The sequence below is a fragment of the Echeneis naucrates genome, chromosome 2 (assembly GCF_900963305.1).
Source record: "Echeneis naucrates chromosome 2, fEcheNa1.1, whole genome shotgun sequence".
In the NCBI taxonomy this organism is placed as follows: Eukaryota; Metazoa; Chordata; class Actinopteri; order Carangiformes; family Echeneidae; genus Echeneis; species Echeneis naucrates.
In genome coordinates, this window is record NC_042512.1 from 12438185 (window position 1) to 12671714 (window position 233530).

The 233530-nt window shown below is 43.1% G+C and overlaps 7 protein-coding genes across 10 annotated transcripts; 4 read left to right on the plus strand and 3 right to left on the minus strand.

Moving 5' to 3' along the window:
- Positions 1-4895: 4895 nt before the first annotated feature.
- On the minus strand, positions 4896-7786 carry LOC115050491 (cysteine/serine-rich nuclear protein 3-like). Its single transcript, XM_029513331.1, has 4 exons — positions 7639-7786; positions 6967-7223; positions 6529-6825; positions 4896-5951 (listed from the first exon to the last, which is right to left on the minus strand). The coding sequence occupies exons 1-4, from the start codon at positions 7784-7786 to the stop codon at positions 4896-4898; spliced, it is 1758 nt and encodes a 585-aa protein (XP_029369191.1).
- A 13962-nt stretch (positions 7787-21748) lies between these two features.
- On the plus strand, positions 21749-69010 carry xirp2a (xin actin binding repeat containing 2a). 2 transcript variants are annotated; one of them, XM_029516492.1, is made up of 10 exons: positions 21749-22156; positions 38089-38176; positions 48332-48474; positions 52835-52972; positions 54926-55012; positions 55187-55256; positions 55609-55712; positions 56225-65473; positions 66831-66964; positions 67053-69010. In XM_029516492.1, exons 1-10 carry the CDS (start codon positions 21944-21946, stop codon positions 68659-68661), a joined length of 11835 nt encoding a protein of 3944 aa, XP_029372352.1. In that variant the 5' UTR covers positions 21749-21943; the 3' UTR covers positions 68662-69010. The 2 variants fall into 2 exon arrangements, with proteins under 2 accessions (XP_029372352.1, XP_029372361.1); XM_029516501.1 differs by having other exon boundaries at positions 56225-65483; positions 67053-67190.
- Positions 69011-72060: 3050 nt separating this feature from the next.
- Positions 72061-155031, plus strand: LOC115055204 (beta-1,3-galactosyltransferase 1-like). 2 transcript variants are annotated; one of them, XM_029520788.1, is made up of 2 exons: positions 72061-72178; positions 152953-155031. In XM_029520788.1, the coding sequence occupies exon 2, from the start codon at positions 153219-153221 to the stop codon at positions 154203-154205; it is 987 nt and encodes a 328-aa protein (XP_029376648.1). In that variant the 5' UTR covers positions 72061-72178; positions 152953-153218; the 3' UTR covers positions 154206-155031. The 2 variants fall into 2 exon arrangements, with proteins under 2 accessions (XP_029376648.1, XP_029376657.1); XM_029520797.1 differs by lacking the exon at positions 72061-72178 and adding an exon at positions 152793-152839.
- Positions 155032-172198: 17167 nt separating this feature from the next.
- On the minus strand, positions 172199-186446 carry LOC115051470 (bile salt export pump-like). Its single transcript, XM_029514873.1, is given in 26 exon segments — positions 172199-172399; positions 172854-173000; positions 174074-174280; positions 175639-175836; positions 176232-176388; positions 177319-177560; positions 178262-178465; positions 178835-178996; positions 179304-179408; positions 179534-179704; positions 179806-179926; positions 180222-180291; positions 180386-180587; positions 181437-181607; positions 181703-181906; positions 182333-182458; positions 182555-182665; positions 182760-182873; positions 183234-183408; positions 183480-183604; positions 183687-183858; positions 183939-184072; positions 184770-184857; positions 185005-185300; positions 185393-185449; positions 186351-186446. Coding segments are annotated over 26 exon segments (4056 nt in total).
- Positions 186447-190232: 3786 nt separating this feature from the next.
- On the plus strand, positions 190233-193713 carry LOC115054272 (retinol dehydrogenase 16-like). Its single transcript, XM_029519418.1, has 5 exons — positions 190233-190313; positions 191660-191974; positions 192282-192540; positions 192633-192796; positions 192880-193713. The coding sequence occupies exons 2-5, from the start codon at positions 191662-191664 to the stop codon at positions 193101-193103; spliced, it is 960 nt and encodes a 319-aa protein (XP_029375278.1). The 5' UTR covers positions 190233-190313; positions 191660-191661; the 3' UTR covers positions 193104-193713.
- A 4261-nt stretch (positions 193714-197974) lies between these two features.
- On the minus strand, positions 197975-201642 carry atp5f1b (ATP synthase F1 subunit beta). Of its 2 annotated transcripts, none has more exons than XM_029517957.1 (10): positions 201487-201642; positions 200474-200647; positions 200192-200366; positions 199939-200060; positions 199650-199834; positions 199392-199550; positions 199139-199261; positions 198823-199035; positions 198512-198713; positions 197975-198415 (listed from the first exon to the last, which is right to left on the minus strand). In XM_029517957.1, exons 1-10 carry the CDS (start codon positions 201587-201589, stop codon positions 198312-198314), a joined length of 1560 nt encoding a protein of 519 aa, XP_029373817.1. In that variant the 5' UTR covers positions 201590-201642; the 3' UTR covers positions 197975-198311. The 2 variants fall into 2 exon arrangements, with proteins under 2 accessions (XP_029373817.1, XP_029373826.1); XM_029517966.1 differs by having other exon boundaries at positions 200474-200643; positions 201480-201604.
- Positions 201643-207223: 5581 nt separating this feature from the next.
- On the plus strand, positions 207224-232602 carry LOC115055032 (collagen alpha-1(XXVIII) chain-like). Its single transcript, XM_029520417.1, has 36 exons — positions 207224-207496; positions 207639-207795; positions 209312-209886; positions 211852-211872; positions 211957-212019; positions 214305-214358; positions 214457-214501; positions 214697-214723; positions 215163-215207; positions 215463-215507; positions 216041-216094; positions 217195-217263; positions 217374-217442; positions 218212-218280; positions 220519-220587; positions 221402-221470; positions 221839-221907; positions 222063-222131; positions 222276-222347; positions 222438-222506; positions 222594-222665; positions 222814-222882; positions 223580-223648; positions 224032-224100; positions 224472-224540; positions 225242-225310; positions 226614-226682; positions 226794-226862; positions 226943-227023; positions 227131-227166; positions 227260-227296; positions 227474-228031; positions 228674-228924; positions 229008-229260; positions 231255-231449; positions 231651-232602. The coding sequence occupies exons 2-36, from the start codon at positions 207645-207647 to the stop codon at positions 231656-231658; spliced, it is 3678 nt and encodes a 1225-aa protein (XP_029376277.1). The 5' UTR covers positions 207224-207496; positions 207639-207644; the 3' UTR covers positions 231659-232602.
- The last annotated feature ends 928 nt before the right edge of the window (positions 232603-233530 follow it).

A 233530-nucleotide genomic window follows, 5' to 3' on the forward strand; every position in this document is an offset into this window, starting at 1 on the left:
GAAGCTGAAACAGCAAAAGGTACGGCTGAAGTGCAACAGACAACACAACACATTGTATTCGCTGGTGCACCACTGTTACTGTGCTTCAACGTGGACTGCCAACTCCCAATTTCAATAGGAAACAGGTTTCTAAGTACAGAGAAGCTGAATGTATGCAAGCTGAAAGAATGGAACTGATTGATATTTTGGGAAATAGTTTATAGTCTTTTCTTTTCTTTTTCATTTTTTTTCATTTTTCATAATTTACACAACTCCAGAGTCAGCCAACCAATAAACATAACAGCATCAACCTTCACAGCAAAGTTTGTTAGCATATTTCCCAAAATGTCAAAATGATTTCCTTAAGGTGGCACCTTCTCGTTCATCTACTGTCACATCACAGCGTCTCCTCTCGAGCATTAGTTGTCTTTTCCTTCACTGGCCACCCCCCACCCCACCCATCACACCTGCCAGAGCTCTTGTAAAAAAAAAAAAATATCTTAAATAATGAAATAAACTAAAAATAAAATGTCATTCTTTCTAACTGCTCTTAATCTAGAACATGACCATATATCACATTTACAAGTTACTAATATCACAGATGTGAGTGATTTTGACGTAGTGGCTTGGTTTGTAAATAATATCGCTATTTGGGCCCACAGTATGCATCACACTTACATTTGACGTAAGAGCACTTTTTATTTCCACTGCTATGTAATACCACGTGCGGCGGTCATACACGGACGTTTGCGTGAGAGAAAAAGTGTGCGTCTGTATTTGTCTGTCGACGTGTACGTGTGTTAGAAAGGGAGACTGTGAGGTGGAAGCATCTTTTGTTTCTATGTGCAACTGGGCTCTGCAGGTTGCTTCTGTTCAACTAATAGAAATAACATTTTTACTGTAGATATGAGTCAGTTTTTCCAGTCCTTGGATATGATTTACATTTTTTTCTAGAGCATTTCTGCACCTCACACATAATGAAACACATGTATGGTCCCCATATCTGTAGAAACAAACCATGAAGCAATCGGTAGCCATCTCTCATTGCGCTTGTGGTGTTTTAGTGAACTGCATGCAGGAAGTGACCACTGTCCGCTCATATGGTAATATAATTTCAAAGCCAAAAGAATAAAGGACATATTTTTTGTAAATGCTCGTTGATTTTCTCCACTTTTTTTTACAGCCTTTTCTTTGTTCAGTGGTTGGAGCTTCGGTTGGACAGGATCATCCACCTGGTTCAAGTATGTCACACTTACCAATGTATCAATTTGCAAAATGTGACCCGTGACCTTTTTTTTATGTTATAACCAAAGATGTGGCTAAATTTCCCAAATAAAGCCTATTTTGGGAAGCGTATTCAGCATGCAGGATGAATTCATTCAGAGGTGAGCGGGTTTAGGGTCAGGCTGCTGGAGTCGTGATTGAGGCTCAGCAAAACTCAGGTAGGACTTTATTCTAGGCCGAACAAATAGTCTTTGGAGAGAAAAAAAAAGATAAGAGGTCACTTTGTCTTCATGCTTTGAGCTCCATTTTCTAGTCTCCCTCTGTGACTTTAAATCACATAAATGCATTCGCACAACAGGAGATAAAATTCATCCCTTGAGCCGCGTTGCTTCTTCAGGCCAAGCCGGACGTCACACTGACTCGGTATCGGAAAGTGCCAGGACAAGCAGAAGGAAAGAAATGATAGAACTGCATCTCAGCTCTTGGTGGATCCTGTGGACCGGTAAGTAAACAGTTGTCAATGCTAACGTTAGCTTTGTAGGGATGTGAAAACTTACCAGTAGCTTTCAGCTGATCAGTGTTTGCTCAGTTCTCATGATAGTAAATAAGTATTTAAAAAAAAACAGTGACTTCATTCGTCAATATTCTAAACAAAAATACACTGAAATGAAAGATGAGATGTGTTGAAGCTTTTAGATGAATTTGTTGATCATTATCTGTTTATACAGATGCTTCATTGGAGTTTTCAACTAATTCATGAATAAATAATGCAAATTATAAAATTTTTAAATAAAGGGCTAAAATAATGGGCTTTTTTTCTACTGCGAACTTTGATATAGATGATGGAACATTTTTAAAATGTTTGTGAATGAAAACTTTTCCATGACAACTGAAGTGGACCGCCTTGCAGTGACTCCAGGATTTCCCAGTTCTCCCAGTGTTTGCCTCCTTGTGTGTCCTTTCCTTTGTCTCAATGTGTGTGTGTTTCTCAGGCCTTGCCTCTTTCCACGTCAGCCATTTCCCCTCATCCCCCTCGAACCACCTAGATCTTTTTCTCCTCCTCATTTCCCCCTGAATTCAGTCCTTCTCCACATCTCCACTGTTTGAGCTCAGGTTGTCTTGCGTCTAAATCTGCATTGTGATCCATATTAAGCTGAGGCTTCGATGGTTAGTGAGTTTATTGTTGAACAAAAAAAAACAAAACAATAAACCCTCAAGCAAAAATGGCAGCTTTCCATTTTTGGAGGCAGCTCATGTTTGGACTTGAACCTCAGAGGGTTTGAGGGAACAGGACGGAGTGAGTGAGGAAAAGCTGAATGTCCTTTGGAGATGATTTTAGCGTCTTGTCGTTTTTTAGAAAACACATTCAGTGTTGAATGTCTGTCAAACAGCCGGTGTCATACGGGGAGAGAGAGAGAGGTGAAAAAGCTGTGCCTGCTTCTCCCTTCCTGTTGCCTGGCAACCTAACATCACAGCTCCCCCCTCTATGATTGATCAGCAGCGTCGCTGAGCTTACCCACAATACCTTGCTGGAGAACTCAAAAAAAAAAAAAAAAAAAAAAGAGCCACTCACCTTAACAGTTTGATTATATAAGAAAAGGCAGAGGTCAATTCGTGACCTTGTGTACTCAACGTGCAGCTGATAATGTTCACTTGAACATGATTGTTGGAGGATCATAAAGGACGAGTGCATGTGCATTTAGTCTCTATTGTGCACAGCACCTGCTGCACAGCCCGTTTGTTGTGTGGTTGTGTAATGAGCCATGAAAATATGTCTATACATGAATCAGCTGGCCGGCGGCACGAGTACACGGGGCTTCGTCTTGGCCTCGGCCAAATAACGTTGTCTCCTCAGCACTGCTCTCTGGAGGCTACAAAGTGAAACCAAGTCGAAGTGGAAGGTGGTGCAAATGAGCCGGGGCATCAGCATCAGGGTGACGTGGCAGATAAACAGATCATCCCCTAGGTGGAACAATGCAGGCATCAAAATATCCCTCCAGATCGACTTGTGTGAACCGTTTTTTTTTTTTTTTTTCAGTTTATCTGATGCTCTGAGCAAAACCAATGCCACAGATTGTCCTGAGGCAGAAAACACGCAACCAACAAATTGACTGACGTCAGAATCGAAAAAAAGGATTTAAACCCCCCTGATGGAGGATGTCACTGGAAAGCCAGTTGTATGTTAAGCTGCAGTCACCATCTGCTGGTAGAAAAATAAATTACCTCCCTGCCTTGATCACATAAGAGTCTTTAAAAAGTGAATTTTCTGAAATGATTTGCTTCAACCCCCCCCCCTCCAAGCGCAACCAATTAACCACTTCAAAACCGGGATTGATGCTAAAAAGTAAATTTTTATTCACACTCCCATGGAAATGTACAGAACAAGAACATTTGGCCCCGAGTCCTCGGCAGTTTAATTGCTCTGACAGGAGCCTGAACTCATCCGAAACCTGGAAAAGTGCAGAATATCACATTGTTCACATGACCGTAAAATGATAAATAACATGCTACACACACGTTTCTTTTCATATTCACAAATGCTTCGGTGGTTAACACCAAAGGGGGGGATGGCAATCGTGGTGGCATTTAGGGGAGAAAATAAAAATAAAAGAACTGCAGCCTGAAGGTGAAAAAGAAAAACAAAAAAAAAAACAACAAACAAATGGCACCTGAATATGAAACATGTTTCTACGTATTTTAACAGAATGCTTTGCTGGCTGAGTGTTGGCAGAATTGAACATAAAATTATAATGTACACTTTTGAGGGACTCTTTAGCTGCTAAGTGCTCAATTTTCTAAAGTATCTGTTAGCAGCCATTAGGTTTCTTTAAGGTTGTGTGCAAACAAAGGTGTTAAACAGAAATACGCTAACAAGCACTGTAAAAATGATGGGAATTAAAAAGCTGGCTAACCCTGAAAGGGGGTGGGGGTCACCACCCTTTATTCATAGACATCATCATGTGATGCAATGTGGATATAAAAATATCTATTTGTAGCTGTTATTAAAATTCCTTCTGTGGGGAGAGTAAATTTGAGGTAATAAAATAAAAAGCTGTTCAGCATGGCTGAAAACTGAAAGTAAAAAAAAAAAGAAAAAAAAAAAAAAAGGACCATTAGCCTGAATTGTGTTGGGAATAGTCACGTGAATGTCAGAGTTTATCCGGTGACCTCATTTATCATTTTACAGTTTGTGTAAGACTTGAAACGGTCGCAGGTAAAATGAACAACATGCTCTACGGACAGTCATCTAAGAACGATTAGCAGCAAGAGGGCGACACCAGCACAACGGAAAATAGAGAAACGATACAAGCTCCTCGGACTCTCAGGGAGCCGTCATGGATGCCAGTCACAACCAGAAAACATGCTGCTGTGGCCAAAGACGTTATAACAGGGCAAAATGATACTCCATGTAGATACAGCTAACTCACAGAAACACTGCTTTATTGAGCTTCATTATTTCATAGCCTTTTACCGAAAACCAACTATTCTGAAAAGGCTTGGAGACAAAGTGGGTTAAAATTAGATCACCTCTCTGAGCCATCTGTCTGACTCTTTTCTCTTTGGAAGTGCACTTATCAAGAATAAATCAAACTCTGATAGTTGAAGGTCACAATTCTTGAATAAAGATTTCCAAATAACAGCTGACCCCCCCCCCCCCCCCCTCCCTCCACCCCCCCTCCAACCCTCAAGCGTCAGACGCTCTCTGAGGAAGATGTGCCCGTCTTTTTATCGTTCTTTGCTCCTTGCATTTGCAGTTGCTCCTGTAATGGCTCTTGTCCTTCCTCCTCCCCTGCTCTCTGGGCCGCAGACCCAGCCCGGGCCTCAGTCTTGTCGGCTGCTCCGGCGGGTGCAGCCTCACTGGGGTCCACTTGTGAGCAAGTTTGGAGCGTCAGGGACGCTGTGGGGTCGGGGAGCGTTCGACAGTGAAGTTCTGTGTTTATTTCGGACTCTAACGCGGCCTCCACCGTGGGCAGCGTGGACGTGACGGTGGCGTTCTCACTGAGAAAAGCGGGAGTGTCGCCCACAGAGCTGTCTATCTGATAGTGCTGCATGGAGGGAGCGTTGTGGAAGGGGTTAGTCAGGCTCATGAGTGTGTTATTAGAGTAACTCAGGACTGACGGAAGTGGGACAGAGTAAGGTGGAGGATCCCAATCATCCTCCTCCTCCTCCTCCTCCTCCTCCTCATCGTCTTCTTCGTCGTCGTCGTCCTCTTCTCCCTCTTCTGGGTCAATTGTTTCTAAGCTGTGTGTACTGCAGTCCGACAGCCCACTGCAAACACTGCTGCCATCCTCGTCTTCCTCATACGCTTCATCGTCCTCGTCCTCGTCATCGTCATCATCATCATCATCATCTTCTTCTTCTTCTTCTTCTTCCTCCTCCTCCTCTTCCTCCTCTTCATCTTCTTCATCCAGATGTGAATCTGCGTCGCCTGTGTTCTGGAGGTGCATGATGCCGCTCATGAGTGGGAACTGCAGGTTCGGCTGCTGCTGCTGCTGCTGCTGCTGGACCAAGGAGGAGTCGCCATGGTAACCGTTGCCATTGGTTACGAGCTGCTGCTGCTGCTGCTGCTGCTCCGGCTGCTGCTGCTGCTGATGCTGATGCTGCTCCTCGCGGCTCTTCTCCAGCTCGAGCTTCATGATGGTGTGCAGGAAGTGCGTCCGAACCCGGACCGGGTTAAACTCCAGGCGTCCGGTTGTGTTGCTGCAGCCTTCTTTGGTGCAGCCGCACGGAAAGGACATGCGGTCCACCTGCAGACACACATTAGAAATCAGTAGACGAGTGATGGACTGCAGTAGCAGCAAATCCAAACAGAGCCACCAACCAGTCCTTGAGGGGAAAAATATAATGACTTTCCCAAGACTGTCGAGAGAGAGAAAAAAAAAAAAAAAAAAAAAGAAATAAAATTTTCAGCAGAGGAATTCTGTAAGATCAGCAGTCGTGTGCACAGAAAGTGTCATGTTTCAGAGGGAGGGCACTAAAAATGTGGGCCCCTTCAGGAAAAGGTAGCTGGTGTTTGAACCGAAATTTGATCCAAACAAAGAAATGTATATAAATGAGTAAGTATTAGATGATAGTACGATTACAGATTGTTTTATTTGTTTGATTGGTATTTGTGGGAAACATACCAGACGCTCTCACCTTTGTGGTGTGAAACTGTTAGCCCTGTTAGCCTCATTTAGATTTAGAGGACGAGCATACATGAAAGGAATGCTAAGAGCGGTGAACAGCCCATGTTTCCATCCAAAAGATCTTTAATTTGGTCACTACACAGACAGACATGAACGGTTGAGTATTATAGATGGGCCTCACCACAGTTCCATTTACCTGGCACTTAATGCCGGCCAGGCTGCAAGCACAGGTTTCCGGGTCACATATCCCTCGGCAGCGGCAGCCACACTCCTCCCTGGACATGCGGAGTGTGCGCAGCTCGTGCTTCTCCTCCACGTCGATGCGCCGGACCCCGGAGGCCCGGAGGAGGGCTCGGCGCCTCCTGGTCGTCAGAGGCTGGAGGAAGAAGTAGTCGTCCACCTCTGTGTTGTCCACATCCAGGTCGTCTTCGGAGATGTCATCTAGGGTCAGGGTGTCTGCCTCCACAGATGACACCGTGCCGTTCTTAGTCAGCTGCACAACAGAAAAAGGCAATTAGGCGAAGTCTGGGACGTGACAAAACGCTGTCCGACTAAGTTCAAAATAGCAAATAGTCTTTCAAATGTTCATATGTGCACATCTTGAGGACCAAAAGGCCTAAATTGTCCGACAGACTTTGAGTTTGATGGCATTGAGCTTCTCCTCTTTGAGATGATCCCTCAGCATGTTGCGGTGGCTCCTTTTCTGCTCCATGGCGAATTCCCTGAGGGTGAAGTGCTTCACCCCGCTGTGATGGGGCGACATCCCCAGGGTGCTGCCACCCTGCGTGGGCACGCTGGTGAAGCCCTGCCGCCGGTTGAAGTAGTAGACCGTCACGCTCTCGAAGTGCACGTTGCGGCCTCTGAGTCGCTTTGATTGCTGCTGCAAAGACGCTGAAATTGAGACGGGCTGGTCACTTTAATGAGAGTTCTGAGACACACCCATCAGCATTCACAGATCACCGTGAATGCTAAAACACACTGTATCCATAACACAATATCTGCTATACAGAAAATACCTCAGGTTTCTTTACATGAGTTACCATAAGTGAGAATGGGACCAGGCAGGAAACAGAGGTCACATATGCTTAAAATGTGGCCCAGTCACATCAAGCACTGCATTAAAAAAAAAAAAAAAAAAGTGGGCCAGCAATCCCTCTGTGGTGGATACCACAAAGATTATTATTATTAACCAACCTCATCCTTGTGCATTTCATTTAGTTTTATACAATTTTTTACCATACTAAATATCTTTGTTCCAGGCTTAGCAGGCGCTGCTAACATGACCTGCATGCTACTGTGATCTTACAGTCCAGCAGTCCGGAGGGGACGGGGTGGTTCAGACTGTCGCTGCTGTTGCCGCTGTCGCTGCAGGAAACCTCATCATCGGACCCCCGCAGGGAGAGGAACGGGGACGGGCCCTCCTCCAGCTTCCTCTTCAAGATCCCACTCATCATGCGGCTCCTCCCACCGGTCACACCTGCACAATGGATAAAGGTCAGTTTTTGGATGACCACGAAAAACCAACCAAATCAGAAAGGAAGCAAGTCAACTGGATGAACGCCGACGGCATGCTGCGTTTTTGTGCGGGATCAACAATTTTATGTTCTTTAAAAGCTCACAGCTCAGTCTTGGAACATGTGAATCATCCGGTTATATCTCCACATAATTATTCCTCTTTTTGTGAATGGATTTCACAAGAGCTTTGAATCAGCTAGAGAGCACACTAAAGTTTTTCAAAAAGGACGGGAATTTAAAAAATAGAACCCTCCCCTCAGGGGTCAATATTTATTTTGAGTCGGTTAAATCCATTACACAAACTGGACCACCACTCAGATATGCAGGATTTAATGCCAAATTTTGTAATGGAACTGAATGAAGCGTTGACACAAAGGAAGGATGAAGGATGGAGAAACGATCTGATCTCATGCAAGTGAGCAAGTTGCATGAAAAACACCTGACAAAAGTCATGCTATGTAAAACTTAGCGGGTCACCTTTCTGTGTGAGGTGACCTTGGCGAATGTTGGAAAAGTAGAGGATGAATCGTGTCAACATAAAAAGTGAGGCTCATTAAGAGTCTGATGCACCGATCTTTTCTTTTCCGTCGGTGGCTTTGATGGGAAATGAACGCCACTTCTGAAGAGTTCCCCCTCGCACTTCAAACACAGCGTTGTTAATGGGACGTCTGGCTTTATTCAGCCACGCTGCGCTTCGCTCACACTCGCATTTCAGATTTGTAAAAACTGTTGAGCTGACTGCTTGGACTGGTAGAGGATTACATCATATGCAGCAGGGCTTAATGCTGGGCCAAGCTTGTACTCCTTTTGTCTCCCATCTCCCTCTCTTACAACCTACTGCCACACACCCCCCCCCCCACATTTGCCTTATCTTTATTTCCATTACTTCCATTTTCCATTTTTTATTTCTTTCCTTTTCGCCTCTGTATGATGATTTCTCTTCCTCTTGACTCTCATCTACCTGCAGCCTCCCAGGTATGCATCTCTTTGCTCAGGCTCATTGCTTTTCAGGAAAATAAAGATGGTCAGATCCAAAGAAGCAGATTCACCGAACACATCAGATCTTTTCTGTAAATTTCACGCCACGGACGGCTGTTGCAGTTTTACTGGATTCAGGATTCAGAAAGGTGCCCGAGCTTCCTTCTCCTGCTGCTTCAACCTGAATGTTCCCAGTCAAGCTCTCATGACCGGTGCCATTTAGAGCACCTAACCTGCACACACACACACACACTACACAAACATACAAGACTGCTCACGTGTCTGCATGCATATGCAACCTCCCGTTCCCCGTGCACATCCAACATCCCAAACACTAAGAGGGGAATTCTTATTGACAAATGTAAATCAGCATCAACCAGTGATGTGACTAAAATCTCTCTCAACCTTTGCTGCTGCTACAGTGCTCTTGTGTGTGTGTGTGTGTGTGTGTGTGTGTGTTTGACCGTCACTGACCTGTTTCCTTGGCTTTGCCTTTGGTTTCCAGGAAGTCCTCGACCCTCTCCTCTACATCACACAGTGTTCACCAGCAGCAGCCAAACATCCCCATGTGTCGTGATGATGCAGTGAGGGCTGCCATGATGCCTGCTCTCTCTCTCCCTCTCTCTCTCCCTCTCTCTCTCTCACTCTCTGTCTCTCTCTCACTCTCACTCTCTCCCTCTCTCTCTCCCTCTCTCTCTCTCACTCTCTCTCTCTCTCTCTCTCTCTCTCTCTCTCTCTCTCTCTCTTTCCAGCAGCCTCTGGCACTATTGTGCAGTACTGAGTACTTCTGCCTCTGCCGAGCTATCTTGTGCCTTCTCCCTTTGCACCCTCATTGCTGTCAGCTCTCTCACTGCCTGATTCCTCTCTGCTCTGCTCCCCCCCTCTCCTCCCTCCCTCCCCCCCCCCCCCAAGCCCCCCTCCACTCACACACAGACCTCCCCACCTTCCTTTCTCTCTCTCTCCTCACAAAGACTTGTTAGCTCGATGCTGCTGCCGGCTGGAGCGCTGGAGCTTGACTGAGGTGAAGCAAGCCCTTCGAGAGCAGAGAGAGAGAGAGAGAGAGGTGGAGGGAGTGGATGTGATGGGGTGGGGGTGATGGAAAGTGCAGATCCTGCAATGTGAAATACCTCTTTTAGTGGCACCAATGCAAAGTGAGTTTCTCCACCTTTTTCACACTCTGGCCTCACATGTGATATCTGTTTTTTTTCACTGAATTTCATTTCACGCATTGATACATTTGCAGGGTGTTTGTGATGCAAATGTGATGTGGATTCCGCTATGTAATACTCCTTTTTATTTTTATTAAGCCCATTTGAAATTTAAATTGATCACAGCATGAACCAGATCAGAGGAACCAGAAACAATGACCAGTTGAATGAAATTAGTCATTTACTCTCTTCCTTTTGTGCAGAGAGATATTGTGAAAGTAGTGAAAATGTGGCTATTTGAGATGAAAAAGAAAACTGATCGGTTTTAAAGTTTTCAGTGTCAACACTGAAAATTTTGCTATTTTCTGTGCATAGTAACTGTGAAATGCTGATACTGTATGGAGTCAAATAGTCCAGATGGCCAGTGTTTTATGTGCAGCCCAACGCTGCACAACCTCCCTCAATCACAACATGTATTCACGTTTAAGCAGTCAGTTATATTTCATCTCCCTCATGGCCATTTCATGTAGTTTTGGTGGAGAAATGCTGCTGCCGATGCTGTTTACAGTCTCCCCAGTGGAGCAGAAGTGCCTGCAGACACCGACGTCACACATTTGGTGCACGTCACCAGCGATCCGCCAACTTTTCCAGCACGTAAAAGCCAAAAACAATGAACATAAAGTATTCATGGACGGGATCTCACCGATCGTCAATGCACCTTGTCGTTACTATACTTGTTTTACTTCGGAGGGTTAACACAAATACACCCAATTATTTCTTTCACGTGTGTGATTGACCACCCAACGCCTACTCACGAGCCCCTAAACATTGTTGCTATAGCGATGAATGCTCAGTCTTCCCATTATAGTAGTGCACAGTAGAAAAATATCAGAAATAAAACTACACAGAGCCTTAGCCTTGAGTTTGTGTGTATGGTCCACAAAGATAGACTCTGTCTGTATGACATTTCCTTTTTTCATTTCCTGAAGCAACACACAATGTGGATTTCCTTTGGCACCTCACGTCTCATAATTATGTCATAATGGAAGTTGAAATTGCGCCGTAAATGGTGCATTTACAGTATCTATGCATTGATGGAATAGAAATGGATAAATAAAGTCAATTGCAGACTTGTAACAGAACAGAATTAAAACGGTGGAGATGAAGCTTTTGCTCTGTTGTGATGCTGGAGCTCCTGAATGTTTTTGGCTGTAAAAATTTGGGCTGACTCAAACGCCTGCTATGAATCAGTTTGCTCACATCCTTCCTGAGAATTGCAAATGTAAATGAGTGAAATTAAAAATTTGGGGGGGATATATATATATATAAAAAAACACACCACAGGATGATTTATATGTAGTTTGCTGACAGTCAACGCTCTGCTGGCTCTATCAGGACGTTTTGTGCTCTGCTTCAAATCGTCTTGTTTTCTCCCAGCAAGGATGGAGTGGCAATGTGCAGGAGAGACAGAGTGATCCTTCCAATCAGCTTCCATGGCAACGGGCCACGAGAGGGAGGGAAGGTGGTGGTGGTGGTGGTGGTGGTGGTGGTGGGGGTGGTGGGGGGGGGGGGGGGGGGGGGGGAGGAGGAGGCAGCTAGAGGGGTTGTGGGGAGGTGGGGGCTGGGCTGTGGAAGCTCCTGATGCAGCCACAGAAAGAACAGTGTGTGTGTGGAAAACTGAACAACGGTTTTGCTTTGCGAAAATGAGACATTATTATAATTATCAGCACAGACATATTTATGGTTTGAGCACGTTGGACTTGCTTTTATTACACCATACATCAGTGTCTTTGTTCTATATGAAGCCACAGACATTGACACGCTGCTGGCGGTTCTCTTCTGTCTCAAATATATTTTGATATATTTTACACATCTGTACGTGTGACACAACATACTGACATCTGTTGTTGTTACTGTTATTAGATGTTTCATCGGAGCCTGAAAAAATAAGAATACCAATCAAATAAATTACTGTAATTATTTTTGTGTTACACCCGTATGGGGACCTGCACTGACTCACCAGAAAGGATTTGCTGCCTGATGAATATTTGAAATATTACAACATTAGTAAGTTGAGCCGTGGCATTATTTAGAGTTATTGTGTTCCACCTAATGGTTTCACTCAACAATCAGTCTGATGTCCTTTAAAAGCATGGCAATCAAAATAACTCACGCTATTGTCCTTATGTCGTCGCTGATCAGCAGTTTTACAAATAAAAGCATAAAGCAGCACACGTTGAAATTTCCACTTCAATGTGCAATAAACCCAATGACTGAAAAACTGATGGAATAGCTGCGTGTGGAGAATCAGCATCTGTTTTCCAACACCTCGCCTCAGTGCAGCCATCACAACAAGTGATGTCAGATTTGAAATCTTAACCGCATGGTCCCAATCTGATCATTTACAGCAATATCTCTGTCTTCAATTTTAAAATGTTGAATATGTTTATTTCAAATTTAGTTGCCTTTGAATAAATGAAGTGCTCGATGTGAGGTGAAATGAGTGTACTGTACTCTGGGAGCTGATACATCTCCAGCAGAGGGAGCTCTCGGCCATCCTCTCTCTGGAAGGCCTTGCCTTGATTTGATTCATGAGGCCGTCATTAATTCCCAGCTCCTGTCCGACTCTGCTGCCTGCTCGGGTGTAATTGTTACCCTGGGGACTCAGACAAATGGCTAAGCTGTCTAGATACACCATGACCCACAGACCTCTCTCTCTCTCTGAGAAAAGACATGGAATGAAATGTGTTACTTCTGTGTGAGCTGTCCATTGTATTTTTATTTTGACCAAAGAGGGACGTTTTGAGATACAAAAAATTGTAACACAACAGAAGTCTTTGTGATGCCCGACATCCACTTCAGGTGTCTTATGAGAATAACAGAGATGAAAACAGTCTTTTCTTCGTGGCAGTCATAGATGTCACTTTCTGCAAACTCAGAATCTTTTTCCTTTCCACACACACAAACCAGATTCAGTGGTTGGGAAGTTTCTCTCCCACCCATGAATCCCTCTTCATTACCCTGCAACAATGTCATCTCAAAATATGATTTTTACTTCCTACCTTTACGTTTTACTTTTCAGACAGTTTACTGACTGCACAGCTCATCAGTCGATCACTTCTGAGTCCAATTTTAATGATCTCCTCATCAGCTGGCTGAGGAGATTAAACTGAACAACACACACCTCAGTTTGTGTGCGACCTTTCGAACCACAATGATTTCTGTTGTGTCCCATCTGAGATGCCTCTATTTTGGCTTTATTTATTTATTATTATTATTATTTTTTTTGCCCAGCGTGACTTTTTTTGTGCAATTGGGTTAAAATTAAATACAATCATTGTACCTTCCCACTAGAGGGTGACAGAATCCCTTGTAGATCAGACAGGGGGAGGGGAGGGGGGGTCAGGATGGTTTCAGAGTGAATTAATAGAATCAGAGACAGGTGTGTTGCCTTTTTGGAAGACCTCAGAGATGCCAGTGGTAAGAAAGCTTTGCTTTAATCACGTTGACAAAGAGAAGCAACTTGTTTTTTTTCATGATTAAAAGGTTAAAATGGTGATGTTTATGTTTTGAAATGAAAGATAGCGCTGCTGGTGGTCTGACATGTTTGGAGAATGTGTTTGTTCAAACTTTGAGATAGACGACGTAAATAGAGAAAGTGTACATAAGTTGTGAAATCCATTATTTTTGATTATTTAAGAAAATTAAAATGTGTTAAGATTGAAATTGTGACCTAGATTAAATGCGAGGTGGAGTAATTATTTAAAACGGTTTAAACTAGTGACATTGTAAGAGTAAATTGTAATGAGTCAAGCTTTATTTTGTAAAATTATTAAAATAGGGACAATCAATTTGATTGTGGATGTTTGTGAGATGATTTTCTGACAATGGTATTGTGTTTATTTTCCTCAAGGTGATCAGCCTGCTGCAGCTTTGGTTGCGTTCGTAATCAATAAACAGAAGGAACACGAAACAAGCTGGGTTGTGTCGAACGATCTCTGTTGGCAGAGAAAAGGAAAAGTAAACTCGACAATGATCCTCAACACTTCTTTAACACCTTTTAATCCTCTAATGGTGTGTTTCTTAAAAATGACCAGCAGATGGCAGACTTGGCCTTGAAAACGTAACCTGTGCCAAAAGGGATCCTGGGGGCCCAACAAACCCACAGACCCAAAGATTATAGCCCCAGAAGTCACATGTGAGAGTTTTATGTTAAATATTATTTCCTGGTGAATTTTACGGCCCAAAATATTTGTGTGAATTAAAATAAAGAGAGGATATCCTGCTGTAAAATTCATATTACAGTGAAAATATTTGGTAGGGCCACCAGCTGCACGTAACGAGCCTCCTGTGTTTACAGCGCCCTTCTGTTTAATTGAATGGAGTATTTACCCCACATAATGAAACCACAGGAGACTTTTAAAAATGTGTCGCCCATCTACCTTTCCAGCAGGCAGCAGATAAAAATTTTTACTCTGTTTTATTGCTCCTTTTAGTCCAGAGGACGATGCTGCAACCAGATGTGCTGAATGTGAAAAGGTGGCGTGCCTTTGGCCCCGTCGGAGGAGGAGGTAACTGAGAGCCAATCAGGAGAACAGATGGCATCTGTCTGGTCTGTTGAGAGAAAAAAAAAAAAAAAAAAGAAAGCACCACAGGCAAAGCCCCAAATCAAACAAGCTAACTACACGACCCGGAATGATCTCAGAGCTTCCACTCTCACCTTCCAACCCAAAGACATAATCCCTCCTCTGAATTGAACTACTTCATCACAAAATGTACTCCAATCGAAATACTTAGAAACTATGTTTTTTGAAAAAAAACAAACAAAAACAATACCATTGCAGCTCAAAGTAAAGATTCAATGGCCTTTATGAAATGTTGCTCCTGATCAACACAGATCAAACCTGCCCCTAAACATTCCTCAAGAGTTTGTTCCCAAAATGTGCGAAAACATGTTGGGTATGTTGTATGAAATCCGCTGTACTCTGAAACGCAAATATCCTCAGTGTCGTTTTGTTCCTCGGAAGACTTATTTCGCTGTTGTGATTGAACAGTTGATGCTCTTCCAGTGCAGATATAACACGCTGGAGCGCGAAGCCTTCAGATAATATGCTGCGGTTGGATATATTAACTTCACAGCTGGTTCCCCGCTGCCTACGTAAATACAGCGGCACCAACTGTGCTGTTGCACCTTCACAGGCTGTAATTTGAAGCAAAGCAAAGACGCTTTTGTAATAACGTTAGACTTTAAAGGGTTTGCCGGCTTCCACGTGTGCTAATTCTGCTAATATTGAGTATAACAGGGTTTCCTCTTCTGCCCATGGTGTTCAGAGACAGGCCCTTTCTCCCACCACCTCCGAAAGCTAATTTCATTTAACCTATCTTAATGTCATTACCACTGCAGGTTTGTAGTCGCTGCCTCTTCCTCCCCCTGCCATGTAAAAACACAGCCACAGCTCGACTCACTCATTTTCCTCAATTAATCAGGAGTGCTCTGTCAATGAAACGGCTCAACCCGCAGAAAACGAGCTGCTGAGAATCAAGCTGGCGGACTTGATAAGCCTTTTTCACTGAGCGCGCTATTTGATGTGTAATTAATAAAGCCAACTGGCTGACCGTCTCAGACCGACTCGTCTTGCTGGGACAATGCAGCCATTGTGAAAGCCATTTGTTACACCTGCTTTGCAAAGAAGTTAAAACTATTTGGCTGATTACAAAGTTTGCAAGAAGGCAGGTCATTAAAAAGGCCGTAAATCTGACTTTAAAGGTCAGCAGATATAAAAGTCAAAGGTGTTCACTGCTAAAATAACTAAAATAACTAAAATAACGTGGGTGAATTATCTAATTATCTCTCATACGTGAGCAGCAGGGGAAGCAGGAAACCGTTTGCAAGAAACTCCAACTTCGACAGCTTCACCAAAATCATCCGCAGTCAGGTTTCTATAGAATTCACACTTTCCAACTGTGTCCCTAAACAGAAACATCTTCCAGAAACTGATTTTGGGGGCAGTAGCTTGTGCTGACTGGGCTTGTCCCAACATTAATTGTGTGCTCCAAGTCAAATAATATGACAGGAAAAATGATGGATTGGACTTCTAAACGTGAGTGTTAAATGTCAGCAAGCAGTCCAACTTTTAAAACCAAACACTTTAAAATGTTACGGTTTTCATCGAGCATGTCCTCTGAAGGACACAGTTATAGTTTTCACTCAGATGATCCCATTTTATATACAACTTCAGTTACTTCCCAACTGAAAATGTTTTGAACTTTTGAACAAACTTTTGGGAAGTTTGATCATTTTTATTCAGATTTTTTTTTTTTTTTAAAGCGATTTCTAATCATGATAATAACAAAAAAAGGACGAGCTACTCTTCTCCAAACTGCAGCCATTCGAAGTTGTTTTTAAAAGTCTATAATATTTATGGAGTTCATATAACCCAGTCAGTCAGTCTGTCCCCCGTGGAGCCGGCTAATGATGCTGCTGTACAGACGCAAACTAAATAACAAATGAGAAACACCAAAAATAACGGGCAGCAAAAAAAGTACAATAATAACCCCAACTGGGAAAACTACATGAATTCATGATCGTATAAATACAAACATTTAAATAAAAGGATTTATGAGTCTTGCCCTTCAGCCACAAAACTCTTGACTGCGCTCATCAGGCCCGATTATTTTTAACATCCTCACCCTAAATGACTCCTGTGGATTTCCACTGACGAGACCAGACTACCACCGCTCTGCATCTCTGTCCTCTGGCCGATCGGCTGATCCGATACGTGGATACTTTATTTATCCTGAAGGATCAGATGACCTGCTTCTGATCTGCTCTGGCTGGGGTAGGAAGTAAAGCCTTGTAATTGGAGTGGTAGCTGTAATTTGATCTGCATTGATGTCTGCCTCTCTCTGTGCCTCGAAAGTGAAGAGGAAGTGCAGTGTACGCTCTGGAGTAAAGCGTTACTATCAGAGGAAAATCATTGATTGAACACTGATTTCTCTCAAGATCCTGACATTTACACATTGTGTTTCTCCCCATAAGAGAAGAACAACAGGAAAAGCACATATAAGAGTTAAACCCATTTTAAATAGCATATTTTTAATTATTGACATTAGCCAGTGTTTAGTCAGATCAGATCTTACTTCCACATCTGGGCCTGTTTCTGGCAAACACACAGAAAATCCTCCAGCGATGAGTCAACAGCTTCACCGCTGGGATTTCCCCAGATGTGGCTGCGTGTCGGCCAGACTTCACCTTTGTTAATAAATATTAGTGTCCTAACAAAAGAGACTTGGCCACTCAAAGTGTCAGACTGTGAAGGAGGATGATGATATTCACAGCAGACTGGGCCTCTGAAAAGCTTTGTTGAAGATATTTGCCGAATGAGGAATTTCCTCTGCGACATAAACAAACCAACAACGATGAATTATGTTTTGTGAGCTGGGAAAGTCTTTTTCTGGCTCTGAGTTTTTGACAGTTTTTCCAACTCAATCCATCATCTGTCTGAGTGTGCGTGATCCCGATATGTTGTCTGTATTTTCAGACTTTTTCTTGGGAACCAGACTGGATTGTTTTTGGCTTGAAGTAGCGACCAATTGAACTATGTTAAGTGGGCCTATTTAGCAATGCTTTTTTTTTTCTTCTTCTTCTTTTTCCTTTTTTAATGGGTTACTGAAAAGTTTGATGTGTTCACATTTTGTCTGGCAGTGCAGACAAAATAAATTGAAAGTGGTTATTTCCATCTTCTTATCTTATCGGGAGTATCATTTTTCAGTCTGTCCTCGAAACAGAAGTCATCTGGAGTCCTTGGTCCAGGAATTCAACATGGGGGCAAACACAGAACCTGCAGCATCTTTTATTCAACACAGGCAGACCCTGTTTATGCCCCGGTGGATCTTCACCATAAACTCTCTCTGAAGCCCCACGATGCCTGAAATATTGTGTTGTTGTATTAAAGCAAAGCTGCTGTGGTGCTCTGCGTTAGGGGGGCGTTATGTATACTCCCACACTGAAATCCATTCAGCTCAGCGGCTACCGCAATCTGTGTGTTTGCAACTCAAGATGGTGTATCACAGAAAAACTTGAATACTTCCTTACTCCTTAGCGTGTCCACCACTGGTCCATTTCAGTTTCTGAAATGAAATAACTAACAGAATCTCACAGTGACATAATTAAATAGAAAACTACATGACGTGAAATATTTTCCCCTCGTGTGTCCGCGTGTAACCGCTGTAAACTCAGCGTAAGTCTCAGGGGACACAGGATCCAGCAGAAAGGGAGACGCACACCTCTGGGCCTCTCTGAATAATGCAGTGATACTTTGTCCTCCAAAGTACTATCAGATGCATATATCATGGCGGTTCATTCATTAGGGTTGGATTATCTAGATTGCCTCCGAGCTCTTTCCTCTCTCCCCGTCTCTATTGATGCCTGTGCCGTGGCTGCGACTATTCCAGGCTTGTAACTCTGCTCTCCGTCTTTCGATCGTTCTTCCTCTCCTCCCTCATCTTAACCCCCGATCCTCTTTCAGGCAAACCACTTCCTCCAGACTGGAAATGTGGGAGAATTGCACCTTCGACACGACGGGGTGAGAGAGGAAGAGCTCAGATGAAATGTTGCACGGAGGAAACTCGTGTGTTAATTTTTCTTTTTCTTCAGGAAAACACTCCCTAGGAAGCGCTGGTGTGGCTGGTGAAACATGAACAATGAATATGCCATCATGGCTGGCTGTTGTGGGCCTTCCTCGATTCGACTGGGAATACGGAGCGCTCCCAGACCTGTTGTCGAAGGGAGGGAGGATGGGTGAGGCAAAAAGCCGCTCATCTGTTTCCTGACCAGCTGATTGAAAAGTAAAGCAGGGCTGAACTTCCCCAGTTTTTAGTCTCCACACAATCCTTCCTGCCACGCAACAGCAATAACTGCAAAACTCAGTCGTTTCTCCTTCAGGTGTATCCTTTTCCTTCTGACCTCAGTTGCCACAAACTGAATTCCCACATTTCAACAAGTTGACAGAAAAAGGTTTCTCTCACACCAAGTTAAGTTTGCGCAAGAATACGCAATACAGCAAAGTTCCCAAATTCCTCAAAATCCATTCATGTCATTATTGCTGACATTACGTTCACGGCTCGGCCCCAAGAAGTCAAATAATCCTCAATGTACATTTATTTTTTTTAAGAAGTAGTACTGTGTCGAAGATAAGTATATCACTGAAACAAATGAGTTTAATTTCTACAGTAAAAAAATTGACTGTTTAACAAGTGGAACTGTATATTGCAATGCATTATGGGCGAAAAATTAATTGCAATAATTATTCACAGGGAAATGAACTCATCAGAATAATTACTCAAAGCGTATGTTCACATTATCTTGCAGGATGGTTGTTTTCACTTAGTTCTGACTGTAAATGATACACATTACAGTTAAGTACTGTTAATAGAAGAATACGGACGTCCGTTTTGACTCGGCGTGTAATGTAGACATGTCTGTGTTACCAACAGGAATAATGTCTTTATTTGTGTGAGTGACTGTATTTCACATTTTATTTCTCTCAGCCGTGTTTTAGCTGCGTGCACCACAATCCGAAATGCCTCTGATACTGTCCACGCCGCCGGCATCTGCAGATGTAATTTTTGTGAGTTACATTCAGATTGCTGACCTTGTTATCCTCTTCTGAGAGGTTTGTGTGAGCCTGTGTGCTAATTCTCGCTGTGCTAAGTGGATGGTGAAACACTTGTGTTGTGGTTAAGCTCTGCTCATTGTATTTGTGTTTTATTTTTTTGGTTCTGTTTTCTCTTTTTTTTGTTCTTCCCAGCCCAGAGACGTACCAGTGCAGTGTGCCCATGAGAGGAACGCTATAGTAAGATTTCCTTGGCATATGAAATGAACTGCCCTTTAACTGTGGTGTCCCTGAATGTTCTTGTTCATTCAGAAAATGTACAGCCTTCAAGTCTCATCTACACAGAGATCCACTCGTCAGGCTACATTTACAAATCTGAAGGATTTCCTTCGACATTTAAAAACCCGTATACAAGCGGGCAGGAAAATAACATGTCCTTTTCAGGGTTGCGACATTGTTTGTTGAGGCGATGTTCTCATGGCAACGAATTGGATGCCGAGCACTCGGAGCCAAGTGGTTGTGGGTACACACCAGAACATTGTGGCTGGAATGGCAGCGTTTTCTCTCATGCTACTGCGTCTTCAATCTGGTGTACCAAGAAGAGGCGTCAAGCACACTGGAATTCATTCAAAGGTATGCGCTTGGAGGGGATGCTCGTGGATTCTTATTTTGTTACGTTTTCCATTCTGAATAACGTGAACACATGATGTTATTTTTATTCGACTCCCTGCATTTCCATCGTGTTGCGTTGCAAAGCCGCTTTCTGCTTCAGCTTGCGGCACATCTGCAGTGAAAGTACATTTTTGTTTTGCATATTTGGAACGCGCACAAGCTTGTCTCCACAACTTGATGGGTTCTGCTGTCTCTCGTAAACAATGTGTCTCATTAAGTGTCTTTTTCTCTGATTTCTCTGACTTCAGATGCTTCATCGGGATCAACCCAACCTCCGGCCGAAAGACGACAAAGTGGATCAGCCCAAGAAGTGGGAAGACGAAACAACAGCGTAAACCTTCAGGCCTCTGGACTTCTCAGAAGATTAATGGACTGAATGGCTTCGAGCCTGTCGCAAAAGAAAGGACAATGGCACACTGTATTTCATTAAAACAGAAGTAAGTGATATATTTTTGTGACTCAAAGTGTAAAATAGTTATTCATTCCAAAAACCATCAGTCATTCAGAGTGTTCGGTCATTAATGTGGGTCTCCCAGTCCCTCTGCTCTGCAGCAAATGGGGAAGAAATGTGCGGGGTTCTCCCTCCTGATTGGCTGAAAGAGGGAGCAGGATACAGGAAATGACTTTTCTGTTTACTGCAGAGTGGAGGATCCATGTTCACCTTCATTACTCTAAATCACATGCAAATGATGTATAGACTTTAGTTCATAAAAAAGAAAGTTTCAGTACATTTCATACCCATACTTTGTTTAGTCTTAAATGTTTTTTTGGTTTTTTTTTTGTTGCAGCACTGACTTTCATGTTGTGTTGACACATTTTGGATTATCAGTATCAGAATGTGCTAAATGTGGCGAACAAAGATTAACTGTAAAAGCATTCTACAATAAGATACTGAATTATGAATGCAAAATAATGTAGTAAACTGACATACAATTAATGGCTGTTTCTAAAATACAATTTATATACAGCAAAGAACGGAAAAAGTATCCAATAATATTCCATTATTAACACTTTTACAGCACTTTATGGGCAACTTTTTTTGCCTGGTGTTTACGTAAATTCTACAGGAAGTTCATTACATTGTAGTTTGTTAGCCCCAGTTTGTACCTGTTGGTGGCATATGTAATCATGTACTCTTTATATGAGGAAACAGCTCTGAACTTGTGTGTATTTTTCTGTGGACTAAAAACAACTCTCGCGTCTCGTGTCAAGCTGACAACACGACAAAGTGTGCTTTTGAGTCTCCAGGAAGCAGGGTGAAAGAATTAGCATGTCTCTCTCTCTCTCTCCCCTTCTTCTCTCCTTTGTCTCTGCTCCTTTGGCCTGTTCTTACTGCTCCTATCTCAATTTGCTTTTCTGAGCCCACATGTGAGTTTACACAGGCTTCTGTGTATGTATGAGTAATTACTGGGCAGAGGGAGAGGGAGGGGAAAAATTTCCCTGTGAACTTTTTCTTTTCTCCTCCTCTTTCCTGCAGCCGCTCTTGCAAAAACCCAGAGAGCCGGACAGACAAAGAGAAAACCTCTACATCTCTCTTCCTCACCTTCTCACAACTCTCTGTTTTCCTCCACCCGCTTCCTCAGCCCTTCTGGTTCACCTCACACAATAGACTACCCCCACTGAGCAACAGCCTGAAGGGAAAACAAAGGGAGGGGGGGGGGGGTGGTTCAGTTTCTGTACAACAATGGAAATTCAATCAGGAAATGGAGAGGAGGTGGCGAGCACAGTGCCGGCGACCTCGGGGTCTGTTTCCCGTAGTCACTGCGGGCCGCAGGTAGAGGCATCAGACAGTCCAGTGCTGAGAGAGGACCTGCAGGCTGCAAAGAGGATTGAAAGGTTTTCCATCCCACTTGATAGTCTTAAGAGGATGTTTGAGAAGCCTGCTGCGGCAAATATGGTAAGTACTACCACTGTGAATTTTCATGGTGTGAACTGTAGATTTTACTGCCCAGCAACTTTTCCCCTTCTCTCCAGGTAACCGCCGCTCTGCACTTTTGTGCTGAATGTGTCAGATAGATGAATGGGTGTGATGCAGTCTGCATTTCAATAAATAAGAAAAACAACAAAAAACTTTGAAGGAACTTGAAAGTGTAAAGTTAGTAGTGGTGACATGACTGAGGCCAACACATATTTTGTGAAACTTTTCTGAAAGCTGTACTTTTTCTTCCTAACGTAATGACTTTAGGTATTGATTAACTTGTGGCATATTTCTGGATAATGAGAGACTGAGAACATTTTTTTTATTTTTTCAGTTCTACATTAGTTTCTGGATAATTCACTCACTGGCAATTAGCTCTTTTCTGTCATTTACTTTGGTGGAAAACACTGACAGTATGTGTCTGCTGACGGCAAGGCGGGTGGTTTTCACTCTCCTGCTTTGTTTTTCCATCCCAGCTGGCTTCTGTGAGAGGAAAATTTAAGTCTGTTGGAAGTGAAGTGGGTTATTATGACAAAACCTCCCTTTTACCAAATGGTTGATGAGGCAGGGAGGTCCAGATGACCTACTTTCTGCTCCTGATGTTGACTTGACCCATCAAAATGTTCTAATGACACTGAACTCAGTGATGGTGTGTGGAAACTGCTTTGTTTAAACTATCCGAACTCTTAAAGCTATATCTCAACGTGGTTTGTTGCCAGTTTGATCAGAGAAGTGTAGTTCCCACTTTGTGCCAGTGCAAACTGGTGGCACAGACACACACCAGCTGCATGTGTGCAGTGCCACCGGCTGATATCTGACACCCTGTTATTTAAGACCTATTTCGGGGAGCTTTATGCTTAAGCAGGATTTTAAAAATAACCCTGTAATTGGTATGTCGCCTGCTGCTGGAAGCTGCGTGAAACTTCTCCGTCAGGCCAGAGCAGAGAGAGAGAGAGAGAGAGAGAGAGAGAGAGAGACGGAACTATTAGAATCAAATCACATCTGGCTCCAGAGATGAAAACATTTTTCAGATTACTGTGGTTAATGAGCCGCATCGCTGAAGCCAAGCTTGCATCTTCTGAGGTTTTTCTTTTTGCTTTGCAGTCCAGCTCATATATATTTATTTTTTTGTCACCAGACATATGTTTGGACTGCTGCGGTTTTCGTGTCAGAACATGGGAGGGTTTATTCTGACTGTTTTACATTCCACTGTGTCTCATTGATCATTAGCTATCCTGTTTACCCCCAGCTTTTTCATACACAGGGGCATTAAAACAGCTGTGCTGCATATTTTTATTTTAGTAATGGTTCAACTGATTGTGTGTAACGAGAAATGGGTCACTCCTAGTGACAAACCCAGAGAGAATTAACCAACAGACTCAACAATTTTTCAGGTCTGCAGCTTTTGTGTTTTGGCTGTGTAACCTGTCTGGAGTCTGGCTGTTCTTTCCTCCTTTTGCTGCTTTTGTGAAAACTTCTCACCGCCTGCATCACATAAAATTAGCAAATAAATTGAACACTGTGGTGCATTTCGTCGGTGGAGACAAAAAACAGAGCTAATACTGTATTAAATTCTCAGTTGGCCAGATACACAACTCCAAATGTTCCCAGTATCTGCTGCATGTGTAAATATATATACTATATCAACTCAAGAGGTGTTAATGGCCTAGTATTGTTATTCATTGCTGGTCTCCAAGTTTCCCTTCCTGTCAAAATGCCTGCAAAATGACAAGTTTCCTTCTATTCTCCTTCTGAATCCTCACTCTTTTGACCCGTGGGAGAGAAAGTCATTTATCTGGGTTCTTAGATAACAAGCTGTACAGCTGGTCAACATGTCTGCCACAGGCTGGCATTGCAACACAGGCTGTATCTTGGAATTGTATCATGAGTGATTACAGTCTGTTCCTATCTTTCCTTGAAAAAAAAAAAAAAAAAAAAAAGGCTGTAGTTAGTGTTAATGGAGCATATGGGCAGTGTTCCCAGAGTCCCATACAGAGGAAGGGACTAGAGCTCTGCAGCAGCCACCTATAAAACATGACCTTGTCTCCAAGTTGGTAGGCTGAGCTTAATATTTGATGACACACCGTATTTTCCTTACCATGCCCAGTTAATTTATTATTATTTTATTTTTTTAAATGCTGGAGTGTCTTTGGACGCTGTCACCAAATACTGATGTATTCCCAGGTGGTCTCTCAGCTATGGCCAAAATCCTCAGCATCACAGGGAGAGGTGGAGAGGCGGGTGGTGGTGGTGGTGGTGGTGGTGGGGGGGGGGCAGTCCATGTTTCCAGCAACCGCAGATGTGAAGTGATGCAATGGTTTATCTTGAGTGCAAAGAGCGTGTTTTTCCGCTTGTGTGGCTGGATGAAGCTCCAGGGAACCCGGCTTGTGTTTACAGCATCTGTCTGACCCTGCGGTCATGACCGTGTGTGTGTGTGTGTGCATGAGGGAGAAGGCACACACTGATGCATGAGACAGATGAGGTGATCTTGGGCTTCTGTGTCACATCTTATGCAAGAAGGTGGTGGTGGTGGTGGGGGGGTCATTCTTCGAAGCCCACACACACTTTCCATTAATTTCCATGCATTACAAATACGCACAAAAATAGGCTACTAATCAGGGATGTTGAACATTTGCACTTTTCATTATTTTGTTCAGGCTCATTAAGATGTTCAAGCATAAATTAGGGCTTACATAATTTGAGTATTTGTAATGTGGGTGCTCACTCAGGTTGTGGGGGCTCCTGTTGGCCAGCGGGTGGCAGTATAGCATCTGGGAGGTTGAGAAAGCAAAGTTAGTGTGTACTCCAATGCGGAAGAGAGGAAGGATAGATTCCACAGACTTAATCAGGAATGTATTACAGTGAGACAATTGCTAATCACCTGGTGTTAATTGGAGTTGATGTCTAATGCCTGGAGGTTTTTTTTTTAAATGGCTGCTCTCTTGTGTCAGGAGCCAGTCAGATTATCAGGATTTGCATAACTGGCAAAATATCTAACTGTAGTGTTTTGGTAAATTTAACGCAGCATAAAGGAAGTTAAAAGGATTTTGTACGGTGGGATTAAAGCTGGTCATGCAGGATGAGGCAGCAAAATGAGGGTAACTTTTTTTTAATTTCTTTTTTTTTAGGGCGATGACTCGCGTGTCCACTGAATGAGTGGTCTACATAAATGCAGACATTGACACTGGCGGTCTGGAATGTCCCCTTGGTTCTTCTCTCCTTAACTCACCCTCTTCTTTTTGTGTGTGTCTGGCTGGAGTGAAAAGAGACATTTCCAAACGTGTATCCATATTTTCTGTACGAAGCTTCCAAATGGGCTGTTTTCAAAAGGCACCATTCAATCTTCAAGACACTGAATGGAGAAATGCGTTTGGCTTTTCATATGATTCATTTCAATCGCTCTCTCAAAGTCACCTTTCTGCAGCTTTTGTGTGGAGATGTGGTGAATTTTGCCCCCCCCAGCTTTTGGCCCAATTATGAGCTATGAAAACAAATCAATCAACAGGCAACAGTCTTCCTAAACATACTTAATTAAATGTTAAATAAATTAAGTGTCTCGCTGAGACATTGATCCGGACCTGATGAGGACGGCTGCGTCCTCATCAGGTCCGATGAGCCCGTAAAAATTCCATTAACTTTTACCAGGCATCTCTTTCGTCTCAGTTTCACAGATTCAAATCTTTTAATGGAGCTGGCAGCAGGGCCGTGTGTGTGTGTGTGTGACACATCGCTAGTCTGCTGTGTGATGATGACTTGTTGCTCACAGCTTTGGCTCTGAGAATAGTCACACTGCTACGTGTTCTGTCAAACATAGCACAGGAAACTCCCTGCTTCATTTGGCTCATTCAGTTGTTGTTTGCCTACCTGCCGTTTATTTTGGTTATGGATTTGATGAATTGAAACACACACAAAAGTCTGCTCTGTGCTGCTGCCAGTGCCTGTTAGGACTGAACCTTTTTTTTTTTTTTTTTTTTCCGGGGCTATTGTGGTAACATGTGCACTGCAAAGAATAAAAATCCATTCCCATAGCTGGGTAACGAATGCATATCTCTGGGCCTTTTTCCATCGAGATTGATGCGTGACTCAGACTGTCTTTTCTGCAGCACAGTTTGACACCCACAGCCCCACCAGAGCATATGTGTTCAACAATTAGCCAAAAACCTCAAGGCTTACTGTTTCAATCATTCATTGGAGCTCCGGCATGATGCTGTTGCGAGGGCAGCACCACGCCATCTCGCTTCTCTGCCATTCATCATTGCCAGGGCAAGAAAAGAAAGGTCTCTTCAGAGAAATATCCCAATGCAAATCCTTGTGGTTGTACTCATAAACCAACGCTGAATCATTAAACCCGCTGACTTGATCTGTGAGAGACGTTGAAATGAAAGAATGAAGGATCATATCTAAAATTGCATAAATTATCGAAATACTTAAAAATAAGGTCAATCAGTGTATTCCTGGCCTGTATTTTAAGCTAACAGGCAGACGATGATAAATTCTGCACATTTGATGCAAATGTGCTCCATTCTTTTTGCTACCATCTCCAGGTACGGGCCTAAGTACGCTAAGTACTAAGAATTTTGATTATCATCTTGGCGCGGCATAATTTTTTCAATTACCTCCAAATTCATACAATGGAGCTTGATGGCAGGGTCGTTAGTTGTGCTGCAGATATTCGGTAATAAAGCAGATTGCGCAAATTCTAATTTGAGCTCCCTAAAGGCAGGAAGCAAAAAGCTGAGAAAATTATTAGAAGTCATCATTTGGGGACAATGAATGTCTCTGCTAACCGTGGCAGCTCTTTATTTTGCAGTAATTTCCGAGGAGGCTTCCTTATATGACCAAAACTGAGAAACACTGTGACAAAGTGCGGGTGTCCTGAGTCTATTAGTAGTGGCTGATTTCCAGAGGAAATTTCCTCAGAAAGCTCTCCCAAGTATTTGAAATTAATCAAGTGCAATAATTGTATGTGACCCTATAATTAAAATCAAGTCTCAAAGTTATTATAGTTCAAGGAAAAGGATGAACCCGTATATATTTAATCCTCGATGTTTTATCTCAAATGCAAATGTTAAGCCCGGGGTTCCAAATAAGCCCCAGGGAATGTGTTGAAGGAGTCTCACACTTGTTATACTTGAATTCACATAAAAGTCACTGTGCTAAGGTGACATGAGGTTGGTCCACCTTGATGAGTTTGTGTTACATACAGATAATTATAGACTAAAACGCCCCTGAATATAAAAGAGGTATGTAGAGTGTCAGCCGATGTCAGATCCTTGGTTCAGAGTATATTTGGAGAGGCTGAAAACAGAGCCAAGCGACTTTGGAGTCGTCATGTATAAATAGTGGTGCCTGGTGATGTTGGTATTGCTCACTGAGCATTCAGAGAGCGGGGCGCCTGATGAAAGAGACTGAAATATGATTTACATTCAGCGAACATGGGGCCACATTGTGAAAGAGAGCGCTGAGAGCGGATGGGAGGGGAAGTCAAAGGGTAAGGAAGATGAAGATGGATTGGATAGATGATAGAGACTCGGAGTGAGTCAGCAGGGGAGCATGGAAGGAGGGGGGATTAAGAGAGAGAATCCAAACGAAGATAGAGTTCATATTTTAGCTGGTAAAGCAGCTCGCTATCTGATTAGCAAATTATATTCATGTTTTCATAATGACAAGCTTCATTGCGCCCCCCCCAACTCCCGAGCTGCTCAATTACTGATGCTCTGTTTTTCTCTTTCACATTTTCCTCGGTTTCCTTTTTTCCCAACAGCTTTCTCTCCTTGCAGATGAGCAGATGTCTGTCAGGGTTAAGTCCGAGTGAGGATCACTGATAATCAGCCGGGAAAGGCCCAGAATACAGGATGAGCTCTGCCATGGGCCACAAGATACAGACACGAAGTGTACAGCATACAATACTGGCACCACTGGCTCAGATCATGCAGTGCCTTGTTGTTGTTGCTCTGTCTGAGAATGAACATTGTTTGTGAAACCAGCACTAATGTTCATATTAAATAAAGGCAGAGCAGGTCCACCCTGTTTTAAGGACAGATGTTTTTGCAGCCAAGCTGTGACACTCCAAATCATTGGCTGCGTGTCTGCTGCTCTCTAGATCTGGGTCAAATTTGTTTTTTGCAAATGGACCCAGTTGGGCAAACAAATTCACTCCCTCTTAAAAACAGCTCCCACCCCAGAGTGTGTCTGAACGAGGCAGTTGGCTCCGTAGAAGTCTGGTAGAAATGCAGGGTGAAAAAAAGGAAGATACCATAAGGCCTGAGAGAGGTGAAATTAATCACGACATTTTTGCAAAATGCTGCGGTTATCCATCCTCCATTGTTTGGAGCTCTCCAGTTTTCTGTCTACCAGGTAGATTTGCGTCCGCCATGCAAATTTGTGGGTCAAGTTTCGCCCAAGCCAAATGAAAAATGTGTGTGGATTCACTTCAGCCCTGTGGGCGTGTTCGCTCATCATGGGGATTCTGCTGCAATAAGTCAGTTTTGCTCAGAAATTTCACTGGGCCTTAAGAATTACTGGAGCATAGAGTTTGCTCAGGCAGAACACTTAAGTCGCCCTGATATTAGCTGAGTAGCATCAGCTGTTTCGTTTATGCTTCACCACTGGCAGCTTCACCAGCTGTGTTTCCATCAGCTGACTAGTAATGCTCCATCACATTCATGCAGGTACGGCGTACGGCGCACAGCCCTTATCATGTGCCGCTTGGTTTGCCGCTAACACATTCATGCTGTTGATTTAACTGTCGTGCTGTTCATGCATATGCATGTTGAAAGGATTAGTTGGCTGATTGTCACTCAAACGGCCAAATTGATCATTCATAGCCGTTTAAAACTCAGCCATTCGTTAATATCCCGTGTGTGGGGAAAGCTGGCCCCCACGAGGTGCGTTAGTAATTCTAAAAATAGCATCAACCCCTCCAGTGAGGAGGCTCAGTGGCCAGTAGCTGACAGCTATGGAGTTGGGCAGATCCCAGGTGTAAATGTGCGAGGATCAAACTGTCAAGTACGTGAAGGTGAGCTCTGGCATGGGCACACTGTCAGTTTCGATGTGTGAGGTTTGATTTTTTTTTTTTTTTTTCAGATGCCCTTTTGAAAAACGCAGAACCCAGATGAAGTAAGTTGACTGTCAAAAATCAGTCAAGATCTGAACGCGCCTGGATGAAATATTTCACTGTAAGTCCCGATTCTGCATGTTTTGAGGTTGAGCAAATAGGACGGTTTGGGTGTTGACCGATGGCACACAATGACCAACGTGCAAGAAAGCACCGTTTGCTGTTCGCTAACTCTACTCTACAGTTTGAACTGCTTTGTGAGACAGGAGCCCAAAGGCAAACAAAGTTAAGATAACAAATTTGATGGTGACCTTTAATAAGTCTGTTACATTGGAGAACTTCAACTTGAGATTTATGTTTGAGGGAGAAGGGAAAGAAAAAAAAAGTTAGTGGATGTGATAATTACCACAGCAACGAAGTAAATGAAGGAAAGGAAGAAATGTTCTTCAGCATGAGTCACTTTATACTTATCCTTGTTTCTTTTATCAAGGAGCACTGCTGCGACAAAGGTCTCTCTGTATCCTGCATGTTTAGTATTGTAACCATGACAACCAAGGCCCAGTTCATATCGGCAGCGTTGGTGGCATCAGAGGGATGGAATTAACGACCTGTAAGACTGTTCAAATTGGAGGCTGTTTTTTTTTTTTTTTTTATTATTATTATTATTTTTATTTATTTTTTTTTTTTAAATTGTGCACATACAGCAGCCAGCCCCTTTCTGGGATGATGGCACAGTTCAGATAATCCAGAGTTCATCTAAATATATCAGTCTCACGTGTTTTGTTATTTGTCACGAAGTTGCAGGTTTGAGAGTGAAAAATGAATCTGAAACCACTGCACAGTTCATCAAACGGATGCGGGAGAAGGGAATTTTGACAGGAAACCACCACAAATGCCGCGGAGGGAAAACTCTGACAAAGTATTGCATCATGCACACCAATAATGAAAAAACAAAACGACCACACAGTCTTTCCCAGCAGCACTGGGCAGGAGGAAAACATATCATGCAGTTATGTGTCCAAAAACAGCAGCGTCTCTGCCCTCAGCTCACGTTTCAGGACAGTTTTTGGTACCGGAGAGCTGCAGTATTGAAACGGCACGACGCTTGATTTTCTTGTCCCCATAAATGTGAGTCGTATCTCCCCGTTGTTTTGTTCTGGCTCAGTATCAGTCTGGTAGTTTTGTCTTTTTTGTTTGTTTGGGTTTTTTTTTTTTTTTTGTTTGTTTGTTTGTTTGTTCATTTCCTCTGCTCGTCTCTCTTTTCGCTGTGACTATTGTCTGTCGTGTTTGGCCTTTAGTTAATCCTTTCTGCCTCAGTCGGGCTTGGTAGAAAACTTCAAATTACTGTCACGAATCAGCCACCCCTCTCCCTCCGACATCATGCAGTCTAACTCTTTTTACGTTGTTCGTCTGGTTTATTTTCTCAATCTGACTGTTTTTCCACCCTATTCAATACCTTTCCCGTTCACTTTTTCACCCAGACTCCTGAATGCCCATGGCCCTTCTCTCTCTCTCCTCTGTCTCTGGACCGTGTCTCTTTTGTGCTATGTCTGCCCATGAGTGCTTGAAATATTGATGTGGGTGGTTCTGTTCCTCTGTTTAGTCATAATAAGGACAGTCAATAGAGGATTGAAAACAAAAAGGAAGAAAAACATTGTTTTTGCACTTCTGCTGGATTTCAAAAGGGAACACTTGCAGCAGAAGACACAAACAAAAGACAATGTAAGAGAGAAAGCAGCTGCCACAGAGGAGACAGTTGAAGTGGAAGCAAAGATGGGATTAAAACTGAGATGACCTTCAAATCAACATGGTTGTGTGATGTCAAAGGAGGAGGGGGATAATAGAAATAGAAATAGAAGATGGTTGGCTATTGGCCTTAGACTGAAATTAAGAGATATATATGAATTAGGAGAACAAATCAAAAAGCAGTGAATACAGCTTATAGTGTCAAAAAGACAAGAGGCGCCATATAAATGTAGTCAATAGACAATTTATCTGTTTTTTGAAGTTATGTGTCATATTTTTATAATGTCCAGATTTATTTTGGTGGCACTCATGTGCCCCTTTGTTTCTATGGCCCTGACTTCCTGCCCTTGTTTCCCACCATGCTCTAGTTGTTCCCTGCTGTTGTCTCGTTTCTGACTTTTTGCTCGAGTCCCGGAGAATATTTAGCTTTAGTTCACTGGATTTGTTTGTGAGTCTTTCTAACCTTTTTGTGTGCTGAACTGTTAGAACATGAAGCACTGTTATTGGTTATTTAGCTATGATCACCTGCAATATCCTATACTTGGTCTGCATGATCTGTGTTGATGAACTGCTTCAGTAGATCAGTCTTCATGTTCTGTCTAATGACAAGAGATTTCCCTGCAGCAATATTTCTTGAATCAAGGACAGAGAACTTTAAAGGAAGGAAAATAGGAATCATACTGATATATCTCCTTTTGTTGGTAACTAGGTTGACTCATAGGGGGTCAAAAACATCAGGAAAATATATTTGCCGAGCAGTAATGAAATTGTCTGCAAACACTGATTGTTTCATTGTGATGATAGCATTGATGCTGAGAGTATCAAAGCTGTCTTGCTGGCATTAAAAGGAAAGAATGAAAGTAAAGATGGGGTGGATCGATTTCTTCCATCTTTCTTCTTTGTTATCAGGAATATAAACGGTTTTTACTGAGATGCTTGCCTGGGTGACTCTTGTTTACCAGGGTTATTGTTTAAGTTCCTGCAGAACATTATGCACAATTTTCATCTCCTTGTCGGTCTCTTGATGTCCAGAAGAAGAAAAAAAAATCAAAAAGGAAATAAGTAATTTAAAAGGTCGTTTTAAGCCAAATATATATGTAAATTTTTTTTGAGCTCAATAAAATATTTTAATAGTGAAGACTTTTTTTTTTTCCCCCCCCACAGCTGAACCCTGAAAGATAATTTTCTTTTTTTTTATTTTTGTTCTCTTTTCTCTCAGCAGCTGTCCCGTTCAAGATGATGACCAGCTACCTCATATAATTAACAAAGACTCGGGCACTCATGCGTTCATCCACTCATCTATTTATTCACACAGCCTGCAGGCCGAGGCATTGCAGCGCGCAGCCAGCTGCAGCCGCCACAGCTGAATGTCCGAAGCAAAAATCAAACTGTTATCGAACTCGCAGGACTTAAATTATTCAAGGTGTGTATTATTTGGGTGCCAGAGGAAAAAGTTCAAAAACACCATTTCAATTCATCCTTGAGCTGAGTTCACTCACCAAAAGGATTAAAGGACGGCTCCATCTCTCAACCTAACACTATTTGTTAGCCAATCAGAAACGGAGTAGGGCGGGTCCTCCCGATGCAAATATAGCATTTAAATTTACCGTCATTTTTGTATTTACTTGTTTTTGGGGGTAAAAGTTAAATATCCACACTGATCAAAAAGGTAAACGTCCCCCTTTTTGTCTGCCTGAAATGGTTTGGTCCACTTAGGCAGCACCGTTAGCCTGCTAGCTAGCCATGCTAACTTGGCTACAGTAATGTACAGTCATGCTGTCTAAAGTTAAAAGAACATCTGTTCTTGGAAAAAGAAAGGAGAGAGAGGAGAGGCAAAGGAAATGGTTTCATGATGTGATCCAGTTTTTCTTCAAAGGAAGGTGAGCAACCTTCAGTGTGAGTGGTAGAAATTCCCCTGTTAGCTGCATCTCCATCGTGAAATGAGCTACAGATTAGCCCACATTTAATCAGCAGGTGGATGTTTATCAAGATATTCATATATTCAATATGCATTTATTAAATATTTAGCATTTTTAAATTAACTATAGTTCTAATTAACGCATAAATGCTACCTTTAGTGTGTGTTTTCACACACAATTGATTATGTGATCGTGTTGTGCGAGTCATGAACGAATCGTTCAATACTCGAATCACTTTACTGACTCATGAAGCACGATTCTTGGTCCCCACTGACTCATCCACTGACTCATCCCTGCTGCCACGAGTTCGTTGCACAGCTAACTGAAGACACCAGTCAGTATGTCATTAGTGTGAAACTGCTATTCCAACAGCATTTGAGTCATTGTGATTGCGGCGAAAGCAACAGTTCATGTTTTTTAACTGAGCTCCCCGTTTCCCCTGGCAAACCGTCACTATTTCCTTCCCTGCTGTGAACAAAGGAAAAACACAAAACACAAGACTCACTAAGCTCACAGTACGCAGCGTCAACACGCACGAGTCGTTAACCCACCCCTCCCTCCGGGTGAGCTACAAATGGCTGCAGCTCACGAAATACTCGAGCCATAAAGATGAACGTGCCACTCACTGGCACACCCCCTCCCTCCTTGCGAGCTGAATGACGCCAGCTCGTGGTGTGCAGCCTGCTGGCGCTGACCTGTATGAGCGACTCAACCCGAGCTTGGGAGAGGGGCTGCCGCTCCGCACGACTGGGTAGCTGAGTCGGTGACTCAAATGACTCAAAAACTCGATTCACTTTGGTGAGTGACTCATTTAAACTTGATTCAGTGAAAAGAATCGAGCTTACCATCAGCAATATGTGATAATATTTTCAGTGACATGTTTGGCAACGCCCCGCTTGATTTTTCTCAGCTCACTGGAGTTTCTGTCCAGCCCGTGTGGGGCCACAAGAGATTTTTCACATCAAACGGAGTTTGAATCATGACAGGTAACATTTATGCTGCTGTAACTGCTGTACCAGGCTCTCTTGTGGTGTTCAGACTGTAAACACAAGGCAGGAGCATTCCGGTTTCTGGGATCTTATCTTCACAGGTGTCAATGTTTAATCGTGTGCTGCATTGGGAATGTCACTCACTTTCATGCTTTCATTCTGCTTCAGGTATTTTTGACTTCTTGGCAAACTGCTTTTGAGTGGTTGCTTGCTGGAGACGAGTCCGAACCAACTGGTTGCCTGGGTCAGACTCAGTGATTTGTTTATCGTTGTCAAGTTTCATGAGTCATGTTTGAGAGCACTTGTACGTCATGCCAGCCAACACATAAGGCAGCTTTCACAGCCAGAAGTACTCATTCCAAGAGCTGTCGGAAGGAGAGTGCATGTGTGCGCTGTTTGCTAACAAAAGATTTAAATTGTGTGATCATGTCCTGTTTTCCTTCCAATTCTGGTCCTCGGCTGGGCAGTAAATTATCAGCATTTAAAGCACAAATTCTTCTGCAAAAGCCTCCAAGCTTAAATGGAAGCTGGGACAGATCTTGGGAGCTCTGAAAACATAACCCAACAAACCATTCACCTGCAGGACAAACAGGAAAACAAATCAATTGCAACCCAGAGGCCCGTCTTCACCAAGACTGAAGGATGAAGCCAAAAAACAGCATTGGCAAGCTGGTGATAGGGGAGCAGTCAATTATCAGCCTCAAAACAGGTTTTTAGATGGACATGTCTTTCTTTATCTACAGTCTATAGCCTCAACACGAAAAAACAAAAAGGACGAAGAGAAGGAGAAGAGTATAGGAAAAGAGATGGCGGGGAGGAAGAACAGGGAGCAATCCCAAAATGAGATCTGTTTAAGGAGTACATCTGATTGAGGTGGCCGACCTCACTTCTTCAAACTGTCACATCTAACATTGAACCTGCCGGCATCATCGATTTGAGCTGTGGCTGAAACTTCATCAAGTCTACTCAAAACACTTTGAGGAATTTCCAAGTTATTTTCAGATAGAGGAAAGATGCACAATAGCTCTATGATCAGTCTCATTCAGACTCAACATAACTGGTAATCTTCCCAGAATGCATTGGGCATAATCATTCCGGCCTAATTTTGGGTAATTTACAACACTAAATTAGATTATGCCTTTCAAAATATAAACAGTGCATATGTGCGAAAAAAAAAAACTGAAAATGTTCAGGTGAAAGCAGCATCACACTGTCAAAATGAACAGTTAGATCTTTACAGCTGAGTTCCTCTCACCCAACTGGCATACTTGCCTCTGTGGGTGGAAAAAATTCAACCTTAGGGCTCAGTTTTTGACTAATTGACTTATTAAGAGTGACATTTTTAAACAGAGGATGACACGGAAGGAGGACAGATGGAGGAGGTTTGAGGAGGGAGAGGCAGACAGACGTCCACAGAGACCCCAGAATGCACGAAGGCGTGCAATTAAAGTCCCACTGGTGGAGGCACCAGCTTGTTAGAGGACGAAACATCCACAGCTGACATTAGACGATCAGTGTAAAATGTTAAGTTCCCTGCATGTGTGACAGCGAGCTCATAGTTTCCTGGATTGCGCTAAGCTCCGGTGATGTCTCGCTCTAATAGGCAGCAATGTGAAGGTGGAGGGTATCACCTCCCCAGGCTACCAGTGCATGCGTTGCTGTTCCCATGGTTTCACCATCACGGGTCTGACTGTCCTCCTCCATAGGCGTCTGTCATGTATGGAAGGCTCCCAGATGGCCCGCACTGATTTCATTAGCCCAGCTTCTTTTAAGAAGATCCAGTGATTTTTTTCCTTTTTTTTTAATTTCACATGGATAATCTCTGGCGACAGGCATGTACATTTAGACAGACTTCACTGAGCGCTGTCCCTTATTAACTCCGCCAGTCTGTTGGCGATATGTAGAGACTCCCCCACCACCCCCACTCCTCCTTCCCTTCTTCCTCCCACCTTCCTCTCTGGCAGTCTGAGGCAAGTCGAACATATGGCGGGGACTCGAAGCTAGATAGCGTTTGGTGATGGTTGCATAAGACACTGTGATGTGCCACTACTCCTGGTCATCCACATACTGTAGCTGTTATTGTAAATAACAGCAGCACTCAGTTCTGATTGGGAGAACGATGTCACAAAATATCTCGACAAACTGCAAATCAGCTGTCACTTTCATGACTCTGGAATTGACTAATATGTATAATTAACTGGTTTCAGTATAACGTATATAAAAAAAAAAAAGCTCAAATAAGACAAAGTGTCCATGAAGTGCTATTCTATAATTGTATTTTACCTGTTGCCTGTCAATCATACCTACTTAAATCAAGTTTGATGTGTTGCAACTGATGATATTCTCTTCAAAATTCACTCCCTCGGTCTTGGATTGTAAAAACAAAAATTACAGCACATTTCGAGTCTTTCCTCGCAGACTGGCTGCTTTCGTTGCCTTTTGAAAAATATGGTCTCTTTTAGGGAAAAATAACTGTGCCTTTAAGCAGTAACGTTAATAAGGTTTGGGTAGTTTCCAATTCTGCTAGCTCAAACTCCAAGTTTTCTTCTCTGTCTGTGCCAAACACAGGTTCTTATTTTAAGAAGTAAATTAAATTTGAACATGCATGAATACTGGGAAAAGAAAACAAAACAAAACAAAAACCAAACAACATAATTTTGTGTTTTTTGAGCCAAATACTGCATTTTATACAGTCAGTGAGATTATCTCACGTCAGGCTCTGGATTTGAGGGCTGAGGCTACTCAGGGAGTTTTGGTTGTGCGTTTTTGCAGCATGTGTCGTTCTTTGCCTGGTTTCAACATACTTTAGTTATTGTACTGTATGTGTACACAAACGGCCTTTCAATTAGATTCTATGTTGGTACATCTACAACTACACAATATTGATGTGCACAGAGAAAAAGACTCACAGTATTTTCACACCCACACAAGAAATGTGGTCATAATTAACCACACAACTGAAGAATAAACAAGCTAACTGGAAAACAAAAAGGGATGAATGTTTCAGGCTTTTTAATGGCTTTCAGTCAGGCAAACCCAAACCAACACAATTGCACACATTTTTAGCACACTGGCCTCAAAGACATCCTCACCGCTCGGGCACTTAATCATCCCCAGAGTAAATAACCTGTTGTCGAAAAATCCTCCGTTTAATATCAGCAGTCAAACACAGGGAGCCGAGGAGCTGCAGGGTGGACCGTGTGCGTTTGCTCACTTATTTGAGCTTCATTCAATGTGAATGCCACTTCAGCGAGAGAGCGAAAATAACAGTTGACAGAAAGGGAGAGATTATGTTTTCGCTCCCGCCTTACAGCTGTGCGTGTATGTGTGTAATGCTGTCGTAAAGTATGCAAATGACCGTGATGCATTTCGCTTAATGGGATTTTTGAAGACAGTGTTGTGTCCTCTTCTGGTGCATTCTTGAAATAATGGGTGACACCTTCAGAGAGAGAAGAAAAACTGATTCATGTGCATTTGTGTGTGTGTGTCATGTGATTTTCGTGTTGCATGCTTGTTGTCACTCTGCGTTGATGCCAGGGAAGAAGCTGTCAAAAAAAAAAAAAAAAATGTTACAGGGAGAATTTGATTTGCATGTTATGGGGAATATTTGATTTGCAAATGGGGGGAAAAAAAAAAAAAAAAGCCAAAACAAAACCCACATGCCTATATAAACAGACAGACACAGGTGTGTTTGCTTCCTGTGGGGGTGATTTGCAACTGAATAGGAGTGTTGCACAGGCTGACTGTTAAGTTTTGACAAAATGCTTTCAGGGGAAAAACAAGCCTGTATGTGCCAAGGACACATCATTTACCAATGTTCTAGCTTTTATCAATTGAAGCCTGTGAAAACCCCTTTAGTTACAGATAGAGTGGTGCGATTAAAATTCAACTAAATGCTGTTTGCACTAGCTGCTCACAATGTGTTCAAGGTCATTTCTCTTTCCACTTGTGCGCACGTGTACGTGTGGGTGTGTGCAGACAAGAAAATAGTAACAAACTTCCAACGGAATCCGCAGCTTGAACATCACCAGAGCCTTGACGCCATCACTTCTCATTCTGAATCGTGCATGTGTTGGTGTGTGCGCAGGCAATGCAGCTACAGGTAGCTGTTTGTGACGCACGACTGCAGCATCACCTTTGCACCTCTTGCTGAAAAAACACAGGTGTTTCCTCTGATAGCTCTCTCTGATCTCTCACCAGGAAGCGACACCTGTCCACACTTCCCCATCCAGAAGAGCGATGTCCAGTCCAGATCGCGGGATGGCTTCACCTCAGGACGCCGCTCCTTGTGAGTATTTTCTTGCTTTTTCATTCGGGAATTGTATTTGTAGTCCCCCCCAGAGCAGGGACTTTTCAAAACACTTCAATGCAAAAACATCAGATATGTTTCAACATTTAAGAGCCAGCCTGGCTCTGTGATTGCACCATGGTTACACGAGTCTGTCGGGCAAACAACCCGGGCTGCAGCATGCTTAATGCAATGTTTTGTCCCATTTGTCCAGTGAGATAAACTTTTGGCAGAAAGGAGCTTTTGAAAACGAGATTGTTCTTTGCCAGATAAGGCTGCCTCCCCAGCTCCTTTTTTTTTTTTTTTTTTTTAATGGGAAGCTTGTGGCTCTCTAGATACTGTGCTTCCATTACTCTGATAGAAAACTGCACTGGCTACCTCCAGTTTGTTTTCCTCTGATGCTGATAGCGCTGTTCACAGATGGAGCTTGCAGTGCAAGGTTCAGTTCTTTCTTTGCTGCGAGGAGGACAAACAAATTGAAGCAAGCAAGTTGGAAGGTATTGGTGCCACAATTTCAGTGAAACTTCGAGTTGAGTTGGAAGGTTGCGGTCACTAAACCGACGAGAGCAACCACCGGGCCCCAGCTTCGGAAAGAGTTTAGAAAATGAAGCAAATTCCCAGAGCTGTTACCAAAATAATCTGAAAGCAAAAGTTTAGTCCAACACAGAAGGATGCACCACCAAGTCAACATTTTATTTTCTTCCCTTCCATTTATTGGATGCTGTCAATTGAGGGGTGACCGGAAACGACAAATAGATTGAGAATGAAAAAGAAAAGCCCCCTAGAGCCAGAGATTTGTGTGTCATGGTCAGTGCCTTGATGGGAGGCCACCAGAGCATCCAGTGATCACCACATATTTTAATGGGAATGAACATCATCTGTGTCCAGCAAAGAGCACGAGATAACCATTTATTGGTTGTGAAGGAGCTTTCTTTGGTGTCTCCCCTGGTTTTAATCCTCTGGTCTGGTTGTTACTGAGAGCAGGAAACCTCTGTGGAGAATTTGGCTCCCAGTAAAAACCTTGAGTGAGTATATTGCACGAATCAAAGGTGTGTAGTCCATGATGTTCAATAAAGCCAACCCGCTTCTTTTGTGGATGTATTCATTTATTTTTTGTCTGAGAAACATCAAAATTGTTCTGTTAGCTTGGATTCTGGTCTCATTGAATTTCACATAAGTGGTCCTGTGATTTGTCAGAAATATTATTCATTGCTGCTTTAATTTTCACCGTCTCTGAATCTCTTTGTTTTAATCTGGTTGTGTTATAGTTTTCTTTCTTTCTTATTTATTTTTTGCAACTCAAAAGCCTTTAAACTTGAATGCCAATCATGGAAATTTAAAAGAAGCCAGAGCGTGATTGTAGAAGGTGAGAATCTAAAGCGATGGAGGTGCTGAAAATAAGTGTTAACCACATGCTCGTGAACACAACCATGAATGTTCACACACGCCATATTCAGACTGAGAGCGTCTCCATCTATACCTGTCATCAGTCTGGGCTTTTGTGTCGGCCTGCGCCTGTACACCACCCCGCCGTCTCTGAAATTGGAGCTTGCTGACGATCTATGTTGACCCGACTGAGCGACAAGCTTTTGTCTTCGCTGACAAGTTGTCAGTGACGGCACGGCGCAGTCTTCACCGGGTCAAATGAATGACAGCGGTGGCAGGTAGGATTCAGGAGCCGTTCCCTCCAAAGCCACAATCTTTAAATACAGCAGGATGTAACTGCACTTTAAACAGATGCAAAGCTCACCTCTAAATCTCCACGCCGCTGCTGGTTCTAAATAGACATCCTTGTTTACTTGTTTCCTCTCCTATTACAAGAGATTACATGTGTGTGACTGGCCTCTTTGCAATGCAAACACAATACTACAAGCTTATTTAAAGCTTTGTAGATGTAGTTTTTATATATATATATGATACTCACAGAACAATACCTATGTTTGTGACTTCATATGTAAACATATATTAATGGTATATTTTTCAATTCCAACAGACATATGCCAGTTGGTGGAGGATTTTCCAAAATGGCCTTTTTGTTTTAATTAATCTCCGCCCACATTTGGCTGCCAAATGATGATGTCTTTATAATCTTATCCAGAGGATAAACGGCTTTTCTTTTTGACTCCCTCAGTCGATGTGTCGCTATGACACATAAATGATATCTTTATATTGGGAATTTGAAGATGGAGGTTTGATGTGAAGCTGGTTCCTCCAAGGTAAACTGGCACTTTGTCTGCGGCTTGTGTAATAAATGTTCAGCGAAATATGTAAAGTGCTTCTCTGAAATCCTTGACTTTTGAAGAGTATGTTTTTTTTTTTTTTTTAACCTCACCAGGTAAAGAATTTCCTTTTAAGTTGACCGTTTTATCTCGATTACACTATAATATCTTTGCATTCATCTTGACTGATGTTTTGTTTCTGGCTATATCTTTTAAAAGAAGAGAAAATACATTCTTCCTCTTACAAATGTAAAGTTGACTTCATAAGCAGACCCCCATAAAGACTCCCGCGCTCAGCTTTATAGGCTCACACGGGGGATTTGCTGCCTCAGCCTGAGCTAGTATGCTATGACCAGGAGCTTAGTTCGCTCACCGATCCATCTCTGAGGGAATGTCCTTCCCTGAGAACCTGAGAAAAGTAGTTTCCTGGAGCTTTAAAAGTTTAAAAGTTCAGCGTTATTTAGAGCTTTGTTTTTGTGCCAGTGCGAGAATTACAGCAGCTCGCAGGTAAACTGAGCTTATTTATGTTTTACTCCTCCTCCTTCCTTTATTTTCTGTTTCTCAACCAGCTGACGTGGAAGCGACGTGACTCATATCTGTCCTGTAGCCAGACGTCAGGTAGTTTGTGGCCTTTCCTTTACATCTGGAGCTTTGTGTTGTTATTTAGGGAGGATGTGTTGACGCAGTAACAATCTCGCCCACATCACCAAGTATTTTGTCACGGTGGGAATTAAAATGTTTGGACCTGATAAGTTCTGCACTGAGTTGGTGTTAAACAAAACAGAGACTTTGCTTGATGTGAGTAATTCCAGTCACAAAATTCACAAATTCTCTTTTCTAATGTAACCAGTGCCTCAGTCACCACTGTGTTTCCTTATTTGGCGATCGTGTGTCACTTTTATGGCGTATGTAACTATTGGAGCTGTGTAGAGCGAACGTTATGATTCCCACGTCTGCGTGTTAGCATCTACTAAAGAGTCTGACTGCTGAGGGTTTATGTGAAGCGTCTTGTTATGGCACAGCATTAGGAAGTAGAGAGCCATCATCCATCTTTGCATACAGTTTGCGCTGTTGTGTGTGTGTGTGTATGCAATTTCAGTGCCAATTTTGGTGCAAATGTCGGCATGAAACCATTTGGGCTTCGTCTTACTGGGCAATTTTCTGGATCTAACACATACACATACACACATACAGTCAAGTCTGGCCTTTTCTCTCGCTGCTGATTGTTTAGTGCAGCAAAATTCATTTTTAAGGAGGTTGAACAATATTAGGAAGAGTGTCAGCCATATGAGAGTGACCTGCTTCTTCTTTGTGATTAGTGAGCAGCTCAAAGCGAATTGCAGAATGTCAGGTCTCTTCTATAGTTGATTAAACACCTGCATTCATCACACCACATCAGAGAATGTCTCATCCACAGTGTGTGATTTTTTTACACACGGCAACATTAAATGTCTGTGGACAAACTGACAACGATTGTTAGGAGAAGAACGTTAGATAAATTAAACATTCATTAAAAAAAAGCCCCATTTGTGTTTTGCATTGTGCAGAATGATCCATTTGACGTGAACAAGCAAAACATGTTTTAGCTTTAGCTTTCTCATTAACCATTTAGATCTTCTCGAATCAAATTTAATCATAAGACTGTCAAACCGTATTTGTTTAAGGACAAGGGCTGTTTCACTTTGAGTTTATTTCCTTTGTATCCCCAAGGACATATAATTATTTCTGATTATTGCAAAGGAGGAGACGGAATACAGTGCTAAAGACTTTACCTGGAGTTTGCATGCTTATAACCAGTTACAATAGAAGCTGGTTCAAATGCTAATTGCACCATTTAACGGCATGTTTGCTTGTTGCGATTCACTGTCCATCTTTCTGCTTTAAAACGGGCTGATGTCTGGTCCATACCGAATCTCACCCAGCCTCCACCAGCTGATTCTTTCTTCCCCTTTATTCCCTCAAGCAATTTCTCTGACTTGCACCCAGTTATGTCTGGTTGCACCAGCTTTGGCTGTAGCTGCCAAATTTGCATGAAAATAGTTGGTCATGCCCATTTCTGTTTCTATGCTCCTTGAGCAAAACAGAGTCCTGACTGATATTGTAATACGTACAATACATTAAATGGAGCCTTAATTGCACTTAGCACCTCTTACTTTAGTTTTCACTTGAGTTTGCACTCCCCAGGTTTAGGGGCACGCTTTCATTGAGTATTCTACAAAAGTATGTTTATTTTCCATTTAAATAGGAAATCCATCTGCAATTTCTGTGGGATTATCAGCAGAGTGCAGCTTCTCTCCAAACCTGATAACCACGCTTTTCTACAGTCGACGTGCTGCCAGAGGCACCTCATGGGGTGGGCTACCTGAGAAAACCTTGTGTTTCACATATAGTACAGTCAGCAGTGATGATCACTGCTAATGTTATGGGGGAGAATGGATGCAGCCCAATCCCTGCAGGGTTATGTTAGTCTCTCTTTTGTTGTCAAGAAGGATGCAGGTTGAAAAGCGATTGAATGAAAGGCCTCGGGCTAATCCGATACAAACAGGAGGTCACTGATATTACAGGACCTTAGTTGTTGCTTTACTGCATCATATGAAGAAAGAGGAAAGATGTTTTTTTTTTTTTTTTTTTTAAAAAAAGAGCAAATGGAGAAAGGCCCGAGCAGAAAAAGGGAAAGGTAAAAGTCTTAAGGGATATGAGTGAGATTTCCGATCTCCCACTCATTGATTTCCTGCTTCAATGTTTCTTGATTGGTACAGGATTCTTACTCAGTCCTCCTGGGCGTCTGCAGATCAGGTGCTGCATTGGATTTCCTCATTCTGCAGTCAGTTGTTGGACGTCCCAGTGTGCATGTGAGGGGCTGAGGGGGTTCGATAGCATTCTGATCACAGACTTACAATGATGGGGTTTTAGATGGAATAAATGTCTCCTTGTGTCTTTGGGAAAACATTTTTTTTTTTTTTAGTTAACAATCAGAAAATAATAATAATAATGCATATAGTGAGGCAGGGCAGCGTTTGATACCCGTACAGGAAGTGAGATAAGACAGCAGCTCCTGTGTGGATGCTAAATATGGTCTGAGGCCAAGCAGTTGGTAAGCTTAGCTTTGCTTAGTGTAAAACTTAAAAAAAAAAAAAAAAAAAATGACCACCTGCATGTGGAAGGATTAAAGACTGTGTCAACAAGGGACAGAGGGATCAGGTGACCCTTGTGTTTGAGCCACAGGCACAAAGAGACACACAAAACAATTACAAAGAAACTGAAGATGACTGAAAAGACACATTAAAAGACCCACAAGACAACAACAAAGCAGCTTAAAAACAACCACAAAAATAGCCCGCCATATAAACACGGAGACAGAAACAACCTAAATATGGTCTAAACAGATCTAAAATTCAGTACACATTTAGAATAGGAGTCTTTGTCCCTTGCTGGAGGAAGTCTGTGTACCAGGGACTTATTTTCTCATATGTCCATGTTAATGCTTGTTAAGCTCAGAAAAGTGATGGTTTTAAATTTCATTGATTTTAAGACATCGCTTTGGCATTTGGCTGCAATATATATGTGTTTATTCAGCCTTACAGCTTCCCCACACTGTTTTTCTGAGCTTATCCAGGTTTTATGCTAAGATACGCTAATTACTCACTAGCTCTAGCTTTGTATTCAGGGCAGAGATGTGAATTGTATAGGCGCTGTCACTTTCCCATTGCTGTTATGTGTGCGTTTATGTTGTAAAATGTCACAATGGTCCCCATGCTAACAAACAGGCGTTCTGTGCCAAGTATTGTGATGATAAATGAAGTCTGTCACCAGCTCACGTCTTTCTCTATAAGGCTGCTGTGACATAAGGTTTGGAGCATGTCGGGTACCTTGGTACGTGACACTAAAAAAAGCGAACCCACATCCATTTACCCTCTCCCCTAAGTCCATCCTATTTTTTACGAAGGGGGGCTTCTAAAATAAAATCAGCTGTCACTGGATCCTGGGGCCTCACTGAGCTGTAGAGCACACCGCTGGAGCTGGTCTCCAAGCCTCACTCTGTCTGGCTGTGCTGGGTTACGCTTGAGCCTGTTTCTGTTTCCTGGAGGTTCCTTTTCTGTTCTGTTGGATTCTATCATTTGAAATAAAGAGCACCCAAAACAGTTCAAGAAGTGACGCAGGTAAGCGGTGTGTGTGTGTGTGTGTGTGTGTGGACTTTGATATGAACAGAGGTGCCTGCTGTCAGCACAGCTCATTTCAAGTGATTTGGCACCTAAGCAAAAGCGGAAGCAGAGAGATTGGCAATGGTAGATGACATCTGATAATGAATTGGTTTGATGTGCCCGGGCGGCAGACGTGAGTCATCTTTGGTGTAAAATTGGAAATAAGATGAAGTGGAAGAGGATGCATTGTGAGCCTTGTATAGAATGAGATGTGATATTTCAGTTTGTTTCTGTGATTCCATCAGGATTCACGCATTGTCATAAAACATGCATGGGCTTGCTTTCCTTTTGCTTTCGACCAAACGTAGCCAGGAGGAGCCTGTCCTGGAATATTTTCATAGTGTAGCAAATTAAAGACAAAGTGCTTAGCCCAGCATAAGGAAATACTCTGGGGCCACCAATTCACAATGTAAAGAAGTTATTTTGATAGATTTGACAGCTCAATTATTGTGCCTGTTTTGCTTTCATCTGTAAAGGAGGAAATCGCCCTCCATGGCTGACATTTCAATTAGCGTAGCTCGTTCTGACTCTCGTGTCAAAGCTCGAAAGCCAAAAGGTTTGGTCAGTAAGTACTGAACAGAAAATTGGGTTTTGTAAGAGGAGAGGGCAGGAAAGGAGGTGACACCTCTGTGATTAGGAAACAGTCTCAGCTTGACTCAGATCTATGGGCCTCGATTTTAGCTGTGAGCTACAGCCCCATTCTGAAGCCTCTCACACCCATAAACTCTGAAATTACTCTCTTGTTCGTGTCCCCCCCCCCCCCCCCCACACACACACACACACACACACACACACACACACCACCACTTCCCTGTTGCCGGACACATTCTCCTCAGTTTTCTCAATTCCTAACACGCTGTGCCGCCTCTCGCCTCCTCGCTTCCAGCTGGAGCGAGAAGACGGTGACAGGGAGGTCAGCGGTCCAAGCTGGGCTCGATATAGCCACTGAGTCGTGCATGACCCCCTCGCAACCCTCCCCTCCCATTAACTTGTCCAGGCCTCTCCGTCTTCCATCCCCCTCCCCTGTCCAGTGCCAACATTTGTGGCTTTGCTGGGGAAATGAAGAGATAAGAAGCTAAGACCTTCGCCCTCAAAACAGAAATGACACCAGATCTTGGTGTAAGTCTGCCTGTGGAAAGGTTTGATCTGATATCAGTACAGCACCGCAAACAGAGATTTGGCCCTCTGTAATTTTGAGCATCTTAAGCAGTGAATATGTGTTTGAAAGGTATTATTCATGCTAATTAAACATCCGTCGGTGCCACTGATAATTAGTGGCAGCAGAGGGAGATTGTGGAATCCTTAAATAGTTGAGTTTTTACTTTTTTTTTTTTTTTTTGTCTCTCTCACTCATGCATCCATTCTCCCATGTCCACTCCATAAATCTCCTTGTTACGGGGGAACATGACGCTGCAGACAGAGGCCGTTTTATAAAAAGGCTGGGTTTATTTTCTTCCTGTCAGCCTCTCGCTCCTCTCCTCCCCCCTCATCCCCTTCCTGAGCCTGGTTACCTCACCCCCATGCTATGGCAGCTTTGTGTTCAGCAAGCCCCTTCTCAGAAGCTGGTGATATCCAAAGCGCCGTTTTTGCTGCACTCGGGAATCAAAAGCCTTCGTGTCTGTGTCTCCTTGACAGCTCCAGACTATGACGTGTACATTTATCTCTGGTGATAAATGAAGGCATTATCCTTGTGCTTCTGCCATCAGGCTGGTATTGGGTTATGCTGCCACCTCAGGTGTAGGATTTCTGACCCATATTTATAGGACGCGGTGGGTGAAAAACCCGGTTTATTTTCAGACGCTGCTGTCTCGGGCAGCCCATTTCTCTCCCTGACGGTTGACGGTTACTGGTTACACTAACATGCCACACGTAGCAGAAATCTAAAAATGGTGGGATGAGGAGAACATGCTTTTGTCACATGGCATCTGTATTAAGGCTCAGTCACAGCAGAGTGAAATTCATCCACACATTTTTGGGATGGAGTATCTGTTTGTGATGCATATTTATCTTGAGGCTTGGAGACATAGTTGTTGGGCTAGAAGTGAACAATTGATATTATAACTGTGCATATTTTACATAAATATGTATCCATTCCAAGGGCCAGTTAATAGCTGTTGATATTGGAGGAATTTAATTCATATTAACAGAAAAATGCAAGCATCTAAATTGTTTTGAAAGTATCCTCAAATATCCAGAGGATTTAAATCAGTTACAAATGTGTTAGCCTGGTTGTTTACAGGCGAATAAATGCATGTAGTTACATTTTACAGCACACGTAAAAGAGTAAATAAGGCATTTTCTCACAACTGTCTGACAACAATATCTCAAAAAACAAAAAAACAGTTGTTATAACAGCGCTAATGAGCTGAACGTTAACTTCCTCCATTTTGTACTTTGTAGCTCTGTTACCGCAAAGGTCAGGAGACTTTGCAGTAAATGGGGAGAGAGGGAGGCTTTTTCCCATAAACAATGTGTGTTGAAGGTTGTGTTGTATGTTGTGTTGTGACTCATTTGGACATAAGGTTAATAAATTAAAGGCGCAAAATAACTGTGACTTCTAAAAATACTATATAAAACCACTTAATTTAGCCTACTTGAACCTTAAGTGCGGGAATCAAAAAGTTGAAATTGAGTCGAGGAAGGAACACAATTCAGCACTTGGTCTATTACCAGCTGAATGACGTGCTGTGACTTCAGTCCACCTCAAAAAGCAGGTTTTTAAACTGCTTCTTTAATGCATGACTGTTTGTTCCACCAAGGCAACATCAGTCAAGTCCGTCAGGATTCTAGAAGCAGCCGATTGAACACATCTGAAAACATCAATCTGATGTGAAGTAAAACTCACTCTGAACTTATTTACGTCAAAATTATCGACGTTGGAAGCCCCCCTATGCCGAAAACGCAATGAGAGGGGAGAATTTCAAAACATCAGAAGGTGAAAATGTGAACAAATAATGAGGCAGAATCATTTCTATGTGTGATCTTCTCTCATTCCAAGGCGTTGTTGCCTGGAGAACGCGAACATACTGGCAGCTTAAAGGTCCAGTGTGGGTGTATGTTGAGCTTTTAATGGAGCCTTCTGTGTTGCCTAATGAAGCTTTGTAGCACAGAAAAGTCAAATGTAAAATCAATATTCTGCTCTAATTGGCTATCTGTCGGGATATGCTGAGCAATAGGAAGAATCATAAGGTACTGCTTTGTGATTGATGAGCATTATGCTTCAGTTTTGTGTCGACATTTGTGACGGATCGTCTGCCTGTGGCCACCTTTTTGGTTAAAATAGCTGCAGCATCCGGAACTATGCAGATGTCTCTATCAAGCTCAGGATGGCATTTTCTGCAGATCTGAAAAAGCCACGAAAACAAAAGCAATTTTAGTTTAAACGTCCAAAACCTGCACCTACAGCCTTTTCTTTACGTTGTTAAAGAAATTCGTGTGTTATATTTTTGGAAGGATGTTGCTCTGTCTGCAGCAGCTAAATAAAAGTCTCTTCTAGCGATTCAAAGAAAAACAGTTGGCTCCAATATAATGACAGAAAACTCATATACGCAAAACTGTCCCTTCAGGCCAATTACGAAAGGGTATGCTCTGTGTGAGTCTTCCCCAGTGAGCCAAGAGAGTAATAAGGTTGCAAATATTAGCTGTGGATAAAGCTGAGTTTGGTTTGCATGCATCAGTGAAAGGTGCTCATATCTTAAATATTCATTTCTTTGCTTCTGTTTGTGTGGCTGCAGGTAGATCCAGCTCAGGACTTTCAGAGGACAGGGCCCCGAGCGCTGAGGACCAGGAGGCCGAGCTGGTGTCAGTGAAAGAGCGGCTGGCGATGTACCAGGCTGCCGTGTCCAAGAAGGAAACCAGCGCTTCCTCCTCGGCTGCGGTAAGACAATACCTCCACAGAATGTAACAAGAGATGGCAGAGAGGATATTATGGCGGCAACCAGAGAAAAGGCAGATGCATCATACACAGAACTAGCAGCGCTTTGATTAAATAGTTAAACTGACAAACTGTGATAGACGTTACTGATATTTACGGCCACATCTCTGTCACAGTCAGGCATAAATCAGCTGTTTTGTTGAATAGGGGGTAGGGGGGGTGGGGGCGGAACGACTCTGCTGGGAAGGTGGGGTCATTTGTCAGTGCCATGGAGGTCAAAACACAAACCCTCAAGAGTGTGAATGGGAGTCGGCAGGAGTCATCAGCAGTCACGTCACATCGGGCTGCTGTCTCAGCAGGATATATCAATAATTTCTCAACATGCCGTGCATTTTGAAAATCACAAGGCTGATTTCACATCAATTGGAGCCAGTTCTGGAGCCTTTACCTACATTTAATTCAGCACCAAATGTAGATTTTGAGATTCCCCCCCCAAATTAAATGCTGCACCACTATACTTCATCTGACAACCTGTTACTTTAAGATGAAGATTTTATATTAAAATATAGCAAACCTGTAACATCTGATTCCTAGTTAGAGGGCCTATCCATCACCATGAAGCAAAAGAAAAGGGTTGTAAGTAAAGGAATAAATCAGGTAGAGCATTCGTTACAGGCTGGCAGCTGCTATTGCTAACGTTGGCATGCTAAAGATTAGACCTGTTAATGGGAGAAAACAGAGATAGTAAAGACATTCAGGTCTCAGGTGGTTTCTTTTTATAAGTGGGTTATAATATACTTGGTAATACAAAACAAATTTAGCTATTATTGAAGGTTAATATGTTTTAGAATGTCTTCATATTCAATGTAATGATTTATTTGTATTTATTTGGAAAACTAGCTATAGTATACACCAAAAAGAAAAAAGCCTAATAAAGGGCTTTCCTCACAGGCTTTCACCAAATAACTACTAATTTCAGTGTGTTGTAAATCAACAACCAGAACAGTCTGAACGCCTCATCCATGTAAACAAAATAACTTAAAAAAAAACAAAACAAAAACAAATACATTTTCTAGCAGAGAGAACAAATCCACTTAAATTTTTGGAAGCTGACAAACCATCCCGTTTCAACATTGAGTGGAAAAATATCAGATCTCAGCGCAGCACACATTGATCTTAGGCATAATTCTCAGCACCATGTTCATATTCTGTCATCTGCAGATTTGGTATAGTCCATATATCACCAGCCAGCTGCTCTGAGCAAACAAACTCTCTGAAGAGACCAATATTCATCTCCACTGTGCAGCACTGTGTACACGGAAATAAAAAATTTGATGTTCAGAGAAAACATTTCCCAAAAATAAATGGAAAGATAAGTCCAAGTAGTCGAGGTGTTACAAGGTATTACTTTGCTGTTTTCATCTTTCTACTCCTATTAATTATCTTGAATCCCTTGTGAGGGGGCCGAACCGCCGAGGTGGGAATGTCGTGCACTGAATCCACGAGATGGGGGACTCAGAAGTTTTCAGGAATCAAGGTCCTTCACTGGTGAAGTTCAGTTCACAAGCAGTCAATTCGATTTAAAGCAAAGAAATCCAAAGGAGCAGGTTGAGGGTGAGACGAGGTCAGGGTCTGAAATAGGGTTGAATGCTAAGAAACAGCTGCATGAGGGAAATAGGGGTGGGGGCAGTACAGGAATTACTGCAGCTCCAGCCAAAAGGTCCTTTTTGCTCAGGAAAGTTCCTGAGTTACTGACCTTGAAGTACCTAAATGATAGCCATGATGAAAATAATAAGGAAGGGAGTGTACTAATGAAGGGAGATTATATATTATTCAGCTTTTATAACAGCTGGCCAAGTTCTTGACACCTCTGCGTTCCTTGTGGCTTGAGATAAAGCTGAAAGCTTAACGTTTGAATGATTCCCTGGTTTTGGCTCACACTCCAATCCTCATCACATCAATGCACGAGCCCTTGAGGTGGAAACGCTACAGGTGGTGACCTGCCACCTCCTGGTGCCTTTTAGACATCACAAGCCAAGAAAGTTACTCCCCTCATCAACACCGCAGTCGGCAGACTGGAAAGATAATCCAAGTGGTGGTGCACAAATTAATTAAAAATACAAAGATGAATAATTGAAGCAGTTCATCATTGGACATAATTAAATGGTAATAACTGAATGTTGTCGTCCTAACTGAAGCATAGTTTCATCATCCTGATATTGAGCGTTAGCTGGTCACAGGCTTGCATAGCAACAAGCCACTCGAGTCCAAGCTTTACAGCCGTTTCAGAGCATATGAGAGGTGTTGTTAACTTACATGCGAGTGCTTTTCTAGCTGCGCTACCATCACAATAAAGCTCTGCCACAAGTGCCTTGTTGCTTTTAATGAATGGCTGTTTCATGTAATTATCCTTGAAAGTAACACCGTTGGATAAATTATGCAAATCCTTCATATTTGTAAATTGATGGTTTAATGAGACCAACAGAAAAGCGCGATGCTTCCCCAACAGCAGCTTCAGCGGCCCTCTTGCTGCATGGCGACTGTCGGCGTGGCAGCTCAGCAACCTTCGCAACCTCAATGGAGCCCCCTTGTCAGGCCTCATGTGGCGGTTGCTGACAGCTGAGTGGAGATGTTTGTGTGTAGGTGTGAGGGACGGGTGGGGGGAGGGTCACAGGAGTCCTGTTTTTCCTTCCATATCTTGCAGCTGTTGTCTGCATGTCCACACACAAGTGACAATGTGTCACTCAGTCTGTCCAGTCTATCATCCAGCAACCCTGCCGCATGAAAAAGAAATAATCCACACTGTGTACATTTTCTATCCAAAGCAGCATTACTAATGAACCTACAAGTTAAATAGTGTTGATTGTGTATATTTGAGGGAAACATTCTGCAAATAGCGTTTTTGTTTATAATATGCGCTCTCCTACAGTTGGCTAAACAGCTAGCTCAGTTTGGCATATAGACAGAACAGGTAGCTCAACTCCGTCCAGTGTAACAAACATGCAGAAATGTGGAAAGGTAAATTTATACTTTAAATGGGAGTTGATCGCCTCACTTGGTGCCATGACCTCCTGGAGTGAAAGAAACAGTGCAAAAATGAATATATATTCTGTTATTTTGTCAGGTTTACACTGGTAGGTGGAGTTACTTTGCCCCATATTTTCTACAAATCTCTAACCTTTGTACAAAAGTAGCTTTGTGTGATGGGATGATGGACTCTCTGGCATCACAGCCTAGTTCTTGTTACAGTTGATCTTTAAATGTAAATGACAAAACCAAATTAGCAGTGTGTCATTTTCCAAGATTTAATTGAGTGCTGCTTCGAATTCAACTGTAATTAGCCACATAATTCAAGTGGAATAGGCCAAGAGAAGGGATTCTATAATGTGCAAATGAGAAAAAGGCAGAAACTCATTTTGCTTAGGAGACGTCCCAGCATGCATATTCAAGCCGACATTACATGGCAGTAATTATAAATGAAAGATGTTGATTTCATGTCATATCAATGCATTTGCACCTTGAAGAAGTAAAATATTGATAACATGATGCTCTGCCACAAAAAGTCACTGACCTAAAGTCCACCCCAATAACTTTAGTAAATTGTAAATTGCATTGCATCCCTAATTTGCATTAAAATGAAAAATAAGGGTAAGGCCGCTCACACACACACATCAATACACACAGAGCATCAGGATTGGAGAATCTCGGATATACTGCGTATTCCCAGAAGCTATATATGCAAAAGCCATAAATGTTTTATTTGCAAAGTAATTGACAAACCCAAAAGGAGATTATTGTATCACTGTGTGTTCAAAGCTAGATCTTCTCAGGTGAAGACGCCGTCCTCTATACTAATGAGATTTAGACAGTATTCCTCTGTCCTTTAAGCTATGAACCTTATTCATGCCATAACTTGGTATTTGAAAGTTTTTTTTTTTTTTTTTTTTCCTGCTCCAATCATCAGAGAGATTGAGGTTGTATTGTTTAAGCTTTGTTTTTTTTTGTTTTTTTTAAAAAGGTACATATCCTACTTCTTCTTCTTCTGCTACCCCAGAGGATGCTAAAGGAGAATAATCTCCATCACTGATGTTATCGTATTACAGCATTTTACAGCACATGTAAAAAGAAAACCAACACTGTTGACGTGTGCGAGACCATTAGCATGCAGTAATGCCTCTGTATTCATGTTTGTATTAGCATAAGTGAATGCAGAACGTATTCATGAACAACGAGACCAGAGATTGTTGGGCCAAAGGCATATCTAATCTCTTGAGTCTTTGAAAACTGGAGTCTTTCACCGAGAGGTGCACAAAACGCACAGATTTCAGATTTGTCATTTCTTCTATGTGTTCTTTGCTTTTAGATGATGGATGAGTCAGAGGCGTGTTCGCTGCCTGGTGGCCTGGCCAGTGTGAAGAGGCAATTTGAGACTCAGGAGTTTGCGTCTTCATCCTCCCAGTCAAGCGTCACCCAGTTTCATTACCAACAGAAATCTGTCCAGGTGAGATGGCAATCACAGCCACTGTTGACGGATTTCAACTCATTGGCTACATGACTGCATGTGATCACAGCTGGAATTAGACATGACAGTTCTACATATTCATCTCCTTAATAAGTCAACATTTTGTGAGTTAATCCTATTAATTTTGCCGTAAATACAACCACCTGAACCTTCTGTGTTACTACTAAGTTTACGGCAGAAGATTAATCCTCACAGAAAAAACATTCATGTTGGATCCTGTTAGTTTTATGGGCCACCAGGTGAAATCCATCCCTGCAAATGATCATGTCAACCTTGTATATTGAACGTAAATGAGAATTGTGTCATCTAGAAAATGAAAACATGTTAAATTATCCATTTAGGGGTTTTATTAATGTTAGCTATAGTTAGACATAATTATGTTTTGTCTAAAGGAAAAATATCTAATTTCATTCAAATCACACATTTCTTCTCATGTACATGCAGCAGCCCAGCAGCATGAAGCTGGTTGCTTGAATGCAAGAAAGTTGATTTCAGTGTTAATTTCACATAAGGGAGTAAAAATAGAGACGAAGCTTCGCCGGATTGGGTTTTGACGTGCACCGATTATCATTTCCATGCAAACTTGTGTTTCGGACTTAACGCTTACGTGCTGTGCCAGGAGGGGGGCAACTGTGAATGTATGCGATAATATGTTCACATACTGAGTGTGCAACTTTCGCTTGTGAAATGAATCCCTTGAGACACTGAAAATGACAGATTAGGAGAGATTTTTCGGTTGCGTTTGAAGTCAACAGCGCAGAAGATGGATTACTGCTGTCATTCCTCGTAACAAGTAAAGAGAGAAACATGAATGCTACTGATTTACATTCTTTTCTAATTCTTTTTTCTTTCAATATATTTTTTGGACTTTTATGGCTTTATTATGATAGTAAATGGCAGTGAGGCTAGAGAGAGAGAGAGAGAGAGAGAGAGGGCCGAATGACTGGCAGCATAGGTCTCTGGCCGGAATCGAACCCAGGATGCTGCAATACGTTGGCATGAGTGTGAACTCACCCACGCTCCCCACATTGTACTGTCGCTCTTAATTGGAGTAAAACTTGGCTGCACTGCCTGCGACTCTGAAGCAGTCTTGTAGGTCAAACCAAAGAGGGCACTTTGAACTTTGTTCATCTTTCTTCCAGTATCACCCAGCGCGTGGGGAAAATGCCAGAACACGTTATCGGCCCGGGATGGGGCTGTATCTGACTGAAGTGAGGTCAATTCTGCCCCTTCATGCTTCTCCCCATCTGCTCATTCAGGCAGGAAGCAGAGTGGATTCATTGAGTGCACAAGGACCTTGCTGAATGCTAAATTTTAAATAGGGGTTCATGAGGGGAAATGTCTGAGTCTGTTTGATTGGATTATCGCTTCAGTGCTGCAACAGAAAACCACTCTCCACTCAAGCTTCTTCAAAGGTGTAATGTCTGAATTATGTTTTAAAGCTGGATGTACATCAAGAAAGATATTATCCTGACATAAGTGGTTTAAGTACACCGACCCCCCCCAATCCCCTTGCCATCCATGTATCTTTCATGTTAACAGCAGACAATACAAGCAAATATGATATTTCTTTTTCATCTCATTCAAATTGCATGAATATCACTGGAGGAAATGGCTGAGGCAGTTTCATACAGTTTTTGTAATCTATTGCTGTTTTTCTCCAGCGCTGAAATCCTCCTTCAGTGGATTTTAAACTTAGTAGCTCCCTTGGAAGCTGCTTGGTAATGGAAAAGCATTTGTTACCAGCCACAGAGGGATTTTATTAAGCTTTTTCATAACACAAAAAATATTTTCTTGCTGTTTCTTACAGCTCAGTCAGAGGGTGATAAAGCCGTGGCTTGTGTGTGACCATTTTTTGCATGTGTGTGTTTTTTTTTTTTTTTTAAGAGCGGTTCATAGTTTCTTCTTTCCCATTCCTCTGTTCCCTAATAGGAAACATCAAGCTCCTCTCAGGTGACGGTGAGAAGCAGTGGCAGAGAGGCCGTCCCTACCACAGCCATATTTCACAGTCAGCAAGAGGTAACGCTTGCTACTCCTGGCATTTATTACTGACAGGCTGCTAATAAATCCCGTCTTTGTTATTTCAGAACTTAAAATGAAAACATCCCATAAGACTCTTGTAGATTGAAAATCTTTTGGACGCTACTGTTGATTTTTCATTAGACTGATCATTTATCCCCCATCTTTTCACAGGTGGCCCATGATCAAAGAGTCCACCATAGCCATGTGGCTGGCAGTTTCGGGAACCATTACGATGAAACAGGTGAGTCTGTATATACCTTTTAATATTGTAATATTGCTCGTTTTTATTACAGCACTTCTTGTGTCCTGTATATTAATGATTGTTCTCTCTACGGCTGAATAACGGATGAGCTATAAAAATGAGCTGGAGTGCAAATGATTTTCTATTCAGTGCATAGTAGCAAATCTAATCCGGTACAGTCAGGAAGGTAAAATATTGGAAAGCGGAAATTGGGCAATCACTGCTGCATGGTTTCAGAAAATGAAAACTACTCAGGTTTTTAATGAAATGATTTATTTCCCCTTCCAATCCCCCTGAGCTCCCTCACTGCGAATGACTTAATGAGGTGGCCTTCTTCTTGTGTCTAATTCAGTTATGCTCGTTGGAGGAGAGGACCTACCAAAGGTTTCGACTCAGGCTTTGAAGCAGCAGTATGAAAAGACGATTGAGGAGGCTGTACCAGCCAAGGAAATTAAGGTGATGATGCTGTCTGTTTATCGAAATAGATGATAGTTTTGTCTTTTTCATAAGGCATCAGGGTGAAGTTGAGGCCACATCATGAAATCATCAAAAGGGAAACTGCTCATGATGGAGAGTAAATTGCAACGGATAAAAGACATTGTCATTACAGAGTAAAGTCAGGGGCACTTTTTCCCCTGAGTGTAAACAGAAAAATCCAGTCTAAAACCACAACCCGCATGACTGTCTGCAGTCAATAAAGCGATCTTCAATGAAAAATTCTATCAAGTCTTAAATTATGACCATGCATAGCACACTGCGTCGAGGTCAGAAAGACTGGAGATTTGTTAAATTAGGTTTGAGATTGTCCACTCTCTCTTCTAACTACCTTTGTTGTTCTAGGTTAAAAATTGATTCTGAATTTATCAAACTACCCTGTACTTCAAAGTTTTACCCAAGGATGAAAAATGAGGGAAATGTAACAATATAATGTCCTTCTTTCCTTAACAAAAACTAATTATGGACCAAAGGTTGATGTGGATGTCAGCCAGTTTCAGTGGGTACCAATAAGCCAGTCCTCCAAAACTTCAGTAAAGACAAGTTATGACTCTTCCTCCACTGTGAGGACGGCTACTGCCTCATCGGTAACTTCCAGCTCATCAGTGGCCCATGAGGCGACAGAACTTTTCCCTCCCCCACAATCAAACTTGCTGCCGGAGGTCCCAGCGTGTGACGTCCAGGTTCAGGAGCCAGCATCCCAACACAAAGTAACTGTCAATAAGGATCAGTTTTTCAAGCACAAGAGCATGGCTGAACTGAAGCGCCTCTATAAACATATTCACCCAGAAGTCCGCAAGAACCTGGAAGAGGACTTTATGAATCAGCTCACTGAAGCAGAGAAGAAGGACCTGGAAAGTGAAGAGGTGATGGGGGATGTCCAGCAGGTGTGCTACATTTTCGAAAATGAGGGCAACGGCTCGCGGTGCTCAAGCCCTGACTGCGAGTATGTGGAGTGGGATGAGATCCTAAAAGGAGAAGTGCAGTCCAGGCGCTGGATGTTTGAAAACAAGCCGTTGGATACAATCAAAGATGACACCCCAGATGAGAACGATGAGAGGAATATTGCTCAGCAGGAAATCATTGCCGGTAAAGATGTGAGATACACAGCTTGGATGTTTGAGACTCAGCCCATGGATGCTCTTGGGACGGAGACTCCCGATTCAACTGAGCAGTCCCAAAAACTGATGGATCTCGCAAGAGGAGATGTTCGAACTGCTACTTGGCTTTTCGAGACGCAGCCACTGGATTGTCTGAATAAGATCTACCAAGAAGACGAGCAGGAGACAGACACTGTTGTCACCAAAGACATTACTGGAGGAGACGTCAAAACTGCCAGGTATCTCTTTGAGACGCAGCATCTAGATTCCCTTGGAAAGACAGAAACCATTGAGGAAAGCCACTTCCTGAACCTGAAATCGGAGCTGGAAGAGATTAAAGGGGACGTGAAGACAACCACCCGCATGTTCGAGACCGAGCCCATGTGTGTCATTAGGGGGGATGCTGGAGAGATGCTGCAGATCACCACCATCCGCAGGGAGGAAACTGAGAGAGGAGACGTGAAGAGTTCACGGTGGATGTTTGAAACCCAGCCGCTGGATATGATCAACAAAGACCCTGCTCAGGTGAAGTTAATATGCGGGATATCAATGGAAGACAACATTCAAGGCGGTGTGAACAAAGGTAGATGGCTTTTCGAGACAAAAACACTTGATACAATTAAGGACGAGGAATGGGAGAGTTCCAAGAAGCAAAGAGAGGAAATAATTGGAGCTGACGTGAGAAAACAATGCTGGATGTTTGAAACGCAGCCGATGGACACTCTGAAAGACAATGACAATGCTCAACCTTTACCGTCTGAGGAAATTGTTGGCGGTGATGTTAAATCAACAAAACATTTGTTTGAAACGGTACCCATGGAGAACCTCAAAGAACTGCTGGAAGTGGGAAAGCTTAAGAAAATGGTTGCATCTGAAGAAGAAAAGGGTGACGTGAGGCATCAAAAGTGGGTCTTTGAAAGCCAACCACTGGAGAATATTAGGGAGGAGAAAAAGGAGATCACAAGGACTGTCAACATTGAAGCACTCGACAAAGGAGATGTGACAAACTATAAAGAAAGGTTTGAAAGTATGGATTTAGGAAAGTGTGAAGGAACACAGAGAATTCAAGTTGAAGGTGTCACAAGTGGATCTGTCAAATCCAATAGAGATCTTTTTGAATCCACACCGATGTATGCCATGCAAGACAGCTCTGGTCATTACCATGAAGTGAAGACTGTGAGGCGAGAGGAGATTGTGAAAGGTGACGTGCGCAGCTGTAGATGGATGTTTGAAACGCGTCCTATTGATGAGTTCGATGACAGCATCAATAAGTTTCAGATCATTAAAGGTATATCTAAGCAGGAGATAGAGTCTGGGGACGTGAAAACAGCAAAGTGGTTGTTTGAAACTCAACAGCTTGATGCCATCAAACATTTCAGTAATTTAGAAGATGAGGACCATAAAACTAAGGAGAGTGTGGAAATTGAAAAAGGAGATGTGAAGACTTGTAGGTGGCTATTTGAGACACAGCCGATGGATGTTCTGTATGAAAAGGTGGAAAAGACTGAGAGTGATGTCGAGGAAGTGCAAAAAGGCGACGTCAAAACCTGCACTTGGCTCTTTGAGACTCAGACACTTGACAACATACGTGATCACACAGAGTCTGAGTCCGAGACCATTCTGAAAACTTGCACCGTAAATCAAGAAGACATCCAAGGAAAAGATGTGCGACTGGCTCGCTTCCTCTTTGAAACAGAGAATCTTGAAAACATCACAGGGGAGGACAGCAGTTCTTTCAGGAGAGTCACCGAAATCGACGTGCAGTCGGGCGACGTGTCCAGGATGAAGTACATCTTCGAGAATCGTTCATCAGACATTATGAGCTCCACCTCCGAGGAAATGATGCAGAAGCTGAAGACGCAGCAGGCAGAGGACATCCAGAAGGGAAACGTGGTAAACTGTACCTGGATGTTTGAGAACCAGCCAATTGATGCCATCCACGATGACATCAAAGAGATGAAGGAAACCCGCACTGTGACTGACGTTCAGGGAGGCGATGTTGATAAAGGCAGATTCATTTTCGAGACATACTCCCTTGATCAAATCAAAGAAGACTCATCAGAAACTGATATTTCAAAACTAACGAGTATCTTTCGAGATGAAAAAGAAAGAGGAGATGTAAAAAATTACACAATGATGTTTGAAACTCAGCCGCTATATGCCATCCGTGACAAGGAGGGCCATTATCATGAAGTGACTACAGTGACCAAGGAAGAAGTGATGAGAGGAGACGTGGTGGGGGCCCGATGGCTGTTTGAAACAAAGCCGCTTGATTCAATTAGAGATTCAGAGGAGGTCTACGTTATCAAAGCTGTGACTGAAGAAGGAATCAACAAAGGAGATGTTAGCTCTGCCAGGTGGAAGTTTGAAACGCAACCACTGGATGAAATTACTGAGGAAATAAAAGTAAGATCAAAAACAGTTGCTGATATCCAAGGCGGTGACGTGAAGACAAACAAGCAGCGATTTGAAACCGATGAGACGTCTCAAAAGTACATCAGAACTGTTAGTGTGAGCGAGATCCAAAAAGGCGATGTCAGATCTGCCACATGGATGTTTGAAACTCGCACAATTGATGAGATCCATGGCGAAGGCGCTGAGTACAATGGCATGGAGAGGGTGACAAAGGAGGAAGTAATGAAAGGGGATGTCAAACAGTCTGTGTGGCTGTTTGAGAAGCAGCCCCTTGACACTATCAAAGAAACTGATAGCACAGAGCTTGTCGTGACAAAAGAGGAAATCCCACAGGCCGATGTGAAGTCCACAACGTGGCTGTTTGAGACCACTCCTTTTCACAAATTCAATGAAAGCAGTGTGGAGAAAAGAGAAATAATGGGTAAGAGTATCAAGGAGACGCTCGAGGAGCTTTACTGCCAGAAAATGGTGGACTCCCAAGGTATCCTCATTGAAGCAGATGAGATTGGTGATGTTCGCATGGCTAAGTATAAACTCATGAACCAGGATGCCCCACAAATCCAAAAAGAAGAGGTAATCAGGGGTGACCTGGGCAGCATTATGATGAATCTCCTGAACCGCAGGGAGACCAGCGAAAGGGGAATAACAATTGACAAGGAGGAGCGAGGGAACATCAACACCACAGTGAAGCAGCTATTCAATCAGGAAAGAGGAATCAATGTTGAAAAAGAGGAAATTATCCGCGGTGACATTCAAGAGGCAATAAACAATCTGCTAAATAATGAGGGCTCCTCCAAACGAGGCATTCTGATTCAAGAGGATGAGAAGGGAGATGTGAGGATGACTATCTATTCCCTTTTAAATAAAGGTGAGACGGCTGGTATGGAGAAAGAAGATATCATACAAGGGAACATCAGCAGAACTCTTCATCGTCTTCTATCCAACTCAGGTGGCGAAGACTCTAAAAAGATAAAGGTCGGAGACATGGAGAGGGGGAACGTCAGCTTTTACTCCACATGCATTGAGTCTGGAGCTTTGGATTACCTGAAGCAACTTCAGAGCGAATCAGATGAAGGTGAGCAAAAGGTGGAAAAGGAGCATATTATTGGAGGAGACATTGAAGAGACCAAGATCTTGCTGCGGAAGAATCAGCAGCAGATTGGTCGCACAGTGGCAGAGGAAGATATAGTTCCCGGTGACGTGAACAGCATTGTTCAAGTCTTCATGACAGAGCCGGCTGTTAACTACAAAAACTTAGAAACAAAGGATATTGTTAAAGGTGACCTTAGCGCAGCTTTGGATTCACTGACTCAGGCTGTCAATCAGAAAGTAGTAATAGACAGAGAAGAGGTGGTTAAGGGAGACATACCCACCACTTTGAGGTCTCTGGAGGAGGCCCAGCATCTAGCCAAAGAAATGGAAAAGCCGGAAATCATCAGGGGAGACATCCGAAGTGCCCTTGAGTCACTGGAGAAATCTGCAACCACTAAAACGGTGACCGTTGAAGATTTAGTGCCAGGTGATATCAAAGGGACCTTGAAGTCCCTGGAGGAGGCAAAGCAAATTGTGAAAGAAGTGGAAAAAGAAGAGATTGTCAAGGGAGACATTCACACCGCCATGCAAAGCTTACAAGAGGCATCGAACGAGAAAAAGATTTACCAGCACCAAGTGAGCGAACAAGGCGATGTTAAAGCTACAATCCAGCTCCTGCTGGAGCCGACAGCATCACCGAGAATGCAGCGCAGGGGAAGCACTGAAGGAGATGTGAAGACATCCATAAAGTGTCTTTATGAAGGACAGGAGACAACGCAGTTGGAGAAGGAGGAGGTAGTAAAAGGGGACGTTCAAGGGGCAATAAAGTGCCTGATGGAAAGAAAACAGCATTCAAAACCGAAACGAATGTATCCTCAAAAGAAAGCAAAAGTGACCATGAAAAATCCATTAACTGTGAAACAAGAGGAGCATGAATGCTTGCATGAAGTGAAGAGTGTGACTGCAGCAGTCAATCCAGCTCCTGCTGTGAAAAACCTCTCTCAGAGCAGTGAATCACAGAAGCACACACAGAGGCACATTGAGAGCAAATCAGTGAAAACACAGGTAACGACCCAAGAGGGCCACTCTGTTACTGAAGCCAAAGCAGACAATACCATTGGGGCCTCTCAGCAGAAGAGCATAAAAGAACAGAAACAGAAAGCTCTGCCCCCGCAGAAAATACAAGCTCCAAAGCCTGTTACAATAAAAAATAAAGAAATCACAAGTAATGAACAAACTGAGGCGAAAGCAGCTGATGTGACTATGATGAAAAACATGCAAAAGACAGCACAGACAAATATTTCAAACAAGCAAATATGCGAAACAAAGACTATCAAACAGGTGCACACTACAGTGACGGAGAAAACTGTCAAGCAAAAGCAAAATGTGACAGTGTCGGAGCAAATGTCGGTATCTCAAAAACAAACAGAGGATAAGGCGCTCATGCAAAAGCAGAGCATCAAAAGTATGAAGAGTGATCACCGCAACCTGGACGTGAGAGGGAAAGGGATGATCAAAAAGGTAAAACCGGAGATACATTTCCCACCTCCTCCCTCCTCTCCACCTCCACGCTCAGAGTCTGAGTTCTCCCTCCCTCCTCCTCCATCGCCGGTGCTGGAGAGTCCAGCTTTCCCCTCGTCCAGAGCTTTTAACACGATGCATGACAGCGACCTCCCACCCCCACCTCCACCACCTCCGCCTCCCATCGAATGCACAAAGTCCGAGCCTGACTTTTTCCCTCCTCCGCCTCCACCCCCTCCTCCCACTACCTCTCCAAGCAGACAGGATTTTCTCCCTCCACCTCCCTCACTGCTGGAGCTCAACGCCATGCCTCAGCCTCCCCCTTCAAAGCCAGGGAAACCCATCGGCAGGCCTTTGTTCAAAGTGCCCAAGCATCCAGAAGAACAGAAGCCGGCCGTACAAGTTAAACCCAAGTGGCAGAAAAAGCAGCCAACACCTCCACCACCACCGCCACCACCTCCATCTGCACCCCAGCTCCCTGCTGATCAAGGAACATCCTCGTCAACAGAGAGAAAAGAAGAAGCTAAGGTTCAGGAAGTGAAAAATGAAACAATCCAAACGATTGAAACAAGCAAACAGGTTCAGTCTGAATCATCAGCAGTGTCAACAACAAAGAAACTAAGCACCCCAGAAGTAAAACCAGTGCCAAAAGAGCCCAAAAGGTTCGTCCCACCAATCAAATTGCCCCCACCACCTGACTCTAGTCCAACTCCAACCCCGAGGCCTTATGCCCGCAAATTTAAAACCCCTCTCATGATGGCAGAGGAACGGTATCGCCAACAACGGATAGAGAAAGAGGAAACGGAGAAAGCTGTCGTCACAAGTCCCACTTCTCCACCAATTAATGCTGAGATTTCTTCACCGCACAGCACAGACAGAGAAGTGACCACAGAAGTGACAAAGACTAAAGAAGTTGAGACGATTTCCAAAGAGGAAACGCTGGCACAGCACCCACCTGCCAAGAAAGTCCCTTCCCAGATCCCTTTGAGCAAGCCTTTGATCTCAGTGGTGAAGAAAAAATCAGCCCAAGAATCTTCAAATGTGTCCGTAGAGAAAAAGCATGGCACCAGCGAGCATGTCGCAGAGAAAAATCTCTCCACTAATGCAGTTAAAAAGAGCCATGCTGCGCCCAAAAATCAGACTGTTTCTGTTTCGCAGTCCCATCAAGAGGCCTCAAATACAGAAGTCCAGTCATGCTCAAAGGTGGTATCTGCCTCAGTCACAGAGCAGCAGCAGTTTATTAAGAAATCCAGCACCAGGTCTATCACTGCCACACAGAGTGCTGTCCAAGAAAATGTAAATCTTCAAAGCCAGGCTGCGGTCACATTGAAAGCTGAGGATGTAAAGAATATTAATGTGCCTCTGACACAGGAGGGAAAAGCGAGTCCTTCTCAACCCACTAAAATTCCTAAGGTAACTCCAAGTTTCAAGGTGAAAACTTTTAAGATGCCACCGGAGAAGAGAGAGGAGAAATGTGATGCTTCGGGACAGAAGGATGTAATGAAAAGTGAAGTGCATTTACAGCAGGATAAGAAAAGTAATGCACTACAGACGAGGGAAACAAAAGTGAATCAGGAAAGCAACCTGCTGACATCAGCAAGAGCAGAGACGAAAACAGAAATCAAAGTAAAGGAAAAGAAAAGTCAGGTGACCCCAGCTGTGCCAGAAGTCCAGATTCACATGAAAAAGGGGAAGCAGATACAGAAAAATGAGACTGAACTAAAGCTGTCGCCATCTGTAACGGCTTTAATGCCTAAGGTGACGAAGACAACATCTGCAACTCATCAAGGACAAGGCCATGTATCTGTCACCCACAGTCAGCAGAGCACAAAGGCAGAGCGCGTTCAGAGACACGAGGAAGTGGTGGTGACTGAGAGCCATCAGAGGCAAGAGGCTGTCCAGGTGCAAACGCAGCAAATAAAGCAAGAAGCCGCAGAAACAAATAAAACACAGGTAAAGGTGGGGAAGTCAAAAGGTGAGATAAAGTGTGTATCAGCGAAAGGAACAGGGAAAATGTGTAAAAAAGATGAGACTCATTTAGAGGAAATCACAAATTCAGAGAGATGTAATGTGATGCAGAAGCTGCTCGCTCAAATAAAAGAGCTGGAGGGCACGCCGAGCAAAATAGACTCCAACGCTGTCAGGATGATTATCAGTGAACTCCCAGAATGGCTGACGGGAGCTGATGAGAAAAAAAATTTAAGCGAAATAGCTAAACAGCAGAGTAAGAAAAAGTTGAAAGAGATGATGGTCTATGTGAGAAATATTGCTCAAACAAAGCTCACATTCTTGGAGGAAAGCTTGATAGCTGTTGAAAAGCAGCAAGAGGAAAGGAAAGAAGAACAGCCAGCACCACCGCCAGCGCTTCCAAAACCAGACAAGAGAGTTTTCAGCGGGTCGACTGCAAAGATGTTTGGCTTCTCCAAAACAGAGAAGAAGGTGGTTGATGAGAAAAAGTCGCTGCAAGAGAGCAAAATTCACAAGGAGCTGAGTGAGGCGACAGATCGTAGTGTGTCCTCTCCGTTAGCCAGCATCCGCACGCCGTCGCCCACCTTTATTAGTATTGAATCAAGGAGGGTGGACTCGCCGCTCAGAGTGACACCTTCTCCTCCCCCGTACAAATCCGTCGGGACGCCTCCGCCGCCTCCTCGCAAGTCCTACACGCCCACGTCCACCTTCAGCAGGGCTACGCCATCCCCCACCCTGAGCCGCTCGGAGAAGCTGATGAAGCTGAGAGACACCACCTCGAAGCTCTCCCGTGGCGTCACCCCTCCACCTCCCATGCCAGTGCCCGAGTGTTTAGCAGCTGAAAGAGAACAGCCGTCCCCGTCATTTAGCGACAGGGAGACTCTCACAGAGAAAAATGAGCAGGAGTTCATCAGCGCTGCAGAAACGGGGGATTCCATGATGTCTGTCAAGGACAAAAAGTCTTTCTTTGAGGAGGCACAGCGGGCTGAGGTAAACAGGACATACATGCGGAAGGATCCAATCGATATCCCAGAACGTCTGGGACCTGACACTGAGGAAGGACCCCCGGCTGAGGCTGCAGATCTGCTGAAAGAGGATCTCCCCAGGCTTGACCTGTCTAAGCTGGTAAACAGGTTTGAGTCTCCAAAGCCAAAGGTTTACACCAGGAAAGACCCGATCGTCATCACAGAGAGGCTGGAAAGTGACACAGAGGACGCAGAGGCTGAACTCCAAACGCCAAGGACTGAAGAAATCAAAATGTTCAAAGTGAAAGCTATAAAGGATGTGTTTGAAACCGGAGAGCACAGTTCCCAAGCAGCCCGGGAGCTAAGAGAACAAATAGAACGAAGAGAACCCGAGTCGGCCTACTCAGAGGCGGTGGGTCACTCTGAAACCACAACAGTTACCGAGCAGTTCTGCAGCATCGATGATTTCGGTAACGTGATCATGGAAGAGAGGAGCGAGACGAATCCGGGGAGCACCCTGACCCGCGGCAACCCCCCGTCTTACGCCGACGTGGTTAGAGGCAAAGTTGCGACAGTGGCCGTGCCCCCCGACGCCACCACGGAGGAACTGCTGAGAAGCTTCCAGCAGTCGTGGGCTGAGAGCCAAGGCGTTTTCCAGAAGCTGGGCTTCAGTGTCTCAGAGCAGAGGACTTCCCAGATAGTAACACACCAGCAGGAGACTGTCGTGACGGGTAAACTGAGCTGTGCAGCATGAAGACACTAAACAAGCGTGACGGTGTGTTTAACTTGCTTCATGTGTGAAAATTTGAAGACATTGCCTGCATTGTGTGGAAAGAAAAGGAAAGCATTAACATTAGTTTGACACTGTTGTTTATGTCCCCTTGAGTTCCTTTGATTTTTTTTTTCTTTTTTTTCTCCCCTCCCCCCTTTTATTTGAAATGTCTCCCTAAAGCTGAGAGCAGCTCGCAGTTTAGATGCTCACAACATTTAATATTCACAGGTTACACTTTGTCCTGTTTATTCATGCCTCTGATGTGTGATGCTGGCAATGATGCCAACATATTGAACTAATATTTCTCTTGCCTGTTTGCATGCTGCTGTTTGCAGCGATAATAAACCGTTGATAAATTTGAAATAATTTTATTCTTCTTCAGTGGATAAGGTTTCATCTTGTATTCCCTGCCCTTTAGGTTCTTTCCAAAAAAAAAAAAAAAAAAAATATTTTTTTAAAACTGAGGTAATGATGGTGAGGTTAAAGAAAAGGATGGTGGTGCAACTTCTGCTGTAACAAGTTATTCTTAGACCTACAAAAGCCAACTGTGTTGTTTAGTTTGCTACATCTACATCCACACTGTCGATATTGTCAACAACAGCAATTTCATTTGGTTTGAGGCCATCTCTTACAACACAGGTCAACTTGTTTTTTGTATTCTTTTTAAAAATACTTGATATTCTCCTGTGTGCTGGCAGTTTTAGTAGTTAACTACACAAAAATGGCAAAATCCCAATAAACATATGAACTAGAAACATTTTATTAAACTAGTTTAATCCATGTAGTTGACCCCTCCCATTATTGCATTATGATATTTGCAGACAAAAACAATATACCAAGTTACACATTTGTTCTGAAAGTAAGAATTGTATCGTTTGAAGGACAAACTTTAAAAGATCTTTATTTGACTTTTATTCATGAAAAGGAAACTTCACTTTGTCTAAATGACCAAGAAGGTTTACCTTTTTTTTTTTTTTCTCCCTACTTGTGCTGTTACTGTTACGCTACATTCAGACACACCACAGATAAGCCTGAGGATGCGTTTAATCCAATAACTCAACCTCTAATTGCCACTTGTGGCTTTTAACGTTTATATAATGAGCTTTAAGAAGTGCCACCATCAAGATGGACCCCCCCCCCCAAGTGGTCCCGGGAGAAATTCATGAGCAATTAATTAGAATTAATTTAGTGGAAATTTACCAAGTCACCATCTCTGTTTTTGCGTATAATTTGCACTAAATCAACTCCAGGAAAATCAAAGGGCTACCACAGCTGTGAAATCAGCATGTCCTCCTTCTTTTTGCAGAGAATTCGAATTCCAGAGTCCGAACTTTGCAGGGTGTGTCGGAAGAGGGTGTACCCCATGGAATCGCTGATCACAGACAAACAAAACTTCCATAAAAGCTGCTTTCGCTGTGAACACTGCAGAGGCAAACTGAGGTAAACCTATTATGCAGCGCACAAACAATGCTTATTGTTTTATTTCTCACCGCCTTAACCTTTTTGTTTTCCATTTTCTTATTACTAGTCTTGGCAACTACGCCTCTCTCCATGGACGGATGTACTGCAAACCACACTACAAGCAGCTGTTCAAGTCCAAAGGAAATTATGATGAGGGATTTGGACAGAAACCACATAAAGAGCAATGGACTAATAAGAATTCACCTGAAAATGCAAAAGTCAAATCACCATCGCCTGAAAAGAAAGTCGTAGATTACAGATGCTCCACAGCTAAGAGCGCATTAGTTACTCAGGATAATGACAGAAGTAAATCAGTGGATGAATACAAAAAGCCCGCGACAAAGATTTCTGTAGTTTGGCCTCCACAGACAGATTCTCCAAAGAAAGCCTTTGCTATTGAGGAAGAACTGAAGTTGGTCAAACCGTCGTGGCCCCCTCAGGAGGGATCAGCTCAGGAAAATGACCACATGAATCAGCCTGCCAGGCCTTCATTTAAAGAGTCTGATAGTGCTGCAGCAGAAGTACAAAATGGAGCCCAGGAAAATGACAAGGTGCAGGAGTGTGCCAGTTTAACAGAGAATGTGAGCAAGTATGAAGAAACTCCAGCAGAGTCAGAGGCTCCAGCCTCCCCGGTAGCAGTTGCTGAGGAACCAGCGAGTGTTATTCACACTCAAGAAACTAAAGAGTCAAACAGTGGCCCTGAGGCTGGGGCACAAGTGGCTTCTGAAATGGACTCTGAAGTGCACCCTGGAGTGGAAAAGAAAGAACAAAGTGAAAGGAATGACGACGGAGCTGTGGAAAGCTCCAAAGTGCTGGAGAGGAACGAGGCAAAAAGTATAGAAAGTGTGGAGGAAGGGGAAGTAAAGGGACATGACAGGCAGACAGAAAGTGCAGCAGATGAGAGGGTACTCTGGGAGGAGATTGATAAAGGAAATAATGATAGCATGAACAACGTGGAGGCGGCAAAGGTCAGGTTGATAGATGAGGAGGCGATGGCAGAGCAGCCACTGAATGCAAACTCCAACAACAATAATAACAAAGGCCAGACGCAGCTTGTGCATGAAATCCCGTTTCAAGGGCTTAATGAGGATGAGATGGAGAAAAACCAGCCGCTGTTCTTGACAGATACGAGCAGAGGAGCAGATTTCTTTCAAGCTGATCGCTGCGAAGAATCAAAATGGATGCCAAGTGACGTGCTGCAGTTGGCACAGAGGGGCGATGCTTTCGTGCCAGCCGGTGCCAAATGCACTGAAGCCACAGACTGCTATTCAGACACAAATTTCTTCACGGAGGAAGCCGAGGGAGAGTTTGCTTTCAAAATCAAGGACCCCGAGCCAAAGATTAGCACATCGAGCTTCCTCGAGGACATTTTCGCTGGCTTAAGTACCAGCACTTCCAGTCTGCTATCTGATTTCACATCTGACATCTTCAGTCAATCTGCGCAGGAGAAGCCTCTGGTGTCGGCGCTGGATGACCTTCTGGATTTTGGGATGGTGACGACAAAGAGCGCAGATGAAGCAGGAGATCTGAGGGGAAAGAATGAAGGCAGCGACAGGCACGACAGCGCAGCCAGGCCCGCTTCTTCTTTGTGGGAGAATGACGACGACAACGAAGACCTGACAGTGGAGGAGCAGATCAAGAGGAATAGATACTACGACGACGACGACAACTTCTGAATCCGGCCCATCCAGCAAATAATCAGGCAGCGCCGGCCATGTGTGATTTCACATCACTGTCCATGGAGAGAAGAACTGCTCTGATTTACTTTTCGAGTTTTTGTACTGAGTTTTTAAAACCATACTCTTTTTTTCATTAGCTAGCTTTGTTTGATGCTGATATGCACCTGGCGTGCAGAGAAATGGAAAATGGATATTTTTTTCTTCTATATGACTAAGTATGCATACCTATATTTTGATCTAAACAGGGCTTTATTTTTCAAAATTTGCAATATCTGCATTATCTACAAACTGTATTTTGTTTTTGAACCAAATGCTGCCAGGCTTTGCTGTTTTTTTTTTTTTTTTTTTTTTTATTGTTCATTTCTGTCACATCTGGTTGAAATAAAGCTTCACGAACTCAACAACACGTGACTTTTTACTTACTGAATTATGCAGGAGCAGCCATGACACTTGCCCCCCCCCCACCCCTTAGTGTGGTGGGCTAGTTTGATGTATAGCCTACCTCAATAACACGGTCCAGCTGAGATCTCCTCGGTGAAAGGCGTATTGATTCTCGCTGATTGACCAGGCCTGTTGTAGGAGTTACAGATTTTTCCATTAGGTGGCTTTTGTCAACTCTGACAGATTTTCTTCCCACCTCAGTTACAGCTCGAACACACGAGGTAATTGCCTGAGAAGAGAATTATACTGCACCGTTAATTACACCAGCCAAAAAAAAAAAAAAAAAAAGTAGTGTAAGAAAAGTGATGCCTTTTACAAATTCACAGTAGATCATGATGCATCGTGGTAACGGTTCCCTGAAGCTGAGGAAACACTGTTGCTAGCTCAATAATTCAGCATCCTCTCTTTGAAATGCTGTTTGGCATCTTTTTAATTGGGCTTTTTTTTTTTTTTTCCTGAAGCCTTTTCGATGACAATCCGGAGAAGATGCAATTTTGTAAATTTTGTTTGCTCCCCTGCCAAGCAGTTACAGACCCATACGAAGTGCCGCCGCTTTTCGAAAAATACATCAATGTTTTGCAATGAAAATTCACATTGCTACGGGGGATTCAAAGTCCATCACATTTTGGTGCGTCATCTCATAGATCGCAAAAATTTTAGGCTCCATGTGGTTTCGGCTTTGTTTTCAGTGATGCCTGAAATATAAAATACAGTCATTTTATTTTGTCTTAAAAAAAATGAAAAACTGATTTAAAGACAGAAGCAGCTGCTTTCAAATACAACAAATTATAGAATCATACTCTAACCCTCCAATAATATTGTAATTTACCTTACTCAGCCTGAACTGTATTGAGATAAAACATTCTGTTCGTCTGAGTCCCTCTGCAAATGTTCACTCTGTCCATGATGGCTCGAAAGAGATTTTTCATCAGTGGAGCTCCGTCTAAAAGTGTAAATTGTGAACGGGGAACTCCAGCCAGCGAAGCTCTCTTTTAAGTTCAGCCAAAACTTGCGTCAGGCCCCAGCGCTGAAGTCACACCAATCATCATGTGCCCCGTTGGCCCGAGGGGTTTTCCTCATGATAACAAGACTGCCTACTATTTCCCCTGCCTTCATCAGCAGGGTTTATCCTGATTTTCATAGAGCGCCATGAACACAAAGCCCAGTGCACTTATCTTCATGAGCAGTTTTACTTTTTTTATTTTTTTTTTAATTCTGGTTGTACCACAGGGGGAGCGCCCACACAGATACTATTCTGCATTTGAAGTAAATCACACTCAACCTTCCTAAACTTTGAACAACCATTATGTTGTGTTTTTTTTTTTCTTTTTCTTTTTCTTTTTCAATTAGTTCTCTTGCAGAGTCCAGCAAAGTTGCATCATATGGTTTATTATTGGGCACTCATTAGTCCTGATAAATCCAACTGCTTCAGAGAGGAGTGCCAAACTCAACTACACGAAGGGCCAAAACTCATAGCACACAAACGTATTGAACAAACTAAAACTCACCATGTTTTGACGAAAAAATATGAATTCAAACAGACAGAATAGAGAATATTTTTGTTCTCCGTGAAAACTTGAGAGCAGAAATTCTTCCAGATTCCAGCCCACATTAGCTTCACCGACACATTTTGGTGTGTCTTCGGGGAAATTGAAATTGGGGTTCTTGCAGGTAACCCGGTTTTTGGAGCGGCAGCTGTTGCGCTGCATTATGGGATTTGGAGTACGAGTCTCACGGGCGACCCGGAAACGGAAAAGCGGGATGGATGTGGAAGTGGAAGATGGATGGAAGAAACGACCCTGCGGGCCGGATGTGATTGTGCCTTGGGCTGGATGGGCCCATGGTTATTTTGTAAATGTATGTGTAAATAAAGATTAAAAAAAAAAAAAAAAAAAAAACCCAAACAAACAAAAAACCTTGGACCGGATGTGATTGTATATCCGGACAGATTTAGCCCGCCAGCCTGGAGTTTGACGCGTCTGCTCCAGAGCCTCAGCAGTTTGACTTTGGCACGTCGAGTATGTTGAACTCTTCTTACTGAAGTGTGGAGACAAAGGATTTTTATACTAGAGACAGATTTCTCTTGAGAACCTGACAGGGGATCGCTTTAAATGCAGCATGTTCTTGATGAGCAGCCCTTCAGACTGCTCATGAAGATGGCAGGAGGACCTGGGCCGGCTCGGATTTAAACTTCGGATGGACCCTGGACACCGCAGGGGGGGACGTTCATCCGGAGGAGGACAGTGAGGTGGCAGGTGCGTTAAATTACACTGATTGTCTCGTTTCTCTGCCACCTGTTGGCAGCCGAGCTGAAAGGTTGGGGGATCGGAGTCGACTGTGATGTTTGGACGGGCTTCTCCAAAAGCAAACACCGGGTCGTGGTCTCCAGCGGTCAGGAGGAGGAGGAAAGGAAAACAGCAGGCCCGTTGATCGGCTCGCACTGTGGGATGGAGACACTAGTCCACCTCTTGGACCAGCCGGTCCGATCCGGACCCCACAGCTCACCTTCAGAGGTCCGGAGCTGATCCGGATCAACACCAAGGTAAGCTGTCATGGCGTCCTTTTAATCTGCGGGGCTTTCCGTGAAATCGTGTCATTTGCTATCGATCGTCCGGTGAGCTGGACTTAGTGAACACGGGGACATGTCCCATTAATAAGCCTGTCAATCACCCCCCCCCCCCCCCCCTCTCTCTTTTTACTAAATCCTCCCGTGCAGTTAAGTGGGACGCGGGTTTGCTTTAGCCCAGATGCCATCAGATCACTCAGGCTTGACAGATAGTCGCTCCGTCCCCGTTAAACAAAGCAGCATCAGCCTCCTCCAGCTCCACCGGGGGGAGCGATTGGCTGCTCTGCCTCCCCCATCAGCCTGCTTCTGATTGGCCAGCTCCCCGCCCCCCCCCCCTTTCCATCCTCCATCCTCCTCCTCCTCATCCATCCATCCATCCATCCATCCTCCTCCTCCTCCCTCCAGGAGACGCAGCGCAGAGGAGGGATCCGGCCGTGCGGAGCGGACCGAGCTCAGCGCCCAGGACAAGTTGGTGTCGACGGGACGCGGAGAGCAGCGGCAGCAGCGGTAGGTGGTGCTTGTGTTGATCCGGTGCGTGTGGCCGCTCCGCACGGGTTTGTTTTCAGGCTTGGATGCTTTCTGTATGGAAGTGTAAAAAAAAAAAAAAAAAAGACTTCATGGCTTCTTCTTCTTCTTCTTCTTTTTTTTATTTTTTTTTTTTGCTGTTTGACTCTGGCTGTGAGTTCATGCTGGACTGAAGGATGCTGTCTGAGCCGCAGAGATAACACGGGCATTTTAAACTTGATGTTGGAGGCTTGACTTTGAATGTATTTGTGGAGGTTAGGGTTAAATGGGATTCACTGCTGGACCTCAGATCTGATGTCTTTTGTTGTTTTTTATTTTTTTTTATTTTTTAAGTGCATGGCTTAAATAAGAAGTGAGCTCAGTGGAGTCTGGCTTATTGCCATTTGGAGGAGGGGGGGCGGAAGAGACATCCAGGCAGGGATGAAATAAATCCAGATAAGTAGATAAGGACATTGTGCATTTCATAATGCTGTGCACTTTGTGGACAAATATGATTTATCAGGCTCCTAATCCGTGTCACTTAACACGGACTCGTGGAATCCATCAGCGCTGTGTTCCATTGCAGGAAGGGGCGAGTGTCACCATGCTGTGTTTTATCACTCAGTCAGGCTGCTGCTGCACTCTCCCAGGCAAGTGAAAGGGTCAGGAGAAACGGAAAGAGGGAGGGGGATATAACCCAGTGTGGCAAGCTGCTCAATGGGATTTTACCCTGTAGTCAAGGGGTCATAACAACAATTCACAGCCAGTGTCTCTGCTCGCTGCGTGCACGAAGGCTAAGCCTCCAGAAATCCATTTCTCGCAATTTATTTTGACAGTTGCTTTGAAAAAGGAATGCCACGGACCTAAAACACATCTCCCTCCTACAGGACTGATCCTTCCCCCTTTTTTTTTTTTTTTTTGGGGTTGAATTACAGCAGTCCTTGAAGTGGTTACATCAATGCTCCTTTGCTCCCGCTTCTTGTCGTGGAGAGTCATCCCAAAGAAGCCAAGTCCATCTTTTTTGCGAACACCGTTGGCTTTCAACCTTACAACGCCACCTATGTCGTTAATACTGGCAGCCCTGCCAAATTTTCTCATTTAAGCCTGTGTACTGGCGCATGACCAGGTACTGATATTGTACAAGGGTGGGTGGGTGTGTGTGTGTGTGTGTAGAGAGGGGACGTGTTCCATTTAATTTCAGAAAATGGCCCGCACTCCTCCTTTCAGCTTGCCATGAAATATAGAGGTTTAATCTCAATTAGATGATGACATATCCAATCAGGGATCTGGTGCACATGGAGGATCTGAGTTGGGGTTTGGAGGTCTGCTTTGATGATGAATGATCTGAGCACAAAAATCTTAATTGATCTCAAGTTGCTTGACTTGCTTTGTAAACATTTCAATTTTTGTTCTTGGCACAGTGCGAGGGGACCACAAAGCCTCTGCTGGGTTGAGCTCAAGTAATTTTCTGTCACTAAAGCTCCAAGAAATGTTCCGATTTAGAAACTATCTGCAGTATTAAGGGTGTTTAGATTCAGCCTGACAAGTTGATGCTTCCCCGTAGGGATGACCAATCTGACAATCTTAATTTCAAATATGATCTAGTTTTACTTAAGAGACTGCTGTATTTAAAATTCAAGAATATTTATTTGCAACTTGCAAATGTACAAGTCCGACTGTGCAATGTACACGAAAGGTGCATGATTTTATATATGGAAGGTATTTATTTAGAAAGTTTAGCTGTGGCTAACTAGCTCATTGTTGACTGTAAAAGAGCCAGCAGTAATAGCAGGGCTGTTATTTATTCATGAAGTGATTTGATTTATTTGAAAGTTCAATTGCTGCTAATCAGCTCATCCCACCCACCACGTCCACGAGATGAGAGAAGCAGGACGAACCAGGACTAGCAGCAACTGGATTGACAAATTATAACACTTAGATTCAGTCCGTAATAAAATAAATAAATAAATAAATAAATAAATAAATAAATAAATGGATAAATGAATGACAGCCGTATCTTGACAGATAGTCAATGCGAACTAAGAAAGTGCCAAAATGGTGGATATGCACAGATCACAATTAAGCAAGACAGTCAGATGATCTTTCTGTCTCTTAAAGGCGCACCATCTAATGGCAAATATAAGTAGAGTAATGATTGTGGATCATTCTTTATCATCATTACTTTTCTTCCCAAGATGCCAAAGTTTGCCCCAAAAATCTATCTTTTTTTTTTTTCTTTTTTTTTCAATGTCTCCCTAAGATGCTCCTAAATGCTAAAACAGTCTAATCTAAGTCTTAACGCCTTCTTTATACATATAAATAGGTTGTTTACATCTGCTGTGCTGTAAACTACATCTTATTGACATCCTGTGAGAGGAAGCAAGCCCCTGGGTGAGCATCTAATAGGCCTCGTTTTAACTCATTTAACCCACGTTTTGGGGGGTTTATATGTGAAGGCATCCTGCCTGTCAGGGTTATCGGCTGAATTTAGCACATGGCATAGATCTTTTGAAATGTTCTCCAGCAAATAGCTTGATGCCGTCCGAGGAAACCGAAACCTCCTCTGGGTGGAAGTGAGTCTGCAATAAGCTCTCAGGCCGGACCGGATTTTCTTAATTACATCATATTTTTGTCCTGGAAGTGATTGGAGTTCGATTTATGGCGCAACACGGCGCTCCCCCGATAAGATAAAGTCCATGTGACAGTGATGAATGGAGTTTATAAAGCGACTAATAGAAAAGTGCATTACAAACCGGCTTATTAACTCATTCGTGGTTTCAATGCACTTACACCTTCATCGCCACTTTTCTTGTCAACTCAGTCTCAAGGAAAAATCTGTCAGTCGGCGGATTGCTGTTTGTTGCTGTGTACAATGGCATTTCTGTGCCCTTGGGGGAACATATTTCCGTGAGGTTCACAGCTTGGCTTGTCAAATGTCACTGTTTCATTTGGAAGCTGCTCCTTTTTATGAAGACCGTTGCTTTGTGTTGAATTTAGCCCTTTCCCTCCGTGCCACCACCGTCGGTTTAATTTTATGCCTGGCAAACCTGCTCAGCTGCCCATCATCTGGATTTCAAATCAGTCATTCAAAAGGAGGAACTTATTATAGGAAGAGGATGGGATGCCAGCTGAGGAAGGGCACAACCAAAATGATATACGTCTAAATGTTTGTGACCAGTATCTCTCGTATGAGCATATTTTACCGCTGTGGGAGCTGGTTTATATCGCGGGAAGTGAATGCAAATAAATTCCGTCGTATCTTCTCTGCAGTAAACAAAGCAGCCGAAATGATGGCTTCTTAAATTTTCCCTTCAGCTCCTGCAACTGCACATTACACAGGGTTCTGCTAGTGCAGCCATTTTTTTTATTATTATTATTATTATTATTATGTATTTACTTCCCCAGCAGGCCCTCACCTTCTCCGAGGTAACCAGGTGACAGCGTGACAGCGTGGAAGTGATAAATATACGGCGTGGGAAATACATTGTCACTGTGACCTGTAACATGACAGTAATTTACTCCTTCACCAAGACCAGTGCTTCAATGCTGATTTCACCGCGGTGGGTTTGATGTTGAGGCCTTTTTGTGCATTTCATAATTTGCGATTCTGACTTGAATAACTGTTAAACCAGCTGTGTCAATTTGTTGTTTTTAAGTTCAAACCCGGGAAAGTCTAATTGTTTGAAGCGAGCTGAATTAAAAGCAGTTAATTGAGACCTCGAGGACTCGGAGCTGAGGAGCAGCTCATCTTGTCACTGTGTATCTGATGCTAATGCTGGATTAAGGAGCTACAATTGCACAGCTGTTATTGGAGATCCCCCCCCCCAACACCAAAAAAAAAAAAAAAATACACTGTCAGATTTGCCTCACTGGGATGAATTAATCAGTGGCAGATGTCAGAGCTGTTGCTACTAAATATCATGTCTCTTTGTGTTGATACGTAGTGTGAGCCACAGGTAACAAGGAGGATTTATATCACTTCCCGTAAAGAGTCGTCTGTCGTTGCTCCGATTGGCTGAGGGGCTGAAACAGGAAGCAGAGCAGAGAATGCGTCGGCGAGCCGAACGGGAACAAATGCTCATATTTAAGATAATGCGACAATGCATTTTACGTTTGTCTTTGGCTCCTCGTGGGTGTTTGTGTGCAGTGATGGAGGAAACTCTGGCAGGGTCGCTGACCTCTTCTGGAGCAAAACACGGAGAGCCTTACCCTCAGGGGATCAATGAAGAGTCAGATTATTGTTATTCACTTGACCTTCATGAATAATTGATGACCCCGTCCTTACATGAGGAAGCAGACCAATGGAAGGGAGCGCTGCCAAGCTGGCTGTTTTCATCCAGAATGACTGGCTTCTGTGTAACAAGTCGTAATTTACAACGCATTTGATTTTTATTAGCGTCTGGCTGCAGCGAAATTACTGATAGAAGAGAGCTGTAAGTTAAAATGCTGTCATCTTTCATAAGGTCTGGAGCTGTGAGCTGCTGTGGGTGGAGGATTTCTCTCTGATTCTTCTCTTTCTCCGAGGGCGTTCACTGGTTTTCACATTGATGTGCTCTGGCCTGTGCTGCCCGTCCACGCTGGCTCGCTCTCTCGTGCCCTCTCCCTTTCAGGCCGGCTCTGTGGGGAAGGCTTGGGAGAAGCTACACAGACAGCCGTGTGTTTCATCAGTCGAGCTTAGTGCGCTGTGATCGTGTCTGAGACGGCAAACTTTATTTAATCATTGGTAATCTTGTTGGCCGGGGCTTCGCCTGGTGCGTCCCCAGCTCTGCGTATGAAACCACATTCAGCGCCAACACGCTGTGGCTGGTATGATTTCTTTCTTCTTTTTAATGACACTGCACATGAATAAAACAATAAACAGCCTGGTTGTTTGGTTATCATCTGGGCACATTCTCTGGAACTGACACAAAGACGCATGCCGTTGTGAAATCACAGCGATAGCATACCCGAGAAGAAAATGTACCGCCATCCATTTTCGCTCTGAAAATGATAAAAGATGAGGAATGACAGCGTAATAGGCAGTTATTAGTGAAAACGCTCAGCTGGCAGATGTCTGCTCTTGTTTTACTGACGACAAGAGAAAGCAGGAGTTGCAGAAAGGCTGACCCAAAACAATGTGATGTCCTCGTCACTGGTGCTTTCAGTCTGAGGAGGTGAGTTACACACTGCAGCAGAGTGGCCTGATAAAACACCTCAGTGATTACACAGCTCGATTACGGCCAGTCTGTTTGGGGGAGTCCATGTTATAAGTGCTGAGTTGCATTTTATTCCCCCTTGTGCACAGCACCCAAGGGTCATGGCGGCTGGTTTTTACGATTGCAGTCGTGTCACAGAGATGGAGGGAGGGAGGGAGGGAGCGGATGCTGGTCTTCATTCGCTTCACGCCGCTCCCACGCATCATGCTGACAGTCGACCAGATGTGGTCACATGTCGGCGGCTGTTGCCTTCCCCATTTTCCACATGTGAGGCTTTTGCTGCTGACCCCCGGCCGCCACCACATTTGGCATGGGATGAGTCCAAAGCCAAGTCTCTGAGTCCTGTGGTGTTGTCGGGGTTTTTTTTTTTTTTTTTTTTTGTTTGTTTTTATTTGTGGGACTTTGGGATTTTGCCGGTTTGCCAAGCTGGCTCCCATCTTGCCTCCCAGCAACACCCCCCACCACATTGGGTCAAGTAAATGATTGGTTTTTCATCGGGGGGGGGGGGGGGCGCTGTCTGTTGTCTAACTGGCTCTTTGGCCTCCAATGCTACTGAACATATAGACATAATAAAAAGAATTAGAAAGAAAGCCCTGTTGCCATGAGGACATGCTGCCTCCTTATCTCTGCTGCCGGATGGATACCTTGTCAGTGCAATTTTGAGGCTTTGAATTGAGAGTTTGTGTTGTCCATTATGACGAGGCTTTCTGAAAACCCCTGTGGCTCCTGTGACACACACACACACACACACACACACAAATGTGCACTCCAATAAAAAGGCAATTTGTTCCAATTAGAAAGGAAGTGGATTGTGCTTCCTCTAATGTTTGAAAGCATCAGTTTTTAATTTGTCTCTGCCCCCCCCCCCATGCTAATCCTCTTTATAGAGGCCCAACATAGTTACTGATATTTATGTTTGGGTGTTGGGAATCAGAGTTGGGCTGAAATACAGTGTTGCATGCTGCTCAGTCGCCACAGAGGAAGATATTTAGTTTTGTTTTGGAGGCCGGATGTATCACATCTTGTACTTCTTTTGGCATAATTCTGGAGGTGATATTAATACCTCGCACAGTTGATTTCAATCAGCATCTGCTCTCAATGAGCACAGATTTCTCCAGAGGACCAGACGAGCTCATTTGAGCAGTTGTGTTTGACTCCTAGGCCTAATTATAGAATATACGCAATTATGTGTACACAAACACTATATAGAACATCATTAATCTTAAGACTAAGCAGACGCAGCGCTAATTATTTCAGGTATGTTTGATACACTTGAAGTATGTATAAGCGTCTTTTATCCTGGGAGGCTCGTATGTAAATTTGACATTTGCTTCTCAAAATGATGCCATATTGAGACTGAAGGCAGGGAGACTTAATGCGGAGCAGTTTTATCCCCGTCTCATCCCTGTTGGTCTTGTTAACGGTCTCCGATCTCAGCCGCAAGAACAGAAAATACATTTACGAGACTGACAGCTTTAGATAATAAACTATCCGAGTTGACCTTCTGGACCGAACAGATGTTTCCTTTCAAACAGGTTCAAGATTGATCTTGATATTTTCTGCCTCCACTCTCGCTGAAATGAAGTAGCAGCAGGTTGCCATATGCGCGTGGTGTCAAATGTTGAGTACCGCAGGTGCTCTTATGGTGTTCAAGGCTGGGAAACGCCAATCGACTCGGTCTACTCGTCGTTTCAGTCTCGTAGACATGGAGCTGTTGAAGCACAACATCGTGCTTCACTTTGGGGAACATCTCATCAAAATGTAAGGACAGTCAATATCCAATCCTGACTACATCAAGGATTCACAGCCCCTTCTCACTTTATGGACTTTTTTTTTTTTTTTTTTTTTTTTCCTTCAGCTCTCTGTACTGATGATTACAAAATGGCAAAATCATTCCCTGAAAAGTTTGGAAAGCAAACTGAGAACAGGATATTGGGTCCAATTTTCTTTATTACTACCTCCAAGATGGCCTCATTTTCTCTCCGTCTGTTATTAATCCGTCAGTTGCGTTTACTTGGACAGAAAGGTCGATCACAAAATACGAGAAACTACAACTTGTGGTTTTAAGTTTGAGTCAAATATATTAAATTCAAGAAGAGAAGCAACAAATCGTTCCCAACAAGGCAGAAAAAAGTTAACTTTGAACTTTTCATCGAATACTTCAGTGATGATCAGATTATTCATGTATGTAAATTGTCTCTATTATTATATATCAGGAAAAATACCTTCAAAAAGATAAAATATAATCATTTTAAATAAGCGACTCTGAATAACATATTAGATATCATACAGTTTGAAGTGTATCCATGTTAAATATTTGTTTTGAGCCTTCAATTTTTCCTTCTATACCATTACAATTCACAAAAACATTTTGAGATGTTTCTATGGTGAAGGAAGTGCTGCAGTGGGAATAAAGCGTTTTCATGAAAGAGCATATGGTGAGATGCTCAGCCTTGGTGGACGCTTGAGTTTTGATTATTTTAGCTTCCTTTCTCAGCACAACCTCCACAATAAGCTGCAAGGCGGAAGTATATTGTGTTGGAGGCTTTTTCTTTATGGCTCCAAATAAAGATACTTAAAGCATTCGTGCCCGAAGATGCAGGACATGCAGGATCTATACAGTTTGTCTGTGCTGTCTGTTTTTATTCCTCTTCCTGCTGGGGAACAGCTGTGAAATGCCTCCAAAGGTCAGATAAGACAAGTTAAAGCTGCCCGCGTGATAATGGAGGATTTTTATTCAACACGTCGCTGTGCCCCTGTTCCATTATCTGTATTTTTCAGTTTGTACTGTACCCGTCTGCTGTGTGCAGAAGTAGAGAGCTGCTTGTTCAGGTGTTCACTCATCCACGAGAAGTCACAACTCCAGATGTTCGACTGTGGATGCTTATCAAACTAAACGTGTTTTAGATTTTCAACTGTGATTTGGTCTGGACAGTTGATCAGATAGCACACTGAGCTCTTTTGTTTGGACGCTTCAGATGGCGGCACGGTGGAGCAGTGGTTCGCACTTTAGCAGACTTCAGATGACGACCAAAATGGTGGCTTAATGCACCATCATTTTTTTTAATTAGTTAAAATTTGACACAGTGGCTTTGATGGAGGTTCTGTGTCATGATGCATTAGACTCTGGGGGGGTGTGTGTGTGTGTGTGTGTGTGTGTGTGTGTGTGTGTTGTGTAGTGTAACACGGGCACCAGAAATTTGAAACCAGAGCTGCAGGATAACAGATTTTAGTTGGAATGATTGTTTTTATGGAGAAGTTTCATAGCTTCATAGAAATCGGTTGTTTATCAGATTTCCGGCCTGAATGTCTCACCAAAGAATCTTTGGTCTGTTTTGTTGCAATAGCTACACAACACAGAATGATTCCTTAATCCGACTAAGCATCCGCCACCGTTGCTAGCGACGTCACATCGCTACATCGGACACTCCAGCTGTTGGTTTCGTCTTCTGATCCAAGCACACGAAGTTTAGGTTCCTTGGCGACTCCAGTTGGTCAGAAATGGTCTTTTGTCATGTGATAGGTGGGCGACCCGTCCGCGTTGTGCCCTCGCCCCAGCGTCAGCTGCGACTTTGGCTCCAGGTTGTGGGTAACTGTAAAAAGATAATATAGTTTCAGCCGGAAAGACAAACGGCAACAATCCAAAGCAGGTCTGTGTTAGTGTTGTTGCGTCCACCACAGGGGCCTGTGTGTTAACCAACAAATGAAAAACAATCCTGGGAGTATATCTGAGTACACACTGTCGGGTTCTCTGTTATTTATTGCACCAGACTTTGTGGTGCATTTGTTGTTTGACTGTGCTCTCATGGTGGCACTGGGCTAAGAAAGGGAAAAAATAAAGAAAAGAAAACCCAAAGCAAAACCACTTCTTCCCCTCGAGCTCTGAAAAAGACATGGGGATAGAGGCAAAACGCAGTGGAGGTGCTCGGTGCAATCATCTCTTGAAGTGTGTGTTTATTCTCGGGCCTTCAGCGCCCCGTTTTTGTTATTTTTCTACTTCTCTTTCCAGAAAAACCTGTAAATATGTCGTGTATTGATTTGAACGGTGCATGTTGCACTCCATTAGCGGCCGAGATTTGACTGTGCGCTGGCTCTGCAACATGATCTAAAAATGATTAATCACTCTTGTGGAGCGGTGGCTCTAAAACCCCTTTTTATCTTTGGAGATCACTGCAGGAATGCCCATCTCGTACTGTCGCCTTCAGAGGCGAAAGTGATGCAACAGGACCAGACTAATGTGTGCTCTGGTGAAATACACACTGTGTCTGTGTCTCGTATGTGAACGTGCATTTTTCACGACGTGCCTGATTATGTTCTCTGGATGATTTTCCATATTTAATCAGCTCCAGGCCATTTGGCTTTTCCATACACAACAACATCCGTTGTTTTCACGTTCCATATATGCATTTACTGCGTTTGTATTCGCCCTGAGCTTGTTTTAAAGTACTTGTGGCAGAGTTTCAGCGATTTTCACTGCACCACTCTGGCAGAATCAAATTCTCATTTTGCACTTTAGTGATATTCTCCCCTCCCCTCTGTTTGCTGACGGATTATTGTTAAGCCTCAGATCTAAATGTAGCATCTTCATTGTCAGTAATGAGTTTGAACTGATACCCAGCTAGCGATTTATCTTCAAATAACACAAAGATTTAATCTCATTTCATATTGAAGGTTCCCAGAAAAAAGAGAGAGGAGGGAAAAAAAAAAAGAAAACACAGAAAGCTGAAATGATAATGAGAGCCAAAATTGCACCTGAAAGCAACAAACCAAAGATACGGCAACAATGTGAAATAAAAGCTGTCAGTCAGATGGAGAATGCTTTCCTTATTAGTCAGATGATCAATGCAGTAAATCTCTTGAAGACGCTCAGAATAATGTAATTTTCTTCATGCATTTTTCTGCTCTCGAGCCCAGCAGGTAGTCGCGATATTCAGATCGGTTTTCATCGATTCAGTGTTCCTGTCATCCATCTTGCCTGGGGGGGAGCAGGGCAGGAGCAATCATGGATGGCCCCCTGACTTTTCCAGCAAAAACCCACTTTGGAAAAATTTGTTTGGGAGTAATTTAATTCAGCCGGGTTGTCACTGAGCCGCAGCCGGCCAGGGGCCTTTTTTGCAGACTTGCCCTCGCTCTGTCACTTTATCGTAGGCCAACGCAACTCTGTAATAAAACACACACAATTGCGATGACATGAAGAGGAAGCGGGGAAGCCATGACAGCCCCTCTTTTCAGGCTGACGCATATACAGCTCGTGTGTAATGAACCAGGCCGCGATTGGTCCAGCTTGAAAAGCATTTGATGTGCTGTGACGCCGAAAGCTGCGACGACAGTCGTGCCGGTTCAAAGGCGCGCACGCGCCCGTCCGAATGCACAGCGGAGAGGACACAGAAGAGTTTTATCTTAACAAGCTGCCGCTGTTTGATAATGTTGATGAAAAGCTCGGCTGTTCATCCATCACGTTAAATGAAGGCCCGTCGATTGAATGTCACTGATTAAACTCATCCATCAAAGAAGCCCTGACTCAAAGCCTCACGCTGTCAGCTCCATCATTTTTAGCTGCGTCATGGTACGAAGGAATACAACATGGCCGCCTGTAATATAACCGGGCAGAAGTCCTGAATAATTACTCAGCGTTGCATTTTTGCCACGTCCTTGCTCTGTTGCTTTCAGGTCCAATTATGTCCTCATTATCATCCCAGCATTTGCAAATTAGCAGTAAAAAGCAAAGTCGAGGCTGCGGAGATTTGGAGAGAGTAAGCCATAGATATCCCAGCATGGTTCAAAACGTCTGGAGTTCGAAGTATTTCGAAAAGTGGAACCCGCAAGGACATAAAAAAATAAAGGCAAGTGGCTTTTTGCTGTTTATAAAAAAGAGTGAAAATTGAGGAGCCAGGTTCTGCCCAAGTGTAGCTCTGACAATGTCTGCATACAGTTGCTGGAATGAATAGTTTTAAGGCTAGTTTATTCCGCTAACCTTTTCAGAAAAGCTATTGGATCCAGTTATAACGAGGTTCAGGGATCCTCAGTCCTGCTTTCTGGTTGGAGCGGAAACAAAAAAACAAAACAAAACAAACATCTAGTGTTCTCATAAATGTTCATCAAGGTGGTCGAAAAGTGTCGAAAAATAAGTTTCCAAGATCCGATACTTAAATTTTGCCCAATTCTTAATAACAACTGATTCTGATGTTCATATCGGAATAATTATTGTGCATTATGGTTGTAAACAAAAAGAAAAAAGCGCCGCAATCTATTGAGGGAGAAAGCTGAGGCGTTCTTCAGATAAAAGCAATAATTTTAGGGCCTAAAGTTGCTTTTTAGACTTAATTGTTACACAGAATACACTAAGAGATAAAAAGTCTTGCATAAAAAAAAAATATAAATTGTGACATTGGAGCTGCACGATCACTCAAATAATTGCCTTCATAAAATGGTGAAGTTCGATATCCATTTTCTTGAAGAGAAAATGTGCCACAATGGCTGTTTTGTAGTAACTTTTATCACAGTCTGCTAAAATAATTGCATGATTTATGTGTTTTTTTTTGTAAATAATCATTGAGGTTAGTTAAATCTTTTGCACTGGGACTAAGTGAATGACGTGGCCTGGCTTTTGAGAGCGTTATTACTTTCGTGTTTCCGCGATGACAGTGGGCTTTTTGTGTAATGTCCTGGCTGCACACAGTCCAATGGTGTAGAGTTATTGCTCGCTTCCATCACAGCATCTGTGGCAGCAGGCATGCCATTTCCTGTGCATTCATCACCATTACGAGAGCAATCAGGGGTGCTGGAGATCGGCTCGGGCTGGAGGAAACGCACGCGGCACGCATCAAGCGCCGTGATCTATTGAGGGAGAAAGCTGGAGTGTTCTTCAAATAAAAGCAATAACTTGGCAACTGCGAGGAAGGAAATCAGAACGTAGGCGCGTCGTCGTCAGGGGGGCAGACGTCCTCTACCCAGCTCAGACGTGGACGGACGTTTCCCTCTCCCCAGGCCTCCTCCTGCCGCCGCCTCCTCACTCAAGTTCATCATCAGCCGCTCCCTGTAGATGGCTTATTGCCTTTTCTACCCTCATCTGTCCGCCTGGCTGAAAAAGGCCTCCCAGGAAGAGATTAGCAATCCAATAACTTGTGGAGCATCCACCTCAGCAGCAGGTGCTCCCCAGAGTGAATGCTGATGAGAACAGCCAGCACTCTATAATAACAGGCCGGGCAGTATTTGCTAACAGCGAGAAAACTGCCAGAAGCCTCGACCTGCTGTAAATTCATAGAGGGCCCCGCTTGCCTCTCCGTATATTTTGCCACATCATTCAGACTGACGGCGCTCTGCTGAGTCACGTCGATTCCGCCGTGGCGTTTTTGCAGAGCTGGAACCTTTCAAATGGGAGCGCACCCCATGTGACAAATGTAAGTGCTTAATAAGTCATGATTACCAAGCACTTATAATGAATAGGGATAATGAATTGAAATATTATTTGTGAGATCCGTGTCTCCAGCCTCTGAAACCTCCCCTCTTCCCCTTTACAGCCTCACCCTCTGGCCTCTCTGCCTTGACACACGCTCTCTTTGTCAGCATATCCGCCCCGGTGACCTTTAGCTCCCTCCTTTGACCTTTGGCTCTCCCCGGCTATGAACCAGGTCTGCCTGAATCCTGGGCCAGTGTTTTGAAATATCAGTTATGGTGACGCTGACCAAACATGCTATTACATTCACAGTAGGAGAACATGATATTTTTTATGTTTTTTTTTCTTTTTTCTACTTAGTTTTGGGTTTAATTAACTTCAGTTTTATTGCTCGAAGTTGTACACTTTGATAGTCCATATTTTATAGCTGTTGTTTTTAGATGACTCTGTGTGCATCTCTTGTTTATCTTTTGCTTCCTCTCTGTGGCTCAGTGGTTAACTGTCACCTGTGGTTTTATGGCACAGTACAACATTTTTATTTATTTATTTATTTTTTACTGTGCTGTTTTCGCTGCTCATTGTTAGAGCCCATGGGTACGTGGTGAAAACCGCTTAAGGGACTAACTCCACTTTGATTCGCAGACATAAATACTTGTAAGATGCCAGGCAATGTACTGTGAGCAGTTAATCATGTAACTCGGAGTAAATTCGGAGGCGCAGTAAGGACGGCTACATTTTCCATCGATAAAGAGTATGTAGGAAACGCAATTAGATCAAAGATGAGATGAAGTTGCCTGATAGATTTTTTTTTTTTTTTTTAGTTGTCTACAGCATCGTTCTCACTCTGTTATGCTCTACCTGTTTTCTAAGTCTCTAAGAGGAAAGCACACAAGCGCAAACTCAGCACAAAACGAATGTGGGGGCGGAGGGGAGGGGGGGCTTTTTCGTGGGGAACTCCAAAGGACTCAAACACTATGTCGTCTCTGCAAGTCATCTCCCTTGTTCATAAATCCCCTCCGGCTCTCTGCTGCAGGGTGTGCAGTGAATTTATGCGCTCTGCTTGCGCTATCTGTAGTTTATGTTTTCCTCAATTTCACGGGGACTTGTGTTTCATGATAAAGAGCCGGTTGCAGTCAGTTCCTCAAGGCCAACGGGACGTGATAAGACAATGTAGCCTTGTTCTATATGAATCACAGCGGAGACCGGCTCTCTCGACAGTCAGGCGGATGTATCATCTGTGATGCTAAAAGCACCGCTTTTCATACCGTGATTGTTGGGGTCAACGGGGGAATATTTTTAGGTTGGAGACAGAAAAAAAAATTACACATTTTGCAAAGAAGCCCCGCAGCCACAAACAGCTGAGGTAGACTGCCCTCTTTTCTTCGGCGGAGCTTTCAACAGATTCAATTGTTTTCGACTTCACAGCAGGAGGCAAACTGGCAGCTTGTCTTTTCCCAGGTGCTGCGAAAAAATAAATAAATAAATAAAAAATCATTCAAAGAATCTATTTTTTGCTAAAGTCTGTGTATCTGGGAGGAAGAGGCAGCGATGGAGATTAAAGGAGAGACTGATGAAAGGGATTGCATGCGCTGTGCTGTTGGATGTTCGCCATCTTCAGTGAGGGAAAGGGCACAGACTGGCGAGCGGGAGACACAGGTGCAATAAAGGATCTGAACTAATTGAGTGAAGTACAGGAGCACAGGAGGGACATACCAGGTGCGCAGATACTAGTCGGGGTGAGGCGAGGTCCAGAGCAAAACAAAGAGAATCCTCCCCTCCACTGTTCTCCTGTAATTGCAGTTAGCTTAATCTGTCCCCAGGCTTCCTGTCTGTGGCAAAAAATTGAAAAAGAAAAGTACAGCGAGTGCTGAGCCGTCATCTGGCGCGAGGCAGAGGCTGCTACGTTGGCTTGGCACGCTCCAGCCCGCAGGATGAGGAACAAATGAAAACTGAATCACTAGGCCAGGAGATTAATGGGGGAAAATGAAAGAGGATGGATTGGACCGTACAGAGACACCAGTGTTACAGGTGTCTGTAGAGCAAAGACGGATGCCAGTGCTGCAGATTCTGGCACCCAGAGGTTCCTCATGTTCCAGCAAATGATAGGTCCATCTCATAATGAAATGGGCCGCTGAAAAGCAGTGTGATATTAATTGCGACAGGCGTTTCCCTCCTCCTTCATCTGCAGCGGCTGAAAGCCGGCTTCCCTCGCGGGGGACAGTCGGATGGAAGTCAGAGAACCGCTGAGCGCTGAATAGCCTGATTTAGCTTCATTTCGCAGCAGCCTCGCAGTGAGCATGCGGTTCCTTCCCCGTGTTCATTGTTAATGCTCGACTCCTTCACCGATGGCATCCTGGATTTGTTTTTTCGACTCGGCCAAGTGAAGAGACAGCTCTGTCTTTCATGGGATTAGCCTCAAATTGAACTTTAATGTCACAGCGATAACGTTTGCTTCAGTTTTATTGAGCACATGCAGGTGCTTCTTTCTAATGAACATAGATTGTGATGGCTGTAATCCTCACCGCGGGACTTTTCCATCAGCCCCAAAGTTTGATTTTAAATGTCTCTAATACTGAAGATATTGTGCCGGAGATTTAAAAGAATCAATTATTTACTGCAAAGCACATATAACGTTATCTATAGCCATGTACACATGACAACTTTATCAGCCGTGCCAGCTTGTCATCTTTTGTTTAAAGACTCCTTATAATGAAGGAAGAAGCTTTGCTGCGCTGAGCCGTCCCCTCTGTGGACTCCTGGATTATTGCTCGGGCCTTTAACCATCAATGACAGTGTGGATGTCGCAACAGATTAGTGCCATACGCTCCAGTGTGTGCCTTTTATAATACTCTTCACACTGTAACTCTAGGAAGCAATAAGAAGCTGCGGCTTAGTGCTGCTACGGCTAATGTTTGTCACCTTTCTTGGTTCCCATCGATGTCACTGTGAAGTTTATTTCCAGCCCCTAATTGTCAGAATCTTTTGCGTTAGTTGTGTTTTTTTTTTTTTTTTTTGAGAGTAACATTTTTGCAGGAACTTGACATTTTGATCAACTTGATAAAAGAGCGATAATTTGCCTGCCAAGTTGTGTAGTGTGACGACATCTCTCTGCAAATATCATTTAACTTGCCCCCGTAATGCCAAAAAAAAAAAAAAACAACCGCCGTGTCTCCCCCCCAAGTTCTCAGAGGCACTAGGTCACCATCTGTCGCAATCACGCCAGAGTGATGCCCCCGCACATTTTCATTTTTCCATGTTCACTGAGGTGTGAGACATTTGCATGCAAAACGCCATTATTCTAGCTCTGCACCACCCCACCCACCGCAGCCCGCCGAGCTGATAGAGGCAAGATGAGCAGCGGCCCGTGGGCAAAAAGTGGAACGCGGTAATTACGAGAGGCGGCCCGCAATCGAGCCCAGACATGAGCCAGGTGTGTGACATCATGGGCTGTGTTCACTGAATTGGTGGGAAATAGGTGTTTTTTATGTGAAAAGCCTGTGTGCACTGGACTGGCAGGCAGGATTTAAAGGGGGGGGGGGCACAAGGCCCATTTTGAAAGCACACCTTTACTCAGCTCTGCTCTTTTTAGTTTAATGAAAGGCTGCACACTGACATGAGCAGTCGGCGGAGAAGAGGCTTTTTCATGTTGTCAAGTGTGACCTGCTTGTTTTAATTCGCCACACGGCGTGAGGCTCTTTCTAATGTGGCTTTAGAAAAAGGCTTAATAAGTAAAGATTTATCAATGTCACCAAATAACGCTGAGACGCATAATCCGTCGCTCTTCCAGCTATTCGTCTTTTTGCTGTCGACTTGCGTCCGCTGAGTTGACGTCCCTGTGGCACGGGAGGGTTTTCATTCTGAGTTTATCAATGCTGGTGCTGTTTATTGGGATCAATGGTGCTTCTCCGTACTCAGCATTTGCTTTTACAAGGACTGTGGTGCCTTCAACATTGGATTTTACGATACTTTGCCACTATATGCCATAATTTTTTGGATTGGAAAAGTAATTTTTTTTTCTCCATCTTGGAAACCCTCATTTAACACCCTCCATGTCAATATTGTGTATTAAAGTGTTAAAGCCTCACAAAAAGCCAACACATCAGGGATAAGAGCATTAAATAGCAGACAGCTGCAGAAAGAAAACGTCGCCTGCTATCTGTCAACATATTGAGCTGGTCCTTATGAGCTAATTTATGATCACATTCCAGTCAAGCTGCTTGTATTTTGCACTTATTTGTTCTTCTATTTATTTTTTTTAAAGGGATCCCATAGACAGAAAAGATTTGAGTGAGACTGTTGTCGAGTAAGGCGCTTTCATATAATCTATCGTAATTCTCCACATCATGTTGCTCCCCTTCTCTCTCTCCCATTGCCTTTCACTCTACGAATTAAAAAAAAAAAAAAAACAAACAAAATACTCCAAAGGAAAACAAAAATTAGTTTTGTTAATCCTGATATGTAAAACGGCCATTTTCCAAATTAATATTGATGCTCCAAGAGGCGGATAAATATAAAAAACGACAGTTTTTGTCTCGGGACTTAAAACTGATAAGGGTTTATATTCCGTCGGGTCAACTGAAGCGAGGAGGAGCACCAGACTATTTAGAGATGATGCATGATCTCATTAAGTCAGATCACATGACAGGTGTGTTCCAATACAAAGACAGTCCGGTCATTGTGAGTCTTTATTTGCCTGTGAAGGCAGGTTGGTTTGTAATGTCGTGTTTTCAGGCTTACTGACCACAAAGGCTGATGCTTGTTTTGTTAGTTTTCGCTGTGTTGTATAAGAGCGGCGGAGCTCAAATCCTGTTGTGTCACCGGCTTTTTGCATAACTCCCTCTAGAACACATGAGCCCTCTGTGGTGCATTGGAAACGCCAAGGTTGGAAATGATTGATTTGAGCTAATCTCAGTTTGCTGAAGATCTGCCATGTCTGGGCGAAAAATAGGACAATGCCGCTGCACATGGGTGCGCGGAATGAAATCCATCTCTGGTAATTTCATGAAATTCAAGCGCCTGGTCCTCACAATCCTCATCCCAATTAGAAATAAATAAATAAATAAATAAAAAACAGTGAATACGAGTGCAGGGAAATTATTAAAGGAACATTTGGGGATAAGTTGGAAATGGGAGAAGCCCTCGGCTCCTTTATGAAAAGTGAAATCCAATGGAAGTTTGTCAGCAAAGGTTAACATGGTCATTAGCATTCAGCCCCGAGCTCCTCTAATTTATTTCCAAAGTGGTGTCACTCATTTATGGATCCGCTCCACAGTTAGAGTGACAGCAGGGGTGAGATTTCCATCGCAGAATTGCCATTGAGGACGATGACGTGTCTAATGGGAGGCACTTAACGCGGCATCTTTGTCTTTTCACTCCAGGGGTCAGGGATTAGCGTCAGCTGAGCATCACCTGCTGCCACTCAGCGTGAATAAAACATCTACGAGCGCAGACGTCACCTAACAGCGCCCGCTCTTCGCTTTCGCCTTCCCGCAAGAGTAAAGTGGCGAAACAATAACACTTGTCTCCTCTCAGCTCAGGAGAAGGCGAAGGCATTTCGTGGTGTGCACGTCTCTCCAGCTGATTAATGGCGAGAGGTGGAGGACCCATGTTGTGGCTTTGATGAGGCAATTTGTACAGTTCTGCAAGAAAACAATGGCAGTTCATTTTATTGCAATGCGTCTCCAGGGAAACATCAGCACGGCTGCTTCAGCGTACAGTGAGGAGTTTAGTCCAATAATAAATCAAAATATGTGCGCGTGCCAGGGCGGGGCAGCGTTACAACTCCCTCTTTAATGGACTATTTGCTGTTTGTAGATCCATTTGGATGCAGAGTTTGAAGCCGGTGTCTTTTTTCCAATTCAGTTATGTATACAAAGCCAGGGACTGTTAACGGCGCCGCTTTTCATGCCTCCCTCTGGGTGAGAAGGAAGCCAGTCGATCATTTAACCATTGTGTTCAAAACATCCCATTCTCCAGTCAAACAAAGCAGCAGCGATGCCTGCGAGTTCCAATTTACGACAGTACAGGCTTGATGCTCATCAATAGGAAAAAGTTATCAATAAAAGCACAATTACATTGATTCCAGCCGCCATCACACCACATGGGTCCTTTGTTAGCCCGAAGAGAAGCTGGAGTTCGTTGGACAGATGATTGACCACACAACCAGCACTGTGTGCGCATGTGTGTGTGTGTGTGTGTGTGTGTGTATATATTTTACTGATGCATCTTGGGAGAGCTTTTCTTGCTTTGAATTTGAAGAACCACAATATTGAAGACGTTTTTATGAACTATTGTCATAGTTGATCAACAGATCCATCACAGTCTTCGAACTACGATGGATCTCCCGTCTATGTTTTGATCTTGTCAGTCAGTCAAGCACAGCTTTCAGACTTCATAACATTTAAATGGTGCGACTTGAACAAAATGTCACGGAGGCAGAAGAGGCCTAAGTAGTTGATTCTTTAGCAGGTTTTATTTTGGCTGTAAAGTAGAAAAGGCCCAACACGCCGTTGGCCCATCAAGAAAATCAGTACATCAATAGTGAACGAAAGTAAGATTAATTCAGCGAGAGTGTAGCTACACTGCGCATCGATTATCCCGCCACGTTAATTAGTAAATGAAAAGTCCCTCACAAGCTGAAATTCTTTTTTTATTTTGCCCAACCAAAAATCGCTGCGATCGTACAAAATAGCACGAATTGTCAGTGACGTTTTGTAGTTTGTTGACCCTCCAGCTTCATAAATGTGAATTTGTAACGACTGACTGAAAGATCAATGGGGAAGTTATTTCTGGCTTCGGGCCATGACAAACGAAAGCAAACACACTCAGATGTGCAACATTCAAAACAATGACAGACATTATTAAACAGATTTTGAATTGCATACTAGAGATTTCAAATTTGCTCGAATAGCTTCCGTCGTTCAGTCATTGTGCGAAATTCTGAATTTACCTTAGAGGTAGCTGGAGTTAAAAACAGTCTTTAGATCAGGTCTGCTGAGCATTGCTTGATAAATTTAACAGAAGTGGCGAGTGAATACAACGAATAGGGTGCAGCTCTCTATTTGTTGCTGGTGACAGAGAAACTTTGTCTTGTTTCGTCGACAGTGATGAGAACTATATTTATCTCCTCTAATAAAACACTAAGCGCAATGATAAACTGTTATCGGGCTGTTTTCATGAATAAAACGTCTCTATCGTTTAACAGGCATGATGGTGAATATCATGTTTCATTCCCGGAAGAATAATCTACGCGTCGGTGACTCTAATTATCTGGGCCAGCTGGCTTAAACTGAGACTGTCTGCCAAATTTAAAGGTCCCATTTTGTATAATCTTTTTTTTTTTTTTTTTTTTTTTTCCCCCCCACTACTTGGAGTCATAAAATGAGTCCTCAGGATTTTTGTAGCTGATACCACAAACCCAGCTCGCCTAAAACCACCATCCAACCTTGCTAGATTTCTTTTCTTTTATTGACCTATCTGTTATATTATGATTCACTAGATATATTATTATACACTATCTGAAGAGAAGCTCCCTGGTGGAAATGAAAACTATTTAAGATCAAAAATAAATCAATCTAAAGATCACAGTAGGGATGAAATACTTTAAGGTATTGGACAGTTTGACTTCCAGTTCCATTAAGTGTTTGAATGATCGAGAGGTCCAAACTGTTGTCCACCTCCCGATCAAAGCCCACAGTTGCGAAATCTTGAAATGGAGTCGGATATGGGCCAAACGCTGAAGAGAGAGGGCGTCATCCACAAAAAAACATAAAACAGAGAAAATGAAACAACGTCTATCAATCAGCGTCAGCGGTTTTCCAGCCGTACATTGAAATAGGATCACGCGTCACCTTGACGACAGCTGAAAAAAGTGTTCCTCCAGGAGCCTCCAGAGCAGCTTCAGCTGAGGCCAACTCTGCTGATTTGATATTTTCAGACAGTTTCCTGGGCGGAACAACCTGCATCTGTCCGCTCATTGAATCAGCCGTTGGCTTCCATTTGTTAGCGGCCTGTTCCCGTTCGGTCTGGTTTTGCGCCGACTGTCATTACCGCTGTCATCTTAACGTCAGCTAATGGCAGCAATGGGAGACTTGGCATGCCAAAGCTGCAGCTTGACTCAGGAAGGCTAGTGGAATAACTGCAGCGGCTGTTTTTTTTTTTTTTCCCCCCCTTGGATGGGGGTTTTGTATTTTACAAGGATCACTCTGCAATGGCATTACCAGATAACCAGCGTCTGCAGTCGGATGAATATGATCATTTTATTAGTCTGCCTGGAGTCACCGAGGTGCTGCCAGCGTGCTCAGAGCTGCTGCTGCTGCATTTCCGTGCTGAGTTTGCATAGGCTTGCACGCTCATTTTTGAAATGCATATTGGGTGGCAGATACAGCTGTTAATGTTTCCACGTGGCGAGCGAGCATTAAGGCTTGTTCCAGGGCCATCATTACTGTATTAGTGCAGGATATATGAGCAGCGGCACTTCAGCTCCACAGCAATCGGCTCAGCAAAGAGCATGTCCTCTTGATTGACTTCATGGGTTTTCCATTTGTGGGCTGTTAAAGGCCCTTCGGGCGGCAGCGACCCTGCTGACTTGGTCATCTGTGATCGGAGATGTGCAGAAAAACCAGAAAGAAGATACATAAAAGTGACAAAACTCCACATTGGGGGGAAAAAAAAAAAATACGAAAATTGATAATCAGCATAAAAGGAGACAAAAAACAAAGTGTCCTGTCAAATTCTGACACTCCCTTCAGTAAAAGAGTCCTACTCCCTACGACCTGAATCATTAAAGTGTAGAATATAATTAGTCTTTACAAAAGTACTCTTTCACAACCTGTAAATTTTCCAGGAAAACTGTAATTCATCGAAGCAGTAATGTGAACAGTTGTTTCGTACAATTTCCGTTTTGTTTATTGTTTGTTGCTCTGATGTCCGATAACACTCATCATCAGCTGATAACACGTTCGTTATCAGGAAGGATGAAATGAAATCAGAGCAGCTGAAGTGATGATGCTCAGAGTTACTCTGAGACAGGGTGCGCCTTAAGTTTTATATTATACAGAGAGGCGTTTCTGTTATGTGGACAGCCTTTGTAGTTCTAAGAAATGTTTCGGTCCAGAGTGGAAACTGTCTCAAACGATAAACATCCATAAAAATAAAATGGGTAATTTTTTTTTCCGGCTTTATCCTGAGCATCTAAATGAGCAACGGTTATATCAGCCTTTTATCATACCATTATTATAAATATCCGAAAATGATATTGACTGTCAGAATATCTGATATTCCCCATTAAGGTTTTTAGATTCCCCTGTTTTCTGTTTGCACCGCATCGATGAGAGGGCAGCCGAGATCCTGATGATGGCGGCTAACAGGCAGCAGCTTGTTTTCATTCGGCACTCCCACACAGTCATTTAGTTATTATTCCAAGTGAGACTGTTCCTGAGTGGTGGGTGACAGCATTGCTTCAAAAAAAAAAAAAAAAAAAAGAAAATCCAAAACAATGTTGTACTCATTTAGTCCACAATCCTGCACATAAGACTGTCAAGATGAGAATCTTGAAATGTGATTTTTCGCAATATTGAACCGGCGCAGCAAAGGGAATAAGTGTCTTTTGAGACGGGGGAGGAAGAGAGTGGGAGTTAAGGGGTGAATGCTGAGAGGAAACAGAGAGACCCTGTGAAGAATCATATTCTGTTTTGCACACCACTCATCCTCCATGGCTGCTCTATGCATAAATGAATACAGATAGCTGTATGAAGTCAGTACAGCTAAGAAGTTGCTTGGCAAAGGATGTTGCTGCTAATCAGTCCCCTCAGCCACTGTCCAACCGTGCATACAAAAACCACCACACACACACACACGCCGCTGTGTCTCGCCTAAACAATCACTTTGGCTGATATTTCCTCTTGCAATTGCTTCTCTCCATCCGTTCATCACCCATACAATACTGCCGGCGGTACGTGCGCTCCAGCTCATTACAGAGCGCGCGCTTGATGCTGTTTTGCATATTGACAATTTAGATATGTCATCATTAAATCACACGTTTAAGGAATTAGCACACTTATTCCTGCATGGGGGATTATAAACCTGTTTACAGCCTGCCAAAAGCCACGCACGCCATAGACAGCCTCTCCAGGAAGGTGAAAACCAAAAAGAAAGAGTTCAACCTGTCAATTCATCAACATGAAAAATCTGTGGTGGCTCCTGAGAGAATACATTAGGAGGGATAATAAAGGTGTTGGAGAGCTCCCAGGGGGAATTTCTGGGGATAACGGTGTATTTTCTGGTCCATAAATTGTGATGCTGCCATAGACATGCAGGTTTGGGATTGCATCTGTGCACTGAAAGCTTACATAAGTAAATAAAATCATAAATGCTGAAATAAAATGTAGGCAGCCTTTTTTTTTTTTTTCCCCCCTTTCTTTCCAGAACCGTTTAAATGCAAAGGCATTTTATCCTGAAATTATATTGCATTTTAAAACCATGCATCTGTTCAGAGACAGACAGGGGCTTGTTCTCAAGTCTATGGCGATACTTAATTTTACGTCGACGCCTCCTTCACAGCTCGCGTTTTGTTGTTGTCGTCCTTAATGAGAAACTCACAGCTCCTACACGGAGGAGACAGTGATACACCTAGAAAGACTCGATGTTCACTCTGACCTGAGTCGCACCCCTCCCTCCGAAAAAAAAAAAAAAGAACAAAACAGAAATAGCAGAGAAAAATCGAGATGAAACAAAACTTCAAGTGCAGTGAAAAGAGGGTTAGAAGAATAGTTAGATTTTTGAAATCGGGTTCATCATTAATTTCAAGTTAAATTGTGAAGAAAAGATACAAAGTGAAGTTTCCAATGAAGGATTTAAAAAAGTACAGTAACTCGTGTGCATGGGGTGAATTCTTGTTGGTTTTTTTATTTATTTTTTTTTTAATTCAGTGAGGCAATATTTCTCAAAGTAAAATAGAAACTCCCCGTTGAACTCACATCACATGACATCCATCCCAGACTGTCATTTCCCAAGAATCCCTGATGCTCGGGTCCAGACTGAAATTCCTCCAAGGCATGAGATGGGCTGCCAGAGGCGGCGGAGATGAAACGCACTGACTTCTGCTTTTTCCAGGAGCTTCACAATTGGCTGAATTTCCGTCCCGTTCTATCCTGTCCGTCCTCAAAATGCAACGCTTGGGACAATGTAACATTATAGATGCTGCAAAAAAATAAAAAAAAAGTCCATCTGATGTCAACCTGACCAACCAACCAGAAGTAGGTTCAGTCCACAACGCCGTCAGCATCCCAGTGCTTTAACTTTAAAAGGTTTGCTGTCAGGATTATCCCACTAACTGAGTTTATCTCCTTCGTGCTTAAGGTTGAGAGAAATAAACAGCACTCTAACAGAATGCTTAATTCAGATTAGAGCCCGGCAGCATATATATGATTATACTTATATTGGATCATGTGACTTTAAAAAGTTTCCAGTCTTGAGTTAATAAGATTCCCCCTCTCTGTCTGTTTTCAACTCAGGCCTGACTAACTTGAAATGCCTCTCAGCTTGAAATGATCTCGCATGAAAAACAAAAGTGAATTGTAGCTCTCGCACATGATTTGTCGTTGTTTACAGTCTAATGAGTTTGGAATCGTCTCTTCAAAGCCACCTAATTCTCCCCGCTGACTGCAGACGCTATATTTCCGTCTGTATTGTTCTGTTGCGCAACTTGCTGTTGTTGTTGTTGTTGTTATTTATTTTATTTTTTTTCGGCTGCTGCAGTGATTACGCACGTCAAACTGAAAACAAACGTTTGCCCAGATTTTGATTAGCTCTGAATTGTTTGTGATGGGATTCCGTCAATGAGTTAGTTAGAAGACGAACGCTCGTGATGAAGTCACTGCCCGTGTCTAATAACGTCTGTCCCAAAGGCCGGCGAGGAGCCGGAGCAATGGATGAGTGCGTACACTGGGCATGGACAAAACTATGTGGACAGCTTCGTTTGTGTAATCTAAATTATATCAGCCGCTATTAGGGATGAGACTAAAGTCACAACTCTTGGTTTTTTTTTTTGGGGGGGGGGCACAAAAAAGACAACCAGAGCGACACACAAGAAAAAACTCTTTCCTGTCAACATAGAGCGGGGACTTTAGTTCGGGTGTCATGTTTCCTTTTGTGGGAATTCAAGTATACATCAGCTCCAGGTTCTTTGTCATTTTTTGGATTTCAACAACTACATATTGAGTTTGGTGTCTGAGTCGAGGGCTGGGTCTAGTTGCTGGTGTCTGAGATGCGCTCAAACGGCAGCCGGCTCCATTGAATGGTGCCATCATGTAATTTTTTTCAAATCAATAGTGCTGCTCTGTGTTACAATTTCGCCTCTCTTTGGGTAAAATCTGTCGTACTGCACGAGTGAACTGGTATTCAGTAATATTGTATTTTGGGATATTTAGGTCACTCCTGTTGAGGTTTTATCCACATTTATCCTAATTAAAGGCTTTTTTTTTTTTTTTTTTTTCTGAGTTCCGTCCTCTGAATTGTGCGTCTGAGGACAGAGAGGATTTTGTGAAGTTGATTGAATGTAATCCATTTGTGCTATTGAACTGAATGGATAAACCTTTGAAACTGGACTGTGAGTATCTGTGAGGGTAGGCGTCATCTCCGACAGCCGAATGCAGCCAACGTGAGGCCCAGTCGCTTGACCAAGCTATGGCAACAAAGGGGAGGAAGCTTCCATTGATTATCCTCTTTGCCTAGTTTCCTGCTCTTGTTGTTGCTTTTTACATGTCTCCCGCTGATCGTTTCAGATAGGAGGCCGCCGCCCCTGATGACCGACCACGAGGTGGCGGCGACACTCGGCGATGCGTGTTATGCGAAACATTTTGAAGCCCGAGAAAATCTTCCCTTCCCATCTGGATCTACATCCAAATACATTATTCTCTCTGTGATGCTGAGAGTGACAGTGTAATGGGAGAGACGACACACAATGATGCATTCACACCTTTTATTAGCTGCTTTGTGCGCATCAAATCAGTTTACATGCAGCGCAAAGGAGGACAAAGACAGGCGTCATTCACACTCAACTGCTCTATTGGGCTGCTATCTGATTCCCTCCTCATCAACTATCCGGCTCATGAAAACATGTAGAGTTTTTCGTTGCGGCGACACATCAGCCACCTGGAGGGGGAAACGCCCGGGTGGCGTTTTGACGTGCTGCTTTCCAACAGGTTCAGGATAATCACTTCACGACTCTCATGAAATTTCCTAATGAGCCTTTTGCTTGAATGTCAATCTGCCTCTACCTGAGTGGAGTGCAGCTGGATGAATTCATTTAGACCCGCTTCCTCCCTCCCCTTTTTCTTCTTCTTCTTCTTCTATTTTTTTTCTTTCCTCCCCCTTCTCACTTCGCTTGGTGATTTGACAGCTGTTGTTCTTAATTTTATCCCAGGCTATTTCCTGTGGATCCATCTGGTGCTGCTGAGAGTGAGGGGCTGATGGGAGCAGCCAGGCTCGCGCACAGCAGTGCACGTGGATGCGTTTGCACATCGACTGTGAGCAGCGTCAGAGCCGAACCGCTGCTCGACCGGTAGACCAACGAGCAGGAGGCAGACGCCGCCTTTTCCCTTCCGATACTGATCCCAATAATTAACTGCTGCAATTTAAAAACAGGTTTTGCAGACTACAGTTGGTTTTAAAGGAACAAAGGTGAATGAGACCTCATCCAGACTGTGTGCCAGGTTGGATTCCCCGGGCCAGGGTGGACTCTTTCCCTTCTCGCCATCCAATTTTATGTGTATTCGCTCCGTCCTGTCATGATAAAGGTCGTATGTTTATTCAGTCAATTTCATAAATGAGTCTTTGATCGTCCTCTTCCCCAGCAGGTAATGGATGGTAAAAGTCTTGCCAAGCTCACTGAACAACCCCCAAAGAAAAAGATTGTTGTTCTCTTTAATTCATCTTCTAGTTTTGAAATGGCCTCCCCCTCAGTGGACGTAATGGCTTGAAAGCATCTGAAAGTGGATTTGAAAGCAGGTGTGTGCTTTGAAGAGTAGTCAATTATTGTGCAAGTCCAGAAGAGGTGGTGAGTCTGTGCACGTATTCAGGAATTTTCCATTTTTTCCATCTCTCTCTCTCTCTCTTTCTCCTAGTAGAAAGAAGAAAGGCAGACCAATTACAGCGAGTGATTTTTCTATTTGAGCTTTTCGAAGAATAAGAGCTTTCTTTTCTTCTCTGCTGTGTTTTTCTTCACATCACGCCGTGGGCAGCTTAGTTTTTGTTCCTTTCCAGGTACAGATTATTCCCGCTTTGGAACAACTTGTTAGTTTTGGTTGTGCAAAGTACTGGCAGAGAGCTGTCCTGCTTCCACCCCCAGCAGATGTTTGTTTTTTTTTTTTCTTATTTGTGCATCCCCCTATTATCTGTAGGTGGCGAATCTTTCATCTCTGTGGGGTTAACGACAGCTATAATCCAATTGATCCAGAAAACTCATCCTTCCTAATCCTGTAACATGAAAGTTGGCCATTGTGACAACGGCACAACGGCAGCCGCTCTCTACACTCTCCACCACCGGCGCTCCACTCAGAGCCGCGATCAGAAATGCACCTCATCCATAAGCCCTTTTTTTTTATGAATATCATGTTTGTTTTTCCTGTTTGAAAGTCTGTTTTTGTTGACTTAGACAGAGAACAGAGACCAAAGAGCGCTTTCAGATGAGCCTGGGGGAAACAGTCGGCCTGACTTAACTCGCTTGCCTTTCTTTCTGCTTCCCACACTCCTGCACCTTGTGATGTGGGCTCTTACTCCGCCTCTCTGGAGTTTTGCTCCTGATATGCCCCTCAGACTTGTGCCTTCTTTAAAGTCTACCGCCGTCTCTCCATCCCATCTTTGTGTATGCCTGTGTTGCCTTCTTTGTTCATCCTTCCGTCCTTCCTTCCTCCTCCCCCGAGGCTTGGACCAGGTTTACGTCTGTGTGTGTCTGTGTGTGTCTGTGTGTGACGGCAAAAGTGCTGTGACGCTGCCCCAGCCAGGGCCACCACTCATCCACGCCAGTAATGGACTTGGAGCTGTCCCACGTCGCACATTGCCAGGTTGAATCAGCAGGAAAGAACGGTGCCTTGGCAGCGCTCCTGATGCAGGCAGGAGTGGAGGTGACATCAGCGACTCACAGTGACACCGTTCTGGCAGTCTGTGTCTCCAACGCTCTGTCACCATCATTGATTTTCAGTGTTGTGAGAGGAGGGAGAGCAGGAAGTAGGAAGTTTGCGAGATAAACAGATTGGACTTGCAGTGTAGGCAAATGAACTTGGATGAGAAGAGAGGTTCTCTCTTCAAGTTTCAATTCGAGGAGTGTGTCTCCCACTTTTTCAGGTGTCACCCCAACATTGAATTTGTTTACACAAAAGACATTTTAATCCCTGACAGCGATTTACTCTTTCCTTGACAGGCTCGCTCGAGAAAAAGGATAATTGTCGAATGCCACCACGCTGCTTTAACGGGAGCGTTTATCAGAGAGATGGCTGCATTAATGAAGCCTCAGCTGCACTCTGCTATACCTGAAATCAAATTTTGAATCGATGTGTCCCATTTCCATTCGGCAGCTTCTGTCATTATAGCCACAAGTGTTTGTCCAGGCTTCTCTTCAAGATGCCAGGGTCAGGGTCCCCACAGGTACCCCTTTTTTTTATTTATTTATTTATTTTTTAAATGTCCCCAGCGTGGTGTGAACTAAATTATCCATTCGTGCTGTGGGAATGCATCAATTTGTCCTCAGCGTAGCGCACGCCCGCTAATGCTACAACATTTAAAGCTGAGCCATTTATTATCAGCTCAGAGTTTGATCTACGGCCAGACTGGAGTGGAAAAGAATTTGGCCTTGAAGAAGAAGCTCGTTTGACTCTCACAACTTTCAGCTTTTGCAGCACACGTGAAGGTGGTAATGACTTTGCTGGTGGAGAGGCAATAACTGGAATAGGTCCCTCGTATGTGGAGCACAAGCTGTTCTCGCCGCTCTGAGGGTTCCTACAGCAACCGTTGTTTGGCAAGGCGTGAGTCACGGTCGGCCAGCTAATTCAACAGGGTTCACAGGAAGCTTTGAGAATAAATATGGATGACGGAGGATTAATGGAGATGTTGAACAACCGCAGCAATTAATTACAAATTTAAAATGCTGAGGAAATTAAAAACGTCAGAGGCTTCCTTTTTTTTTTTTTTTTTTTTTTTTTTTTTTTTTCCCTCTACTGGTGTTGCTTGATATGCAGTTGATGACACTTTTTTGTCACCCATTGATTTGTGAGTAGCCATTTTGAAGCCTTCATTTAGTACTTTAGCCATCGGCTATCTTGTTTTTATTTTTTTTTATGACCAGAATAATGTCTGCTTTTCACACTGTGGCCACTCCTGTTTGAAGCTCGAAGCTCGAGACTATTTACTTATTATCAAACCTCGACCAAGATAATAAATTAAGTGATAAATGGGACCATTTTCACATAGACTTCAATACAAACTGAGTCATTTTGGCTGATGGTCATTAGAGAGAATGATGTTCTTCCTCTGGATTTAGTTTTGGTTTTTTTTTAAGAGTTGCTGTCTGGCTTGTTTTTGTCCATGAAAGAACAATCACAATCAAAATCATTAACTATAAAAAAGAGTTGTTGCTGTTGTCGTCGTTTAATTGGTGAATCGATTGTTGTTGATGTGTTCGTGCCTTTATTTCTGCCCACAAGCTGTCATAACGCAGCCAGTGATGCCGCTGTTTGCGCTCATCACTTTTATTTTTTTCATACAAGTTAACGACACCAATAAATTGCCCGGGTGAATTTGCACGTCATGAGCACGTGGCCTACTTCCTGTTGAACTAAGCAACTCTCCTCTCTCTTCAAGCGATGGCAGTGCTCACAGCTCTTTCTTTAAAGACGCTCTCTCCCCTCAGATGTGACTCCTCGGTGACTCGTGGTGGTGGCGGCGGCGGCAGCGCTCAGAAATGTCTCATTCAGAACATTTCGTCCTTTCTTGCAACATTAACCTCCGCCAGTTTGCCCCCGCAGCTGTGAGGGATCCAATCACTTAGCACGCTTTGTCACCCCCCAATGTCTCCCTCTTCTGAGACTGTGACACTAAGAAATTAACACCCTGCATATTCATCACCATTACTAGCGAGAAGACTACGGATTTAATTGAATATGTAATAGCACGAGGGAGAGAAGTGGGGCTCAGCTCATTGCATTGTTGAAGCATGGGCCAGCTGCTCCAGCTCGTCTCTGGGAGATAAAACGGCGGGCTGCAGAGATGGCGTGCGATTCCCACGGCGGGAGCGCCAAACCCAACTTTTCCTTCTAAGTGAAGTATTGCTTGGAGATGTTTGGCGTGATGATAAATCAGCAGCTCGGGGTCGCAGCATAAATAACAAGATTAAATCAAAGGGTGTTGGGGGGGGGGGGAGCGGTTGTGATTGAAACACCTCCCTGCGGCCTTAAATTGATTGGCCATTTCAGCAATGTCACTTTAATAAATAAGCAGAAAAGGAGAGAAATGGTGCACTAAGCCATTTGTTATGCACATTCAACGCATGAACCTGATCAGTGCTGCAGGATCAAGCGTGGCAGCTTATCTTTACGCCGCCATGGGTGACTACAACAATTAGGACCCAGCCCCCCCGGGCGCCCCATCACAGCTGCACTGAAGCGAGGAGAGGACGAGGAGCAGAGTGGACAGGCTGAGCTTTCGCAACTCTGACAGCCCCCCAGCTGAGAGGACAGGGAGGAATGATGGGAGGAAGAAGAGAGGCGGAGCAGAGGCGCCGCCGAGACATCAAAGAGGAACTCATTGAGGCTGCTCTCTGTCTCGCTTTGACGGGGCTGAGGAGGTGGGGAAGGAGAGGGATAAGTCAATGTCGATGAGGAGCTTAAACAGAACAAGCCATGGGGGCTGTAATCCTTTCACAGATACACAGGAATTCAGTTTCATCATCAAGGGAAGGTCAAATCGTAAAATAGACATGGAATTTATATTTCTGTGGATATCAGTTGTTGCATCGTTCAAATAATCCAAAAAAAATTAATATGTTGTCATTTCCTTATTTCGCTGTAGTCTAGGTGTCCACATCTTCACACCTGTGCTGCACGATGGTAAATAGTAAGCTGTGGTGATTCTCAAGTCCATGTGTGAAGCGATTGAAAGTCTAATATCTAATTAGAAGGTTTTGTTGATGTATTTGTTTATTTTGTGGCCCCAGCTTAAAAAGTTTGCACATTTCCCCCCTTAGCAACAGCCTCATCCGCCTTATGTAGCCATGGCAACATGACCATTTTGGCCATTTTCTCCTTAGACAGGGACAGTGGGGGCGAGACAGCAAAGCACAGAGTGGGACTCGAGCCCGGGACGTTGCAGTTAGTGTGCACTTCACTTCAACGATCACATCTAATATTGGACCAGCTTTTGAGGTTTGTTCTTTTTTTTTTTTTTTTTCCCTCTCCTGTGTCTGCAGGGAGGATCTCATCTATATTACAACGCAGCGTTTCCTCATCAGCTCGCGTTTGAGGAGCGTGCATAATTTGTTGGCTCATTCACGTGTCACATATAATATGTCAGACTCCGATGATCTCGTTTTGATGAAACCTGCGGAAAAAGCTGCAGCAGCCAGCCTTCAAAATTACACTAATTGGCCCGAGGTATAACTCCAATTAGGACTCAAATCAAAGTGCTGTTTTTGTCTCTTTTTTTTTTTTTTTTCTCCCCCCCACAAACTGCAGCATATTGGGTGATTGCTGTGTTTCGTGGTAGGAAGTTGTAGGTGGCGATTAGCTCTTGAAAGGCGACATGTTGATTGTAACAAAGGTGTGTTGGAGAACTGAGGTCACAGAGGCAGAGGTCACGACTTGTTTTTCCCCTTTGAGCACCGCCACTTAGGAGGCTGGAGAGGAAGAGGAGGGGGATGTGTAGTTTACTTGGCTTCAGAAACAAAGACTACAATCCTGTGGAAAAAGGAGGTGTGAAGTGGGATGTGTCTTCTGTAAACTTTAATGTTCTTTAGTCGTGAATAAGAAGAGATGAGGGAGATGGCGTACGTTTTCTTCCTCTCTGCCCAGGGCTACACTACAGGACTGTTTTTCTCAGAGCAGGAGAGCACAAGCGGTGTCAGACATTTTTTTTTTTTTTAAACCTCATACGTTAGCGTTTGAATCGAATTCCAGGTGGCATCATCTTTGAGATTCAACCTCTGATCTTGATGAGCTGACGTTTTCCTTTTTGATGATGGCAGCTGGAGTGGCGACATCTCCCTTTAGGAAATTAATTGACAGCATCTCGGATTCCAATGGGGCTCTTAATTCGGGCTTTATTAACGCCATGTGCACTGTAAAGGTCAGCCAATTAGGTCTACAGGGATGTTAAAAAGTCCTCGACGAGCCCAGAGCAGCCACGAAGACGAGCACGCTGTTTGTTGTCTGCTGCAGGTGCAATTAGAGCCATCACGCTCTCGGCCGTTTCCCCTTTGGATCAGGGTCATTTCCATTCAAATCAGAAGTCAGGAGCATTTGTCGGTGCACTCATCATAACACAACGCTCTTTGTAACAGCGGCGCTTCTTCAACATGACACAAGCACATTCGCATCTTGTTCTTCGCCATTTAGTTGCTTAAAGAGCAGATTCAGGATGTTGCAGTCATTGGTCATTAGTCCCCCGACAAGGAAAAGTCGATATTTCCTTTTGGTTGGGATTTAGATGTGCAGACGCATAAAACATGGACCAAATAAACGCACAAAACTATAAATGTGCAGACACTCATTGAGACGTCGGTGCACAACCCTCATTTTCACTCCCATAATTAACCATAAAGGGATGAAAGCACTCAGTTCGGAGACCAAAACACGGTCTGCTCTGCAAGTTGTCGGGCATGGTGCAGAAAATTACGACAAAAAAGAGACACAGAGCCAGTGTTTGTTGTTCGGATTAGAAACAGAGCTCAGTCCTGAACTGCTCGGTATTTACTGAGACAGAAGACGTCTTCATGAAGCCACGGAGGCTGATGACGTGATTAGTCCAAATTTAAATAGCATCAAAACAATTCAATATATTATCCGATGCCAAATGAAAAGAAAACCAATTCCATATTCCATTCATGAACGATGATATAGTTTTTGCCCTGGAAGTAAAGCTGATATGATGATAATGAGTCAATCTCTTCGAAGCTGATGTGAAATTCAGCACGCTGGCGTCATTTAGCATTTTCACTTCACTGTATCGCCCCTCAGTCCGTGTTCATAAATGCAGAAGCATGTGCACTAAGTGGCGTACACCTCTCTGTTTATGCATCGTTCATCCCCGTTTACACAGTTTCTCGAGTGTAAATGAGCTTCAGGCTACGTGGGGAATGTAAATAGATGTGACTGTCTCCGAGTCAAGCACTGCTTTTTTTATGCATGTGAGCAGAAATAGAAACGTTTTTGTTTTCAGTTCCATTTCAAATCCCCCCCCACACACACACGGAGATGGGGGAAGCAATTTGAGCAATTCACCTTCACCAAGTTTATCCCTCCACCTGACAGATGTGGCGGGTTTATAGAGCAGTCTGAATAAACATGTGTGTCCATCGTTTTCTCACACCACAACACGTTTTTATCCTCTCTTATTTCTGTTCAATATATATGGTGCCACAGAAATTGGCAACATTAGTTAAATTGTGGTTGATTATGTTGAGTAGCTGTCATGTTTTTTTTGTTTTTTTTTCTCCTCCTGACAAATCCAACTTCACATGTTGTCTTACATATGTAATTTTGGCTGCAGTACGTTTTATGGAGACAGAATTTCAGTCCTGCTAGCAAGGGAGACATTGTGACCTTGAATTTCATATCCTATCCCGCACTAAGCATCAGTGCAGGCTGCTTCCAGGTTCAGGGTTTCTATGGAGCGTGATGCACTTATAATAATGATTTGTTCAAAAAAACAAAAAAACAAAAAACAAATCCTGAACAACATTTCCATATGTGCTGTCTGTAAGATCGTCACCGACGACGCTAACAGCAGCTGACAGGGAGTCTCGGGGGAGGCCAGTCAAGCTGAAAGTTAATTATCTCACCCTCGTCCCAGGATCTGATGGTGTCTTTCAACCATTCGGACAACACAAAGACAAGCTTTCAATCGTGACGAAAACACACAAACACAGGACTGATCAATAACGGGGTCATCAGGTCTGTTGAAGTCTCGGTGGGATGTGGGGAAAAACACCGCTGGTGAGTGAGGTGTCCATTAGATCATTCGTTGAGAGACCGAGCCAAGAGACTGAATGAATGAAATAATTTGTCTGTTTTCTCTATTATGCATATGTCATCTTTTTGAGCTGTAGTTTCTCAGCTCTTAACTCCATTTTCACTTGAATGGCAGCACTTTAACGCTCTGAATCACGTCGGCTGTAATCACCGTGTCTCCATTAATACTGCCTGAAATTTGATTGGCAACTAATTCCGAAAGGTCAGAGGAGCCGTGCAGTACGACTGGTTTTGTAGATTCAACTAAAGGCTTTATCTCTTGAGAAACTCCTGCCATAATGACTTTGACCTCACCAACCCATAATTATGATACCCTGATTTAATTAATGTTTTAAGTTTAAAAAAAAAAAAGAAAAGAAATGTATATTTCATATTTTTCAATCAAATCAGAGCTCAGAGTTCAGCTTTATAAAAGACAAATTCCAGTTCATTCTGTGAATACGTTTGTGATTAGATGGCTAATTTACGTGAATTTATTTATTTATTTTTTAAGAAAGTTACCTTCGTGATTTTACATTTCATTGTTCAAGTCCAGAAATCCAAAAAGGTATTTCTGCTAAATGCTTTGTCATTGAAAACAACTGCATATTCTTGTTTTCTTACTTCTACACTTCTAAACTTTTTACATGTCTTGCATCCTAAAGCACAGGATGAGTCATGAACAGGAAGGTCATACTGGGTTAATTTAGCATATGCAGAGTAAAATTTCTTTGTTGCAATGATCGTTGGTTGCACCAAAGAGTATTGCCAGAACTCAAAATTTATTTATTTTATGAGCAAGTAATATTTCCTTTATGACAAAGTAGCCAAATAAAATAGATTTTAATGAGCTAATCTAAATTAACTTTAAAACCAAATCCCAAACAAAGATTGGAAAGGAACTTCAGCAATATTACCATCTCACTTTATTGTTTTAAAGAAAATCAGAAAGAATAACAATTACGTGGCGGAAATGATAACGCGTGAGGAAAAAGGAAACAACTACTGGAAAGCTCATTTTCATTGCCCTGTTATGAACAATTGTGCTCCCGGGCAAACAACAAGGACCAAAAAAAAAAAAAAAAAAAAAACTACCAAAAAAACCTCATCACTCATCACGTCCTGAACAAAAGAGAAATGAAGCCTAGTTCTGTACCCAAAGGAGAGAGAGGGATACAAACTCTAATGATTGTTGGCATCACAAACTAAAGGTGAATTTGAGTTCCCTTTTATTATTCCTCGTTGTTGAATAATTAAGACCTATTGTTATTTCCTGGCCACCCACTGTAATGATAGCAATAATTCATATTGTGCTGATTAGCCTGGTGACAGCAGGAGGGGGGGCGGGGGGGTTGTAATGCATTTCAAATGGCAGTGTTTTTAGAGTAAGAAATATTATGTTAATGAGGACCAGATGATGTTTCCTCACTGAGGTGATGTATGAAAAATAATGTATGGTTGGGCAGAATGTTTGTAAAGCACTAATAGGTGTTTTTCTGCATCTGTAGGCTCGGCCAATTTGCACGGTGATTGCTCATCAGCTGCCTCCCTCGAGCGTCTGTGTGGGCCCCCGTCACAAGTGCGTGTTTTGGTGCGCGTTTCGTTCCGACTCCGCATGCGCACCTTCCCCCTGCTCCGAGAGCCGTCGCGCTGCAGTCACTCCAGAGCCCAGCTGTCAGCTCAGTGCGTCAGGTAGCTGACTCCGCGCCACGCCCGGGGGACGCGCCACTCAAGGGCCGAGGGCGGGAACTTCTTCCCAATTACCCAGCTCGCACTGCTCTCTGCCTGTTAGCGGGAGTGGTGACAGGGCTCCATCCTGACCTTGATGTGCTGTTTGCGCTCTCTCTCTCTCTCTCTCTCTCTTAATCTTGATGGCAGAGTGTTCGCCTCGCCGTCATGGTCCAGCCTTTGTACGAAAACATCCTTGAATGTGCAAGTCATTCTTTATCGCAGCGTCGACCTGTCTTTGTCATAGATGGAGTCAGCGACGGAGAGTGATTTTTGGCCTCAGTCCTGTATCTACGCTGACAGGAAGTCCAGCTCACACCAGTGACCTCAGAGTTCAAACGTCTAGTGCAAGCATTCAAATCATGCCGATGGTGACTCGTCCCTCAATTGAAATATATCCTTTTGGAAGATTTTAATTAGTCTTGGATTATCTGCTGTCTGTGTCAGCGTCAAGGTAAATGGAAACCAGGGAATGTTGTTTTTTTTTTTTTTTAATTGAGCCTGTGTGGAAGCAGCATCTGCCACCGCCGCTTATTAATCAAGGGCAAAAACTCACTTCGATATGAGAGAAATTCATTTGACCTTTTCTGGGATTAAGTGGGTCTTGCATGATAAATTCTCACGAAAGAGGAGACGTCAATAGACCCCTCCACCCTCTCTCTGCCTCCTCCACCTGTTTGTTGCAATGGTTCGGAGATGGTGGCAGCGGCTGCAGCATACTGATGGACTCACCGGACGATTACCCCTAAAACTTCCCTCATGGTCTGTGTCAATATACCATTGAGTCCGGTTGAGCCGTTACGCACTTTGCGTGGAGGAGAGAATGTGTGCTTTAGATTCACCGCTTTTTTTCCGGTTTCAACCTCAGTAAAGAATTCATTTATTCACACAGACAAGATGCTTTTTTTTTTATTTTTTTACGAATTCACAGTGAGCTTTGGGGGAAAACATGCTGTCGTTATTTTTTAAAACAGTCTTAAAGCGACCCATACCTTTTTGTATCTCTACCACATCAACTAATCTCTCCACGTCCCAATGTCTTTTCTTTTCTGAGGTCTCACATCACTGTTCCTGACCTGGCTCTGGATCTTTTTTTTATTTTATTTTTTTTTTTAAAGATAGACAATATGAAGACCACGTCCACGTTGCCTTGGATGAGAGCCAGCTGTGTCAGGTAAGGTATGCTACACTGACCTCCGCTTCCTGTCTATTTGTCAAATCGCTGCTCAGTCAGGGATGTAGCCTATTTCTGGTTTTAAAAGGCCTTTCATAATGGGCAGATGGAGTTGGTTCTGTATTTCACGGAGCTCTCTCCTGTCGGAAGACAGCCAGAGGAGACTGAGAGCTGAAACTGAAACCTTGAATATAAGTTATTGAGGCCTCTGAGGTTCACAGCTTCAATCTTGCTGTTTAATGAAGCAGAGGCTTTATCAGCCTTGCATTAAAGTCTCCTGTGCTCCCTCTTTTGTCATCAAAGGGAAATTAATTATTGAAGTGAAAATATGGTGTATGATGTCAGCTCCTTTCTCGGGTCTTTCCTGTCTGTTCACAGCGTTGTGCGAGATCAAGATACATGTTTTATACATTGGTTTCCAATTGCAACTTCGATCAGGTGTGATGGAAGAGTCCTAGATGTAGTTGCTGGTCGACGATTCGCGTTTTGTCGCTCGTGCTGTTGTTGTGGACGGAATTTGGAATGTGTGAAAGTGTCATTCTTTCCTTTATAGACGTCTCTGGACATCGTTGATGATGATGATGATGATGATGATGATGATGATGATGTCCTAGATTTGACACTGCAGCCAAAAACCAAATCATCACGTCCGAGGAACTTTCTGTCGAGCTCCAGCGTGGAATTTTGGTGAAGGACAAGTGTGTTAAACTCTTCGTAAAGCTTTCTGAAGCCACTGATTTGCAGCTGTGCAGCCAGGTGAGCCTTTCTTGTTGTCCAATAGAGAGGTTGATACAGTGGTCTTCATCAATTCCAATAACCATAAGTCATTTTGAAATACATCATGAATTCGACTTAAGAGCAGAGCAACAGGAGACCAAACAGGGTGTGCTGGTTTAGCCAGCCTTTCTATATTTCTGCTGATGGTGTCAGAAGTCGTCTCCATGAAATAATGATGATGTGGTCTGTGCGCCACGTGATGCCAGCGTTGCAGTCTTCTTTGCTGGGAGAAAAAGGCAAATGTGGATCCAAATAATGTTCCCCGGAACACACAATAATAATAATAATAATCATAATCATAATAATAATAATCATCATCATCATAATTATTATCATCATCGTTATTATAATAATTAAATCTTTGATGATTTAATGTCGAAATGCAGAAGTCCAAGTCTGCGATCTGGAAATAAAAGATCAACCGTCCAAAGTGACCTCGTCCTGGCCTTTTATTTTTATAGCTTGTACTGAGGTACGAGACACGGATAAACAGAGAGCAAAAAGTGAAAGGAGATCCCTTTATATCTATTACTCAAGCTGACGTTGTGTTGTTTTAATCGAGAGCACTTAATTCGTCAAATTTCGAACAGGCTGAGCATTCTCACCCTTTGGTTTCATCATTAACTGCCCGTGTTAGCCGTTAGCAGACTGATTAGACCGAATTACGTTAAAATGGTCACAACGAATTGGTCAGTAAACTTCATTAGTATTGTAGCAAATGATCAAATGGTGCGGAGTGAGGGAGCCTCAGCTGGGGGAGACGGAGGCGCAGTCTATTGTGCCGCTCGTTATCAGCGTGTCAGACTTGTCTGCTGCCATAATCCACTGTCAGCGGTGTAAGCTTCCTCAGAGCCGAGTGATAATAGGCCGAGGCCAGCAGGGAACATGGAGAGTATTACAAAAGTATCACAGTCAGTGTTTTCTTCACTTACGAGCTGTTCAAAAGTCCACAATTAGTGGCAAATCCTTTACTTATTCAAATTGCGGTTTCACCTCATCTTCACAGAGGACGCATTCTTTTTGGTTGAGCCTAAAGTCAGGAAGAAGAGACTGTGATCATATTTCCTTTGAACTTGACTTGTTGTCGGAGATGTCGGTGAACTTGTCTTAGTTCTTTTATATACTGTATGAAAGACACGCGATCAGGATAATCTCATGACCTGATGATAAGAATCACATTACGTACAGTTAAGTGTAGGAGTCCACGCTCGACCTTTGACCTGCATGAGGATGAAAATGTTAATCCTGTTCAGGCCTCTTGTGTCCGTTTATTGACGTTTCTGAAATCTGCGTAGTTTTAGGAATAGATTTGAGTAGATCTTTTGGAAGTGGATCTGAGTGTCCCTTAGGTAATGGCCGTTTAGATACGACGCTGCCATTTGTCCGTCCGTGTCTGTCCCATTTTGGTGAATGTGAAATTCCAGTTACTTTTGGGAACTTTTTGAAATTTGCTTGCACCCAACAAGGATCTGATTAGATTTTGGAGGTCAAAGGTCGCTGTGACCCTGGCGAAATGTGGTTTCATCTCTCGACGGTGATACTTCCTTCCTGCCAGGAGTGAATTTCTTTAGAAAAGGTTAAAGTTCACTGGTTCTTGGGAATGCAGCACACCAGAAGCTCCCTGAGGGAAATTCACCACATCAGGAACGAAAATATAGTCTCAACTGGTAAAAGGTCAAAGGTCCCTGAGAGTTCATAAAACAGGTTCTTGGCCGTCGCCCACAAATTATGAATCAAATTGCAGTTTATATTCAAAAGGTCAAAGTAACCGTAATAGTTAGAAGTTAGATAGAGGAGATAGGGACTGAATCTCAGCAACTCTAGTTTCACTAACCAGATCCACATACGTTTAATCTTTAGAGCTCTAATCTGAACCTGCTTCGTATTTCACGATAATAGGATTACAATATTTATTTGTCAAAGCCCTGCATGTTTTCTCTGGAATGGACAGCTTCGATTGACAGACACTCGAAAAATAAGGAGAACTGGATGACACAGCTGAAAATTAAAGGGGCCAAAGAGGCATTTTATTAAAAACCAAAATATCCTCTCTTGAGGCTCTAGTATTGGTCAAGCTCCAAGGAGAGTGAATTTCCAATAATGCAACTCAAAAGTATCTTGACTGGGGGCAAAGTAGAGGACAGTATAAGAGTAAAACTGGGACATGATTCAGCATGAAAGGTGCACTGCACGTGATTTTTTTTTTTTTTTTTTTTTTTTTTTTCCCCCCCTCTCCCAAAGTTGAGGACATTTTTTGCATAGTTTGCAGCTGCTCAGTCATTCAAGCAGAATCTGTACAGTCTGTCTTTGATGAGACACTGAAAACAGATTTCCGTCTTCTCTTTCTTGCCCTCTCCGTGTCCTGCCAGCTTCTGCACAAGACCACAGTGACACAAACAGTTAGCATGCATATGTCCGACGCTCCATGCGAGCTAAAGTTCACATCACCCGCATATGCGCGCTTTCTTGGTGCCGCAAGCAAGGACGTGTGTAGAAAGGTCACCTTTCACATGGAGTGAAATGAAGGAAACTGCAGGGTTTTCGCTTCTCCTCGCCAGACTGTTTTTAGCCACTGCTGAACATTAGCGACTGCTGCTTACTCCCACACACCTAATCACCACTCAGCATGCCAAATTAATACATGAATCACATTACTAATCTGCATATAATTAGCATTTTTTAGCCTTGAAGAGCATTTTTAACATGATGTCATTTTTAATTGCAGCCGCTCTGCAGCCCGACATATTGTGTTTTCCTTCTACATTATGATATTCAAAGTCCTAGTCGAACTGCTATTCCACTTTTTGGAACCCATAAACGACAAAAGCTGTAAAATGAAATTGAATTCAGTGATCATAATCAAGGTGAAAAGGAAGTGACGTCCTGGTTTAACTGGATGACCTTCGCTTGTTTTCGACGCTGGGCCTAAAGGCTGCAATGCGTTCACGTGCTCCGAAGGCATGGCTGTAATTTCCATGCCACACAAGTTGCACTTTGTAACATGAATGTGAAATATTTAAGTGCGTGGGTGACTCACACACATCCTCAGGATGAAATATTGAGTGAAAAGGACTGGATGTGTTGATGGGCTGTGGGGCTGAACCGCCTGATATCTCAAGAGGCTTCTTTGAACTCCTGAGGTCAGGACTCTGGAGGTTTCAGCAAATTCTGTATGAACGCTCACACACGTTTATTATATATGAATGCACATAGGCAGCATAGCAACATAGTGGTTAGCACTGTTGGTCCCAGGTTCGGCCTTGGGCCTTTGTGTGGGCTTTGTATGTTCTCCCTGTGTCTGCGTGGGACATCATGTTTAGGTTCATTAGTGACTCTAAATTGTCCGTAGGTCTGAGTGTGAGTTGTTGTTGTTGTTGTTGGTGGTGGTCTCTGTGCGTTGGCCCTGTGATGGACGGGCAACATGTCCAGGGTGACCCCGCCCTCGCCCACTGTGAGCTGTGATTGGCTCCAGCACCCCCCGCGACCTGGAAACAGATAAGATGTATGAGTGAATGAATACATATATACACAAACAGTTAAAAGGAAATCCATTTAAAGCTTTATCCAGCACTTTCATTTATAGAATTCACTTGAAATATTCAATCTGCCCTTGAGATAATTTTTTTTTTTTTTTTTTTTCCTCCTGTCAAGTTCGGAGGCTTTCTTTTTCTTTTTCTTATCTACTAAGTGAAATAGAAACTACACAGAGACACTGTGATGAATTGTATCCAACAGAGTTTCTCAGTGTGAAGTAGCTATGTGACACAGATTCAGATGTAACAGTTTAATATAAGAGTATCTTTGTCATGCTGCTGGGCGTATTAATTAGTGTGTCAACAAGGGTCCTGTAGAGAAAGACTTTCGATTATAGACTCATCATCAGTATTCGCTATTGATTTAGGTTTTTATCTGCATCAAACTCAAAATATTTCTTTTGATTTCATCATAATATGGCATATCAAATTAGTCTGAATTTCAGTAACAGATGGATTCATTGCTCACCCCGCTCAAACCTTAGTCGGCTGCCACAGTGACGAGTTAATTGAACAGCACACGCTTGAGACCAAGCTGCAGGCGCTGTTTGCATAGCTTCATCATAATTTATCAAAGACACCTCAGCAGCCCCTTCATCATGTCTCAAAACCGATTTCTCCATCTTTTCCCCCCATGAATACATCACGGCGCCTGCCACATTCGTCTTTCCCGGGCCTCCCTCGTGCCGAGCGGTTTCCCTCCCAAATGAAGTGCAGGCGCGATGGGGTGCAGCTTGCCATGCGTGCAGTTTGCCATCCCACACCCCCCCGCTGCAGCTGCAGTGTTCAGCACAAACTGCAGCCAACCATGGGGAGATATCGGCCAGAGCTGGGCATAGGGCAATGACTTATTTCACAACGTTGGGAGATAAGGGGGAGAGCAATGTTTTATAGAGTCACGAAGAAGCCTCACAGACAAACTTTGCTCTCTTCGCTTAGTTGTCGTAGAGTGTGTGTGTTTACTTGTATGTATGTGTGTTTGTTTGTATATATGTATATATATGGCTGATCCATCACAATTGAGTTATTGTGGGTCATTAGGAGTGTAAACCCTAAAGGCTTGCCATGAGGGGAAATTAGTTTTGTGGCAGTGGGAGGTGAAAGCAAATGATGACTACGAACTTAATGATTTACTAAATGGATTTCTACTCTAATCAAGTGTATTTGTGACTAAATGAAACTTGCAAGAAGGCCCTTTTTTATTTTTTTTTGTATCTATGGCGCCTCCATCTTGTGGCACTTTAAACTCTGATGTCAGAGCTGGTTGGCCTTGAATTAAATCTCTCTCCGTTTGTTTTGCCCACGGTGAAATATCAGTATTCAGCATCTCTCCCAAACACGCTCATGTTTCATATGAGCATTGTGACGAGCTGCAGTGAATTGTCTTGTCTGCATTTCTCTCTAAAGGTTTCCAAAGTGTCTCTTAGGAAATCAGAAAGTAAGCTTGGCTCCACAATGGAGACACACAGCACAAAAGAAATTATAAATGAAGCACAGCCGTGACACACACCTGGACTTTTGTCTCCTCTGCAACTGAAGGTCCCGGCTGATGCAAGCCTCCTAAGAAATATTTCTCCCCGGCACATGTCCCCAAAAGGCGTCAGTGTTAGCTCGTCCCAAATTCTTTGGTTTCCCTCATCGGCATTTTGTTTCGTCTGCTAAGTATGACTCTTGTGTAGAACAGAAACAGAAAGGTTAAACTGAAGACCAGAACAGGACGTCCACTGTGTGTTTTATCCCCTTTAAAGGCTTTTATTGTCCATGAAAATAATAACGAAGGCGGATCTTTCCGCCGAAACATTCCTGATTTCAATCTAAACTGCTTCCACAGCGGCGGTTTCTGTAGCTCCTCTGAGTAAACTGTACTGGAGCTGCTGGCAGATTTACAGACAAACAGACAGCAACGCACTCACAATAAAGAGGCAGACCACAATTTCAAAGCAATGATAAAACTATTAGGCTTTATTACATGGTCGACTAGCTCACTGACTGGCATTGTTTGACGTGATTCCATTCCAAATGGTCTATTTGTGATTATGGCATGGGAACAACAAAAGGGCCTCTTAAAGTGTTTTCAGATCAATGAAGTGAGTCTTTTATAAGCTATCCAAACATCACAGCAGGAAAGGGCAATCTCAGAAGATTATACTTGTCAGATTAAATGGAACCATGGTTTGGTTTCAATTGGTGAGCAGCACGGGGGCTCCTGATTCAAACAATTATGTCTTGCAGCTTTGAAAAGACCAGCCGGGAGAACCGTGGATGTATCTCACAGGCTTTCTTTGGCCACGCACCGGTTGATTTATAAAGCATGTCCTGGCTCAAACAAGAGCTCCGCAGGATGAAAGGGTGATTAATTCAGGCTCCGCTTATTTGTCTTGGCTGACATGTGAATCACTGCAGTTTCCCCCAGAGGACCTCACCTGCACCGTCCGCCCTCATCTGATATACAAGATTTCATATCACATCTTGGATCGACCCGGGGAAGATCACACCAGGGTCAAGCAGTAAAATGCAGATCAGGCCTTCATTGAACTTCTTAATGGGTGGTGGTTGGAGTGTCTGGGTAGCGCCAATCGCATCAGCCAAACTGCCAGCCTTGCTACTTTTCATTTTTATCAATAGCCCAACGCCATAATGGAAATACAGCAAACAGGTCAGGACCTTTTAAGCATCACTGCACAGTCTGATGATGTGCAGCAGTGCTGCTCATCCATGTAAAGTTGAACTGAAATAAAATTAAAATCCCTGTTTCAATCTGGAAATATGACAAAAGGTGGAATGCTGTCCAATCTGGCAACGCTCTGCGGTGACGTCACCCCCCCCCCCCCGCCCTTTTTCATCAAGCCAGCATGCCTAACGTTTGTCTAGCTTTTTGTTTGTTTTATTTGTTTTCCATCAGTATTTATCATGTGTTACAGGAAGGAGCGCTTGCAGCTCCTGTTAGCTGCTTCCCGCTCATGGTTTCTTCATGAGTATTGAAGTAGAGGAGACAAAAATGTTTTTAGTTTCTGCCCACGCAGATGACAAACACCAAATGTGTTACTCTGTTAACTTGGTCACGTGGAACACTAATGAGGGGGAATGTAGTAAATACAGATCGTTTAAAATGTTCACCTTTACAGTTTTTAAGCGTAATCAAATTAAAACGAACGCCGCTATATGTGCTGACTTATTTAGTGTTTTTTTTAGTCGATTTATTTAGTGAGCGCCTTGGCTTTAATGGACTGTGTTTACCGTTGTTTTTCCTCTCTCTACTTTCTTGATCTGTGGATAAACTGCATATTTTGTCCAGCTCACTGATCTGTGGAGGTGGACGTAACACTTGTATTTTTAGTTGCATGTCAGAAACATTTTACAGATTTGAACAGGTGGTGAAAGCAGAATACAAAGTGCAGAGCAAAAGAAGAAAGGAAATGCAATCAAAGTTCTTCTGTTGTTCTTATAATGATGAATGAATTTTTTTTTTTTTTTTTTACATAAATATTGTTTTTACTAGTCAGTCAGAACGGGCAACATGAGCAACACTTTTTTGCTGGGTTCATGTCAAGTAAATCAAAAAGTCCTCACAAATATCAATGAGATGAGTCAATGAGTGTGTCACATCTGCCCCAGAGGATGAACCACGGCTGCTTCCTGTTCGCAGGGTTAACATCTGTGAGAGATGCAGCAAGCCTTGTTGACACTGACGGTTTTAACCTGATGGAACACAACGCAGTACAGACCAGCGCCATGTTTCTGTCAAGTGGTTGACATGGCTACTTGAGCCGGTCTTTTCCTGTCAGAGCACCTCTTGACAAATGAAGATTTCATTTAAAGTGAAGGTCGCGAGCTTCCTCTGTTTTGAAACCGGCGGAGTGAATCTCCCCCCTCTCCCCGAGTTGTATTTCACTTTGCTAATTTAAAGTTTTCGGCTGACACATCCTTGAGGGAGCGTCCATAAGCAGTCGGTCTTCGGCATGAGTTGTCTGCGGTTTAAACAACCTCTGCTTCGTCCGTTGACATTGAAACAGACATGAAACCAATCAGATGGAACACAACTGAGGTTCAGTTTGCTTCCCTCTTCAGAAGAATACTCCGTTTTTAAATGATCGGGCAGAATTTCAAACTCGCTCTGTGTATTTCACTCTATCGCTTTGTGTTTTTTTTTTTTTTTTTTTCCTTTTGTCTTTTGTTGTCTCAAACCAACACACCCACCCACGCAGCAAATCGCCATGTATGTGGAGGTGGTGGAGAAGGCAGGAATGAAGGCCAGAGCTTGCATTTCTCACCCATTACACACCTAACTACTGCCAAAAACACACTCAGAGCCTTCTGGAAAAGGTTGTCTGAAAGTGTGCGTTGTTTTCCCCAATATTTAGATTTTTATTTCACCCTGCTCCCCCGTCTGGGGCAGCAGGCTATTTACATGTCTTTCATTTGGCAGGTCTTAAACTGCAAACGTGTTGTTGGCAATCTTAGTGGCAAAATGTTTGTGTGTCAGGGAGAAGACTGTCAGGAGACATTACACACCTTTGCACTCGAGGTGAGATGTTGTGGCACTGGATCGGAGGAGGCTGTTCACATCTTTTTTTTTTTTTTCTCTTTCCTGGAAATTGAGCTCCAGCACCATCAACCTTGGAGCAAACACTCACCTCTGACAGCAAAGTATTGGTTTTTAACAAGAACTTAAGTGAACAGAAATGAGTTTTCTTTGGTCCGTGCATCCCTCCATCCATTTCCTGCCCCTTATCTTTTTTTGGGTCGATTCAAATGAGCCGTTTTTAAGTTTGTATAATTATTTCTATCATGAAGGCAACATTTTTATGTCGACCCAACACTGTTGGTTCAGTCCAACACCTTTGTTCGTCTTCCCACCAGCTTCTTTCCAGTTTGACATGAAATTGGTTTTTGACTGTCATTGATCTGCCGACCTTTTCTCGAACAGCTGTCACCTCCAGTTTGATCAGTGACAACCTCTTTGGCTCCGAGTGAGAATCCAACGATTTCGTTTCAAAAAACTCCAAAAAGGCAAAAAGGACAAACTTTTGGAAGGAGAGGCCTCCTACCGTGTCAAATTGTTGTTTGTGCGTTTAAATGAACCCTGCCACCCTCAAGGGGCCACTCACTCGGCTTTTAACTGAATATAAACCGTACCAGTACTTTATACCCGTCGGTGGAGACACTGATGTTTGAGGTCGATGACGGTGTCAAGGTGAAAGCAGTGAAAATAAAAAAGTTTCTCATGCAGCTGCCTTCAGTCGATGCGTTTTGTATTCTTTGCTTGTCCTGCACTGTAAATCTCCTTTGCCCACTGTCGCTTTGACCATTTACCCCGTGTCTCTCTCTCTCTCTCTCTCTCTCTCTCTCTCTCCACACATTTTCCATTTACACTGTGATTCGGATACTGTGCCTCTAAATATTGTGTTTCATGTCCAGAATTAGCCAGGATGTGCGGACTGTGAGGCTTTCCAACCCAAAACCTTTAGTCATTTCGGTATTCACTGGGTGATAGCATACTCTGAACCATGCATGACTTTGATAAAGCTAAAGTCTGTGTGGATGAATAGGCCCTCCTTCCACACACTGACAGAACACTTAATAAAGGGGCTTTTATGCCCTGCAATGTATTTACTGCTATGTGAGGGCTTGTACTTGGGAACAATTGTGTTTTGATGCCGCATAAAATTAGAACTAGGTCCAAAAGGCAGAGTTTTCTATGGCCATTTATCATGCCTGCCTTTTATCAATGAGGTCATTTTTCATTTTTTTTCCTCCTGTTCTTTGAGAGCAGAGGCAAAAAGAAGAAACTGAAAAAAGTGAGAGAACAGAGCAGAGTGAGACAGAAAGTACGGTGAAAATGAACTGAAAAGATGAAGCGAATGACAAAGAGAGTGCTGTCTGTGTGTGTGTGTGTGTGTGTGTGTGTGTGTGTTTGTGCGTCGTCCTCGTCCACGCTCCCCCCCCCGCCACGTTTGTTTCTTCGCTCCGCCTTGGTAAACATGTTGACATTTGCTTTTTACATTCTGTGGAACATTTCTTTTTTTTTTTTTTTTTTTTTTTTTTCGGCTGCTTCGACTGAGCCGGGAAAGAAAAGAAAGTGAAAACTTTTTAAAGTTCTGCCCCGGTCTGTTTCTCTGGACGTAAGCACTCCGCTCAGTCTCCACTCCTATCCGTGGGAGTAAAGGCTTTGTAGCCATCTCTGGTGGCTCGAAGTGGGCCGCACAGCATACTAAGTACTTTGTGTTGGTGTTACGTTATGTAAAAGTCATTGTCGGGCTAATTCCAGTGTAAAGGGGCAGATGTGTGCATGTGCCGGCTCACTTGTAGTTGAAGTGACAGATCCTTGAGAATGGAAAAATCACCTCAGAGATAACTATACTCGTTTTGGAGTAGACAATTTGTAATGAAGTTTAGTTGCTTGCTATTAGTTGAACAGATGGTAATTGTGAAAAATTGTGTAAAAATGTGTCAAGTTGATGGTTTTTGTTCATCGCAATCCAAAGTTTTTACTTTATAGTGTTCGGAGGATCTGCACTCTTCTTTCAGCTTTCGTGAAATGAATTCGGTCGTAAACAGAATAAGAGAATAAGAAGCTGGGCTTCAGTCAGTTGGCACATTGTGGCTGAGTGTTAGCACAGTGTGGAATTCTGGCGCCGGAAGAGGAAATCAGAGCCAGATGTCACCCGCGTGCGGTTGCCCATTTTTTTTGGTTCGATCGTACGGCTGTGGACTCGCCTTTGGCTGAGAATCAGCCACACTTAGCAGAACTATGTCACACCATTTTGGCACCGCAACATCAGCAGCGGCTGATTGTGATTAATCAGCGCAGCTCTGAAAAACACTGTTACGGAAACTGAAAAGATAAATGTCACTTTCATGTCTGTGATGTGATGCAAACTGAGACAGGAATGCAAGAGCACACTACTTCCTGGCTTGGCACTAAAGAGGTGCAGGATCATGAAATATGCATGGAGATGTTCTTCTCGAGAGAAAATAACATAGTAAATATAAATTTGGGTTTGCTTATATGTTCTCCCACTTCCTTTGTCACACAATCCATCATGCAAACACAGTAAATTTTCTTTGTCTCTATATATCAGCCCGTGTAGCCGCAAACTAAAATGCTGAACTCAAAGCTACGGCTAATAAATCCAAACTAAAGGTCAAGCTGTCACATTAAAATGTATGTTGAAGGTTGTAGCGGTGCGACAGTTCAAATTATGTTGTGTGCAGCTTACACAGGTAGACACCTTTGAGGCATCAGCGTTTGATTCTGACACATCATCTAACGCTGGATTCAGCCTGCTGCCTGGGATTGTATAAGCGGCGTTTATTTTGTGTTTGCGAGCAGCCAGAGGAGAGAGGAGTTCAAGGACTCAACAAGGGCTCAGGTCCCCAGGCCTCCACACCCCCCCTGCAGAGACAACGCTGCCTCTCCTCCCACCCCCACATACAGCCAGCCACCTACCTGCCTGCCTCCTTCCTGTCCTCCATTTTGATACGAAGCGACGAGGTCTGCTGTGACCTTGCAGTGAAACGTGCACCAAGCCGCCGGTCTCCCAGATACAGGAGGAGAAATGCCTGCAGCCGACAGACCAACAACCAGGACGTGCGCACACAAATAAGGCCGCATATACACACTCAGTCATGCGCACGCACACACCTCCCCTGGCCCCCCCCCATCTCCCGGCGGGAGCTCCCTATCATCACAGGGTCCAGCAGTCAACATAACCCCCAGACAGCTGTGCCATTCAGGCACTCTCCTCTCCCTCCCCGCCCATCACACCTTCAGCATAATAAGTCTGCAGCGAGGCACCGTGTGACCCGCTCAGTCATCAGCAGCGTACCCCCCCCCCCACACACACACCCCAAACCCCTGCTCCTGAGCGAGAGCAATTTACAATCCGCCTGCCTCGATGCAGCCTCCCGGCCGTCTGTGACGCCATTCGCTCTGTTGTTTATTTACGACCCCTGGCCCTTCAGTGAAGGGCATTATGAAAGGGATTACACAGCCAAACGGTTTGGCTCAGACCCGACTCTCATTACTAACAGCTTGTCCAGGAAGATAGGGGCGGACTCAGACAGGGAGTGAAAGATCACTGAGGTGTTGGGCTGTGGGATCACTCTGTAAACGCAATGTATGTGGTGCCGACGGGGGAAGAGGTTTGTCTTTCAGGGGACACCTGAAAATGCGCAGTGCGGTGGGGGCTCCTGTCGCGAGTCCGGCTGTAATAGAGGTGGAAAATGGCAAAAGGCGCTCCAGAGCCATCCCCGCCAGCAAGGGCTGAACGCCCGGAGAGGAGGAGGAGGAGGAGGAGGAGGAGGAAAAGGGGTGAGGATGGGGAACTGAAATGCCGCAAGCAAGGTTTTGTTCACCTTTTCATCCTCGTTCATTGTGGAAAGCGCACGAGGTCCACGTGAAGACGGCAAACCTGCCACACACAGAGATGAGTCAGAAACTCACATTTATCTTCTTAAGCGTTTCGTTCAGACCAAGTCATTCTTCACCCCAGTGATGTTTCCACCTCCTCCTGGGGGGCGCGGGGAGACAGCCTGGGGGGAGATATGTATGCTCTGTAACATGTTCAGGCCTCCTACCAGGAGTATCAAGACCCAGCACACATCATAACCAGATTCTTGAACCACTCCAACGGGCTCGTTTCAACGTAAAGGAACAGCTTGAACCGAAGTAGCACTTCACACTCCAAGCCACATTCAGACAGCACTCTCTCGCCACAGTCCTACATGAATGCAACAGCAACAAGAGGGAAACTGTGTTCAGTATCTTCCAAGGAACGGAGGACCCAGGGATCGATCTGCCAATCTTCTGAATAATGAAGCAAGACTAATTTGTAAATTATAAGCTTTGATTCGATCCCTCTTGGACGGTGGTGATCTTCCTCTCCAGGAGCCCAGGACACTTATACTGCAGAAACTCCAGCCTAAAGATCATTTTTGGCCTTTTATGCATCCAAAAGGGGCAAAGCAATTGAGATTTCTCCTGCACTGTCGAGGTAATGACACTATTTTGTTCCCGTTGAAGACGTTTACACAACTTTGGTCTTATGCAACGTATTTCAGAAGCCACTGACGGAGTCAAAAGCACAGAGCGCTCAAGGCCAGAAACAAAGCTGCCACTGAGAAGTTGACATTTTAGACATGCATGGTTTCCATCTGACGCGGTGCACAAAAGAAAGCAGCCTTGTGCAAGATGGCAGATTTTCCTTTAGGAGCCTTTCACAGCATTTCACACACACACACACACACACACACACACACAGACACAAGAGCCTTAAAAGCAATCCAGCACTCATTAGCACATTTCTAAATGATTACTCCTGATAATTCAGGCAGGTGTGAGCACAGATTTTTCTATTGTTTGTATCCTCTTAGACAACAAAAATTTCTGATAAAGGGACTGACGATTCACACGCACTGGAAACTGGAAACGCAAAAGGAAACTTGGGGGGGGGGAATGAGACGTTCGGCAGCAGCAGGTGACAGTTTCCGGTAAACTTTATCATCTGATGCATGATACATGATCTTTTCGACTCTCCTGGGTTCAGCTGTGATAGAAATCCACCAGGAGAAGTGTGTTGTTGCAGACATTACAGTGTGCGTGTTGTGCGCTGGCAGCATGACTTGCAGGTAGCTGTTTTTGGTGCATTAAAGTAATTGGCCGGTGCTGGTTTTACCTTTTTCACTGTTACCTGCTGTAACTCTGGGTTAGTCTTCCTTTTTGTGGATGGCTGCTGCTTCACTGATCCACCCTCCTTTTTTTTTTTTTTTCCCCTTCCCCCTGCAGCGGGTTACCATGGGACCCTCCACTGGCGGCAAGCCCAAGGACATAACCGGGTATCAAAGCATACAGGATCCCCCCTGCCTCCCTTCATCCTCTCCTCTTCGTTTTGACTCGTTCGCTTGTTCCAACTCCCCTAGTTGGAGCGAAAAAGCGTCGCTGACTTGGTTCAACCGGATCTGACGGCGCCAGGAAATCAAGACAAATCTTCCCCCTCTCACTTTTCCTGCGTATTATTGATGCGCGCACATGTGACCTTCAGCAGGAGACAGCTTTATTACCCCACCCTTTAGCTCAATGGGAAGAAGTGGTGCCGCTCTGCCTCTCATCCGTCCTTGCAAGTGTCCTCCTTCATGCCGATAATGTTTTGATTTACAATCAGTGCTAACTTGCTTAATGCTTATAGAGGCAGCTGTGAATAACAGATACTGAATCAGCCACTCATTTATAGATCAGTGCAGACTGATTAGATTTAAATACATTAACCTTCTCTGCTTCTTCTTTTTATTTTTTTTTTTATGCCTACATTTCCTCCACTCACTCATTGTGCAGCTTTCCTTTAACGGCACTGCTGCACGAGAAGCTAAGTACGCTCCATAGAAATGGTCCTTCCATCCCAAGGCGACTTAGTGCCACGCTACACACAATAACACTTAGAAACTTGACATGCAGACAAGGACAATGAATAGATTCTCTGCTAAACTAGCCGTGCATGTGCGACGTGTGTCTGGGAGGAATGTTGATTCTGCCAACAGCTGTGGGGAGCAGGCACGATCGTGATCCTGGCAATGGGAGGGCTGGAGAAGAAGAATGGTGCTTTCCTTTTAGATTTAATGCTGCAAATTCTTTTCATGACGGCTTGTCGTGAAAAGAGTGAGCATAATAAGTCTAAAATGCAGAAATCCACAGTGGCCCAAAGGGCTCAAAACACTGCGGATTCGAAAACGCATGAAGATTGGCAAAACACAGGCGCTCTCTTTCATTTTTATGACAGCACATTGTCAGGCAAAAACACACCAGACAACCAAATACATGAAATCTCCTAGATCACAGATTCTCAGCTGTCGCTCAACCTTCTCTCCTGGTTCATCACTTTTTTTGCGTCCCCTAGGACACACTTCCTTTGTCTGTGCTGTTTGCAGTGATTTCTATGTTGTTTTCAGAATTGTTGCTGCTGTTTGTTGCTGCTGTTTGTTGGCGCAGTTCTGTCTAGGTTGCACTGTGTTTCGCTCTCAGGGCCACCGTTGAAATCAACTTATTCTTGAACCACTAGCTCACCAAAATTTCAGTGAGAAAAGCCATTAACTACTTAATTTAAACCCCGCTCAGTTATTATTTCTCTACACAGAGACAGTAAAAATCCTCTTGACATATTTCTGAACTCAGTCAACAACCCAGAGCAGAGTAAACATGTTTGAATCTACTGCCAAAAGGCTCTTGGTAGAGATATTTGCATGAAAATAACTTAGCGATGATGATGATGATATTAGGATATTCTGATGTAAATGGATTAAAAGAATCTCTGAATATCATTTAAAATGTAATTAAAAATTTAATATGGAAATGCCATAAAATATTCAGTAGTAGTTCATGCGTTGTATCACTGCAGCTATAAGCCCTTCATCTAAGAAGGTTATTGTGCATGAAATGAGAGGAGGGAGTAAAACAAGCCGAGGTGAAAAGAAGTGAAAATGATCTGCCTTTCTATGCCTGTGTAATTTCACGCCGGCTCTCCTGGACACACTCGGTGCTCATGTAACATATACTGCTTTACATCCAGGGTCATGTAAGCTTTTAATGAGTCAGCCACTGAAAAGGTTTCAAGTAGTAACTAATTTCCCTGGGAGGGAAAAGTTTGCCTGTCATCTTTGACAGCGTGTAATTGTCTTTGGAATTTCTCCACCTCGTGCGAGATAATTCACTCGCGCTTCCACCGGAGGTTAGAGAGAGCATCCACACAGGTGCCGTTGATGATTTTCATGTACGCGATCTGCTGTTTTCATCACAGACACAGTGGGAGAAGCACACGTGTCAATGAAATCATTAACTGTGGCTGTGTTCTATTTTAGTGACTCAGTCAGCCATGGCGGCACAACATCAGGACCGTGAAACAGAAGCAGCCAAACAGAGCTCAACCGTTGCTCATTTTATTACGTGGAAATGTCATCAACTCGATGAGATCTTGCTCATTTTCTGAAAGGGGACAAGTTCACCCAAAACCCCTCTCACGCTATCTCATAAAGAACATCCTGATGAGGCCCCGCCCATCACCACTTTCTCCAGAGTGGAAGAGCAGAGCGCGTCAACATGAGGACTGGTTAATGCTCTTTCTTGGCTTGTCACTGGCATTGGGTGACACAAGTGTTCGGGAATTTCTCATCAGTGATGCAGAAAGGATTCACAATTCAACCCAGAAATACAGTGTTCATGCTGGATGTCGCCTCAAGTCTGGCGAAGCGGGGAAACGTGAGGATCTCCAGGCTCTGGGAACAGCGAGCCCTTTGTTCGTGACCATTCAAAGTCAGAGGTTATCAATCCCTGCTCCAAAAATATCAGCTGAACGCCCGTTGTGTCTAATGGCCTCAGGATTTAGGGCAGTGGCATCAGGTCTCTGCTTCATAGTAACCTCTGACCTGTTGTGTCAGAGCACGCTCTCACAGTGACCTCTGACCCCGAGTCAGCCGCAACAGGGTCTCAGGTTTATTTTGCACTCTTGTGCTGAAAGAAACCAAATCACCTCACCTTCTCTGTGGAATGGTGGACATGCTGAGTGATTGAACACACAGCCAACTGTCTGTCCACCTCCTCTGAACAACGAAAGCCCACAAAAGAAGCTTTCATCAATCAAATCCCTTCATTACCTATATTTCTGTTTCTTTAAGAAAAGTCAGTGTTTTTGTTTTTTTTATAAATGATTAATATATATATATATATATATATTTTTTTTTTATCAGAGCAGCTAGAGGGCGTGTCTCTTGTTGATTGACATTTACTGGCAGGCAGAGGGGATGGACTCAAACATCTGAATGGACCAAAGAGACGTTTCCAGGTACAATTACATGCTGCCTAATGTGCTGCAGCTGAGCGGCTAATGAGCTAATTAGCCTGCAAACTGACATTAGCTTCCCTGCTGAATGTTTATCGGCTTGTACAACAAGCCGAGGTGCAGCACAAAAATTAAGACACTCGGAGACTTTGGCAAGAAGCGGGGATTTAGTTGTAAATGTTACCTTGTTAGTGTGTTTTCAGGTGTACCTGCAGCTCCCGAACGCCTCGTTTTTAACATATTTCTCACCAAAAAGACCAATTAGAAACATGACGTTTGGAGAGACTTTGCTCATTTGGAGGCGTTCTTTAATTTATTTAGCGCTAAATTTGGCTCATCAGTTTCATGCGGTGAATTTAAGTGCGGGTTTGATTGCACTTGACCTGATAACCGAAGCAAACAAGAACCAACGTCATTGTCGTCGGATTCAGAATAAGATATGTCACTTCAAGTATATTTGGCTCACATTGGGGCCGCAACACACCTGAGAAATAAGATTTTACAGGATGGAGGCGACGGCGTAATATTTAGTTCATGACATCTCGGTCACATCTCAGATTTTAAAACATCCACGAGCAGGAACAACTGGCTTTGTAATTGAGCAAATCTCTGTATAGATATTTATATTTCACAGGACCTTTAAACTGCTCTGTGTGTGTGGGAGTGAACTTCATCTCACACATTTCTTATTCACACCTGCCGGAGGATTTAAATTCCCCCCCTGCAGGAAGTTGTCGATCATGATATTTGCTCAATATTCATAGTTAGAATGCCAAGGATTAATCCGTCTCACCTGGCGCCAAAGATAATTAGGAGTCATTAAGGCATTTTCTGTGGGAACTTGGTTCATGTTGACCAGCTTTACCCAGTTGAATCCATCAGTGGTCCAAATTATTCAGTTCTTAAAGGGCTGAGGATGATCAGCGGTTGTTTTTTTGCTATTTGAACTCACAGCTTTTTGCAAGTCGGCTGCAAAAATTAACCTCCTTGCATCCACCAGATCAATCCTGTGTATTTACATAAATGCGCGAATCCAGAAATGGCTCATGTGCCTTTGTGCTTCAATTACAGGAGCGAGGCGAAGAGCGAGCGTGCGATAGTGGCCTTCTGTCTGAGCGAGGCAGAGAATCAGGAGTTCAGGAGTGCAGGTGTCAGTCTTAGCCTCCATGCAGAGCGCTCCTACCTCTGCTGGATTGTGTTTTTCTCTTCTCGCACTGATAAACAGACAGCAGGGATGTCCTTGTAGGAAACATGCAGCAGCTAGAAATCACACGAACACACACACAAAAAAGAAAAAACAAGCAAGGGCATTCACAGGAGACTGTTAGTTTTACAAGAGAATTTATTTATTTATTTATTTATTTTACCAGCTGAGGTCGCAATCTTGTGTGTGACACTTTCTTTTCTTCGGGAGTTTCACCCAGCAGTGTGATATTTCCATCGCCGAACACGCACATCCGTCTCTTCTCTCCATTGTCTTCTTTTGTGAGTCACCTTATAGTTCAAAATCTAATTCTCCATTATGCTAACAAGACCACTCGTGAATCAGTGAGTGTCGCCACCTCGCTGGTGAAGTTTTAACTACTACTTTATCATAATTGCGAATCAGGGTAACGGTTTCAGAAGTGTGGTTATTATAGCCCATTGTGTCTACTCTCGCAGTCCCCTGCTCCCAGAGCTTCCCTGTCTATAAAAAGCTAAAGGAAGTAGGAAATAATTCAGTATTTTTGGCTGAACAATGGTGGAAAACTACTATTGGCTTGTTTTAAACAGACCATGCAGCAGCGTTCACATTGACATCTCTCATACAGCAGAAGCAGAGAGAAGTCTGACACACTCTCAGAACACGGGCCGGAAACATCAGAAAAAACAAAACGCATAGCCTATCCCACAGAAACAAAATACTCAAATCCTCTTTTCTTTTTCTTATCCTCTTTCTATGAGACACACACACAAAAAACACTTTAATGGGAGCAGTGTGTGTGTGAGTTTTTGTGTGCGAGCTGGAGGCTCTGTCACCTCAATATGGCGTAGCGTAACTCTCAGCTTCTCATATATTCCCTTTGATGTCACCATCATGTCGACGCTCGTCCAAACTCAGACGCTGCCAAATGTTCAAAGACCAGTCAAGCATCTTGCGCAACACCTCAGCAGCTAATGAGCCAAATACACACCAGAAATCCCTGTCACTTATTGTGTTGTTGTTTTTTGTTTGTTTGGGCTTTCTTTTTTTTTTTTTTTTTGCCGTGGGGAGGAGTTAATGGTGTTTTCATTCAGTCTCTATAAAATTACAGTATGAAGCTAAAGCTGAACCAATGGAGCTCGATTTGATGCAATGGAGGCTTAGAAATTAAATTCATGAACCGGCAACCTTTGTAACATCAGAAAAACATGAAAGCGTAACAGTGCAAATTCGTAGTGCTGCTTTATAACATCAAACTTTTAAGTCTTGCTTAGCAAAAATCACCTTTAAAGTTTTCACCAGACAAAGGCAAAGCCACAACATGAAACGCCTGGCAAAAATCATCAAAACTGCTTTGACTTTGGCAGGAAATTAAACTCTCTTGCCAAGTTCGCTGAAAGAAGTTCATAAAAAAATATATAATAATAATAATAATAGTAATAATCAGCGACTTTAAAGAATGATTCCACTTTATCAGACTGTAGCTTTTATTTTGAAACCCTGCAGACAACATTCAGACATTAATTTAATCTGTGGAAATATAATAATGATAGAACATTAAAAAAAAAAATTGAGCACAAAATTGTTGAGGAAATTGTTCAAATCAGACCTAATGCAAATGATTGTTCAATAGCATGAATTTGATCTTTGGATTTCGATGGATTGCGTCTTGGTTGAGTTATTTCTGCTCTGGCTCAGTGCTGTTACATCCGTGTCAGTTCGTACAGCAACTGTCCAAAGAGACAAAGGATCATCTGCTCCGGAGCTGACCCGCAACAATTTCTGTTATTGGTTTTAATTTTAATGCCACAGGCTTTGGCTGTACTTTCCCCAGACTTTGTCAGTGTTGTAATACATTTCTGAGGGAACAATGCACTCTCACCAAGCAAGAACCAGAGTGAAAACCTGCGCCGATGTAAAGGGATTAAGAAATACACTTTTATACTTTCTTAGGTCCTACAAATGTCAACTCTGCAGTGAGCTGTAGAGGATGAACCCCCCGCCCCCTCCGGCTGCTGCTGGAGTATTTCTCCTGGCATACGCAAGTCCCTCACGAAGCAACAGTTCACAGGACAAAGTCTGCTGGGTTTCACGGCAAAAAAAATAAACAAAATAAAAAAACAACACTTGCATTACTTCTGCAGAAATAATTGGCCATTAGTGTATGTGGGGCAAAGAGGAGCATAATGAAAACGCTTTGCGCAACACTATTTGTCTGTTTGTTTCCATATCTTTGTGTGTATCTTTCAGGAAGTAGTGCGAGTGAGTGGCGGCTCAGTCATTACTGCACAGGAGATTACAGACAGGGCATTAGGCTTTCCTGCAGAGGAGCCTGCGAAAACATTCTCATTATTGCGTCTCGGTTCAGATCTAGGCCCGATTTGCTCGCCTTTGCTCGGCCCCCAGTTCTCACCTAATGTGCGGGAGATGAAGAATCAGCCGAACAAATCTCATTACGGAAGAGACAAACTTTTAGTCGGAGTAGAGATCAAACTATGGCCTGTAAATATTGACAAAGTGAGACAGCTCTCCTGATAGTACTGCTTGTGACCAGCAGTTTGCCTTTGCTTTGGATCAGTTTTGAATATTGCAGCACTGTTGCGTATAATCTGCCTTTAGGTTCTGCAATAATAATAATAATAAAAAAAATGGTAGAAACCTGTGACAGAACAACAAAATGTCCCATGTGAATGTATATGAAATGAGTCAGAGTCGGGATGTGAACATCCACATATAACCTGAGTTATATGTGGTATGTATGGTCGGCCTCATCCTTCCTCTTGGTGAAACCCAGGTGAAGCCAACCCGAGGAAATACATCCTGCCTCAGGCAGCGTTCAATGAGGGCTCAGCATGGACAAGGTTGTGACTCCACCGTCACCAAAATTCGGACTCAGGCCAGACCTCCAAACTGTACGCAGAGGTGCGAGCAAGCAGCTCTGTAAGCACTGACGCAGTCTTGAAAAGGCCTTTTCGACTCAAAACGCTCTGAAAACAAGTCAAAAGAGAGCCAACGCTGCTTTTATGGCCGCAAAAGAGCGCAAATGGAAATTTGAAGACTTCCTAAAAGACTTAGGAAGGAACAAACCTCGCTGTTTTGGGGAAAAACTGAGTGATATTGACGGAGACGGGGTCGGCGCTTCTCTGAAGTGGTTTTCCTCCCACAGTCCAAAGACATCCACTTCTCGGTTCATTGGCGACTCTAAACGGCCCGTGAGAGTGTGAATGGTCGCTTGTCTCTGTGTGTTGGCTCTGGCGACCTGTGCAGCGTGAACCTTTGCCCGAGGTGCTTGGTGGAATTGGTCGGTGGATAAGCGCTTGAAAATGAAATGAATCTAATAATGTATTTATATATTATCGGCCTCCCCGTCTCCTTCTCTTAGTTTCCCATGATGGCAGGAGGACGGTGGTATTGTTTGAATGTTTTCCTGATTTGAACCCATATCGATTTGGAGCATTTGCAGAGATGAAAACCTTTTCAGGATAAGCATGTGCTCTTGGTCTCTCCCTCTCCTGCGACTATCCATACCTCTATCATGTAATTAAAACTAATTGCAGATTTGGAGCAGTGCAGCTCGATGGGTCGAACTAATTGGTCCCGCATTAGGAACCATAATTACCTTTGTGTTTTGCATCACTGTCAATCGTTTGAGTTGCCGAAGTGCTCGACATCCGCAGACCGCCTGATGGCGTGTTTCAAGTTCATCTAAATTTGAAAAAGCTGTCACGCAACGAGACGTGAAAGGAGCTCGTCAGCAACGAGAGCAAATAATGGCGCGAAACGTGGCGACTGCCTCGGCGAATCGCTCAACATCATCGCTTATGATTATCTCGAGTCCCCGGCCTCTTCCCCACATGAATAACATCCAGATTAGGGCGGCGATAGTGAGAACAAGCTCCAAAGTGCAGTCATTTCTGCAGGTTTGTCAGTGTGAGGGGCGTGATAAGGTGAGGCACATATCCATGTCTGCACACACTGGGCTCCTTATCTTCGGCATTTCTACATATGTTTGCTTTTTTTTTTTTTTTTTTTTTTTTTACCTTTCAGCAAACATACACACTCTGAAAATACCAGGATTTATTAATGTTTACATGTTTTTGTGCATTACTCTAGATATGATGTAGCATCACATCAAAAAAATAGTAAATAAACTAAAACGTTCGTCTGAGGGAGTTTGAAGGTGACTGAGCCTGATCGAAGATGTAATTTGTGCATAAAAGTCATTTTAAAAACACCAAAGCAGTCGATTCTCTTTAAAGGGCCCATTGTCCTCCTGTTTCTTTATCAATACTGTCTTCTTGGCCAATCTGTAATGGAAATGAGCACAAAATCTGTTCAGGCTCGTGCAGAAGAATTGACTTTTTGTTGGGCACCAGTCTGAAAACTTTATTCAAGATCCCCTCGTGACATATTTTGAACTGTAAAAATACTCTAAAGTGGTTAAAGAGACTCAGTCAGCTCGGAGTCGGTTCAGACCAGAATCAGAAACTGGCAGATATGTTTGCTTTTTGTTTAACTTAACCCCCGTCTCTGCTTGTTGATGAGATTGTTTCCTTTCAGGTTTGCGAATCCTGGACTGTCTGGATCTTTGCTTGAGAGAAGCTTTTCAGGGTCATATGAAGGGTCTCGTCTTTTAAGCCAGAGGGCATTACTGAGGGCCTGCTTTGGCTGCTGTGTTCTCCCTCAGTGTTGTCGTCGCTGTGGAGGAGTAACAGCAGCACAGATAGTCCATCTGGTTCTACTTGGTAGCGTGAAAGTGAACTGTAAGGAGAGCAGGAAACAAACAGAGCCTCTGGGCCTGCACACAGACGGCAGGAAGTTTCAACTAATCAGTTGCTCTTGATAAACCACTCACACAGGGTAGATTGAAAGTGGCGAGAAAACATTTTTAATGTTTGAGTTTAATTATTCGCGCAGGGAAAGGTTTGTTCGCGATGTTCACCGTGATGGTATTCTAACCCGGCCTTCCTTTGTTTTGAATTAAGGCTGCAATAAGGCTAATGATCGTCATTATCGACAAATGTAGCTATTATTTTCTTGAGTAATGCTTGTCTTATTTAACCATTAGTCCAAACACTTCAATAGTTTGGCAATTCCACTTCCAGTGGATGCTCCGGCTCTAATTTAGATAGAGAAATAATTAACCCCCCGATTTGCATGAATCAGCTTGCGGAAATTAATAAATCCATTACTGAGGAGCGGCACCACGGATCAGAGTTTGATTAATTTTTGTGGGTTTTTTCGTTGTTTTTTTTTTTTTTTGTTTGTTTGTTTCCCCCCCCCCCGTCAGCGTAAGAGCTTCAGACCTCAGCGCGTTCTCACATTAACATTGTGCAGCGTAGTTTCTTTCTTCATGATCTCATTGTAATCAGAGTTTCTGACCTTTACTCCACGTTTCTGGAGATCTGCCGATGAGCAGTCTGTACTTACATGCTTTTATTGTTTAGAACAGAATCGCAGCGACAGCATTCACCGCAAGGCTATTTTTATTTTTTTTATTATTATTTATTCCTTTTTTGTTCTGTAGAGATTTTCCTTTTCCAAGAAATCATGTTCACTGAAGGTTGATTATATGTGAGAAACCAAAGCCGTGGACATGGCTTTCAATTAAAATGTTCCCACAGCGTCTTTGAACTCAGCTTTTGCGTTGCGGCAGTTTGGGTAGAGTTTGAATGCCTGGCAACTTGGTGATGAGGGGAAACGGGCGAGGAACACCATCTCCACGGTGTCACCGTCACATTAAACACTGAGAGCCAATCGTTAAAGTCAACTTCTGTTAGAGCGACTTCAAACATTCGTCGGGCAGCTGCAGTTTCACACAGTTGGTGTTTGATATCAATCATTAATACACATAGTTGACGCAGGTTGCCAGATAAAAATGCATCCATTTATCCTGTAAGATATAAGACATATGGCATGTGTTTTCTCCCTTGGTCTCTCCCTCCCACAGATTCTGATGTAAACACATTAAACTAGCTCACTTTAGTTTTATTGTTTCATTCAGCAATGCAGCTACTTTATTTGAACTCCAGTTTTATGTTCTTACGACTTATTTTCATTTTCACGTGCAGACAGATATATGTTCATTCCTGCCGTTCTTCACTCGCACGCAGTTCCTTCTTCCACAGTCTTCTAATATTGAACTTATTGCTGCCATATATTTATAAGACCTGCTTTTTGCTCTTTGTACGCTACAGTTCTCTGCGCCTTCTTTGAGCGTTTTCACCGTTTGCGGCTCCATCGACCCATTTTTCCACATGGGGATCATTAAAATTTCATCTTATCTTAAATCTCAATGCAAACACGGCGAAAAGCAGGAACGACAACAGAGCTGTGTAGTTGCGGTGGATATCACAAGTGTTAATCACAGTCTGCATATCACCGCTGTGTCGTCCCTGCGTACGCCGCCTGACAAGTCAAACGTGGGCTCTGTCGAAGAGCTGAATGAGGGGAGCCAAGATGACTCTTGACCCCCCACCGCTGGCTCCAAATAAACACGTCTCTCGTCTTTTAAAGCTCATAACTCTCGTCTTGCTGTGTGTCTCACACTGGCAACAAGTGCACGCACAAAAACAAAATCTCTTAATAAAATTTAATTGATCAAGTTGCCATTTTGGACAATTTGTGTCAGTGCTTCACATTGACATGAGCATAGTTCCCGTTTTTTTTTTTGTTTTGTTTTTTTTTTTTTGTGCCTTTAATCCGGAACGCCTACATCCAGCACAGAACGAACGCAAATGTCTCCGACAAGGTAATTACTGATGATGAAGGTTAAAGTCAATATGTGGGTGGAATTATGTTAACAGGCTTTTATGAGAACTTAAAAATCAACGTTTCACACGAAAGTAGATTTGTTCTACAGGTAACAGAACTGAGCAGCATGTGACCCCAGACCTGGATGTAATTTAACAATTTGTACAAACACAGAGTCGGTCAGTGTTTACTTCTGCTGTGACTAATCATACCCAAACAGCACTCTGGGAAGGTAAGGTAATATGGATAATGATGGAAAGAAAAACAAAACAAGAGCGGGCATTTATACATTCGCCTCGAAGGTGGAAAGTGTAAGAAATTGTTCTGATTCACATCTTTGGCGTCATACTTCTCGTGGTTAGCTTTGGATGAAAATCTTCAGTTCATTTGTTTGTTTTTTTTTGTTTTTGTTTTTTTCCTTCAGCTTGCAAGAATTCCCTCCACAAATCCAACATCATGCAGCCAAGAATGACACTGACATCAAAATATTTACTTTGGCAATAATTTCAAAAGCTCAGTCTGCCTTTAAAAGTCTGTCACAGCGCACATTTCAGTGTTGATTCCATATCCTCAATTCCAGTCAGCTGGTAGTTTGCCATTCACCAAAAGATACATGAAAAGTTTGCTCTGTGTGTGTGTGTTTTTTTGTTTTTTTTTAATTCCTCTGCATAGGAAGCAGCGATAAAGCCAGTCTACTCTGGGAATGACAGCTGTCAGAAACAGCCAAGAGCGGAGCTGCAGATCACAGTGGGAGGACTGAGTGAAGCACAGAGTCACAGAGGAAATATCAGTTTTGATCAATGTTGCATCACAGAATATCAGTAAGCGGCGCAGATCGGCGCTGGCTTTTTTTTTTTTTTTTTTTTGGGGGGTGGGGTGGGGTTGTGTGTATGCTTCAGTTCCATCTGGGTGGCAGATCTTTAAACTCCTGTTGAAATCAGTTGGTGCTGTTTGTTTGGTTGGAAATGAGCTCTGGAGTCTGTCCAGCCTGGACTTTGTTGCCTCAACATGCCCACACAGGCAGTCCACATGGACGTGACGCTCTGCCTGAAGCTTCAGACTTGACAATAGACTGACAATAGAGCTGAGTCCAGAGCGATGTGATAAGCAAATTTTAGCTGTTAGCTGTTTGTCGCCTGTGCAAGATCCCAGAATTAACTTGAATATACACGTGCAAACACCCCAAAAGAGACGAATATCCCCCGGCTTGCTGAGCCCCTGCCTTTGTCATTAAGGCAAGATCAGTAATGTTGAAGTAATTATATCTTGCATATCATTTAAAAGAGGTAAAGCCATCATAGGGATTTAGGGAGTTCGGGTGAGTGATAATACGAGTGTTTATGATCGTGACTTTAAAATGACACCTTAATATCGCCGCATCAGCGCAATATAGCTGAGCTCATGACATTTGTTAAAACCAGCTGGCTGGGAGCAAAACCGTAGCAACAACCACACATAAAAGGAAACGACACGTGACATTTCGAAAAAAAACCTGGTGTTAACAACAGCGCAAAAGCTCAGCGCACGAGTGCCGATTAAACGGCACCGAATAAGAAATGAAAGCCGTAGATAAAGAGTTGACACATGAGCCTTAAGTACTTTTCGAAGAGATAGACCATCTGTGTGGAGAGGACAGTATCTGCAGCAAAATTGTCCTCAATTTGAATCGTGAAAGTGCTTTAATTAATTAATTGTGTTTTCTGGGCTTCACGCCCCGGCGTTGTGTGTTTGTGTGTGCACCGGCCTCGCAGTAAATGGTGTAATCAGGTGTTTTACGCCAACAGTGGCTCCTTTCCTTGTGAGAGCTGATGCTGTCCATAACAGACGTTAGTGGATTAAGCGTGCTGGGAGACACCGACTGTTTGCTGCTATTGCTCACTTTCTCATTAGAGAAGTCAAGAATCCGCTGATTTCACCGCTTCTGTGAACTTAATACACAGAATTAACGCGATTTGCATTCAAGGTGTTTCTTTAGATCTTATCTGAATACTTAATACAGCCATATCTTGTTCTGTCATTTAATAATGTTTTTCTCTGCGTGTCGCCGTCTGCTCTCTCTCTCACTCGCAGTTAAATAAATTCAGGCGTGACCTTTCTCCAGCGGGAAGCAGCTCTTTCCGATGCACAACCTGATGCGGCTGATGTATGGCCCATAAAGTCTTGGCAGGCTCTAAAACAACAAGGAGGGCGTGATACAAATGCGCATTGTAGCACCGTAGTCTTTAAACGGATAGCAGGTCCTTAACTCCCAGCTGTAAAAGCTGACAGTCAAAGCACTGGCATTTCTTCCTCTGAGGCCCGGCAGAATGAATCATGGCAGAAAGACAATGTAGTGATCAGCCACCTTCATCCGGGTGGAAATATCACTGTTACAGTCTCATGATTTACGTTCACCGTTATGTTCGGTTAAGTTCAACGTCAGATTTGTTTCGCGCGCGGTGGAAAACATCAGCACTTTCTGTGACTTTCTCATGCTCGTGTTCTCCCGGAGCGAGGCCGCCGCAGTTTGCATTCACTCTGCATCCAGTCGGATAATAGAAACTGTTTTATCCAGCATTCCCAGGACCTTTCTGTTTGTTCCCCCGAATGCATCAGAGCACAAACATCAACGGTTCATGCTCTTGTGAAAATCAGACCTTTTGCTGTTGAAACGAATAAAAGTCTTGAAGGTGAGAAGAGTTAGAGGTTAACCTGTCTGGGTTTTCCGTTGGACGGAAAAGATATCGCTGTAAAAATAGACCCTATGCCAGAAAACAGCTGTTTATTGCTAAAAAATAACAGGGGATGCAATAATGGGCTTTGCGGGATACCTCTTTCCACAATACTCTCCAAATTTTCTATTTTCTTTGTCTTACATGTGATGTCCTGGAGTTGGAGCTGCCTCGGGTTTTCCTCTCTGAGGACTCCAGCACAGTCAATGTCCTTTTATTTATGGATGCATTGCTCTGGGGAAAAAAAAAAAAAAAAAAAAAAGAAATCAGTCAGAATCACTCGTTGATTCGAGTTAGAACTATATTAACAGCAAAGTATAATTCATACATAGTTTAAATCCATTAAAGCTGTATTGTGTTGTTTTAATACAATAAAAAAGGGCTAATTTGGGATTTACAACAGTTGTATTATATGCTAAGCTAAGCTATCCCTCCAGACTTTAGCATCACATTAAGCATAAAGACATGAAAATTGTTTTCATATTCATATTTGCTCCTCTTTTCACATTTTCCTTTAATTAAGTCAGATCCAATTATGCAGCACTTCCATTTCACTCTCAAATAGCTGCCATTTAGACATGAAATAAAAGTTTAGCTCTCCTTTTGATGAAGAATCCATCGAGCTTGGAAATGGAGCATACACGTTCCCAAACCTCCACATATTCTCAGCGCAGGTTCATCTATTAATTCGCACCTTAATCAAATGAAATTACAAAGAGCACCGCAGCAAATAGCAGCTTGCCTAATTAAACTGATGGAAAGATAATCTGTAAACTCTTTGCAGCGACTATGGGTGTTTTAATTAGTGATTTAATGAACGCTACGATGCAGGTCTGGTTATTGGATGGTAACAAATGAAGCCCTGCAGTATTAAGTGTCAGTCTCACTCGTCTCTGGAGTTGGAAGTGCAGCGCAACGGAAAGGCAGTATTAAAAGACTAAATTAGATCAAAGAGGGGTGTTAGATGTCACTGATTTCAGGACAGCGTCAGATGATTTCATATACTGAGCTTTTATTGAATACACCATGAGGAAACTTGTGCCTCAGGCCTTCCTTTTGAAGAAATAGTTTTCAGGTAAAGTGTAGAGCATCCCCTTCCAGTTTATCCATCAACCCCCAAAGGAAGGAACATCGACCTGTTAATTCATCTTTGTACATGTCAGTCTTCTTCTTTTGTTGAAATTTACTCCCAAGAACAGCTTCTGGAAATTTTTATCGTTTTGCCATTGCAGCTACTTTTCTATGTTTTTATTTTAACCTAAAGGTGCCGCCTTGTCTGCCTGTCTCTCTTATGTTCTTTTCTTTTGCTTTGGAAACTAAGCCCGGCCGACTATTTTATTTATTTCACCAAAACTTAGCAGAAAGATCAATCTGATAAAGTGGCTTGCTGAGACTTCAGTCGCCGACTTCGCCAACGCACTCACGCTGACTGTCGTTATGCAACCGGAACGCCCTCCTCCTGACAGCCGTTAGACGTTCTGCTTTCAAGGGCGCAGGAGGGAATTTGTGGCAGGTGGGGGGGTTGTCGAATAGATATGTTGATGCTGTGAGCAGGTAAAGAGATTGAAGAGGACAGAGGGAGGGAAGTGTGGCAGCCATTTGTACAACTACCCACAATCCTCCTCCACCTCCTGCTTCTTGACCTGAGCCCCGCCACAGTTAGTTTCTAACCCCACTGACAGTTTTTCACTAAGAAGTACTTAAAGTGCTCTGCTAAGTGCGTGGAGAGTTTGTTGTCAGGGTAACTGTTTCAGCCCGAGCGAAACACTAATTGTGATATATTGAGCAAAGATTGAAAAAGCAGCTTCATTGAGATAGACATGGGTGTTTTGAGGGGGGGTGCTGCAGCGAGCAAAGGAAAATCAGTCCCGGCGTCCTCGTGTTCACAATAAGATAAAGGTGCTGCATAAAAAGAGTACACTAACCAGACAATGACGAAGATTCAGGGCTTGGGGATGCTCGGAAAACAGCAAAGTGCTTATCTGAATAATTTCTCTATCGATTTATCTCCAGGAATCAAAATATGCACACGTTCAAGAACAAGGTGTCAACCCGGAGGAAATATAACATCCATGTAGCAAAAAAGATACAACAGCAGTTTTTTTTTTTTTTGTTTTTTTTTTGTCGTTCGTTTGTTTGTTTGGTGGTGGGGGGGGGGTGTGCTGAGAACGCAGAACACTGAAGAAAAGTATTTTGCACGTCAAACTTATGTTTCCACCCTCATAAACTTTTTTTTTTTTTTTTCCTGGTTGGTGGGGCGGGCTCCAGCAAAAGAGGCGTGTTCCTTCGTATCTTTAGGTGCTCGCAGAGAGCCAGCTGGTGTGACGAATCGCGAATGGGCTGAGGATTATGTCACTGGAGGTTTCCTGGTCAGATGACAAGTGTGAATAGATACTAATGTGGCCTGAAATCAGGAAGCGAAGCAGCTAGATGGTCTGATCACAGATGCAGTGAGGGGCAGCTCTGTCAGGGGGCACATCCAGGGAAAGCTCCCTGAGCTGGGATTTAAAAAAAAAGGCTAAACCCAAGTGATTCCGACGAATGATCCCGCTTTGATGCAGGCCATATTGCAGTTGGTCAAGGACGGAGGGGAAGAAGATAGAGGTGGAGGTGTCAGCTGAGAACTGGCTGGTAGAGTCAGAGCAAGAAACTGAACACTTCTATATCCTGAGTTTAATGTGGAAAGATTTAAAACCACCACATCTGATTCATCATTCGAGTGCCTCTGTCCATTCTTTGCTTCTTAGTGTAGCTGAGAAGTTAAAAAGAAATAGACTGGAACAAATTGTATTTTGCAACATTTATGTTATTCCCTCACTCTCTCTCTCTCACACACACACACACACACACACACACACACACACACACACAGATCTTTGATTGGGCTGGGAGTTGTCATCTCAGGGGCCAGCACGGATCGATCTGTCCCGGAGGAAAGTCAGCCCATCCAGCAGCTAATCACCCAGATGGATCTCCCATCTGACAGCCGTCACCGGCAGTGAGGCCACCACTGGCTCACTTCCTGTCATCGCTGACACACTCTCACAGACACACTCACACACACAGCTCTTCCTGTCGGAGACTCCATATTTCATTACATCCTCCTGCTTCTTTATCGGCGGTGACATCGTCCTGATCCAGTCTGAGCTCCTCAGTATGAACGCTCTTTCGATTTTTCCTCATTCTGCATTAAAGGACCTATTTATACAATTTGCTAAAGCATCATAGCTAAAATTTGCATTAACACAACACACGCTTTTTTAATAATTTCAAATAAAAAATTAAGTTCTGTTATTTCATGAATCCAGGTTGTGATTCTCATCTCTGAAAACGTCAACTTGAACAGAATTTCTGGCAAATGTCGGCGAGATCCAAAAAAAAAAAGCAAAACCATCTGACTAAATCCAATTAATGGGATAAATCTCACCCCTTCAACAAAGTAAAAAAAAAAAAAAAAAAAAAATCCAAGTCACTCCTCACGCCAATAATTTCTGAAGAAACAGATTAGAGCCACTTCGAAATCGCTTTGCCGCAGCTCACCTTAATCCTAATTAGAGTAACACTTTACAGTGGTGTTAAATCAACTAATGGGTGTTTTATTCAGAAGGTTTGAAAGATGAAGCCTCAGCATTTGGCAAAAAATAACCATCCAGTCACCGGTATCGATCAGCTGCCTCTGATGTATTATGGTCATTTTGTGCGACGGGATAGTAAAAATTCTACTTATGAATTTTACTGATGCCTCATTACCGCGCCCCCAAGTTTTCCCTTCATCTCGCTTTTTATGTTTTATTTATTTTATTTTAGTTTTTTGCTTTATTCTTTTTTTTTTCTCTGTCTTGCTTATTGATCCCTGTTTTTCACCCCCCCACCTTCCTGGTTTCCATCAAAGCTGGGCTCGAAGGTGAAGCTGTTTGTCTGACTTCCAGCAGGAGTCTAGTCAGCCAATATATGGCACTGAAGCTCGGGGGGAAAAAAAAATCATATTCACTGGGCCAAAGAGAAAAACAAAAAACTGCTGCTTCCTGCTCCCTCAACACGAAGTTTAAGCTTAATTCACCGTCTCCGGTCAGTAGTGGTGTGTGTGTGTGTGTGTTTGCTGACGGGGAGTGTGTGTTGTCGTCTATGCCAAAGTGTGTCCAACAGAATGACACAACAAAAAAAAAAAAAAAAAATTGGGGTGTGTGTTTTTGTCAGGGCTTTAGGTCAAAGCCAAACGCTATTTAGATGATTGACGTCCACTCTGCCTGCTGACTCTCTCTCTCACACACACACACACACACACACACACACACACACACACACACACCTTTATATATATTTAAACAGATAACACATGAACAGAAAAGATGACTCAGTGCTGCGGCTGAAGGTTTGCACTTCTGAAAGCTGGGATCAATGAGACCAGGCGCTGTGCCCCCTGTCTGGACATCCTGCTGGCTGCAGAGAGCCGCCTCAGCTCTGAGGGGCCCGAGGCAGCCAGACCGCAGGTTATCACGCCACCTTCACACACATCACACCATGCTGATGTACCTGCTGCGATTTCTACAGGCTGCATTGGTGTGTGTCTGTGTGTGAGAAGGCTTCTATTACTACACATCCGCTCCTTTTTGCATCCGCCATGTATCTGAATAATGATATATTTGTAGTATTCCCACGTCAAACCAATTTCGATTTTAATAGAAAAGACAGATTTCTCGTCGTTTTAATCAGTCGTCATCAATTTGTGAATACATTAAATCTGCTAATAAATCAGAAACGCAATTGAGACTGATATTAGCTATTTAGTTTCTTCCCCACACACATACTGAACACGTCCAACTAAACTGAACTCAGTACTTAAGCTGAACAAGCCGTCAAAATGTTATTTTATATATTGATCAATCGGCCTGCTGAATTTTTTTGTTGTTGTTGAAAATTTTCAAACTTTTCGAGCGCAACTTTTGGCTTTTTGTTGTGATTGTCGGTGATATAGAGAAAAAGTTGATTATATTTCCACTTTTTCGTTTGAAACAAATTCATAAATAATCGATTATGGGCTGCAAGTTTCTGCAGGTGAACAGGGTGGAGTTTCTGTTGTCACCGGGGCGTCCGTTAAAATTTGATGCCGATGATTTGAATATTTGAAGGCCGTCAGGTTAATAAATTAGCAGCTGGAAGCGTGAAGTCTCACATGCCGGAGTGTTTATCAGCACCTTGTCGCTGCAGGTTGTCAACACTCATGAGGCTGCTGCTAAAGCACCCAGCAGCTGTCTTTCTCCGCACGAGCATTATCAGGTTTGATGATCCGACAGCATCCAATCAAATATGCCCCTTTATGTGCTTTGTTGTTCCTCAGTTGTTGCCATGGTTACTCCATGCTGTTGTGGAGAGCATTATGTCGAGGAATAAGTAAAGCTGGCCCTTTAGACCCCCTGATGGAGGTCCAGACACTGGATGTGCTGTCAGTGTTGGACTGTGTGTGCGTGTTGTGTGCGCGCACTGTGTGACTGTCACACAGTGCTTGCTCATGGGGGGATCTGTTGGATATCTTTAAATCATTTTATGAAGAGTTTGGTCTGGACCTGTTCTACATGTAAAGTGCCTTGATGTAACTTTGTTATGATTTGGCGCTCCACAAATGAAGCTGATTTGATTTTTGTGTGTGTGTGTGTGTGTGTGTGTGTGTGTGAGTATACCTGGAAGGAGTGCTGAAGCTGCACGTCCTCATCCTGTGCTGTCATCAGCAATGGAAGGTGTGTGTGTGTGTGTGTGTGTGTGTGTGTGTGTGTGTGTGTGTGTGTGTGGGGGGGGGGGGGGGGGGGGGGGGGATAAGAGAAATACGTACGCAAACTTTTCATGTCGCAGGTTCCCCAGTGCAACTATCAGGAGCTCTGTTATCTCCAGGAATTGATGTGTTTTACTGTGATATGTGTGTTTCCGCTTTGCGGTGCCTACGTCGGCCAAAAAAAAATCAGGGCCATTTTATCCAGTAAAACAGCAGAGGACATCTGCATGTTCACATCAGATAAAGCCTGTGCGTGAGTGTGTGTGTGTGTGTGTCCCTGCATCCCCTCTGCATTGTGCGCCCCCCCCATGCCTCACCAGCATCCCTGTAGCCTGGAGTTGTGTGTGTTATCTCGACAGGTGCAGTTGTCGGCGGCCCGCTCTATAATGGGATGTGTTCAGCCTGTTCCACGGTGTAGCTGTCTGCCAGCACTGAGATGGTGTTGGTGATAACTTGGCGGCCCCCGACAGAGGCTGCAGCTCTCCGGGGGGGGGGGGGGCGCTGCAACGCCACACAAACGTTAGACCACTGCTAATCCTGAGCCTCCATCAGCTCCTTCCAGATGTTGTCCTGAGCAAATGAGTTTATGTGAAGTCTCCTCTGAAGTTAATTGTGTTAGAGTCCAACTTGGGAGGTTTTCAACTGAAAATTGTCTTGAGCAGGTTGTGTGTGTGTGTGTGTGTGTGTGTGTGTGTGTGTGTGTGTCTGTGGGAGAGCAGATGTGTGTTGGGACTAATTGACGCCCCGTAGTGCAGCAGCCTCTGGTGAGCATATGGCCTCTTAATGTTGCAGTATCTGTCACCCACTGAGAGGGGGGCGCCGAGGTGGCAGTGGGGCGGCTTCGACAAAGAGTCGGTCTGCAGTTGTGTGCCTCGTGATTTATTGCTCTTTTATCGATTATCATTTTGGTTTGTAAAGATTATGAAAACCTCTTCCTGGTGAGGTCAGAGACTTTCGAGTCTGGAGACAGCGCGGGGGCAGCTGTGGATTCCGATTATCATCACTGCTTGACGTGACAAAGGGGATTTATTTAGATCTATTTTATCTGTATAAAAGGTAATATTACACATTTAACCGTGCATTTTTAGATTTTGTGTCTTTGTGTGTCTTTTTTTTTTTTTTTTTTTTTTTCTTGTTCCATTTAATTGCCTTCGAAATTCAAGCAACTCCGGCTTGAAATATGTTTCTCAGTTCAGCAACTAAAAATCATAAATCATCACAATAGTCAGTATAATCGTTGCCATCATCGAGCAGCCCTGCTGTCAGCGTTATATGTTCCTTATGTCTAAGAAAAAAAAAAAAAAAAAAAAGACTACAGCCCATTTTACTGTTCATTATCACAGCAGAGGGGAGGTTGTGCTTCAGAGTGATGTAATATTATAAATGAAGCGCTGTCATCACCCGGTCGGCTCCAGAGCATAACATCACTCATCTCAATTCTCATCTTATCCATCGTGAAGCTGAAGAGCCACCTTTTTTTTTTTTTTAAACCTCCCTGTTGGAGGGGAACACTTTGTGTGAACGATGTAATTCACATTCAGTTTATATCACTAAGTGCCTGCTATACTGGGTCAGTTTTGTTCCCATAGAAACTGCCTCCATATTGACACAAAGGCATGATGGGAGAAAGGTGATCACTCAGATTGGTAACGTCGATGCTGTTTTGCATACTTCAGCTCGCGCTGATTTTGTCTTGCACTTGTTGTTGAGAGTTAGACCGAAGCCTGCTGCCTCCTGGATATTGAGCCCACATTATTATGGAAGTGTGATACATTGTTTTGCTGACGGACGCAACAAAAGAGAAAATGAAATTACAGAGAGATGACCAGAGAGACTCTCTGGAGCCGAATCAATCGCGGAGAAGTTAAAGGCTCATCACAGACTTACATCAGCCGCTGCTGCCTCAGTGTTGAAGACGGTTGTGGACACTTTTATGGGTTTGAGGTCACTGTTGAAGTGAAAGAGAGAAGAAGTGGGAGAGCGGAGGGAGGGAGGGAGGGAGGGGGCTTGCGAGGTGGCGGCTACATGCTGTGTTTACAACGCTGCTGCGGGCTGCTGCCGTATTGATCTTCCTCTCAGTTTGCTTTTCAGTCAAGCACAAAGGACACCTCACAGCCACACATACATCAGAATATAAAATCTAATATCTCTTCCTGGTTTGTTGGAATTGAATTTGGCTGCATCGACTGTTTGTAAAAGTAGATGTTGACTCTTTAAACCTGAATACTACCGCATGTCCATCGAGGTCAGATTGTATTGAGCTGTGTAAGAAAATGGTTCTACCACTTATCTGATTTATCAGCACAGTAAATATTTTCCTCAGGAGTTTATCCTCTCTGTCTCTAGTGTCAAATCGTCAATACAACATGATGTTCATTTTTGAAATGAAGGACCCGTTTGGAGGAAAACAGACCGTATAGGAGGGGATGGATAAGGAGGCGTGGCAACTGTGATTGATTCGACTCTACTGTCCAATCAGATCTGACCAGATCAACCCCTCACTCCTCCAAACATGTTCTCTTCTGATTAAAGAAACCAAGATGGTCGAGAGTCTGTGGTCAAAATGAATAAAAACCAGTGGGTGACAGATACAGAAATCCCAAGAACAGGCAATTTAATCATAAATGAGCACACCTTGCTCCTGTTAGTTTAGTTTCGTGATGTTGCGTTCAGGGACCGTCCCTTAAAATACACAACGGCATAAACAACGCATCGCCAGCACTGAGCTCCGGGCCGCTTCCGCCCCTAAAAGTCAGACCTTTTTGAAAACACAGCTGAACCCACTTCACTCCGAGGTCACGACGACCAGGCAGCTGTGAATGAAACACGGACAACCGCACAAGGTGGCACCACCCGTCTGTTTAGTCCCTTGAAACACAATCATAAGATTTATACAAAACCTGCATGCCTCGGTGACCATGACGAGACTTGAGATCAAATTTTACAACAACCACTCCTCACTTCCGCTCACACATCAGCTTACTCAGCTTTAAAGTTCTGCTGCTTTAATACTTTCCCCGTTCTCATTGACTTGCGTTGATAAGGTCTGGTGGGATTGATGGATTTTTGTGCGGCAGCCCCAAGAGAAAAATATTGCCCTAAAACCTCTTCCTATTATTTTTCTTGCCGTGGCGTTTCCCGTTAAACCGTTCGGTGTTGAGTTTCAAATCTTCTCGAAGCAGTTCTGTTATCGCTCCCACATCCATCCCTGCTCGAAAGGTGGTCCATTTTAATTAAAACGATCAGGATTATATTTGATGATTAGATCCTTCTACGGCCATGAAGTGCGCACATTTTTTTTTTTTTTTTTTTTTTTCATCATGTAATTTTTTCAGACTCATTATAATGAGCAAAAGCAAAAGGGCGTTCACTGAATAGCACATTTAACACACAGTGGTAATTTAATTTGCTGAAGAAATGGAAGAAAATCCAAAAACATTGTTCCTTTGCAGACCAGGATGGTAGCTGCTTTTATCTAATGATTCATTTTCTCCTCCTCTTCCTCATCTTCAGGTTCAGGTAACTTGGACTTTATTATCATTAATATTTCATTGTTTTGCTTTTTCTGCCTTTATTAAAGATAAAACTATCGTCATTATTATTCTCATGAGCTTTAGGTCAGGAAATCAGGATGCAGAGGCTGCCAGGATCTAATCACATGATCCCAGTTTAACAAAATCTCTGGGGAACAGGATGATGTTGCACCGATCTCCCACATCGACGTGACACTCTTAAAATCCTGACTGGGCTGTTGAGCAAGGCAACATCGCTCCACCGCAGATGCTCAGTGTGCGACGATGCGGCGAGCGTGTGAGCATGTGACGCAGCCTCCTGCTGAAGTGCTGAGAGTGTGTGCTCAGCAAAGCTGTGCCCTGGATAATGTAAAAGTTTTCTAAAAAAGCGAACGCCGCCTTGCCCCGAGTGCCTCTGCTCTCTGGTGACTGCAGCGGATTCATTTCATCCCCGCGACAAAGCTCTGACCTCTGCGGCTGAATCTCTGAAGGTTATCGCCACCGTGTTTTCCTGTATCAATCCTAAACTGCTTTTACCTTCACCCCTCTCCAGCAGCACCTCCACGGAAGCGGCTCGCCTCGTCTCTCGGGTGTTTGGGCATTTATCTTCACCAGCTGGTATCACATTGTGTTTGATTTTGCTGCTTCACTTGTGGAACCATGATTCCTGTTTCTCCTCCGAGCAATGCCCCCCCTTCCCCTCCCCTCCCTACTTACCCTGAGCTTCCAGCAGCAAGCCTGAATATTGCATAACAGCAATATCACCCATTGGACATTGAAATGTATTACCTGCATGAATCAAGTTGTCATTTCCAATTCGTGAGGCAGCTGAGCCTTCAGAGCTCAGGTTTGGCCGACTCGTGGAGCTTTTCTCGATGAGGTCCGCGCCCAGAAAACAAAGCGAGCACGACGCACCTGCGCTCGTTTGGCTTCCCAGCGTTTCCCGAGAAAATGCTGATTGTGTGCAGCGGCGACTCTCCTGTCCTTCTCCGTGCTCACCTCAGCAGCCTATGCACACAAATCTCCACGTGATCTAATCTACGGGTCGCAGCAGATGAATGGGAATCATTGCTCGCCACAAGCAGACTATTGTTCTCAAGTTCAGAGAACTAAACTGGCTTTAAAGTCGTTTTAACTTTCAGAGTCATGGTGTCCTTTGAGGCAAGCTTGAGCAAATGGAAGCAAACACTGAGAATTTTCTGCAAGCGCTGCTTGGCCACAGACTGATATGCCCCATCGCAGTTTGGGCTCAAGTCAACACTGAAGTAAGGATGGAGCATCAGGCCTCTGTAAAGCCGCCAAATCTGTTGGCCGCTATTGATATCCCATTTCCGCTGTCACTCCTAAGCTGCTTTGCATTCAGTGGCTTTCCACTAAGCTCGGAGTGTCCAGCCTGTGGCCTGTAATACACAATATACAGCTGCACAACAATCAGAGTCTTCTATTATCCAGGAAACAAAAAGCGTTGCCGGAGCCTCACTGGGAGTCGTCCAGCCCTGACGTGTCAATTGTGCGCCTTTGTCATTAGGTGGGACGCCAACCAGTTTGGCCACTGCCATTTCATTCTTCACACATTAATTCTTCCGTTTGAATGTTTAGATGGCAACAAAATGGGTTTCAGACTTGGCAGAAGATTGGAGGAAAAGAGGATCAAACACCAAACAGCAATATTTTTTTTTTTTTTTTGTTTTGTTTTCTGCAGCTGACAATTACAAACATCCTGTTGAGCTTATTGAGCATTCAGCGGCCAGAGCTTGAGATAAGATGGACAGCGCATGTCAGCAACAGGAAGGAGAAGGTTAGCTCTGGTGTTCGGGGTCTTTAAATGTATAAACATAAATCAGAGGCTAAAACCCATTCAGACCTTTGGCGACCGTAAACAGTAAACCCTCTGACGCAGAAAGACAGTTTCAGAGCTTTTATTAGAACTGTCAACTTTATTTATTTATTTATTTTTATGTTAATGATTAGTTAAGGATTTAAAACAAAAAGGTTTAAGGTCTCAAATGGTTTTTATTTTTCAGAGGGTGAGAAAAAGGTTTGATTAACAGCACAGCAGTCAAACTTGTTTTCGTTCTTTTCAACGTATCTGCTGTAAACCAAACCGCCCAAATATCAGCAATGGACTTCTGTCTTTCTGAATCCCAATCTAGGTCTTAAAAACCAGGTGTCTGCCTCATCTGGACTAAAAGTGTTTAAAACACCAAGCAGATACATTAGTGGAGAAATGTGGCCACAGCTGGAGTCACGGTGATGTGTGCGTTTGGTCTTTTGGGCCATTTTCTCCACCGTCAGACATAAAAAGCAATTACAGTCTCCACTTGACTCTCTGTGTTGTTGCTGAGTGAGGTCCAGAGGACGGGGCTGGAGTTCAGACGCTGTTACCTCATCGCTCAGCTGCAATGTAAAGAATTTCTCTGCATCAAACATTACGGCAGCTTTGCTGAAATCAGCTTGGGCGTGACGACGGCTAGCTCCTGTTTTCCACTCTGCCCATCATCACGTGTCAGCCTGGGAGCTCGGGGCGTGATTTATTTACCCTCAGACGTTTCAGTCCTCTGAGCTCGGCACCCACACGCAACTCCATTATAGACGATAGACACTGCAGATATTCAACCACCGTGCAGAAGCAGCAAACTTTTTTTCTTCCATGGACACCAAGTCTCCACCTCCCATCCCTCCCAGCCCCCCTCCCACCCCCACCATTTCTCCGCTTGGAGCAAGGTCACTCCACTCTGCGTTAATGACTGCAATCAATTATCTGCTGCTACATGAAAAGAGACTCAAGCTCCACCATCTCTGTAGCCTCGGAGCTTTAGCTACCACCACGTTAAAGACAACGCAGACCCTCCCTCCATACACACACTGTGTCCTCGGAAAAACCGATTCTCCCAGTATATCATCACGAGGTGTGGCCCAGCTCTTGAAACAGCTCGTCCATTTGGCACAGAATAGTCTGATATTTCCATTTTACCAGCAGTAATAACGGGGTTCGGGACTATTTTTAAAGATTGAACGCCTTTTGTGGCTCTGGACACTCACAGTATATTTCTTAAAAAGCTTAATGTAAGTTGCATTGTGGGAATTGAATGATCTGGTGTTTGGTTGTCGGCTCGAGGTTCCCCATCAGCACTGTGTCTATAGAAGCGAGTAACAGTAACCGTTTGTTGGTGCTCCCGATGTTTTCTCGAATAGATGTGTTTTACTTTGAAGAGAGTCCTCTCACGTTATCCCGGGTCACAACAACTGCTTTTATTCTCCTCCATTCACAGAGCATTAAGTCTTTATCTTTCCTCGCTGTCTTTTATGAACCCAATATGAACCCAATATGTAATATGAGCAAGCAGGAAGATTATATCAGATGGTATTAGTTCATATTTGTGTTTCTGCTATTGAGAGACTTTTGGTCAGTTGAGCGTTTGGACTCAGCCAAACTTTTTTTTTTTTTTTTTTTTTTGGGTTGTTTTTTATGGAAAAGATGCTGTCGCTCTCTCTAAATTTTAAAGATCTTGTTTTTAATGTTAATATGATAAACCACCTTTTGAAGAAAGTAGCTCCTGTCCGATTATAAACACTGAAGAAGATTTGAAATGCTTATAATTTTATGTGTTTGACCATTTTTGGCTGATTCCTAAACTTTTTCCATCCGGTAATTAAAAATAACTCATTGCAAAGCCAAAAGTGATGACTTCAATGTCACAGTCCGAAAAGCCAAATTGTCTGTGGTCTAAAAACCGTGAACAAAAATATATTTGACAAGCTAGCACCAGAGCATGCTGGGTATTTAATGCTTGAAAAATGACAAATTGTGTTTTAAATCGATTAGCTGTCTCAGTGCTGGACAGAACGAGGGGCCAAATCTTCTGCCGGTTCTCAGCTCTCACAAGCTGGAGAAATGTTTGATCATTGTACCAAAGTGTTTTAAGAGGCGTCCTCCACACAAAGGCAATGGTGATGTGGCGTCCTGGATCCCGTGCAGCAGGAGCTCAGCGTGACGTCGTTAAATTCACTTCCTGTGGGAGTTGCACAGCACACTAATTCCTTTTTCTCCCCCGATGTTTCCCATGGTCTGTCGATATGCCGTCATGACAGCCAGCTCAGATCAACAGTTCATTTGCGATAAGCCCTGTGAATGGGGGTTAATAATAGTCAGAATTGTGTTGATTTATTTTTTTTTTTTTTTCGTGTGTGTGTGTGTTTTCACGGCAGCGTTGTTTTTTTTTTCTTGTTTCATTTGTTTCCTTTATATTCGTCAATCCTAATTTTAGAAATTTGTGTATGATGTAGCTCCGCAGCCAATGAGGGACGTAAATAAATAGATTAATCACATTTGAGCAGATAATTCGCTCTGAGCATGCACAAAGCCCAAATTTATCGGTCACACGATTTGCCGGAAATCCTCCAATCAGCCGCGCGGCGCCGTCATGGCCTGTGATATTTGCTCATGAGTCATTGGCAGCTTTGACGACAACGCACTGTTTGAACATCGGTGTTTAAGTCAGTGTTGTTTATTTTGTTGCTGGATTATATGATTGTGACAGAGGCGCCCGAATACAAGAATAATCTAATCAATACGGTGAAACTGGGACATTCTAGGTCTGTAAAGATATTTGACAGGTCTCAGGGCGCCCGCCACCAAAACCAGGAAAACACCGGACGCCTGGTCACTGAATTTTTACACCATGATCAAAGCCTGGGTGGTTCCCACGAGGATGGAGAACTGGTTTCTGTGATAATGCCACTGAATTACATAACGCTGATAGAACTGCATGTGCTCACAGTGGTTAATAGACTTTGTGACAACAAGCAGACATCGACACTGGCTCTAAGTATTGAGAGGAGTAGCAACAAGAATGAGGCTGTAGGCACTGTTTGCTCTGAGAGCCCCATCAGACAGATGAACTGCACTTCGCACTAATGCAACCTGCGAGTTTAAGTAAAGCAACATTTCAGTCTACCAGGGAGCTTCGACAGATCACAGGCGCCGCTGTGATTTTCGTTGGCCCAGCTCCTTCATTAAACCGCAATTGTTTATTTTCAAATCCATCTATATTCTCTGTAGCCAAAAAAATCCCCCGTCATCCCACATCCCTCATCTAAACGTCTCTCCAGGCCGATGAATCAGGCTGTGTGGTCTGTTTGCCCCGCGTTTAATTACTTTCCACTAACAACAAACTAACCACAGGAACTCCTCCCACCACAGTTTCCAGCTCTGATCTCATGCCCTGATATTCCGCTGGAAGCTGTGGCACGTTGAGCTGAGGACTTCCGCAGTGCGAAATGTAATTTAAAGTGACACAGCGGCACGAAACGATGCAGCCACCTTTTGTTTCCATCTTTGGGAGGTCGGTCTCAGGATTTGGGGGGATCTGGGGTTATTCTGGGACCCAATGGACCCACCTCAGAAAAAAAAAAAAAAAAAAACAGAAGCGTAATCAAGAGAGGAGGAGAAGGAGAAGCCGTGGAGGCTGAGTGGCTGTTAGTGTTAGTGGTGAGCTCTGAGAGGACAGAGAAGGTGAAGATAGTATAGGATTACTTGAAATAGAAAATAAAGAGGTGTGGAGCACTGGGACTGAGATGACGACAACAACAAATAGCCAAGAGGACAGAGAATAAGCCAAAGGCAAAGAGAGGCAGTGAGACATATATAGATGGATCAAGCAGCCACTAGAGTGGAGAAGCAGCGAGTGATTGAGAGGACGGAGAGAGGGAGGAGGTGTGGAAAAGCAGCCATGATGAGATGGATTCTACTGGACCGTGAGATTGATGACTCTGCTTCAGAGGGAAGAGATAGTCGAATCTTGGGGGAGGAGGGAGAGAAAAGTCCTGATGAAAAGACCAATAGAGCCCCGCAAGACAGCACAAAAAGTGAAGAGCGATAAAAGAATGAGGCGGTTTTTTATCTCAGGCCATCTTAAACCGGCACGCGAGCAAGCATCTTTGCACGTCAGTATCTCTAATAAGATCTCAAGCACTTTTTTTTTTTTTTTTGTTCACCATCAGTTATGCACGGTTTAAAAAAAAAAAAAATGTTTCTCCCCAGAATAAGAGCAGAGCTGCTGCTACATCAAAAGAGATTATGTCTGGAGCAAAGAAACGTCTGTTTGAAAAGAAGGATTAGATTTAGTTCGGCTTTCAAACACACCGAAAAAACAGTGAATTAGTTCTCCACCACTGGCTTCGAATGCAAAATGCCACTGAAATACAGGAGGCACAGGTTTTTAAACGTGCTCCATATTTAGGGCTTAAATTCCCCCCCCCCACACCCATGGCCTGTCAGTGTGACCAATTAGTTGTGTTTCTGAAAGGTGCAGGAGTTCCTTGGGCAATGTCTGTCCAGCTAACGAAGGAGGAACTCATTAGAGTAGAATCTGTAAAATCCACGAGCGACTGGCGAGCCCGGTTTTGACGTTGAGCTATGGAAAGGATGGCTGAGAAGTGAAATGGTGGGAGTAAGACTCAGAGAATGAGAGGAAGTGGATATTAATCTTTTCCCATGAGGCCGTTTCTCTTTCACCTACTCCGACTTGATCCGCCCCTCCTCTCTCACCCCCACCTCCTCCTCTCAGGCTGCTGGAGAGGCTATGATTAGCCAGCCTGCGTCTGGTCCACAGGGGATAAGATGCAGATAAACAGTGCTTGCAAACAGAAAGTGGTCAGACCAAAGGCAGACGAGGCGCCGTCGACGGGGGAGAGCATTGTGGGATGTTCACTCTCTTCAGGCCGAGGGCTGTTATCGGAGGCAGTGATGGAGCAATGGTGTGACTGTCACTGTGTCACCTGCCATCCCGCTGGATTGATGTTATGGGCTTCAATCAATAGGAAATAAAAAAATATATATTGTTAGATATGCCACATGCCGTGCCGTTATAAATGCCTTTTCATTATACGCTGTTAGTTATCCCAGCACCCTTATCTCACTGCTGTGTTGTTGTTTTTGTTTTTTTTTTTTTCGCTTTTACGAGGAATGAGTTCTCTGACTGTCTGCTCTCTCATCTTTTTTCAGACGCTGTCACAGAGCCCCGGAAGGCTTCCTGCGAGCTGCGATGGGACACAGTAAGGTCGCGGACTCGATAAGACATCTCTGCAGTGCTCCCTTTCAATCACAGCACCAACACTAGACAGCGTAGAGGTCCATTATCGGAAATTAATGTCAGCTGTGTTGCGGAGGCAGCCTCAAGCTGCGCCGCCGGATCGCAGACAACCCATGGAGGCGTGGCCCCAACAGGCCCGACACTGCTGCCCCTGGTAACACCAGCCCAATGAACAGCGATGCCTTCCAAGGTCTCCTGCTTGTACCTGCTGACAGTGGTGTGCTGGGCCAGCGCTCTGTGGTACCTGAGTGTTTCTCGCCCCTCCACGTCCTACGTGGGCCAGCTGGCGGTCCCCATTCGCAAGGTGCCCAAGGTGAACAAGAACGGCACCTTCAGCAACATCCGCACGCGCTCGCTCAACCCGCACGACTTCGGCTACCTCATCAACGAGGGCAAGAAGTGTGAGGCCGAGCCGCCTTTTCTCGTCATCCTGATCAGCACCACCCACAAGGAGTTCGACGCCCGTCAGGCCATCAGAGAGACATGGGGGGATGAGAGCACCTTCCCGGAAGTGCGCGTGGTCACGCTCTTCCTGCTGGGCCGCAGCACTGAGGTTGTTCTCAACCAGATGGTGGAACAGGAGAGTCAGATCTTTCATGACATCGTCGTGGAGGATTTTATTGACTCCTACCACAATCTGACGCTCAAGACGCTGATGGGGATGCGATGGGTGGCCACCTTTTGCGCTAAGGCTCAATATGTTCTCAAGACGGACAGCGACATCTTCGTCAACATGGAGAACCTCATCTATAACCTCCTGAAGCCCACCACCAAGCCCAGGAGGAGGTACTTCACAGGCTACGTCATCAACGGTGGGCCAATCAGAGACATGCGCAGCAAGTGGTACATGCCCAGGAATCTGTACCCAGAGAGCAAGTACCCGCCCTTCTGCTCCGGCACCGGCTACGTCTTCTCAGCAGACGTGGCCGAGCTCATATACAAGACGTCGCTACACACCAGGCTGCTGCACCTGGAGGACGTGTATGTCGGTGTGTGTCTCCGGAAGCTCGGCATCCACCCCTTCCAGAACAGCGGCTTCAACCACTGGAAGATGGCCTACAGCCTCTGCCGCTACCGCCGGGTGGTCACCGTCCACCAGATCTCGCCCGAGGAGATGCACCGCATCTGGAACGACATGACCAGCAAGAAACACCTGAAATGTTAGCAGGACCGTTTGCACCAGCGTCCCCGGGGAGGACATCAAATAGCCCCTTTTTATCGCCCGCTTCTGCATCAGCTGCGTTGGCAAGTATTGCCAAGCACGTAGCGCTGAGCCGATGGAACTGTATTGATAAAGTGTCCGGGGGCATCGTGCTGCCGCTGAACGCTGTGCCAGGAGTTTCTGTAGTGCAAGGCCAAAGCAAACTTATTAACACATCCTGTCCTCACCGACTTCAAGGTGTTTTTGAGCGAGCCTCAGCTCAGATTGGTCACAAAGTTGGGAATGCTTTCCAGTGGTGAGCAGAACGTTCCGTGAGTTGGTTGACATTTCCAGCATCACCACCATTTTAATCAGGACTAATAAGGCTTCTCCTTGACACAAGACACAAACTGTCTATCCAAATCCCAACAACCGGATAAAACACACACAGACATCCGCCTCTCGGGCTGAGCTGTAATTCTGAATGTTCATGTATTCTCAGTCGTTATACTTTCTGAGCAAGGTGTTGATGTTGGATGTACAGTCCGGTGCGGCGAGTTCGGATCGGGATCATCAGTGAGTGGATCTGCAATATTTCTCTCAGAATCAGACATATTTTCTTACAACAGACGTGCAGATGTTTGGGAACATTTCTTCAGAAAGTGTCCAGACAGCGCGAAGATACCGGCTGCTTGCATTCCCAAGTGAATGTTACTCCTGTTAATGTGTCCTGTGCGGTAATTTGTCTCAGGCAGCGCTGTGAACAGGCTGCGGGACCGTTATATTTTCTATTACTTGAACACGAAGCAGGACAGATGTAATGTAAGAGCAGTTAGAGCGTGTGCTGAGAACAAATATTACACTTCTAAGCTTTCTTCTTTTCAATTACCTGAGATTAAATAAAGCACTTTTATAAGACTTGATGTTGTGTTTATTAAAAAAAGCAATATAAGAGGTGTTTTATAACAAATGCTCAGAGTTAAATAGACCAATGTTCTTATAGCAAGCTGGATGACACCGTGAGGTGTTTCGTCATGGACATGGGAAAACGTTTGCTGCAGAGCTGAGCGTTTCATTAGAGCCGTTGTTCAGAGCGGCTGTGCTCAGTTTGACGTCCCAGCTCCTCACGCGTCACCTGGTGGGCGCGTCATCTCGGCGCAAGGCGGGAAACAGCACGCTTTCTTCCATGCAGGGTTCGGTGCGAGCGCAGCACCGACAAATGGGCCTGGATCGGCTGAAGTGCCTGAGAAACAGTCTTCATGCAACAGGAGTTAACAGGTGTGTGTGTGTGTGTGTGAGAGAGATCACTGCTGAGCATGTTAGCAAACGTTATGATCTGTTAACACTAACTATTCTCTGAAATCAGCAAAATGTCAGTTATGTTTTGAATTTTCCCACAAGGTTTGCACACAACGTTGTGTGCACTTCAGTGCGTGTCAGCCTGGCAGCATTACAGTAATGAGGTTGCCTGCCCTGCAGGTGTGTGTGTGTGTTTGGATTTTGTGAACTCTTTGCTCGCTTCATCATCATCGTCTTCATTACCCGGGGGAGCTGCGACAGTCTTGCGGGATTTGTCGCCAGAGAAATGAGAAATGTCTTCTGTTCTGTACTTTCAAAGACAAACAGAGAAATGTCGGGAGCACTTGTGGCGATGCTCGTTCCTCAAACACGTGTCGGTGGAATTCCTTGCGGGGGGCACGTAGGCAGAGAAAACACCAGTGCTTCTACGAGTTCTTCATAATAGCGCCATTCCCGGATGGCATCTTTACTTCAGTACTTCCCTCTGATCAGTTTCTGGAGCAGTTTTGTGAAACCAAAAAAATGAAATCAAAACAGTTTTATTCTGGTGATTGCTGGAGAAGAGAAAATAATGAAATCACACCACCCGACACGCTAGATTATCAGTTAATGACTTCATTTTTTTTTACACCCCCCCCCCCCCCCAAAAAAAAAAAAAACAAAAAAAAACACTAACGATAAAAGTCATTCACTGGCTCCTAATTCTTTGCACTCTGTTTTCGTATTCCTCTGATCACTCCCTTTGGCATGTGCAGTTTGATACAATATGCCGAGTGAAAGAAAGCTGACTCCGTAATTGGCCAAACAACACTGTGGTAGAGCATTTAAAAGGCTAAAGCTCAGGGAAAATGAAAAGTGAGCGATTATTCCGGGGCTTGTGGTAAACGGACCTCATAACGAGCGCGGCGGAGGGCTGGGCGATTGGCAAAACTGTGGAGCCTCGAGTGGAAGCGCAGCGCTGTCAGGACGCAGAGGAGGCCTTGGTTTGGTGGTGTAATCTCACCGTAAAGTGAAGACTGAAGGCAAGATTGTTAATGCCGTCTAATGTGCTGCAGAGAAGAGCTCACAAAAATTCAGCTTTTTTTTTTTTTTTTTAAATCTTCATTGATATATTAAAGCTCTCCTGCTTCTTCTTTTGGCCTAAATACATTCACCTCAGCCTCTCAGCGAACCTGACCTCCTCATGATGTGTCCTTTGAGGCACCGAAGAGGCATATTTACGAGGAAAAGCAGCCACAGAATAAATCGGGCGGTGTGTGCAATCCGCCATCTGTGCAGGCGCACAGACCGAGGTGAGAGAGGGGGATTTGAACGGAGCAGCTGGGGAGCCGTGGCGCCGCCATCCTCCTCCTCCTCCTCCTCCTCCAGGTGAAGTGCAGTCAGAGGGATGCTGGGATGCATCACAGCACCGCCGATTCCCTGAAATGGGAAACGACAAGGCGACATGCAGGTGGGCAAATTAAGCCACAGTGGTCTAAAAAAAAAAAAAAATAAATAAATAAAAAATGCAGATTCAGGCAGTTTGTAATGCGACAGACCAAATGAAAGGGGTTTGGACTAGCCACTGCCAGTTGGAGGCGTCTGGACGAGCCCGGCAGGCAAAGACCGTCACGTTTGGGGTGAAGTTCAGGTTCAAAGACTGCCGCTGTCTATCAGATTGTTGCGGAGCCTTCTGATCTGGGCTCTCTTATGTGAGTTCATCATCATCATCATTGTCGTCGCTCACATGCGGTCACCCAGAGAAAGACTCTCACCGCAGAGCAGATAATGAAATCAAAACAAAAGAAACATCGTCTTTGATCATCAATTCCAAATGAAATGTCCTTAAGCAGCGACCGTGACAACCAGCTATTAGCGGAGCTCACCGGTCTTTTGTTTTCACTCCTCAATGCAACGCTTTTTGTTCGTCATTACATTATCTCCAGAAAGGATGAATGTAAAAAAAACTTCTTTTTTTCCCAATTAATAGCATGAATAGACCGCTTTCTTCCTGAGGTAGAACTGTTCGCGCTTGCACCGGCTGCATCTTGATAGCTCCGTTCATATGCACAGCATTAGTCGGCAGTCAATTTAGTTTTTCCGACCCAGAGGAAGTGAGGCTTTGAAAACTGATATTTACCTCGTACGCCGACTCCAAAGGTCAAAACCTGCCGCGGTTCAGTGATCAAAAGCAAAGAAGCTATTAATGTCGCTCCCATCTGTCGCGTTTTAAATATTTGATAAATATACAGCTGAAAAGTCAATTTTGGATGCCAGCTCCCTCTGAAACTCGCCATTCAAATTTGTTTGGGCCTGACTCGCCTGCAAAACAAATCAACGGCTGCCGTGCAGACGGAGCTTCCCTTCGCGCTGTTGTTGGTGTTTTACAGGCAATCAGGTTGGTGCTGAGCTGCAGAGCGACCCGGATAGGTGTAAGAAACCCTAAATACTGATATCTGGTATTAATATTGATACCTGCCAGGTTCTAACGTCCTTGTCAATGACAGCGTTTCGGCAGCATGAATTATTTCCTGTCATCCGCTGCAGATGGATGGGATTTGAATGGAGGGGGGGCACCACGAGCGCTTGACAAAGATAAGTGGGACAGCCACACTGAATTTGAATTGCGTGGGCAATAAATTAACTCTTAATGTCCTGGGAAGGCTCTTTTAGATCAGGCGGAGGCTCGCAGCTCAAACTTTGCCTCGGCTCCGAAGCAGCAGGCTCATATTTATGACCAGCTGCAAGCCGAGGTGGAATATTTTGCATATTTGGATGAGAGTGAAGTCTCATAAATAAATGACAGCCCGGCAAATATCAAGACCGCGGGATTCAGGGAGCGGGTCGAGGGAGGCGGCGCTCAGAACAGGCTCGCCATGTTTGATGTTGGTGTGTTTTATAATTTAACACACCTGGGGGACACACCTTTTGTGCAGCAGATGTGTAAGTTGGTCCTTTCGATGCGCCGTACAGCACATGACTTCTGTCCAGGTAGTTTCAAGCCTTTTATACAGTTAAAAAAACTGAAGCGCTTCTTTACAGCCCAATCCGATGCGCTCGGCTTCATCTGTTCCACGCAGAAGCTCGTTCAGGTAAGATTTTTTTTTTTTTTTTTTTTTTTTCCCCAAAAAAGTTTTCCTCATCTTTTTGATTTCATCCATTTAGCTCCGCTGCCTCTAAGGAACAATATTATACTCACCCTTTCTCCATCAGGTTGACTGAAACACTTTTATAATTGAGGTGAATATTTATCCACTGGTTATTTTCAGTAATTAGTTTATTGAGCAGGCACTCGTTTTTGGCTGAGAATTCATTATTTTTAGCAAACAGGTTTAGCTGTTTATCCGTGGCTTAAATGTTTAATATCCAATTTTGCCCTCTTTTCAGGATTTTCAGCAAATTATTTGAACCCGCACAATGTGGCGACATGTTGTTTCATGTTTTAACTCTGACAACTAATTTACACTTGCTTGTGTCATGTATTTTCCCTGTGAACTCAAACAGACCTGTGTGTGTGTGTGTGTGCGCGCGCTTTGTGGTCCAGTGTTGCTCAGTAAATTCACATTGTCTTTATAAATCATGAATGTTAACAGATGCTTGCTCTGTACTCATTACACTGAGGCTTACAGACTGTTTGTCTTGTGATTTAAGATCAGTGCGTATAAAAATGGTAATTGCAGTCCTTTCATATTCATCCCCAAACTGCAGATAAAAAAAAAAAAATTGCCGCTTTGAATTCATCCTCACAGCTGATGGGATCGCAGGATAGTGCCAGCTTTGTTGCAGGAAACAGCTGAGGTCTGGACCTCCATCATCAGACACCATGAATTAGTATTTCTCTCATGAATTTCCGTAATCAAACCCAAAACACTATCTTGACATTTAAAATGGGGATTTGTGCCGGAGAAGTCTTTTTTATTTTATTTTTTTTTTTCCCAATCATAGGACCAGCGGATTGACTTCAGTTTAACACCTGAAGTGCTTTCATGCAAATGTTCTTTTTATTTTATTTCTCATTACTTCCTTAGCTTCTGATCGACTTCGTTTTTAGTAACCACAACCATTTTATTTCAGCTAATTATATAGTTGGAGGTTTCTAAATATGAATCGATATTCAACACTGTGCAACAGTTTTTATCAGACATTTTAATCAGCATTAATTTCCGTGCAAACTTCCTCCTCCTTGCTGCAGAGCGTTAAAGCCTCTGTCTTTTTTACTGGGTCACTGACTTTGATTAAGTTTTTACCACTCACTGCACAAACACTTTTAATATTGATTTAGTAGGTTTGGTTACTTTGACTTCTCATCATTGCAGCTGCAACAGAGGATTGAATCGCCGTTGTGTACAATTGTAGCGCGTTTGTAGACTACCCAGGGGCTTTTCAATCATTAGCTGTGGTCCGAGCCGCTCCGGCAAGGACCCACGGGGAGTTCATCTCCTCATTTGGGATGTAATTAATCTCCATTAAAACCGCATCCATCATACTCCCTACCTGGCCCACATGGCACGCACAATTTTGCGCTTCACAACACAAACCGCTGGGAACACGCCTGAAGAGACGGGGAGGGAAAGGATGGGGAGGTGACCATCCTTCAGGAGGGGTGGAAGAGACATGGGAGGAGGTTGAAGGCAGAAAAAGAACAGGGGGGGAGATAGTTGGCTGAAGAAGACGACTCGTCTCGCTGGAATAATGGCACACGCAGATGTTTTCCTGTAAAATGCAGACTTGTCAGCTTTGTGTCTCTTCCTCTGTTCACTTCTTGCCCCCATTTTTCTGCCTCCAACCGCTTTTCCCATCTCTCTCCGTCTCCAGTAATCTCAGCCATGCTTAAGCCTCCATCTTCTCTATCTGCCTCCCTCTCCCTCTCACCTTCCTCCCTTCGTCTGGCTGTGCTCCGCCAAGCCGGAGAAATCCTCAGCAGATGATTGAGAGAGTGTTTGGCTGTGTTGACAGACAACACAGCTTTAAATGTGAAAACAAGGCTATTTCCAGCTTTGCAGAGATGGAATGCATGAATTTATAGACAGTGTCTGGGTACGTGTATAAAAAAAAAAAAAGAAAGAAAGAAAACAAAACACCTCACAGATGTTTTCTTTGTGCTTCTTTGACATTTTCCTCCAAACTTGTCAACAGAAAAATGTTTTGTGTGAACAACGCGCAGGAGAGTGCGAACATTTTGTGCCTGTCACAGTGACGGCTCCTCTCGAGATGCAACGTGCAACGCGCACGGGTGCAAAATCAAAACACAACTTTGGACTTGGATTTCGCACCGATCGTCCCACATGCTCGAAAACCAGTGAATGAATTGGATTCGAAAAATGGCGTGAGCGTTGAATTCACTGGCAGAAAGCAAAAATTCAGAGACGACTTTCAGTACAAAAGCAATCAGGAACAATTCGAAGCCAAGTCTGTTTTGTGACGTTCTACAAAACACAAATTACAACCAAAGTCAAAAGTAAAATTTTGAATGTTGCTGTGTGGATTGTAAGGTAGATGTCCATGTCTTTGTTTATTATAAAGTAGATTTAGGTTCTGTATTAATGCTGAGAAGAAATACACAAACTGAGCTGTTAGGACTTATGTAACACTGTGATGTCATGACAAAGCGTAGGCCCCCCAACTCCAGAAAAAGTCTTCCGAAGCAAGTTTGGCACGTTTGGATCTTGAGCGATCGGCCGTCTGTCTGCGTTTGAGCCACAACACGAAGTCTGTCTTCAATTTGAGGAGAAGCCAGATATTCCCCAAACTACGGTCCAAAATCTAACAGCGGCTGAGTGTGATTTAGTTTTTCTTTTTTTTTTTTTATCTAACTTTAGTTCTCAGCCTCTGTCAGCGGGATGCTGCGTCGCCCTCGTTCTGCCTGACCTCCTGCAATCGTTTCATCTCCCCTGTCAGTTTCTCCCTCTACCATTCGCAGACTGATAAGCTGGCTGTTTCCCGTCCTTCCCTCCTGTCTGTCACACGCATATCTGGGCTGAACACAGGTATAGACCGAAAAGAAATCCTATCCCGCAGCGTTTAAAAACCAGCGACGAAAATTCAATCAAACCTCAAGAGCACTGAGGATTAATAGCTGCTATTTTCCAAAGTGAAGTTTCGGTGCTCTGCATGTTGCTTATATCAGCGCACGAATGTGTTGCTGAGCAGCTCTGACTTTTTTTTTTTTTTTTTTTCCCCGCGATAATCATCAAACAGCCAAATCAATTTAACAAAGCGCGGTTACCGGGAGAAGTAGGAGGGAAAACTCTTATTACCCAGCAGGCCGAGGTCACAGAGGCCGAGTGGGGGGACGCAAGGTCAGCCAGCTTCTTCTTCTGCCGTCACCTCCGATTTCCTTAATACAGGGAGACTGTTCTTCTGCTCCTCGCCCAGGATAATAAACGACGAAGAAATTAAGTGGCGTCAGGTCCGTGTCAGCGGGGGATTGTGGGTGATGTGACAGCTCAGGGCTCATGGGAGATAATCGCAGGACACAATAACCACAGCTGGGAGAATTGCCTCAGGCTTCTTTATGGCTGTAATAACCGTAACCTTGTCCGGCACTGCAAGGCAAGTTCAAATGTGGCACAACAATTTGTTTGGCTGCCTGCAAGCACACACACACACACACACACACACACACAAATAATAATAATAATAATAATAATAATAATAATAAAAAACAAAGCTCATGGGTGCACACTCCCTCTCACATTTGACAAAAGTGAACACGTGTGATATGTCACTGTCAACTCTGTGACTGCCACCCCCCCCCACCTCCCCCGGAGCAATATCACCTCCAGCACACACAAACAAACGCTTGGAAGGAGTGCACACTTACCAAATCATGACAAATCGCCCTGTCCACTGGCTGTCCCACCTCAGGGGGCTGTAACAACAGTCGTCGCCTCAGATGAGGAAGAGAGGCCGGCTCACCGGTGTGGAATCATTGGACCTGGCGACAGCTTTTACTTTCATGTCATCAGGCTGCTTTATTTCATTAAAGCTCTTTGGGGTTTTGTTCACATCGCTGCCGAACGAAAGTTTCCCTAAGATGACTTTAATCGGGTTTGTTTGCATCTCTCTTTTTTTTTTTTTTTTTTGGCCACTCTGAGTGAGGCAGCTGTTTAATAGCGACCAATCTGATGCAGTTTAATCTCCATGTGTAAGATTGAATTTTAACTTTGAGCATTTGTTTCTTTTTGCCTTCTTTTTTCATGGATTCCTTTTTTTTTTGCATGTTAATGACAAATTAGGATGACAGCCAGCTCTCACTTGCAACGTTTTCACCAAGTATTTCCTCTTTTGGGCATTCAGCTGGCTGACTAATCACAGAAAAAAAAAAAAAAAAAAAAGACCAGTGTCTGTCAGTGATAATTACTTATGTAAATAGGCACAGCGCAGTAATTACAGCCTGCCAGCAGTGTAAACACATGTAGACGAGCTGGCGATCTGGCCACGATGAACAGGATTTGATATCGACACGATGCACAATCAAAAACTTCCCGTTTTTCACTCTGCATTTTGCGGCTCTCCCTTTTACAGGTGATGGCGCTTAGACTTGAGCAAATGGAAGTAATTGTGGCTCAGCTGGTTCCAAAGCCCACTCAATATGTTTATGAGACTAGGACTTCTGGGACCTGGGGACCGTCCAGACGCTCCCCTGTGAGGCTCTCGTCTCAGACGAGTGGTTAAAGCTGCACTGAATAGTATTTTAAAGGACCCATATCGAGTAAAGATCAACCCTCATGTGGTCTGTAATTGTCATTTTAGATTTGAAAAAAAGAAAAGAAACCCACTGAAATCCTGAAGAGGTTAAAATATGGACTTTTAATGTCAACACAGGATTAAATGGCCGACAGTGAGCTACAGTCATGCGTGTTTTAGATGCTTCCTGCTCCAACACACCTGATTCAAACGATCGGCTCGTCATCTGATAAGGAGCCGCTGAGCTGGAGCGGGAAGCATCTCTGAAACATGCAGCACAGTAGCGCTCCAGGACCGGAGCTGGTGACCGCCGGTGTAGTGTCACAGGCCTCAGCTCCTCGCAAGCGAATTATCATTCAGCGATTTTGATTTCAATTATTCCTACAGGTCACTTTTAGGCCTTGAAGCTAGCGCAATGCGAGCGTGACTCGGAGAAGAGGCTTTTCCACGGACAGGGAAGTGGAGACTCTGCAGCCCCGCAGAGAGAGTGTGTTATTGCACACAGGCTTGTGTCTGATTACATTTGATTACCACACAAAAGAGCTCCTGATTCCTGTGTACTGAGTCTACTTCAAGAAGGAGAGAGCGTGCTGCACCGGGCCAGAGGAGGAAAACCACAGAGGATTCAACTTCAGAAAACAACAAAGAAATGGAGGAAAAACCATCCAAGAGGTTTCTGAAAGTCTGGCCCAAGAATGCAGTTCAGGTTTCTGAGAACAAACTGGCTGATGGAGAACAAAGTCAAAGTCCTCTGAGGTGAGTCTGTGATGGTTTCTCAGTTCTTGGCTTTTTTTTCTTTTTCTTTTCTTATAAACTACAACCTCTCAAATACTTTTTATTTATTTGTTTATTTTATTTATTTTATTTTATTTTTTTGGAAAATAGAAAAAACGCTTGTTTGCTCAAAAGTCATCCTCAACTTAAACTTCTAATTTATTATTGTTCAACTCTACAAATGCCGGAGTCTTGGTTGTTTGCAGCGTCTCCCGTGACTTTTATTTTTCCGAAAAGACTTTCAGCCATCTGGCCAGGAGAAGGGGGAGAACGGGAGCGAGCTTGTTGCTTTCAGCTGTAAGGTCAAACACGTGGGCGGAGAGCAAAACGACTCTCAGTGAAAACACAATACGCTTTGTGGCCGCGTTGCATTCTGGTCCCTGGAGACCGACGGCGGGATGAGATATCGGGCTCTTAAGTGCTTGTGCTGTGACGAATTCCTCCCAGTGGGATTAATATGGAGAGGCTCTAGCAGCGGGAGCGATATTTACTTTACGCTGAGATTTATTGTCTAATGTTAGTCAGTGGTGAAGAATTACCGTCAGTGTGAGTGTTTTATGTTGCAGCTGCCGTTGTGTTCACCTGCATCATGTTACTCACAAAAAAAAAAGTCTTTAAATCATTTTCCTGAACTCCTATCATGCCGCATATGCAAATATAATGATGCAGTTCATTTTTATTGATGAAGATGGATGTATGCAAACGCACAACGAAGCAGTGGCTGTTTTTATTTGATCACCCAGAGAATCTATGAATCTATTTTAATATAAATATTCAAATGTCATGGCTATTCGCAAATGTCATAGGCTTAAATTTCATATATCCTGAGGATGAATATATGTGCTAGTCGTAAGACTCCCTGTGGATGATGTAAACGGAGACATCTCTTGATGTAAGGCCGCATATTTCCGATATTAATTAAATTCATTAAAGCAACTGCGCAAAAGTAATGCATATTGATATTTTTATAACCCGCTTGGAGAGATGTCTTCTTCTGCACTTGAACTCTTGTTTTCAACGAGTGTTATAAAAAAAATTATGTTGCTGAACACTTACAGCAAATATCGAGACAGCAGCCAGGAAGATGACTGACAATGACAAAAAATAAATAAGTATGACAGTTCCTCAGTTCCTTTTTTTTTTTTTTTGGAACGGGTATCTTTTTGAATGCTTAATTGTCCCGACGAAGATGTTCTTGTTTTTAGCACTATAACGCCATGTTGTGTTATTTTACAAAACCAACAGAACCCATGAAAATAAATCCCCTCCTGCCGCTGACACTAGAAATAAATCTGAGCTGTAGCAAATCAGCAGGGAAAACAGACGCAACCGCTGCCTTCCAATTTCTACAGTGAGGACAGGAGCTGTGTCTGCGCCACGTGAGGAGTGTTATGGATTAGTCAGAACCAACCTGTGCCGTCTGCATTGCTGCCCACAGGTGGTAAACAGCTATCGGCCTGCAGGAAAACATGGCTGCCCCTGCAAAGAGATGATATTTCTGCAAATTACATGTTTCATTGTCAAGCGGCTGGTAACAGACTGCGGTGAGAGGTTTTAAGTCGGTTAAAGACTCTGAGCTCCCAGATTTTTCTGCTCGGCGTCACTTCAAGGTCAATCGTGGCCTCGTTTCCTGAGAAGTTATTTGCTAAATCCTGCTAATGGGTCTGTTCGGAGACTGTATCTGATTGAGAGTTTGCTTGCCATTCAGAGAGCGGCACATTAACGTTATCTTGGGTTATTTCAAGGGGACCGAACCGCAGGGATCCCTCAAGAAGTGGATCTGAAATGAGAAATATATTGGCTGCGCAGGAGGTGCAACAAATCACACGAGGATGGTTGATGGCTCCCAGAGGCGGCAGCTGCATCAACAATGAATGCCAAGGCATGACATGGTTTAATATGGCTCTCACCGTATTTAGTCATCCCCACGGGGGGTTGTCTTATCACCTGGATCAGCAGCACAAAGACCCCCCCCCCCCCACTCCTCCCCAAGAGCTCGGAACGTCCTCTGGTTTGAAGCCAATGCGCGATGAGTCAGGAGGAGGCCTCTGCTTTCCCAGCGAATTAGGAGATTAAAACGCCGGACTGTCGTGCGTGGCAGACGTCCGCTCTCCTGCTGAGCAGCTTCCAAGGTCAAGGACAAGGTCAAGGAGGATCCGGAGCCGTTCATCGAGCTCGAGATGCGCTTCAGAACGTTCCAAATGGCGCATTGGTGAGATCTGAGTCAGGAAACACAGCACATCACATCACGGAGGGGTGACCTGAAGACGCGTGCTACTAAAGTGCATTTAGGCTTGATATCAGCTGAGCTGCTGATTTAAAAAGCTTCAGCAAGTTCCCCCGCAGAACCTTAAATTACTGCTTGATTGCTTCAGTAATAGATCAGCTCAACCGGGGGCCAGAAATTTACAGCACTCGCAGGTTAGAAATCATAAGTTATGGCCTGTCTTCGTAATTGTGATCTTTATCAGGTGTATTCACAGTTTAGGAAGAATGTAAGTCAAGATAAAGACGAAATTGAATTCGGTTTTAATCGAGGCTGAATGTAAATCCTTCATGTGCTGAACACTGTGGTCTCCATCACGGGGAAGGCGATTATTGTGTCTTACCCTGAAATTAACTCCCATCTTTTTTCTGGTGGTGTTGTCGGAGAGCTAAACGGTCTCATTCAGGATTTGATGATCGAGTTCCGGTTTTGGAGATTCTGCGGTGCGGAGAAAACGATGGCATCTTTACCCCGTGACACGCGTCCCACATATGGACGCCATGTCCCGCATTTGGCTCGTATCTGCAGGCGGATGGACTGCGACTATGGCAGCAAGTGTGTCCTTGTGGGTCAGGTGCAGGCCTTTGCGGTGTCTTTTCCCTCCTGGATGTAGCATGAGCGGCAAAGTCAGACGGCAGACAAATTACAGCACAGAAAAATGGCATTTTTGATTTATCGCCTCCTATAATCGCCCGTTTAAATGCTTTTCCTTTTTCCAGTCTCTTGTGTAATTAATTATTGGGCAGCCTTTACATTCACAAGCAGCATCAGGCTCATTTAACGTGCGTTTTGTGCACGAATAGATGCAATTCTGTTCCAAGGCTTTTTATAACAGCCATTGGTTACATTTTCTCCACTTCCTTCTCCAGATATACTTGTGAAATACTTTCACCCAGCCCCTGCAAATCCTGAGTGACCATCTGATGCCCCATTCATCCTCCAGCCAGGCAGGACTAAGCTCTCCCGGCCCCCTCAGCCCAGCTGTGAAACACCAGGTCAATACAACAAGGCTGCAACAATAGTTCTGTTTTTTTTTTTTTTTTTTTTTTTTTTTAAGTAAAAAAAAAAATATAATAAAATAAAAATGCTCTGCTTGTTTTATCAGAAATTTCCATTTGAATTGAGGCCAACAGCACAGCAAGGAGCCCAATACGCTTACTGCAGCAAGGAAGCCACCGGAGGTTCGTCTTCCAAAAGGGATTAGAGTCGACATCAAGTTCCTACAAGGTAAGTGGTGAAGATTCACGGATGTTAAACAAACCAGCCTCCTCACAGAAGTGCTGCTTTAGTACAAATTTGGTGCAGGAACAGGGCGCAAATTATTAAATACGTATTTCATCAATATATTGAGATATTCCTCAGTTATTTTCGGTCGGTCTCCTTATCTGAGCAAACAGCCCCCCATCGCTGTCAGGACTGTGTTGGTGGATGGAGGAGCGCAAATTAAAGAATATGTCACGGGCGATCCCGACAGGGGGAAAGGTTTGACATCTGTCATCTTCAGAAAGCGTGATGGAGCTTAACAATCCCCGCTTTGAGGACAGCAGAGGACAGAGAAGAGGGGGGAAAAAAAAAAAAATGAAATAAAGGTGTCCAGGCTCGACTGCTGCGACACAACTCATCACCAAATCTGGTGCTGCTGAAATAACTTTTACAGCTTTGGATGTTTAATGAAATCACTCAGGCAGTCAGGTATAAATGAAGGGGGGATGTGATGGATGGCAGTCATTTTTCCTCTAATAAACATAGGTAATTGAAGTGTATCGGAAAATGGCTCTTATTCTCTTCTCGTTCTGAAATTATTTACTGAGCTAGTAACAGTTAATGTTTTCCTAATGAGTTTATGCACTCTAGTTTTAAGCCTTCTTCAATTGAACATGATCATTTTTGAAAGCAAACCTATTTAGAGGGAGGAGGGCCATAAGTCAGCTTCGATGCCTCCGACTGTACAACATAAAGTCACTCTGAGTATGTTCACTTGAGAGATTTCACAACCTGGGAGAGGTGAATAACAATTACGAAGTCCCCAGCCTTCTCCAGTCTGTCAAAATAAGAGCTGCCGCATTCGCTGTGAAGCCCTTGGCCTGGCTCTAACTCCTGACAGACGAACCAGAAGGGAAGTTGCTTTTCTGAATTGCAAAGTTTCCCATTTGCCACCCGAAAAAAAAAAAAAGAAAAAGTTATTCTGCAGATCATCTTACCTTGCTGTAGCTGAGAGATGCCTATCGATATGAAGTGCGCCGGTCTAACAAAGGAGCCTGTTGTTCCTCTCATGCTGAATCATCCCACATTCACATAAATGAGTATAACTAACCAGTCCCTCTGATCCGGCCCCTTCTCTCCCCCCTGTGGTCACAGTGACCGTTATTGAGGCTGGAACAATGATTATGATAATGAAAAGCTTTAATGGTAATGGCTGTCATCAGTGATGATGAAATTACACTCATGTTGCTTCCCCTTGGGTTAATGGCACATCTTCAAGTATGGTTTTATTTTATGGCGGCTGCTGTAACATCAAGCTTTATGGAGACTGTGCATGTACAAGCCAGACGTGAGACCTCGGCGGTTTTTAATATTGGCCCTTGTGTTAAAGTGTGAAGAATTGAATTAGGCCAAGGCAGATGTTACATCAAATAATATCAGATCTATCCACGCTGGAATTGAGCTAATTTTATTTGCTTATCCAGCCGTATTAGATTTGGTGAGTGTTTGCTGTCAACGCTGCGACTGTTGTGCATATTTTCTGAATTGTATTAATATTCTGGGTTAAGAGGACACTCCAGAGCCACTGAGCGGATTTTTTTTTATTTTTTTTTTAAAAAGAAAAGGTTTTGGTGTTATTGAGCTTTTGAACGAGGTCTCAAACAGGAAGACAAAACCTTCAGTGGAAGATCGAGTGTGCAGATCAAACAGATCAAACACTGAACTTTCTCCTCGTGCTCTCCGTAACAGTCAGTCTCTTCCCTTTTTCTGACAGTACCGCCCTAAAGCCAGCTTCTGACAGGGTGAAAAACACGGGGTGTCCTCTATCTTATTTACCGGTCTTGTGAGCCAAACAATTTGCTAGCCAGCCTCCTCAGTGAGCTGTAATGGCTTCTTGACAGCCAGCTCTTTAAAACCTTTGGAGGCCCCGCTGGCCGGGGCGCGTTAGGTGAGGCCGGGGCACAAAATTAATGAAACAAACCACCCTTTTGGGAAATTAAGAGATTTAATTATGAGCGAGAGCAAAACAGTAAAACAAGTCGGGGGGGAGAGGAAAAAAAAAAAAGCCAGTTGAGTTTCGTTAATTATTTGTATTGTTTTCAAAATTTATGAGCGAGCTTTGAGATCAGAAGACCAAAAGCATCATTTGTTATGTGTTGTGCTTCCTAATGGAAACATCCAGGATCATAGCAGGCACACAGAGGGGCCCACTTGTCGCTCTCACAGCCAACAAAGCTTCCCATGGCACGGAGTCAAACAGTGTCCCCCCCCCCCACCCCCCCGAATGCACTGGCAGGAGGAGGCCGTGAGATTAGATTGCATCGTCAGAATACTAATTCACAAGGAGATGCGACTGGAGATGTCGTGATTAAAGACTCAATTTCCCAGAGGTCAGTGTGGTGTGATCACGTATTACCACTAAACGATGGAGTGTCTCTGACATCTGCACTCTGACAGCGCGACTACTGCCGCCACCGCCCGCCGGTATACGTGGAATACAGAATCCGGCCCCGTGCGTGGGATTAAGCATTCCCTGTCAGAGTCGACTATTCACTGAGCAGTGGAGTTTTTAAGCAGCTGTGTTGTGTTATCAAGCAGTTTATTTGTGGGCTTGGTTTATATTGGTGAAGAAAGCCGAGGCAGAGGCCTGTGGCTGCGCTCAGCGATGAACAGCTAAGCCCCAACATGCTGCCATCCAGTATTATCTTGGCGTCGCAGGAGGCCCTGCCATGCATTATCCCAACATATGTCTCAGCGGAAGGCTTTTTCAGAGCGGCAGGTTTTAATGCGGTGGCGCTTGGTGGTGCTGGAGACGCTGACACTAACGTGCCTCCGTGCTTATTACGAGTCCATCACCTCGTCGTAGGAACAACTGAGGGGCAGCTGGAAATGAGAAAAGTCGAGCTTCACAATTAAAACGGTCATTCCGGTGATTTTTTACATTTTGGCTTATTAAATACGAGCACTGTGGCTCACCCGCCGCGCCCTGCAGGGAGATTTGTATTCATTTCTGCCCGGTGCTGAGACTGAACCAGTTTTTAGATTTGTAATCCATCACAGAGGCTGTTTTCTTTCCCCTTTTTTTTTCTGTCAGAAGTTATTTCATCATCATGTGGTAGTGCAGTTAAAAAAAAAAAAAAAAAGGAGCCATTTTTCTCTTATTTAGGGCAGTTGGCTGTGCACTAACAGGCAAATTACAGCAGTACTCATAATAATGTTAAAATGTAAGCTAAAGAACTATAAAACTTGTACACTGTTAATCAACTCTCAATAAATATATTAAAATTAAGAAATTTTACCCAGCAAGCTAGCCTGAATAGAAAAATGCTGCAAAGTTATGCCGCATTGTTGCTTTTTGTGGAAAATATGAAACAGATAAATTATGGAACTTTTGCTCGAATAGAGACCAGGGAGTTAAATGAAGCATTGAAAGGGAGTAAAATAAAAAAAGGCGGAAAAAGAAAGATAAGTGGAAAGGTACAAAGCACTTTTATGCTTCATTACAATTCATTTATCTGACATTTTTGGCGGTGTCAGGGCAGATCGGCATTCAAGGACATTGTGCTCTCTAAAACCTGAAGCTAAATTTAAAATTTGACAAAAGCATATTTTGCCATTTGTTTAAATACCGCACCTTTCTGCTGTCGAACTGTCCTTGAACATCACACTAGTTAAAATGAAATGAGGCTGTCTGGGTTGGATTTGTGCAATTAGTTTACCTGAGAATACCAGCGTGGCCTTTTTAAAAAGGCAATTTTAAAGGACATCACTCCTTTAACTTTAATTAAGTTTGTTTATTTATTTATTTCAAGAATACTTGAGGGAAAAAAAAAATATGATTTGAATTCTTTGCAATAGAATCAAATTCAATGAAATTTTCAAATCAAACCAAAAGACACAGTTTTTAAAAATATGAAATACATCTTCGTTTCATCAGCGCCCAGAAGTGGAGTTGAGCTGCAGAGATTTTGCCGGATTGCAAATCCGGATTTCAAACATCCCAATACCCAACACGCAGCTTTGTGACATACTTCCACAACCCCCAGGTGCCTGTTAAGTTTGATGTATTTTCCACATAAAGGTAAAAAGAAGAGATGGATCGCTGTACAGTGTAACAGATAAAACAGCAAAAAACAAACAAGAGAAATTAGAAAGGAAGATCGATCATCGTATTATAACTGTGTGCCGAATACAGAGCCAGAGCCAAGAAGGTATTTATCTTAGTTTATGTTAGCCTGCGGGTTTTTTGTGGCTCCTGGTTCTAACCTTTAAGCTAAGCTAACTCTGGTTTGAAACTCACATGGCCAATAAGCTCTTGTACATTTGTGCTAATAGAATATGGCGACTCAATTATCATTACAGAAGCATATAATATCAATAAATACAATCACATTTTCATCTGCTATGCAAGAACAGCCTCCAGGCAAAAGTGGCAGTGTAAAAAGTACAATATTTCCAGTGTAAAATAATATTAAACTGAGTTTTGGGATAATGATAATGTGAGTTAAGCTCAGTGAACTTTGGCATCTTTCTGAAATATGAATGGATTGGGTCAGACGCGATATCTACGGATAAAGAACAGCAAAAATAAGAGGAGTTTGACCTTAAAACATCACTACCACTTTCTTCATTAGAGGATCCCATCACAACAATAAATACTGTAAGTGATTTTTTTTTTTTTTTTTCCTTTTTTTTCCCCCCCACACGGTTTTTAACATTTTAACCAAAAGCATGACTCCAGTTTTGTCTTTGCTTGAGACTCAACAATAACACTCCTCACGTTCGCGCTGAAGTGAACGGCGAGCGGTTAGCTGATGGGTGCTCCCGTGGTCACCAGCTTGTAGTAGGCTCCCTTCAGGCCCATGAGGTGGTCGTGATCCCCCTTCTCGATCACGAAGCCCCTGGACATGACGGCGATGATGTCCGAGTTCTGGATGGTGGACAGGCGATGCGCGATGACGATGCAGGTCCGGCCCTCTCTGGCTTTGTCCAGGGCTTCCTGCACGGTCTGTCGCAGAAACACACACACGCACATGAAGCAGAGGCCTCAGGAGCCGTGCTCACTTCTGCCGCACAGCAGACGCACAAGCTTTCACAATTATAGCAATTTCACAATCGCATGTTGATGACTATCATTAGTATGTTCAAGTGGATGAGCATGTTGCAGAGGCCTCTTTGCTACTCGGTGTGATTCAGCCATTGGAGGTGAAAAAGCTGCTGCTCGGGCTCCAAGTCTATTCATCTTTAAGAGGCTCTGCTGCAGGGTCGGTGTGAACTGTGAGCCGCGGCTGATAATAATAGAGATGATGAACGATAATGATGCTAACGATAATAATAATTAGACAGGCTGCTCGCCTTGCCCTCTGCTCCCGGAGAAAACCAAGCAGGCAGCACTGAGACATGGGAGACCAGGCGTGTGGACTTAGTCAGAGGCGACGGACGCTTTGTTTCGTTTTCCTTACCTTCTCGCTCTCTGTGTCCAGTGCCGAGGTGGCCTCGTCCAGGAGCAGGATCTTGGGGTCACGAATGATGGCCCTGGCGATGGCGATGCGCTGCTTCTGACCGCGAGACAGCTGAGAACCCTGAGCGCCAACGTTGGTGTCGTATTTCTACAGCAGGAAGGCAGAAAAAAGTCTTTCTTAACTCATGAGGCACAAATCACGCTATTGGCATTAAATCCACATCCTTCGGAGAAAGAAAACTAAATGGGGGATCACGGTTGTAGTTTGTTCACTTACACAGTTTTGAGGCAACAGCTCAGTTATAATAAGCTTTTAATGACTTGACATGACGGTCACGGTGGCATCAGTAGTGCAGTCTCTTGAACAACAAATTGCTTTTTCATAAACTCATTAACTTTCCCCAGGAAAATGGATTTTAGCAGAGCTGATGAACCTGAAATGTCTCAGCTGTCCGTCATCAAAACACAACTCTATTTACGAACAACAAAAATGAATAAACAAAGGCAATTTAATGTGCATTTAAGGACGACCTGTTATTTTCAGCTCAGTGCAGATGAAGATGGACTCAGCACATAAATGGACAGTGACGCTGACGTTCAGAAGGACGTTGTAGACCAGGGGAGTGTACGTAAACACCATTCAGCCCCAAAACCGCATGAAGCGTGTCCACTCACTTTTGCATTTTTGAGCTTCACGTCTCTAAAACATGTATCTTGACAATGTGTCAGATAGAGCAAACATTGGAAATTTCAGATCAACAGATCAAGTGAAGACGGAGTCCTCGTGGACTCAAAAAAAACAAACAAACAAAAAAAAAAACTCAGCCACAATTTGGGAGCTAGTTTTTGTGTTTTGTTGTTGTTGTTGTTGTGAGGAGTTGTCTGCCTTTAGTTTTAGTCTGTTGAATCAGGTGTCTACGTTTTATCAATTTATTATGTTCTTTTGGTTTAAAATGAGTTGTATTTTATATCCATGAGATCAGTTTAAACTGTCCTAACTAGACAGATCAAACAAATTCATTAATCATAATCATAATATTTCCTGCATGAATTCTGCTTTAGTTTGGTTTGTTAGTTTAGAAAGCACTGTTTACGATCAAAGAAATGATGGATTGGCTCTTAATTTATTACCATAAGAGGCAAAGTGAGAACTGAGTCAGAAAATATATTCATATAAATGCAGATTCTATTTTGCTGACAAAGTTTGCACATTCCCAGTACCTCAGGAAGCGACATGACAAAGTTGTGAAGCTGGGCTTTCCTGGCAGCGTCGATGACTTCGTTCATGGTGATTTCCCGGGCGTTGTCGCCGTATTTGATGTTCTCTGCTATGCTGCAGTCGAACAGGATGGGCTCCTGGGAAACGATGCCAATCTTGGAGCGCAGGAAGGGCACGTTGACACGAGTCGAGTCGTGGCCATCAATCAGCTGCAGGAGGACATAAATTTGGCCATTAGTGGAAAGCAATCAAAGACTGGAAAATGCATTCCACGAAATGAGCTATCATCCAGCCATCTCCGCTGTAATTTCTCTGTGAAACATGCAGCGGTGATGCTGTCCTCCTTACACCTCAGTATGGAATCAGCACCACGCTTTTCCAAACCACTTTCAGCTCAATTAAAGCTATTTGAATCTTGGCAGTGATCGCTCGCTTTGCACAGAAGAAAACCTCTGTCCTGAGTTTTTTTTTTTTCTTTTTAATCCAACAGAAATGTCTGACTGATAAATGATCTGAAGAGATATGAAATCCCTCACTCACCAGATGCACTTGAATGTCCAGTAATTATTCTTTCACTTTGACTGATTAGCTTTTTCACTTTATACGCTGACATTCAAGGTACAACTGAACCTCCTACGAGTGTAAGTTGTGAGCAGATATGACATTTATTTCAAAATAAGATGGCTGACATTTAAAAAAAAAAAGAAAAAAAAAAAAAGGTCAGACATCAACTGAGTATTATAATGTTGGCTACTTTAAAAGCTAATCTCTCACTTGCACATTTCCTTGTTTGAATATACAAAAAAAAAAAAAAAACATTTCATTCACCCTTTGCAAGGAAAAAAAACAACAAATATGTAGAATATGTATGTAAATATGTAGAAGTGGCATTCCACTGTGATGTCAACCATCGATGTGAGCTGGCCCAGTTTTTTAATTTTGTTTTTTTTACTGAGTTCACACTCAGGACTGAGACCATAAACTCATAGTTGTGAGAAGAAGGGCCATTTTCCCCTAGATTTCAATACAAACATCCTTTTCCCACAAGAGGAGGGATGCCTATCAATAAGGTCATCCTCTAAGCTCATAAGGTTTCCTGCCAGAACCTCAAATTGCACTTTCATTCAGATTCAAATCTCATTTTTAACCGAATGAGGATTTGTATCAGACGATGCTCGACTCTTAAATCGCCAGAGAAGTCAGAGTCCTTCAAACACATCCTGTGTCCAGAGAATAGAGACGAGGGAGGAAGAGGGACAGGGAAAGACTAGAAGTCTCTAAATGAATCACTCCTGGGTTATTTTTCAGAATGTATTTCAGCTTTTTTTTTTTTTTTGCAGAAACTGGGATTCTTTTCAAAAGTCTAAAACATACATCCAGTCCATTTCAGTTATGAATGTGTTTTATATGTAAAATTATGGTTTGAAGGATTATTATTATGATTATATATGTGTATGTGTGTGTGTGTGTGTGTGTGTGTGTGTGTGTGTGTGTGTTTATGAATACATATAGTTTATAGCAGGATGGTGTCCTTGAATCACAGTCAGTGTCATGGCGTCCTACTCACCACTCTGCCATGGTTGGGATCATAGAAGCGCTCCAGCAGCTGCACGCTGGTGCTCTTCCCACAGCCGCTGCTGCCCACGAAGGCCAGCGTCTGGCCGGGCTTCACCGACACATTGAGCCCATTCAGGACTTGGATGTCTGGCCTGGTGGGGTAGGTGAACTTGCAGTCAATGAACTCGATGTTCCCTTGAAAGTTATCCTGGAAACAAAAGGAGGGGACAAAAAGGAACACAAAGGTCAGAACAGGAGTGTGTGTGTGTCAGGACGCCCCCTTGTGTCCATTAATGCCGGCTTGCACTTTGATCCCATGATATGGGAACAATCATCTCATGCTGCGTCTTTTCTTCTAGTGATCTGGTATTTTCGGGAAATGAGTCATTCTTTTTTTGGGATGCGCGAGAGATAAAAGGACCCACAATCCCTTTCTGCCTCTTCCTTCCATCTATGCAGCCCTCTTTCATGACTGATGTAAAATTAACCAGGAGAGCAATAAGACTTTTCATCTGCATTCCCCTCTGAATCCTTCTCAGGGGGAAGAGATTCTCATTTTTCACGCAGTCAGCAGCACCCATCTAGAATAACATGCACTCATACCCATTTGTCTCCTCTGTCGCTGTAGACGTTGATCTGAGGCACGCGGTCCAGCAGCTGAAAGAAACGTGCAGCAGAAATCTTGGCCTTGGCGTAGTCAGGGGTGTAGGAGGAGGCTCTGCCCAGGGCCGTGCCGCTGGTGACGATGGCTGAGATCACTCTGACAGGGGAAACCAATGTAGCGTCACTTACAGCAGTTTATTCCTCCTTTTGTCCCAATCTAAGATAAGATCTAAGATCATTTTTACCAAAAAATGACTCTGATTTTGAAAGAATGATTTTGTGGCTCCATTTTCAGCTCAAAATTGACGCCGTTCTTATCTGCTAGTGGCAGCTCCAGCTTGTATTGGACTGCACAGAGATGAGATAGAAGTAGATTCCCCTGCCCCAGCGGGGGCTTTTAGTCAAACCGCCCCCTACTGCCTTCCCAAACTCCCACCGTCCATCAGCATCAGAGGAAACCTTCTTAGTAAGTACAATCCTGCATAAACTGCCCAGAGTCACCTATCTGGTCCACATGAAGAGATGATATAATGCCATAATGTGCAAATAACAGAGGCATGCTAATTTCTTATTTGCAACTGCCCTAGTGTCCCTTCGGCTTATACGCAACAACACGCAATTCTTTCTGAGGTATTTGAACCAGAACTGACTGTCTTCAGGCTGAAATGAAATTTCTTCAAATGGAACCTAAGCTCACTTTGCAAAGCTGTATAATCGTCAGCAAGGGCCTGATGGCTACAGAAAGAGAAGAGTACAGTTCATGTGAGCAGGCTATGAAGTTGAGCTCCTCACTGTTTTCGTTTGGAGGAGAAGCTCCCTACGTCGCGCAGCATCACAGAATATTTATATGTGGTTTATTTTCCGCTTTTATCACAGCAGACAGCAGAGAGACGACAGGGAATGAGGAGAGAGCGAAATGGGGAGGAAACAACCTGCAGCAGTAGAAGTTCATGTAAATGTAAAAAAAAAAAAAAAAAAAAAAAAAAGGAAATGTCTCCTTTTCAGAATACACGCTCGGAGCCAGTGATGTAAACAGCAGCAACGTCCAGAGGCAGTGCAGGTGAGCGCCTCGCTCTCCCCTTCTCACCTGAACACCAGGCTGAAATGAAGCCCCTCCTGTCGCACCAGGTAACCTCCAAACCTGTAGGAGGCCGAGTTGGTCAGGAAGATGACGCACTGGGCGAAGCCGTAGCAGGCGCCGTACACGTTGGCCTTCTTCAGGGCCGCTTGGTACGGCGCATCGAGCTGGGCCTCGAACATTTCCACAAAATTCTTCTCCTTCCCCAGACCGGCGATGGTGCGGATGTTGTTTAGGGCCTCACCAGAAATCTGTAGAATATCAGATTATACATATATAAATATATATATACAAAAAAAAAAAATGAGCCAGACGGTTGAAGCTGCTGCTCACTCTTATGTGTTTTTAATGTGCGAAGAAGGATGGTCTATAGATAAAGCACTCTCCTCTTATCTACATCCCATTTTATGCTGCTGCAGTAAGCCCATTTCCCCTCATAGGGATCATTTCACTTTCAGCTAATCCACTCTATTTGGATGGGTGGGGTTTAGTGCATCAGGATAATTAAGATAGTGTAAAGGAAGTTCGCAGCAAATGGACTTTTCGATACTTTGCTCTTTGATTTGAACTTTGTCCCCGTCACTGTATTGTCCTTGGTCTGTTTTTTTGAATCAGATGTGCTTTGCAGCATCATGTGTGGGCCCCCAGTGGGAAATTAGCCTCACAGCATTAGCTCCGTGACCAACGCACCAAATTATAGGAGGCTCTGTATAAATAGCTTTTTTTTTTTTTTTTGTACCTCGGATCTTGGCCTGTAGGTTTTTCCTCAGTGGGTTGAGAAAGATGAAACCTGGAGCCTAAAGACTGACGCCAAGCTTTTCTCTTATCTGTTGTCAGTAGATAAATCACCAAGATTATTGGGATGATGCTCTATAATCCCTCACCCAGAGTCTGAATGTTGCAGCTTTATTGTTTTCTAACTAGAGACAGAACAGGAGCCATGATATCGGACCTGCCCGGCTGCTTCCATGGCCTGCTTGTCCTGCTTGGCGAAGCCCGTCAGCATCTTGGCCTGGAATCCGCCCGACAGAGCGATAAATGGCAAGAAGCAGAGGATGAGCAGCGTGAGCTTCCAGCTGAAGTAGAAGGACATGATGATGGCGACGCCGATGTTGGTCAGAGAGTTGACAATCATCCCGATCTGCGAGCCCGTGGCCTTCGAGGGCGAAAGACACAAAGGTAGCAACACAAAAGCCAACAGGATGGTGTGTCTGTGTGCACGTCCTTGTACAAGTCAGTATGTTTTCTTGGCATAAAAGAAATATTACACAATACAACACTTGTTAGTTGGGAGATCTGGGAATGGCTGTTTAAGTATTTATTGTATGAGGTTACTGTTCTACATTGACAAAGAAAATTCAACTTAGCTTTCACCTCTAAATTTGGAAAAAAAAAAAAAAGATTCAAATATCATTTTAAATAAGGTGGAAAGTTAAAGGAAACTTTTTCCTTTTTCATTTTTCTTGTCAGGCTGGAACCGTAATTTATCACCATATTTCTTTTTTACTCGGGGGCTGGAACTCACCCCCTGAACTTGAGAGGCATCAGTTGCCAGGCGTGTGGTCAGAGCTCCGGGGCTGTTCCTGTGATCATCAAACCAGCCGATCTCTTGGCCCAGCATGGCGTGAAAACCAAACCGCCGCAACCTGCGGGTCAGTAGCTCTCCAGACTTGGAGAAAGCATAACCCTGGAGACATGCGCACAAAGTATTTTTTTAATAAATCCATGATAGCAACTCAGTGATCTTTGGTACAGCGTAATGTGTCAGTAATCTCTGGAAAATTGTTTTTGTCGACACCAAAACCTCCAGGGAGTCGGAACTCATGAGGTGATTATAAAGCAGCTCCTCTGGAGGATGTAGAAGTAGGCATGAATTTATCTAAATAAGAACTGTATTTTGTGACTTTCCCCTAACCTTGAACACAAATTTGGGGGGGGGGGGGGGGGGGGTGCACTGCAGCAGTCAGTCCTGTTAAAACAGACTCCCACTCTACCTGCAGCATCTGGGTGAAGAAGGAGACCACACCAACCATGACGAAGAACATGCAGATACTATCAATCTCCCTCCTCTGAGCCACTGGATCTGTTACCGAGAAGGTCTGCACAAACAAACACCCACGCAGTAAGAAAAACATGAGCCCCGTGCATTGAGTGGCTTTTAAAATTAGCTTCATTTTTTTAGAAAAAAAAAAAAATAAATAATAATAATCTCATTGGACTTTACAGCTAAGATCTGACTGAAGAGCAGAGAGTAGACGGGGTTCACGCCTCCATTTATTGCGGCTCCTAAAGATCCAAAAAGCATGTAGGGCCACTCGGGTATGTTGTACTTCAGGATCCGGGCAACTGGGGCGGGCTCCACCAGTTCGTCGTCCTCCTCCTCTGGGATGGCATTCTGGGCATGCACAGAGACAGACGTGTTGGAAAGAAGCATCTCAAGAAATATTTAGTGGTTTTCACTCCAAAAGCGTCAAATGATTGCCGCCGAACAACCACCTTGGATTTGTCGGCCTGTGAAACGGAGTAAGCTCTGGGTCCGAGCTCCCCGACAATGGGGACTGAGGACTCTGGAACCAGGTTGGACAGCTGGGATCGGGACCGCTGGCGGATCGAGGACCTGGAATAGGAAAAGCGGTTTCTGAACCGGCTGATACTGATACTGTAGTTGCACCTGTTGCCTCCTCTGTTGCTGCACTGTGGTTTAAAGTGTCTCCAAGTGTCGGATGAAGTGTAAGAGGGCAATTAAGTGAGCGATGGTTCTGGTTTTAAGAGTCAATTTCAGCCACAAAATGACTGCCTCAATAATCCAATTAAGATGCTCATGCAGAACCACATAAATTGATGTTATACACAAGTAAGCAAATGAGGAAGTAATGAAGAGCAGGGGGCGATGGGATGTGGTGGTGTTTTACCTGAAACTGGCCTTGTAGCTGCCTGCTCTGGACAGACTGCTCCTTTGTGGCTCCTCTTCTTTGTCAGCCACTGATGGAGGAAAAAGCAGATGTGATGGGTGATAAATCTCAGGTCCTTCCAGTTTCTGTGTTTGATTGATCCGTCTGGGGAAAGTTGGACCTACTCTGTCGGGCCTTCTCGTTCAGAGCCTTGTCTCCTTGACTCTGCAGGGTCACCAGGGTGAAGTAGACCCCCTTCCTCTCCAGCAGCTCGTTGTGTTTGCCCCTCTCCACAGCCCGGCCGTGCTCGAAGCCCACGATCACGTCGGCGTTCTTTATGGTGGACAGGCGGTGAGCGATAGAGATGGTGGTGCGACCCATGCGGACCTGAGGCCAAATCAGATTCATGCTGGTGTTAAATTCCTGCCGGTTTTTAATAAAAGCTGATTACGGCTCAGCATCCAAACCATCCCTGATGCAGAGCACGAAGGAAAGTCTTTCACTTTAAAGCTCCCCAAGTTGAAGCAAATGTGCACAACCTGTTAGGACTTCTGTTCTGTTCTGTTATACAGTCCCACACAATCAGAGGAGAGGATCAGCTCCTCTTTTTCTGAAGGAAAAGTAAAACCGCCAACATCCCTCTTTTTGATTAGCTTTGTCTATGTATCCACGAATGTTCAGCTGGTCTGTATCTGCAAACTGCAGTCGTTACATACCGGCCTCAATCATAAAAGAGGAACCGTTCGATAATAGTGGTGAACCTTCTGTCAGTAGTCTCAGGTTTCCTTCACTGAGCTCATACCTCATTAGGTTTTCTCTCAAATTGCTTCCTTATTATTTAAAGAGGGGTTTATAACCTTGTCCTTCTTCCCCAGAGATTATCTTTTAAATGGGTTCTAACTCATTTCTTGTTTTCAAACTGCATGTTTTCTTGCTCAGTGGCCTCTGATGGCCCTTCATATTTCGCAGTGACTATCATTTAAACCTCCCAAAGCATCTATACAGTTTGCTGCTGTTATCCTCAGCCTCCACCTAAGCGATGAGTAGTCTTTTACTGCCTGCATGCGAGGCATTCAGGGAACATGTGTAAATAGTGCTATCTGCCCCTCAAGAGGCTTTTTAATGGCTATACAAATGCAGAGCCATTAGTTCTTCCCGTTGGCGCCTTTATTGGAGCAGGATTGTCCGTTTTACTGAGCCTTTTTCTTTGCAGTAAACACAGATGGTTCTACTCACTTTATCCAAGGCTTCTTGAACTACAGCCTCACTCTCGTTGTCAAGGGCCGAGGTCGCCATATCCAGCAGCAGGATGCGGGGATTTCTGACCAGCGCTCGAGCAATGGCGATTCGCTGCTTCTGCCCTCCGCTCATCTGACCGCCACCTTCCCCCACCAGGGTGTCGAATTTCTGTCAAATGTCAAATTTAAGATAACGAATTTTGAAAGTTATTTGGGTCGTTAAAGCTGAAGCCCTTATTTTCTGGCTCTTCTTTGCTGCTCCACCTGTGGCAGGTCCATGATGAAGTTATAGGCGTTGGCCTCCTTGGCAGCAGTGATGATGTCGTCCATGGAGACGCCGGGCCGACCGTAGCGTATGTTCTCGGCGATGGTGGTGGCGAAAAGAACGGGTTCCTGCTCCACGATGCCAATCAGGGAGCGCAGCCATTGGATGTTCAACCCTCTGATGTCGTGGCCATCCAGGGTCACCTGAGACGGCAGGTAAAGAGAGCAGGCAGTTTGTTTTTTTTTTCCTAAAATTGATGGATGATGCTATTAAAATACCTTTTTTTTTCCTTATGCAACAATGCCTGAAATGATAAGGCTGTTAGTCTAAAAGAGCCTATTTCCTTCCCAAGAAGCAGATTGAAATAAGAAAGTAAAGCAGTGTAATTCCAGTGGAGGTGAAAAATGAGGCTGTTAGGATCCATTGGCTGAATAATGAAACAGATTATCATGTACTCCTATAACCCTCAGGGGATGGGTATTTTTGAAACTACTGGAATAATCTTAAGAAGGAGGAGGTGGCAGCTTGTGTGTTGAGAGACTCAGGAGTTGACAGAAGGAATGAATCACAGCAAATTACACTCGAACCTCTTGTGTTTTTCGGTGCTTTCGACCACATCTCGGACTCACCATGCCCTCTTTAGGGTCGTAGAAGCGCTGGATGAGTTGCACGGACGTGCTCTTCCCGGCTCCACTCGGACCGACAAAGGCCGTGGTCTCCCCGGACTTCACTGCAACACTGAGCCGGTCCAGGATCTGAGCAGAGGGGACACAATGCCGCAACTGTGTGATGCTGAAACTGTTCAAACCAAGTTCTGCCCTCGTAATACTCAATCACAAGCTATGTAGTACCTTGACCTCGCGCCTGGACGGATAGAAAAAGGTCACATTGTGAAACTCGATGTCTCCTTTGACCCTGTCCAGCTTGTATCCGGCCTCGGACAAACAGTCAATCTCCGGCTCCTGACAGAGACACATTTCAGAAAAATATGGTTTCCTGTGAAGCAGGCGAGAGGAAAAAAATCTTCTAAAATTTGATATCATTATGCGTCCTCACTCTGTCAATGGTCTCGAAGATGATAGTGGCGGCGCCACGGCCCGCAGCAAATGCCTCCAGACACGGCGATGCCTGCCCCAAATTCATGGCTGCAATCAGAACGCCAAAGAATACCTGGAATACACAGGTCAAAGGTCAAATTACACTGGCTGCAAAAGCTTTCCAGATAGACATTTTTCTTCAAAGCAGGAACTGCTAAAGGAGAATGGTGATTTTTGGTTTGGCTTGGTATTTTCTCTTTCAAAGCGGAACTTTAAAAAAAATAAATAAATAAAAATAAATCTTGTCCTGTTTTTCTGCATTTAGTGGATAACAAAAGGGAAAGAAAGGAGAGAGTGGGTGTGAGAAAATGGTCAATGTGATGGGTAGGAAAAGTAATATTCTCCCTCTCATTCCTGTGGAGAGTCAGTTGGGACTGCAGTGAACTGGAACAAAAAAAAAAAAAAAAAAAAAAGACATATTTTCTGATGATACCTGCAGCAGAGTTCCTGGTGTGTACTCGTCAGTGTCCAAAACCAGACTGGAGCCATACCAGAAGGCCAGACTGTAGCACAGGAAGATGACCAGCCACATGTATCCAGTGAAAAAGCCCATGATCAGACCCTTCCTGATGCCCCAGCGCTGAGCTGAGATCAAGTTCCTGTCGTATCTGCAGGGTGAGAGGAAGCTCCGCTCAGCTCTGCAAACGTGAGGAAAACCTTCACGTCGTGCACTTTTTACCTTTCCACTTCTTTTTTCTCTCCACCAAAAGCAGCCACCGTCCGGATGGAGGACAGGACCTCGTCGGCTACGGCTCCAGCTTTAGCGTAGGCCTGCAGCTCCATCCCCGTTAGCTTGGCCACGAACTGAAATCCAAGGGGGGCAAAGTCAATGGAGAGGAGATGGTGGCGAAGAAAAGTCAAATCAAGAAAGCCAGTCTGGCCTCACCAGAGCCATGAAGCCAGCTCCTATACCGATGAGGGGACTCGCTGCAATAATGACGAGGGTCAATTTCCATCCTTTCACAAAGCCAACGCAGAAGCCACAAACAAAGGTGGTGAAGCGCTGCAGGAAAATGGCAACTTGATCCGCGATGGCGTCGTTGATCTTGTTGATATCGCTGTAATACAGATAGTACCACTCTGAAACACACACCGTGAGGAGACCCACGCCACCAATGTCAAGAAATTTCCCACTCACTCTGACATCCGAGTGTTGAGCTCGCCGACCGAGGTGCAGTCGAACCAGCCGATCTCCATCCTCATCACTTTGCCGAAGTACTTGCTCCTGATGAGCTGGATCTGCCTGGCTGCTGCCGTCACCCACAGGGAGATCTGTCAGCGGGGGGGAAAAAAAAAAAAAAAAAGATGCTGTAAAAGGGGTGGATCAGGACCACGACCTCTGACCTCCTCGACATGATGATCTGCAGCATACAACTGAGCCTAACTATTGTGTTGCATTGTGGGTAATAAATATTAGCATTTTAAAATCAAGCCAGAGTCATGTTTGTTCCAGTGTATTTATTTACTTCATTTTGGTGTGCATATCTGCTGCAAATTTTGTTTCCTCAAAACCTAAAAAGCAACTTGTGAAACTGCCACCAAGTCAACATGCTCTGAACAAACAGATCTGATACACAGTTGTGAAATGTTAAAGTCCCAGTCCATGAAGAGAAGCCTCAGTGCCGTCGCCTGCTCCCTTGACTGGGCACACACACACACACACAAAAAAAAACAGATAGAAATAAATCAAAATTTGCAGTGGGGCTGTAATTAATGAGGGGTATAAATTTTAAGGCACTTTTTATGGTCTGTGGGAAACAGCCTGAAAGAGGAGAGCTGATCATTTGCTCGGGATCTCACACTATGCAGTTAACAACATATTAAACGGAGCTTGTTGGCAAAATACCCAAGGCAGCAGGAAGCGGATTTGGGGATGTTGCATGATTTTCCTTGAGGGTTTCATCGGAGGAATCAAATCAAACTATGTTATGCTGATTGAGAATGGCGTAAAATTGCATGAAAGACTAACCTGAAAGTATCCCAGCAAGAATACAGCTGCTCCAATTCCAACATAATAGATGGCAAATTTTGTCATTTCATATTCGATGTCAAGAATCCTGAAAGTCACCAGCATACAGTGAATAAATCAGGCTACAAAACTTGATTTGCTCTTAAACATCTGTCTGAAAGCTTTAATATTGCATCTTACGCTATATTTAATGTTGATGAAAGCCCATTTCGTGCATTACTCACAAGCCACTTACCCACAAGTCCTGTTTCTCAGCGGTATGAGCATCTCCCATGTTGAATTGTTCATGACGCCCCAGCCGGTTTGGTTGGGGTTCAGCACTTCGGTGTAGTTTTTCTTCCACTGGATAGTGTTGTTGACGCACTCCTTCCTGTCATCCCTCAGCTCGTTGAGCTCGATGTCGTACTCGATGAAGGTGTCGGTGAGCAGGCCGAACACCAGCAGCATGAGGGGCTGGGCCGAGCCGTGCAGCACGGCGCACACGCTGCCTGCCACCATCATCAGCACCTCGTTGCACGTGGCAAAACGGAACTGGCAGGTGTGGGACAAACATTAGGCATCAGGCGGACCAGGACTCATTCTTGGTTGTCTCATTGTAAAAATTGAGTAAAAATGTGTTTTACCAGCTGGAAGAAGCCAACTCGTATTGCTGGCTGCTCCGGATTTCCCTTTGCTCTGTTGAAAAACAGAAGGCCAATCAGTTCATATATGAGGTGAATTTAATTGAGTATCAAAAGACTCCGTTGCCATATTTCGCTCACTTCTCCTCCTCCTTGGCCGTCACGTTCCTGCATTGAAGAAAAGAGAGCACACACTGAGCTGCAAGGAAACACTTCATAATCAGGCTACAAAGGACATGTTTAAGAAATGCATGATGATTTAATGCATGATTTAGAGCTGGATGTATAATGAATTCCTGCTGTTCATGATTAATGCATCATTATGCCGCTATAGCTTTATATCATTAGTTGGGCCTTAATGGTTCATCAATTAATGATTTCAATGGTCAATTTGTTTTAAGGAAAATGAGCATGTATGAAGCACAAACACACAGTGGAACTTATTCTGCACTGCGTTGGCCGCAACCTGGATTGACCGTAAATGCACGTCTTTATTCTATATTGTGACTTGTTTTTGTTTCGTTTATTTGCATGTTACCTTAAATTATCACGCATTGTGGTTAGAAAATTAACTACCTAAAAACACAAGCATTTGTAACCTGAACATACTGTGTGAATTTAGTGCCACAAAAAAAGAGAGAGAGAGAGAGAATTTATCTTTGACCTCAGCTGGAATTAAAAGACTTGAACACGCATGAACTGCGCATCGATATTAAAATACCATCTCTATTAGTGGGTCTTTGTTTAATATTTCTCCAAAAATCCTAATCTGTTTTATTTATAAAATTTTATATAAAACTCATCAGTTATAGGTCCAAAATTAATGTCCAAGAAAAATGGCATCAATTCTGACAAAAATATTGTACTCACTCGTAGAAGACAGCTGGTTCTGCAAAGCAAGAATTGGAAAAAAAATGTGTCAATAAAATAAATAAAAAGCAGTGTTTTAAATTGGAGAATATTTCTTTTAATTGGATGTGTTACCATTATGCTCGTAGCTTTGGTTGTCCTGTCCCAGTCTTTTGATGCTTTGCAGTTTTACTGATCCAGTCGGCATGTTGACTCATCTAGTAGAAACAAAGAAAAAGCTCATTTCAGATGTTCAAAAGCAGAATAATTACAACATGAAGGCCTTGTCAACATTTAAATCTCACTAGCAAGCACGTTTCTTCCTTTTATAAGCCGTCACCCACCTTTTGAGGTAACATTTCAAAAACAATCTTTCGCCAATTTGATGAAAGTGCTATAAACCTACCTACGCGTTTCCTTTTAAGAGACAATTATCCTTCTTATACTTGATGGAATTTGATCATCACTTCTTAGGAAAGGAATCAAGGGAAATTAAAGCAGCTGCACTACAAAGTCACCCAAATCCAGTATCCTGACTCTCAGCTGTGATGCCCCTTGGTTGTAGTTGTGGCGCTTGGTACAACACAACACTGTACCTTTTAGGTGCATTGCACGTGCTCTTATTGAGCAGCATTGGGCTTGGCTGGAACTCGGGGTCAGAGTGTTTTGTTTGAGGGTAAGTGTCCTGTCGGTTTATGCTGTTGGACGGGGCCAGTGACCTTGCCAGAGCAAACAATTTATACCGACAGAGAGCCTGCACAGCATGTGGATGGCAACCAGCTGAATGCAAGTGATGTATTCGCAAGTGGCAGCGTAAAATGAATGTTATGCAATGTTTTCCAAAGAAAATGATACAGATTTTAAATTGTTCTCCAGTGATTCGCTGAAGAGGAAGCCTTGAGTAAGGAAAGATAGAAAGGTGGTCGAATTAATTATTAACTCAATGTAAATGTTTCCACGGTACTCTTAGCTTGTGAGTAAGAAGCCTGATTTAACAATGGCAGATGGGTAAAGGACTTTTTTGACTGTGCAAAGTCAAGTTTACTTAGTTTATGTCTCCAACAAATCTTTCGATAGAGCTAGAGCCTTTATAAGGTCTTTATTAACATCAAGATTAATGGGATTTGAGTGAGACCAGAAGTTTTAGTGAACAGTTCTCCGATTCCTTCGAATGCTGTAGTGGACTGGGAGGATTGATCTCCAGAGAAGCAATCCCACTAATACAAAGTGTTTTACTGACTATCAATACCTGCATCAATACACCAATCGCAGCACTTGCCTAAATATTTCCATCTGTGTTTCTGTATTTTGGAGTTTAGTCAAGAATTCACATCATGAGCGTTTGCTAATTGGATTTAAATCTGTTTCGTTTCTTTAAAAAAAGGCATGTGATTATGTGATTAATGCAATGGTAATTTGTGTTTTTCCCTTTTGTGCGAGAAAATGAGTCACCACAAACAACTGAAAGTGTAGTGTTGATCCCAGTGCTCCAAAAACCAGATTTTGTTGTATGATTGTGTCATTGTTGCAACAGAGGCACTTTAATGTATCCAGAGCCGCCCACCCTTTTTACACTGAGTGTTTACTTTGCATTACAAAATGAATCTTTATGGCTGAACTTAAAGTTCAAAGAAAAAAAAAAGTAATTATGGTTTTAGGAATTGTCTAAGTAATTATTTCATCTGATTTTAGATTCCCCAACTGTTAATATTAATGAGGCTTTGAAATAAAAAGATGTAGACTCTCCAATGGGCAGAATTCTTCATTCGCCATTTAAAGCTTTTAGAGTTTGTTGACGGTTTTTTTGCTTTGACAAAGACTCTGTTAAAGACTCAGGAGAAAATAATCTTTTCATAAACGTATGCTTAGTTAATGTAACATTCGTGTTTGACTGAAAAACGATTCTCTAAATAGGAATCATCATCTTGATTGTTCAGCAAGTGGAACTATATGTGGCTAATGTTAGGATTTCTGCAAAAGTAGTTTTGCGGCTGTCCCATAATGTCTCCATATTTAAACCTGAAATCATTGTTTAGAATTGTTGAATAACATAAAATATTGAATTATAAACCTTATAGGCTTTAAAGCAGCACATCTGCTCATAGTTGTAGTTTGAAGCTTTAAACGTGTGTGCCTGATTTGAGAATTGGCTTAAGTGTTGTGACATCTAAAAATACTGCACTCGAGGTTAATGCCCTTTTTCCTGCTCAGCTTCCTCGTCAGCCCATTATTTTTCACACTTAATCTCCAATTCAGCTGAGAAAAATCGCTGCAAGTTTCCAACTGATGTGAAAAAAGTGCCTAAATTAGACAAATTCAAGTTTGTTTTTCAATTAATTTAAAATGAACAACATGCTTGACTTTTTCCTAAACCGTATTAACTTTGAGAGAAATGTCTCCCAATTGTTTTGGGGGAAAAAAAAAACCTGACAAGAAATTAATTAACATTCTAACTCAACAACCAGTAATGTTTTCTGAAATGGCGAAAGGTTTGTTTATGTCTCTTAAGTTCGAAAAACAGGAACAAAAACAGCCTCGGATAGGTTAGATCCTGAAAATCTGAGAAAGACTAAAAAGGCTTCATTTTTATCTGGAGATTAAAGTTTTTCTATGTGTAAGAAATTATCCCAGCTGCTATTTCTATAGCCGAAGAAATAAGTGAGTGGGCCTGGATTGCTGGTGCATGAAAACAACTTTGATTGCTCCACGGTGGGAATGAACTGCAGGTCAATGACTGCTGCCTTTAAGAGCTTTCAGGAAACAACCGAGAGGAGGATGATGAGCATATATCCATGATGAAGGTTCAGGTTATTCTCACAATTTAAAACCAAAGAACTGCTGTTTCTGAGAAATAAAAAAAAAGTTCCCTTTCAGCCTTTTTAAGCTACAAATACTGGATACATCTGGTGTATACAGGAGTTTGAATGTTTGGTGACAATCCTGGCCAAGCCCTCACAATGCGATTTACAAACAGTGATTGGTATGCCAGAGCTGGAGAGGGGCAACAACCAAACTGACAGAGATGGAGTAATTTACTGCCACTGGAGGAAAAGCCAGCAAAGTACTCAAGAAAAGTTTCTGCAAAAAAAAAAAAAAAAAAAAAATTAAAAATTAAAAAATGACAGTGTCAAGGAAAAAGGCAGCTTTAATAAATAGAAAAGGTGTGTTATACAGATCTATCATCAGGAGGTTGACAGCTTTATTCAGGTCAGACCTTCAACTATTACACCAGTGGGAACGCAAGCTTTAAAAAATAGCTTGGTGTGTCATTTATCTTTTTTTTTTTTTTTTTTTTTTTTAATCATCATTATTTCAGCTTCTGTTTCGATTTAGTCTTTTTTTTTGTGTGTGCTGCTTTAGTTGTGTTTTTGCAAAGTGCCATAGACATAAAGGTTACAAGGCCACGGATGAGCGTTGTCAATGTAAATGAAATTGTTCTGTCATAATCAGAAATAATGAAACCATGAGCTTGTCACTGAGAAGCTGCAACAGCGGACTGCTTGGTTTGGTATATTCTTTTGTCTTTAAGCTTTGCAAGCATCATATGTTCATATTAACCATTTTCCAACCCATTTTTTATATTAATTATTGGAAGAAAGACTCAAAGTCAGCACTGGCACAGCATGAAATTAATTATCAAACAACACTTCTGCCCTCTGGTGGCAAAAATGAAAACTTCTCGGTGCACATTTTCTAAAAGACGAGCCTGACTGTGAGGACATGAGGTCCCTGCAGTTCTTCCGGCTGCACCAGGCAGGATGTTTGGAACAGAGACAAGCAAATGTTGAACTCTCTGTCATATTTCGGTTTGAAATGTTTGCTTTTCACTTTATGTTAATATCACAAAAAACGCAATGTTGATTTTGGAAAATAACTTTGCACATGGGTAAAAAAAAAAAAAACGAGCGAGTTGACTTTGGGGCCAATAGATGGCAGCAGTTCCATTTCCTGTCCTGCAGGCTATTTGACAGCTCAAGTGTTTTAAACCTTTGGGGCTGGGTGGGGTTTGTTCTTCTTTAACAGCATAACACTTCACATTCAGAGGAAGAAGCCAAGAGGAGTCTGGGCTCAGCAGGTAAGACCTTCAAGCGCTGGACGTTTTTTATAAACGGGAGGTCGAAAAATGACCTGACAATGACTGAAAGAGGCATTTTATGGCTTTAAAAAAAACAAACAAACAAACAAACAAAAACCCACCCAGGTTAAGTTTATCTACAGTAGTTTAAAACGCGTCATTCATGTATATATGAATATATGAATATATGAATAATAAATTGTGAAAGTTTGATTTTCGCAAAAATGGGGGTCATTGCATTTTGGAACCAGCTCAGCTCAAAGCTGAAATAAATTTAAACCAGCTGAGTGAGCCATGAATAGCGTAAGTTTTTCAGTCAAGTTTCAACAGAAGTTACTTTTGAATTGAAGGGGACGAAGTACACAGATGAAGTGCTTGAGCAAATCGATCAATAATCCCGAACAGATGTGACCCAGAAAGGGAAAGACTGTTGGAGCAGTCGAGGTATTGGAGGACGTTTTTTTTTTTTTTTTTTCCCAGGTTGTTCGAGTGTTGCACATTTACAGAAATGACTAACTGTAACTCATCCTGTTGAATATTAAAAAGCCTGTTAAAATAAGCAAGGGGCATGTTCAAACGATTAAAGATTGAATAAATGTGCGAGAGAGGAAATGCTTCAATTTCTAAACTCTCTGGGTTCAATCGGGTTTATGAGCCTGATGAGCGCTCTCTTCTGCCAAGTTCAAACTAAACTGTCCATAAATGCAACACAGATCTGAAAATGCAGTCACTGCTTACTCTCCCGTCTTGAACGCGTTGCACTAGCTATCTCATTTTTCAGAATGAAAAAAGGGTTAGTATTCAGTAAAAGTATTCTTACTACTAGTATTTTTATAGTATTTTAAGTCAAAAAATAATGCTTCAACACAATATTCAACACAATATTCAAGTAAATGCACTTACTGTCCAAAAGTGGCATCAAGCTGTCCAAAAGTGTGAATGTGACAAGTAAAATTTGACAATTAATTGTGCAGTAAGATAGAAACATGGGATCTTATTTTGAAATCCCCAAGGGGCAGTAATTGAGTCGATAAAGATCCTTTTTTTTTTTTTTTTTTTTAAACAAAAAGGTAAAATAATGAGATTTTTTTTGGATTGTTGGAGGTGGAGCAATGTTTAGTAATTTCTGACATTGCTGAATGAAGGGGAGGGGATGATAATAGAAAAAGAATTAAAATGAAGAGACATTTATCCTGAAATGTAATACAGCTAAAGGTTAAGTAAGATAAGATGGGAAGCGCCAAACAAATTTTGTAGCTTATTGACTTACGACATTGTGTAATGATGTATTGCAACATACTGGCTGACTGAACTCAGTGAGAACTTTTCCCTCTCTGTTCCTGCAGCCATGTATCTGTACTTTGTGGGGCTGGTTGTTCTCTTCTACCTTTACCGGTGGATAAAGGAGCTGCCCAGAGTTCCTGACAAAGGCAACAAGTATGTCTACATCACGGGCTGCGACTCAGGATTTGGCAACCTCCTGGCCCGTCACCTGGACAAGCAGGGGTTCAAAGTGATCGCCTCGTGTTTCACCGAGAAGGGGGAGGAAGACCTGAAAAAATCCTGCTCTGGAAGTCTGACAACAGCACACCTTGATGTCAGGTCTTCGGACAGCATTGCCAAAGTTGCAGCAATGATCAAGGACAAAGTTGGGGAGCGCGGTGAGTGACAACCAAACTGAAAGACATTCATTTCACCTTCAGGGTGAATTATATCAACTTTTAGGATCACTGACTTTTACTTTGCTGTGCTTTAACGCAGCATCATTGAGACCAGTAGATAATTCACCATTTTTAATATGTTGTCAGCATAATTTTTGCCTCTGGTTTGTGGTTTGTTAATGAGTTCAGAATTAGACATTATTTAATACCAATTTCAACTCCACCATCATCTAAATTAATATCAACATGCTTGAAATTTCAATTATTGTTTCTTTTGACCAGATATCCTTTGTATGACCCTCTCCAGGTTTGTGGGCTGTGGTGAACAATGCAGGCGTGGCCACTCCCTCTGCCCCGTGTGACTGGCTGACGGTTGAGGACTACAAGGGTATGCTGGATGTGAACCTGAACGGGGTGATTGCAGTGACCCTGAGCGTCCTTCCACTAATTAAGAAGGCCAGAGGACGAGTGGTCAACGTGGCCAGCGTGTTTGGGAGGATCAGTGTTACTGGAGGCCCGTACACTGTCTCTAAGTATGGTGTGGAGGCTTTCAACGACAGCCTCAGGTGAAAGATGAACTCACACAATTAAATATTTGTCTGTATGTTACCATGGTGTATGGTACACAAGCACTGACAACATGAAATGTTTTGCACAGGATTAATATGGCACCTTTCGGAGTCAAAGTTCTCTGCATTGAGCCGGGTTTCTTCAAAACGAACGTTACTGATGGCAAGCTCCACACTAAAACTGTCAAAATGCTGTGGGAGCGGCTGCCTCAGGACGTTAGAGATGACTACGGACATGAATATATTGAAAAGGGTTAGTGTTGATTATCTCTTTTCTTCATTTATGCCTTCATTCTTAATGACTTTTTAATTGAATCCACAAATTTTCCTTCCTAGTAACGGGGATTGTGACAGAAAAATTATCCAAGCTCAGTGACAGTGATCTGATGAAGGTGGTGAGCTGCATGGAGCACGCCGTGTCTGCTGTGAGGCCTCGTTCTCGCTACTCCCCGGGCTGGGACGCCAAGTTATTCTGGCTGCCTCTGTCATACATGCCGAGCTGTGTCTCCGATTACATCATAAATATGGAGGCCATTCCCATTGCCAAGCAGATAAAATAAATTCAGCTTTTAAGATTTATATGTGGATTTTTTTATCTGTTTATTGTATACCTAAAGCTTTATTCCATTTTTACTTTTGATATTCCACATTTGACTGCGACATGACCCACAGACAAAAGGAGCAGCTATCCCTCCTCTGAAGAATGAAAAATTATTGCTCTTTCAAGGCCACCTTATCTACAGCCAGATAGAGCTCTGTTAAGTCCAATGTCCTTTATGATATGTGTGTGTGATCACTTTACTTGATTATCGAACACAAAGCTATGCTGCTGTTGTGCTGTTTTGTCAAATTCCAGATTCAAATAGGAATGCAATAGACACTACTGTCTTTAAATTGGATTTTGAAAGTTAAATACATTAGCCAATCTATCCAGGTTATATGGAAGCAGGTTTTAACAATCATGTCACTGTTGTAACTAAAGCTGCTGAGAAAACTGCTGCACTTGACAAGGTGCATGTGATAAGAAATTGTGGGGATTCTTCCTCAGGACCAGGTCCAAAAGTTTTATTATTATTAGTTACTGCAAAATTATATTGAATTACAGAGTCAGAGTTTTCCACCATTCTGGGCATTTATTTGTGATTTGTGTGCAAATAAAATGGACACTGATAAAGTGATGTTGGATTCTAAGTCTGAAAATAGTCTCCTTACTGTAACAAAGTCAACACTCATATTATTAAATGAAGAAAATTGCGCCATATGAGTGGAGCTTACCAAACACATTCAAATACAGCAAGTCCACACTGCCATGGAGTCTGAACAACTCGGGTGATTGAAATGAACCCATTCAATAGACCCTTTTCGCAGTGACGTCAGACAACTTCCGTTATGAAGCGAAGCAGGGTACCGCTGCATCCGGTTTGAGCCTTTTCAACTGAAGATGTGTGCACGCAAGACAGCACTCCCCGAAAACTCAGCGTATTTTCTAAAGGTAAGATCGAGATGACAGCATTTCTTTTGTGGTGTTTGTCATCTTCACTTCCCTCGGTGTCGTTAGCCACCGTTGCCGTTAGGTAGCTGCCTTGACGTGGGAATGTAACGGAAAGGTATGCATGCTAACCGGCGAGCTAACAAGCAGCAACTTCCGCACAACATGGAGGATGCCGCGCGTCACGGCTCAGCAGCTCCTGGCTCAAAGACTTCCTTTTAAACGTACTCGGCTAAAGCTGGAGATTTCCACGTCAGAGAATGGCAAAGTATTTGCTGAGGATGAACTGCTAAACTTCTTATCTGTGCAAATTAAGAGTCAACATCACGATGAAATCGTGTTATTGGCGGTGAGCACATTTGATTCAGAGGGGACTGAAGCCTCTGAGGGAGCCTTGTTTGAACTGTTTGAACCACACAGAGATGCATTTCCTGTGAAGGAAAGCACAAAGATGTCAACAATGTGAAACTTTGCCTTAGGGTGTTGAATGAATGTGGGGACAACATTCCCAGATCTGTCTCCTACTACTTGGATTAATTGCCGCCAGTCACCTTTACAAGCATGGATGCTTCTTGCCTACTCAGGAGGATGGAGCAGCTATATGCTGAAGTAAATGTCCTGAAATAAGCAGCCCAGATCCAGACTGATGTGTGTGCGAGCAGCTTCGTATTGACACTGAGCAAATTCACCAGCGGGTCGCTGCAAAGGAATGCAGCGCTGGTGCTGCTGTTTTTAATATTACACAGCCAGGGGCTTCATCAGATCCTGCCAGAAGGGATGACACCAAGGAACGGTGGTGGTGCTGTACCTATCATCGGGATTGGTGATGTGAGTACCATCAAAACTGTTAAGACAAAATTAGTGAGTGTGTTTACCACCAAATTCTCTCCAGGCATAGACGCTGAAACTCTGTGTGTATCTTAAAAGAGAAACTCCGCCAAGATGTCGTCTGCCAGAAGATAAATGCTGTGCACAGCAGAGTTGGATCAGGTGGGCAAAAACTGAACTCCTTCCATCCACAATTTGTTGGTGTATGAATTCATTTGTAAATTGTCTGATAACAAAGCTTGTGGCATGGATGGTATTTCTGCTGAACATTTGAAAAATGCTAGCTTGAGGTTACCTCCTCTTTTGGCTATCACATTCACTGGTTTTACAATCCATGGTTTATTAACAGATTCAATTTTGTCTGTGTTGCTTGTTCCAGTTATAAAGGACAAAGCTGGTAAAGTTGGGAGAATGGATAACCATAGACCCGTAGCCTTAGCCAGTGTTCTGTCTAAAACCATGGAAAGGGTCCTGTTGGATCGAATATCTGAAAGTGTTTCATCTTCTGGCAATCAGTTTTAAACCAAAAAATGGTACTGACTTATGTATCTATGCTCTTAAAGAATTGGTAAACAAACAAAGAAACGGAACATCCATCTGTCCTTGTATATTTCATCGATGCCCCCAAAGCTTTTGATCGTGTAGATCACAAAAAGCTCTTCATCAAACTGAACCAAAGAGGGGTCCCTAGATACACTGTGAGGGTAGACTGTGCAGGTCAGACTATGCAGGTTAAATGGGGAAGTAAGATCTCATCTTCATTTGAAGTTTGCAATGGTGTCCGACAGGGTGATATATGGATGATTTGACGATGAGATTGAGAGGCTGTAACACTGGATGATTGGTGAAACACTTGTGAATCATCTTATGTACGCAGATGATCTGGGGACAAAATACAATCCCTGTAAGAGTGCTGTGTTAATCTGCAGAACAAAAATGAACAAATGTTTAAAATTTTCAACATTTAAGTTATCAGATGTGAAGCTTGAGGTTTGTGATTAAGTTCAACACCTTGGGCACATTATTACGGACCAGTTGATAGATGATGATGATGATGATATTTACAGACAATGCTGTAAATTGTATGCACAAGCTCACACTATTCCACCCAAATTTGGCATGTGTTCTGTGAATGTAAAAGTGCGTTTTGCACACCACTGTACACAGCACAGCTTTGGTCATGTTATTAAAAAAAGCAAACTTACAAAGACTGTAAGTTGCATATAATGATGCAATGAGAATTTTACTTCAAGTACCAAGAGGTGCTAGTGCAAGTTGAATGTTTGTCACTGCAGGCGTCAGCACTTTTAAGGCTCAGTTAAGAACCCTTAAGTATACATTTGTGCAATGGCTGGATGAATCTGGAAACAGTATCATCGGGGCACTCTCCGTTAATAACTTTCCGTTATTCATCCAAACTGAGGACGCATTGGCTGAAATGCTAATCTGTGAACTGTCCCTGAATGTATGTTTTATACATATATATTTCTTGTTGTTTCTAGTGTATGTTTTTATGGACCCGAGTCCATCAATAAAGATTGATTCATTGTATTTCAGTAGATCAGTGATGCAATTCACAAGCTAGCAGACTAGCCGGCTAGCCAGCAGGCGTTTAAAATGAATTTTTATTTATTTACATTTTTTTGCTGATTCATTTTTTAAATGGATTTAACTACTCATGTTCTCATGTTGCAGCTAAAATATTTGACTTATATTTTGTCATGAAGTTTATTAGATAAGAAAACAGACTCACTGACACTGACTGCCTTACAATTAATTTCCTACTAGATATAGACTTGACGTTTTGTCCCAATCACCATCCTTACCTGTACTTAAATGAAAAGTAAATAATTGAAAATAAAAAAAAAATGTCAAAATCAGTTGACTGATGCACCAAAACATTTGACTTCCACTGTATTGTGCTTAATTTGTTGCATTTGAATTGGGATATGGGGGGAAAAAAGTAAGTAGTCAAATTTTCAGGTGACCATATGTATGATAACATGTTCCCTTCAATTCAAAACTTTGGCTTGAGCAGCAAAACACAATGTTAAAATATTCCCAAACACTGCAATTTGTCTCTATTATGTTTCTTTCATAGCCAGTTAATGTTGAATAATTTTAGAACACGTAATATAACGTGGGAAGGTAAGTGACCGTGTGAAAATCTAACTCGTGTAAGTATGTGAAACTAACAATCCATTATCCATGCTCAAGTTATTCTCCTGAGGTCTTTTGTTGTGATGATATAATTGGAAAACTTGAAAAAGCTTTGTGAGATGTTGTCATTGAGACAGCGGCTGAGCCGAACAATGAGTGATCGATGAGGAGACCCAATTGTGGAAGAGTTCCTGGTGCAGGAGACCAAGAGTGATGTTCAGACAGGTCAGTGCAAAAGATGACTCACTGTGCAGCGCCAACAAGCAGTGTTGCTTAGCAACCTAGCATTTCATCTGTGTATGTCAGCTACTGCAGCTGAGTTCATCCCTGCATATCCTGCTGCTTCACTCTATTCAGTCACAGTGAGAGAGCAACAATATTTTATAAGCTTAATATTGCTACAAAACTATATGGTCACCTGCTATTTATCCTGGTGTTTACATTGCTTTGTCCCATTTTAAATCAATGGCATAATCCTCCAATTCTCACACATTTGTGCAGCAGCTGCCTGTATTTGGCAGTGAGGATCTGAGGCTTATCAGTTTTATTAAACTGTTTTTATTATAGCTACATACGGCTGCACTGAAACACTAATTCATGTCTACATAAAGTCTGGTGGGCTTAATTTTCTTAGTGGCACTAAGTGTCTAGTGGTCATTAGTGAACTTAATTTTAATTAATCTTTATTTTTAACCACTCATGGGAGTCTATACTAGATGAAAAACCTAATAAGTAATTGCTGAGAACTACTGAAAGTGTTAAATTCCACAGTCCCCACTAGCTCTTCAGTCTTTTAGTCCAGTATTAATCTGTCAAGTTTGCTGCAACAGTCTTTGAATGAGCCACCAGTTGTCATCTGTAACTCTATCCATCACTTACCAACAAAGCTACAGCTTGGGTTGGACCTTCAGTGTGGATGTTTTCGCACAAATGACTGAAAGTGTGAAACACCCATGCTTTTTTCGTCCAGTTTTATTCAGATTACAAATCAAATTACATGGCTCAAGGACACCATCTTGTGGTCAGCATCGATGAGGACAGCCATTTCATGAAATTCGCCACAAGGACAAAATTCTCAACTACAACATATGAAAGCCTTTAGGAAATATACAGTGACAAGTTCTTTTGTGTAAAGACAGCGTTTTATTCCATCTTTCATTGGAAACATTAAATAGAACTTTCTTTCAGGATGACGAGACAGGTACATTTGCATTTTGACGTTTTACAAACCAAGTGCTCCTTACCGAACAACCCCCCCTAATTTTTTTTTCTCCTCAAAGCAACAGATGTTTTAGGCGTTTGAGTGCTCCTCAGCCAGCTTCTCAGCCTTCACAACAACTTCCTCAATCGGGCCGACCATGTAGAAGGCCTGCTCGGGCAGAGCATCGTACTCACCTGGACAGATATGAAAGGTAACATTAGTATAGTGTTTTAAAATTTGATTATAATCCACCAATTTAATAACTGTAACAAGTGACATCTGACACGTACCACCAAGAATGCTTTTGAAGCCCTTAATAGTTTCCTTGAGGGGCACCAGTTTGCCCAAGTGGCCAGTGAAGACCTCGGCCACCTGGAAAGGCTGGGACAGGAAACGCTGGATCTTACGGGCGCGAGCCACTGTCAGCTTGTCCTCCTCAGACAATTCATCCATACCCAAGATAGCAATGATATCCTGCAGAGACTTGTAGTCCTGCAGAGAGGTCACAAATGTTACACTGGTGCTGTCAAAGGCAAAAAAAAAAAAAATCAAATTACAAAAGAAAAATAAATAAATTAGAAAGAGAGAGAAACTCCCAAACCTGAAGGATTTTCTGCACACCACGGGCAACATCATAGTGCTCAGCCCCAACAATGTTAGGGTCCATGATACGAGAGGTTGAGTCCAAGGGGTCGACAGCAGGGTAGATACCCAGCTCAGCGATGGCACGGGACAACACAGTGGTGGCGTCCAAGTGAGCGAAGGTAGTGGCAGGGGCAGGGTCTGTCAAATCATCAGCGGGCACATAGATGGCCTGAAAGAGAATTTAAGGTTTGTCTTCACGAACAATCTTCCTTCTCTGTAGCCCTTAACAGCAAACAACAGCGGTTCAAGCCATCATAAAGTCAACTGCTTACCTGCACAGATGTGATGGAACCCTTTTTGGTGGTGGTAATTCTCTCCTGCATGGTACCCATGTCAGTGGCCAGAGTGGGCTGGTAACCCACAGCAGAGGGGATACGACCCAGCAGGGCAGATACCTGAGAGGTAAGGACATAAACTCAGTCTCAATTATGCTATTTGACATTTTCATCAAACTTGAAGACTGGATTCGTACAATATGTGTGTCTGGATTGTTGAACAGAAACACTGATAACTGAAGCTGCAGACCTCAGAGCCAGCCTGTGTGAAGCGGAAGATGTTGTCAATGAAGAGAAGCACATCCTGACCCTCCTGGTCACGGAAGTACTCGGCCACTGTCAGTCCAGTCAGAGCAACTCTGGCACGGGCGCCAGGGGGCTCGTTCATCTGTCCATACACCAGCGCCACCTAAAGGCGATAAGATCAGGTCAGTGGTTGATGTTCACCTACGTGCCGTGAGAAAAGTGTCACAAGCTACTTTTCTATTTGCTATTCCCAAATCCACACCTTTGAGGTGGTGTCCTTCAGGTTGATGACACCAGACTCAATCATTTCATGATACAAGTCATTTCCCTCACGGGTACGCTCTCCCACACCAGCAAACACAGAGTAACCACCATGGGCCTTAGCCACATTGTTGATCAGCTCCATGATCAACACAGTCTTGCCCACACCAGCACCACCGAACAGACCTGTAAAAGTAGTAAAATAAGGTAATTACAGAGTGGTGTTATATCAATTACAGCATGGAAACAATCAATAGTGCCAGTTCAGCATTTCAAGTTTGAGCACACACCAATCTTTCCTCCCTTGGCATAGGGGGCCAGCAGGTCCACAACTTTAATGCCAGTAACCAGAATCTCCTGCTCCACACTCATGTCAGTGAACTCAGGGGCTTCAGCATGGATTGGGGCAGTCCTGATGGAAAACACACCCACTCTTACACACCTCTGAAGCACTCAGTTTTTAAGTTTTTTTTTTTTAAGTATTATTATTGTCAAAGCAATACAATAATGTGACATGTTCTGATATTATTCTAGTGAACTCACTGCTTGGTGGAGATGGGACCCCTCTCGTCGATGGGCTCACCAATGACATTCATGATCCTGCCCAGAGTCTCGGGACCCACAGGAATTCTGATGGGGGCACCAGTGTCCAGCACTTTCTGTCCACGGACCAGTCCCTCAGTACCATCCATAGCAATGGTACGGACTGTGTTCTCCCCTGAACACACAAAAAAACATTTAGGTCAAGTCCTTGTGCAATAATTTGATGTCCATGGCTACTTGTATGGGTGTAATGAGCTAAATGTTATGATCCAATCAGCTCACCAAGATGCTGTGCAACCTCCAGGACTAGCCTGGACTCACGACCGGCGACTTCCAGGGCATTGAGGATGGGAGGAAGGCCCTCATCGAACTGGACATCGACGACGGCACCGATGACAGCCACAATACGGCCTGTAGCGGCGCTGGCAGCAGCAGCAGGTGCGACATAGTCTCTGCCTGGAAAAATAGGTAAGACAATGTGGGCAATCTCACAATTGTGATCTTATAATACTGGTGTTTATTTGGGTACAATGTACCAACACGCCCGTGTAATCTCTGCAAAGGACAACTAGTAAAACTGCATGTCCTCAATGTCAAGTCATTGTAGTGGGAAAACTATGAATCAGCTCCAAAACAACTAAACTGGCCCGTTATAATTGAACAAACTGAATGCATCGGTGGCATTTTAATCATAATCCAGACAAACATTAAGATTAACGGGAGGGAGCGCCAGATGAATGAACTGAGAGCTAATGTTGCTAATGTTAACGACAGATGCAGGACAGTCAATGGCAAGTGTAATAAATGTTTACTAACGCCTCTGTAGCTCCTTCTCTGTTGGTGGATTGACTAGTTGTATCAGTAGGCAATCACATCTTTACGTCTTTGCTAATTTACTGGCCTTATTTCGTTGAAATGCAAACATATCACAGTGCTGCTAAGTTAGCGGGCTGTGCAGCCTCACACCGCCTCATGTCATTACACAAAGGTCATTGGTCCTAGCACCAAAAAAACACGGTCTAGCCAGTAACTGCCACACGACATCCATGAATAAGGGCGTGAATGGTCAGATATACTCATACTGTAAGGTTGAAACGATTCATACACGCTTCATATTTGACCTTTCTTAATCACGGCCTGCTGCTGTCACGGCGCAGCAGCCAGCATGTTGCTAGCGCCAGCTAGCGTTAGCATGTCCCCTGCCCTCCTCAGACAGGCGCGGGGAAAGACGATTTTCCTGACGCAGTCCCGTTTAAAAAAGGGGAAAAAACTCAGAACAGGCATACACGACTTACGTGAAAGTACGGCTGGGGATCCGACGAGAGCCTTGAGGGGCTGGAGCCCAGGCTTCAGAGCCTGCAAAGCCCCGGTGCAGCAGCGTCCCACAGCTCCTAACATGGTCAAAATGGCTGAAGGTGGAAAGAGTCGGGGGAACTTGCGGCTTTATAACGAATTAGCGCTGAGGCGAAGTACGCTTGCGTGCAACGTAACCAGGGCGTTGTGCGCACGCGCAGAAGACAAGCTCGTCCAGCCGGCGTCTGCCCTCCACTGAAGTCTCAGCGGCCTGTCCGACAGCAGAAGTGACTGTTGAATGTCAGACCAAAGCAAACCTTTCTCATGGGATAAGTTATCATTGAAATAGGTTGATAGTTAGATTAGTGCTGACCTTTATGGTCTGGGTTTAGTTTTATTTGTGTTCGGGTGCAGCTCTGTCAAGGAGAGAGGAGTTTTGCTCCCCTGGTATGGTTTGTTGTCCTCAAGTCCTTCCCTTGCTTGTTCAATAACATTGGCCTCATTCCCCCCAAAAAAAGTTCAGAAAATATTTATATTATTTTTCGTTTTCTGGTGAATACTAGAAGACACTGTTAATGCTTACTGATAATGAATTTAATACTCAATATCATATTTTTTAAAACGGATTTTTGACCTCAGTTCTATCACTGGGACAGACTAGACAAATTGGCTAGTGATTGTTGGAAAGTAAGTACACTTACTCCATTGCCACAGTCAATTTATCACCTCTGGGTTCTTTAAACTAAGCACCTACATTTTTTTTATGTCCACTCAACTACACTGCAGAGAGGAATTTTGTGATTCCTGCTCCACTACATTTATTTAAACCCCACTACTCCTGCTGTAGATGAAAAGACAAATGGCATATATAACTAGCCATTGGTTAAAAAATGTGCATTAATCAATCTACTCAATATAACTTAGTTAAAATGAGCTAAACCTTGACCAAATCCAATATTAAGTGGCACTTATACTGAAACTTATCAGTTCTACTCATCTATTATTACTTAGGATAAATGAAATTATGACCACGTGCCCCATTTTTACAATAGGGGGTGCCATTGCACTAAAAGATAGAGTTTGTACCTGCAGTTTTTGTGCAGGTGGATATTTTATGTAGTGATTTTGGCAGGTTAAAACCAACCATTTGTCAAGGACTTTTGTGCTGAAAGCATAAAATTTAGCTTAAATAAACAGGAGTTTTTTAATCTCTGTGTTTGGCCCTTTAAAATTTTGTTAGTTGTAAAATAATGTTAATATATATTAGAAGAATAAATATTCCTTCTCAACACAGAACACGTCCAAATCCCCATGTCAGCATTTTATTTATTTTTTTATTATTTTTTTTATGAGACAGTTCAATGATGTTCTGTGTTTTATAATGGCAAGTTATATTGAAATGTCAAAATGCCATATCAGTTCCCATATTCACTTAGAAATGCAAAAGTTAATGGTCATCCCTAACACAATAAATATGTGAAATTGGGATTTAGCTATTCACTACCACCTACTGCACAATAAGCACCTAGACACTCCACGTAGACAAATAGTATATATCACACACGTCACAACTGTCAGAATCAGTTCACCGAGTTCATCGTTTAGATTGTATCTCACACAGCCGCGATTTTACTTCTGATGTATTTGAACATATTTTTAAAACACTTATACTGCTTTGGATATTACTGTGACTGCCTGAACAATGCTTGAGAACACTCCTGCCTACAGATGACGATCTAACTCAATGCAGGCATAGATACATCTCTGCCGGCCTGTATTTGCCCGTGAAAACACAGTGCATTCTTGAATTAAGAACAATTTGTATGCCCTAAAGTAACGATTGAGTGATGGCTGAGATTGCTTTGTGTTGCTATGCTACTGTGATTTGTATTTGTGCTCTAATACAGGTATATATGTGTGGCATATGCAGGAATCAACAGTGTCAGTGTCACTTTATGCCAGTCTACTTTATAATGTATTTTAAAAAAACATTGATGTAATGTTGAGATCATTTGGGAGTGTTTCCCAAAAAGTTTCCGTGCATTACTCCTGATTGTAGTTGTTTCCTAAGTAGTTTAGTTGAATGAGTCAATAAAAGTGGGAGATGCCAAGTGATACAAGAATCAACATGCGTGTATGATCCGTGATACCAGCTCTCTGTCACTCGAAAAGACTGTGGAAACAATGACCAATCTGTTTAATGTCTATGTCAGATTTGCAAAGCCCTCCTTCATCATACTTGGGACAATCTGACAGCTAGCGGCCTTTGACCTCCCACTGACACAATCAAAAGCTTGATCATTGTACCTTCATTCAATCATTGGAGTGTGATCGCTTAGTATCTGCAAATGCTTTTGTCCGTTTGTGTTTTTAGCCTTTAGGGTCATGTCTTTGCAATTACTGGATTGATCAGGCATCAAACTTTGGTTTAGATCATGTTGTTTTCAAGATTTAAGTGGTTGGCGCGCATGCCACATTATCACAGCAAGTTCTGTTTCGACCCAGGGACCTATGCTGCATGTCATTCCCCTTTCTTTTTTCAGTATTAGCCCTGCTTAGTGGTGCAACTGTCAGCTCCCCTCCAGATCAGGTGTTAGTTGTGTTCTTCTTATTGCTGCAACTGCATGTTTAAGAACAGGCATTACATTGTAAAAGCAGTTGTTAAGCAAGATGCCACAGGAAAAATAGTTGGGGAATATCAAAGAGCTAACGAGTGGCGTCTACAGTGTCATAAAAGAAGGATCAACTTCTGTCTTGTTTCCCTTCTTCCTTCATCCCACTCACCTTTTATAGGAAACAATTTTGTCATTAAAATTCACATGTGAGGCATTCATTTCAAAAAAAGCATACCAGTTCTTTATTGAAGCTGTCTGAATCTGCCCAGAACATCTCTGTGTTCATTTAATCTGGGCCATCTTCAGTCATTTATTTCCTTAGACTTGTTGAATAAATGCCAACTAATTGCTTGGTAGTTTAGAGACACTGTGGGGAGTGTTTTTCAAAAACCTTTCAGCAAAGTTAATGCGGGCCTTGAATGCAGTACAGTGAACACGTAGGCTCATTATTTCAGAATTCCTGCTGTGAAATGAACAAGAAGACAAGTAGAACCAAACACCTTTTTAAAAAGAAACTGTCAAGAGAGAAGTGTGGATTTTCAGTATGCAGCTTTATTTAGGTTACCATTGGTCTAAGGGGTATCATATTGATATTCACTGCTATGCCGTGTCCTAGTTTTGCCATATTTTGTGTCTTATGCAACAAAACAGGTGTCTAAGCTACACAAGTTTCATTCAGTCATGTGAAATATCTCGTTGAAGCCTCAGTGACAGTTTGTTCCCCATGTCTCACTGCAGTCTAGTTTGAAATACTTGCGACATTGAAATAAACATATTATTTTTTTGCTCAATCAGCACACCACATAAGGGAAAGGGAAACGAACCACATCTAAGGAGGGCTGCATTCTACATTCTTGAGTGACAGTTCACCTTTCCTTTCTTTCTGTGATACAGTAGGAAATAACAACATACAGCGTCATCCCTGTTGTGGAGCTATCTGATCCCAGCTCCAGTTTATTTGGTTGCAGGCAGTCTCACGGGATTTTTAGACTCCTCTGATCCAGGGCATGTTGGGATTATAATGAGATGAAGGAGTTATGAGATTTCTCTATGGTGCTAAAAAGGACACATACCAAGTTTCAGTAAAACTGGACTGATTCTGAGGAAAGGAATTAATATAGCCTTTCATATACTGCTTTGAAGAAACCAGAAAGACATTTGTGTGTCCTGTGTCACTGTGCAGAATCTGACAAAAACACATATTGGGTAGATACTGCTTATTTTCATGATGGCAGACCAACATGAATAGACAAATGATGTTCAAGCATTCCAACTAGCGATGTGGAATCTGACTGCAAAGCTAAAGACAAAGGCTTGTCTGTCAAGATTGAAAGAAATGTGGATTTTACTTTAAATGCTTCACTGTCCATACCTATTTACTTATTTTATTGCTTTTTAAATCTGTGTTTACAGTAAATCACAGTAAGAGAAAGAAAAATAAATGACTGCTGTGGTTGTTTTCACAGGTGAATCATGGTATGCTGATCCTGGAAGGTGTGTTGCCCTAAGGTATAAAGCTCTTATCCAAATTTTCCACCTCTCTGGGTTATTCTCAGGGCAATGCCTCTGGAGGCAAAAAAATAAATAGAATGCACTTTAAAGTAGCTAAAACAGATATTTGTGTAGCAACAATGGATTAAATGATAATGTGTAGCATGAATGGTTTTGCTCACAGTGATGTATCCACAGAGAATTATTACATAACTCTGCGGTTCCCCCTGGCTTGATAAAGCTTTATGGATTTTTTTAAACTCATTTTTTGTTTCATTGCACACAATTGTCTTAGTTTTTACCCCCCCCCCCCCCCAAAAAAAAAAAAAAGATCCTGTTTTTTGTCCATGCTGCGCATCAAAAATCAGACAGTTAGCAGTTTGCAAACAGATGGTCAACTTTTAACATTCAGCAGCTTAAGAACCACCAATTAAACAGAGCTAAAGTGAATTTAAATTGATATTTTTGTTCTTTGGATGACTTAGATCAGCTATCACATTATGACCACAGGCAGGTGAAGTGAATACTATCAATTACATCAGCACCATTCACTTGCTGCCTCATGTATTTCACCCACCGACAGGTGTTGGATGCCGGAAGAATGGAGAAACAACAGGATGTGACATCTCCCACCTGGGAAAAACTTGGCACCAGGAAAAATTTTGGGAAGAAGTCGAGCTGGACAAGGTAGTGTGAAGCTTCAGTCATGTTTCTGGATGTTATTTTGGGATACAGCACCAACCTAAACATTTTTCACACTCAGTCCAGCCCCACATGGGAATCGCAAACCAATCCAGCATCGGTGGGATGTGTTGGACAAACAAGTCTGATCAATTTACAGAACCTAAAGGACCTACTGCTACCATCTTGGTCCAGATACCAGGCTCACTTTTTGAGGTCTAGAGTAGTCCAAGGTTTGACGGGTCAGGCTGTTTTGGCAGCAGAATCTGGAGATCTCCACAATATTAGGCATTTGTCATCATGTTATGGCTTATGTGCTTGTCAGTTCCCAGGTTGTAACTGCTGTCCCCTAGTGACAAAAGATAGTTCACTTGTCATTGCAAGTGAACTATGGATCATTTACAGTAGTTTAATTAACAAGACTAAAAGCTAATAGACAGGATCACTCTGTCCAAATTCACCGTCGATCAACCAAACTTTGTAAACCTCACAATATCAAACCAAGATAATGGCTTATGCACAACATCTATCGACGATTAACAAGTTTTTGTTTCCTTTTAAAGAAGGCCCTTGGTTATTTACTTGTTAGCTGAAATATTAGAATCGCCGTTAAAACTCTTCAAAGATGTCTCCTTCATGGTATCAGGGGTTATTATTGCCAGACACATGAATTAAAAAGGAAAAGAAAAGCTTAAAGTTGACAAACAAACTTTGCAGCTGTTAATATTTATAGGCGTATCCCTTTCTGTTAGTGATTTACACTGACTGCATAGAAAGTCAAAATGAATGTGTAAAGGCAGGGGGTAGTGAGGGTGGGGGAAGGCCCTGTCATGTCCAGGGATTTCTCCCACACTCTCCCCAAAATGGGAGTGAGCTTCAAAAAAAAAAAAAAAAGAGAGAGAGAAAAAAAGGGCTGCCCTTCCTTTCATTTACTGCTCAGAATGGCTCCGATTTGACTCAGTTGAGAGACACGATACAGTCCAAACCTGCTCCTGCTGCTGCTGCTGCTGCTACTGCTACTGCTGCTTCTGCTTCTTCCAGTGCCTGGTAGACTATCCACTTGACCTCCGACTCCAGACACTCAGATCCAAACACCGGAAGGACATGGACCTAAACTGAGCAACCAAATAAATGAAGAATCTCCGGTGCCTATTTGCACTTTTGGTCTGAATTTCTTCAGAGCTACACAGAGCTAAGCACATTGGAGACCTAACTCAGCAACATTGTGAGTTATGCATGCCTGATGCCTGAGTCTCAAACATGTATGCTTGTTAAAGCTTGTTTGCTGAGTGTGCGCAGATTTGAAAATGCAAGAACATGTCTGAGCCCCCCTTTTTCTTGTTTCTGTCTTCACTTTATTTCTAAAGGGAGTCATGGTCCCCTCACTGCACTGCCTCCTGCTGCTGTTGGGACTCCAGGGTCTTTGGGCGCAGGACTATGAAGAGGACTATGAAGAAGAAGTGTTGAGCCCCAGGAAGAGGAACAAGCAATATACATCCAATAAAATACCGCAAAATGGCAAATGTAAGTCCAAAGTACTATCTTTTAATGTATTTTTGGGGGTAAAGTAATTTTCCCCTCCACTGACTCAGTGCTTGGGGAAAAGTCTTTTGGAATTTGTGCAGGTGGCACATGTTCGCTTTTCTTAATCGTTTGGAAAAAAATTCACTGCCACAGGAGAAGAAATAGAACATGATACTCAACAAGGACATGCTGGGGGATGTAATCCACTTGGACTGATCGTATCTCAGCCTTCTCAGAGCCATCCATCTCCTCTGTGACTATTCAGTGCTCTGTTACCCAAATGTTTTATTCGTTCACAATGCTGTTTCCCCAGGCACATTCTCTCTGTGACATATTTCTGTGAAGATTAATGTGATTTATCCTCAGCCCATATTAGATCTGTGACCTCCTTCCCTAGCTGAAGGTTAGTGCAGCAACTGAAGTTACTTTTATTTTCACTTCAAAATGATTCACATTCATGAACTTATCACACTTTTCTTAGAAAAGGCATTAGCCTACAGAGCCTAAATGGTCAATAAATCTAATTTACCGCTTATGAAGGATCCACAGATGAGGATTTTTCCCTAATTTATGAAATCCATTTGGCTGTGATCAGTAAGATTTCATCTCTTCTTTGGAGATGATAGTACTAAATGATGTGTTTTCAAATCAGTTCAGCAGAAAATACTTGGAAAAAATCTGTGCAACTATCTAAGTTTATCTAAGTTTGATGTGGTTGGCTGTTACAAGGGCAGAAAAGATTTAAAAGATAATATTATGAAAAAGAAATAAATGGGTCTGCTCATCTGGAATATGAATCTTGCTCAGAAAATACTGAATATTTTGGGATATATGAACTCTAACCTTTTTTTTTTTCCCCAGAGGATTAACGAAAGAATTGACTTTCATACATTCAAGGCGAAATTCAAGATTTTAGCTTTGTATAAAGGCTCCAAGCTAGTAATACATCGATAAAGGTCATAAAACCTGCCTAGAAGTTTAAATCTTCAAACAGCTGAAATGTTATATCTTGACAGTTTAATCCAAACATAAAAACAAATTGCGAAAACATCACGTTATGGTCTTGTGAGAACTTGTGCGACAGAATATTTCTTATGCTCGAGTCTCGAGTCTCCACCTTTATATTTACCATGTATAAAACAAAATCTCCGACACACACCTCATCAGCCATCAACATACTTATCAAAGCAACATGATATAATGTAATGAAATGTGATAATATGAGCTTTTGAGGAGATTTAGAGATGATCCCCATTTTGTCTGTCTTCATGTTAAGCTAAGATAACTTTCCTGGCTGTAGTTGTCATAAGAGGGGAATCAATTCTCTCCACATCTAACTCCTGACAAGATCATAAGCAAGACACTACACCCAGCAGTTATTTAGCTTACCTGCACTTCATGTGCAGAAATGAAAGCAGCATCAATCTTGATATCAATCCCATAATGTTAAACAGTTCCTTTGGTCTTTAGTTAATGGATGGATGACGCCTCTTTTTTTTTTTTTTCCTCCCTGAAGCACTGATTGATGAGGACTGCAGTGTGGAGATAGCCTTCCTCATCGATAGCTCAGAGAGTGCCAAGGACAACCATGCCCAGGAGAAGCGCTTCGCCTCCGACATAATGGACCAACTGCAGGGAGTCCGGTTGCAGACAGGCCGGAGCCTCAGCTCCCGTGCGGCCCTCCTTCAGTACAGCAGCCATGTCATCATAGAGCAGACCTTCAAACAGTGGAGAGGAACCGAGGACTTCAAGGCCCGAATCGCTCCAATTGTGTACATTGGTCACGGCACCTACACTACCTACGCTATCACCAACCTCACCCAAATCTACGTGGAAGAATCAAGTCTCAGCAGCATCAAAGTGGCCGTTTTGCTCTTCGATGGCATTTCCCACCCCAGGAACCCTGACATATTTTCCGCTGTGGCTGATGCCAAGAACCAGGGCATCCGTTTCTTCACCATAGGTATCACACCTCAGGCCAATGAACCAACCAACATAGCCCAACTGCGCCTCATCGCGAGCTCCCCACCCACGCGCTACCTTCACAACCTGCAGGACAGAGGCATTGTGGAAAAAGTCATAAAGGAGATTGTAAGTAAAAAAAACCAAACAAACTATTAAGATTGGTTGCAGATTGTATGTCAAGATGCATGAGTCTACTCAGACAAACCAGCACTCTAGCCAGACTTTTAGTGTTTGATCTTTTGTCTGAACTGTACACGTACTCTAAATGTCAGATTATGTCATTTTGAATGAAACATTAATGTCTTCCTCCCACAAATACAGTGCACTTTTTGCATTTTGCAGTTTTGCTCCTGTGACCTCACTTGGTCTGGGAAGACGACTAGCTTGTGGTGGCTAATGTTCGCACCACTTTGGTATTATTGCATTGCATGTCTGTGATAAAGTATATTACAGAGTATATTTTTAGCTGATTGCTCCTCGCAACTCTGCTCCTGTTCTATAATGTTCACGTGTGGACCTTTAACAAAAGCAGCCAGTCATTATTTATCTGTGTTTTAATTAACTGACAGGTGAGCTCAGTTTATATTTACTCAAATTACTTGCAACATTGTGTAAAAGCCTTAAAACTGGCATCCTAAGCACTTTTAATTATAGTGAGATTAAGGAGATTTGACAGGAATGAATATGTGTTTTTAGTGCAGAAAACACGTTCAGACATAACCACTTTGCTTGCTCTAATGTTTCTTCATTACTTCGGCTCTTAAATTCCATGAAATTGCATGTATGTTTTATGAGTGCTCATTACCAGAGGGCAAACATTTATGGCAGGAAGAGCCTTCAAAAACCCCTCATGCTGACACTTTTACCAAACAAATAAACTTGTGCCTTTGACCTTCGCATGCAACCCAATTGATTTCCACTGTGTTGTCTTTGACGGTGCACACTACTCTGATTTTTCTTTCTTTTTTTTTTTTTTTGGCTTATTGCTTCCCTGATGTGCACCTGCTACCCGTTGCCAAAGTAACGGGTCTGCTGTCATCACCCCGTGCCATCACAACACTGATAAAATTAAATTGGCTTTACACAATGTATAGCTTCTTTAGCCAAACATGTGTTGGGAGTTAACAAAGAAAAATTTTATCCTGACTTCAAAAAACCAACAATATGCTTTCTGTAAGATAATTGTGGCATGTGCTCCACAGCAACTTCCTGCAGAACCAACAAACCTATTGGCTGTAACATGTGCTCTGCGTTAAAGCTCTTTATGGAAAATTGGGTGCAGTAGGTGCAGGAACCTGGCAAATATGTGCTACCCATTCAACCAGCTCCTCAAATACCACTTCAAAATCAGGCTTTCTGTTGACACAGGTGGTACATATTCAAAAATGATCAGGGCGAATCTGATGGGAAACTTGCTTTGAGTACACAGGAGCATTGAATCTGACAGTGCTGCAGTCTGCTGGCATGCAAGACCCCGGCAGCGGCAGCTACAGACTTTCATCTCATTGCCCCATTCAGGCAGCATCTGTCTGTCATAAGCATGACCTTCTATCCCAGCTGAGAAACCGACTTTTATTGTCGGTCATGGCATCCGTCTGCATCGATCCATCCTCCAAAAATGGAGCATCTGTGCTATCTTGGAACAGCTTTCTGTGGAAACGTCCTCTGGTTGCTCATTGAGACTGTTTTACTGATAGTCATGTGGTTTGTGTTTAGTATCAGTGGAATTCAAACCTTTTCATTAAGAATGTGGTCAGCTTTAAAGTGAAATACAACTGGTCCGATAAAGACCGGGACTCTGATCATGTTTTACTGTTAGTGCAGGTTGGGAGTCTGTTCGCAGATCAGGTGGGGGAGGTTGAAAGGCCATTTGACAAAGTGAACCCAGCAGTGAACAAGTTTAATTGGGTGTTTGAGTAGCAGATGTTTGCAGTTGCCTTGAATCCTAAAGTTGAATAAAAGATGGGTTCACACTTTGAATGTAAAGGATGTTGCCTTAGATCTTTGTCTGCTGGTGGGATATAAATTCACGACAACCATATGGAGTAAATCTGACAACATCTTGACATTGTTGTCTTTCTTGTTCCACAGACGGCGCTGGCAGATGAAGGGGTAAGTCCCGAGACCGCAGCCTTTCTTCACACATCTTGTGTTTGCCTATGGCCCATCTGACTTTTCCTTTCCTTGTGCTTGAAGTGTCCCCTGGCCCAAAGTAAGTGTGCCTGTGAGAAGGGTGAGAGAGGAGCCAGCGGACCTGCTGTAAGTAACCCCCCCCCCCCCCCCTCAGTAAAAGTGCTCAGTATTCATTATGACATAGATCATAACATGAATAAATTGTCTGAAATACACCAATGAACTTCAAGTTATTCAAATAACGCTGTTAACACAACCTCCTGTTTCAAATTTACAGAGCTACTTACTGAGCTGGCAAAGTAGCTACGCATGGTTGTGTTCATATCTTGGCATTTAATTGAACAGACAGTGCAAAGAGCTGTGGCTAGCAATGGTACACACTTTCAATTAAAAGCTTGTGCCCCCCCCCACACCCTTCCTTTTATACAGTTAGATGAAATGTCTTTTTTGAAAGATAAAAAGACAATTGCTTCCAAACTGACTCCTTTTGAAGCACAACAGCACAAAAGCCACCCTTGATGCTAACAGGCTACATAATTGCATGGTTTTGTGTGGGTTTAGTAAATTATGCTGTTTTGAGAAGCTCTGTTTCCCTCCAGCAGTGAAAGTAAAGTGAATGCCTAACATTCCTCGTACACTTTATTGAAAGCAGGCCTAAACGTATATTTACATGGAAAATCATGGAATCGCGTCTGGCAGAAGAAACCAGCCACATGGGATTGTCTTAAGACAGGACTTTCTTCACCTGCCAAAGCCATGTCGTGGTATGAAGTCAGCCACAATTAGACAGAGTGGTTTTACTTTGATGCATTTTCACAGAATGAGAACAGAGCAATTGCCCCACTTACACATGATACCCCGGACAAAAGCTGTTTCACATCAGGGGCAGAAGACACGCTGACGAAAGCAGTGTGTGAAGACAGAGACGGACAGAGAGGGACATAGTTGAAAGTTAACAATCTGTAAGACACATGAGACAACAGCCAGACAGTTGTTGGGGTCAAATCTTTTCCCACACATGCTGACACAGTTCAAATTCCCTCTGACTCATCTGTTCACAGACTCAATGACCTTTCGCCATCCCAGACTTCAGACATGTTCCTTCCATGAAACACAGCATGTATAGACAAAACAAGAAGAGCTTTTTTACTGCTGGGCATGAAGCTGTTCACAAAAGTAGTTCAGTATTTTGGGAAATATTCTCTCACTTTGATGACAACCATGGTCTTTTTAATGTATCATTTTGCATCCTGCTTCTAAAATCCATATAAAGAGCAATGTGTTATTATGGTATTAATGTGCTAATTGGATTGCAAGGTTGGAACAGCTATTTCAGGCACCTCTCTCCATGAAGTAAAAGTGATATAAATATTTCTGATAGGCAGTATCACATGTCACATCTGGAGCAGTTCGGACCGACAGAGGAAAAAAAACAAACAAACTGCTGTGTTAGAATAAAGTGAAGGTGCCAGCTAGCTTTTTCTATCCAGTCATTCAGCCTGCAATCTGTTTCCTGTTTATTTCTAACTGTCTTTAAATATCTTGGAAATACAGGATAAAACTTGTAGCTCTCTGTCCTTGTGCCTGGTGTCACACATAGCTGAAGATGATTTGCGACCAGCGTCATACTCAGAGACTATTGAGCTCGATGTCAATCTTCCCATTCATGTCTCAGCAAGTTGTGAGCGTGTACATCATTTTTTTATTTTTTTTTTTTTAAACATGTTTATATTCTGTTCATGTGAATATTTTAATGGACTAAATCACACCTAAAACCTTCACTGGTTACCCTTTGTTCTCCGAATCAAGTTCAAGTCAATCATGGTTGTCCTCACTGAAACCTCTGGGTCTGTATCAGCTACTCAGTCATTCAGCTTTCTGCTCCTTCTTGGCCACTGTGTCCCTCCAAGGAACGTCACCTGCCATCACCATCCCTGCGAACAACACCATTTCAGTCCAGACTGTTCTGCTCTGTGCTTCCCTGATGGATGAACAATCTGCTGAATCCTGTCAGAGCAGGGAGGTCCCTCTGTCTTCAAGAAACTCTGAAATCATCTGCTCCCCTAAATTGCCTTACTTGCTTTGACAACACGCTTCTCTGACACTTTAATCAATGCTCTTCTGCACTTATTCAGTAAATATAGTTGATACTTAAACCAAGGTCCTTTACTGCAGTGAAGCTTCACTGGTGGCCCTCACTTTCAATAAAAGCATCTGGCAGATGAGCAAATGGTTATTGAACTTGAACGTCTCCCACAGTCTGTCTTTTATATTATTTGAAGGTAACTAGTATTTTTAGTAAAAGTGATGATATAACTCTAGTTGCCCTGACAATTATGATGATGTGCTTTTTTCTGGAGTTTTTTTTTTCCCCCCTTTGCCTAATATTTTATGCATGTATTTCTCAATAGGGCAAGAAGGGCCGCCCTGGAGAGGATGGAAGTCCTGGGTCGAAAGGACAGAAGGTACTGTAATGCCCACCCATTAACCACCAGTTCCTTTTTCGGTTAAACTGCATCAATGCAGAGGTTACTCCTGATTAAATTACAATCTGTTTCCATAGGGTGAGAGTGGGCTCAGTGGACTTCCTGGTCGAGAGGGATCAGAGGTGAGATAAGTGGGATTTAGATTTAAACTGGAAAGATCAGAAAGAACAGAGTAAAAACTTCAATGTGCTTCATCTTCCATTTGAGTCGTTGCTATAAAAGCAAAAAGAAGCAAGTCTTATTCTGCAGTGTGGGCTGTTGTGTTTTGTTTCTTGCCTGTCTCCTACTGATTTAACAAGATTATTGTATGCACACAGGGAAAACCAGGATACAAAGGAGAGAAGGTATTGTTTGGATTTTAATATAGTTTCGCAATATTTTCTTTTGGGTTGTCAAAGTGTGGGGTTCCCACACTCGTGGGAACTCTGCAGCAGTGTGAAAAACTGGGGATTTATGTTTTTCAGAGGCATTGTTCTAGGAGCGAAAGCATACACTGAAAATATTAGCTGATTTTTCATCAGTGTTTAGTGTCATGTTTGTCTGGATGCATTTCCAGCCACATTTTCTTTTGAAATTACAGAGAAAAAGAAAATATAACCCCAAAGTCCTTAATTACATAAATCCTGTGTAATTAGTTTTTGCTAACCAGTTCTTGGATGGGATATTACAGCCCATTACTCTGAGATAACTGGTTGGAAATTGCACTCTCTCATTAAAAAAATTGCAAAAAAGACAGCATGCTTTGGTGAAAGCTCTTGTTAAGTTGTTTCTGCTCTCCTACAGGGAGAGAGAGGGGAGTGTGGCACACCTGGGATTAAAGGAGACAGAGTATGTTGCCCTTTAACATTGTATAAAATTCTATTTTCTGTTGCAATTTAATTTCATTGTTTCTTTGATGCAGTCAAGGAAATCTGCTTGTTGTGATATATTGTTGACTGGTGAATTGCTGAGTGAAGTTAAGCCACTATACCCTTCTTTGTTTTGCTTTTTTAGCCACATGAACAACAGGCATAAGATGAAAATAAATGTAATATTATTATAACTGGGAATTGTTACTCCGAAGCATCTCCCACTCTTTTTCAGGGCCCTGAAGGCACCATTGGCCCCAGAGGAAATCGTGGACTCCAGGTGAAATCTACTATCTTTTTGCCATTATACCCAGCCAGCCATTTGTGCGCCACCTCCCGTTGCAGCGATGCTGGCTAAGGCTAAAACTGCATGTTCTGTGCAAAAAGTCAGCTCATATACAAGATGTAGTGTTATTTTCAAATTGTAAAGTAGCCAGTTAAATATTGTTTCTTTCTGTTTGCTGCCTGTAATGCCATTTTGAACTGGATCAGTCCTAACAGGACATGACTGTAATTCCTTAAATCTGCCCTTTGCCTCGAAGCAGCACCAGGTTACTACGGCAGGTATTAAGATAATAAGCCAAATATTAAAAATATGTGGGAGCAGATTATGCCCTTAGATCTGACACTTTTCCTCCTCCTGGATTTTATTATTGTGTGGGCTGAATGAAAGTGAAACTAGTCCTTGTGTCTCAGCTATGATTGGATAGTTGGGGTTTGTGGGGGAATGTTTCAGTCATTTTCATTTCAATGGCAAGCAAGAGTGATTTTTCTTGACCTGAAGTCTAATTTTCTCTCTGATTCACAATGCAGGGTTTGCCAGGTCCACTCGGGGATATTGGACCTCAAGGAGTGATGGGTAAAAAAGTAAGTCTTCGTCTTTTTTGAAGCTTTTGAAATCATTGTGCCAAACCATAAGTGCCAGAGACTGGCCTTTCCCTTTTCTTCTGTCCAAATGTATTGATCAAGGATGACCCATAATCTTAAAGCCAGATGCATAACTTGCACTAATTTAGTTTTATCACAGTGATGTGAACAGGCTGTCCAGGTCAAGTGATTCACAGGAGCAAAGATAATAAATAACCTTGGTGAAAAATGAAATGCGTTTGCTACATTTGTGAAGAAGATGAAGTGAGGTAAAATAAATAGCATAGTAAAGTCTTCTCTTTATTCTGCAGGATTTTTCTCAGAATAACATTACACTCACGAAGCTGACATTTAAAATGTATTTAAATTAAATCAATTCATTTCAGGCATAAATAACATCACAAATGTCAAGTATCCGGACAAACTGATTGGGTGACCATACATTTGAACACTCTTTTTGAGTTATGGTCATCACCACTGGAAGAAATGAAACCCTTCTGAAGTGCCTCATCTGTTATTACCTTGTCAGCCTATTTGTCTCCTCCGACTTTCTAAGCCCCCTCTTGTGTGTTATAGCTACCAATTCTGCCTTGAGCTTGCACTACCCACCAAGTGTTCCCTCCTTAATTATTTTGGAAGAATGTACATGCTGATTGTCTGGCTGTCATCCTATATCACCTGAATGGCAGACTAATGTCTGGCTTTAAACGTTGTCTCAACTTGTCTGAAAGGGCAAGGGAAAGGGAAAAAACAAATGCCGGTATGCACCGTCGAACATTTCCAAGCCCTCTTCAGGTCTTTTGTGCAGCCTCCTGCTGCAAACCATGGCTGTGATTTACAGCTTCTGAGTGAATAATTACATTCTTTACCAATAAGGCCCTGACTGAAGGAATGAAAGACTCCGCCCCCTTTAAAAATGGCTGAATATTAGAGGACAGTATATGTGAGGGTAGAGCGTAAAAAAACAAAGCTTGACTGTTGTCCAGTCATGTCAGAATGGGGCAAAAATCCAGATGAACAGAACTTTTGTATGTGTACAGCTGTTTATGCATCTGGCTGTGTGTACTTCCACATGTCTGTCCCTGCCTGTCTTTTTATAGGGGGAACGGGGACTTCCTGGGCCACCTGGGATCCAAGGGGAAACAGGGATCGGCCTTCCAGGACCCAAGGTAGTTTGCCACCCTATTGCGAGGTTGGAAAATCAACTTGTGAAAACATAATAATCCACCTTCCTCCCACCCTGCTTGTGCATTCCTTCTCATTCTCTCTCAATCCTCAGGGTGATGTTGGTTACCATGGACAACCGGGGCCCCCCGGTCCCACAGGACTCGGCGAGCCTGGACCACCAGTGAGTAAAAGGCCTGCACACAAAGCTGAGACTGAAATACTGCATGTCACAGGCATGAAGTTGCCACTTGGTGATGATCCCTGTGGAAGACAAAGAGCTGTGTCGCTGCTGGAGCAAGGGTGAAGGGCATGAAAGGATGCTAATGATGGAGAAGAGGAAGTTAGTTTTATGAGTGACAGTGCAGAGATGGGAAACCAGGGGAGGAGAAAATAGTTAAAAAAGTAAAGCCTGGAGGAAAATGAGGAACTGTGAAACACGCCCTTGGATCGCACACCAAATAACCTCAAGCAAAAGGCTCCTTGGCCCTCGATGTATTGTTTGGTCAGGCGTCTGCAGTTGGTAAAAATTTGTGAATTATGTTATCGTCGACAACAAGCGGTTCAATAAGATTCTTAGGTGACATCCACGTTTACATCGACATTTTGGGAAATACCATGTGAGCACTGTAGACCAATGGCCTTGCTGTTGTATTGTTACACACTGCATTTTATCACAACTGCGTATTTCCCTCCTCGTTTGTAGTATTTGACATGACTACCCAACTGCAGAGAAGAAAATCTTTTCCATATTTCATAGATACACATATGTAGGTGCATTATGTGATATTCATTTTCAATTATTTCGAACATGCAGTTAAAACACGAACTTACATGAACTGACATCTAAGGTGTGAAACAACAAAAACTGGAAACACACTGCTCAGGAGAGGGGGACAGGATAATTTTTATGTTCCTCAGCTGATGATTTACATCACTTTACTTTTACTCAGGGGCCTCAAGGGCAACAGGGAGTCCAAGGAGAGAGAGGACCAATAGGAGAAGGCCTGCCTGGACCAAAGGTGAGTTAGCCTTTATGTCTTTTATTTCTCAGCCTCACGGTGATCAGAGTGTTTCAGGTAAGCTCATGCACTGTAGCCAGTGAAAGGCTTTGAACCTTTTTGATCTTATTTTCCATGCATTCACCTGCCCACTGACCTGCAAAGACTCCATATTGTGTTACAAGAGATGACAACACAACTTAAGGCGCTCCATAAATTGGGCAGTGCAGTGCAGTATGACTCGCATTATCTCACTCTATGACCCAGTCCATCGATCTTGTCCCCAAAGGACACGAGAACAGACGGAACAGACGCAGAGATAGAACAGGAGGACAGTCTGGCCTGAGACATGACAGAATGAGGGACTCAGAGAGAGGAAAGAATTAGTCCACACCAGGATCTACAGACACGCACACGCACAAACAGACCAGTATTGTCTCTCACAAATATATACATACACCTACGCAGGTGCACGAGTGGAGGCCAAGGTGCTGTTTCCATTTTACTATTCAAAATATAAATATGTTGGCCATTATGGCATATTTTTTTTAAAAAGTGCAGTTTTTAATCAAAGAAGAGTACAAGTCAGTGTTTTCTCACCAAAATGTCACGACATGGAATGTGGGGGAGGCTTTCAAACTGCATTTAGACCAACAAGTGTAGTTTTAAAATGAATAAATCATCTGTGAAGAATCTAAATATTGTGAAAAATGGAGGGGTTACAGTACGAAGACAGATTGTTTGTGGGCTCTATGAGGTCCATGAGGCAGCACCTACTATTATTGCAAAAAGTTTTTATAAACTATGGAAATGTACTTTTTAGTTTTTCCTTTCACCGTGACCATTGAAAGGATCATTTGATAAATCTAGGCAGTTAAATGAAGCCTGATTGGGCTTGCTTTACCTGATGACAAACCAGTTTTTGGCTTTGTTACAACATTAACAGCGTGAAGGTAACAAATTCAGGTAAAATTCCAATTTTTCCACTTGCACCAAACCATCATCTAATCAATCATCTGTCATCTCTCCTCTGAGATACTAATAGCTAGTTTCCACTTGTGAACAAACAAGGGAGCATCTACACCGTTGTTAAAGATTTGGCCTCGGGGGTGCTAGATTTTTCCTCAACAGGAGATTTGACCGTGACCGCGCAGCTGGTGTTCTGGTTTCAAGGCAAACGTTCTTTACATGATGAGTCTAGACAAGCTTGCACTAGCTCAGTTGCAAAATTAGCCCTTTACCACATTATTTGCACCTTTGCTTTGGATGACCTTGGGAGAACGGGATATTGTCTTGAGGGCACCCAAAACTTCTCTGCAAGACATGAAACTGTACTATTGTTATTGTAGGTACTGCCAACTTGGATTACTGCTCTAATCACTCACTTTCTTTCCATTTCTTCTTTTGCTGTCTGTGATAGCACCCCCCCCCCCGACACATTTTAAGACAGAGAACACTTCACTTTGATACATATTTTTGTCCCATACACTTTGTACTTATAAATTGGTAATTAAACCAGAAATAAAGGGTTGAAAGCGCACGTAATATTTTTCCTCTTTCCAGAATCCAGTGTGCAAACACATAAATGCCTCAGGCTTTTTCCCATACTGAATGCATTACTTAGTTCAAGCTACAAACTTTTATTGAGAAGGTAACTTTTACAATAAAAAATAAATGCAATCTTTAGGGCCATAACTTCATTGAGTCTGGTGTGACCAGGAGATTATGGTGGCTGATTGTGATTGGTTTGTGTGCTACTACAGAACGAGGCCATTTTTTACATTTTTGAGTGTAACATGTTTGTTGTTTATTTTATTTATTTTTTTTTTTTTTACCTCATTAACCATGGAAGCATCATGTTATCTGGACCAATAATGTGAGCTCATTCAAACAGGATGTGTTCCTGCTACAACCTCTAACACAGTCTGATACTGAACCAGTATTAATAGTATTTACACTTTATCAGGTTAGATGGGCAGATCAGCAGTTTTTCTTATTGAAAAATATCTCATATCTCAGCATGCACTGCAGGGACTGGCGATATCTTGCACTGAAGAGGTATTCTAATGACTTCATAGTAATTAGGATACGCATCAACAAAAGATAAAGCATTTCAATGAGAATGAAATTACCAACAAGTCTTGTACAGACATTGAATACATTTATGACTGACTTTTCACCTAGCTGCTAGCAAGTTCTCACGCATCATTACATTTATATGTCTAAACCCTATGTATATATCTTACCCTCTGTTTACAGGGAGAGCGAGGCTTGGAGGGGCCACGGGGGCCTAGAGGACAGCCGGGTGCTGGAATCAAAGGAGACAAGGTAGAATAAATACAGAGAGGGTGTAAAGAAGACACCAGGCTGAAAAGCCTTCAGACAAGCATGAAGATAAAACTAGTGTCCTGTTGTGAAGGAGGCCAGGAGTTGGCAGAGTCGCCAGTGAATGCATTCAGCATGGTACTATGTAGGAGGTTACAGTCTGCAGGTGATGAATCAAGGTTCAAGCCTGAGTTGCATAGGAGGAGTAAGGCGGCTTGTTTAGGATCGGTAAATGGAAAAGTTAACTCTGTGCTTCCACAGTCAGGCAAAGATATTTTTCTCTCACAGCGCTTTAGCAGATCTTTGCAGCCATCTGGCAATTTTTTAGCTCACAAACATTGAAGAGGACACGACTTGGAAACATTAAAATGTACTTACATCAATTGTGAAATTCATCTTATGTTACTGGAATATGACACGAACATTTAGGAATGAATGAAACCGAGAACCAAGCAAAGGGGTCTTTTGAGATGCTTTTACATGGGAGTTCTTGTGATGACAGTTTTATTGTCGCTGGTGAATAATTGTAATTTTTTCATGTGGTAATGACAAAGCAGTGCCTGTAATGTCAACATTGCATGGCGTGACAGCAGAAAAAAGGCAGGTGTCTGTGATTTGACTGCTTAATGTACTCATGCACAATAAATAGCACATATTCATTACTGAGCCAAAAGGAAATACACAGGATCACAAGATTTTTAAAAGGTGTGTACTTTCCATATTCAGTAAATCGTAAAATGTCCCAGTTGATTGTGATGTACTGTCATATTTTCAATAATCACATGCATTACTTTCCATTCTTACCTAACTCTGAAAGGGGGATTTTGGACCTCCTGGTCTTCCAGGGCCCCTCGGCCTCCCAGGCATTGGCGTACAGGGCGAGAAGGCAAGTATTTTATTCATAAAGTGGATTAAACTGTATATATAAAATAACATGCTGTTCCAGTCTTTCTCAGGGACTGTAGAAAAATTATTTTAGGCGAGATGTGGGGCTGAAGCTTGATTGACTTCCTTTTCAACCAAGTCCCGACAGACTTGTGAAGTCTCACGCATACAAACAAATGTGCTCATCATTTAACAAGCTGCTGAACATTCAATTGTTCATATAAACAAAACCACACAGATCAAAGAGTGTTGCTGAACAAATCTGACCACCATCCAGCAATTTTCATACAGTCCTGCAGCCATGTTCTCTTTTTTTTTTTTTTTATCCATATGATAATTATTTCTAATACATGGCCTCTTTTTTTGAAGGGCATAGAAGGACCAAGGGGGCCACCAGGGGGCAGAGGACCACCAGGGGAGGGCTTCCCTGGACCCAAGGTGTGTACACAATTTCAAATCCTGAATGAGAACCAAATTACCCCTGTTGAGGAAGCACATTTTATTCTTTCAGTACCCTAGAAATCCTAAAAATTCCCCCACACCATTATTTGCAAACTGGGGTAAAATACATTTTTTTTCCTGGCGTCACAAAGGGAGACCAAGGCTTGCCAGGCGAGATCGGTGCCCCTGGGGAAAGAGGGGCCGGGGAGCCTGGAGCAAAGGTAGGGCAAGCCCTGTGGGGAAATACACATGGGCAGTTACCTATCTTTTTTTGTTTTTGTTTTTGTTTTTTTTTTTGTTTTTTTTTTTTGTGGTCAAAAGCTTCCCAACCATGAAATGATGCAGGTCCATGAATCTGTCCTCAGGGTGAGCCAGGATCATCGGGAATGGCGGGCTTGCCCGGACTGCCGGGAGAGGACGGCGCCCCAGGACAGAAGGTCGTTTGAAGGGGGTTCGGTCCAGTATGAAAGCTGTTTCACTTATCAAAAGTGGATAAATTGTTTGTGTATATGTTTTTGTGTTATTAGGGTGAGCCAGGAGCTCCAGGCATCAGGGGGCCAGAGGGGGCACCTGGGATTGGCACTCAGGGAGAAAAGGTAAAAAAAAAAAAAAAGTGACATTCACTGCTCAGAATGAAACTGCTGTCGGATGAGTAATTAAATTACTGTTGATGCTCCTTCAAGGGTGACCAAGGTCAAAGAGGAATAAGAGGCTTAACTGGTCCACCTGGTATTGCTGGACCCTCAGGACCAAAGGTTAGAAGTATTAAACCATTATTAGCTATTACACAACTCCAACATTGTCTGCAGCCCCTTGGAAGGACCCAAATGGGTGGGAATAATAATACAAAATCAATTATTGGTGAATGATTTTAACTGCTTGCCTTTCACTGATTCCCATCAGGGAGAACCAGGGGCGCAAGGCAGGACGGGCTCTCCTGGTGCACCAGGACGTTTCATCGTAGGACCCAAGGTAACTGCTGCCACCCATACTGCAGTGACACAAGTGGGTTACATCAAATAACAAATTAGCAAATGCATAACCTTCCCCTTAAAACCTCAGTGCCTCCAAATGCCCCAGGGTAACTTTTTGGCAATTACATTGCGATTACCTCCACAAAATTACTGAGTAAACTGAAATGATCAGAAAATCTTGTGTAACTTTGGCTGAATAGTTGCAAAGCATGGCAATTACAGTATAATGGTAGATGCTAATCTTTAGTGTAGCACAATCGCACTAGAGGGACTCATAAAGTCCATGAACTGGCTCAGGAACAACAGCAATATCTAATACAACAAGTTTCCTAACAGTAGCTAACATTATCCACCATAAACTCCTGAATGTATGAGTTTGAAGCAAATATTTGAAAGAGTGTTTTGTACGAGTCACGCCTGCTTTTCATTTGGAAGAGGAAGAACGCGTTGTTTCTTAGTTATACGCTATAGTGCTGCTTCAAAGTAACTGTAGTTTCAATCAGTTTTTCCGTGATGAGTTAAGTCCGTGAGAAATCAATGTGCTTCTTTGGTAAAAATTTTTACATGGTAAGAGGGCCGTGTGACGCTTCTATGTTATCACACTACTTAAAGTCAATAACATGTTGGTTTGGTAATCTTGCACTAATTTAAATGTGTCATGTTGGGGGGAAAAAAAAACCTCCTATGTGTCCCAGGGAGATCCCGGTCCAAATGGTCCTCCTGGTCCTATTGGGGAAACTGGCTACGGACTTCCTGGCCCAAAGGTGATCTTCAGTAGAAACTAACTTTTCTCTCAGTCATGGTGTATATCACACATTTAGATTGTCAACAAGCAAGTTCAAGCTTGTTGTCACAGTTGAAGTCTGTGCTTGGAAAAGCTTTTTTCTAATTAAATGCAGCACAACATGTGCACTTGGATCATACAGAGCATTTCCCAGCATCCTGTAAGAACTCAGAAGATGTCAAAAAGGATGGTTTCAGCTAATGAATCACAACAGCGTGCTTTGTAGTTTTAAACTTCCTCTGTTTTAAAGCACACAGTGTAGCAGAAAGAACGTGTTTATTTAAATCCTCAGTTTCTTTGAAAATTGGACTGTAATTCTTTGTGTATACCTCGCATGAGTGACTTATGACCCTTGTGCTATAGGGTGACCGAGGAGAACCAGGCCCTGCAGGCCCATTTGGCCCCAAAGGAGATGGTTATCCTGGACCCATGGTGAGGAACTCATTGAGTCACGAACCGTCTGTTAGCTGACAGATCTGGACAAAATGTCGAGTCCTCATTCAGTCTGTCTATTTTCTTATTTATTCTATCTGTTTCAGCCATCTCTCCATCAGTGGCATTTATTATCAGGAATCATAATATCTGACACTTATATATCTCCTAACTATGTTTTCCTTAATTGAGACCAGATCGGGCTGATAGTGGCCAGACAGGAGTGCACAGGATCACTTTTCCTATTAAATGAGATGACTGAATGGTTAGTTTAGTTAAACATCAAGAGTGGAGGCGGGAGGAAAAAGATAGCTGGTCTCTGTCCAAAATGGCAAACTCATTTTCCCTTCCTGTCCTCCTGTGTTGTTTAGGGCCCACCTGGTCTGCCTGGACTTACAGGAGAACCTGGCCCTGAAGGAGTAGGCATCCAAGGACCAAAGGTGAGGAACCAGTTTTCTCAGACCAGCAAACAATATTTGTAAGGTACATGCATATTGTCAGTCACTGAGAAGAACAGATACATGAAGAGTTGAAGAGAGATGGTCTAGACCTGCTCTACATGCCTTAATTTAACTCTGTTATGATTTGGCACTCTATAAATAAATTTGATTTGATTTGAAAGAAGATGCATTTGTCTTAGGAGGTTCTCTTTAACAATCTGGAGTCAAAGTGTGACATAATTTCACTAGTTAACATTCAACACTAAGTAGTACAAATGCAGGTCTATTTTCTGTACTAATACCGTGAAAGCATCAACAGAATATCACTGTATATTACAGAGAAATTCAGTCTGAATTCAGAAACTGAGCCTTGAAACAAGCTGTCAGGGCTTCTGTAACAGGGAGGGTGCTATGTGAATGAGCTGTGTGAAACCAAAATTCAGTCACATCATTTAGTGTGAAGAGTTTTGGAAAATCAGCCTCTGCTATGAAAACTGAGGCAAAGCAGTTGCCAAATAAACAGTGGAGATAGTACAACTATTTCCCAACTGAACAATTTGAGTTTGTTTTATTTATTTATTTTTTATTTTTTTCATATGAGGGAACTAATTAAAGGAAACAAGATTTCACAGGAGCTCATTTGTCTGATGGAGTAATAACGTGCTGTGTGTAACTATTACCTATTACCTATATCTTTGCAGGGGGATGTTGGTTTCCGAGGCTTGCCTGGTTTGCCTGGACCTCCAGGTGAAGGACTTCAAGGACCTCCGGTACTTGATGACTTTCTGACCTCACTTCCATCTAATAGGGATTTTCATTTCAGTTTCTACTTCATAAAAACAGATTTCATATTCGTTTGATGCAAACATGTTTCAAGGACAACATTTTACTGTGCAGGAAGTGTTCTGTAATTTTATTTGACATACAACCAGATGGTGGTGATTGAGTCATATTCTCTGAAGAATTGTCTAAGCTGCAGTCAGAAAGTTCCAGATGGAAAAAAAGAGTGCCTCATCTTGTGTGTGAACATGCCCACCACAGGGGCCGTAAATTCAAAGGCTGCCACTTCATTTGTACAGAGCATTTATCACAATTTCCCCTGCAGCACTATGTCACATTGGTGCAGAGTGCGAATCTCCACAGACATATGTGTCTGATGAGAAACACTTGGCCCAACAGGCCTAAGTGAGAAGACACCCAGCACCCATATGTCCTTAAATATCACATCCAGATTCCCTGCAGGCTTCTCCGAGCACCGTTACAGTCATGCAACGGTTAAGATATGATTGAGGACTCAAAGACATCAAAAACAAATTTAAATACAGACAATGATGGCAGACATCTGTCAGTATCATGTTGAGTAAACGGCGATGAAATCAATGATGCAGTAATAATTCGTACTAATCAGAAATAATCCTTATCTCGAAAAAGCTGCGTCAAAGAAAGACAGACTTTTCAACATCTGGTCATAGCAGTTAAATGACTGAATGTACATTTGATGCTTGGCTGGTTTTGATGGACCAGGAACAAGCTCTCAGCCTAGTCAATCTCACATTCAGAAATTGGTTAACATGGGCCATTTATTGCAGTAAATCGTTAATACACTGATTTTTGTCTGGATTGTCACATCACAATTTCATTGGCAAGTTTGTTTTCTGTTCTTAAACCAGAGACAAACAAAAATAATTACACTATAAGAACAAATAAGGGGCAGGATGTGAGGAATGTCATATTAATTTAAATAACTATCAGGACAAAGAACAGATTTCTGACCCGTTTTTTTCTCCACGAGTGTCAAGCCAAATATCTAGGTTTATTCACCAAATACAATCCCAGAGAAGTTGCAGTTTGCATCAACTCTCAGCCACTTTAAAACAAGGCTAAAGACCATTTGTATTTTTTCTTCTGTTTGTTCTGATTCATTTCCGCTTTAACATAATTCTGCCTTCTATTTCATTTCCTATTCATTCTCAGTCCTGTTCATGTCTGTGTTTTTATTAAACCTCATCTTAATGCCTTGTTAGACTTTGTCTTGGTGATGCACTTTTCAATCAAACTCGCCTCGCCCTGCAGGGTAACCCTGGCCGACCTGGCCCACAAGGGCCAACAGGGCCACAAGGACAAGGAGTTCAAGGGCCAAAGGTCAGCAATTATTTGTTGGCCTCCTGAAAGTAATTCAGATGCAGAATTTTATTCCCTCCTGGAGCACCTTGTCGATTAAGCTTTTGATCTGTGTTGTTGTACTTGATTCAGGGTGAACAAGGCGCTCAGGGCGTAATGGGGCCACGGGGGCCACCCGGAGAGGGCTTTCCTGGAGCCAAAGTGAGTTTTTGGATATTGTTTTGTGTGCACATATGACATATGTCACTGTCACTGACATTTTGCTTCGCGGTGTATGACAGGGCGACCGTGGCTCTGCAGGGGACAGGGGGATGAAAGGAGTCAAAGGAGATATGGGCGATCCTGGAAACCCTGGGCAAGCTGTGAGTGAGGCCTTTATACTCCACTGGCGGTATTTAAATGTTATATATCATCTTCGAATGCACCAAGATGTGGAGAAACGTTGTTGTTGTTTTCTGTCTGATCTCAGGGCCGACCAGGTATCAAAGGTGAAGCAGGACTCACTGTGAGTCTTCTGCCTGTTTCTAATATTTCTTCGTCTTATTTTTATTCTCATGTTGATTTAAATGCTCATGCAGTGTTGGTCTGTGTGTTTCAGAGGGAGGACATCATTCGGATGATTAAGGAAATCTGTGGTAAAGCATCTCATGATGATTTCAATATTCATTTCACTTCTAAGTGTTGACTGTTACGGGAGACGATTCAGTTTCTGAACCACTCTGGTCTTATCTGTGGATCGTACTCCCCAGACTGAACCTCATCAAAGTGACATCTCAGTCATGATCTCATCTTTTCATGTGATGTGATTCCAGGATGTGGGATCAAGTGTAAGGAGAGGCCCATGGAGCTGGTGTTTGTCATTGACAGCTCGGAGAGCGTGGGCCCAGAGAACTTTGAGATCATCAAGGACTTTGTGAACGCTCTGGTAGACCGGGTCACTGTGGGCCGCAACGCCACCAGGATCGGCCTGGTGCTGTACAGCCTGGAGGTGAAGCTGGTGTTCAACTTGGCCCGCTACGCCACCAAACAGGACATTAAGCAGGCAATTAGGAACATCCCATACATGGGAGAGGGCACGCACACGGGTACGGCCATTCGTAAAGCCACACAGGAGGCCTTCTACAGTTCACGTATCGGCGTCAGCAAAGTCGCCATCGTCATCACCGATGGCCAGACGGACAAACGAGAGCCAGTGAAGCTGGACCTAGCTGTGCGAGAGGCACACGCTGCAAATATCGAGATGTTTGCTCTGGGGATTGTGAACACATCAGACCCAACGCAGGCCGAGTTCCTCAGGGAGCTGAACCTGATCGCCTCGGACCCAGACAGCGAGCACATGTTCCTCATTGATGACTTCAACACCTTGCCAGGTTAGAGGAACTCAGCTTTGGTTGTAAAACAGGTGTTAATAGGTAAAAATTTATATTTCCTTTAGCCGGGTGTTTCAGCTCTCCTCCTCCTCTTCCTCCTCTGTGCTCACATACAAACTATTTTGAATTCACAACTGTCATTGATGTATTTTCCAGAAACAGTAACAGTATTTTCCAGTCACAGAATAAGTAATTGTTTGAAACATGACACGATTTCCAAGTGGCTGCTCTCAGCTAATAACATGTTAACTAATGTTAATGTAATGCCAAATATCAAATACTCCTGGTTTTTTCTTAGAAGATGATCATATTAGTTTATCTTGTATGCTATTATTTCAGTGAAACATATCAATTAGTATTACCAGATTGGATTTTATTTTGGCAGTAATATATGCTTTGCAGGTTTAACATTGAAGTTGCTACATTTACATCCTCCTCCAGTGAGGAGCACTGAAGCAGGTTGATGAGGTTCCCACCTGATCTTGTTTCCACGGGACAGATGTGAATGTTCCAGTCTGGTGGAAAGATGTGTCCTGCTCGGAGAGGTTTACATTAGCATGAAGTACATTTAAGGCCAATAGGATTGTCATTTCTCCGGTTTTACTTCTCCTGACTTCTCCTCTCTGGATCTCTCTGTCTCAGCTCTGGAATCCAAGTTGGTGAACCAGTTCTGTGAGGATGAGAATGGAGCCCTGATATACAACAGAATAACGAATGGCTACAACGGCTACAGGAATGGCATTAATGGGCACTATGCCACCGGTGGCCATGGATACCGGCCTGACTCTGAGAAGGAAGTGCTGAACGGCCGACAGACGGGCACCAACACCCTCAGCCAGGGGGGTCGAGGGAAGACGAGCGAACTTGGCAGTAAAGGATCCAGTATAGCACATGTAATAAGAATGTACATGTATAATGATTTTATATGAAGATGATGATTTAAAGTTTTCAAAAAGTTTCCTGGTTTTGTCATCAGGGTGGAGGAGAGAGACACGTAAACACTGAGACAACAGGTTGGGGAACTGAGCGCGGCGACACATTTAACCGCCACACCTCAGACCTCAGACCTGTTCCCACTTCCCGGGAGGACCCCTCCATCAGCAGAGGCGCCTCCTCATCTTCATCTTCATCATCTTCCACTTCATCATCAGCCTCTACAAATAGAAGTACATCATCCTCAGGTGTATCTGTACAGTACGTGCCAGCCCCAAGACCACCTCTGCCCAAAGGTACAGAAAGTCTGTCACACTTCTATAGATGGATGTTTCTGTTTTTGCTGTTGTCAGTGCAGGCATGAAACCGCCGCAGGGTGTTTATCCACACCCCAAAGTTTGATCACAGAGAAGTTTGTCCACAAAAGAAAACTAACAAGTGAAGCTGTTTCCTGTAAATGATGATGCCATTTCACAGGCAGCAGACACAAGATGAATCAAAGCTCAGTAGAATAAACCCGAAACAATATACGTTTGTTGTTATATATTGGTGTACTTTAAAAAATACACCAATATATAATGCTTCAATATTATCACAGATATGACTTCTTCAGTCACTCTTGTCTCTTGCCTTCCTTTTCAAAAAATAAAAAATACATTTTGGCAAAATTAGAGAAACTGTCTCTGGGGTTAAACATTTTTTACAACTAATTATTATTTCTGCACAGTTAAGACCTCCAATCTAATTTTAAATCACTATGGGCTGGCTGTCATTAACTTAACCATTATGTGAAAGTAATAGCTAATGTATTTCTGTAATTTATGCATGACAGGCGTGAAATAACAGGAAACTGGCTAGAGCTAACCAAATAAAAGCCAACAGGAGAAAGAACCTTTATTTTCACCCTTGAAAAATGTAAAGATAACAAATGCAAGTGATGTAACATCCAACCGAATTCCAATCAGATTATTCATTCACTTAGTCTGATCATGTTTTGTATATTTAACCCTTGAGGTCCCTTTTAAGCATTCTTTGAAGTCAGTGTGATAACACAAACACCACGTATCCTAACGGAGTCAAAGTGAAGGCTTTTTACTTTAACTTCACAGTGTTCAGTCTTGGGACAAGTTTACAGAACTCAGATCATTATTAGAATTTCTCAAGTTTGAAAATAATATAACCTGAGAGTTTCTAAGAACACTTCCCATTGTGAGCGTAATGTGGGCTGACATATTTGAGTTGTGACATTGCAGTTGATTGCAAGGACTTAATGCTGCAGAGGCAAAAAGTTTGACAATTTAATCTCTGTTTGGATTGGACTGATTCAAATTCATACCTCTCCAATCGATAAAACACAACTCATATATTGTTCCAGTCCTATTTCTGCAACCTGTCCTTGGCAGTTAGTGAGACAGTCGCTCAGCTGGAAAACCAGAAAGATTCTTTAATTATCATTTTCCAACTCAGTTACATGTGCAGGGCAGGGCTTCGTCACCTTTGCTGCAGTTCAGCCTAATCTGGGCTTGTTCTAGTTCAAATGAACTTGTATTAACCTGCAGCTTGGGTAGCGTCTCCAGTCCAGCGTGTCTGCAGCTGAGAGGCGGAAAGCAGTCCTTCTACCTTGCGGCACCTGAAGCAGTGCAAGGGGTTATGAAGTGCACTGTGATTGATGACTTCTCTAATGAGGTCATGTAGGTGAGGAATAGGGAGGGCAATTATGAGCAGCCTTGACAGCAAGGCTGGAGCTGTTTTAGCCACGTGAGACAATGCGAGTGTGTCACCAGAGCAAAATGGGTTGTGAGAGACACCAACTTTGACTGAAACCTGTAGTTCTGTCCCATAATTCAGAAGCTGTGACTGTGAACCTATGAAGGAATTTTTTTTTCTTGTCACCTCCCTGACGACACAAAGCTTTTTATTTATTTATTCTGGTTGTAAGGGCCTTCGTTTTAACCACTGTGCTTTCATAACCAGCACATGATTAATCTCTGGTTGGGTTCCTTCATGCATGAGTCTTCAAATAGACACTGAACACAGCTTGTATTAGACTGTGATACCCTCATGAATGGCTTGATTCGCCCCATCAGCACCAAAGACTCCCGTTATAAGAAGATCTTTAATTTTCTGATGCAGTCTGGAGCTTTTTTCCTTTTCTTTGAAGAACTGGCCTCTTCCTGAGAGAGCGTGGGGGGAAACATATGTTGCCTCGGAAGAAAGGAGAAGTGGGATCAGGTAAACAGGTCATGAGTTGTTTCTCTAACCTCATCTTTAGTGTCATGTCTTTCTGCAGAGACCGTGCCCTTAGACCCCCGCTGCAGCTTGGTTCTGGACCAGGGCACGTGTCGGGACTACAACATCCGCTGGTATTACGACAAGCAAGCCAACGCCTGCGCCCAGTTCTGGTACGGAGGCTGCAACGGAAACAAAAACCGCTTTGACACAGAAGAGGAGTGCAAGAGGACGTGTGTGATCACCAGACCCACTGGTACGCTCTCATGATTCATCTCTTCCATTGTTATGTCATTTAGGTCATTCACTCCTTGACAACCTGACCATGTGTCATTCTCTTTGATTTTTTTATTTTTTCTTCTTTTTGCAATTTCCTCATCTGAAATGAGGCCGTAACTATTTTTATTGGTTCCAAATGTTTTTGAGTATTGACTTTCTCATGTTTTCTTTTTTCCAGAAGGCTGAGTGAAGGCATCTGCCATACATCTGCTGTAGATACCTCAAGGAGGGGCAGCTAATATCAGCCTTTTTCGCAGGGTTATGTAAAGTTTTTTTTTGTTTTTTTTTTTGCATAATTCTAAGGCGTATAAATGTACACTGATTTCCACTGCTATATTATATTTCCTGTCTTTGAGCCCCCTCCTGCAGAACCTGTTCAAAATTAAACAGAGAGAGAGAATTTTGATAGATACCTCCATAGTTTTTATAATAGCATCTGGAACTGGAGATACCCCATCACTCCTTCTCAGGAATACAGATGAGCACTTGGTGTGTTTCTGGCTCCCTCTGGATCCCTGCACCTCCGGGAAAGGATTTTTTTCATGCACAGTGCAGCAAAGATTTCCATTCATGAAAAAAAAAAAAAAAAGGACTGTATGCTCAACATGACTTTTTTTTTTTTTTTTTTTTTTCAAATTCTGGTGCCTTTTCAGTCTGAGAATTGACCATTGCTTTAATCAAGATGCCATTAAAATTAACTTAGCTATTAATTCCTTTAGGGTTTATTGGTGTTGAAGCATTATCACAAAAACCAATAACACAGGAGTTTGTCTCTCATCACTTGTATCTGTAAAATATATTTTTATGTTTTGATATAAAACAACTGATGCTCTATAACCTCATGGAACCGTTTTCTGCTTTTGAATGTTGTGTTGAATAATCTTAATGAAAATGTGATGCTCAGTGTTTACAGTGTTTCACCTCCTTCTTACTCTATCTGTCTACATTTGTTTAAGCAGTGAATGTGCAGCACATATGGACAGACACACGCACGCTGCCCTCTACTGGGTGACACGTGCTGTAGACTGAATGGGCAGGTGTACTGACTGCAGAAATCCATACCGTTTTTTTTTTTTATAAGGTCAACATTTGATGTTAAACATTTTTAATAAACAGATTCTAAACTAGTATACGATGAGCCGTTACATTTTTATTTTGAAAATGTTTAGAGGGGAAGGGATGGTGGACAATAGAGGAGTTTGTCATTTTTACAATTGCATTACACTGGTTACATTTTCATCAATATCATTTGTTTAACATTAAAGATGCAATTTGTTATTTTTTTTGGGTATGCTACCTAACAAATGTAATTGTGTCTTGCTTTGTCACTACTTGTGTCACCCTGTTTCTTCTTCTGAAGTTAGCCCACGAACCAGGCCGCTCCAGCCCAATATACCCATCCTTCGCTTTCCAATATGGTCACTGTGGCGCCCATGCTGTCACGATGCTCATGATGGATGGAGCTCTTGGCAACACCAGTGAGTGAAAACAGTTGCCAAACTTACAGATGGGCCGTTTAATCATGTGTATACTGTGTTGTGTATATATACTAAAAACCAAACATTTGCTTCTTTAACTTTTTAATATGCATATTTAATTTGTTTATTTGAGTCATATTTTTAATCAGATGATAAACCCTTTTTCTTTTGCATCAGTGTATCACGTTACAATCCTACCTCGGCTAATCATCCACAGGGAGCTACTGTCGCTTCTCCGTCTGGAGAGATGAGGAGTCTATTGGAGCTTTGACTGTCACTAGAAGCACATTCACTTGAGAGTTACTGTGTGGGAGGCTGTGATGTTGCTGAGCTCCCAGCTCTACTACAAGATGCTCTCTAGTGTGTTTGTCTGTGTGTGGGGAAGTGTCACTTACCATAGCTGTGCTTTTCATTGTCATTATTATAACTGTTTATCAGCTTTAAATAGCTGAACTCTCAGGCAATTATCTGCAGGTCAGTGTGCTGTCTTGACTGTCACTGTAGAGGAGCAGCCCTTATCCATTTATTAACAGAATTTTGGTGCTCGTGCTAAAAGCTACAAGCGTTGCTGTGGTTAGAA

Bases quoted from the DNA above. Each gene is read 5' to 3' on its own strand.
- LOC115050491 (XM_029513331.1), bottom strand. From the start codon at position 7,786: ATGATGAGTGGGATCTTGAAGAGGAAGCTGGAGGAGGGCCCGTCCCCG. The intron at 7,224-7,638 runs GTAAGATCACAG...TCTCAATTTCAG, and splicing joins CCCCTCCGGACTGCTGGACT to CGTCTTTGCAGCAGCAATCA. The intron at 6,826-6,966 runs GTCTGTCGGACA...TCTGTTGTGCAG, and splicing joins TCAATGCCATCAAACTCAAA to CTGACTAAGAACGGCACGGT.
- xirp2a (XM_029516492.1), top strand. From the start codon at position 21,944: ATGGAAATTCAATCAGGAAATGGAGAGGAGGTGGCGAGCACAGTGCCG. The intron at 22,157-38,088 runs GTAAGTACTACC...ATCTCTCACCAG, and splicing joins AGCCTGCTGCGGCAAATATG to GAAGCGACACCTGTCCACAC. The intron at 55,713-56,224 runs GTGATGATGCTG...TATGGACCAAAG, and splicing joins TACCAGCCAAGGAAATTAAG to GTTGATGTGGATGTCAGCCA.
- LOC115055204 (XM_029520788.1), top strand. From the start codon at position 153,219: ATGCCTTCCAAGGTCTCCTGCTTGTACCTGCTGACAGTGGTGTGCTGG.
- LOC115054272 (XM_029519418.1), top strand. From the start codon at position 191,662: ATGTATCTGTACTTTGTGGGGCTGGTTGTTCTCTTCTACCTTTACCGG. The intron at 191,975-192,281 runs GTGAGTGACAAC...GACCCTCTCCAG, and splicing joins GGACAAAGTTGGGGAGCGCG to GTTTGTGGGCTGTGGTGAAC. The intron at 192,797-192,879 runs GTTAGTGTTGAT...TTTCCTTCCTAG, and splicing joins ACATGAATATATTGAAAAGG to TAACGGGGATTGTGACAGAA.
- atp5f1b (XM_029517966.1), bottom strand. From the start codon at position 201,589: ATGTTAGGAGCTGTGGGACGCTGCTGCACCGGGGCTTTGCAGGCTCTG. The intron at 200,061-200,191 runs GTGAGTTCACTA...GTTTTCCATCAG, and splicing joins GGTCCCATCTCCACCAAGCA to GACTGCCCCAATCCATGCTG. The intron at 199,036-199,138 runs GTAAGCAGTTGA...ATTCTCTTTCAG, and splicing joins GTTCCATCACATCTGTGCAG to GCCATCTATGTGCCCGCTGA.
- LOC115055032 (XM_029520417.1), top strand. From the start codon at position 207,645: ATGGTCCCCTCACTGCACTGCCTCCTGCTGCTGTTGGGACTCCAGGGT. The intron at 214,502-214,696 runs GTGAGATAAGTG...GTATGCACACAG, and splicing joins CTGGTCGAGAGGGATCAGAG to GGAAAACCAGGATACAAAGG. The intron at 229,261-231,254 runs GTACAGAAAGTC...GTCTTTCTGCAG, and splicing joins AAGACCACCTCTGCCCAAAG to AGACCGTGCCCTTAGACCCC.